This window comes from Geotrypetes seraphini, chromosome 4, assembly GCF_902459505.1.
Source record: "Geotrypetes seraphini chromosome 4, aGeoSer1.1, whole genome shotgun sequence".
NCBI lineage: Eukaryota > Metazoa > Chordata > Amphibia > Gymnophiona > Dermophiidae > Geotrypetes > Geotrypetes seraphini.
The window spans coordinates 19,201,168-19,489,525 of record NC_047087.1 but is presented as its reverse complement, the minus strand read 5'-3'; the positions used below and the strand labels follow the sequence as shown (position 1 = coordinate 19,489,525).

General features: G+C 44.0%; 1 protein-coding gene across 1 annotated transcript; it reads right to left on the bottom strand.

The window, feature by feature from the left end:
• Positions 1 to 78,933: 78,933 nt before the first annotated feature.
• On the bottom strand, positions 78,934 to 197,170 carry MLYCD (malonyl-CoA decarboxylase). Its single transcript, XM_033943810.1, has 5 exons — positions 196,570 to 197,170; positions 166,036 to 166,148; positions 158,655 to 158,811; positions 138,385 to 138,534; positions 78,934 to 79,538 (listed from the first exon to the last, which is right to left on the bottom strand). Exons 1-5 carry the CDS (start codon positions 197,047 to 197,049, stop codon positions 79,005 to 79,007), a joined length of 1,434 nt encoding a protein of 477 aa, XP_033799701.1. The 5' UTR covers positions 197,050 to 197,170; the 3' UTR covers positions 78,934 to 79,004.
• Positions 197,171 to 288,358: the final 91,188 nt, after the last annotated feature.

Genomic DNA, 288,358 nt, shown 5'->3' with positions numbered 1-288,358 from the left:
GGCACTAGCAGAACGCAGGGGGCAATTATATTCAGCAAACAAATGTTGGTCTCCATTATGCATATATCTACAATCCAAGCAACTCCAACCGTGGCCACTTTTTATATTAATTTATATCCAGCCAAATAAATATCAATAAATCCCCAATCTTTATTGGTGGTCTGGATATTTTGTCAACTATAGTATTTGAAAGGACGCCTCAGCCCTACCACTCCACCGCAAAAAGTACTTTTTCAAATCGCGGGAAGCATAGTGTGGTGCTTCATCATTGGCTGTCTTTTCCAATTGTATACGAATATGTTAGTTTTATACTTTTTGTGAACATTTAACAGATTATACTACAGTACTTAATCTTTCAATTGTGTGTATAAATACTAATCCAAAGATTTGGATGATACTTATCTCAGCCAAACCAGGGGAGTCAGACCCGACATGTTTCGCACATAAATAAGGGTCTCCCGAGGTCGCTGCCGTCATCCGACTCCAAAAGTTTAATGAGCAAAAGATCATTAAACTTTTGGAGTCGGATGACGGCAGCGACCTCGGGAGACCCTTGAGAAAGCACTATTTATGTGCGAAACATGTCGGGTCTGACTCCCCTGGTTTGGCTGAGATAAGTATCATCCAAATCTTTGGATTAGTATTTATACACACAATTGAAAGATTAAGTACTGTAGTATAATCTGTTAAATGTTCACAAAAAGTATAAAACTAACATATTCGTATACAATTGGAAAAGACAGCCAATGATGAAGCACCACACTATGCTTCCCGCGATTTGAAAAAGTACTTTTTGCGGTGGAGTGGTGGGGCTGAGGCGTCCTTTCAAATACTATAGTTGACAAAATATCCAGACCACCAATAAAGATTGGGGATATATCTACAATCCAACATCTCTGTCTAATCTCTTACTTTTCGGCTCTATCCTTTTTTCTTCTTTTTACCTCATATAAGAAGTGTCATCATTTTTGGTTTACATCTTTTATTGTGCTGAACACATGTAATACCATTTGATGTTACTCTGTGCAATGTGCTTTTTATGATTTATTTTTCGTTTTGTTTGCTTTTTTTTTTTTTATAAATAAAGTTTCAAGGAAAAATAACAAACCCTACATACTCTGTAAGTTTCAGATATTTTCACGTGGTCCAGCACCATTTTCCCTTTTCAATGCAATTTACTCGTTTCTTCTTTGTTGTGGCAATTGTATTGTCTTTTTTTAGCTTGGCACTATGATGTAGAGAATGACACAGGGACAAATTTTTCCCCGACCCCCGCGGGAACTCATTTTCCCATCCCATCCCTGCGAGTTCTTTTCCTGTCCCTGCCCCATTCCTGCAAACTCTGTCCTCATCTGCACAAGCCTCAAACACTTTAATATCATAAGTAGCAACATCCTAGAGCTCAGATTGTGATGTCATAATGCCTCATTCCACCAATGCCTAAGCTCCGTCCTCATCTGCACAAGCGTCAAACACTTTAAAATCATAAGTGTTTGAGGCTTATGCAGCTAAAGCAGAGCTTACGGGAATGGGGCAGAGACAGCGACAAAACTTGTGGGACAGGATGAGGAAATTGACTTCCTGCAGGGATGGAGTAAAATTTATCCCCATGTCATTCTCTACTATGAGGTTTAAAACTGGCTCCAGATTGTCTATTTCTTCAAGCTAAATAACCAAGTGGATAGATTATAGTCTTTAATAATAATGATAACAAATTAGTGGATGGGAGAAAGACCAAACTGGCCCATCCTGTTGGTCCAGTTATTCTGTTCTGTTCTGCTATGAACCTATCCCAGCTATAGAAGCGAGGGGTGGGCAGCCCAAGAAAATTTGCTGTTTATGGGAATTTTTGTTTTGCTTAGGTCTTTTTTTTTTAATGTTTTTGATTTCAGGATCAAAACCTTTAAGACTGCACACACAGGATGAGGGGTGCCCCTCCCCCTCCACATGCACTCCCCTTTCCCGTACTTGTTAACTTCGACGACAGCAACCATTAACTTACTGGCCCCGTCGGCTTCAGCGCTCTCTCTCTGACATCACTTCCTAGTTGCAGGTCACGTGAGTGGCGTCAGAGAGAGCGCCGAAGCAGGCAGCCAGTTGTTGGCTGCTCGCGCTGAAGTTAAAAAGGGACGGGGTGAAAAAATGGCATCCACATCTCACGTGATCTACAAAGAGGAAATATTAGCACACTGAAAGGCAAGACAATTTGATATCAAAACAGAGATAATCCAAGAAAGTGTAAGGGAAGTGTGCCTGTCGAAAAACAGCTTTGTAGTGATAAAAGACAGTTTGGCGATGGTTTTAACGTAAACGGGTACAAATTAGCATCAGCAAGTGTCAAGGTTACAAAGTAACAAATTAGAGTATGTTTCAGTAGTGTCTAAAACCATTGCCAGTCATCTTGCTGGCTGACAATTCCCATGGCAGCCCACAGCCCATTAAGTTTAATTACTGCGGTGTATCCGTGTCAGTCAGTGCTACGGCAATATGAAACAATGCTAATAGAAACGGCAGTGAATGCTGCCGTACTTGCAATTACTTACCTGCTAGAATAATTGATTTATAGGATAAGTGATTACATTTATTATTACCATTAAATTTAAGAAGGACACAAGAAAGCAGAACTTGCAAGTTCAATCATATAGTGTTTTGATAGACTGCAAATTTTATTAGCCAAGGGGGATTGTGCTTCTTCAACCAGTATGGAAGAGAAAGCAAGAGGGAGAATGGTTTCCCGTGGGGCAGGTTCCTGTAAAGAAAGAAGGGCCATCATTTGTCATGTCCTCCTAGCTGTAAAGAGTCAAAAGTGTCAAACTCTTGCCTGAGAACAGCATCTCCTGACAGTAACTCTAGAGGTTCAGAGATCCACAACACTGGGCTCCAATCCTCAGAATAGTTGGAAAACAGCAAGCGCAATAAAGCGTGGGCTTGCTATGAAGCTGGGACGTGTGAAAAAGTACAGCCGACCTGCATTTCTAGCTTATCACATTAAGTTGGCTCATTCACTAGCAGTTTATCCTTGGTGAGAAGTGTTTTGAAAAAAAAGAAAGCAGCCATGTACAATCCACCTATTGTGCTATTGTGCACCTTACAGCTGTAATTATTTTTATGTACTAAGAACATAAGAATTGTCGCTGCTGGGTCAGACCAGTGGTCCATCGTGCCCAGCAGTCCGCTCACCTGGTGGCCCTCTGGTCAAAGACCAGCGCCCTGAGACTAGCCCTACCTGCATACGTTCTGGTTCAGAAGGAACTTGTCTAACTTTGTCTTGAATCCCTGGAGGGTGTTTTCCCCTATAACAGACTCCGAAAGAGCGTTTCAGTTTTCCACCACTCTCTGGGTGAAGAAGAACTTCCTTACGTTCGTACGGAATCTATCCCCTTTCAACTTTAGAGAGTGACCTCTCGTTCGCTCTACCTTGGAAAGGGTGAACAACCTGTCTTTATCTACTAAGTCTATTCCCTTCATTATTTTGAATGTTTCAATCATGTCCCCTCTCAACCTTCTCTTTTCAAGGGAGAAGAGGCCCAGTTTCTCTAATCTCTTGCTGTACTGTTTGTGGATGTGGTATTATTCGGGTTTTTTATTTTTTCTATTTTTAATTATATATGTACGTTGCTGCAACTAAGGAAGCATTAAACAATGTTAAATGAAATAAATAAATATCGAACAACAGGATCCCAGTCAAAACAACTGTTCGAAGTGCCATCATTGCAACTGATACATAAAGTATCAGTTCATTTTCGGATGTTCGGTGTGGCAGGTCGTCAACTGTGGAATACCCTCCCAGAGTACGCTTGTCATGCTAGTTCGTTATCAGTATTTAGAAAGTGTGTGAAGATATCTCCCCCCCCACACACACTTTTACAATACCGCAATAGTGTTTTTTTAACGCAGGCCAGCGTGCTGAATGCTCTGCGCTGCTCCCAACGCTCATAGAGTTCCTATGAGGGTCGGGAGCAGCGCAGAGCATTCAGCACGCCGGCCTGCGCTAAAAACCACTATCGAAGTTTTGTAAAAGGGGGGGAGGTGTTATTACCAAGAAGCCATTTATAATATTTGATTTGATTTTTTGTTGTACTGTATTATATTGCTGCTTGTGCATTTGATTGGAATTGTGTATGTTTTATGTAACCCACACAGATTTGGGTATGTGCAAGATAGAAAACTTTTTAATAAAATAATTAATTAATTAATTAATTAATTAAAGAGTCGATGAGGAAGCCTGGCTGGAGAGGGTGGGGAGGGTGAGCCCCCACAAATCGGATCCTTGAAAGGACTCCTGGACTTTAGGAAAGCAATAAAAAACATCCCTCTTCACCTAACTCCCCTGGCTTTCAAAGAAATGTATACTGGTTCTAGATCCTCAGTATATGTCACATTAGGATATAAACTTGTATTGAAAAAACATTAACAGCGGGATCTGGATAGCCCCCACTACCGCCCATACCCCCCTCCTTATATCGTGTCCCAATAACTGAGAGACCACACACATAATTTGGAATATAGCCGCAGCTCAATTTATTAATCAAAAACAGCAAATAAATTTATTTGCATATATTAACATCCTCAACATGTTAAACTTCAATATAACAACATCTGCAAGCTCCTCCCGAGCTACCCGGTGTAACCATCAATAATTGCCCCTGACCCCGCCATAAACAGCAAGAGTCTGAGGAGTGGCATGACCTCATGCCCCTTTAACCGGGTCACTAGACCCCAAGGCACGGCTCCCCGCCGGCCCACCGCTCATCGCCGGATGAGACCCAGCACCCAGTAGCTCGGGAGACCCGCCAACCCGAGCTACCAAGGCCTCCATAATGGGCGGGTGAGCAGGGGAAAAAAGCCGCCCTGGAGGACCCTGAAAAAGCCTAGTCCTCCAAGGTCCCGGCTTTAAAACCTCCCCCGTGCCGCCCACACTTCTTTCACCCAATCCAGCGCCAGCTTATTGGCGCGAACCACGCCCCCCACTATTTTCTAACTCTTCCTATTCCTATCCCTCCCCTCTGCTAACCTAACTCAAGGGCAACATAGGGGCTCCCAGCCCCGTGTTACACTTCGCCCGTCGAGATGGGCTCTCGGGCTACTCTGTGCCGTAACTATGGCAAATTATAACTCATTAACTGTAGGTTATGTATGTTAACCTGTAACCCATTCTGTTCTTGCTAGGGAGAATGTGATAGGTCAGTGTCTCTCAAACTTTCTCGAGCTGGGGCACACTACAGGTAGTGGCCAGGGCTTGAGGCACCCAGAAGTGCGTGGACGTCGCCGTGATGACATCACGCATATACGTGACATCATCACGCCGCCGTCCGCACATGTGCAGAGGCGCTCCAGAGGGCCCCTGAGACGCCAGCATGGGGTGCCAACAGGGAAGACGGCTGGAAAGAAGGAGAGGCGCTGACGCCAGCTGATTGCCTACGGCAGCTTTTCTCAACTGTTTCAAGCTAAGTACCCCCTAAGTCTAACAAATGTCAACTGAGTACCCCAACCATAGACCGCCCTAGGCCTACCCAAGCTCTTTCCTAGATCCCAAACCCTCTACTAATTGTAATGCAATTTTTTCCATTCATTTTTCATATACACAGCAGATATAAATTCTCAAAACTGACACATTTCGTTCACTATATTGAAAATAAAATCATTTTACCTACTGGCGATACTCTGCAGGCTGCTGTAATTAGCTTTAAAGGTGAGATCAGGAGGCTAGAGGGAAGCTGGAGGATGCTAGAGAGAAAATGGGGGGGGGGAACATGCAGGCCTTCGGCGGATCGGGCAGTGCTGGCGCTGTACCGCGTAGGGAAGTCAGCTGGCAGGCGCCTCTCTTCCTCCTCAGTGTGCCTCGGCACACAGTTTGAGATACACTGTGACAGAAAATGAATTAAATACATAAACATATTTTATAAGTTGACTGATGTTTCTGAACTACTACGGGTGAATTATTTCTAGAGCGCTACCAGGCATACACATCACTGTACAGGGTCACAAAGGAGACAGTCCCTGCTTGAAAGAGCTTACAATCTAAACAGACAAACAGGATGCCAGCTTGGGGGATACAGTTAGGGGGAATGGTTAATCTGCTGGCTAGGGTGGTGGACAGTGGGGTGTGTCATTATAAATTGAAGGGTATATTAAAAAAACGTGGGTTACTGTTAAACAAGGGAAGAAAGGAGCATGATGGACAAACTCAGGTAGTTTGTTCCAGGCATAGGGGGCAGCTAGATGAAATTGGCACTGGAGGAGAAGGGTACAGCTAAAAGCAACTTATCTGAGGAATGGAGTTCTCGGGGATGCGTATAAGGAGAGATAAGAGAGGAGAGATACTGAGGGACTGCGGCATGGACCCGATTGTGGGTTAATAGTAGGAGTTTGAACTGATTGAGAAGGCGGATAGGGAGCCAGTGAAGTGATTTGAGGCGAGGGGTACGGTGAGTGTAGCAAGGTTGTCGGAAGATAAGTTGTGCAGCTGAGTTTTCCACTGATTGCAGGGGAGAGAGGTGGTTTGGCGGAAGACCCGTTAGAATTAATACTCAGAGAGGAAGGGGCAAATTTAGGTGATGTTGTAGAGATAAAAACAACAGGCTATAGCAGTATGTTGGATGTGCTTAGACAATGAGAGGTCAGAGACGAAGATGACTCCAAAACGTTTACAAAATTGTAATCGAAAGTCACTGTCATTGTAATTCCCCCATATACTATATGGGCCTCTATAATTGTAAATCATCTTGAACCTATTACTACTACTATTAATTATTTCTATAGCGCTACCAGACGCATGCAACATTGCACAGAATCACAAAGAAGAAGAAAACAGTCCCTGCTCGAAAGAGCTTACAATCTAAACAGGCAAAACAGACAAACAGGATGTCATGGATACAGTTACGGGGAAGGGTTAATCTGCTGGCTGAGTTGGAGGGCAGATGGGAGTATAAGACAATCAAGCCATTGTGACATCACTGATGAGGTTGGCTCTTATTGGTGGAATGAGGCATTATGACATCACAATCTCAGCTCTGCTTCCCAAAGACTGAAACTCTTCACACTATTACTACTACTACTATGAATTATTTCTATAGTTCTACCAGATGCACGCAGAGCTGTACAGAATCATAAAGAAGAAGAAAACAGTCCCTGCTCGAAAGAGCTTACAATCTAAACAGCCATGACAGACAAACAGGATGTCATGGATATAGTTATAGGGAACGGTTACCTAATTCTGGATAAGTGTGATACAGAAATTCAGATTAGATTAGAAAATTAATAAAACTGGAATCTATTGGCAGAGGACATGGTCAAGGTGGCTAAAAGAATTGAGTTCAAAAGAGTATCGGAGAAGTTGCTAGAAAAAAAGTCTAGAAAATAATGAGAAAGTCATTGTTTGTCCCTGAAAATTAGCTATGAGAAATCTGATCTACTTTTGGGAGATGCTGGGTACTTGTATTCTAGGCCTCAACCTGACTTTTTTTTATGAGATCCAGTGTGTGCAAATCTATCTCAAGATAAAACCAAATTTTTTCTCGCAACCCCTAACGATAAAATCAAAGATTCTAAAATCTCCTTGAATGGTCAGGACTTCCCTATTGTCGATTCCATAAAAATTCTGGGAGTGACTCTTGACCGATACCTTACTTTAGACACTCACACGGATTTATTGACTAAAAAATGCTTCTCGACATTATGGAAACTAAGAACCATCCGAAAATACTTTGATGCAGCATCATTCCGTTTACTGGTGCAATCTTCTATTCTAAGCATACTAGACTATTGCAACATCATCTATTTGGGAACTTTCAAGAAAACCCTTCACAGACTCCGAATTATTCAAAATTCAGCAGTACGCCTGATTTTCAGTTTAAAAAAATGGGAACACATAAGTCCCTATTATCAAAAACTCCACTGGCTGCCCCTCGAAGCAAGCGTTCTGTTTAAATTTTCTTGTCTCTGCTTCAAATCAATCTTTGGTTTGGCCCCTTCATATCTGGTTTCCCACTTTAATCTGGGTTATACTACCAGGCCCACACGCAGAATCCACATATTTACCCACCCAACAATAAAGGCTTGCTATTACGAAAGATTCCTGGACAGAACTCTAGCTTTCCAGGCAGGCAAACGAAATGATTGGCTGGGAAACATTATCACCCACTCCTCATCCTATTTTAGTTTTAGAAAATTAGTAAAAACGAAACTGTTCAACCGATTTGTTACCTAAGAATTTTATCCGTTCACCATCTCTCCTATTCTGTACACTGATATTCATTTCTTCTACATTGTAACCTTATCACTGATTGTCCAGCTTTTTCTTGTTGTATTTGCATTCTTTGTACTTGTATTCATTGATTCTTCATTGTAACCTGCAATGCCATCTACTTAAGCCTATCAAAAAAAAAGTCTTCAAAGACTCCAGCTAATCCAGAATACTGCAGCCAAGTTGATCTTTGCAAAACGCAAGTCTGACCATGTCTCCCCACTCCTAGCCAAACTTCACTGGCTCCCAGTGATTTCCAGAATCCATTTCAAATGCTGCTGCCTGGCTTTTAAGATCATTCACGGCATCCTTCCTCCCTTAATCCCACTATCTTATAACTCCTCGAGTCCTGACTCTACCAGACCCTCCCAAAGGTATAAACTATCCTTCCCCTCTCTACACTGTATTCGCTATGCAGGCAAACTGGGAAAATCCCTTCTCTTCAGAACCACAGGTCTTTGGAACGACCTTACTACCCCGCTGCGGAACCTGGGCTCCCTCCAATTATTCCGCAAGCCACTGAAAACCTGGCTTTTCACTAAAATGTAATTCTATCCCCCCTTACTCTTCTCTTCTATATATAAGTTCATGTAAACCTTTTTTTTTTTTCCTTCTCTTCCTATATTTTAACTTCTTGTAAACCGTGCCGAGCTCCACATCCGTGGAGATGATGCGGTATATAAACTTAAGGTTTAGTTTAGTTTTAGTTATTAACTATGTCGCTGATTGTCCAGCTCTTCTTACTGTAAACCGCCTAGAACTTCCATGGCTTTGGCGGTATATAAGAAATAAAATTATTATTATTATTATATTTATTACAAAAATTTGGAATGCCAGAAAGGCTGTGTGCTTCTAGGACAAGGTTGGGAAATATTGACGTAGCAGTCTTAAGTATTGGAACTGAAGAAACAAATGCCTAATAGAGAGCTGAATTAATCTTTAAAAATAGCAACCCTCCCCCTTCACTGTGCACTTCTAATTCCTAATGGGGGAAACCCCACGTGCTAAAAACCTTCATATTAGGGGTTCTTTTTCCCTTCTCCTGTTTTCCTGCATAGGTTTATTTCTCTGGTCGACAGCTCTACAGTCAAGACTTCTTAATCCTCTCCTGGAGGCTCACCTAGACAGTCAAGCTTTCAGGATTCTCACGATGAATATATCAGAAATGGATTTGCATTTACATAAATCTCTCACATGCATATTCATTGAGGGAATCCTGAAATCCCGATTGGCTAAGTGTGCCTCCGGGAAAGGGTTGACAAGTACTGCTGCAGGGCAGTGATTATCATGTTTTCGGGGGCCGTGACTCAATTATTGTGGCCACAGAAAGCACGCGACCTCCAGCTGCCTGCTTTTCATCTATGCTTCTGCTTGCAGCCCCACTGCTGCATCACAGCAAATGTTCTCATCATCCCCCATCTTCCACGGAACCTGCACAGGCCTAATTATAGCGTGAGCTTGTCAGAAGATGCAGGCCGATATACTTTTTTTTTTTAACCTGTCCAGGTGGGTCACGACTCATAGTTTGGGAAGCCCATTAGGGGGCTGCAACACTGCAGTTCATGATTTCAGAGATGGTAAAATAACTCCAGCTGAAGTTGCAAATATGCCTAAGAAACGCAGGTCACCCATGCACAAAATACTGCATTGATCAAAGAATAAATAAGTTATTCATTGCAGGTTTCTCTTTCAGTCTTCTGTGTATTTCAGGATATTTTTGTTTTCATTCCATATTTCTGTTCTTTTCGTTTTTTTGCTATTGTACATATTAAAACCATATAGGGAAATAAAATGTTGGGGGATGTGCATGTGGTTTCATGGAAAACAGCAAAGAACAAAAGAAAATGTTATTTTCCTGTCATAAGCTCCAGAATTGAAGGATTTAAGTGACATCTTCCCTGTTGTCACTCATCTGTTGGTCTGGTCACTACCAATCTGTGATATCACCAATCATTGCTAAAGGTCTTCTGCTATTACTTGCTAGCACTAAGGCAAAAATATCATCTCAGATCTCATTGTTTTTGTGTATTGACATTGTAACACGTAAATCAGTTAGCTTAGCAGGGTTTAAAAAAGGCTTGGATAATTTCCTAAAAGGGAAGTCCATAGGCCATTATTAAGATGGCTTGGGGAAATCCACTGCATATTCCTAGGATAAACAGCATAAAATCTGTTTTACTACTTGGGATCTGTGTTGTGCCACCGTTGGAAGCAGTATACTGCACATGATGGACCTTCGGTCGGGCCCTGTATGGGAATTCTTATGTACAATAAAATAAAGAATAAAAATATTAACAAGAAAAGAATGCCATTAAATAAAGGAGAGCAAAACAGTCACACAACACAATAAGGAAGTGAATCTAAACAGATGCAGCAAATCTCATGGGAAGGCATTAATCATTTATTTTAAAAATTTATATACTGCCTATAATCTAAGCAGTTTCCATAAAATAAACATGCATAAATATAAATTCAGAACAATAAAATTGACAGATTTCCAGTCCTTTCTAACTAAAATCACAAACTTCACATTCTCCACAAATAACCAATTCATAGCATTAAAAAAAATCCTATAAACCATCATTTATAAAATAGATGATCAAGAACTGCCTAATTGTGAACTCCAAAAGCCAATACAGAAACTACTTATTCCATGAGGAGCAAACTCAACCTAGGCAGGATTGGCTCTACAAATAATTGTCCACTAACAGCATAGTTTTTAACAGTTTCTTAAAACTTTAACGATCAGTCCATAATTTATTTATTTATTTCGTCCATTTGTGCGTTGCACATACCTATACAAGCTCTTGGTGACATTACATAGGAAGGGGTTAGAAGAGGGTAGGGAGGGCAGGAAGGTACAGGAGAAGAGGATACAAGTGACTAGGTGCCAAATAGATGAGTTTTCAGTTTCTTCCAGAATTTGGTGTGGTTAGGTCATTCCGAGTCTCATATGTCCTGACAGCTTATTCCAGGGAGACACTCCAACAATTGAAAACATCTTCGATCGCAGAGCTCTGTTTGGTCTAGAGGCCGCCCAGAGAAATTGAAACCAGTAAGGGGCCGATTGATACAAAATCTGGTAAACCAGAGATAACACTTGAAAAGGATTAGGTCCCAATTCCTGCCCCATTCTTTCTCTGCCATTTGGAAGTCAGATGCATCTGGGGACATATTGTAGAGGCCAGAAATGATCTCCAAACATATCCAATTTTATTATGAACTTCACATTCCTATTATATCTTTTACATGAATCAGTGTTGTCAGCATGTGTCAGCATGTGACGTAAACACAAACCATATATGGACACAGGTCACATGAAACTTTAAAGACATCAGCATTTTTCCTATCTGGAGATTGGAGTCCAAAAGGTCAGAAAAAGCCTTGACCAGCAGAGCTTCTAATCTAAATCTGTCTGTAAATACGGCTTAACAAAACAATTGAATTCACTTCACAACATCTCTGTTCAAACATACATGTCCTTGTAGTATTTTCAAAGAGGGAAAGACAAACAGAGTCTGGCTTTCTTACAGCTGGAAAACATGGCCTAAGGACATGATACATGTCCCTTCAATCCCCTCTTACGTCATGAAAATGACGTCATAAATACACAGCATGAGCTGGAAGGGAGTGATGCTCTAGATATGTCTCTCAAGGAGGGGTTTTTTTTGGAGCTGTAATACGAATAACACAGTACATGAGCAGTCAAAAACAAGAGTGCAGATAATAATAGAGATTATAACAATAAAAAGGTCTTTTACCCAACCCTGCATTCAACTAAAGTGCTGATCCCAAGAATTAGATAAATCAGAGTTACATTTGAGCTCAGCAAAGAGGTCTACTAATTTCTGAATGTCCATAGTAGGACCTATATTGTCAGAAAGAAAAGTACAACAGCATAAAATACTGAGGAAAGTTTTTCAGCTAGAATCATAGCTAGGGCCATACGATTTAACCATCTGAGAAGTGGAGCCTAATTGATCAGTAATACCTTGTAAGGCGTCCCTAGAGTAGTTCACAAAGCGTTGCTGATTATAATAATTTTAACTAATCTGATCAACATTCTTATTAATAGTAATAAAGGGAATAAGGAACTCAAACCCAGCCTTAACCTGAGCTCGGGCCTTAAATTCATCTGGGACCCCTCTTGGGACCCCTATAGCATCTATGTATACATGTGGATCAAATTTATATCAAGACAAATAAAAGGAAAAACCATGTGAATAGGAAGGATGCCTTTCAGAAAAATATGCAGGAGCATGGTAACCTTAACTAAAGTGCACTGGCCTATCCACTGGCTGGGTAGCTTAACATGGAGCCAAAAGTCTCCATAAAGCCAGTAAATATCAAATCTGATGCAGCAACAATGGGGCATACCTATGAGCCAAGACAGAACAATAACCTGGGGGTAAATTACCTACAAAACTACCCTGTGTCAGATTAGAAACATGACATGTGTAATTGCCCTTATAGATGGTAACGGCAATATCAAGCTTTTGCTGTCCTGGCAGCAAAAGGTATTTAGAACACCACAGTGCACAAAGGGGATAGGTAAAATTAGAGGAGATAGATAGATCCCATAAGAAATCTGATGGGTCGGATAGCTAGACCCACCCTTAAACCACATGTCCATAATGTACATACCTTCATCAGTAGGTCTAGGGTTGTCAATAGTAAGAGAAAGCTTAATAATTTGTGCAGGAACACTTTTCCTATAACAGTGTCCAACCTTATAAAAGGTCATACAAGTAAGCAATGATTTACCATTTTGGTCCACTGTTTTTCAGAGTATTTTCTAGTTTATAAGCCCAGTCAGTATCAATATTCCACCCTACCGCTCCCCAGAATGCACACTTATCCCCCAACGTGAGTCAGTAACATATATATATATACATATGTCTTTAGTTTTAGGAATCTCTGAGGACCAATGGCACAGCCTTGGGATATCAATTGATGAACAGTCCACAATGTCACAATACTCAAAGGAGAAGGTGGCAACTTGCACACTGCTGGAATTATACCATAAGGTAGTATACTGTCTGTCTTTCTGGATTCCAATTGAAGGACAGCCTTTGCGAGGGAGTAGTCCAGCTTAACGTGTGTTCGCAAAGAGGTGCCGGGGGTGCTGTTTACAGCAGAAGTGTCATTTACTGATGGGTATGGGCAGAAAGAGTCGTGGACCCAAAACACATCATCCCTGTAGACCCAGTTAGAAATGATCCATACAGGGAGAAAAACTAGCAGCAGCGGTGCCAGTAAGAGAATAATAAAGTTGGTAGAATGCTGCAATGAGATCATCATGTTGTTCCACTGGAGGAGGTGAAATCTGCGCAGGGAAGACTTGCTTCTGGGGTTTTAGGTTAACCCTCTTCAAGCGACTTGCGTGGATCCAAACAGGAAACTCCTCAGTGAGTGCAGCGGGACTGGTCACAGCGATCACAGTAGTGGGAAGGCCAAAGGGGAAATCCGTCTGCTTCCGATCCTTGGAAAGCTGCTGGATAATCACCAGGCTGGAAAAAATGGGTAGGAATCTGTGGAGAGAAAGGAGAAGTGCAAGACACGTTTCTTTGAACAAGCCCTAATATTTCAATTAGCTTTTAGACGTATTCCTCCTGTATCAAGGGAAAATCTACCCATGGGGCGGGGAAAGGTCATCCCGTGAGAATCTCAAAGGGAGAGCAGCCAGATGTCTGTGCATACAGAAAGAGATACTTGAAAAGAAATGCTTGAAAAGCATTCCAAATATCATTCAGCAGCTGTACTCCAATGTGATCCAAATAAGAGATAGAAAACAAGAGAAACCATGTTGCCTGTACTGAATGTGGCAACATGTAACAATACCAATTCATTTACTTAGCATAGCTATGGCAAAAGAGAGACAATACTCAGTTACTTAAGGTTCTTAATTGAACAATCCAAAAGGATATGTTTTTTTCGTGCTGCATATAACTTATTATGCACTTCAGAGAGACCATACTGATGTACTGAATGTATTCAGAAATGTATATTGAATGGATCATATGTAGGGAATACCATGAAATAAACGCTGTTTAAAGTAAAGCTTTTTCTTAAACATATAACCCCTAACTAAACTATATTCAGAATATAAAAGCTATAAGTAAAAGAACATTGCGCAGTTAGGCTAGTAAGAAGTGGAAAAAGAGCTCTAAAAATGGCCAATATTATGTATCCTGGGGTACCCACTAAACTAAAACAAGTAGACATGACACAGACAAAACATAAAGTTTTAAGCGTGGAGCTATTACTCCATCTGTCAAGTGTGCAGGGCTGAATTTAACTCTGCAAATAAACACATTGATATAAAAAAACCAAAACTACAAATAATGTATATCATAACCATCTCATATTTGGAAAAAGGCATAAAGCTAATGTCTCTTTGGAGCGTCTCTATCTCTGCAGTGATAAAGAGGACCCTTGGAAAACATTAGAAATATCTGTGCCAAAACTGATCTGGGATGGCTATGTATCTTAATTTCAGCTAAAACACTGGAAAGGAATTGTATTTTCCAATTTATTTTCAATTCACAACCGTGCCAGCTGTAATTATCGAGCTATATATATCTGTATCAAGGAGCAAAAGGTCAAGAATGAAAATATCACTAGCAAGAAGTTAAAATGTCGAGCGAGCACTACGATAACCAATACCATGATATTGGGCAATGAATAAGGGAGAGCTAGCAGCTGGTATCCAGGGTTTCCCCTCTTTGCACCAAAGTCCATCCAAAAGGGCGGCTTTGGGCACCTGCCAAACGTCAGGCATCAAGTTCAGAGGGGGGGGGGGTAACAAAGGACTGAAGCTGTGAAAAAAGAGAATCCTGTTCACCCGTGAGACCCAGAAGCCCATTTAAAAGAAGGGCTTGGACATCGTGAAAAGTGTGAAGGGTAATGGGGTGACCAAGGGTCAGAGGAGTAACCATCTCTACCACCAGAGCACATGCAGCCAGGGAACTTGAACAGGAGTGACTATAGGAAAAAAAGGCAACAGAGCGTAACTTACCGCCATGTTCTCCCTTCATGGTGTTACAATAGTCCCAAACAAAGAGATAAACATATGGGCATAAGCAGGAGAACCCAAACCTGAGCTAGAAACCAAAGCACATTTCATAAGTCCATCTGATAAGAGCAGTCATTTCAGAAACCAGGGTCTGTCTCAGAATCTGGTCATAGAAGGAACAAGCAGAGATCCATTGGCGGCAGTGACCAATCATAGCAAGAAAAGTAAGCATGTCTTTCTTGGTAGCTGGGCGGAGCAGACCCAGAACAGCAGCAGTGCGGAAAGTGCAGATTTTCCTCTGACCATGAGACAGGACAAAACCCAGGTATTTCACTTCAGATTTACAGACAACCATTATAAAAGGTGCAAACTATCAGCCTGACAGGTCTCCTGAATTATGGAACACAAAAAGATGTACAAAATAAGGATAGGACCATGAGGGGCAGTGCATGACTGTAGAATAGCCTGAAGGACAATGAAGTCAACATAGCCCTGGGGCATTCCACACTAGGTATACTGTTGCTTAAAGGTGAAGGCAAAAAAGAGCTGAAAAGCCTCACCAACAGGGACAAAAACAAAATATTCTTTAGGACAATAACAGAAAAAAAAAACCCATTGGCTGCCGGTGGAATGGGGGAGAGGAAGAAACATAAGAAAACAGCCCTAAAATCTAGGACAAAACGGGGAATGCCATCAGCTTTGACAACAAGAGCGATGGGCGTATTGTAAGAAGAGATGGTGGTTTTGATAATGCCTGAGAAAAGATAAGTGACAAGCAGTGGAATCACACCATACTGCTTGATAAAACCAAGAATGAGTAACTTCAAAGAAACACTATAGGGGGTCAGTGTAAGCCCAAACTGAGAAGTCTGGGGGAAGGGGCAAAAGCATTCATGCACAGACCCTGATAATGAAAGCAAAGAACAGATTAGCTTTGCTCTGCACAAGAAAGAAAGCCTCTAAAACGGATTTTTTCTTTTTCTTGTTTCTTTTTTTTTTTTTATGATCCAGCACAGAACACAAAGGAAGCAGCCGTAGAAGAAACGCACAAAATTAGTCAGGATCAAAAGGAAGACAAGAAATAGTGCTTGTGTACAAACTACAAGGGAAAGATCTTAGACTGATTCAAACAGCGCTTTCAATTCATTCCACATAACAGCACGTCCTACCTCAGTATTAAACATTGGTGACACAGAAAGATGTGAGCTGAAGGAAAAATGTCATACACACACACAGCCGTACAAGTCTCATTTGTCTAGGAGTATCCTAAATACCTTATGACTCATTACAAAACCAATATAACAATGCAAAAATATTCGCTTATCTTACCTTATAAGCGAGGTACAGTAATAAGAGACAATAAAATCTTATACTCTATAAAAGTTTTAACCTTACAAATGACAGAGTGGGCAGGGGGGTTCTATAAATAATTTCATTCTTCCCGAAAGAATGGCAGCTGCTTATATTCACGAGGGGCGCTTACCGAAAGTACCCCGAGATTTTTCCCAAAAAAACTCCATAATAGAACCCAAAGCTTGAACTTAAAATAAAGGGTGGGTAATAATAATAATAATAATAATAATAACTTTATTCTTATATCCCGCAATACCATGTAAGTTCAATGCGGTTAACAATAGAAGAGACTGTACATTTACAGCGATGATACATATTACAGTGTTATTACATTTACAAAGATGTTACATAAATAGCAGTAATAAAAAGGCATATACTAAAGAAGAGACTGTACGTATACAGCGATGTTCCATGTTAAAGCGGTGGTACATTTACAGTGATGTTAAATATGAGGCTATGAAAAGGCAGGGCAATTAGATAAAACAGAGCTTGAGAAAGAGAGGCCATAGTGGCTTGGGAGGGGGGCGTAGTCAGAGGGAATGGAGGCATGTCGAGGTCAGGAGGGTGCAGGGAAGGGGGGAAGGCAGCGTTAGCGGAATTTGTCGAAGAGGTAGGTTTTTAGTGACTTCCTGAACAGGTGGTAGGGTGGAGAGTTGGAGATGAGGGCGGTAAGGCAATTGTTCCATTTGCCCGCTTGGAATGCTAGGGTTCTATCAGTGAATCTCTTGTAGAGGCAGCCTTTTAGGGAGGGAAAGGTGAATAGGTGGGCGTTTCGTGTGCGAGAGGGGCCTGCTATTTCAAGGTGCTCAGACAAGTAGATTGGGGAAGATCCTGTTAGAGTTTTGAAACAGAGGCAGGCGAACTTAAAGATGGTCCTTGCCTCTACTGGGAGCCAATGGAGTTTGGTGTAGTAGGGGCTAACATGGTCGTATTTTTTGAGATCATAGATGAGGCGGACGACCGCATTTTGGACTGTTCTAAGACGTTTGATGGTATTTGGGTACAGGTCACCAATACATGTGAGTATTAAAGAACAGAAAAAATTCAGAAATACTCACAAAATACTGGTGATATCATCTGCCCATCGCGGACGTGCCCCCAACTGAAAAGGCTTAGGTCCCAATTCCTGCCCCATTCTTTCTCTGCCATTTGGAAGTCAGATGCATCTGGGGACATATTGTAGAGGCCAGAAATGATCTCCAAACATATCCGCTTTAATATCAACTTCACATTCCTTTTATATCTTTTACATGAATCAGTGTTGTCAGTATGTGACGTAAACACAAACCATATATGGACACAGGTCACATGAGAACATAAGAACATAAGAACATAAGAAATGCCTCCGCTGGGTCAGACCTAAGGTCCATCGCGCCCAGCAGTCCGCTCACGCGGCGGCCCATCAGGTCCAGGACCTGTGCAGTAATCTTTTATCTATACCCCTCTATCTCCTTTTCCAGCAGGAAATTGTCCAATCCTTTCTTAAACCCCAGTACCGTTCGCTGCCCTACACGTTGGGTAAAGAAGAACTTCCTAGCATTTGTTTTGAATCTGTCCCCTTTCAACTTTTCTGAATGCCCTCTTGTTTTTTTATGTTCTGAAAGTTTGAAGAATCTGTCCCTCTCTACTCTCTCTATGCCCTTCATGATCTTGTAAGTCTCTATCATATCCCCTCTAAGTCTTCTCTTTTCCAGGGAAAAGAGACCCAGTTTCTCCAATCTCTCAGCGTATGAAAGGTTTTCCATCCCCTTAATCAGTCGTGTCGCTCTCCTCTGAACTCTCTCGAGTAATACCATATCCTTCTTAAGGTATGGTGACCAATACTGGACGCAGTACTCAAGATGCGGACGCACCATCGCCCGGTACAGCGGCAGGATAACTTCTTTCGTTCTTGTTGTAATACCCTTCTTGATTATCCCCAGCATTTTATTCGCTCTCTTGGCGGCCGCTGCGCACTGTGCCGTCGGCTTCATTGTCATGTCCACCATTACCCCCAAGTCCCTTTCTTGGGTACTCTCATTCAATAACATCCCTCCCATCGTATAGCTGTGCCTCGGGTTTCTGATTCCCACATGCAATACTTTACATTTCTCAACATTGAACTTCATCTGCCATCTCTCTGCCCATTCTCCCAATTTGTCCAAGTCCCTTTGCAATTTTTCACAATCTTCCTTTGTCCGAGCTCCACTAAATACTTTGGTGTCATCCGCAAATTTTATTATCTCACTCTTTGTTCCTGTTTCTAGATCATTTATGAATATATTAAATAGCAGTGGCCCGAGCACTGAGCCCTGCGGGACACCACTCGTGACTTTCCTCCAGTCTGAGTAGTGTCCCTTCACCCCTACCCTCTGTTTCCTACCCGCTAACCAGTTTCTGATCCATCTATGCACGGCTCCGTCCACCCCATGGTTCTTCAGTTTCCGGAGTAGACGTTCATGAGGCACCTTGTCAAAGGCTTTCTGGAAATCTAGGTATATGATGTCTATGGGGTCTCCTTTGTCCATCTGTTTGTTAATTCCCTCGAAGAAGTGCAATAAGTTGGTCAGACATGATCTCCCCCTGCAGAAACCATGTTGGCTGGTTATCAGAAGTTCGTGTTTTTCAAAATGTTCATCAATTTTTTCTTTTATTAGTGCTTCCGCCATTTTCCCCGGAACAGAGGTCAGACTCACCGGTCTGTAGTTTCCCGGGTCTCCTCTTGATCCCTTTTTAAAGATGGGCGTAACGTTGGCTATCTTCCAATCCTCCGGAATCACACCTGTTTTCAGAGACAGGTTGCAAATTTGCTGTAGTAGTTCCGCTATTTCCTCTTTTAGTTCCTTCAGCACCCTTGGATGGATTCCATCCGGACCCGGGGATTTGTCAGTTTTTAGTTTTTCTATCTGTCTGCGCACATCATCAAGGCTCACTTCTATGGATGTTAACTTTTGTGCTTGATTTCCATTGAAGAATTGCTCAGGTTCCGGTATGTTGGTTGTGTCTTCGTTTGTGAATACAGATGAAAAGAACATGTTAAGTCTTTCTGCGACCTCTTTCTCTTCCTTCACCGCTCCCTTCCTGTCTCCGTCATCCAGTGGTCCCACCTCCTCCCTAGCCGGCTGTTTCCCTTTAACATATCTAAAGAACGGTTTGAAATTTCGTGCTTCCCTGGCTAGTGTCTCTTCATACTCTCTTTTGGCTTTTCGTACCACACGGTGACATTCTTTTTGATACTTCCTGTGCTCTCTCCAGTTTACCTCAGTTTTGTCCCTTTTCCATTTTCTGAATGAATTTTTCTTATTGCTTATCACTTCCTTCACTATTTTAGTTATCCACGCCGGGTCTTTTATTCGACTCTTGTTGCACCCTTTTCTGAATTTGGGGATATATAGATTTTGCGCCTCGCTCACCGTGTCCTTGAAAAAGGACCAGGCATGTTCTACCGTCTGCCATTTTTGGGAAGTGTTCCTAAGTTTTTTCTTTACCATTCCCCTCATTGCTTCGTAGTTACCCTTCCTGAAGTTAAAAGTTGTCGCTATGGTTCTCTTTCCTTTCAGTATTCCTACTTCCATCTTGAACTTGATCATATTATGATCGCTGTTTCCCAACGGTCCCACTACTTCCACTTCCTTTGCAGGTCCCCTTAGCCCATTTAGGATTAGATCCAGAGTGGCATTTTCTCTTGTCGGTTCTCTAACAAGCTGTTCCATGAAGCAATCTTGTACAGCCTCCAGAAATTCTGTCTCCCTAGCGCATCTTGAACTTCCGAGACTCCAGTCTATCCCAGGGTAGTTGAAGTCTCCCATAATAACCGTGTTACCGCCTTTGCATTCTCGCTTCATCTCGGCTTCCATTTCTTCATCGATGTCTCCGGTTTGTCCGGGTGGACGATAGTATAGGCCTATCTTTATTTCAGGCCCTTTCCTTCCTGGTATTTTAACCCATAGTGATTCTAGCTTGTTGGTCGTCTCCGCTGTGTCCATTCTTGTTGATTGTATGCTTTCTTTTATGTATAGTGCTATTCCACCTCCTTTCTGTCCTGACCTGTCCTGGCGATAGAGCTTGTACCCCGGCAGTGCTGTATCCCATTTGCTTTCCTCATTCCACCATGTTTCAGAGATTCCAAAGATGTCTATGTCTTCTGCAATGATCATGGCTTCTAATTCCCCCATTTTGTTTCTTAGGCTCCTTGCATTAGTATATATGCAATTTAGCTCCTGGAATTTTGCTGCCTTTAATTCCTTTCCCTGCGCTTCGGTCTTTAGATACTTCTCTTGGGCTACAATCTTTCTAACCTTCTCTTCTTGGTTAGTTGACTCCTGTAATTTGTCCATTGTTTCTTCCCAGCCTTTTTTCCCCTCAGTATCTTCACGGGATACCTTTTTCCGAAACATCGACGCTTGGTCGACTGTCGGCTTTCCCCTTCTTCTTAGTTTAAAGCCTGTTCTATTCCTCTCTTGATATTGTTTGCTAGAAGTCTAGTTCCCGCTGTGCTCAGGTGCAATCCATCTCTCCTGTAGAGCTTGCTCTTGCCCCAGAACGTCGTCCAGTTCCTCACGAAGTGGAATCCTTCTTCCTCACACCATCTCCTCATCCACGCATTTATTGATTGTAGTTCATCCTGCCTTTTCACATCTGCCCTCGGTACCGGTAGGATCTCTGAGAATGCTATCTTCTGGGTCCTCATCTTCAGCTTCCTTCCCAGAATCTTGAACTGTTCTATCAGCGAACTTCTTTTGTAGTCTCTCCTGCTGACATCATTCGTCCCAATGTGGATCATTACTGCGGTCTCTTCCGTCTCCGCACCTTCCAGGATCTTTCCAATTTTGTCCACGATGTCCTTGGTTCTCGCTCCTGGGAGGCAGGTCACCAGTCGGTCCTCCCTCCCTCCTGCTATGTGGCTGTCCACATGCCTCAGGATCGAGTCCCCCACTAGGATCGCTGATTTTCCCTTCTTCAATGTTCGCTTCGGTCTCAGGTCAATGTCCTCGGTGTGCTTCGCTCTCTCTTCTTCTGGGCATCGACTGGTCAATTTCTCTTTGTGGGTGTCTTCTTTGAGGTCTTCTGCTTCTTGTTCTCCCTTCGATGTAGGTGTAGCTTCTTCTATCATCTGAAGCTCGTTCTCTTCCACCCTCCTCTTGTATGCTTCTTCAATGAATTTCTCAAGTTCCCTGACTTCCTTCTCAATGTGTCTCTCGCTCGTGAAATCTTCAGCTGTCCTGACTGGGTCTTCCGTGGTGTAAAGTCCTTCTAGTTCCTGTATCTTGTCCTCTAGTCGCTTGACTTCCTTCTTCAAGCTTTCCAGCTCCTGACACCGACCGCATACATATGACTGTCTCCCCGAGGGGAGGTAGTCATACATATGACAGCCGGTGCAGAACACTGGAAAGCTCATCTTCTGGTTTCCCTCTGCTTCCATAGTCGTTCCTACTTTAAGATAACACTTAAGATTACGTGCTCCTTGTGTGCCTGCTTTCTTCAGCGCTTTCTTCTTGTGTGTGCTGCCCTCGCTCTACCTTACTATACTTTGTTTGTGTTTGTTCTTTGTGTGCCTGCTTCTTGCCTTCTTCTTGTTTGTACTGCCCTTGCTCTACCTTACCTTACCGTTGTTTGAGTGTGTCGTTCCTTCTGCGCCTGCTTCTTCCGTACCTTTCAGTCTTTCCCTGGTGTTCCTGGGTGTAGTAACTTGGCCCTTCTTGAGGCCCTTCGCAAAGGCGCTCTCGCTAAGGCGAGCGCCTTTGCCGCGCGCCTTTGCCGCGCGCCTTCGCCGGGCGCCGAACGGCTGGGCGCCGCTGGCTCCTCCCCCTTTAAGGGTTAGTCCGGCGCTGCCTCTGACGCGGGGGGGGGGGGGCGGAGCGAACTCTCGCCGCTTCCCCTAGCCTGGTTCCTGCCTCCTTTCTTCGGTGCTCGGCACCGACGCTGTCTTCCTCCCCTCTGAGCAGTGAAACGCTGCCTTCTCCGCTTCTCCTCTCCTCTCTTCGGCACTTTAAAGACATCAGCATTTTTCCTATCTGGAGATTGGAGTCCAAAAGATCAGAAAAAGCCTTGACCAGCAGAGCTTCTAATCTAAATCTGTCTGTAAATACGGCTTAACAAAACAATTGAATTCACTTCACAACATCTCTGTTCAAACATACATGTCCTTGTAGTATTTTCAAAGAGGGAAAGACAAACAGAGTCTGGCTTTCTTACAGCTGGAAAACATGGCCTAAGGACATGATACGTGTCCCTTCAACACTTTGTAGTGAACCCGCTGTAGAATAGGGGTAATGTGTGATGTCCTAATCAATCTAGCTGCCAAATTCATTATACAGAGCCACTATACTTCTCCCTCCGTATTCGCGGTTTCGATTATTCGCGGTTTTTAGCTTGCTGGCTCCTCCCTCCAAATTACATCAGCTTGCATAGAGAAATCGTTGATTCCAAGCGTTTACAGAGAAAAATCGCCGATTTCCAGCCCTTTCTTCACCATGTTTTGCCTCTCCTTCAGGAACAGGCCAGGTCTCCCACCATGTTATTTGTGGTTTCACCATATTCATGATGGTTTTTAATAGAAAACAACAAATAACATGAAAAAGTTATTTGTGGTTTTTCTGTATTCACGGGTCTGTTAATCCCCTATCACAGCGAATACGGAGGGAGAAGTGTATTTCCCTCTTTTTCCTGCTGGCCATTCCTCTCCCTATGAACCCAACTTATAGAGTTGCCGATTAGCAAACTTTCTAAGTAGTTTACAATATATTCTGAAACAAAATAACTTTTTCCACCTGCTAGACCAGTGGTCTCAAACTCGCGGCCCGCCAGGTACTATTTTGAGGCCCTTGATATGTTTATCATAATCACAAAAGTAAATTAAAACAGTTTCTTGATCATATGTCTCTTTAGCTATAAATGACAATATTATTATTAAGACTTAGGGCTCCTTTTACTAAGCCGTGTTAGGGCTTTAACGTGCAAAATAGTGTGCGCTACATTGCCACACATGCTAGACCTTAATGCCAGCATTGAGCTGGCGTTAGTTCTAGAAGCGTAGCATGCGGTAATTTCCTGCGTGCGCTAAAAACGCTACCGCACCTTAGTAAAAGGAGCCCTTAGCCAAAAAGAAAGATTTATAAACTATAAAGAGTTTTACCTCATGCGAAATTGTCATTTCTTTAATAAGACATTAACTATTTTTTCTGAGGCCCTCCAAGTACCTACAAATGCAAAATGTGGCCCTGCCAAGGGTTTGAGTTTGAGACCACTGGCCTATAGGAAGAGGAGATGCAAATGCTAAGAGCCTTAGCCAATAGGGAGAGGAGGAGATAGTGGATGCTCTGGATGAGCCATTTGGCCTTTATCTGCCATCATAAAGTTCTATGACATCACAATGCAGCTGTAAAGAGCCTTAGCCTATAGAAATGTTCTCAAACTCGTGGCCCACCAGGTACTATTTTGAGGCCCTCGGTATGTTCATCATAATCACAAAAGTAAAATAAAAGAGTTTCTTGATCATATGTCTCTTTAGCTATAAATGACAATATTATTATTAAGACTTGGCCAAAAGGAAAGATTTATAAACTATAAAGAGTTTTACCTCATGCAAAATTGTCATTTCTTTAATAAGACATTAACTATTTTTTCCGAGGCCCTCCAAGTACCTACAAATCCAAAATGTGGCCCTGCCAAGGGTTTGAGTTTGAGACCTTGTGCTAGACTACCTTAAGATCATCATATACTGTATATATAAAAAAAGAAGTGTCTTAAAATAATGGATAATAATAAGTAGCAGAACAAATAGATTATACGTAAAAGCTAAAAGCACTTTGCAAGAAGACCAAAACTAACCCCAAGTGTAGACAGATCCAAACCCAACAAGAAAGAAAAAAGATTTACAACAGGGCATCAAAGAAATGGAAACTATGACACTTTTGAACACTTAACGGGACTTCATAAATCACAGTCATTAATCTAATCATCTCATTGACATTCTGAGAGAGGAGTAATGGAGCAAGCTGAGCAGCCACTGGAACGCGCAGAAGGAAGAGCTCTCCATAGAAAAGGACAAAACATTTTTCTTCTGCTTCAGGGGCTGATAGAATATGCCGGGTGAAGGGCACCTGCTTTCCCAGCACTGCAGTGCACCACATTCTGAAATTTTAGTCATGTGGAAGGTTAAGTAGTTCAACGTATCCCTGCCAGATTTAGGCATTCATACTTATACTAGCTGTATGATGATTACAAGCTATGCTCGTATTTTATAACTAAAATTTGCCTCCCCCCTTTTTACTAAACCGCGATGGCGGTTATTAGCGCAGGGTAACTGGTTACCGAAATGATTGGATAACCACAAACGGGTGATTTAACCGGTGACCATTTCTAGGCAATTAAATTATTTTAAAAATGGGTCAGTATATATACAAATGGTTCCAATTAACTACCTAACTACTGAATTTCACAGTGGCTGAATCTTTACTTTCATTTGTATTTATCCATATAATAGATATATATCTAAAATTATTCTATAAGACCAGCCCTTTCCGTTTATTTTCCTATATAAGATTAAAGACCGAGTAGTGTTATCCAGATGGCCCGAAGATTTTGAACGAACCTGGTCTCAGTAAGCCGGTACTAGGTAATATAATACAATATGATAATCTCATTAGTTAAGAATTGAAAGAGAATTTAGAAGAGATGTAGCTTAGATTGCATTATATAAGAATTTACATGATCTTTGAGAAAAGTAGAATTAATAAATATTTTGATTTGATTTAATTTTCCAGTGTCCCTCCCCGACGAAGGAGACGAAACTCGAGTCGGGGGGACGGGAATTGATGAGGACAAATACAGTCACCTTTGAATTTTAACCTTCACTTTATTGGTTACAACACAGTCACCATTGAGATTTAACAAGTTCAACAGCTAAAACCTCCCAATTCAGATAAGTACAAATATAGTATCTGAACAGCTATTAGATCATTAAGGGCAGGTTGGGGACAGGTGGTTGCAATGATGGTCCCCTTGTTAAACTCATGGTAGTGACTTCACTATTTATTGGGTTGCAGGTCTGAGCACATCACCATAATAATTTTAGATATATATCTATTATATGGATAAATACAAATGAATGTAAAGATTCAGCCACTGTGAAATTCAGTAGTTAGCTAATTGATAGTAGTTCACAGAATATCACTGCATATCTTCCCATCATTGTCTAAGATAGAGTCCAATTAACTACCAACATGGCTAAAAGGGGCATAAAAAAATGATGCAAGAAAAAAAGACAGAGGATTAGGGAAAATGATCCTTTTAGTCTTCATTAAAGCCCTGTCCCAAATTAGTGCTTTCATGAAAACTGTAATTGGTATGGAGTCTGTGCAAAAGCCGATGGGGACACGGGAAATATGCATTACATTTTCAGCATTCCCAAACCACTCACCCTTGAAATTTCTGCACACTGATCACCAGCACATGTCAAATAGTGGCTATCTGAAATCACCAATTACACGAGGAACCTTTCTACACAAGTAAATGCCCCACGCTGCTCCTTGTGACCCTGGGCGAGTCACTCAATCCTTCATTGCTCCAGGTACATTAGATAAATTATGAGCCCACCGGAACAGATAAGGAAAATGCTTCAGTGCCTGATTATAAACCGCTTAGATAACACGACACCTAAATAAATAAAATAAAAATAAACTTCAGAAATAGATTCAACTGCAATGACCTCCATTACCTTACAGAGAGTGACATAACAGCCTATAATTCAGCTAATGAATATAACTCACTATTCACTCACCCATCATCCAAAGATGTCAAACGAAAAAAACTTTATGATAACCTAATAGCCTCCAAAGCAGCTAAACTGGACAGACAAATCACCACCCTGTTGTCTTCAACTACAAACTACAACACCTTCAAGAGAGATATTAAAACTATACTCTTCAAAAAACACATAAAACCTATCCAGCCCAATGTCCAACACTCTATTTACCCTTAGATCTCTCTAATACTCTTATCTACCAAACGTTATCTACAACCCATAATTTCACCCTATTCTTATCTCCTAAAGACCTCCACTTCCCTTTGGTAATTCTTTACCCAATATATATTACCTTAAAAATTCTATGTCATCGCTTATTCTATTCCTTCAAATTTTGAATGTAATTTTGTTTTAGTTTGGATGTAATCTGCCTTGAACCGCACAGTAATGGTGGAATGGAAATCACTAATGTAATGTAATAATACCTTGTTGGCATTATAATAATCTACAATACAATGGACCATGACAACATATGGGCACTAATCTATATATATATATATATATATATATATAAAATCGGAGGTATGTATGTGTGTATGTATGTATGTGCCGCGATCACGCAAAAACGGCTTGACCGATTTGAACGAAACTTGGTATGCAGATCCCTCACTACCTGGGATGATATGTTCTGGGGGTCTCGCGGCCCACCTGCACACGTGGGCGGAGCTACAAACAGAACATCAGATTTCACTCATTCATGTCAATGGAAAAAATGTAAAAAGCTGCCATTCTCACAGTAATTCAAAAACGGCTTGACCGCTTTGAACGAAACTTGGTATGCCGATCCCTCACTACCTGGGGTGATATGTTCTGGGGGTCTCGCGGCCCACCTGCACACGTGGGCGGAGCTACAAACAGAACATCAGATTTCACTCATTCATGTCAATGGAAAAAATGTAAAAAGCTGCCATTCTCACAGTAATTCAAAAACAGCTTGACCGATTAGAACGAAACTTGGTATGCCGATCCCTCACTACCTGGGGTGATATGTTTGGGGGTCTCGCGGCCCACCTGCACACATGGGCGGAGCTACAAACAGAACATCAGATTTCACCCATTCATGTCAATGGAAAAAATGTAAAAAGCTGCCATTCTCACAGTAATTCAAAAACAGCTTGACCGATTAGAACGAAACTTGGTATGCCGATCCCTCACTACCTGGGGTGATATGTTTGGGGGTCTCGCAGCCCACCTGCACACGTGGGCGGAGCTACAAACAGAAAATCAGATTTCACCCATTCATGTCAATGGAAAAAATGTAAAAAGCTGCCATTCTCACAGTATTTCCAACTACCTGGGGTGATATGTTCTGGGGGTCTCTTCACCCAAGAATTTATATGTTCTTGCTCCTGGAGGTGAAACTAAAAATGTTGTTTATAATCAAGTTTTGTGTTAGTTGTATTGTATTCATTTTGTCAAATATTTCACATTATAATTTGAATACTGTACTTTTTATAAAGCTGTTAAAAAATAATTTCATTCACCACTATAAAGTATCTTTATTTGAATCCATTTACAGTGTTATTGCTATAATTAAATACCCGTGCAACGCTGGGGCATCAGCTAGTTTACTCTAAAGTAATCAAGATAACTCACACCACTAAAACTCTCTATTGATGGACTTTGATAAACAGACGTTATCTTGTAATGAAAGACTCAAGAAAATAACAAGGTCGTTAGTCTACTTGAAAATGTAGAAATAAGTGCACTAAGGGCTCCTTTTACTAAGGTGCGCTAGCGTTTTTAGGGCTCGCAGCAGATTAGCGAGCGCTGGTGTTCGTGTCTAGCGCACACGGCATTGTAGCACGTGCTATTCCATGCGTTAATGCCCTAACGCAGCTTAGTAAAAGGAGCCCTAAGTATATCTACGGCTAGTTTTCAAGAGCTGTACTCTCTTCATCAGGACGGCGAAAAGAAATGAAGGACTCAAAGTGAAATCTAGTTACTATTACTTGTGTGGCGTAGCGGTTAAAGCTACAGCCTCAGCACCTTGAGGTTGTGGGTTCAAATCTCACGCTGCTCCTTGTGACCCTGGGCAAGTGATCCAGGTGCATTAGATAGAGTGTGAGCCCACCGGGACAGATAGAGAATGTAAACCACTTAAGCTATAAGTGGTATATAAAAATAAAAATAAATAAAGCTTTACTAGAAGACGGCAGTACAGATACACATGAGAGACAGTTCCTGCTCTATGGAACTTACAGTTTATTTATCCAAATAAATCAAGAGAAACATACATGACAAGACCAGTATTCAAGATTTAGAAGCCATCTTGAAAAAAGGCAAGTTCTTAGACTGAGTTTGAATATGACTAGTCAGGAAACATGATGCATTGAATCAGGAAGTCCACTGTATATAATGCAGCAAAGTGGAACGTTCAGAATCCGATGGACAAGATAGTCCGAGTAAGAGCAATTTACTCATTGAACAGAATACGTAAAGAAGGGTAAAAGAGAGAGGAAAGAAAATAGGTCATGAGGAGTTGCAGAGAGAATGTATTAGAGAGTAAGAGAAGCTGGAAGTGTAGGTGGAAGCAGATGGGAAGCCAATGTAATGACTCTAAAAGTATGACATTTTGGCATAATGATGTTGAAGGAAGGAATCGTGCAGCTGAATTTTATATCGGCTGTAGGTGGTTCAGTGGGAGACCCGGGTTTTGAAAAACCGTCCGGACGCCTAGATATGCCCTCTAAAAAGAGAACATGTCTGGGTAAATCCGGACGTCTGGTAACCCTACAAATATAGGACCACAAACGAAAACTCCTAATATAAACCAATGAAACTCTCAGATGCCTGACTCTGCATGTAGAAAGAGGAACAGAAATATATTTCTTCCTTAACAGTGCAAAATATAGACAACAGATGTAAATTCTGAAAACTGACACATTTCAATCACTAAATTGAAAATAAAATCACTTTTCCTACCTTTCTTTCTGGTGATTTTATTTTTTTACTTATCTTTTCCCAGTCTCTGCTTGCACTTTTCTCTGTCTGTGCTCTTAACTCTGTTTTCAGGGCTTTTTATACATTTGCTGTTTTTCTCTCCTTCACTTTCTGCTCTATATCCATCTTTGGTATTAATTTTTAACATTCAACTTTCATCCATTTTTCTGCTCTCTCCTCAAATCTATCTACTTTTACATGTCTTCCCTTCCCATCAATCCATGCATACTCTCTCTTCTTTCCTTCTACCCCTCCCCACCATCCATGTGTGCCATATCCTCCCTATTTCTTTTTACCATTTTCTATTATCTTCCATCTCTCATCCCTTCCCCATCCCTCCCATCCCTGTGCACCATGTCCTCCTCCCTCTCTTTCTCCTTCCCCTCTATCTCCTCCATCTCTTTCCCTCTCCTATGGTCTGACATCTGTCTTCCCCTTTCCCCTTCCTATGGTCTGGGATCTTTATCCTTTCCACAGTCTGGCATCTATCTCCCCTCCTTCCTTTCCCTAGTCCGACATCTCTCTCCTTCTCTTTCCCCCTTCAGTGGTCTGGCATCTTTATCTGCCCCTTCCATTCCCTCCCCTAGAGGTCTGGCATCTTTCCTTTCCTTTTTTTCCCCATCCCCGCGGTCCAGAATCACTCTAACCCTCCCCCACCCCCACCGATCTGGTGCTTGCTAACCCAGCACTGTTCTAACTCTTCGGACCACCGGCAGCGTGACTGAAGGAGACACACTGCTTATCCTAGGAATATGCAGTGAATTTCCCCAAGCCATCTCAATAATGGCCTATGGACTTCTCTTTTAGAAAATTATCCAAACCTTTTTTAAACCCTGCTAAGCTAACTGATTTCATCACATTCTCCGTCAACAAATTCCAGAGTTTAATTACACGTTGTGTGAAGAAATATTTTCTCTAGCTTGTTTTAAATCTATTGCGTACTGGTAGTAGCTTTATCGCATGCCCCCTAGTCCTAGTGTTTTTGGAAAGAGTAAGCAAGCAATTCACATCTACCCTTTCCACTCCACTCTTTATTTTATAGACCTCTGTCATATCACCGCTGAGCCATCTCTTCTCCAAGACAAGCAGCACACCAAGGAAAGCATATAATTGAACCCTTCATTTGGCATTGTTGCTCAGAAGCAACATGTGTTTTCTATGGCTCTTATGGGAGATCTGCATCTCCAAATGCTTGTTACTTGGCACAGTTGCTCTCGGTCAACATCAAGTTACGTAAAGTAGTCGTTTCACCATCTGCCAGTTAAAGGGGTCAATAAAATCAGAGAAACAAAATTTTTTATTGCTGATTTAACTTGCAAAGCAATGAATTATTCATAACTTTGCAGAGTTACACCCTGGACATACTGCGCAAAAAAATCTCCCTGGGATGGTAAACCTCATTCTATGGGATGGGCTACCCTTGGCATCTTTGCATAGTGGCCATGGGAGAAAGAGGCATGGCACTGGCTGCAATTTATTTATTGCTGCTGCTGCAGGCACTGCTGGAGACGACTGGATTAGCAGCAGAATGTAATGATTTCCAGAGGAGAGATGGTATATTACACGGGAGGGTAAGATTTAGGCAGAGGTAACCTAGGTTGATGATGTCCCAAGAGTGACCTTTAAAGTGTCTATGGGTACATGATTTTTAAAGATGGCAGCAAGTGTTCATGCAGATCATGTTTTAAAAAAATTCTTTGAGAGTGTAAGACATCTTGGATAACCTAATCAATTCTGCCTGCCTTGGACAGGAGAAAAACTGATGAAGAAGGTAAATAATGAAAGAGAATAGGACAAGACAGTGCCTCATGCTAAAAGATTGAGCAATACAACTCCAAGCAAGAGTCAGGGAAGACAAAATTAATGTATTACTCAACCTCATGAATCAAATTCTACGAGTGCTTCTCAGAAGAAGAGAGATTTGTTCTAGAGAGGAAAATGAAACAAAAGAAAAATATCACTGGATAAATTTAACTGGTTGTATAAAAATACCAACAAAGAAAACCTGTAGGAAAGAGCCTGAGGAAAAGAGAATGACACGAGGCCAAATTTGTCGCCCTCCCCATGGGATCCATCTCCATCTCCGTCTCGTCACCATGAGTTCTGTTCCTCACCCATTCCTGCAAGCTCTGTCCTCATCTGCACAAGCCTCAAATACTTTATAATCATAAGTGTTGTAGGGATGGGGCGGGGCACAACTCATGGGGATGGGATAGAGATAGATCCCATGTCATTCGCTATGTGGGACCTCAGTACATAGTAGATGATGTCTGATAAAGACCCATCGGCTCATCTAATCTCCTCGTGACCTCCCAACACACATAACATCCTCACTCACTCTTTAGTAATTTATCATCTGGACTACTGCAACTCCCTTTATCAAGGTATTAACCAAAAAGAAGTCAGAAGACTTCAGATAATACAAAACTCATCTATAAGGCCAAAAAAATATGATCATTTCACTCCACTTCTAAAAAAAACGCTGACTGGCTGCCCATATCTCACCGTATCGCTTTCAAAACCTTACTCCTTATTTTCAAAACAAGAAAACTCTTTGGCATTTATAGACAGACTATTACTTCCTCATGCTACTTCGCTCAAACGCAGCAAAATCTTCTTTCAACTCCATCAATTCGGCACACGCAAAACCATTTTTTGTCTGTTGTTGTTCCTACCTTATGGAACGCCCTTCCAAGCCATCTCCGACAAGAAAAATCCTTACCAAGACAAATTTGAAGACCTTTCTGTTTAACCCTTTCAGGACCATAAGGATCGTAGGCCAATTTTTGTGGTTTTGACGACATTTTTGTGGTAAAAAGGGCTTGCAGATGCCAAAAAATTGATTTTTTTTGTGTGAAATATCATTATTTTTATTTAAAAAAATCACACTTCTGGCTTATGGACAGTGTGGCAAGTGAATCTTCTCGTCCATCTGGCAACGACGCTAATGAATGAATGTCGGAACCAGTTTGTTTACATAAAGGCAGTATCATATGGAATCCGTACATATCAAATTTAGAACTGTAGACTATCCCAATCAAAATTGATAGGATTTTAAAGTTATGGGACAAATAGGTCCCTTGGTCCTGAAAGGGTTAAGGATGCCTCTACTATCTACAAAGTTCTTATTCTCTCTCAGCACAGAACATTAGCTTTATCCCCTCCTACCTGAGTGGCCTTTTCTTTTTTTTTTTAACATTGTATTTTTCCCCTTCACCCCTTTTGTCTCCGATCACTGTCTTTTTTTGCATGTGTATTGCAGTAATGATTTCTTTTAATCCCCTGTTTTATCAAATATGTGTTTGGGTTTTTTTTGTTTTTTGTTTTTTTTAATTCATTGTAAACTGCATAGACGTAATGATAGGCAATGTATCAAATAAATAAAAACTTGAAACTACTCTTCTAGAAACAATATTTGTGATGTTTTCCTTTGAACCTCGCCTTCTCTGATAGATGAGTGTTTGGACAGCAGAGAAATGCACACTTTTCCCACAGAGAAATTGAAGAGAATTGATTCTTCCAGTTTCGCCTCCACAAAATTTCATCAAATGTTTTCTTTAGAAAACGTGTCTAAACAGTATATAAACATCTCGGTGTTTCCATGACATTTTCACCACCTCTCGGTGGGCTTCAGTCCATGGAATCCTGGGGGAGACCTGCCAAACCGGCAAAACAAATCAGTGTGAACTTCTGATATTGATTCCCCGAGTCCGTTTCTCCAGGGCTTCCCTTTCCTGTGCGCTCAGCAAAATAAACCAGCGAGTTGTGCCAAAAGGTTTCAATATTCCCTGTTGTGACAATGAAAACATTTCATAGGCTATTTGCACTGTATCCTGGAAGTTACCCGAGCTCAATGTGAACATCATTTACTTTACTTGCTCATGCTAATAAAAATGTCATGTCTGCGATTGACAATTTGGAATAATTCCGTAAAACATTTCCCCCTGCTCACATCATTTTGCTGAAAGCACATTTCTAGGATACATTTCAGGAATTATTAATTTGTTACTGAGGCAAGTAAACTATCTTGGCAACTTCTGTGTGATAAGCCATCCAGCACTTACTCACAGAACAGTGATTTTCATGAATCTATATTCTCCCAGCACAGTCTGTGTGTACGTAGCATTGCTTGTATTATTCCAAGGAGTCTCAGCATGTGGAATTCCACTCACCCAAATTATACCACACAAATGAATTGTGTTCTTAAGCTATCTCCTGCTCTTAAATTGTCCTTATTTTGTCTTTGAAAGAAAAGGCTGAGGATGGGTAGCTCTATTTCATTAAGAGTAAAGTGAGCTTGTTTTGCGTTTCTCTCATTGCATCTGTGGACTTGGGGGTTTCAGTTTCTTCAAGAAAAGTAGCAACTACAGGTCCAGTGATGAGATGCTACCAACTAGAATTATCTCAAGTGAGCAATGTGAGATAATTATTGTTTATTGAGCGCTTCTAATGACTGGGGAGTCAATTCAGAGCGGTTTGCATGAGCTTCTGTAAAGGTGTTACAATACATGAGCTTCTGTAGAATGCGTTATAATGAGTTTTTGTGAGGTGTTACAATACATGGGCTCTATACAGGGGCTTCTGTAGCGGTGTTACAATACAGAGTTATCAATATTGGCATAATTATGCCATAATCGATCATTCTACATATATATTAGTATTGCAGCTAAGTACATAATATTTACACACCTCCTAAGGAGGATGGCCAATTCAACAAAATATAATCTATATATACGTATCTGTATCATGTTTTATGTTTATCTTTGAAATATTATCTTCCTCAGAGTCTAGTTTTCTGGGCTTCTGGGCTTTGTCTATTTATATCCCTATTGTGTTCATCCTATAGGTTCCTGATTTTTTATTTTGGGGGGGAGCTAGCCAACTGTCTCCTCTTCATTGTTTTATTGGCTAAAGTAGTCCATCATGTCATTCACGTCAACCAGAACAGGTTGATTCAGTCCTGGCTTTGCTCCACTGCATGCACAGATATGAAGCTGGGTTTCTTAGAGCAATAGTGCTCAGCCTAGTCTTCAAACCAGTCCAATTGTTGGAAGTTACTTACCTGTAATGGAAGCTTGGTGTAGATAGCAGGATAAAGCAGACATTTCTGGTGACCTCCTCCTCATCTAGGATGGAATTGTCATCCCAAAGCACAGAATGTTCTGAAGGTTTTCTTGGGCATACATCAGGTTTCCTACAGTTTGAACTGAGAACAGTATAAGTCCATGTTGCTGTCAGCACTGAGGGGCTGATCCTTAGGCACCAGGGCAAGAATGTTCTCAATAATGGCCCCGACGTGGTGGAATGCCCTACCGAAGAAATGAAAGTTAGAAAAGAACACTGGAAAATTCAAGAAAGGAATCAAGATTATCCTGGACCTGATGGGCCGCCACGTAAGTGGACTGCTGGGCATGATGGACCTCTGGTCTGACCCAGCAGAGGCAATGCCTATGTTCTTTTCTCAAACTACTTCAACTGAAACTATGAAGTTGACAAAGAAAGGAAACTAGATCTTTCAGGGATGCATGTAAATAGATTATATTCAGTTGAAATGGCCAACCTCCTTAAGAGGTAGTTCATTTAGTGGTATAAATTGATATCTGAATTTTTAAATAAAAAGCCAAAAACTAGTCTTAAGGATATTTGGATTATTAAGACAAAGCAGCGGATTTCTGCTTCTCAATGGCCATGAATTTGGAATTGGAGGATGAGATGTACAGCATCAGCATCTATGAGACAGACTTGGTTTTACTTGTTACATAGATCTTTTTGGACCCCGGTTAGGTTGCAAAGGTTGGATATTTCTAAGTCTAATAGATGCTGGCACTGTCATCTTGATATAGGGACACTGGATCATTTGCTATATTATTGTCACTTGATACTCAAATTCTGGAAATCCATCTGGGGACAAATTACTATGATATATTATTTGGAACGATATTATTACTCAAGAAACCAATTAATGCGAATCAGAGTAAATTGCTCCTCATCATGACAGGAGTAGCCATGCAGCTGATAATGAAAAATTGGAAAAGTTGGGATAACTTAAATTATAGTTTCTGGTGGGAATCTTTAAGTCAAATTTATAAGTTTGAAAACGTTAATTCTCTACAGAGGGGACATCATAGCAAATTTAAGGAAATCTGGGGCCCGTTAACAAAATATTGTAAGCTATGAATTATAAATATTATTTCCCTTTGATTCATGAAAGATCGTTATACACATCCAGGAGGGGAGGGGGGGAAGGTTGGGGGAGGGTTTTAATAGCTGTATATTATTTCTTGGAATAGAGTGCAGTATATTATATTACTGGATTGTTCGACTGTTTGTACTATGTATTTGATTTAAAAATGAATAAAGAATTTACAAAAAAAAAAAAAAAAAAGAAATGGCCAACCTCCTTAAGAAAACCAAAAAACCTCTGTGGAGTGACGATGTTCCTAAATGGACTTTATTTGAAAGTATCAAAGTTCCAAAGGTACACTAAAATCATCCACATAAAATAATTCCATCCACATAAAAGTAAATCATCCACATAAGAGCCTTAAAGACCTAGTCTGCTAGGGATACAGGACCCAACACATACTCACCTTTATAGGACCCCCAGGGACCCCTGAAGAAGACTTTTTGTCGAAACGCGGACCATGTTGTGTCCTGTATCCCTAGCGGACTGGTCCTTTAAGGCTCTTATGTGGATGATTTATTTTTATGTGGATGGAATTATTTTATGTGGATGATTTCATTGTACCTTTGGAACTCTGACGCTTTCAAATAAAGTCCATTTAGGAACATCGTCACTCCACAGAGTTTTTTTGGTTTTCTCTGGATTTTCTTCTTTGTGGATATTATGGGGTCAATTTCTTTTGTTTTTTTCAACCTCCTTATGAGGTATGTAAATGTGTATACAGTATTTCCTTAGCAATGGCAGCAGATGAATCCAGACACTAGTGGGATAGCAGACACCTACCAGCAGGTGGCGATAGAGAAACTGATTAACAGGTGGCAATAGTAAACCTAGTATTACATGTGTACATACATAGGACAACTGATTTAGTATAAACATGTTCATATAAGTAGGATGATGAATTAATGGCATAACCATGCCGGTGTTAATAGCTATGTAACACCACCACAGAGCTCTGTGTACTTCAATATAGAGCCCATGCATTGTGACACCTCACAACTCCTTATGGTAACATCTCTACATAAGCTAATGTAACATAACACCTTTACAGTGTAGCGCCTTTCCAGAGGCTCATATAGACTGCTTTGAATTGACTCCCCAGTCATTAGTAGTGATAAAGAAACTCCCAATAATCATAATCATATGGCAGATTCAAAGTCATCTGGAAACATTGGATGAAAGCAGGTATGCGGACTTTGGATGATATTATTTCTGATGGTAGGCTGCTCATTTTTTCACAATTGCAACACAAATTTGGTCTTGATAAATCACAAAGTTACAGATGGTTGCAGTTGAAGCAGGCCATTCAAGTAGGGTTCCCTGAATGGAAGAATCTTAGCAATCAGCATAGTTTGCTGTTCTTATGTTTTCAGGTGGACTTCCTGGGACATCAGGCCGCTCAGTGGTATAAATTAATATCTGGATGTTTGAATAAAAAACCAAAGACTGGTCTTCGGGACATTTGGAGCATTGAGATTAAGCATCAAATTACTGTGTCTCAATGGCCACATATTTGGGCTTGGAGGATGAGGCATCTATGAGACAAACTTGGTTTTTTCTGTTGCATAGAGCATTTTGGACCCCGGTTCATTTACAGAAGTTAGACAGCTCTAAGTCTAATAGATGCTGGCACTGTCATCTTGAAGTTGGGGCATTAGATCATTTGTTATTCTATTGTCCATTGATTCTTGCTTTTTGGAAAACAATTTTGGGTCAAATAAATTGTTTGTTAGAAAATCTGGTGGCATTATCTTATGATATGGTTTTGTTTGGCATGACAATGAGGGCTAGGAGTGAAATATCCTCGAATAATAATAAGCTTTTGCTTATTATGACAGGAGTTGCCATACAGCAGATTACAAATAATTGGAAAAATTGGGATAGGCTAAATCATAGTTTTTGGTGGAATTCTGTGTGTCATTTTTAAAATGGAAAGAGTTCTTGCGGACTTATAAAAAAATTTCTGAGTATTTGGGGGCCATTAACAAGTTATTGTAAAGATTGAATTTCATTTTTTCCCCTTAAGTAAGCACAGGGGAGGGGGATGGGGAGGGATATTGTAGCTTTTATATGAATGCAATTTAAAATTAGAGAGAAGAGATTATTATATGTTTCCTTATGTTAAAAGAAAATTATTAATGAGGGGGGAGGGAAGGATAAAGAATTTGTATTAGGTTTTAATAGGGTATTAAGTGTTGTGTTTAAGTGAAAGTGATGTGATTTACTGGTTACACTTATTGTAAGATTTAAAAATGAATAAAGATATATTAAAAAAAATAATCATAACCGCCGGCCACGCTAGCCGCTACCATCTCCTCTTGAGCAGGTGGTAGGTTTTGGCCAGCGCGGGGGTTAGCGTGTGATGAAAAGTCATGTGCGTTAACCCTGCTAGCGCAGCTTAATTGGCAAAATACCCTTAATAGGCTCAGTAATTGCTAAAAAATATAATAATAATTGGGTGATAAGCACCTATCGCATGGCGCTTAGCAGTGCCTAACGCCTAAGTGGGCGTGTCTATGGGCAGAGCGCGACAGGCGCCGTTAAGCATGATTCTCCAAAACCTTAGGTGCCTGAAATGTAGGCCTTTAAAATCCTCGCCTACATTTCAGGTCCCTATGTTTTTACATAGGCGCTGCTAGCTGCAATTCTGTAAACTGTGCCTAAGTGTGACTGACACACAGCCGGCACTGTTTATAAAATCAGCCCCCGAGTGATGGTTATGGAGCTTGCTGAGACATTCAGGCATCCTGAAAGCATCAATGGCTCAATATACTTCAGTCAAAGGGGGATATAAACAAACATTTCAAGATCCGATTACGTGCAGGCTGCAGGGAAATTTTCCACAAGCCTGTTGTATCTATGCTATCAAGATACTGACAAGAGAAATTTGACATCTGTTTTGGGAACAATCCAGGTGAAGTGTGTAGTACAGGAATGTTTTACAGATATAAATCATACCATCAAAGGTTGAGTGGAACTGTAAGTATTAAATGTGCCCAAGAAAAGGAGAGAATTGTGTAAATAAGTTAGCCGCCTGTATATTGGAGATTGTTATTTCTTTGCTTCATCAACTCCAGTCAAAGTAAAAGTTTTGTTCAGTTCAAATTACAATGGGTGTGGACTAAATTATTTGTAATCCCCCTGGTGGCTGAGCAAAGTATCACAACTTTAAGAGAAATATATTAGAATATGTTCTAATCGACTCTTATGAAACCAGGGAATTTAGCATTTAAAATAGTTTATTGTTTAATCTACAATTAAATTTTAAATGATGTGCTTTAGTTCAAGCTAACAATAGTCTCTTCACTACAGAAATTCAAAAAAAAATTTTTTTTATATCATCTTTATTAAGGAGTCAACTCGCATAGTGAAAGGGGGAATGCCTGATGGGTGAGGGTTGGCATGTGTGTTGTTCTTGGTGGTGGTGTGCTGAGGAGATTTGGGGGTATAGGAAAAGCGAGGAAATGGAATATCTGTCTGGCGAAGGTTATATCTTTACGTACAATGATTCCTCAGCTGCTTGTACCATTGTGGAGGGATACTGTTGCTAGCTGGGTGGTGTTGACGCGGGAGTGTGTTGATACCCTTCTTGCTTGTATTAGAACTTCAAAATTAAAGCAACAGTGTTTTTCAATTGTAATGGACACAGTTTAAACATGTCAGCAAAACATTTAAATCTGACACCTAAAATTGTGCATGCAAATCTCTCATACATATTCATTGTGGATATCCTAAAAACTAGTGTCTGGGTGTTCCCCAAGAACTGGGTCGACATGCATTAATCTAAAAACATTATTGGACAATTTTCTCTATTTAATTCTACAGGGGAAACTGTCTCAGTGCCACTGGAGACTCATCTACCCAAAGTTAAAGAAACTCAACTGGGATGACTAACAAACCATAGTAACATAACATGGTAGATGACGGCACATAAAGACCCGAATGGTCCATCCAGTCTGCCCAACCTGATTCAATTTAAATTTTTTTAAAATTTTTTCTTCTTAGCTATTTCTGGGCAAGAATCCAAAGCTCTACCCGGTACTGTGCTTGGGTTCCAACTGTCGAAATCTCCGTTAAAACCTACTCCATCCCATCTACACCCTCCCAGCCATTGAAGCCCTCTCCAGCCCATCCTCCACCAAATGGCCATATACAGACACAGACCGTGCAAGTCTGCCCAGTACTGGCCTTAGTTCAATTTTTAATATTATTTTCTGATTCTAGATCCTCTGTGTTCATCCCACGCTTCTTTGAACTTTGTCACGTTTTCCTCTCCACCAACTCTCTCGGGAGCGCATTCCAGGCATCCACCACCCTCTCCGTAAAGTAGAATTTCCTAACATTGCCTTTGAATCTATCACCCCTCAACCTCAAATTATGTCCTCTGTTTTTACCATTTTCCTTTCTCTGGAAAAGATTTTGTTCTACGTTAATACCGTTCAAGTATTTGAACGTCTGAATCATATCTCCCCTGTCTCTCCTTTCCTCTAGGGTATACATATTCAGGGCTTCCAGTCTCTCCTCATACGTCTTCTGGCGCAAGCCTCCTATCATTTTCGTCGCTCTCCTCTGGACCGCTTCAAGTCTTCTTACGTCCTTCGCCAGATACGGTCTCCAAAATTGAACACAATACTCCAAGTAGGGCCTCACCAATGACCTGTACAGGGGCATCAACACCTTCTTCCTTCTACTGGCCATGCCTCTCTTTATATAGCCCAGCATCCTTCTGGCAGCAGCCACTGCCTTATCACACTGTTTTTTCGCCTTTAGATCTTTGGACACTATCACCCCAAGGTCCCTCTCCCCGTCTGTGCATATCAGCTTCTCTCCTCCCAGCATATACGGTTCCTTCTGATTATTAATCCCCAAATGCATTACTCTGCAATTCTTTGCATTGAATTTTAGTTGCCAGGCATTAGACCATTCCTCTAACTTTTGCAGTCCTTTTTCATATTTTCCACTCCCTCTTCGGTGTCTACTCTGTTACAAATCTTGGTATCATCTGCAAAAAGGCACACTTTTCCTTCTAACCCTTCAGCAATGTCACTCACAAACATATTGAACAGGATCGGCCCCAGCACCGAACCCTGAGGGACTCTACTACTCACCTTTCTTTCCTCCGAGCGACTTCCATTAACCACCACCCTCTGGCGTCTGTCCGACAGCCAGTTTCTAACCCAGTTCACCACTTTGGGTCCTAACTTCAGCCCTTCAAATTTGTTCAACAGCCTCCTATGAGGAACTGTATCAAAGGCTTTGCTGAAATCTAAGTAAATTATATCTAGCATATGTCCTCGATCCAGCTCTCTGGTCACCCAATCAAAAAATTCAATCAGGTTCGTTTTGCATGAATTACCTTTTGTAAACCCATTAGATTCAAGGAAGTACACTATCTTTCTTTCAATAACACTTTCATTATTTTTCCAACAACTGAAGTGAGGCTCACCGGCCTGTAGTTTCCTGCTTCATCCTTGTGACCACTTTTATGAATAGGGACCACATCCGCTCTCCTCCAATCCCCAGGAATCACTCCCGTCTCCAGAGATTTGTTGAACAAGACTTTAATAGGACTCGCCAGAACCTCTCTGAGCTCCCTTAGTATCCTGGGATGGATCCCGTCTGGTCCCATTGCTTTGTCCACCTTCAGTTTTTCAAGTTGCTCATAAACACCCTCCTCCGTGAACGGTGCAGAATCTACTCCATTTTCTCGTGTAACTTTGCCAGACAATCTCGGTCCTTCTCCAGGATTTTCTTCTGTGAACACAGAACAGAAGTATTTGTTTAGAACATTTGCTTTTTCCTCATCACTCTCCACATTTCGGTTCTTTATCTGCCCTCAGCTGCTATGAAATCTGTTTAGTTCATTGCTATTATTCATTAACATTTACCTAATAGCTGTTGTAATCTTTAGGGTCCGTGCCTGTTCTCTTTTGAGATCCCACTCCAATCTATGGATAAATATGTACTTGTTTTCCATATAAAAATACCTATTTTGTTATCACTCATTTTTAAAAGTTGTGTTTCCTACTAATGTAATTTTGAAAGTTTTTTGTAATTTCACTGTCTGTATACAGTCTCTTCCTCTGTAAACCGCTCTCAATTGTTTGTGGTATAGCAGTATATAAAAATTAAGTTATTATTACCTCCATGTGAATTTGTGAATTAGACTTTTGCATTGGGGGAAGTGCAAATTTTAACCAATAATAATAGTTTATATACCGCAGGACCGTGAAGTTCTATGCGGTTTACAATGGTTAAAAGATGTTACATATTAATTAGAATTAACAAGATTAGAAGCTAGTTATTAACAGCGCTAGAGATCAGTTATTGTGGTTAGTTGCCTTAATAATAATAATAACCAGTGCCTGTCTCACTGTGAAACAGTTTATTGATTCCATGTTTGTAGACAGAAGATGCTCAAACAGTACACCATACACTACAGGAACCATGCTCATGCATAGTTGTGGGACTGTGTAAGAGCAATCATAGCAGCAAACAGAACTTGTAGTCTAGAGGCCAACTGAATTTTGGCTTTGGCCTGCAATTCGGATTTCACCTTGCTTTGGTTTGGGCCAAAAATGGCAGTGCATTCTTGGCTGAAACTGTGCTGTCCAAAGCCCCCACTCCTTCCTCAGACACAAGAAGCCCTCTTCCCCCTCCACCCCCGGGCATACCCTATTGGTGGTGATTGAGTGTCAGGACAGGAGCAATCCCCATTCACTCTTGCCCCTGCTGGCTCCACTGACAAAATGACTGCTGGGACCTCCCTGTACTCATAATTAGCATAACATAAATCTTTATTTATATACCGCACATATGCCTTTCGGATCAAGGTGGTGTACAAAAGAATACAAGGAGGAGAAATTGTTAACATTGAAACTGGTTAAACCATGTGGTAGTAGGGCACACAGAATCTCCCTACCTGTCCCAGATAGGGATCACAATCTATGCTAAGGTGCCTGGAAAGAAATTATGAGAACTATGTACAAATAAGAGAAAAAAAAAGAGTAGACAATATTACGATCGAATTAAAAGAAAGAAGAAAATTGAGAACAGGAAGAGAATCAGAACGTAAGAAAATTAAAAAGAAATGAAATAGAAATGAAATCTTCTCAATAACCGGTCAAATTAGTCACATTTTACCCCTTCTTCTACGAAACCGCACTAGCGGTTTTTAGCACAGAGAGCCACGCTGAATGGCCTGCGCTGCTCCCGACGCTCATAGGAACTCAATGAACGTTGGGAGCAGCACGGGCCATTCGGTGCAGTTCCCCGCGCTAGAAACTGCTAGCGCAGTTTCGAAGAAGAGGGGGTTAATGAAGGCCTTAAATACAACTGTAAATATGAAATATAAATTAAATAATAACAAAAACAAATGTTAGAAGAAGAAAATAAAAATAAACAGAGAGAAATCAAAATCAGTCGTTAAGGCGGCTCGTCCACCACAGCAGGACAACCACCGCACACGGTCCCAGATCTCTGCAGGGGAAGGCGTCACCGCCCAGGTCCAGGAGCAGCCGAAGGTAACAGATCATTGGAGGAAAAGTCAACTCCAGAACCAAAAGCAAATGTTCACAGAGGCTTGAGGGGCCCAACGGCCGAAGGCGGGACGGCTGAGGAAGGTTGAGTGATGTAGAAGGGGATGAAGCCCATCTCTGGGACCCATGGCATCCGAAGGAAGGCACTTCCCAAAGCTGAAACCGCCGAGGAGAGAAGGCAGGCCACAGGAGATCAGCCCAACATCCAGCATCATCCCAGCTCAGCGTTCTCCAAGATGTGACACCCTCACCGCCTAGCTCAGCTGCCATGAAGGCGCCACAGCAGCCCAAGAGGCGCGATCCTCCGACACAGGCCCACAAGAGCCAGGTATTAGGCCTCGCCGTCCGAACTGATGAAGGAGGCAACTAAGGGCGCACCCAGCCAACAGCATCCGGCGCACAACACCCAGGCAGTGATCCCCCAACGTCGCCAGTGGGCTGCAGCACATCAACCAGGCACTGGTCAAAAACAGCAGCAGAGGAAAAGTGGCAGAAATCAAAAGGCACTGCACAGGCCCACCATAGACAGAGCTAGACAGCATCGAAGCAGGCTCGTAAAATTGAAGAATTCTGCCGTTAACTGTCATTCCCGGGTGGTTTAATTGGAGACAAAATAAGGGTCAATCAAAATTAAAATTAGAAGAATAAAATAACCTAAAATAGTAAAAATAGAGTAAAAGTAGGGCACAAATAATAAGAGAAAATAGAACAAAACAAAAATGACAAAAGAAAGGCAGGAGGCACCACAACACAAGATTTAGCCTGTCGCCATCTTAAAAAAAAAAGTTAAGAAAGTTATTTTGAGACCTTGGATATTGAACATATCATCATGTGGGAGCGGGTGGCGCAGTGGTTAGAGCTACAGCCTCAGCATCCTGAGGTTGTAGGTTGAAATCATTCGCTGCTCCTTGTGACCTTGGGCAAGTCACTTAATCCTCAGGTACACTACATAGAGTTTGAGCCCACTGGGACAGATAGGGAAATATGATAAACTAAACTAAAGCTTAACTTTGTATACCGAGTCATCATTCTGAGAAGGCTCGACTCGGTTTACAGCAATTAAATAAACAGGGAATGATTTACAAATGATAAATAGAAGATAATAGCGAAATTTCAAAAGAATTAATTTTCAAAATGTTTGGCAAAGATTGACGAAAAAATTGAAATGAACTGGAACTCTTAAAAAAAAAAAAAAAAAGGGAGATCATTCCAGAGTTGAGAGAGTTTAAAGACCAAAGACTGACTGAAAATATTGACTCCTTTAACCCCTTTTTTAGAAGGAAGGGAGAGTTTAAATTGTTTGGATACCTCTTGCAAAGGAGAATCGGTAAACGTCCCAAAATAAAGGAATTAGAGGATTAAAGATACCATGTAGAATTTTAAAAGAAATACAAGCGCATTTAAATTGAATTCTAAAATAAACCGGGAGCCAATGAAGACTCTGAAGCAAAGGGGCCACATGGTCAAATTTACATTTTCCATAGATCAGCTTCACAGCAGTATTCTGAATATGAAACCACTTAGGATATAAGTGGTATATAAATAAACCAATCAAATCTGCTCTTCATACTAGGTACTATGTGATGCCCGTGGTAAGACTAAACCTGATTGGATGCATCACAGGCAAGTCTTGGCAGAAGTTCCAACAGCTCTAAGAGAGGGGACTTAGGGATCTGGAGGCTCATTTTTACGTTCACCCTCTTCTTATTTTGCTGCCCCTGTGATCTTTAAGTGAATGAATTAATCTAGATCAGTGGTCTCAAACATGCAGCCCGCCAGGTACTCTTTTTGAGGCCCTTGGTGTGTTTACCATAATCACAGAAGTTAAATAAAACAGTTTCTTGATATTCATATTTTAACGACCAGTTTTTTTTTTATTTTAGTGACCAGAATATATATGCAATACAGTTTGCAAACTTTGTGCTGGCTCATGACAGATTGCCTTGTGTGTTTTGTGCCATAATCCACTTACTCTCCCCCTCTCCCTTTTTACAAAGCTGCATTAGGCTTTTTTTTTATCGCCGGCCACGGCGGTATTAACTCTTGACGCTCGTAGGAATTCTATGAGCACTGACTTCAATACTGCCAGGGCTGGCGATAAAAAAGCCTAACGCAGCTTTGTAAAAGTGGAGGGTTAATAAAGTGTTTGAAAAAAAATAAAAAGCACCCCCCTAATAATCTTCCAAACACTTTCTAAAGAGCAAAACAAATGGAAAAGAATTTGCACAACCCCATATTGAACCTCTGCCATGGCATTTCTCATAGTAGCAGTCTTTAATTAGAATTCCACCCCCCCCCCCACCTCTCCCCCCAGGTACTTAAGATAATGTTTTCGAACCTAAGGACACATTCAGTGTGTTCTTAGATACAGAACGAAGCAGCCCTAATGAGGTTCTTCGCCACTGTTACTTTCTGCATCGTTTCTTCTTTTTCTAATTAAGCAGATTTAAAACCTAAAATAAAAAATGGTTATTTGCCCGTGCTTGGGTCCCCAGTGTTGAACTGAGCAGCAGTGAATGTATTTTAGTATTAGCTCATTTGGCTGAATGCAGTATTCTGCTTTTTTCTCATTTAAAGAGAACGTGGAAGCTGGAGGCAGAGAGAGAAGACGTTATGGATTTTAAGCAAGCGTTTGCCCTTTTCTGGATTCCAAAATGGACTACTTCTGTCTCCGTGTACATGACAAATTAAACCACCTCACCCCAACGGCTGCCAATGGGATTGATTCTGTACCATGAGTGGCAAAATACATGCTAAGGGCAATGGTCTGTGCCCTTCCTTCATTTATGTAATAGATGAAAACAGAAATGTCATTTTGTAAGAAGGCAGCAGATCCTTACATGAGATGGAAAGAAGCAGGAAGGGTAATGTTTCAACCTCATAATCCAGTTAGGAGAATAAATGGTGCCCCAGGTAGGAGGCAGGTCAGGGCCCCAGTGGAATCATTTCCTCAAGAGAATCAACATTGTAGGTTCAAGTCTTTTCCCTTGTGGCAGTGTCAGAGAGATTTTGTATAGTGTTGGGATATGTTTCTGGCATTGGCACACCAAACCAAAAGGAAAGACCAAAGGTCCAACTGTCTGCAGTAAAAAACAAACCAGAGCAAACAAACCAAAAACTGCAGACTTTGTACACGATGCAGGCAGGCTTTATTATAAGTAAATCATTGATTAAAAACCTTTTACCAGGCAAGGGACCCAACACGGTCCGTGTTTCGTATAATCTTCATCAGGGGTCCATTTTTGATAAAAGGGAAAGATATCAAAAGAATAGCCTTGGACAAATAGCGGTAGGTGACACGCTAAAAAAGTAAAACGCTGGTGACTCGGCGGCTTTTTTAGCATGTCACCAGCGTTTTACTTTTTTAGCGTGTCACCTACCGCTATTTGTCCAAGGCTATTCTTTTGATATCTTTCCCTTTTATCAAAAATGGACCCCTGATGAAGATTATACGAAACACGGACCGTGTTGGGTCCCTTGCCTGGTAAAAGGTTTTTAATCAATGATTTACTTATAATAAAGCCTGCCTGCATCGTGTACAAAGTCTGCAGTTTTTGGTTTGTTTGCTCTGGCATTGGCACACCAGTGAAAGGATATACAATTTTGCGTTAGACTGGTAAACAAATTTGGATGGTAGGGTAAAATGCCTATTTCTCTATGGTAGCAGTTCCCATTTGGCTCAGAAAATGAGTGGATAGAGAAATGGAATGCCCCTCCGGAGTCTGTTATAAGGGAAAACACCCTCCAGGGATTCAAGACAAGGTTGGATAAGTTCCTGCTTAACCAGAACGAATGCCGGTGGGGCTGGTCTCGGTTAGGTTTTGACCTGGGGGGCCACCGCATGAGCAGACTGCTGGGTGCGATGGACCACTGGTCTGACCCAGCAGCGGCAATTCTTATGTTCTTATGCTCCCTTTTCTCTTGATCTCTGTACCAATCTGCCAGCAGTCAACCTGGAGCCTGTGAACTAGCTTAAATGCACACACTCCACCCCTTTCCCCGTAGATGGCAGTCTCCTGCGGCTTGGGTTATGTCATACCTGTTGGGGTGGTCATCAACTCTCCTGTATTTTTATTTGTTTATTTATTTAGATTTTTATCCCGTTTTCCCAGAAGCTCAGAACGGGTTACAATTTGACATTCACAATCAATTTAAGAACAGAATACATTACATTAGAGATTTCTATTCCGCCATTACCTTGCAGTTCAAGGCAGATTACAAAAGAGATGAAAAATGTTGGATTACAATGGAAGAACATTTGTCCTTTCTAGAGAGGTAAAGAGTAGGTTATGTAGTTTCTGTGTGACGGGAAGAGGGGGGGGGGGGGAGGGAGGACGGTAAGTTTGAAGTTAGGGCTGTTTCAGGAATTTCTTGAAGAGTATAGTTTTTATTTCTTTTCTGAACGTCTTGTAGTCTGGTGTCGTTATCAGTAGATTGGAGATTTGGTTATCTAGTTTAGCTGCTTGAGTGGCCAGGAGGCCGTCGTATAGTTTTTTCCGTTTTACTTCTTTGATCGAGGGGGTGTGTGAATAGGATGTGAGATTTTCTATGTCTGATTGAGGTGATTTGGATGAGGCGGTTGTTCAGGTAGGTTGGGCTGTCTCCGTTTAAGGTTTTAAATAATACAGTAGAATTTAAACAGTATTCTTTCTTGGATTGGTAGCCAATGTGAGTTGATGTATGCTTCTGTAATATGGTCGTGTTTTCTCAATGAGTAGATGAGTCTCAGAGCTGTATTTTGGATTGTTTGTAGTTGTTTAGTCATTGTAGCAGGGCAGGGGAGGTAGAGGATGTTGCAGTAATCTAATAGACTTAGGATTAGGGATTGTACTATAAGCTTGAATTGTGTTTTTTCGAAGAATTTTCTGACTTGTCTTAGGTTTCTCATAACTGCAAAGGATTTCTGTATTGTTTTATTTATTTGCAGTTGCATGGTGCAGCATTGGTCTATAGTCATTCTTAGTAGTTTTATGGTATATGGAATAGTCATGACAACAATTAGGCTACATTTAGACAATTACAGAATTATTCGAGAGTCCAGCCTAGTCATAGCAAAGAGTAATTGGAGAGTAAATTGAGGAGGTTGTGCAGTTGAGGCCCTATTGTTGGAAGAGGAAGGTCTTTATTGCTCTATGGAAGGACATTAGTGAGTCTAGTGACCTTATCTGTGTGGGTAGCTGGTTCCATAGCTGAGGCAGGAAATGGCTGTAGGAGCATTTATGTGCCTTGCTCATCTGGAGGGATCTCCCTGCGGGAATGTTGAGTCTTTGTTCTGCTTTGGAGCGGAGGGGGCGGTTAGGGGTGTATGGGTACAACTTGGATGCTATGTAGGTCGGGTTTTTTTGGTGGAATCTCTTGTGGGTCATAACCAGGGCTTTGAAGATACAGCATTTTTTGACTGGAGTAATGGGGTCATGGAAGCCGAGGTTGTATAGGAGCCGAATTGCTGAATTTTGGACTTTTTAAAGGCGTTTTAGGTCTCTTGCAGTGATTCCATTGAATAGGGAGTTGCAGTAGTCTAGACTAGAGAGTACGTAGATCAGCTAGGCTAAGTCTGTTTCTAGGAGGAAGGGTTTGATCCTTCACAGTTGGCGTAGGTAGTAAAAAGATGTGGAAACTACCTGTGAGACATGGGCGAAGAGGGACAGGTAGCCATCCAGTATTATTCTGAGACTTCGTACCTGGTCTTTTGCTATTAAGGGGGTGGATTCCCAGGATAAGATCGGACGGGTAAAAGTAGTGTTCTTTTTCTTGATCCAGAGTATTTCAGTCTTTGAGGCGTTCAACTGGAGTTTATGGACAGTCATCCAGTTTTTCATGTCAGAGAGGCAGTGTAGGAGATTAGTGAGTTGAGTTGGTCGATCGTCACCTAGTGGGAGCAGTAGTTGAAGGTCATTGGCATAGGAGTGAATCTTAATGTTGTATTTGTGTGTGATGTCGATGACTGGTCTGATATCCAGGTTGAAGAGGAGGGGGACAGCAGGGCACCTTGGGGAACTCCATATTTAATTGATTTGACTGACCCTAAAAGTACGGATTGTGTTCTTTGATCCAGGAAGGAGACGAACCACTGTAGGGCTGTGTTCTTGATTCCTATATCAGCGAGTCGGTCTAGTAGGAGTTGGTGATCAATAGTGTCGAAAGCAGCACTAAGGTCAAGCAGGACCAGTAAGGCATCATTTCCTTTATCGAGCATCGACCAGCTGTTGTCAATGATGTCAAGGAGGACTGATTCTGAACTATGACCTGCTCGGAAGCCTGACTGAAGTGGGGATAGGGCTTCTTGCTGTTCTATGAAGGGTTGCAGTTGTTGGAGTACTAGATCCTTATTTGCTCTGATGTAGCAGTGGTATTGCCATGAAATGTCTCAAATTGTTTTTCTTTATTTTCTGTAAGTACTTGAAGTTTTGTTTATGTGTTAAATGCATATATACCTATATCGCATTAAAAATCGTATCTCAAACCCCCTTCTCTACCCATTGCTGCTCTTTGTAAATCTTGGGTCAAACATTAAGGATAAAATGTCTCTTTGCTTTAAAAAAAGTCGCTGATCCCTGGTCTAGAGAAAGATAGGATGGAATCAGCTTCCTTTTGGGTCGAGCCCTCTGATGCAGGTGGCCAGGTCTCTGGTGTCTGAATCCAGAATTCAAAGATCAACCCAGTTAACAGAAGAATCCCAATGGAGAGTAATGTACAGGATACTCACCAATGAGGAAAAAGGCTGAGGTCCAGCAGAAAATGGAGTAGGATCTAGAACAGGGGTGTTCAACCTGCAGCCCAAGGGCCGCATGCAACTCCGTGAAGTATCTTGTGCGGCCCCGGTTTTCCTCTGCTGCCCCCAGGTGTTTACCGTCTTGCCGACTCCCTCCTCTGTCTTGCTGCAGCGTTTGCGCGGGCCCAGAAACATTTTTTTCAGCCTATGCAGCCCAGGGACGCCAAAAGGTTGAACACCCCTGTTCTAGAAGGATCTAATAAGATAAACAGAATCCAATAAGAAGCAGGCACCAATTAATACAGAGCAAGCTCTGGCAAGGAAATCAAACACTGATAGGGTTTATATGAGTCCAGACATGAGCAAAATAGCCTAGGTAGGAACTAACATGCCAGCCTACCTAGTGAGCCACACCGACATCAATTAGTAGGCGGTCAGAAGTTCACTCCAACAAAACTCTCCAAGGAGCTGAGCCCCCTGCAGGCTGATGGTAGAACTTCATATGTGGTTTCTTTTTCTGTAAGAGTTAGTATCAAGTCACACATACAAAAATGCATCTGCCCAAGTTACACAAAAATTGTTCCAATAATTTGGCATCAGAGAGTAAATTATAAACCAAAAGAAAAGGGCATTAGAGATTAAATGACTAGAGATCAACAGTGGGGGAGGATAAGGGAGCGTGGACTTGATATACCAATGCGGTTTACAGTACATAGGGCTCCTTTAACTAAGGTGCGTTAGGGCCTTAACGCGCGGAATAGCGCGTACTAAATTGCCCCCGCGCGCTAGACCTTAATACCAGCATTGAGCTGGCGTTATTCTAGAAGCGTAGCGCGCGGTAATTTTGCGCTTGCACTAAAAACGCTAGTGCACCTTAGTAAAACTCTTCCTAGGTTTAGGCGGTGTATAAACTCTTCCTCCCCTAATTCCACTATCCTGGAATTCTTCAAGACCTGACACTACCAGATCCACCCAAAAACCTGAACTATTTTTCCCCTCGTTAAAAGGCGTCATCTATCCGGGAAAATTAGGGAAATCTCTTCATCAAATTCACTGAGCTTTGGACTAACCTTCCTGCCCTGCTGCGGAATCTGGGCTCCCTCCAATTATTCTGAAAGCATCTGAAAACTTGGCTATTCTCAAAAATGTAAATCTCTCTACCTTCTTTAGAATCACTAATTCTTATGTTTTTCCTTCCTTATTTTAAAGTTCATATAAACCGTGCCAAGCTTTATCTTTATGGAGAGGATGCGGTATATAAACTTAAGGTTTAGTTTAGTTTAGTTTTTAAAATAGGGGTGTCCAACCTTTTGGCTTCGCTGGGCCGCATTGGCCAAAAAAAATGTTTCTGGAGCCAAACACGCAAATGCTGCAGCAAGACAGAGGAAGGAGCCGGCAAGATGGTAAATACCCAGGGGCAGCAAAGGAAAACACTGCATCGCTCTCGACTAGGGCCACACGAAATACTTCACTGGGCCGCAGGTTGGACACCCCTGGTTTAAAAGGAGGCCTTGGTCTTTGTCCCTACTGGGCTTACAATATGTTTTTGTACCTGGGGCAATGGATCAAACATAGCTGATAGTAGCAGTAACTCACACAGCCTTATCTAATACTGATATAATTGGTTCATAGTAGGGACATCCCAGACAGACTTCATGAGCCAATATGACAGCAATTTCCAAACATCTCCTATTGAACCCATAGCCAGTCCAGTTTTTGGGATATCCATTATGATACTTGCATGAAATAAATTTGTCCATACTGGGTGTCTCTAAGGCAGGGGTGTCCAACCTGCGGCCCCGGCCGAGGGAGATGCAGTGTTTTCCTCTGCTGCCCCCTGGTGTTTACCATCTTGCCAGCTCCCTCCTCTGTCTCGCTGCAGCGTTTGCGCGGCCCCAGAAACATTTTTTGTCGGCCAATGCGGCCCAGGGAAGCCAAAAGGTTGGACACCCCTGCTCTAGGGTATGCAAATCTCTCATGTGCATTGATGGTGAATACCTTGAAAACTTGACTAACTGGGGTACAACTGGGCAAGTTTGGGGTGACCTGCAATTGGATCTCATCTGTTACTAGACATAGCTGCTCATATAGGTTCAAATTATAGGGGAGTGGCAACAAGGTGGGCCAGCTTAACAAGCTCTCAGTTGATAAACTAGTAGCTGAATTTGGAGCTGAAAGGATATTCATCACGAGTGGTTATAAGTACTTTTGAAAGGCTGCAAAATATAGAGAGGGCACAGTGGAAATAGCAAAAAAAAAAAAGGAGCAATCTTGTTAGCTGTATGATATATTGCTTTTTTGGCATGCTTGGTCTTCTGCACCTGCTACCTGATAAATCCACAAGTCCATTTTCATAGACTTCGTCTCAGTGATTAATTTTAGGGCTAAACCAGAGGTTAACACAGTGTGTACTTCAAGCAAGCCAGAGTTCCCAGCTCTTAATTGTAGACTGACTGTTCTGTTTAGTTGGTTATGTAATGAAATTATAGTTGATATGCTGTTCAGCCACACTTGATTCTTCACTAATCCAAGCCACAGTAAAATAGAGTTAGGATTTTTCTGAGGGCAGGAGAGGTTTCAAGTTTATTTACTATTTGATACAAACACATATAAAATTTCTAAGCGGTGTATATCACTAAGGGGTCCTTTTACTAAAGTGCACTAACTGATTTAGTGCATGCTGATTTAACATGCACTAAACGGTTAGTAAAAGGACCCCTAAAATAGGGGGGCACAAGAATGTTTAAGATGCAAATGTGGACAAACCTGAGGCAAGGGGAGAGGCAGAAGAGCTACAGTGTTTAAAGAAAAGAAAACAATGAGGGATAAAGCCATTGGGTTAGGGGAAGAGCGAGTCCAGCAAGTCACGTGCCAAAGGAACGAGAATCGAGGAGGGGGCATTCTAATGGTCTGTTCTGAAGCCTCGATTCGGAGGTGCGTAAACTCCCTACAAACCAGAAGAGCAATATCTATCACAGTGGGTCTCAAACCTTTTTTTTAACTCCAGCACACTCAATGGAGCAAATGTTTTTTGCAGCAAAAATGCTGCTGTGCGACTCGTATTCCGTGAGAGCCGCTATCCTCACATTACCCCCTCTCCTTAAGTTGCTTCATTGGCTCCCCGCCCATCTCCGAATACAGTTTAAACTCCTCTTTCTGACTTACAAGTGCGTTCGCTCTGAAGCCCCCCCCATATCTCTCTTCCCTTATCTCCCCCTATGCTCCTCCCCGTGATCTCCATTTGTCATGCAAGCCCCTCTTATCTGTACCCTTCTCGTCCACTGCCAACTCCGTTCCTTCTTTCTTGCGGCGCCGTATGCCTGGAACAGGCTGCCTGAATTAATACGTCGTGCACCCTCCTAGGCAGCGTTCAACTCCAAGCTAAAGGCCCACTTTTTTGAGTCTCTTTTTAACTCCTAACTCCCACTCACGGCTGTCAGATACTGATACCTACTGTATCATTTTCTCTACCATAATCTCCCCAATCCCGAAATGTCCTGTCTAAATTAGATTGTAAGCTCTTCTGAGCAGGGACTGTCTATTGTATGTTAAAATATACAGCGCTGCGTACGCCTTTCAGCGCTTTAGAAATAGTAAATAGTAGTAGTAGTAAATGATAAAATTGAAAAACCAACAAAAAAAAAATTTAATTTGAGCTTTAAAGTTCTTTAAGCTATATATGGATAATTGTAACAATAGTGAAACTAGATTGAATAAAATTGCTAATCAATGCGATGGATGTGCTTGTTTTTCAGTGCAAATTAACTCAAAATGCAGCTCAATAGTGGACAAGCAAACACGCATTTCATCATCCACCCTCTGCAGCCGTTCTCTTTTTTTTCAATTTAATTTCTATCAGAGCTGAAAAATCCAAGTTCACAAAGATAAGAAGATCTAAACAGTAATAAAGCCTTGATTGCTTTGTTGCTCAAGTTAAGATAACTACTGCATAGAAAGTAAATCTATAACTAAAATTACTTGCCGTTAGTTTTCAAGGACCAATCACGTCAAAGAACGATGCTCATGTGGGCGGATGTATCCTTATGCACACAGACACTCAACATTGACAGACTTGCGCACGCGACATACATGTCATCTATTCTAGTGTATACTTATGAAGGGAATTTTTAAAAATAAAGTAAAATTCAGGAATCTCTCGTGGCACACCCGGAATCTCTTCGGAGCACACAGTTTGAGAGACACTGATCTATCATGAATCTGGAGCACAAAGCTTGCTGGCAAAATATCCATCATGCTAGTAAACAGTGTATATTGTAAACCACTAGTGTTAAAGCATTGAGCTTAGAGAAGTTGCTTCTGAAAGGGCTCCCAAGAAATTATCAGCAACAGCAGTGAGTAGCCATTGAAGGGGCACATATATATATTCCTTGTAAGTTTTCTATTTGAACTGCTGAAAACAGGTTGTATGTGCCAAGAAATCACAAGGCCATTTTCTCTTTGTGTTCTGAGCTCTGTGTCTTACATCTTGTGCTTTAGAGAGATAAGAAACATTGCTAGACCTTAGATGGAAAATTCCCACTAAAACCCCCCTTATGTTTGCTACCTCTTTCTAATGTATCCTGTTACCAAATATGGTCTTTCTTATAGTCATGTTGCTTTTATGTATCCTGTTACCAAATATGGTCTTTCCTACAGTCATATGTTGAGAAAACTGACCCATGTATAATGCTATATAAATGGATGTAGGACTCATAATAAATGGACAATTTCTTTGGGACAAACCTGAGCTTGAGCGTCCTTTCTTCCTAAAGAGACTGTCCCCAGATGCATCTGACTTACAAACGACAGAGCGTGTGAGGCACTATTTGGACCAGAACCTTTTCAGCCATGAGTGGGACCCCCCCCCACACACACACACACAAAAGAAGCAACCAACTACACACAAAAAAAAACCCAAAACAAATTTAATACACTAAACGAGTGACAGCTGAAATTGAGAACACTGAAAGGGAGAATTTGTGACAAAACTTGTGGCGTATCAAGAGGGGGGACGGGGCTGGTCCGCCCCGGGTGCAAGCCATGATGGGGATGTTCCCGGCCTTGGAGTCATGGTCCAGGAACTTCCCTTCTCACGGCCCGGTGCCAAGGCTCTGGGTAGTCCCTGTGGCCCAGCATGTTCCCAAGCCTTCTTTCCTGTCCGATGGCCCTTTACCTTCCGTGAAGCTGAAAAACTACGTCACCTGCAGGTCCCCTTTCCTGCTTTCCGCATCTGCCAATGATGCAACTTCCTGTTTCCGCCCAAGTGGATTGCAGCACAGGCAGACACGAAAAGCAGGAAGGGGAGCCGAGAGCAACATAGCTGAATCACTGCAGAGGCCAGCAGTTTTTCAGCTTCACGGAAGGTAAAGGGCCATCGGACAGGAGAGAAGGCTGGGAACATGCTGGGCCACGGGGACTACTCAGAGCCTTGGGACCGGGCCGTGAGAAGGGAAGTTCCTGGACCATGATTCCAAGGCCGAGAACACCCCCATCATGGCTTGCACCTGGGGGAACATTACAAAAAATATTTTTTTTACATTGATGTGGGGGGGAGGGGGGTCAAAAATGATGGCAGGGGTATCAAAAAACAATGGGCCCCGGATGTCACATACCCTAGCTACGCTACTGCAAGAAAGCCTTTTGTTACAAATTCCTTAAACAGCTCAAATTGAGCAATATACCATTAGAGAACTGGAAATATTACTGTACCAAGCAAAAGTCTTCACTTAACGTCTTTTTTTCCAGCCATTGACTATAACATAATGGTTTTTACAGTAAATCAGTGGATTGTGTTAACTCAAGGGCCATACAGAATATATTACCCATACTTAAGAAAACGTGCGATTAGGATGCATGCTGATTGCCAAACATTATTGCAAGTTCTCCCACAGAATATACAGAAACTCATTTAAAGTTTCATTTTTCTTGGCAGCAGTTTTCTTAAAATGCTGAGGGCAGACCTGAAGTCTTGACCCTATGAGTGAATTTTTGAAAGAAAGCTCCTTGTAGAGTTTGTCTTTAAGTCTGGGTTGGCGAGAACAAATCTCTAATGAGTGCTTTTCCTGTTCTCACCCTTTTCAGCATGAACAAAAAGATCTGTTTGAAAATAGTTTCCATTATCATATTGTATATGCAACAGAAGAAAAAGGAATTTTTAATAATCAAATGTTTAAATAACGGTGGCACCCCCCTAAAAAAAACAACCCCTCAAGGGTCCTCATTATAGGCAATAAAGTAACAAGTCTGAAAGATCAAGAAGGTATAAAAGTGTCTCCTTCCCATGCTAGGGGCCACTTACCTGCTTTTTCTCTATCCCAAGGCACTAAGCTCTTTCCCTACAATTGATTCCATAATAACTGACAACACTAAGAAAGAGCCAGTGCAAGCGTAGTGGGCTCCCTAAGAAAACCTTCATTTATTTTATTCATTCAATTTTCTATACCGTTCTCACAGGGAAGCTCAGAACGGTTTACATGAATTTATTCAGGTATTATCCTAGGCCAGTGATGGCTAACCTTTTTGAGCCCGAGTGCCCAAACTGCCGCCCAAAACCAAAGAATTTCCTCAAAGTGCCAGCACGTCAATTAAACCTTAATAACAAGATTTTAGTATCTAAAAACTCTTTATAAAGTTGCCTGAACTATGTAACATCATTTTTAAAGGTTGGAATCTTTGTATTGTCAGAGAATCAATTTGATTCACAATCCTTTGGTTTTCATTTCAATTTATTGGCAATTTATAATGTTTTAATGATTTCAATCAATTTAATGAATTTAGGAAGAATTTGATTCAGTTACACAATATATTTTAAATGTATTATTCACATAACATGTCAAATGAATCCTGAGTAAAAAAAAAAGATAAACTTCTTAAAACTGTTAACTGCGTCAAGACTCGGTGTGCATTCCCAAAGAGTCTATACATGTTTTTTTGTAAAATTTACAATCAAATTTGAAAATAGTTAAATCATTACATCTAATATAATAAAATGGTAGGACGCGCATGCGCACTAAAAAAATCGTGTTCCCTGATCCCGTCGCGGAAACACGATTGCGCATGCGTGGCCCCGGCGGCTGCTTTCAAATAAAAAAAAATTTCCATAGCTGCGGCGGCCTTCCTCACCCCCGGCTCCTCTCTCGAACTGGACGGTCCCCGCGTCTGCCTACCCTTCCCCCCAACACAGCAAATTCCCCCACCCCCCCAACGAATCAATAAATCGAGCCGGGCCGCCCTCCGCAACAGACCAGAGGAGTTCTTTGCCGCTCACCCCCCTTCCCTTGCCGCTGACCCGAATACCTACCCGGCGATTCAAAAAGCCTGTGCAGCAGTCTTCACACGCTGCTTCAGGCCCTACTACTGCCCTGATTTGCTCTGCCGTGTCTCTGATGATGTCATCAGAGACACGGCAGAGCAAATAAGCGCAGTAGAAGGACCCGAAGCAGCGTGTGAAGACTGCTGCACAGGCTGCTTGAATCGCCGACTTACAAGGGAAGGGAAGGGGGGGGGAGTAGGACTCTATCCGAGTCTGCGGCAGCGACTTTCAAATAAAAAAAAAAAACAGGTACACAACTGCAGCGGCCTTCCTCACCCCTGGTTCCTCTCTCGAACGTACGCAGCACTATAAACCCGCTGCTTCGCGTCCTTCTCTGCCGGGTCTCTGATGACATCATCGGAGACAGACGCGGCAGAGGAAATCGCCAGTTGAAGGCCGCTAAGCAGCGTGTTTAAAGTGCTGCCTACGCGGCTGGAGTCCCGAGGTTTGTCGACGGTGGGAGGGTCAGGAGCAGGCCGGATCGACAACACCAGTAAAAGAAGGGGGAGGGGCCGAACGGAGCAGGGAAGAGAAGGTAAGAAAAGGGAAAGGGGGAGTGATGGAAAATCCTGCTACTGCTTCTACACAGGAAAGGGGGGATAGGAGGGAAATGCTGTTGCTGCTGCATAGGGAAGTGGGATGGAAATGCTGCTGCACAGGGAAATGGGGAAAATGACAGGGGCAGGGAGAGGGACAGAAAGACAGACAAAGAAAGGGGGCCAGAGAGAGAGTCAGCGGGAGAGGGAAAGGGGGCTGCTTTGGGGGGAGGGTGGTGCTGGGGGGAGACAGAAGGGGCCATGGAGAGATAGGGAAAGGGGACAGACAGCTTTGCTCTGGGGGGGAAGACAGAAGAGGGCCATGGAGAGACAATGGGGGGGGAGGTGGGTGCTGGGGGCAGACAGCTTTGCTCGGGGGGGGGGGAGGGGAAGGGGGTGACAGAAAGATACAGACAGCGGCCAAGGAGAGATAAAGAAACACAGACAGACACATCTATTCTAGCACCCGTTAATGTAACGGGCTTAAAGACTAGTTTCTAATAATATGATGTAAAGAAAACAAAAGAGCTTTCAATTAAACCAACCGTTTTTATTGGAAATTCCAGATTGGAATACAACAGGGCCATGTAAAGTCCCTTTTTTAAATAACATCTTTAAATAATATTTAAATAACTTAGAAAGTGTCTTAACTGCAAACTGAAAACACTGCTTCATGTAAACATATGCATTGGGCATGCTCTGAAAAAAATTAATGTGATTTTTGTTGTTGCATGCATGCTGATAACTTGTCAATCCTTGGCTCATAGTGCGTTAATTTCAGAGCAATACATGCAGCACTCATGTCGTCCGTTAATCTGTTTCTAGCATCAGATTTTATATGATTCAAAGCCGAAAACAGCTGCTCACAAGCATAGGATGACCCAAACAAAGTAAGAAGAGCAATCCCAAGTGCTTTCATGGACTTAAAATTGTCTGGCAGAGAATTCCACGCTTTTAGGATTTCATTTTCAGAACTGCTAGCAGTGATTTCATTTGTCACCCTTTCACACTCAATACGTTCAAGAGCCGCACACAGGTCATTGAATTTACTTTTCCAGATAGAGCTTTCTTGAAATTCCAGTAGCTCCATTTCCAAATTTTGAATATCCAACCACTGTAAGCAGGAAAGATCAAGATCTTCAAATGTGGACTTTTCTGGGGAAGTTATAAATGAAAGGGTTGTCTCCATCTTACGGAACTGAGAAAATCTTTTACTAAAATTCTCCTTTGCTTCGGCTACAATGGTGGAATATGCTTTGTGGATTTCCTGGTGTTTTTTTATGACTGTCCACACATGTTGTAGAATTATCCAAATGTATTTTTAGGTTGGGAAAATATTTTAGCTGTCCACTCTCAAGGTCTTTTTCAAAAACATGCAATTTTCTCTCAAAAGCTTTGATGTCACTAAACATGCTTTCTGCTGTTTTTACCATGCCTTGTAATTTTTTGTTTAGTACATTAAAGTGGTTAGTAAAATCTGTAAAGAACATGAGGTTGGTAAGCCAGGCCATGTTGGTGAGTTGAGGATAGTCTTCCCCCTTTTCGTTCATAAATAGCCTAACTTCTTCCAAGCAGGCCACAAATCTCTCTAACACTCGTCCTCTGCTCAGCCACCGGACATTTTTGTACATCAGTAAAGTGTTATATTGTGCCTGAACCTCATCAAGAAGGGCTTGAAATTGTCGAAAATTAAGAGCACGTGCCATGATGAAGTTCACCATTTTTGTTACATCTTTGAGGACATCGTCAAGTTTTTTGCTGCTTTCTTTGGCGCAGAGAGCCTCTTGATGTATTATGCAGTGAAATTGAATCAGTGGATGTTTTGCTTCCTTAGCAAAGAAATGAATGAATCCTGATGTTGTCCCCACCATGCTAGGTGCTCCATCGCTAGTAACTGAAACCACTTTTTCTGGACTTATGTCTAGTGATGAAAAAGCCTCCATCACAGCATTGTGGATATCTATCCCTTGTGTTCTTCCAGGCAAAGACAGCAGTTTTACCAGCTCTTCTCTCATGATGTCACCAGTAGCATAACGCAAAATGAGCGCTAATCTTGCATGGTTAGTAATATCTGTACTTTCATCCAAGCACATGGAGTAGAAGGGTGCTTTTTGTCGAAAGTAAGCTGTTGACTAACATCAGCAGCCATTCGCAGAACCCTATCTTTTGCAGTATTTCTGCTTAGCGGCATCTCAGAGATGCGCTGCACAATTTTATCCTTGTTTTGGAAATCATGGAAGAGTGAATTACTCCCAGCCAAAATTGCCTTTTGGATAAAATCTCCATCAGAGAGGGGCTTACCATGTTTTGCCATGCACAGTGAAATTTGAAAGCTGGCAACTGTAAGATGATTAGTTTTTGAAAGATAGTTGCTAAAACTAAGAGACTGGGAGTGATATTTCTTTAATTTTCCTACAAGGAACTCTTTTCTTTGAGCTAAACCAAGTTCAGCAACACTGTTATGGTTTGTCTCAAAGTGACGTTTGACACTTGATGTGCGAGACACAACACTTTCATTACACATAATACACAATGCTTTCCCACTGCATTCAATCACTCCATATGTCTCTGTCCAGGCCTCTTGGAATGGTCTTCCACTATCTGTTTTTGCTTTTTTTGCTGTACTCATTTTCTTTGTTCAAGACTTCGAGTCTACAAAAAAATAAAATTTGTATAATAAAAAAAATCTAATGAAGTGCTGTATACAAATCCGTCCCCATAAAAAAATATGTGATTGGGGAATTTTACTAATTGTAGACATCCGTTTTGGTCAAAAAATATACTGTCTCACAGCCCCGCGGCGGTTCAGGCAGCCGCGAGGAACACATTGCCAGGCAAGGCCGGACTGGGACAAAAAATAGGCCCGGGCATTTTAGGTTGAGCAGCCCAATCACATGACCTCATGCAGGCCCCGCCCATTGAAGTCCAGGGGCAGGGCTAAAATGCAGAAGCACACTTGAGAGGCACGGCCAGCCACTAATAAGAAGTGACTGCGATTCCCCAAATAAAATGACCTGCAAACTGGATTAATCGCATTAATGACTATACAACATTGGATTCATCACAATAACAACTAATTAAGAGGTGACCTGAGTGTATGGGAAAAGGACTTTTATTTTTCATTATTGGAGCTTTTGTTATTTTATTATGATGTTTACAAAAGCACTGTGAAGGGCCACATATACACTTTACTGTTTTTTGCTATATTGAGTTTTCCATAAGGTACAGCGAAGAGGATTAGTGTGTTGGTTGTTCACAGAGAGCCCAGCTCTCCTCTCAGCTTACTGAACTTCTCTATGCAATCATCATAAGCAGCTTTTTTATTTCCTCGAATTTAGCATGCCCCCCATGGAAGATACAGAGGTTTTTACAGAGGAGCACATTATTAGACACATTAACATCCCCCCATATCCTCACCTCTCTAGCATGGGAGCACTAGGAACTGTTCCTGATTACAGATGTCACATGTGGAGTCACACTACAGCCTCACTGAGTTCCTGTGACAGACTCAGTGTGAAGCTTCTCTTCCTCCCCCCACTTCCCCCTCACACATTGCCTGGCTCATAGGATACTAAGGGGAAGACAGGCAGGCTAAACATCCACTCATAGGACTGCAGCCAGCACAGGAGGATGGGCCGCGGCCCACCGGGACAATGCCCGGTCCTCCCAATGGCCAGTCCGGCCCTGTTGCCAGGTGAGCTGCAAAGCAGACACCGGCACACTCGCCTCCCGCCGCGCCGCATATCTTAATTGCGGACCTTCCAGCGTGCCAGCTGCAAGGCCTTCGCGTGCCACAGCTGGCACGCGTGCCATAGGTTCGCCATCGCTGTCCTAGGACAAGCAGGCAGCCTATTCTCACATATGGGTGACGTCATCGACGGAGCCCGGATGCAGAAACCTCGCAAGCAGACTTGCTTGTAGAAACTAGAAGTTTTGAGTCAACCGCACCGCGCTTGCGCAAGTGCCTTCCCACCCAGCGTAAGGCGTGTCTCCTCAGTTCTCAGTTTTCCACAGAGCCGAGAAGTCCGTCTTTGACTCTCTGCATTTAACTTTGTTTCTTTGTGCCTTCTCTCACCGTGGTTTGTGTTTATTTTCTTCATGAATCATAGTGTTCTTTTATTTCTTTTATTTTCTTGCTTAATAAAAAAAATAAATTTTTATTTCTTCCATTCGACTGCTGGGGCAGGCTTCGACTTTGCGGTGGCTATATTTCCTCCTATGTCCCGGCCAGCAACTGACTTCAAGAAGTGTAGCCAGTGCCAGCATGTGATTTCTCTCACGGGCTGAATAGAGTCATCCAGAGCCAACTTAACATAGCAATTTGCCACATTAGAAGGAAGTAGTGCAAGACTGGTTACCAACAGTATGTCTGAACATACTGAGAGGCTGAAGCAGACAGGAGCGCAGGTGGTCTTCTCCTCGATCCTCCCAGTTAGAGGCAAAGGAAGTGCCAGGGATAAGCGTATACTGAGGACTAACGAGTGGCTTCAAGGATGGTGCCGGGAAATGAACTTCAGATTCCTGAACCATGGAGAGGCGTTGCAAGAACTTCAGGGACCAGACGGACTCCATCTGACCAGCAGGGGTAAGCACATCTTTGGACACCGACTAGCCCGCCTGCTTCGTAGGGCTTTAAACTAGGTAAGTCGGGGGAGAGTACCCACTCAGATTCAAGTACAGTAAGGAACGATCCGGATGAGGTGAGTCGAAACTCAGATTCTAAGTCCAAAATAAGTGCCCCCATTGCAAACAATTCTCTAGGAGTCACACTACCCCAGGTGGACACTCCCCACAGGGACTTAGCAATCACGGGGTATAGAGGGCTATGTATGTTAATGCACACAGTTTAGGTAATAAGATTCTAGAATTAGAGAATGAAATAATGAATGCCGACCTTGATGTGGTGGCAATATCCGAAACTTGGTTCACAGACTCTCATGGGTGGGATATGCCTATACCAGGATACAACTTATTTTGTCAAGACAGAGAGGGAAGTCAGGGGGAGGGGTGGCACTATACATTAAAGAAGACATCAAAACTACCAGAATAACAGATAACAAGTACACCGGGGAATCCCTCTGGGTGAACCTGGCCAGAGGCAGGGAAAAATGCCTGTATCTTGGTGTTGTATATAGACCTCCAAGACAACTGGAAGACAAAGACTCCGAAATTATTGAAGACATAGAGAATATCACTCTACGGGGAGACGCTGTTCTGCTAGGGGACTTCAACATGCCTGACGCAGATTGGAACTCATACTCAGCAACAACCAGCGGCAGCAGGAGACTGTTAACATCCATAAAGGGAGCACGACTCAAACAAATGGTATTGGAACCCACTAGGGCCCAGGCAATCCTGGACCTGGTACTCACCAACGGGGATAGCGTCTCGAAGGTCTCGGTAGGAGATACGCTAGCCTCCAGCGACCACAACATGGTGTGGTTCTACCTCAGGAAAGGTTTCCCTAGATCAAACACGAAAACAAAAGTACTCAACTTCCGAGGCACTGACTTCGAACGCATGGGAGATTTCGTCCACCGGACACTGCAGAACCAAGCTACGACCGATGATGTGGAAGCTATGTGGTCATCCCTGAAATCTACCATACATGAAGTGACAAGCCTCTACATTAAATCAGTACACAAACGGCGGAGAAACAACAAACCCCAATGGTACTCCGCACCTCGTCAAGGAGAAGAAAAAAGCATTTATTTCCTACAAACGAACGGAGACTAGGGAAGCTAAACTAGAACATAGGGCGAGGTCTGCAGCGGTCACAACGGCAGTCAGGGAGGCCAAATTTTGAGTGGAAGAGACTCTTGCATAGAACATGAAGAAAGGGGACAAATCCTTCTTCAGGTATATTAGTGATAGGAAAAAGAACACAGACGGGATAGTACGCCTTAGAAAACCAGATGGGAACTGCACAGAATCAGATTCCGATAAAGCAGAACTACTGAATGAATACTTCTGCTCAGTCTTCACCTGCGAGGCACCGGGGCATGGTCTGCAGTTGCAGGCAAGGCCCAGCGTGGAAGACCCGTTTCAGAATTTCGAGTTCACACCTGGCGACGTCTACTACGAACTGGCAAGACTCAAGGTGAACAAAGCCATGGGACCGGACAATCTACACCCCAGGGTGCTCAGTGAGCTGCGGGTTGTCCTGGCAGAACCGCTATCAGGACTCTTCAATCTCTCCCTAAGTTCAGGGAGAGTCCCCATAGACTGGAAAACAGCTAACGTTGTTCCACTGCACAAAAAGGGTTGCAGGGCAGAAGCTGCAAACTACAGACCAGCGAGTCTCACATCAATAGAATGCAAACTCATGGAAACACTAATCAAACGTAAATTAGACGCAATCTTGGATAAGGAGAATCTACGGGATCCCAGTCAACACGGATTCACCAAGGGTAGGTCCTGCCAATCCAATCTCATCAGCTTCTTTGACTGGGTAACAAAACAGCTGGACTTGAGAGAATCTGTGGACGTCGTATACCTAGACTTCAGCAAAGCTTTCGATAGTGTCCCGCATCGCAGGCTGTTGAGCAAGATGAAATCAATGGGGTTGGGAGAAACACTAACTACATGGGTCAATGACTGGCTGAGTGGCAGACTTCAGAGGGTGGTAGTTAACGGTACCCTCTCTAAAACATCGGAGGTGACCAGTGAAGTACCGCAGGGCTCAGTCTTGGGCCTGCTCCTTTTCAACATATTCATAGGGGACCTAACTCAGGGGCTCCAAGGTAAGAATGTTATTTGCTGACGATGCCAAACTATGCAATATAGTGAGAGATGGCAATTCATCCGATAGTATGACACAGGACCTACATTTGTTGGAGCTTTGGTCCTCGACCTGGCAGCTGGGCTTCAATGCTAAGAAATGCAAGATCATGCACCTCGGCAGCAGAAATCCGTGCAGAACTTACACCTTAAATGGTGAGACCTTAGCTAGAACTTCAACAGAACGAGACTTGGGAGTGATCATCAGCGCAGACATGAAAACTGCTGATCATGTGGAGAAGGCTTCATCTAAGGCAAGACAGTTGTTAGGTTGCATCCGCAGGAGTTTCGTCAGCCGGAAGCCTGAAGTCATAATGCCATTATACAGAACCATGGTGAGACCTCATTTGGAATACTGTGTGCAATTCTGGAGGCCACACTACCGAAAAGATGTGCTGAAAGTAGAGTCGATGCAACGGATGGCCACCAGGATGGTCTCGGGGCTCAAGGAAAGGCTGAAAAATTTGCGGCTGTACTCACTCGAGGAATGTAGGGAGAGAGGAGACATGATCGAGACGTTTAAGTATATTACCGGCCATATCGAGATGGAAGAAGAGATTCTCTTTCTCAAAGGACACTCAGCCACAAGAGGGCATCCACTCAAACTCAGAAGCAGGAAATTTCATGGCGACACCAGGAAATATTTCTTCACCGAGAGAGTAGTTGATCCTTGGAACGAGCTCCCGGTGCAGGTGATCGAGGCAAACAGCGTGCAAGAATTTAAGAGCAAATGGGATGCCCATGTGGGATCCCTTAGAGGGTTAAGCCAAGGGAACCTGTCACCAGGACTTGGGGGTGGGTCAGTAGAGTGGGCAGACCTCATGGGCTATGGCCCTTATCTGCCGTCATCTTCTATGTTTCTATGTAACATAAGAACTGCCATCACCGGATCAGACCCTGGGTCCATCAAGTCCGGTGATCCGCTCACGCGGAGGCCCAGCCAGGAGCGACCTGGCGAAAACTTAGTCACCGGTATCCCTCTTATTTGCCTTCCGAGGAGATGTGCATCTAACTTGCCCTTAAATCCTAGAATGGTGGGTTCCGCAGCAATCTCCACCGGGAGAGTGTTCCAGGTGTCCACCACCCGCTGTGTGAAGCAGAACTTCCTGGCATTTGTCCTGGGCTTGTCCCCCCTCAGCTTCAGTCCATGATCTCTTGTCCTAGTCACATTTGACATCGTAAATAATTTTTTGTCCTGCTCTATCTTGTCGATTCCTTTTATTATTTTAAAAGTCTCAATCATATCCCCTCGCAGTCTCCTCTTCTCAAGGGAGAACAGTCCCAGTTTTCCAAGCCGTTCTTCGTAGCTCAAGTTCTCCATATCTTTTACCAGCTTCATTGCTCGCCTCTGCACCCTCTCGAGCAGTTTTATATTCTTCTTTAGATAAGGAGACCAGTGTTGGACACAGTATTCCCAGTGTGGTCTGACCAATGCTCTATAAAGAGGCATTATGACTCCCTCCGATCTACTCGTGATTCCCTTCTTTATCATGCCCAACATTCTATTTGCCTTCTTTGCCGCCGCTGCACATTGTGCTGATGGTTTCAGGGTCCTATCTATCAGTACCCCCAGGTCCTTTTCTCGCTCACTCTTACTCAGAGTTGCACCTGACATGGTGTACTCATGCTCCTTGTTCTTTCTGCCCAAATGCATCACTTTACACTTTTCCACATTAAATTTCATCTGCCATTTCTCTGCCCATCTCTCCAACTGGCTCAAGTCTCTCTGTAGTTCCTCGCTGTCCTTTTGTGATCTGATTGTCCGACATAGCTTTGTATCGTCTGCAAATTTGATGATATCACTAGACGGATTAAAAAATAATTACAAAAAACGTATTACAAGAAGAAGATAGCTGGTAATTTCTAGAGGAGATAAAGAGTGGATGAGGTTGCTTTGGGGAATTGGGAAGGTATTGGGATTTGGTATTGGGAAGTGGGAAGGAGCTAGCGGTATTAAGTCGTTTGCAGGAATTTCTTGAAAAGTAGAGTCTATTTCTTTTCTGAATGTTTTGTAGTCTGGGGTCATAATCAGTAGATCGGAGATTTGGTTGTTGAATTTTGCTGCTTGTGTGGCTCCTTTTATCAAGCTAGCGTTTTTATCATTAATGCGGTTAATGGCGTGCGTTAAACCGCCAGCCGCGCTAGCCGCTACCACCTCCTCTTGAGCAGGCGGTAGTTTTTTGGCCAGCACGGGGGTAGCACGTGATGAAATGTCCCCACGCTGAAGCCATTAGCTCGGCTTGATAAAAGGAGCCCTAAATGGTGTCACAAAATGATTAAATTTTTTAAGTTTTAATTTTGAAATCTAATATATCTGCTAGCAAGTAAACCCTTAAATCAAGGAGGAAAAGATCTCAGACGCAAGATGTTTTGGACCCAAAGCAAGTTTGGCCACTCATTGGTCAAAAAATCTTGGTCGACGCGCCTGCTTCCCCTCCCTTCTGTTTTCTCCTTTTTTGTTCTTTTTCTCTAAACAATGTAGTTCTGCCCCGTCACCTCTCGTCCCAGTAAGTTATTGTTTGTCTGTACGTCTTATGTGGTTGTCTCAGATGTTATTTTGTCGCCCCTCTTTAATTTTTAATACCTTGGTTTGTGAGTATAATTCATTCCAGAAGCATGCTTGTAATCGAAAGCACTCTTATATCAAAGCAAATTTCACCGTAAGAAATAATGGAAACTCAGACGATTCGTTCCACAACCTAAAAACTTTAATACAAAATACTATACGTACTTGTATTGCAAGACCTCGTTCATTTAGAACAGTCACTACACTCCTGCAGCATCAGAGAGAGAAGAACCATTGGCTCAGTTGTGATGATGTGATGCGTGTATACTGTACGTACTCGTATTGCAAGACGTCGCTTGTTTAGAACAGTCGCTACACTCTTGCAGCGTCAGAGAGAGAAGAACCATTGGCTCAGTTGTGATGCATGTATACTGTACGTACTCGTACTGCAAGACATTGCTTGTATATCAAGTTAAAATTTAATAAAATGTTTTGCTTGTCTTGCAAAACGCTTACAAATCAAGTTACTTGCAATCCAACTCCGCCTCGAAAATTCACTCGACAAAATTCAAGACTAAACTAAAAACGTTCTTATTCCAAGACGCAAACCATAGTGTTTAAATATTTCCTTTCCAACAGTCTGCAAAATAAACCAACTGCTTTTAAAACGTGATCCCCATTCCTGGTGTTTTATCTTCCCCTTTAATTAATTTGTTTTTAATGATGTAAATTATTAACTTTCCCCTCCCCCTTATGTTTGTATTCATAATTTGTCTATTTAATGTTCACATTTCCCCCCCTACAAAAATTTATTGTAACCTTTCATTTTTAGCATTGTAAACCGGCCAGGTGCACGTCGATGGTCGGTATATTAAAATTAATTAAACTTGAAACTTGATTCAGCAGTATATCAAATTTTAATCAACCTGAAACCTAATAATATTCTTATCTTAATTGGGTAAAAACCTTATGACATGTTTTCAAACAAGAACAGCACTTATCTGATGCAGCTGTGAGTGACTGGCAGTTAAAACTGATCCTAAAAGTAACTGATCCCAGCGGAAGCCCGTTTCACCTTAGGCTTCTTCAGGGGAATTCATTAACTGCACTGAAATCCCAGGCTCTGCTCTTTCTGAAATCCCACTTGTTTTGTTTGAGTTTTTGTAAGGCCATACATAGCTGTGCATTCTGTCATGCACAATTTAGACCTCGACAACTATCTTTCTTGGAATCTTGACAGCATTGTACAATTTAACACTTTATAGATACCTTGGTTTCAATGTGAAAGGACACCAATTCCACCCTACCCCTAGTGGTCCAATGAATGCAACATCCTGTACCCAAAATAAATATTTTACTTTGAAACAGATTCAGATCAATAAAGAGTGATGCAAAGAAGAGTGTTATAAAAGCAATATAATTCATTCATATTTCATTTTCATCACTTCTAACTATGTTGTTTTGGTACCAGCCTTTTAATCAAACTGGGAACTATTAAAATACGAGCTTAGAATTCATCTTAGAGACACTCCAGGAAAAATTTATTAGAACGAATGACAAGAATAAAACCAAGTACATATTTACCTTCTAGGCTACATGAATCAAGACAAATTATAGTAGCATTACAAATGAGCTCCACTCAGCTGGTAAGTCCCTCCTTTCTGTGCCTTTTTCTTCGGCTGCTCAAATCCCTGTGAGGTATGCCTGTCCTAGGCACCGGATGCAGACCTCATGTGCATCCATGGAGAACATTCTCCTGCTGCAGCTTTGGCACTTTTTAAAACCCGGTTTTGAGGGTTCTGCCATGATGAGTTTAAGTTTTCTTTTCTTTAAAGTTTTCTTTGAGAGCAGTAGTATCCGACCGTTGGGCTGGGCGGATAAAATAATCCTCCTGCAGGGGGACTTGCAAGGGGGGCTAGCCCACGCCCAGGGGGAGGCTCCAAAAGCCTCCCTCTGAGCTCTGGGAGAGCAAATCTGAATTTTGTGCTCGTCAGATGACGTCATCAATATGTGGCTGACTGAGTCTGCTGTCCACGGAGAACCCAAGTTACAGGTAAGTAACTTTACTTTCTCTTCAGCTGCCAACTCCAGACTCCGTAAGCTTGGAACAAGCTGCCCGAATCCCTACGGCGGTCTCCATCTCTTGCACTGTTCAAGGCTGTTAAAAGCCCACTTCTCTGCGTGCTTTTGACTCCTAACTCCTTTCACCTTGGGTTCTGCATCCCCTACTCTCTATGTCATATCTTGTCTGTCCAAATTAGATTGTAAGCTCTTCTGAGCATGGACTGTCTATAAATGTCAAAATGTACAGCGCTGCTTACGCCTTTCAGCGCTAAGTAGTAGTAGCAGCATATTATGCCTTGTACAACTGATACGTTTATCACATTTTCATAGAAAGTCATTGGTATAACTATTGTTATGTCCAGGATGGCTTGGAAAACAGGGACAAGATCCAATCAGAAGCCTAATTGGCATATATGTTAATGCAGTGCTGGAATGTAAACATGATACTGCGAGAGTCAGCCAATTAAGATAAGTCGCAGCATTCTGCAACTGGGAATCACAGGGCTGATCCCGCCATGGTGGGCTTCAGACTGTCATTCAGAAGCTGCAGTGCTTCGAGCATAAGATACTTAATGGGCTCCTGAGAGATGATGTTTATTCTATATATGTGAAAGACCTTTGGCATCCAGGCATATATTAGAAAATGCTACTTTCCCAGAGTGAATTTTTTTAAATGTTGCTGCTGTAATGAACTTTACCGAATGCTTCATTTTACCCATATAAAATCAACAAGTAGAAAGAACAGATAATGAGGCAAAGAGGAATAATACAATCAAACCATGATATTTTCGGGAGCTAGAGATACTTGTTACTCATAAAGTGGTTAAAGGCGTCTGTCTGCTATGGAGTTTCAGTCTCATGAAATGCAATTTTGCCTGGGGTAGGCAGGGTGGAAGCAGCAGTAGTCAAAATCACCAGAAACGAAGTTGCAGAAGGTTGATGGTGGCTCTAGTGCCAATCCAGCAAAGTCACAGGGACTTAGATGGTTGAGTATTTTAACAGCCTAAGAATGTTATAATGCCCCTGTATCGCTCCATGGTGCGACCTCATTTGGAGTACTGCGTTCAATTCTGGTCTCCTTATCTCAAGAAAGATATAGCGGCACTAGAAAAGGTTCAAAGAAGAGCGACCAAGATGGTAAAGGGGATGGAACTCCTCTCGTATGAGGAAAGACTAAAACAGTTAGGGCTCTTCAGCTTGAAAAAGAGACAGCTGAGGGGAGATAGGGTTGAAGTCTACAAAATCCTGAGTGAAGAACGGGTACAAGTGGATCGATTTTTCACTCTGGAATGTTGCTCTCATTGGGGTTCCGGAATGTTGCCATTTTTTTGAGATGCTGGAATGTTGCTACTCCTTGGATTTTGGCCAGGTACTAGTGACCTGGATTGGCCACCGTGAGAACGGACTACTGGGCTTGATGGACCATTGGTCTGACCCAGTAAGGCTATTCTTATGTTTGGAAATGAAGCATCATATGGGGAGAGCAAATTGAGCTCAGCTACACAGAAAAGCCCAGAGCAAGACAACAAAAACTGACAGAACTGGGCCGACTGCATGCTAAATAATCGTTAATTGATCATTTCTTAGCAAGATTTTGCTCTTCCATATTCTCCAATTTTTATTGTGTGTATCATATTACTACTTTAGATTTTATCTACTGGGAGTGTTAATTTTTCCAATCTGACCATAGTCCAATTTTGTGGCCCAAGTGGGGTCAGGATGGCAAGTTTAACAGTAGCAAGTGGAACCTTATAGCTCAGGGGTAGGGAACTCCGGTCGTCGAGAGCCATATTCCAGTCAGGTTTTCAGGATTTCCACAATGAACATGCATTGAAAGCAGTGCATGCAAATAGATCTCATGCATATTCATTGGGGAAATCCTGAAAACCTGACTGGAATACGGCTCTCGAGGACCGGAGTTTCCTACCCCCGTTATAGCTGCATCAAATGGAGAAGACTCTGGTCCGCAAAAGCTCATTTTGTTAGTCTACAAAAGTGCTATCTGCCTAACCAGACTAATAAGCCTATTGCTTTGAGTTTTTGACTCTGATCTTTGTAAAAATTTCTCTTCTATAACCAATAACTTGTAAGAATATCATCAGGTATTTAGCCATTCAAAAGCAAGGCAATTCATTTAATCACACAATGATATGTGTTTTAATATTTTCTAAAGAGATATTTTTGTTTCTTTGCACTTATTAGACTTGTTGATTGTTGGCTTGGACAAATAGGTGAACCCCATGGCCTATTTTGCCTACTTAACTCTGAAGCATGGACTGATCATCTTTCTTTCCTTCCTTTTGAAAAGCTTTAAAGGCATTTCTCTTTCCCGAAGCCTTTGTTAATTTCTGAAAGGAACTGTGTGTGACAAAAGTGCATTGATGTTCATCGTATTCGTGATTTTAGGGCTTGATTGTTTCTATTATTTTATTTGCATGCTTTTTGTAATCCGCACAGATTTTTGTGATTTTCTGAATATAAGTGTTTTAAAATAAATCAATAAATCATGGCATGTACTGAAACGTCAGGTTTCTTTTTATGATAGTTTACGTGAACTATGGTAAATAAATAAATACCTGTAGAAAGGCTAAAGCCAGCACGTGTGGAAAGATTATGGATGTTAAGAAGAGTGACTCAATCTGCACATTTTAAGATTTTTCACCTCTGCTGTTATGTTTTATTCATATGCATAAAGCAATGTGGTTGTCAAATTAGTTGGTTAACCTTTACTTCCATGCATATATGGATGAAACTCACCAACCTGTGGGTGGGTACTGTATGATTCATGTGTTATTACTTACTGGCTGGAAAACATTCTCGATTTGAGTGCTCAGGGCAATGGAGGTAAGCGTAAGCAGTTGGTGACCAGGCAGTTTGGGGAGGCTAAAGTGGAAGGGGCTAGGCAGAATAGAGCAAATTAAAATCCTTGAGGATGGGGCAATACCTATGTCAGTAGGAAAGGGACCAGTGGGGCACTTTTGAACACAGCAAGCAAGGAATCCCTCACTGTGGGGCTCTGGTGCAGCTGTACCAGCTGTTCCTCTCTCCCTCCAGTACTTCCGTTACAGATGGTAAAATGCAATATATTTCAAGAATTATGTCCCTACCTAACATTTGCCCTGCTTCTTCCCCCCCCCCCTCGCACTGCTCCTTCTCTCTTCCTGCCCCCTCCTCGCACTGCTTCTGTCTCTTCTCCTGCCCACCCCTCTGTCAGCATTCAGCAGCTTTTGCTCCCTCCCATGCTGATCAGGCTTGTTCTTTATGCTATATTGCCATGTCTGTCAGGTCCACGGTGTTAATTATGCAACAGGGCTGAGCCTCTTATAACTTTCAGAGGAGTGGGGACTGGAATGGACAAAACAGTTGCAGCATTTTGCCAGTCACAGTCCAGCGTGGCTGTGCAGCATACTTAACACTGTGGGCCCAGCAGACATAGTAATATAATAGAAGAAACCAAGAAAAATAAAAGCAGATAAAGCTGGTGCTATTTAACTTATTTATAAATGATCTGGAAATTGGAATGGGTTCAGTGATTAAATTTGCAGATGATACTAAACTGTTCAAAGTTGTTAAAACGCATGTGGATTGTGAAAAATTGCAGGCAGACCATAGGAAATTGGAAGACTGAGCATCCAAATGGCAGATGAAATTTAATATGGACAAATGCAAAATGATACATATTGGGAAGAATAACCCAAATCACAGGGTCCACCTTAGGGGGGATGGGGTTAATATAATATAATAGCTTTATTTATATACCTTACAGGTTAGCGCCCAAGAAAAAGATCTGGGTGTCATTGTAGACAATATGATGCCCCTGTATCACTCCATGGTGTGATCTCACCTAGAGTATTGCATTCAATTCTGGTCTCTTATCTCAAGAAAGATATAGTGGCGCTAGAAAAGGTTCAAAGAAGTGCGACCGAGATGATAAAGGAGATGGAACTCCTCTCGTATGAGGAAATATTAAAAAAGTAAGGGCACTTCAGCTTGGAAAAGAGATGGCTGAGGGGAGATATGGTTGAAGTCTACAAAATCCTGAGTGGAGTAGAACGGGTACAAGTGGATCAATTTTTCACTCCGTCAAAAATTACAAAGACTAGGGAACACTCAAAGTTACAGGGAAATACTTTTGAAACAAATAGGAGGGAATATTTTTTCACTTAGAAAATAGTTAAGCTCTCGAACGCATAGCCAGAGGTTGTGGTAAGAGCAGATAGCATAGCTAATTTTAAGAAAGGTTTGGACAAGTTTCTGGAGGAAAAGTCCATAGTATGTTATTGAGACTGATATGAGGGAAGCCACTGCCTGCCCTGGATTGGTAGCAAGGAATGTTGCTACTTTGGGTTTTTGGCTTGATGGACCATTGGTCTGACCCAGTAAGGCTATTCTTATGTTCTTGTGTAATCTGCCTATAAAAACAAGCTGGTTTAGCATAAGAGAGAACAAAATCTGCTGAATGCCAGGAGGAAGCTTAGTGGAGGGAGAGGGAAGACGGCAAGCAGGGAATGTCATGATTTGGGATGGGGAAGATCAGATTCCCCGAGCCTCTAATACTGGGTGCCTATGGAGGTAAGTCTCCAGTACATGAGTACCGAACCTGATAAATCCAATACAGAATCATACTGATCCAGAGTAAATGAATTTGAATATCTCCTGTGTAAGTATAAGTTGAAGAGAGAGATTATCATAGTCCCTAACAATTGACTCTGGAAAGCAATAATGCTCACACAGTTCCACCTTTGAACCAGACACACACACAAGAATATGGCCAATGTCAGAGTCTTCAAGACACATATCATATTTTAGGTATAAGCGTTTTTATTTTTGCTTTCCAAAACAAATAATATTGCTCAATTTTGAACAAGCAAGCAGCTGATCACAAGATAAATTTGTGAGAATTATATATTCACTAGTTACAAAACCATTTAGAATTACTATTAAATAGTGCAATTTATTAACAGCCTGTACAAAAAAATATACATGGGCACGTTCATATTATCTTTCTGACATACTGAGATTTAAAGAAAAAAATGTGGAGTGGGCTAGTGTATAATGGTGGTGAACCATCTGTTCTTGAATCTGGAAAACATGGCAAATTATTGGCCTCCAACCTAACCATTTTTGGGTATGTTCATCAAGAAAGTAGAAGGTAATCAGCTGAATGATTTGGTTGAAACACACCAGCTCCTGCCTAGCTGGACGCTTGCAAGTCGCGTGGAAAACTTGTTAGTGGCTATAGTAGATGAGGTTTATAGGGCAACTCATAGTGGGCCTTCGGTTGGGTAGCCTTTTTAAGACTTGACAGCCACTTCTGATATGGTCAACAGTGTCTGTTAATGCAATGACTATGAGAATGTGCTTTCAGAGACAATGTCCTAAAGCAGTGGTTCGCAACCCTGTCCTGGAGGACCACCAGCCAGTCGGGTTTTCGGGATAACCCTAAAGAATATGCATGAGAGAGATTTGCATATAATGGACGTGACAGGCATGCAAATCTGCTCCATGCATATTCATTAGGGCTATCCTGAAAATCTGACTGGCTGGTGGTCCCCCAGGACAGGGTTGGGAACCAATGTCCTGGAGTGACTGAGGTCATTCTGAACAGCTTCTTCCCCCAAACATCTATTCATTTGCCCCTCTAAAAATAGAGGAACTAATCTATAGAGCACAGTTCTTCAACCGCCGGTCCGCGGACCGGTGTCGGTCCGTAAAAAAATCTTGCCGGTCCGCAAAGGATTCAGGACCCCGCCGCAGCAAAAGGTGCCGGCGTCAGCTGACGTGCAACTTCCTGTTGCCGTCGCTATGCCGGCACTCCTGCCTGCCACCATCGACTCCTGCCGCGTATGTCTCCGCACCCCCATTAAAGCAGCGGCAGGTCTGTGTGCTTTTAACTTCAGCACACAGCTGCCCCTAGGCAGTATTTTAGCGCGGTTTCATGAGGCAGCCTCGGGGCCTTTGGTAGGCCGGCCCACATCGCATCATCGAAGCAGGCAGGCCTACCAAAGGCCCCGAGGCTGCCTCATGAAACCGCGCTAAAATACTGTTTAGGGACAGCTGTGTGCCGAAGTTAAAAGCACACAGAGCTGCTGCTAGCCTACATCGAGGAAACATTTGCTGGAGAGGGAAGGGAGTAGAGGTTCTCCTGGACAAGGGAGGGAAAGGGGCTACTGCTGGCAGGGGAGAAGGGAAAGGGAAGGGATGAGAATTACTGTTGGATAAGGGGAGGAGGAAAGGGAGAAGGGGTACTCCTGGACAAGGGAGGGGAAGGGGCTACTGCTGACAGGGGAGAAGGGGAAGGGAAAGGGAAGAGAGTTACTGTTGGATAAGGGGAGGAAGAAAGGGAGAAGGTACTGCTGGAACATTGGAAGGAAACAGCTGGCAGGGAGATTAGAGGAGGGGAAGGAGTAAGGATGGAATGGAGAGATCAGATGAGGGAAAGGGGAGAGACAGAGGAATGACAAGGTAGAGAGAGATTGATGCTGGGAAGGGGGGTCAGATGAAAAATAAGGAAAGAGGGACAAAGATGCTAGATCTGGTGTAGGAGAGGGGCATAGAAAGAATGCAGATACCATATGGGAGGGGTAGGGGTAGGGGTAGACAGTGGATGGAAGAGGCAGATGCTGGATTGAAGAGACAGAGGGCAGACGCTGGATGGAAGAAAGTGAAAAGACGATGAAAGCAGAAACCAGAGACGACAAAAGGTAGAAAAAAATAATTTTATTTCTATCTTGTGATTAGAATATATCAGATTTAAAATATGTATCCTGCTAGAGCTGATGTTAGACATAACTGGGGAGTGCAAAGCCCAGGCAGTGCGTCTTTAGCTTCCAGCTGGCTTAGGGCTTTCTCTGACCAGGAGGCAGTTGCCCTAGTTGCACTCCCCCTAACACCATTCCTGCCATGTGTGACTGCGGTATTCTGTTAGCATGATATTTGTGTAGCATTCTGTAATAATTTGGCTTATTCAGTTTTCTTGATAGTAGAGGGGATATATGTGAAGGGGAGGGGAGACGGGGGTTTTGTTGATCCTTGCCCTGTATTATTTATATTTATAAAATGACAATTGTACAGAATATTGTTTCTTTCTATACTTTAATAAAATATGTTCAGTATAAAATCATAACTATTTGAGGCTTGTGCGGATGGGATCAGATGGTTAAAGGGACCGAGCTCGCGAGGACAGGGCGGCAATGGGGTTTTTAAAAATTTCAGTCTTATTAGTTTGCCGGTCCACGAAATAATTATTTTATTTCCGCCGGTCCATAGGTGTAAAAAAGTTGAACAACACTGCTATAGAGTACCAGAGGGGTCCATACTTTTGTTTAATTAGTATATGCTGCCTGTATATCACTTGATAGCATCTTTGGAATTGCCCTTCAGAGCTTCTTATTACAACTAACTGGTGTGAGGTTTTGTAGAGGCTTTGGATGTGGTAGCTGGGTGGCTGCATGACAGATTACAGTTGAATCTTAATAAATTAGAGGCATTATAGTTCAGGAAAGTGCATCTCAGGGTGGAGATGTGGATTGGGATATTCAGGTTCAGTTTAAAGGATTAGTAGGAAATTTGAGGGTATCGGATACTGGACTAACATTTGAAGGGGAAAAGCTCTAAGTGGATTCCATCAGTGTTTTGTCAGCTGTCAGTGTTTTGTCAGCGGACAGCTTAAGCTATTTTCTGAACTGGATAAGTTGCAACAAGTCATGAGGGCTTTAATTTTGACCAGGGTTGAATATGTAAGTGCTTTACAGGCAGAATGGCCTCTCATTTATTGGGTATTTCACAGTGAATGGGGCATATTACGCCGATGCTTTGAGAATTTTATTGGCTGCTTAATTAGCAGAAGACCAAATCAGATGTTAACTTCACTTTTTTTTTTCCTTTAAACTTGAGCTCAACGTGCCCAAATCCAACAATCCTCTAATCCCAAGTGGCTAAACACTTAAATAAATCTAATGATCTTAACCCTTAGTACGGACCTCAGTAACACCGCTCAAAATATTTTCATAGCGATTAGCTTAACATGTTTTGTCTTCACTGGTCCAATTATAATTTCACATTAATACACTATAAATCTTCCGCATTTTAAAGTGCTCTCATCTACTTTCAAAACTTATTTAAATCTGTTTTTATATATATTATAGCTTTATTACGTATCTTTATATCTTTAGTTATAATGATCGGGGAATCTCAAATCCGACATGTTTCGCTTGCTGCGCTTTATCAAGGATCTTTCCCTCAATCATCCTGTCGCCATCCGACCATTTCCTTGTAATGTGTCAATGTATTTAGCAGAAGAGCCAGATTATAAGTTTTTTGTGTGTTTTAAGGTATTTTGGTTCCAGAGTAAGACTGTTTGCAACTTGGTGCATAATCTTAGGTCTGCCATGGAAGAATTGTTAAAAAGTATAGACTGTGAAGGAGGCTCGGCTTTGGTGGGTAAGGGGAAAGAAATTATCTGAAATTTCATAAGTTGAGGTACCTGATGTGGAGGTATAGAAAGGGGGTAGTTTTATAGTTTTAGGAAATAGAGGAATTTAGAGTATATGGTAGATGGAGCTATGGTCTTCTTGGAGTTATTTTGTTGGAGCTTGGAGTTATATATATATATATATATATATATATATTTTTTTTTTTTTTTTTTTTTTGCATTTCAATGTGATTTTGTAAATTCATTTCAAGCTCATGTAATGGGAGCAATTTATAGATTGAACTAAATAATGCCTTTAGAAAGCTAAGGGCAGCATGTGTGGAAGCACTGTGGGTGTGAGAACGGTGATTCAACTGCACGTTTTAAGGTTTTTGACCTCAGGTGTTATGTTTTACTCTTGTGCATAAAGCAGTGTGGTTTTCATACAAGCTGGTTTGCCTTTATTTCCATGCATGAAACTCAACAACCTGTGGGAGTGCACTGAACTGTTCGTCTCATCACTTACCAGTTGAAAAGCATTCTCAATGCGAGTGCTCAAGGCAATGGGGGGATGTCTCCAGTACATGATCAAAGACCCTGATAAATTGAATACAGAACCATCCAGATCCAATCAGTACCAACATAGTAAGGTAGTAGTAGTCAAAATAAGATAGAGAATGACATGGGGACAAATTTTTCCCTTGTCAGAACTCAATTTCCCAGTCCCTGCGAGTTTTGTCGCTGTTCCCATCCCCCTTCCTGTAAGCTCTGCCTTAACCGCACAAGCCTCGAATACTTATGATTTGAAAGTGTTTGAGGCTTGTGCAGATGAGGACGGAGCTTAGGCATTGGTGGAATGAGGCATTATGACATCACAATCGGAGCTCTAGAATGTTGCTACTTATGATTTGAAAGTGTTTGAGGCTTGTGCAGATGAGGCCGGAGCTTAGGCATTGGTGGAATGAGGCATTATGACATCACAATCGGAGCTCTAGAATGTTGCTACTTATGATTTGAAAGTGTTTGAGGCTTGTGCAGATGAGGCCAGAGCTTAGGCATTGGTGGAATGAGGCATTATGACATCACAATCGGAGCTCTAGAATGTTGCTACTTATGATTTGAAAGTGTTTGAGGCTTGTGCAGATGAGGCCAGAGCTTAGGCATTGGTGGAATGAGGCATTATGACATCACAATCGGAGCTCTAGAATGTTGCTACTTAGGATTTGAAAGTGTTTGAGGCTCGTGCAGATGAGGACGGAGCTTGCAGGAGTGGGGAAGGGGCAGGAAAAGAACTCATGGGGACGGGAAAATGAGTTCCCATGGGATCAGGGAAAAATTTGTCCCCATGTCATTCTCTACCGCTAGGTTCCTAGAAACAAGCCTCTCATTTCCAACCTGCTAAGATTACTATTATGAAAAAACTTGAGCAGCAGCACATCGCAGTCAGTTTTTCGCAATGAAATTAAGACAGAGAGAAACACAAAAAAAATTACATTAACATGCATCCTGTCATGAAAGTGATAAGAGAATAAATCTGCATCATAAAAATAAATTCCAAAGTCTCTTTATAGTACACATTACAAAGAAATATATTATTATATATATTTATATAACTATGTTTACAGTTTGCTGTTTTTCTGAAACTGAGACACTAAGTTAAGAACTTGCTCAGAAGCCTCTATGTGCTTCATCCTGAGATATCGTGCACTGTTAGTGCTGGTGTCCTGCAGAAAATAACGATAATTTACCATCATCCCGCAAGACAAAGTCACACCCCGGGGGCTTGTGTCTGCCATCCAGTTGATCCGCCACATCACGGCTCCATTCTGAAGATGGAAGTTGGCGACTGGGTTTAGGGCAAATCCCCGATGCTTTTCTCCATACAAATACCAAGCAACAAGTCTCATCAAAGGCATTTCCAAGGCTTTTACCAGTCTGTCCGACTTTGTCCATTCACTGGTGGTTAAGAGTTTCTTCAGGGTTTCTGTCACTGGGCCTCCAGTGATGTCAGAAATTTCCTTGCATTCCAAATCTGTGAATAGTCCGTTCCGCCCAGATTCCTTCATCTGAGATGTCAGCTCTCCAAGAAGCCATTTAGTAAATCCAGGGATTGGTGACAGGCTGGAAAATTGTTCGATCTGAGAAAATTCTCCCTGAAGAAAGAAAACAAAAGAACAAAGACTGAACAATTCACATTTAAGAACATAAGAAGTGCCTCTGCTGGGTCAGACCAGAGGTCCATCGTGCCCAGCAGTCCGCTCGTGCGGTGGCCCAACAGGTCCAGGACCTGTGTAGTAGTCCTCTATCTGTACCCCATTTAAACTACTCCTTGAAAGTACCTATCCCCCAATGGAAAGGCCACTGCCAGTTTAAGAGAGAGCTTCAAAGACACAGTAACATATACATGAAAGCAGATCAAGCCCAAAATATCTTCTCTGTCTGCCCAGTTGAGATTTACCTGTTGTAGGTGGTTGTGCATACAAATTCCCACACAAGACTCCGCTACCTCAACTCATTTCTTCCACCCAAACTCTCAAGCTTTTTCCTATTATTTATCTCGAGTATAGCCCAAAATCAATTCAGCCACCTTCATTTCAGTCCTACCAGCAATAACAGAGGCAACTATCAACCTAAGGCCCAATGTATTAGGTTAATACCATTCTGTAATATGAAAGTTAACTCTGTTTATGCATGGATTTTCTGGTGCTAATAATCCCCTGATGTAAGAAGGAGTTTAATGCTTAGGCATATTTTCTTGTTTATATTTCTACTGCAACTATATTGCATGAAGCCCTAAAACATGGAAAAGGACTACTACAAACCTTACAAATGAAGACAGAAGCCTCTCTTTCCTCAGAGACACCAATAAACATTACCAACCTTAGACAATCAATGATAAGATATCAGCTTGTATTACAAGTCTTGGCATGTTACCATCACTGATACCACCAACAGAAGTTGAGCCTCAATGAGAGGACACCTGAAATCTATTCTATCATAACACATGATGATTCACTGTAGGTGTCCATAAGTATTGATACCCAAAGCCAGCGGTCTCAAACTTAAACCCTTTGCAGGGCCACATTTTAGATTTGTAGGTACTTGGAGGGTCGCAGAAAAAAATAGTTAATGTCTTATTAAAGAAATGACAACTTTGCATGAGGTAATACTCATTGTAGTAACTATAACGAATTTTACCTCATGCAAAGTTGTCATAGTTGTAACACAGTTTATAAATCTTATAACTATAAGTCACATAGTTGTAATATAGTTTATAAATCTTTCCTTAATTGCTTCTGATAATTTCAGTTATGCACAGCTGAAAGCAGTGCAACATGCAGAAAGTGAAAAACTATCAAAGTATCAACTGCAAGAGACAAGATTTGGGGCCAACTATTTTGAGGCCCCGGGCATTATAAAGAATGATTCTTTATGGACCAACTTGTGCCTTAAGTGTCCGGTGGTCGCGTCCGCAACTGCCTTCAGTTCTCACCTCCTCCAGCACCGGACACATGTACAAGCTGCACTGCCTCCAATGGTTATCTTACATTCTGGAACGTTGGCCGCCTCACTGCTCTAACCTCATGCAAACGCTTTCCTGCGACCGCTGGACACTTAAGGCACAAGTTTTCCATAAAGAATCATTCTTTATAATACCGAGAGCCTCAAAATAGTACCTGGCGGGCCACAAGCGAGACCACTGCCCAAAACCCATTTTCAAACATCCAAACTGCGGATTATTGTAGTATCTACCATGAGACCTAGGATATTTTATTATCATGTCTAAATAACAGAATTAAAGCAAAATAAGCAATCTGAAAACTCTAGGCCAAACTTTGTGTGGTTGTTTAATCCATAGCACAATGCTATACAGCAGGGATCTCAAAGTCCCTCCTTGAGGGCCGCAATCCAGTCGGGTTTTCAGGTTTTCCCCAATGAATATGCATTGAAAGCAGTGCATGCATATTCATTGGGGAAATCCTGAAATCCCAACTGGATTATGGCCCTCAAGGAGGGACTTTGAGATCCCTGCTATATAGGAATCTGACAAAGCCTCAAACATGATTTTACAGTGTTCGAGGCTTGTGCAGATGAGAACAGCGCTTGCAAGAATGGGAAAATCTGTCCCTGTGTCATTCTCTAAATTTCAGATCACATTTCTCCACTTCTATCCTCCTACACTGGTTGTAGATCCACCTCAAATTCTAATTGTATGGTTCTCCTGTCACCTTGTTTCGCTCAGCATGTGATCACCAGACAATTAACTTTTTATTTCCTTGCCCCAGTGCTCTGGAATAATCTATCTCCTTACCAAATTTAAATTTCTTCTTAAAATGTATTATTTTAAACAGTATTATAGACAATCCCCTTGGCGTTTTGTGTGCCTGCTATCCTGGAGAATTTACAAGCATGTTATCTTACTCTTAGATACCCACTTCCTTAATCCTTTTTCCCTTTAATTTATGAATGAATATGCTTTCTTTTAGAATTCACAGCATTCCATTCTGATTGTTTGTGCTAACTGCAGTATATCAAGTATATTCAAAATGCACTCGTATGAATGCTTGGCATGATACATAGAACTGCCCTTTTTCTTTTTAAAAAAAATACCTATCAACATTGCAATATAATCAGATGAATGTGTTTTTAGGCATTTTAATATATCTATCTGCTAAAAACATCCAAATCTTGATTTTGGAAAGTCAGAATCTGAACATTTCACACTGCAGTTCACCCAAATAGCAAGGGGGCATGTGTTGTGCTTTGGGTGCAACTAGGGAGGGCCTAAAAGTAGGAAGTCCAACAAGGATTTTCCAATGAGAAGAAACATCCATGTTTAAACCTCCTGCCATGATTTACCGCTGGACCACCAGGGATACTAAAGAGCACGTTCAGAGCCGCTAGGGGCAGCCAATTTGCTAGTGGCTCTGTACGGGCAGAAGTGACAGAGAAACTAAAGATACGCTGGGGAGATGATAATAATTAGAATTGGCTGGGACAGGCGGCGGGAGGGATCCCTCCTGTCCCGGCTACCGCTAGACCACCAGGTCTCACGGCAAGTCTGGCAGAGGCCTGCAAACAGGTTCAGGAGAGGGTGGGTCTGCGCTGACCTGAATATAAACCGAAATCCCCATTTTGGGGCCATTTTTTTGGCCCCCAAATCTCTGTTTATATTCAAGTATATACGGTACATGAAAAAGCAATAAGAAAGACGGTCATTGTTTCGGTATACATCTATCCTGATGTTCCTCTAGAATTCAAGGGATTAGGAGGGAATTCCTTAAATTGGAAGTCAGCAGCCTTAGCATGATTTTTTTTCTTTAAATATCCATGTAAATGTCTGGTCAAATATTTGGGGAAGACTTATTATTTTTTAATCCAGCACATAGGAAAGATTTTTCATATGCAAGAAGGCAAGTTAGCTGAACTGTCTGTGAAAGTAATATCTTCTACGAATGCCACAAATTCTTCTAAGCTATGTCTGCCAAAAATGTCTTTACTGCGGTACATATCCAGGGAAGGGAGGGAGAGGGATTCTTTATGTCATAAATTGATTTTTTAATATTTATAATTGGGATGGGTGTGAAGATATCATTATTCAGAATAGATAGGATATTTATGCTAATATATGTTTGTGTTATACAGAACGATAATTGTTTGGGTGGGTGGCTGGGGGGAGCGAAGGATGATTATGAACATAAGAAAGATGAAGGTGCTTTTATTGTATTACTATGAGTTGCATTGGTTGTATTGCACTGTTGTAGTTTTGAAAATTAATAAAGAATTTTTTTTAAAAGTCTTTCAATAATTTTGTCCTTCTATACTGTGAATGTACCTTTGTAACCTATTCTGGGCTCCTTTGGGAGGACAGGCTAAATAAATGAATAGATAAAGTATTATACTGTTTCAAAAAAGAAGAAAAGAAAACTATACAAAGCTCATTTTCTGCGTAATTTTCAAAATTCAACCAATTTCAATAAAATTCAGGATATATCATTCTGAATAAATCTGCAATAGGCCTACACTCATGCCAGGCAGTTTACCTAAACGTCGTCACTGCAATACCGGTTTTCTTCAGCGCAAATTGATCGAGCCCTGCCGCTTCCTGACTGGATAAACTGCACTTGCCCTCTTTCTGGAAACTCTTGCACCAGTCCAGATATGAGGTTTTCATAAGGCTCAGATCCTCCTGACAGAAATCCATGGTAATTGTGTTTAGAGCAAAACGGCAGCTGCACGTATCATGACAAAAATCGCTAGGTGTTGGCAAAGCCATTTAGGTGAAGTGGCTGGCGGGAGATTAGGCTTACAGAAAATTTATTCAGCATGAAATACCCCAAATTCTTTTGAAACTAGTCAAATTTTGACAGTTAAAAATTTTGTGTGGTTTTTTTTCTTGAAAACAGTGTAGATGGCAACTGAGGCATTTGTACTGGTCTTTTTACATGTCTTGGGAGTAGAAAAAGACACGGGGACAAGCTAGCCCCGTCCCCACAGGAACTCAATTTTCCCGCCACGTCCCCGCAAGTTTTGTCACTGTCCCATTCCTGTAAACTCTGCCTTAACCACATAAGCCTCAAACACTTATGATTTTAACGTGTTTCAGGCTTGTGCAGATGAGGACGGAGCTTGCAGGAATGGGGCAGGGACAGGAAAAGAACTTACGGGGGAAAATGGATTCCTGCAGGGACGGGGAAAAATTTGTCCCCGTGTCATTCTCTACTTGGGAGAATGTGTAATTAAGGGAGAAGGTCAGGCAATCATTTGCTTTACATGGAAACGTTTACACCCACTCCCAAGAAGGCATAAATGTTGCAGCTTCATTTTGGCTGTAATTTATGCCAGTTTGGTAAGGTGGTTTTAATAAGATCACATAGTTGTCTATGTATTTTCATTAGGGATGCACACTAATTAAAATTTTTAATTGCACAATTGCATAAAGCAGCCCCTCACATTTCCTTCTGTGTAGTGTAATATATAGATAGCAGATGTAAATTCTGAAACCTAGCATATTTCAACTACTAAACTAAAAATAAGATCCTTTATCATACCTTTGTGATTTTCGTTTCCAATGTTTATCTCTCTCCCTCCTTTCTTGTGACCCTTTTTAGCACCAGAGTAGCAGCATTTCATCTGCCTCAGCTATTGCCTCAGGGCTTCGGACCTTCTCTGTGTCCTGCCCTTATGAAGCAGGAAATTGCATCAGAGAGGGCAGGAGGCAGCAGCTGAAGTGCCACTACTATGTCAGTGTTCCCGCTAAGCTGCGCTGGCGTGCGCTGGCGCACAAAATATTAGGTCGCAGCGCACAAGTTTCTCGTCACAGCGCAGGACCGGCAAGATTGACTCATTTGAACTTCTGCAAGATCAGCATCGGAAGCGTGCGCTGGGCCGGAGAGATCTTGGGGAGCCTCCGACAGTGGCTTTCTCCCCTCTCTGCAGCTCTCCTTTACTTCCCAGCGCAGCGATTCACGAAGGCAGCCTCGGGGCTTTTGCTGAGTCGCGGCTGCCTCTGATGATGCAACTTCCTCTTTCCTCAGAGGCGGCGCGACACAACAAAGGACCCGAGGCTGCCTTCGTGAATCGCTGCGCTGGGAAGTAAGAAGAGCTGCTGGGAGGGGAGAAAACCACTATCAGTCTGGGAAGCTGCTGGGCAGGGGAAAAAAGGGACAGCTGCTACTGGAAAGGGAGAAGGAGAGATGCTTCTGGGAGGGGAGGAGGGAAAGGAATCTGGGAAGCTGCTGGGCCAGGAAAAAAAAGGACAGCTGCTACTGGAGAGGGAGAAGAAGGAGAGATGCTTCTGGGAGGGGAGGAAGGGAAGAGAGTTACTGCTGGACAGGAGGCTGGGAGAAAGAAAGAAAGGGGGCAGGCAGGGAAACAGAAGGAAAGAAGAGAAACAGAAAAAAAGAAAGAAAGGTCAGGGAGAGAGGAAGAAAAAGTTGGGGGAGGGAATGAGGTGTGGAGGAGAGAAAGCATACAGGCTGATAGAAGGGAAGAAAGATTGGATGCACAGTCAGAAGAAGAAAGTGCAACCAGAAATCACCAGACAAGGTAGGAAAAATGATTTTATTTTAAATTTAGCAAAGTGGAGGCAGTATTACCACAGTTTTCAAAGGAATTTGCCCAAATAACTTAATAGTTAACTGGGTAAATTCCCAGAGATGAAAACTTCCCTTCACTTACTATGCACAGTTCTGAATTTATATCTGCTGTCTATATTTTACAATATGGTCCCCTTTTACTAAACCGCAATAGTGGTTTTTAGCGCAGGGAGCCTATGAGCGTCAAGAGCAGTGCTGGGCATTCAGCGCAGCTCCCTGCGCTAAAAACTGCTATTGTGGTTTAATAAAAAGGATGGAGGGTATATTTGTCTATTTTTGTATGCTATAAAAACCAAATACAGAGAGAGACTGAGAGCTGTTGACGAAGAGCTACGTGTGTGTCTTTCTTCCATTCCAGCCAGGATATCAGCTTTGTGTTCAGCCAAACAGGCCCAGGTTTCGCACTGAATAAAGTATTTTATAATTTTTATAATTTTTATTTCATAATAAAGTAATTATAAAATACTTTCTTTGTGTTTATTTGATTCCTATTCAAGAGAATTACTTTATATATAGTCAATATAGGCAGAGAGTTAAATTTTTTAACATTTTCTAATGGTGGTGTGCCTCGTGATTTTTTTCATGAAACAAGTGTGCCTTTGCCCAAAAAAGGTTGAAAAACACTGGTCTAGAAATTGAAAGCATCAAACGTATTGTCTTCTGGACTGTTTTTAATTTACAGTTTACACATATGGATGTAACAGACATAACTACATTTGTTGTAAAACATTTATTAAGATATCATTTCATCCCTACAATTTCTGTGTTCTTAAAAATATTATTTAACGTTATTTAATTTAGCGTGTAGGCCTAAAATTCCTTTGAATACCTCGTCCTCATGTATCAGCAACTTTGACAACATATTTATTTGGCTCATAACTTGCTGGCGCCCGATATTTTTAGCTCACAGTGAAAAAAGTTTGCTCACAACACCCGCCCGCTTAGAGGGAACACTGATATATATATATTTTTTTAAAGGTTAGATGGGCCACGATGAGGGAGAGAGAGCGATAAACGATGGAACCAGAAGGAGAGGAAGGAAAGGGGAGTGACACTGAACTAGGAAGGAGGGAACAAGAGAAGGGCTGGACTTGAGCACGGATCTTCAGCAAACGGTTCTTTACTTTCCATGGGGTACACTTCCTCCTCGCGAACTCCGTATCTACAGATTCGCTCATTCATGGTTTTGAATTAAAAAAATACTTTTTAATTTTTCAGGCTATTTTAAGCCCCCCCTTAAGCCTTACCTGGTGGTCTAGCGGGTTTTCGGGGCAGAAGCAATCTACCCACATTCCTGCCCTGTGCAGATTGCTCACAGGAAATGGCTCGAGAGACTACGGAAGCTCAAGGCAGCTATTTCCTGTCAGCGATCCACACGGGGCAGGAGCGTGGGAAGATTGCTCCTGCCCCGAAAACCCACTAGACCACCAGGTAAGGCTTAAGAGGGGGCTTACAGGGCTTAAAATAGCCGGGGGAAAACAGGGGTTAGGAGCAGAACTGGCCCAAATATTATTTGCGGCTTTTTGATATTCTCGGGCCGGCTCTGCCCCTAACCCCCACGAATACAGAGGGGGAAGTGTACTTTCTTTTCCTCCCTGTAATGTTAGCGATGTCTTCTCTTGTATGTTTAATTAGATTGTGAGCCCGTTCGGAACAGAGAAAGTAGCTCAACTTATATTTAGTATTGTAAACCGTTTAATACTTATGTTCAAGTGGTATTATCAAATGCATTAAATCCAATCTAGTCACTTGAGCTTCTAATAAAGGTATTGAAGCAGCAGCACAAATCTACGCTTCAACTTCTGCAATGTGCCATGAACGTTGGTCATGGCACAATTCAGCTGCTTCTTTAATGACGGTAGAACAGATATTAGAAACAAAATTAATTGGTCGACTGTGCTGCACGACACTTGTCATTTGATCACCTCATACGACGAGAAGCTTATGGAAACTAATGGTGAGGTTTTAATAATAACTTTATTCTTGTATACCGCATTACCATGGAAGTTCTATGCGGTTAACAGATGAAGAGACTGTACATTTACAGCGAAGTTACATTTTTGGCGATGCTACATTTACAGTGAAATTATTTTTACAGCTAGGTTACATTTCCAGTGAAGTTACATTTGCTGTAAGTTACATACAGCGGTGATACATACTACGGTGCTCGATAAGGCAGAGCAGAGGCATTTAGTATGGGGATTAACGAAGACGGGATAATTAGTTAGATTGAGTGATCCATTTTGTTAAGCCATTTAGTGGCTAACAGGATTGGAGGAGTCGGAGAGTCTGGAGGTAAGTCGAGGTCAGAGGAGGAGGCAAGGAAGGGGGGGGGGAGAAGTTAGAGGAATTTGTCAAAAAGGTAGGTTTTGATTGACTTCCTGAACATTTGATAGGGGGGGGGGAATTGGAGATGAGGGTTGTGAGGCATTTGTTCCATTTGCCCGCTTGGAATGCTAGGGATCTGTCGAGGAATTTCTTGTAGAGGCAGCCCTTCAGGGAAGGAAAGGAAAACAGGTAGGTTTCTCGTGTATGAGAGGGGCCAAGAATTATAAGAACAAGTCATCTTTCTGAAGAGTCACTGTCATGCTTTTCTCACTGAATACACTGGCGACCGTGTATCCCTTCTCTCGTCACATAATCAAAAAAGTTCGCTTAATTGATGACATCACACTAGGAACGAACTGCACCTGTAAATACAAATGACACCATCGGTTTTCCATTATGAGATTAAAACTGCTATAACTAAATTATGGTAGATATTGCGCCTCAGTGTCTTTTAGATGAATGAGTTGCTGCCAAATTTGAGTAAATAAAATAAACCAGCGAGGTGTTAAAAGTGATATTGATGGCCAACTAGTACTGAGATGCTATCAAATGAATATTTATTTAGAGTATTATAAAAATGATAAGAACTACCTTGTCATCTTTAATTTACAACAGGGGTGCCCAAATGTTCGATTGTGATCGACCAGTAGATCACAAATGCAATGCGAGTCAATCGCATTCCCTTTGCGATCTTTTTCTCCCTTCTGCTTCCCCAAGCCAGGCCTGGTGCGTATGAGTGCCAGACTCACAAAACTTCACCTCCGACGTCAATTCTGACGTCGGAGAGGAAGTTCTGGGCCAGCCAATCGCTGCCTGGCTGGCCTGGAACTTCCTCCCCGACGTTAGAATTGACGCCGGTGGTCAAGTTTTGTGAGCAGGGAAGCAGCAGGGAGAAATTGCGTTGGTGGCTTGGGGGTGGGGGTAGGAAAAGAATCGGGAAGTGGAGAAATCGGCACGATGGCTTTGGGGGGGGGCAGGGGGGAAAGAGAAAGAAAGGCAGAAAGAAAGAAATATTGGCTTTACAGAAGAAGGATGTGCAACCAGAGACTCATGAAATCACCAGACAAAAAGGTAGGAAAAATGATTTTATTTTCAATTTAGCGATCAAAATATGTCCGTTTTGAAAATTTATCATCTGCTGTCTATATTTTGCACTATGGCCCCCTTTTACTAAACCGCAATAGTGGTTTATAGCACAGGGAGCCTATGAGCATCAAGAGCAGCACAGGGCATTCAGCGCAGCTTCCTGCGCTAAAAAACGCTATCACAGTTTAGTAAAAAGGGAGGGGGTATATTTGTCTATTTTTGTGTAGTTGTTACTGAGGTGAAATTGCATATTTTAAAGTCATCTATCTTGACCTCTGATAAAAACTCTGAATACAAATGATAATTAATATTTTCTCTGCGTACAGTGTGCTTTGTGTTTTTAAAAATTTTATTGTTGGTAGATCATTTTAACTTGATCATTTTAAAAGTAGCTCGCAAGCCAAAAAAGTGTGGTCACCCCTGACTTACAACATCAAGGATGTGTTGGAGCAAGATCTTGGAAGCCCCTCATTAAACAGAGCATTTCATCAAGTGGAGTAATGCTAATGAAAGCTCCCTGGCAAGAAGTTGGCAGCACAAACTCCCATTTACATTGTACTCATTTAAATGAATTCTTCATTTTGTCTACAAATGAAACTGTGATATTATTAGGATTTATACTATGGGAAGGCATGGAAGCGAATTTGAACATGTTTGTTAACTTTTTGAACAGTTGTCATAATAAATTAGAGTTTGGCTTGCATCATGATTTTTGATCAATATCTTTTTTGAATGAGAAGATTATTAAAGCAGCAGAAGGTTTTGCTACTACAGTTTATCAAAAGGATACAGATAGGAATATCCCATTAGATTATTTTTTTTTTAAATCTCTCAGATGACAACCAGAGTAGTCTCCTCTTTTCACTTTTTTTTTTTTTTTTTGCATTATTGTCTGATCTGCTACCACTGATATGGAGTTCAAATAACAAGCAAGAGATTTACACGAGAGGTTCATCTACAAGGATTATCCTACAATACTTGTTAAGAATGCATATCGATGAGCTAAGTTTAACAACAGAGAACTAATTTTATTCTCACAAACTGAGATCAGAGATGATATTGACATTCTTACTTGTGCTTTGAAGCATACTGCAATGGCGCCTAAGGTGGCCTTGTTTGTTCTACTATAGAGAACAGTTTTCAGATGTATACAGATTTGAGTTCTCTAAATTTCCAATTTCTGCAGCAGTGACTTGCCCCCACCGCCAGTGGCCCTTCCTGATGACCTCCGACAAACGCAGCATGAGAGAAAACTAGCATGAGGGTGCCCACTCCCTCCTGCCATGCAAACCAGGCCCCCCAAGCACCAGGCACCCCTGACCACTGTCCCCCCTGAACCCCCCAAAATTAGCTTCTGCCACCGGATGCCTCTCTCCACCCCCTGAACTTCCCCCATACCTTTTTAAGAAGTTGAAGCAGGAAGCCCGCTCTGAGGCTTCTGCTTCTGGCCCGCCAGTTCTAAATGACAGGCCTTACCCTCCCTGGTGCATCATGTGACACATGGGAAAGGGACAAAAGCCCTGACTGGGGGGAGGCGGTGGCTTGGGGGTGCAGCGGTGTTCTGCATGGCGGGTAGGAGTGGGCATCCTGCCTATTTTGAGGGAAGGGGAGTCAGTGTGGGGGGTGTCTTTTTTTTTTTTTTAAATGTGGCAGATTGTGCGTGTATAACACACACACACACACAACATCTGTGCCATTAGAAAAAAAAGAAGTCCTAACAGCAGTGACAGGAGGCTGCTTCCCCTGTCACCAACACTATGTGCACTAACGCTCTGTTCATGTGTCACTGAGCAATTGCGGACTTGCAAATTATTTGCACCTCCGTGCAAATCATTTGCAGTCAAACTACATAGTGCATCGGATCAAAAATCAGTATCTTTAGTGCATCTAGCCCTTAAACTCTTAATACCGTGAGCCCTCTGGGGACAGGGAAATACCTATTAAACCTGAATGTTACTCACCTTGAGCTACTACTTAAAAGGTATGAGCTAAATTTTATGCAAATGAATAACTTTTGATGTTAAACTGTACCTGCTGTACACTGCCTTGAGTGAATCTCTTCTTAAAGGTAGTTAAGTCTTCTTTGGGGATTTTAATGGAATCAATTTGGGACTAAAGGTTATCAGTAGTCTCAGGCACTGAAAATTGCACTCAGCACACATCTCCTCATTCACTTGCAAATTAATTTGTAAATGGAAATATGGGAACTAAAAACTTGCATAAAAGAATCACTGTCAGAGTTGAAGAACACCAGGATTCTTCTTGATCATCATCTGCCTTGCCTGCTTCAACTTTTGTGTAAATACGTGAGATAGCAACTTTCACGAGACCCACTGTCTTGAAGAACATGTGGAATTAGAGAATAAAACGGGGACAAATTCTTCCCCGTCCCCACGGAAACTCATTTTCCTGTCCTGTCCCTGCCCCATCCCTGCAAGCTCTGTCCTGATCTGCACAAGCCTCAAACACTTTAAAATCCTAAGTAGCAACATTCTAGAGCTCAGACTGTGATGTCATAATGCCTCATTCCACCAATGCCTAAGCTCCGTCCTCATTTGCACAAGCCTCAAACGCTTTAAAATCCTAAGTAGCAACATTCTAGAACTCAGATTGTGATGTCATAATGCCTCATTCCACCAATGCCTAAGCTCCACCCTCATCTGCACAAGTCTCAAACACTTTAAAATCATAAACATTCGAGGCTTTTGCGGTTAAGGTAGAGCTTACAGGAATGGGACAGGGACAAAACTCGCAGGGATGGGAAAATTGAGCTCCTGCGGGGACAGGGACAAATTTGTCCTCATGTCATTCTTTATGTGGAATAACAATAAGTTTGAAAAGATTACATACCCTGAAGAAAATATATTTATCAAACAGACTCAGTAAGAATATTGTACGAAAGATAAAAAGGTTCCAAAAATGTGAACACTGTATGCTACTGGCAGAGAAGATATAAGGCTGTATTTCCTAATCAAGGTCTTCAGGTTGTTTAGGGACTGCAAATTGAGTTAAAGGGAACAACACTGTGGAAGTAGAATGCAAGGTGTTGCAATAGAAGCACAAATATTGGCAACCCTACTATAAGGTCACAAATCCTTAGTGAAAGATGCAGAGAGAAGAACATAAGAAGTTGCCTCCACTGGGTCAGACCAGAGGTCCATCGTGCCCAGCGGTCTGCTCCCACGACGGCCCATCAGGCTCATGACCTGTGAAGTGGTTTCTGACTATTCCCATAACTTTCCTCTACTTCTATCTGTACCCTTCAATCCCCTTATCCTTTAGGAACCTATCTAGGAGCAGTCATTGCATCAAGTTTCAAGTTTCAAGTTTTATTTACATTTGATGTATCGCTTATAAAAAATATCTAAGCGATGTACAATTTAAAAACCAGCAGATTGTGGTAATACATATAATTTATCTAAGTTATACAATTGACAAAACAATTTGGACTTAAATGATTAGGTAGGAAGGAAGGGGAAAGTTACAATTACATTATTTGTTAAAATTTACATAGAGTGGATAATACAGTAGGTATAATTGGGATGAAGCAAGAGAAAAGAATATTAGAGACATATAAGAGTCTAAAATAGATCATTTCATAATTCAAATGCATCTTGAAATAAGTAAGATTTTAACAATTTTTTAAAAGAGATAAGATCTTTTTCATTTTTGATAAAATTTGGGAGGGAGTTCCACAATGAGGGAGCCACCACTGAAAACATATCTTTACGTCTAGTGCCGATTATTCTTAATGAGGGGACTGAAAGCTGATTAGATAAAGATGATCTTAGGGATCGAGAAGGGTTATCACATGAACCTAATGCAGAACACGCTTGTGTGGTCTATAAGTAACACTGCAGAATGCCACTTTTCTACCACAGAATAACAAGGAGGTTTTAGGTCCGGCTTTACTACAGAAACAGTTATGGCCTCACTATTAAATTATTTATATTTCCTTTTTAGTTAAGACACTAGCGCTATGATTTTGCAGTTGGAACTAAGCTGCGCCTTTGATCTCGTGGTTCATACCATTCTACTGGATTGTCTGGAATCCATTGGCATTGCAGGAAATGTTTTAAACTGGTTCTAAGGTTTCCTGGGCAAAAGATCCTACCGGGTGTTTAAGGATGACAATTTATCCTATAGCTGGGACAACATTTGTGGGGTGGCGCAGGGCTCCCTTCTATCTCCGACTTTGTTTAATATTTATCTTATTTTGTTGGATAATTTGTTGCAAAGTCTAAAGCTCAACTTTTATATTTACGCAGATGACATCACTGTGGTTATTTTGTTAACTTGTCTATCACCTGATTTTATCAATTTTTAGCAATATTTTAAATCAGATCGAGCTTTGGATGACCGCTTTTAAATGGAAATTAAATACTGAAAAAAAACCAAATTCTTTTTAGCAACGCCCAACGAAAAGATAAAAGAAAACACGATTCATGTGAGCAAGTGAGAATATACTATTTAACAATCTATAAAAATATTGGGTGTAACTCTCGACAAACATCTGACTCTGGAAAAACACATAGACCTACTGTTTAAGAAATGTATCTCGGTTTCATGGAAGCTCCACACCATCAAGAAGTTTTTTGATGAACCTTTGTTTCTTTTGCTGGTGCAGACATCCATTTTGACTATTCTAGATTACTGTAATATTTAGGGGCTCACAAAAAAATACTCAAAAAACTGAGACTGATCCAGAACACTGCGGTTCATCTCATTTTTGGACTAAAAAAATGGGAGCATATTACCCCCTTTTATCAAAAACTTCACTGGTTGCCAGTAGTCACTGCTAGAGGAAGGTCTTGTCAGACAAATCTGATCAATTTCTTTGACTGGGTGACCAGAGAATTGGATAGAGGGAATGCACTAGATGTGGTGTATTTAGATTTTAGCAAAGCCTTTGACAGTGTTCCACACAGACATCTAATAAATAAACTGAGTGCCTTCGGGGGACTGGGTCAAGAACTGGTTAAGTGGAAGGCGACAGAGGGTAGTGATCAATGGAGATCGCTCTGAGGAAAGGGATGCTACCAGTGGTTTGCCTCAAGGTTCTGTTCTTGGGCCTGTTCTTTTTAACATTTTTATAAACGATATTGCTGAAGGGTTGTTGGGTAAGATTTGCCTTGCGGATGATACCAAAATCTGCAATAGAGTAGACACGCCGGATGTTGTGAATAACATGAAGAAAGACCTGGAGAAGCTTGAAGAATGGTCTGAAATTTGGCAGCTAAAATTTAATGCTAAGAAATGCAAGGTCATGTACCCAAGGGAACAGTACAGTTTAGGGAGTGAAGAAATTATGTGAATGACAGAAGAGCGAGACATGGTGTATGTGATGATCTTAAGGTGGCCTAACATGTTGAAAAGACGATGGCGAAAGCTAGAAGGATGCTAGGTTGCATAGGGAGAGGTATGGCCAGTAGGAAAAAGGAGGTATTGATGCCCCTGTGTAAGACTTTGGTGAGACCTCATTTAGAATATTGTGTACAATTCTGGAGGCCGCATCTTCAAAAAGATAAAAAAAAGAATGGAGTCGGTCCAGAGGAAGGCTACTAAAATGGTATGTGGTCTTCATCATAGGGGGTATAGGGACAGACTTAAAGATCTCAATCTGTATACTTTGGAGGAAAGGCGAGAGAGGGAAGATATGATAAGAGATGTTTAAATGCCTGCGTAAATGTGCACGAGTCGAGTCTCTTTCATTTGAAAGGAAACTCTGCAATGAGAGGGCATAGGATGAAGTTAAGAGGTGATAGGCCCCGGAGTAATCTGAGGAAATACTTTTTTACAGAAAGGGTGGTAGATGCATAGAACAGTCTCCCGGAACAGGTGGTGGAGACAGAGACTGAATTCCAGAGGGCCTGGGATAGGCATGTGGGTTCTCTCGGACAGAGAAAGTAATAATGGTTACTGCGGATGGGCAGACTAGATGGGCCATTTGCCCTTTATATGCCATCATGTTTCTTGAGTCAGTCCAGCGAATGGCCACCCAGATGGTCTCAGGACTCAAGGATCTCCCGTACGAGGAACGGCTGGATAAATTGCGGCTATACTCACTCAAGGAACGCAGAGAGAGGTGAGACATGATCGAGATGTTCAAATATCTCACGGGTCGTATCGAGGTAGAAGAAGATATCTTCCTTCTCAAAGGTCCAACGACAACAAGAGGACATCCATGGAAAATCAGGGGCGGGAAATTGCACAGTGACACCAGGAAATACTTTTTCACCGAAAGAGTGGTTGATCGCTGGAATAATCTTCCACTTCAGGTGATCGAGGCAAGCAGCGTGCCTGATTTTAAGAAGAAATGGGATCGTCACGTGGGATCTCTTCACAGAGTTAAGTAGGGGAGGGCCATTAGGGTGGGCAGACTAGATGGGCCGTGTCCCTATCTGCCGTCTATTTCTATGTTTGCTCATTAGCTGCCACAAAGGTTATAGGAAACTTATTAAAATACATCTGGAACTTTAAACTAGGCTACATGTCCGTTTACTTTCATGCATAATGTCCAAGCCACTAACCACCACCCATCAAAAAAGAATAATTAATAGAATGGAGTACTCCCATCAATGATTTAGACATTTATACAAGTAAAAACCACAAAGAGAATAGGATTCTCAGTTACAATCAGTTCTGTCAGTCACCGCAGCCCAAGTAATTACTTATGTTACAAGAACAGCATGTGCTAGGAACAAATGTGCTTCTCTATAAAGCACATCACTCCTGCCATTGATTTAAAGGTGCAACAAAAAAAATTCTAAAAATGTTCTTTAAGGCTTTTAGAATGGAATTGTATTACAGATGTACACGCATGGATCAAAACTAAATCTGAGCAAAGCATGCTTTGCTCATTGTGTCCACACAAGATGCATACAATTGGATTTTTTGGTGGAGAAATATTAATAGCTGTATCATGATCCACCCAACATCTCTAAATACAGAAACATGTCCACAGATCTGATTAAAATTGAACATGTGGAAGATAATATTTTGTTTTTATTTAACTGTACTATGCAGTGGGAAAGCAGCAGAAAAAATTATTTAAGACAGAAATGTTCAGATACACAATATAAGCCAGTGGTCTCAAACTCAAACCTTTTGCAGGGCCACATTTTGGATTTGTAGGTACTTGGAGGGCCACAGAAAAAATAGTTAATGTCTTATTAAAGAAATTACAATTTTGCATGAGGTAAAACTCTATAGTTTATAAATCTTTCTTTTTGGCTAAGTCTTAATAATAATATTGTAATTTATAGCTAAAGAGACATATGATCAAGAAACTTTTATTTTACTTTTGTGATTATGATAAACATACCGAGGGCCTCAAAATAGTACCTGGTGGGCCGCATATGGCCCCCCAGCCGCGAGTTTGAGACCACTGATATAAACTGTCCTTTATATACACAAACTAAAGGCACAAAGCTTTCTTCTTTGCAAGTTTGCAACGCTGGTCTTGATACTTAACAGAGGAAAGAGGAGGTTCTGCTGTTGGGAGATTTCAACCTGCCGGATGCGGACTGGAATGTTCCGTCTGCGGTATCAGAAAGAAGTAGGGAGATTGTGGATGCCTTTCAAGAGGCTCTGCTCAGACAAATGGTGACAGAACCCACAAGGGAAAAAGCGATATTGGATCTGGTCCTCACAAATGGAGAGAGTATATCTAATGATCGAGTGGGTGCTCACCTGGGAAGTAGCGATCATCAAACGGTTTGGTTTGATATAACGGCTAAAGTGGAGAGCGGCCGCACGATACTTAAAGTCCTAGATTTCAAACGTACGGACTTTAATGCAATGGGAGAGTACTTGAAGAAAGAGCTGTTAGGATGGGAGGACATAAGAGAAGTGGAAAGACAGTGGTCTAAGCTGAAAGGAGCAATAAAAATGGCTACGGACCTTTATGTGAAGAAAATCAATAAAAACAAGAGAAAAAGGAAGCCGATATGGTTCTCCAACCTAGTGGCTGAGAAAATAAAGACAAAAGAGTTGGCGTTCGTGAAATATAAAAAAAACCCAAGAAGAGGAGAGCAGAAAGGACTACAGGGTGAAACTGAAAGAAGCCAAGAGAGAGATATGTCTGGCGAAAGCACAGGCGGAAGAACAAATGGCTAAAAATGTAAAAAAGGGAGACAAAAATTTTTTCAGATATATTAGTGAAAGGAGGAAGATGAAAAATGGAATTGCTAGGCTAAAAGATGCTGGGAACCAATATGTGGAGAGTGATGAGGAAAAAGCAAATACTTCTGTTCTGTGTTCACAGAAGAAAATCCTGCAGAAGGACAGAGATTGTCTGGCAAAGTTACACGAGAAAATGGAGTAGATTCTGCGCCGTTCACAGGGGAGAGTGTTTATGAGCAACTTGAAAAACTGAAGGTGGACAAAGCGATGGGACCAGACGGGATCCATCCCAGGATACTAAGGGAGCTCAGAGATGTTCTGGCGAGTCCTATTAAAGACTTGTTCAACAAATCTCTGGAGACGGGAGTGATTCCTGGGGATTGGAAGAGAGCGGATGTGGTCCCTATTCATAAAAGTGGTCACAGGGATGAAGCAGGAAACTACAGGCCGGTGAGCCTCACTTCAGTTGTTGGAAAAATAATGGAAGTGTTGCTGAAAGAAAGGATAGTGTACTTCCTTGAATCTAATGGGTTATAGGATCCGAAGCAACATGGCTTTACAAAAGGTAAATCGTGCCAAACGAACCTGATTGAATTTTTTGTTTGGGTGACCAGAGAGCTGGATCGAGGACATATGCTAGATGTAATTTACTTGGATTTCAGCAAAGCCTTTGATACAGTTCCTCACAGGAGGCTGTTGAACAAACTTGAAGGGCTGAAGTTAGGACCCAAAGTGGTGAACTGGGTTAGAAACTGGCTGTCGGACAGACGCCAGAGGGTGGTGGTTAATGGAAGTCGCTCGAAGGAAGGAAAGATGAGTAGTGGAGTCCCTCAGGGTTCGGTGCTGGGGCCAATCCTGTTCAATATGTTTGTGAGTGACATTGCTGAAGGGTTAGAAGAAAAAGTGTGCCTTTTTGCAGATGATACCAAAATTTGTAACAGAGTAGACATCGAAGAGGGAGTGGAAAATATGAAAAAGGATCTGCAAAAGTTAGAGGACTGGTCTAATGCCTGGCAACTAAAATTCAATGCAAAGAAATGCAGAGTAATGCATTTGGGGATTAATAATAGGAAGGAACCGTATATGCTGGGAAGAGAGAAGCTGATATGCACGGACAGGGAGAGGGACCTTGGGGTGATAGTGTCCAAAGATCTAAAGGTGAAAAAACAATGTGACAAGGCAGTGGCTGCTGCCAGAAGGATGCTGGGCTGTATAAAGAGAGGCGTAGTCAGTAGAAGGAAGAAGGTGTTGATGCCCCTGTACAGGTCATTGGTGAGGCCCCACATGGGAGTATTGTGTTCAGTTTTGGAGACAGTATCTGGCGAAGGACGTAAGAAGAGTTGAGGCGGTCCAGAGGAGGGCGATGAAAATGATAGGAGGCTTGCGCCAGAAGACGTATGAGGAGAGACTGGAAGCCCTGAATATGTATACCCTAGAGCAGGGCTGCCCAAGTCCGGCCCTCGAGATCTACTGGCAGGCCAGGTTTTCAGGATATCCACAATGAATATGCATGAGAGAGAGATTTGCATACCAAGAAGGCAGTGCAGGCAAATCTCTCTCATGCATATTCATTGTGGATATCCTGAAAACCTGGCCTGCCAGTAGATCTAGAGGACCAGACTTGGGCAGCTGTGCCCTAGAGGAAAGGAGAGACAGGGGAGATATGATTCAGACGTTCAAATACTTGAAGGGTATTAACGTAGAACAAAATCTTTTCCAGAGAAAGGAAAATGGTAAAACCAGAGGACATAATTTGAGGTTGAGGGGTGGTAGATTCAGGGGCAATGTTAGGAAATTCTACTTTAAGGAGAGGGTAGTGTATGCCTGGAATGCGCTCCCGAGAGAGGTGGTGGAGAGGAAAATGGTGACGGAGTTCAAAGAAGCATGGGATGAACACAGAGGATTTAGAATCAGAAAATAATATTAAATATTGAACTAAGGCCAGTACTGGGGAGACTTGCACGGTCTGTGTCTGTATATGGCCATTTGGTGGAGGATGGGCTGGTGGAGGGCTTCAATGGCTGGGAGGGTGTAGATGGGCTGGAGTAAGTCTTAAGAGAGATTTCGGCAGTTGGAACCCAAGCATAGTACCGAGTAAAGCTTTGGATTCTTGCCCAGAAATAGCTAAGAAGAAAAAATTAAAAAATTTAAATTGAATCAGGTTGGGCAGACTGGATGGACCATTCGGGTCTTTATCTGCCATCATCTACTATGTTACTATGTTTATATGCTAAGAATTTTGCTTGAATTGGTTTTGAAAGAAAATTGATGAATTTCCAGTCTTGATGCCTGGCAAATAAAAACTGTAGTTACTTTCAATAAAGTTAATAAACCAACTGGAATGTGTACAGTATACTACAGTTTTGGTTTAACTAATATTTCTTAATATGTAGGGAAAAAAATCCAAAATCCATACTCAAAGTATATTTAGGAAATGCAACAGTTCTGGAGAGTTGCTCCTTTGAATGATACCCAAAAAAGTAAATTGAAATCTCAAAAGAATATTAACAGAAAGCTCTCATTCTGGTAGCATTAAAAAAGTCAGCTATTTTTTTATGGGCACAGATACGTTACACATGCACAATATCTATCACCAATTTTAAAAAAAAAAAAAAAGAGTTATGCTGGCCCTTCTCCCAACGATGGTCCCCAAACCTTAAAAAATAAAAATAAAAACGTCAGGAAGCCCATTTCTTTCTGCCTTAGTCACCCTGACCATCCACCATTAAACTGAAAATAGGCAGGAATGATGGTTATTCTCTCCTGCCGTCCCGCCCCCCCACCCCCCAAACACCCAACCCCTCTCAAACCCCTGACATGCCCTCCCCACAACCCTGTAAACTTTCCGAAAATCCAGCAGGAGGAATGCCACTCCCTACTGCCAGTAGGGCACCCTGCAAACCTCCCGACACCCCCAAACTCCTGACCCCCCCAACCCATACCTTTCAGAAGAAAATCCAGCAGGAGGGATGCCTATTCCTTCCTGCCAGCAGGCCCGCCTCTTCAAAATGTTGGGCCTTCTTCTTCCTGGTGCATACTGGAATGCACCGAGAGAGGCCTAAGGCTCTGATTGGCCCAAGAACCTAAGATCCCTCTCACAGGAGTGGCCTTTGGCACCTGGGCAAATCAAGGCCTTAGGCCCCTTCCCAGTGCATCTTGGGATCCATTGGGAGGGGCCTAAGACTCATACCTCCGCAAAACTCATTTGCATGCAAAGTTGTTTGAATATCGATCGGACAATTAATCAGCCCCACAGCAATTCAGAGGATTTTAAGACGATTTTTGTGCATCCAACCTTTAGTCAACTTTTTATAGAAAGAGAAAGTGGAAAGCCAACTTATCTACATTTTTTCCCAGCAGGTAAAAAGACTATTCAACATTTAGTATCTGTGTGCAATAGCTTATCCAAGACAGCCACTTTTAGCTGGTAAAACAGATAGATGTACTACAGAATAGGCATTTATAATGCTGGCAAACTAATACCGTACATCCGTTTCCAGGGCTACTGCTAGAGATTCATTAAAATGTAGTTTGATGTCAAAAATAAATCATCATTAAGAAGAAACTATTTGGAGAGAGGGGGCTATGGAATGGATCTGAATAAGGGTTGCACTCTTTTCCCTATTATCCAGTACATTTTTGAAACTGTTACCCTTTCAGCAAATGAAACAGAAGCACCAGACATGGCATATACAGAGGAAAAGCAGGCCAACGTCCCTTCCTCATTAATCATCCACACTTCCTATTGACAATAAAAATAAATACACACACCCAGGTCTGTCAGCCCTCATGCGCACAGGTTTTTAAAACTAGTCATTGGACCATAAGAGATATGTGCAGTAAAATACAAAAAAATTTTGTTTATCAATGTTTGTCACATAAGGATAAAAACTTATATTGATAAATCTTGCACTGTAAGATGAATTAAATAAATAAAAATGCCATTGAGTGTGATCTTATTCAGTATTTTCACCTGAGAACAGCAAACTATGTGCTACTCAAAACCCACAGTTCCTTTTTAGCTATTTAAAGGGTCATTTACAATGTGACTGCATGCTAACATTGTTATTGTACATTATTTACAGAAGATCCCATTTTATGAAATAGGCCCAGACGTATATAACATGCTCTTAAAATCATATTCTATATATGACACCCAAAAAATCAACATCAACTAGAACAGCACTTAATATAATTCTATAAAAGGTATGCACGCCTTATAGAACAGCGCTAAGCGCCAGGGCAGGCCATTACTTTTAGGCCCCCCATTTAGACCAAGGAAAACCAGGCCTAAATCCCTTAGCCTAACTTGCACATGCATCAGGTGTATTCTATAAAATGTGCATAACATTCTAGGAACATCCACAAACTGCCCATGCTTCTCCCGTGGCTATGCCTACTATTTAAAGCTATAAACAGAGACAGCCCAATCTACTGGAACAATCGACTAATTCAATCCACCTCAACCAGACACAGGAGAACCCACACACTATTCACACACCCACCGGCCAAAAACGTCAACGAAGAAAACTGTATGACAACCTACTGGCCACCAGAGCAGCAAAACTGGACAGACAACTCAACAATCTACTGATTTTGACCACAGACTACAAAACTTTCAAAAAACAAACAAAAACCCTACTCTTCAAAAAAAATACATAAAACCAATATAACACAACCAGATATGCCCCAAACTCCTCTTACAATACTATCTACTTCTTAGCAAATTAGAAAACGTTCAAATATTCCCTAAGAACTTCTTATTACCTTAACAATATGTACTTCTTAATATCATAACAATTCTTATGTAATCCAACTTGAATCGCAAGGTCAAGGCGGAATAGAAATCACTAATATAATGTAATGTAATCCAGTTGGCCGCCTCCATAATAGGCGCCTTACGTTAGGCGCCAGTTAGAGAATTGGGGCCAAAATGTCTTATTTTAAAATGCAGTAACTTGGGAGATCAAGTACACATTTTTACAAAGGTTAAAAGATAGTTAAAAGGTCAGAAAGAGATGTTGAGGCCTAGCACCAGAATTTCACATGAAAACTATCTGAAATTAGTGAACTCAAATTTTTCATCAGTTATGGGGTTCAGTTTCTTAGCAGGGAGCTAAATTTTTGGGAAACAGAAGCCCAGGAGATGAAATATTCACCACTAAGTAGACACAGTAACATAGTAGATGACGGCAGATAAAGACCCGAATGGTCTATCCCGTCTGCCGAACCCGATTCAATTTAAATTTTTTTTTTTTTCCTTTTCTGGGTAAGAATCCAAAGCTCTGCCCGGTACTGTTCTTAGGTTCCAACTACTGAAGTCTCCGTCAAAGCTCACTCCAGTCCCCATCTACACCAGGGGTGTCAAAGAACCTCCTTGAAGGCCGCAATCCAGTCAGATTTTGCCAATGAATATGCATGAGATCTATTAGCATACAATGAAAGCAGTGCAAGCAAATCGATCTCATGTATATTCATTGGGGAAATCCTGAAAACCCGACTGGATTTCGGCCCTCGAGGACCCCTATTCTAGATCCTCTGTGTTCATCCAAAGCTTTTCTGAACTCTGTCCCCATTTTCCTCTCCACCACCTCTCTCGGGAGCACATTCCAGGCATCCACCACCTTCTCCGTAAAATAGAATTTCCTAACATTGCTCTTGAGTCTCCCACCCCTCAGCCCCAAATGATGCCCTCTGGTTTTATCATTTTCCTTTCTCTGGAAAAGATTTTGTTCTACAGACAGATTGGATGCTAACTGAATAATGTCATGAAATCAGCATGGAAAGTATCTAGGAAGCTGTGGTATGTTATGAAGTACAAAAAGAACAACTCATGTTGCCTAGTCTTCCTCGTACAACTGACAAGGTCAGCATGCAGACTTCCATGACAGGGAGTTTTATTATCTTATGACTTGAGACCAGTCTTCATAAGTGCATTATAATTTGAATACACCTGTCAAATATAATTTTAGAGACTGAGTAAAGCTACAGGATCATTAGTTTTTAGGCTGTTTAATCCAGCTTTTTTTATACCCCTAATTTATTGTTGGATTGAGCCTCTGTTTTCTGTTTGTCTGATCAGAGAAACAGAGAGCAGAGGGAACCCAGAGGAGCATAAGAACATAAGAATAGCCTTACTGGATCAGACCAATGGTCCATTTAGCCCAGCATCCCATCTTCACAGAGCCCAATCCAAGTCACAAGTACCTGACAAAAAACCAAATAGTAGCAGCATTCCATGCCACCGATCCAGGGTAAGGCTTCAGTTTGGCACAGGAAATATTGCAACCAAAACAGAAAAAAATCTTGATTAGAAAAAAAAATAATACTCATAATACTGTCACCACTTTTACCCTAGGTATAAATGCAACAAAAAAATAAGCTATACCTAGTTATAGAGAACTTTACGAATTGCGACGTGAGTGGGGAAAAAAGTCACTTCAGAAGATTAAATACTGATGGTGATTTTTAATCACACAGGCAAAATAACTAAAAGGCTAATTTGCTGGATTTAAAACATCCATACAACCTTCTGGCACCCCGAAGTGCTCCACTGCTAGCATCACTCTTTTTAATGGTTTCATTATTCCTTTTTCTGCTATGTACTCTCTTGTTTCCGTGTCCTCTGGACTGTTTATGTTCTGTTTGCTTGCTTGGGTAACCTACATCTGCAGGAGACCAGAGATGGTGGTTTAAAAAAAGCTAGGAGCTTTCTTGCTGTGAATGCATACATTTCTCAAATGCTCGCCTCCCCCTCCTTTATGCTCTGCATCTTTATCTCATGGGACACTGAATGCTGGTAACTTCAAATGTGCCTCTACTTGCTGCAAAGCTTCAGTTTTCATCAAAAGTTACAATGAGGCACTATCAAAACTTATTTATTTATTCATTTTTCTATACCGTTCTCCCAGGAGAGCTCGGAACGGTTTACATGAATTTATTCAGGTAGTCAAGCTTTTTTCCTTGTCTGTCCTGATGGGCTCACAATCAATCTAATGTATCAGGGGCAATGGTGGGGATTAAGTGACTTGTCCAAGGTTACAAAGAGCAAGGTGGGTTTGAACTCACAACCCCAGGGTGCTGAGGCTGTAGCTTTAACCACTGCACCACAATAGAAATCAAAATGTAGTAAAAGTGAGCCCAAGTGTAGGACAATGGAACCATTGTGACATCACTGATGAGGTTGACTCGTAGGCATTGGTGGAATGAGGCATTATGATGTCACAATACCAGCTTTGGTTATCGGAGGCTGAAGCTTTTCAAACTATTTATTTATTCTATTTTTTAAACCATTTTTCCATACAACAATCCATCCCATCATTAAAACCCTCAAATCATCAAATCAAGTCTGTAGCAACTTTCGACCCATCGTGAACTTGCCATTTTTGCTAAACTAACTGAGAAGATAGTATATAATCAAATCCTAAGTTTCATCGAAAAAACTAATATCCTCCATCTGAACCAAACTGGATTTCAGCACCATCATTCCACAAAACATTCATTACTTGGCTTGACTAATTCAATTCAATATTATCTTGACCAACACAAATCAGTAATTTTTATTTCACTAGATTTATCGGCCACCTTCGACACTATAGATCACAAACTTCTCCTGAATAGATTATCTGCAGTAGGTATCAAAGAACATGCTCTTGAATGGTTCTATTCCTATCTTAACTTACACTAATTGCGGCATTCCACAGGGCTCAATTTTATCACCGCTGTTATTTAATATACAGTATATCTGGCCCTACTTCTGACATTATGCCAATGTATAGGCTTTACATCCTATGCCATTCAACTGCTACATCCTTTAGATCCCACAAACCTTACTGAAATTCAAGCCATTAACTCTAAACTATCTAAGATCAAAAACTGGCTCAGAGACAATATGCTGTCCGTAAGTACATCCAAAACAAACTGCCTACTCCTTCCCTGGAAGGAAAGCATACAATTGTCAGCCTCAATCTGCATCGATAGGTCGCCGATAGCAATGTTACTTACCGTAACAGTTGTTATCCAGGGACAGCAGGCAGCTATTCTCACTAGTGGGTGATGTCATCAGACAGAGCCCCGGTACGGACGTCTCACAAGCACGTGTTGCTTGTAGAAACTTAAAAGTTTCTAGATGCCCGCACCGCGCATGCGCCGGTGCCTTCCCGCCCGGAGATCCGGGCGTGTCTCCTCAGTTCAGGTAGCTAGCCTGAGAAGCCAACCCAGGGGAGGTGGGTGGGACGTGAGAATAGCTGCCTGCTGTCCCTGGATAACAACTGTTACGGTAAGTAACATTGCTTTATCCCAGGACAAGCAGGCAGGTATTCTCACTAGTGGGTGACCTCCAAGCTAACCTCAGTGGGATGGAGGGGGAGTTGGCGACTTAAGAGAATAAATTTTTCAATACTGTTTGGCCAAACTGTCCATCCCGTCTGGAGAGAGTATCCAGACAATAATGTGAGGTGAATGTGTGAACCGAGGACCAGGTGGCAGCCTTACAAATCTCCTCGATTGGTGTTGATCTGAGGAATGCTACTGAGGCTGCCATTGCTCTGACCTTATGGGCTGTGACCTTACAAGGAAGTGATAATCCAGCCTGGGCATAGCAGAAAGAGATACAAGCCGCCATCCAATTAGAGATGGTGCGCTTTGATACGGGTCTTCCCAACTTATTAGGATCGAAGGAGACAAAAAGTTGAGGAGTGGTTCTGTGTGGCTTGGTGCGATCCAGGTAGAAAGCCAAAGCACGTTTACAGTCTAGAGTGTGAAGGGCCGATTCTCCGTGGTGAGAATGGGGCTTAGGGAAGAATACTGGAAGTACAATGGATTGGTTGAGATGAAATTCGGAGACCACCTTAGGCAGGAATTTCGGGTGAGTGCGGAGGACCACCTTGTCATGATGGAATACTGTGAATGGTGGATCCGCCATCAATGCCTGGAGTTCGCTGACTCTGCGAGCGGACGTAAGGGCTACAAGAAAAAGCACTTTCCAGGTGAGATACTTAAGAGGGGCCCTGTTGAGTGGTTCAAACGGGGGCTTCATGAGACGGGAAAGGACTACATTGAGGTCCCAAACTACTGGGGGTGGTTTGAGAGGAGGGTTAACATGGAAGAGTCCTTTCATAAATCTGGCGACCACCGGATGGGCCGAGAGGGGTTTCCCTTGTAGGGGCTGCTGGAACGCCGCAATAGCGCTCAGGTGGACTCGTATGGATGTAGACTTGAGCCCAGATTGAGATAGGTGTAGGAGATAGTCCAGCACGGAGGATAAGGAAGCTCGCTGAGGTTCCTTTGATTTAGAAACACACCATGAGGAGAATCTAGTCCATTTCTGGGAGTAGCATTGTCGAGTGGCGGGCTTCCTGGAAGCCTCCAAGACCTCCCTCACTTCTTGTGAGAATTGGTGAGGGGTTACATTGAGAGGAACCAAGCTGTCAGGTGGAGAGACTGCAGGTTGGGATGAAGCAGTGATCCTTGATGTTGAGTAAGTAGTGAAGGAAACACTGGAAGTGGTACTGGTTCCCTGCTGCTGAGTTGAAGTAGGAGGGAGAACCAAGGTTGTCTGGGCCACCGAGGAGCTATTAGAATCATGGTGGCCTGTTCGAGTTTCAGTTTGACCAGAGTCTTCTGGATCAGCGGGAATGGTGGGAACGCATATAGAAATCGTTTCCCCCAGTTCAGTAGAAAAGCATCTGCCTCGAGGCGATGAGGAGTGTAGATCCTGGAGCAAAACTGAGGCAGTTTGGAGTTGTGGGGAGCCGCAAAGAGGTCTATCTGAGGCGTCCCCCACTGTGTGAAGATTTGGTGAAGGGGGCTGGAATGGAGAGTCCATTCGTGCGGTTGTAGCAGACGACTTAGTTTGTCTGCTAAGACGTTGTTCTCCCCCTGAATGTAGACAGCTCTGAGGAAGGCGTTGTGGCGCACCGCCCAGTCCCAGACTCGTAGAGCTTCCTGGCAAAGGAGGGCCGAGCCCGTGCCTCCTTGCTTGTTGATATAATACATGGCGGCCTGATTGTCTGTGCGAATGAGGATCACCATGTCGTGAAGTAGGTGTTGGAAAGCTTGGAGCGCATTGAAGATGGCTCTGAGCTCCAGTAGATTGATTTGATGTAGTCTTTCCGCACTGGTCCAGAATCCTTGGGTGCGGAGACCATCCAGGTGGGCCCCCCATGCATAGTTCGACGAATCGGTTGTGAGAACTTTCTGATGGGGGGGAGAGTGCAACAGCAAACCTCTGGATAGATTCGAAGAGGTCATCCACCAGAGTAGAGACTGCCGAAGAGCAGGTGTGACTAAGATGTGTTTGGTTAGTGGATCGGACGTCTGATTCCACTGTGATGCCAGGGTCCACTGGGGGATCCTGAGATGGAGTCTGGCAAAGGGTGTCACATGTACTGTGGAGGCCATATGGCCCAGGAGCACCATCAGTTGTCTCGCCGGTAGGGTTTGGCGAGTAGACACCGACTGGCAGAGATGAAGAAGAGACTCCATGCGTTGCAGAGGCAGGAATGCTCGGAGTCGAGTGGTGTCCAGGACCGCTCCGATGAAGGGGAGGGACTGGGTGGGTTGTAGATGAGACTTGGAAAAGTTGATCTCGAAGCCCAAATTCTGGAGGAAGTAGGCTGTAGCCAAGACCGCCAAAGTGACCTCTGGGGCTGACGGGGCCTTGATGAGCCAGTCGTCGAGGTATGGGAACACCTGTAGACCCCTGTCCCGGAGTGCCGCGGCCACTACCACCAGGCACTTTGTGAAGACTCTGGGGGACGAAGAGAGGCCGAATGGTAGCACTCGATACTGTAGGTGCAGATTTCCCACCCGAAATCTGAGGAACTTTCGGGAGGCCGGGTGAATGGGGATGTGAGTGTAGGCCTCCTTGAGATCCAGGGAGCATAACCAGTCGTTCTGCTCGAGGAGGGGGTATAGAGAAGCCAAAGTCAACATGCGAAACTTCTCTTTGACCAGAAACTTGTTGAGGGCCCGAAGGTCTAAAATGGGTCGCAGGTCGCCCGTTTTCTTCGGGACGAGGAAGTACCGGGAGTAAAACCCTCGGTTCAATTGGTCTGACGGGACCGGCTCGACAGCCCGAAGCTGAAGTAAGGTTTGGACTTCCTGAAGAAGAAGGGCGGTCTGTGTCGAGCTTGAAGGATACTCTCTTGGAGGATGGTCCAGGGGGACCCGATGGAAGTGAAGAGAGTATCCTTCTCTTATGATGGTAAGGACCCATAGGTCCGTGGTTATGGCCTCCCATCGATGGTAAAAAAGATGGAGGCGGCCCCCTATGGGAGAGGCTGAGGGGTGCAGAACGGTGTCGGTTATGCTCCCAGGAGGGGAGTCAAAAGGGCTGGGGAGCCTTAGGTGCAGCCGGTGGCTGAGGTTTTTGCTGAGACTTCTGGGGAGGTTGTCTCTTCGCAGGTTGTCTCGCAGCAGGCGTTTGTCTGGGCATGTAACGCCGCTGGTAAATCAGGGGTGGCCTGGAAGGTCGAGACTGTTGAGGTTTGGGTTTGGGCCGCAGGATGGATTGAAAAGATTTTTCGTGATCCGACAGCTTCTTGGTAACAGTTTCGATAGACTCATCGAACAGGTCAGCTCCTGCACATGGTACGTTGGCGAGTCTGTCCTGGAGGTTGGGATCCATATCGATTGTACGGAGCCATGCCAGGCGACGCATGGCTACCGCGCTTGCGGCAGCACGTGCCGAGAGTTCGAATGCATCGAAGGAGGATTGCATCAGCTGGAGGCGTAATTGGGAGAGGGAGGCTACCACTTCCTCGAACTCGAATCGAGCTTGGGTGTCTATGAACGGAGTGAACTTGCGGAGCACCGGCAAGAAGAACTCCAGATAGGAAGAGAAAAAGAAATTGTAGTTCAGTACCCGTGACGCCATCATGGAGTTTTGATAGAATTTTCTACCAAATTTGTCCATCGTTCTCCCCTCTCGGCCCGGCGGTACAGAGGCGTAGACCTGAGAGGGATGAGAGCGTTTAAGAGAGGACTCGACCAGTAGGGATTGGTGGGAGAGTTGAGGGCCCTCAAACCCTTTATGGTGCACGATGCGGTATCGAGCATCGAGTTTGCTGGGAATCGCCGGTATGGAGTACGGTGTTTCGAAACACTGCATGAAGGTCTGATCCAGCAATTTATGCAGAGGGAGCCGAAGCGACTCCGTTGGAGGGTTAGGTAAATGCATGGTGTCCAGATACTCTTTGGAGTATCGGGAGCCCGTGTCAAGGGTCACATCCAGATCATCCGCCATTTGTCGGAGGAATGATGAGAAAGACAATTGATCCGCCAGCGTCGGTCTGTGAGACGGGCTGGAGGAGGAAGAGGCCTCCGGATCCATGGACATCGGGGAGTGGCAAGGAGAATCGGGTACGGGTGTCTCCTCGTACTCCGGTCCCTCCGGAGGGGACACCTCTGATGAGGAGTATCCCATACGTTGCAGTTTTTTCTGCGGTGACACCTCCGATTGGCGTGAAGAGTGCCAAGATGAGTGTCTTGATCGGTGCCCGTCTCGGTGGCGGGACGGGGATCGGGATCGTCTGTGCATCGCATGGTCTCCCGAGGCCCCCAAGTGGTGGATAGGGCTGGAAGCGGTGGATCGCAACTGGGGTTGCGATGCGGATTCTTGCGATGCTACCCAAGTCTGGTAAGGAGTGCGGAAGAACTCTTCCTGACTATGCCCAGGGCTTTGAGTATCGATCGGAGGTCTGGTCCCATGTTGGCGCGGAGGCGTAATGGGCTCTAATGGCGGCATATCGGTAAGCGAGGCTTGCCGCATGGGCATCGCCGCCCTCCCCCGTTCGTCCTCGTCGGTTTTCGAGGTCGAACGGCGTGGAGGAGGGGGAGGGGGCGGACCACCCCTTTGGACCGGTACCGGGAGGTCACCCTGTATGGCAGCGATGAGCCCGGGTCCGATGGTCTGCATGAGCTCAACGAATTGAGCTTCCAGCATGGACCGTAGCGAAGCCGATAAGGAGGGATCCGCACCGAAAGGGGGTCCTCCTGTACGGTCATCGCGCTCCTTCGAGGTCGAGTGCTTCTGCTTAGTAGCTTTCGGCACTTTGATGACCACTGGTGGTACTGTGGAAGGAAGTGAGGGTGATGTCATCAGACAGAGCCCCGGTACGGACGTCTCACAAGCACGTGTTGCTTGTAGAAACTTAAAAGTTTCTAGATGCCCGCACCGCGCATGCGCCGGTGCCTTCCCGCCCGGAGATCCGGGCGTGTCTCCTCAGTTCAGGTAGCTAGCCTGAGAAGCCAACCCAGGGGAGGTGGGTGGGACGTGAGAATAGCTGCCTGCTGTCCCTGGATAACAACTGTTACGGTAAGTAACATTGCTTTATCCCAGGACAAGCAGGCAGGTATTCTCACTAGTGGGTGACCTCCAAGCTAACCTCAGTGGGATGGAGGGGGAGTTGGCGACTTAAGAGAATAAATTTTTCAATACTGTTTGGCCAAACTGTCCATCCCGTCTGGAGAGAGTATCCAGACAATAATGTGAGGTGAATGTGTGAACTGAGGACCAGGTGGCAGCCTTACAAATCTCCTCGATTGGTGTTGATCTGAGGAATGCTACTGAGGCTGCCATTGCTCTGACCTTATGGGCTGTGACCTTACAAAGAAGTGATAATCCAGCCTGGGCATAGCAGAAAGAGATACAAGCCGCCATCCAATTAGAGATGGTGCGCTTTGATACGGGTCTTCCCAACTTATTAGGATCGAAGGAGACAAAAAGTTGAGGAGTGGTTCTGTGTGGCTTGGTGCGATCCAGGTAGAAAGCCAAAGCACGTTTACAGTCTAGAGTGTGAAGGGCCGATTCTCCGTGGTGAGAATGGGGCTTAGGGAAGAATACTGGAAGTACAATGGATTGGTTGAGATGAAATTCGGAGACCACCTTAGGCAGGAATTTCGGGTGAGTGCGGAGGACCACCTTGTCATGATGGAATACTGTGAATGGTGGATCCGCCATCAATGCCTGGAGTTCGCTGACTCTGCGAGCGGACGTAAGGGCTACAAGAAAAAGCACTTTCCAGGTGAGATACTTAAGAGGGGCCCTGTTGAGTGGTTCAAACGGGGGCTTCATGAGACGGGAAAGGACTACATTGAGGTCCCAAACTACTGGGGGTGGTTTGAGAGGAGGGTTAACATGGAAGAGTCCTTTCATAAATCTGGCGACCACCGGATGGGCCGAGAGGGGTTTCCCTTGTAGGGGCTGCTGGAACGCCGCAATAGCGCTCAGGTGGACTCGTATGGATGTAGACTTGAGCCCAGATTGAGATAGGTGTAGGAGATAGTCCAGCACGGAGGATAAGGAAGCTCGCTGAGGTTCCTTTGATTTAGAAACACACCATGAGGAGAATCTAGTCCATTTCTGGGAGTAGCATTGTCGAGTGGCGGGCTTCCTGGAAGCCTCCAAGACCTCCCTCACTTCTTGTGAGAATTGGTGAGGGGTTACATTGAGAGGAACCAAGCTGTCAGGTGAAGAGACTGCAGGTTGGGATGAAGCAGTGATCCTTGATGTTGAGTAAGTAGTGAAGGAAACACTGGAAGTGGTACTGGTTCCCTGCTGCTGAGTTGAAGTAGGAGGGAGAACCAAGGTTGTCTGGGCCACCGAGGAGCTATTAGAATCATGGTGGCCTGTTCGAGTTTCAGTTTGACCAGAGTCTTCTGGATCAGCGGGAATGGTGGGAACGCATATAGAAATCGTTTCCCCCAGTTCAGTAGAAAAGCATCTGCCTCGAGGCGATGAGGAGTGTAGATCCTGGAGCAAAACTGAGGCAGTTTGGAGTTGTGGGGAGCCGCAAAGAGGTCTATCTGAGGCGTCCCCCACTGTGTGAAGATTTGGTGAAGGGGGCTGGAATGGAGAGTCCATTCGTGCGGTTGTAGCAGACGACTTAGTTTGTCTGCTAAGACGTTGTTCTCCCCCTGAATGTAGACAGCTCTGAGGAAGGCGTTGTGGCGCACCGCCCAGTCCCAGACTCGTAGAGCTTCCTGGCAAAGGAGGGCCGAGCCCGTGCCTCCTTGCTTGTTGATATAATACATGGCGGCCTGATTGTCTGTGCGAATGAGGATCACCATGTCGTGAAGTAGGTGTTGGAAAGCTTGGAGCGCATTGAAGATGGCTCTGAGCTCCAGTAGATTGATTTGATGTAGTCTTTCCGCACTGGTCCAGAATCCTTGGGTGCGGAGACCATCCAGGTGGGCCCCCCATGCATAGTTCGACGAATCGGTTGTGAGAACTTTCTGATGGGGGGGAGAGTGCAACAGCAAACCTCTGGATAGATTCGAAGAGGTCATCCACCAGAGTAGAGACTGCCGAAGAGCAGGTGTGACTAAGATGTGTTTGGTTAGTGGATCGGACGTCTGATTCCACTGTGATGCCAGGGTCCACTGGGGGATCCTGAGATGGAGTCTGGCAAAGGGTGTCACATGTACTGTGGAGGCCATATGGCCCAGGAGCACCATCAGTTGTCTCGCCGGTAGGGTTTGGCGAGTAGACACCGACTGGCAGAGATGAAGAAGAGACTCCATGCGTTGCAGAGGCAGGAATGCTCGGAGTCGAGTGGTGTCCAGGACCGCTCCGATGAAGGGGAGGGACTGGGTGGGTTGTAGATGAGACTTGGAAAAGTTGATCTCGAAGCCCAAATTCTGGAGGAAGTAGGCTGTAGCCAAGACCGCCAAAGTGACCTCTGGGGCTGACGGGGCCTTGATGAGCCAGTCGTCGAGGTATGGGAACACCTGTAGACCCCTGTCCCGGAGTGCCGCGGCCACTACCACCAGGCACTTTGTGAAGACTCTGGGGGACGAAGAGAGGCCGAATGGTAGCACTCGATACTGTAGGTGCAGATTTCCCACCCGAAATCTGAGGAACTTTCGGGAGGCCGGGTGAATGGGGATGTGAGTGTAGGCCTCCTTGAGATCCAGGGAGCATAACCAGTCGTTCTGCTCGAGGAGGGGGTATAGAGAAGCCAAAGTCAACATGCGAAACTTCTCTTTGACCAGAAACTTGTTGAGGGCCCGAAGGTCTAAAATGGGTCGCAGGTCGCCCGTTTTCTTCGGGACGAGGAAGTACCGGGAGTAAAACCCTCGGTTCAATTGGTCTGACGGGACCGGCTCGACAGCCCGAAGCTGAAGTAAGGTTTGGACTTCCTGAAGAAGAAGGGCGGTCTGTGTCGAGCTTGAAGGATACTCTCTTGGAGGATGGTCCAGGGGGACCCGATGGAAGTGAAGAGAGTATCCTTCTCTTATGATGGTAAGGACCCATAGGTCCGTGGTTATGGCCTCCCATCGATGGTAAAAAAGATGGAGGCGGCCCCCTATGGGAGAGGCTGAGGGGTGCAGAACGGTGTCGGTTATGCTCCCAGGAGGGGAGTCAAAAGGGCTGGGGAGCCTTAGGTGCAGCCGGTGGCTGAGGTTTTTGCTGAGACTTCTGGGGAGGTTGTCTCTTCGCAGGTTGTCTCGCAGCAGGCGTTTGTCTGGGCATGTAACGCCGCTGGTAAATCAGGGGTGGCCTGGAAGGTCGAGACTGTTGAGGTTTGGGTTTGGGCCGCAGGATGGATTGAAAAGATTTTTCGTGATCCGACAGCTTCTTGGTAACAGTTTCGATAGACTCATCGAACAGGTCAGCTCCTGCACATGGTACGTTGGCGAGTCTGTCCTGGAGGTTGGGATCCATATCGATTGTACGGAGCCATGCCAGGCGACGCATGGCTACCGCGCTTGCGGCAGCACGTGCCGAGAGTTCGAATGCATCGAAGGAGGATTGCATCAGCTGGAGGCGTAATTGGGAGAGGGAGGCTACCACTTCCTCGAACTCGAATCGAGCTTGGGTGTCTATGAACGGAGTGAACTTGCGGAGCACCGGCAAGAAGAACTCCAGATAGGAAGAGAAAAAGAAATTGTAGTTCAGTACCCGTGACGCCATCATGGAGTTTTGATAGAATTTTCTACCAAATTTGTCCATCGTTCTCCCCTCTCGGCCCGGCGGTACAGAGGCGTAGACCTGAGAGGGATGAGAGCGTTTAAGAGAGGACTCGACCAGTAGGGATTGGTGGGAGAGTTGAGGGCCCTCAAACCCTTTATGGTGCACGATGCGGTATCGAGCATCGAGTTTGCTGGGAATCGCCGGTATGGAGTACGGTGTTTCGAAACACTGCATGAAGGTCTGATCCAGCAATTTATGCAGAGGGAGCCGAAGCGACTCCGTTGGAGGGTTAGGTAAATGCATGGTGTCCAGATACTCTTTGGAGTATCGGGAGCCCGTGTCAAGGGTCACATCCAGATCATCCGCCATTTGTCGGAGGAATGATGAGAAAGACAATTGATCCGCCAGCGTCGGTCTGTGAGACGGGCTGGAGGAGGAAGAGGCCTCCGGATCCATGGACATCGGGGAGTGGCAAGGAGAATCGGGTACGGGTGTCTCCTCGTACTCCGGTCCCTCCGGAGGGGACACCTCTGATGAGGAGTATCCCATACGTTGCAGTTTTTTCTGCGGTGACACCTCCGAATGGCGTGAAGAGTGCCAAGATGAGTGTCTTGATCGGTGCCCGTCTCGGTGGCGGGACGGGGATCGGGATCGTCTGTGCATCGCATGGTCTCCCGAGGCCCCCAAGTGGTGGATAGGGCTGGAAGCGGTGGATCGCAACTGGGGTTGCGATGCGGATTCTTGCGATGCTACCCAAGTCTGGTAAGGAGTGCGGAAGAACTCTTCCTGACTATGCCCAGGGCTTTGAGTATCGATCGGAGGTCTGGTCCCATGTTGGCGCGGAGGCGTAATGGGCTCTAATGGCGGCATATCGGTAAGCGAGGCTTGCCGCATGGGCATCGCCGCCCTCCCCCGTTCGTCCTCGTCGGTTTTCGAGGTCGAACGGCGTGGAGGAGGGGGAGGGGGCGGACCACCCCTTTGGACCGGTACCGGGAGGTCACCCTGTATGGCAGCGATGAGCCCGGGTCCGATGGTCTGCATGAGCTCAACGAATTGAGCTTCCAGCCTGGACCGTAGCGAAGCCGATAAGGAGGGATCCGCACCGAAAGGGGGTCCTCCTGTACGGTCATCGCGCTCCTTCGAGGTCGAGTGCTTCTGCTTAGTAGCTTTCGGCACTTTGATGACCACTGGTGGTACTGTGGAAGGAAGTGAGGGTGATGTCATCAGACAGAGCCCCGGTACGGACGTCTCACAAGCACGTGTTGCTTGTAGAAACTTAAAAGTTTCTAGATGCCCGCACCGCGCATGCGCCGGTGCCTTCCCGCCCGGAGATCCGGGCGTGTCTCCTCAGTTCAGGTAGCTAGCCTGAGAAGCCAACCCAGGGGAGGTGGGTGGGACGTGAGAATAGCTGCCTGCTGTCCCTGGATAACAACTGTTACGGTAAGTAACATTGCTTTATCCCAGGACAAGCAGGCAGGTATTCTCACTAGTGGGTGACCTCCAAGCTAACCTCAGTGGGATGGAGGGGGAGTTGGCGACTTAAGAGAATAAATTTTTCAATACTGTTTGGCCAAACTGTCCATCCCGTCTGGAGAGAGTATCCAGACAATAATGTGAGGTGAATGTGTGAACTGAGGACCAGGTGGCAGCCTTACAAATCTCCTCGATTGGTGTTGATCTGAGGAATGCTACTGAGGCTGCCATTGCTCTGACCTTATGGGCTGTGACCTTACAAGGAAGTGATAATCCAGCCTGGGCATAGCAGAAAGAGATACAAGCCGCCATCCAATTAGAGATGGTGCGCTTTGATACGGGTCTTCCCAACTTATTAGGATCGAAGGAGACAAAAAGTTGAGGAGTGGTTCTGTGTGGCTTGGTGCGATCCAGGTAGAAAGCCAAAGCACGTTTACAGTCTAGAGTGTGAAGGGCCGATTCTCCGTGGTGAGAATGGGGCTTAGGGAAGAATACTGGAAGTACAATGGATTGGTTGAGATGAAATTCGGAGACCACCTTAGGCAGGAATTTCGGGTGAGTGCGGAGGACCACCTTGTCATGATGGAATACTGTGAATGGTGGATCCGCCATCAATGCCTGGAGTTCGCTGACTCTGCGAGCGGACGTAAGGGCTACAAGAAAAAGCACTTTCCAGGTGAGATACTTAAGAGGGGCCCTGTTGAGTGGTTCAAACGGGGGCTTCATGAGACGGGAAAGGACTACATTGAGGTCCCAAACTACTGGGGGTGGTTTGAGAGGAGGGTTAACATGGAAGAGTCCTTTCATAAATCTGGCGACCACCGGATGGGCCGAGAGGGGTTTCCCTTGTAGGGGCTGGTGGAACGCCGCAATAGCGCTCAGGTGGACTCGTATGGATGTAGACTTGAGCCCAGATTGAGATAGGTGTAGGAGATAGTCCAGCACGGAGGATAAGGAAGCTCGCTGAGGTTCCTTTGATTTAGAAACACACCATGAGGAGAATCTAGTCCATTTCTGGGAGTAGCATTGTCGAGTGGCGGGCTTCCTGGAAGCATACAATTGTCAGCCTCAATCTGCATCGATAGGTCGCCGATCACCGAGGTATCCGCAACAAAAATCCTGGGCGTGATCATCGACAGCAAGCTCAATTATCATCAACAAATCAATGCCGTGGTCAGAAACTGCTTTTACAAAATTCAACTAATCAGATCTGAAAACAAACTCTGCTGGTTATGACCTAAGCTATATAATGCTGTAATCCACTTGGAATAAAAATAAACACTTTCACTAAATGCAGCTAAAAGTCCGAGTGTGACTTTTAACTGCTTGCCAACGTCTCTCTATAATTTACCTACACAAATGAGAAATGTAAAGTACTACATGTGGGTAGCAGAAACCCAAGGTGCAGCTATACGATGGGAGGGATATTATTGAAGGAGAGTACCCAAGAAAGGGACTTGGGGGTAATGGTGGACATGACAATGAAGCCGACGGCACAGTGCGCAGAGGCCGCTAAGAAGGCGAATAAAATGCTAGGCATAATCAAGAAGGGTATTACAACCAGAACAAAAGAAGTTATCCTGCCGTTGTATCGGGCGATGGTGCGTCCTCATCTGGAGTACTGCGTCCAATATTGATCGCCGTACCTTAAGAAAGATATGGCGTTACTCGAGAGGGTTCAGAGAAGAGCGACACGTCTAATAAAAGGGATAGAAAACCTTTCATACGCTGAGAGATTAGAAAAAGTGGGACTCTTTTCCCTGGAGAAGAGGAGACTTAGAGGGGATATGATAGAGACTTACAAGATCATGAAGGGCATAGAGAGAGTGGAGAGGGACAGATTCTTCAAACTTTCGAATAATAAAAGAACAAGAGGGCACTCAGAAAAGTTGAAAGGGGACAGATTCAGAACGAATGCTAGGAAGTTCTTCTTTACCCAACGTGTGGTGGACACCTGGAATGCGCTTCCAGAGGACGTAATAGGGCAGAGTACGGTACTGGGGTTCAAGAAAGGATTGGACAATTTCCTGTTGGAAAAGGGGATAGAGGGGTATAGATAGAGGATTACAGTCCAGGTCCTGGACCTGTTGGGCCACCGCGTGTGCGGACTGCTGGGCACGATGGACCTCTGGTCTGACCCAGCGGAGGCACTGCTTATGTTCTTATGTTATGTTAATGGTCCTAAAGATTGTCCCGTTTGTGTAGTAGCTTTTGGAAAAATTTTGCTAAGGACAACCATGGAGCATCAAAAGAAAAAACAAACTTGCATGCTCGATTGCCCCCTTTCTCCAGTCTCTATCCCTGTCAAGTTCGCTCTTACCTCCTCTCTTCTCCCCTCCCCTGACAGATTAAGCCATGTGCTTCTCAACAAAACTAGCACTGCTTTTGCTCTATCACTGACTGCAGTACATGTTACACTTCTGATGGGGAATTGACTGGCTGGGAGCCACTGGCAATCATGAGCACAATAGCAATGAAGTTTGCAAGCTTGAGTGACGTTCTTTAGGACTGTGTGGACATGTCTATGGGTGCATGCTGAATCTGAATATGTCTTCTTTCACTCCACTGAAAAAAAAGGTCACAACCCCCATTCCCTCTGCTGGGCTTAGTACGTGTAACCCTGTGAATCTGCTAGACTCTACCAACCCAGTGATTCTTTTAACAGGCAGGAGTGATTTTTTTGTTTGTTTATTTACCTCTCCCACGCCATGTGGCAAAGGTCCTAAGGCTATACTTAGAGGATGCAGCAGCCGTTTTAGGGAACCAGAAGCAGTAGGCATCCCTCCTGTAATGAACCACCAGGGAAGTGGACTGATAAGCCTGTGACCAGAGGGTATGGTTGGGGGGAGAGCAGGTATCAGAAGGGGACAGTGTGGCTTGGCATTTGTAGGAGAGGGAAGGTGGATCTTGCTATGCTTCCAGGAGTGGGGTGGGAAATGGGGAAAATTTGGATGTTTGGAGGGGGGGGGAGGGAGATAGAGATAGAAGCACTTCAGACCAGGACCCAGAAGTTAATCGGAAACTAGCTGATATTCAGACTGGTGGCTGGTTAACTACGTAGTGAGTTTATATAGAGACTTTTGGTCAACGATTTTATCCGATTTATACAGGCTCATGTTTTATTATTTTTGCGGTTTAATTTGATACCTTGTCAACCTTGGATCCCTGATGAAAGCGTGTTAACCGAAACACAGACCGAATCGGGTCCCTTGGTTTGTAAAAAGGTGGTAACATTAACTGCATGAAATAACTAAAATAATAAACACAGCCTGCATCTTGTACGCTTGTCTGCAGTTTTTCTTTTTGGCTGGTTAAATCCCTGCATAAAGTTAGGACAGCCTTTTTTCTGTCCTAACTATGCGACTGGTCAGCAAGTTAGACTGAAAATCTCTAACTGCTTAGGTCTACATTCCACCCTATCTCTATCCCCAGACCAGCCTGGGCATGGGCCTTTAGAGGGCATATTCAGCAGCATTTTTAATGTCCTCAAACCCCGATTCTGTCTCAAGGACTAGGTTAGCAGATCCATTTACAGAATACAGCCTACTAGTACCCGGGCAGAACAATCTGTTCACATAGTTTGCGCAGGAAAAGAGAAATGGAGAAACATAAATAAATGTTTTACAAAATATCATATAATGACTGTAATTTTCTCCAGTGCTTTCTTTTAAATCAACAGCTGGATGAAGATGGAAACAAATACACTATATTCTACAAGTCTGCAGAAGACTTCAAAGCAGTCGAAAAGGGAACATCTTCCTCTAAAATCATTACCATTGTTAGTGAAGAGGCAAGCAACATTTTTAAGGTTGTTTTCTTACTGCAGTTATATGCCGCATACAACAGAATAACTTTATCAGGCTAATTTAGGATAGAGGTGCTCAGCCAATATTTGCCCCACTACTCTAACTCATCCGAGAATTCTTAGGTACAGACAGGTTCCATTTTTTTTCCTTTCATTGCCTAATAGTAGATATATGTTTTCTTACTCTCAGGCAGAATTCATTTGCTATTTAGTGAGGAGAAACCATGCCAAATTACTACCTTTCATCAAGAAGCCAGAGGCCTCTAAGGGTTTTCGGTAGGAAAGCTCTTGAAGCTTTAGATTTAAAAAAAACAAAAAAAAAAAAAGTTACACAGACACATGAATTTCTCTCTTCAGGAAGTCCAAATTAGAGCCGCATCCAAACACAGCTCTTGCTGTAGGATTGGCAGCTCTGAATTAGATGAAAAAATAAATTTTAAATTTCATGACGTATTCTCCCACTGCAATTTGCACTTGGAATATCCCACAAATTTCTACAAGGCTTCAGTGCGGCTTAGAATAAGATAATTTCAGGATCTAGCCCAATTACAGTAAGGATCTGGATTTACAACTCGATGGCGATCAGAAGAATGACAGAGAGAAAAGATATGTCTAACATTTTCCTGAAGTGGCCATATGATGAGGTCTGTCGCAGGTATAGTGGTAGGCTGTTCCAGGTTTTGGGGCCCTGAAATTTGAAGATGGTCTCGAATAGTTTTTTTCTGATGGACTTGTTGGGGTCCAAGATATGGCAGCTTAAAGCGTTGTGGTTGTTCTACAGATGACGAATGAACAAGTAAATTTGATATCTGTTATTAAGAGATCATAAAGGGGATGGGACTTGATATACCACTTTTTCTGGGTGGTTACCATCAGAGCGGTTTTCATATTTTCACCCCAGAATCACAAGGAGCAAATTCATAAATTCAGAGTGCTGAAGCAGCTGATATAACCACTAGGCCTCTCCTCCACCCCAGGGTAAGAGGATGGGACTCGATATACGATACTGTTTTTTCTGTGTGGTTACAATCAAAGTGGTTTACATATTTCAGAAAGGTACTTATTTTGGTACCTGTGTAGTCTTTTCAGGAAGCTTGTCCATGCATCCTTGTTTTGCGAGAGAAAACTTGAATGGTGTAACACTGGATTAACTCTAAGGCAGGACTGCTATTTTAACTGTTGCTTCTAACATGGGACGCGCAAAAAGAACATGTAGGAAGGTGGCAGCATTAACTACCATTTTAAAACCCCTGCCCTCTTACCACAGGATGCAGGGGGACATAGTTCAGAGCAGCAAGCCTGATGTAGAGCTAGGTAATCTGAGCAATAGACTGGCACCAAGTTTTGTGATAGGTGTCAAGGCATTCCCACTAACATGATGCCTTTATATGGATCTACTGCTAAAGAGCCTCCATCTCTAAGGCTACTATCCAAAACAGGAACTCAGTTGCATTGGGAGAGAGAGTGTGGTGCAGTGGTTAAAGCCACAGCCTCAGCGCCCTGGGGTTGTGGGTTCAAACCCATGCTGCTCCTTGTAACCTTGGGCAAGTCACTTAATCCCCACCATTGCCCCAGGTACATTACATAGATTGTGAGCCCACCGGGACAGACAGGGAAAAAATGCTTGAGTACCTGAATAAATTAATGTTAACCGTTCTGAGCTCTCCTGGGAGAACGGTATAGAAAATTGAGAAAATAAATGTCAGTGTGTAATTGGTGTCACTGCTCTCTCCTGCCACCGAAAAATCTACATGCTCTGAGGAGCAAGCAAGGATCTGAAGGCTCTTGTTGTAGGTAGAGTGCAGACGGGGAATGGTGGCCCAATGGCAACTATGTATTTAACCTAAAAGGGGAGTGGATGGGATAAATAAATACACATTTACATGAAGGCCGTCATTTGCGATTTCTTTTTAGGAGCTAGGATGATGACAGACAGTAGGAGTTGTAATATTTCTGTGTCAAGTGGACTCCATGAAAACAGTACATCTAACATTCATAACTGACCAGCCCAGCTGTATTTTTATAAAGGGGATTTCCTTTTACATTAGCATTACTGTCAGGGAACAAGTAGTAAATATTAAGAGGTGTGCAAATAGTATGCAATAACACCTAAAGTGTGTAAATGTTAGGTAAAACCCATTTATACACAGGGCCCAGAAAGAGTTTTCACAGTACCCATTTGCATTGGGTCTGCAACTCATCCCGAGCATTTCACGAATACTAATATTCATTAAATAAATGTTTATCAAGAGAGACTGAAATCACTTCTGTTCAGCTTTGTGCTCCTCAAACCCAGGCGGGTTAAGTGCAGCTCCACAGGGAGGGAAAGCCAAATACCGCACATCAGATGTCAGACCAAACAATATGTTCCACTGGTAATACATCACAAGGGAGACGGTGCAGGTGTTCTTTACCCGGAGGTGGTTTTCTTTAGGGTTTGGGGATTTTTACATTCAATATATCCCTTTTCACTTCAATGATCACAATTGCTGAATCAACGAAGATAGCAAGATCTCACCAAACTTTAAGTCTATTAAGAGCATGGAGTAGAGGGGGGGAAAAACTACGAGAGACCATTGTTGTGCAATGGCTTCCTGATGATCAGCACTGATGGAAATGGGTCAGGCCCAAGATCCAAACACAGAAGTAACACGTACAGATCAGCTAATTCAGTTCGGACACTTAAGAATCTGTAGCACTAAAGATGAAAGCTTTTCTTGTACTGTATATAGCTCATGAAAAACACAATCTAATCTTACTGCTAAGTTAAATACAGTAGGATGTTAAGAGGCTAGTTTATGAAATAGCTCTGATCATTTGGGAATCTGTCTTCAGAAAGGAAACAGATAAAGAGAATTCAAGCTTTCCTCTGCAGGATGGAAACTGACAGTCATGACTGGTTGTACCACAGCACCTGAATATATTCTAAGGGCTCCTTTTACTAAGGTGCATTAGGGTATTAACGCGCGAAATAGCGCGTGCTAAATTGTCCCCCGCGTTAGACCTTAACGGCAGCATTGAGCCGGCGTTATTCTAGAAGCGTACCGTGCAGTTTAGTGCGCGGTAATTTTGTTCATGCGCTGAAAACGCTAGCGCATCTTAGTAAAAGGAGCCCTAAGTGCCTAGCTTTACATGTCTAACACACAAGAGCTCATTGTAGAATAAAGAGGCTCCCCGTTTCCACCGACTTTCATCTCCCTGGCAGACTTAAGGCAACTCGGGAACAGCTAGAAGCTTCTAGGATCGCTTTTGTAGTTAATTCCATTGTGCCATGCTTTTTTCAAGCTGCAGTATCTTAGGGGCTATTTGTCACACTAATAATTTATATTTCTACAAAGCTAAGATTCACAGTTTTTTTTAAAATGAAAGTGTCTGTCATATCCTGAAACATCGTGGGCTGCTGGTGTTTTCAGATCTACTATTTGGCTGCTGACATATGCTATTATTAATTATTTCTATAGTGCCACCAGGCATATGTAGTAACTGCCTGTACTCTCAAAGACAGTTGGGGGTTATTTTACTAGGCAGTGGAGTTTACAGAGTTAGACCTTACCTGGAAGTAGTTTCATTAACATGCTGGAAAGCTTTATAATACAGTGGTACCTCGGTTTACGAGTGCACCGGTTTGCGAGTGTTTTGCAAGACAAGCAAAACATTCGCAAAATCGGCACCTTGGAAACCGAGCGCGCTTCGATTTGCGAGCGCCCCCCCTGCGAACCGGCACCCCCCGCCGCCATCGGGCACCCCCCCCCCCGCCACGACCTGAGGTCCCCCCAACCCACCCGAACCCTCTTCTTACTTTTCTGTAGCCTCCACAGCGGCACCGGCACCAGCATGTTCTGTGCGTGGTGCCGGTGCCTGAAGATCTGCTTCCTGTGCAAGGCCTGAGAGTTCACGTCGAACATGAACTCTCAAGGCCCAGCACAGGAAGCAGATCTTCAGGCACCAGCACCACGCACAGGACATGCTGGTGCCAGTACCGCTGCGGAGGCTACAGAAAAGTAAGAAGAGGGTTCAGGTGGGTTGGGGGGGACCTCAGGTCGCGGCGGGAGGGTGCCGGATCGTGGGGGAGGGGGGGCGGTTCGCGGGGGGGGGCAATGCCGGTTCTCGTGGAGGGAGAGCAGCGCTGCTGGCCTCGGGGGAGGTGGGGGGGGGGGGGGAGGAAGGTGGGGGGTGGAAACATATCAAAGCAAGTTTCCCTTACTTCCTATGGGGAAACTTGCTTTGATAAACGAGCATTTTGGATTACGAGCATGCTCCTGGAACGGATTATGCTCATAATCCAAGGTACCACTGTACATTCTTTTATTGGGTAGTCGTTAGCATTTTCAGAAAACACTAAAACTGCTTTCTCTTTTACGGGTATTTAAAAAATATATATATATATGAGTAGCACTTCATATTTCAAGTGAAACCATTCAGCTTAAAAGTTATTAAGCTGAAATCTATTTCATTTTATAACTGCTATTCAGATTATTGGGAATTCCAAGGACAAACTCTTTTGCAGGTCTGATGAGCCATTGACAATTTAAATGTCTCAAAAGAACTTTCTAAAGCTCCATTGTGAAACCACAGTCTTATGGGAATATATCAAAAAATGAGCAAGGCCACCTTCTGGGTGCTATGGATTGATATGTGGGTCTGATTTGTTAAGTGCTTTTCATTGCACAGGTTACATATTTGTTTACTTACATTTCAAAATCTTTTTTTGTGCTTTGATCCCGATGTAGGTTTCTTTCTTTTTGTTTTTGTCATTATGTTGTATGAATTTTGGAAGCATTACGCAGAAGCTGGTGTCGCACGATACAGGGAGCCCAGTATCTCTGCATGAGTTTGGTGGTACCCTAACTTTTTATTAGGTGAGAGTCATGTTCTGCTTCTGCAACTGGAGGTGAAGGATTCTGCTGGCTTGAGGAATCTAGCAGTCCATCTTGTTCCAATTTCCCAGTAGCAGGTATATCGGTGCTCCCATGTATTTCAGTAGCGTAACTAAATGAAATAACTGACGGTATAGTTGGGAATGGAAGAGAATGGGTTAGGGTTAGATTCCAGTGGTGTGCCATGACAATTTATGTGCATGGTAAATGTGCCACGAGATGAAAAAAGGTTGAAAATTATTAATCTAGGATAATCAATTTGAGAAGAGTCAAAAGCTAATGAGATAATATCTGATAAAACATGGGTTCTCTCTCACTCTCCTTTCATGGATTCTTTTTATTAAATAGTCTAATATCATTTCTCTTTCATCAGCTTCAATTTTCAGACATTTGCTTTAACAAGAGAGAAAGAATCTGGTAGAACATTTGTAAGTCAACCCCAAAGTCTGTTACATTTAATGAATCTCTTGTACACTCTTCATGACTAAGCCGGTTTTTAATGTGAAAAGTAAACCCTTGCCATAATTTCCTTTTTAATCCTGGCGGCAAGTGACACCTTCATCCCATGGTTATAAATTTTTGTCTTACAGATGAGTCATATCATTTGGATCCTTCTGGTCTTGTTACAATGAATGTGTAATTTGTGCTGGGAAGTTAACTGCTACAAATGAGGATTGGATAACATGTTATATATCTCATTCACGGCAGTTTAAATGAAATTATTTGGCATAAAGGATTTAGCTGATGCGAGTTTCAGGTGCAAGTAAGATAAAAAGCCTCCGAGTCAGTTATAGCTGGACCAGTTTTGAAATGGCACATCGACTGGATTGATTAATTTTTGATTGACCATTATTGACAATGGTATTAAGCGGTGAACAATAGTTTATCAACATACAAATTTTACAGATCAAAAATTCCACAATAAAATAGCAGATGAAATTTAATTTGGACAAATGCAAAGTGATGCACATTGGGCAGAATAACCTGAATCACAGTTACCGGATGCTAGGGTCCACTTTGGGGATTAGCACCCATGAAAAGGATCTGGGTATCATCATAGACAATATGATGAAATCTTCCACCCAATGTGTGGTGGCGGCCAAAAATTCAAATAGGATGCTAGGAATTATTAAAAAAGGGATGGTTAATAAGACTAAGAATGTTAGAATGCCCCTGTATCATTCCATGGTGCGACCTGATCTGGAATATTGCATTCAATTCTGGTTTCCTTATCGCAAGAAAGATATAGTGGCACTAAAAAAGGTTCAAAGAAGAGTGACCAAGATGGTAAAGGGAATGGAACTCCTTTCGTATGAGGAAAGGCTAAAACGGGGAGATATGATTGAAGTCTACAAAATCCTAAGCAGAGTAGAACGGGTACAAGTGGATCGATTTTTTCACTCCGTCAAAAATTAAAAAGACTAGGGGACATCGAATACTTTTAAAACCAATAATAGGGAAATACTTTTAAAACCAATTGGAGGAAATTTTTTTCACTCAGAGAATAGTTAAGCTCTGGAGCATGTTGCCAGAGGATGTGGTAAGAGCGCATAGCGTAGCTGGTTTTAAGAAAGGTTTGGACAAGTTCCTAGAGGAAGAGTCCATAGTCTGTTATTGAGAAAGACACGGGGGAAGCCACAGCCTGTTCTGGATCGGTAGCATGGAATGTTGCTACTCCATGGGTTTTGGCCAGGTACTAGTGACCTGGACTGGCCACTGTGAGAACAGGCTACAGGGCTTGATGGACCCCTTCTGTCTTGAGCCTGATAAGAGGCAGAATAGCAGAAAAAACTCATAAAACCAATGGGAGCTAAACCAGAAGTCTCTGGGGGACAGCTATTGGTCCCCAGGCCTTGCATAGAAGAACAAAGTATACTGCAACCACTGCTCTTATCTGCCAGACCCTAACTGGGAAAATAAAGGAAGTATCCTCCCAGTGGGGTCCCAATCAGAGCCAAGACAATAGCACCATGTTAACCACTGACAGGAAGGAAGAGACTGAGTCAATGGAATTTTCAAATTCTGCCTTTAGGTCCCGTCTCTTATTAAAAACTCTTGAGCATGCTTCAAACACAACTACCCGTGTTTCCCCAAAAATAAGACAGTGTGTTATTTGGGGGGGGGGGGGGAATCATTAGGGCTTATTTTTAGGGGATGTCTTATTTTTTTTTTCCATCTCTTCCTTCCTCTCCTCCACCCCAATTTTTCCTTTCTCCCCCCCCAAGTGCAGCATTTTTCCTCCCCTCTCACCCCATCCCCTTGTGTAGCATAACCCCACGGACCCTCCCACTGTGAGACTGACATACCTCCGCTCTGAGGCCTCCAAATAGAGAAGTGACAGCAGCGCTCTGAACAGGCTGCTTCGCAGTCTTCCCCGCTGGGACGAGCCTTTCCTTTGTAGCATCTTTCTATCCTTCCTGCCCATTCCCTGTACAGCAGAATCCCACAGCAGGGAAGACCATGAAGCAGCCCCTTCAGAACGCTGCCACCGCTGCTGCTTTAGGAAGCCTAGTGGAGGGTATATCAGGTCTCACCAGGTCGCTGAATTGATGAGTCCGATTTTTTTGGCAAATTGGGCAGCACTTGTGTCAGGGATGGAATTGGAGAGTGCCAGGGACACTGGGGGTCATCTTAACTAAGGCTTATTTTGGGGGTAGGGCTTATATTACGAACATCTTTAATAATCATGCTAGGTCTTATTTTCGGGGAAACAGGGTATTATGAAATAGATCTACATCAAAAGTTTTTTCACTTACAGCAGGAATATAAATCCAAGGGGAAGCAATTTTTTCATCTATAAACTCAAACCATTTCTATACTTGTGCTGTGTTGGCCATGTGCTATATAGTCTTCAGTACACTGCAATCTGTCTTGATTTTGACATTTCAGCAGGAGACTAGTCAACTTGTTTCTCATGTCTGCATCACTTCTCACATAGCTGATCTGGCCAGTTTCGTCTATGTTCGATTTAATCTTCAACTTGTACAAAACACAGCAATAAAAATTATCACTAACTCAAAAAAATCTGATCACGTTACTCCTCTGTTGAAGAATGCTCACTGGCTTCCCATTCAGCATCGGATCATTTATAAAATCGCCCTCCTTACTTTTAAGACTCGATAGACTAATGCACCAGCATTTATTGACAGACTTCTTATTCCATATGATTCCCCTAGAATCTTAAGATCCTCATCACAATTTACCCTTAATGTTCCCTCTCTAAAAATAATTGGCACTCGTCGCCCATACATTTTTTCTGTAACAGCGCCCTCTATTTGGAACTCACTACCATTACATCTAAGATTAGAACAAAATTTAGTTAAGTTAAGCGCAGCTTAATTGGTTCCTTTTTAAGGATGCATATGATTAATTTATCCTATATCATCTTAATACATCTTTATTTTTTCTCAATTTTAAAACTCTTCCCAATCTTTTCCTTTTTCCTCCTTTTTTTTTTTAATTTAAGAATTGTAATTTTTCACATTCTTCCCTTTTGTTCTATTCCTTCCCTCCCCCTAGTATGTCTGTTCCTGTATCGTTTTTATTCATTATTTATTTTTTATTTTAAATGTACAACACTTTGAAATGTAATGTAAAGCTTTTTATCAAATTTTTAATAAACTGTAAACTTAGATTTAGTGAATGATCACAATTTTACTAGTACTTGTAAATTGCATTGAATTAAGATTTTGCGATCAAATCAAATTTTTATTAAACTTGAAACTTGAAATAGCATCAATATCCTGCATGTCAAATTGGCTGAGGATTTTTTTTAATGCATGTGATTAAGAGTTTTTAGCTGTATTTGAATTAAGCAGATCAGATCAATTCATAGAAGCTGAGATACCTTTTTCTATTTTATTTTTTTTGTATTCCCACTGCTTTTGTAGCTCATTTCATGTCATTCTTAAGATATCACATTAAGCTAAGCAGGCTGCATAGTTCTTTGCTCTCTTATTCTGAAAAGATAAATATACTCTTTTGCATTCTTCCTTTTAAATTTTTATATGTATACACAGACTAAGGTATGTGGGTTTCTACATAGTTAACTAAGAGTTATTTAAAGCCATCAACAAAATATTGGAAAATCCAGTGGCTTTGACGTATGACACCATCCTATTTGGTACATTAATGAGGGCTAAAAGCCAAATATCTTCTTGTAACAACAAACTTATTTTTATAATGACAGGGGTTGCCATACAACTTATCTTGAGGAATTTGAAAAACTGGGATCGGTTAACTTTCACTTTCTGGTGGGAATTAGAGAATGACACGGGGAAAAAATCTGTCCCCGTCACTGCACCGTCCCCGGCCCACCATCCTCTGCACTGCCCCGTCACCGCCGTTCCTTTCACCGCCCCGTCATCGTCACCGCCATCCCTTTCACTGCCCCGTCACCGCCACTGCCATCCCATTCACCGCTCCGTCACCGTCCCCGCTGCATCCATATAAGCCTTAGAACTGTAATATTTAGCTTATTCCTTTCTTATAAATCAAAGTTCCTGCTGCTGAACTAGAGAAAGAGATGTTCAGCTGGCAGGGCTTTGTTTATAAATTTTTATCAACACAACTAATATACTACTTTATCCTAATGCAAAAAATAAATAAATAAATAGAATTTTTTTTTCCTACCTTTGTTGTCTGGTTTCTGCTTTCCACATCTTCTCATTCAATTCCTTCCATCCACTGTGTGTCTTCTCTCTGCGTCTTCCATTTGCTGTTACTGTGCCTCTCCCTTCACCCCCTCCCACAATTGGTCTAGCACCCATCTTCTTTCCTCCGCTCCCCCATAGTCTGGCATCTGTCTTCTTCCCTTCCAGCGTCTTCTCCCCACTCTGCCTTCCACATTTCCCTTCAGGGTCTGTTCCTCTCTACCCTCTTTCAATGTCTGTTCTATTCCTTTCCACCACCACCCTTCCCTCCCTCCTTTACCATCTGTTCCTTTCTACCACCCTTCTTTCATATCTTCTATCAGTCCCCCCACCATCACTAGCAGACTCTCTTCTCCCTTACCATGAGCAAATAGAACTTCTGAAAATTGTATTGCTGAGGCATTATTTCTAACTAGTCTTTAAGCCCGTTACATTAACGGGTGCTAGAATATATGTATGTCTGTCTTTCTTTCTTTCTGTCTCACTCCCTGCCCTTGTGTCTTTCTTCTTTTCTTTCTGTCTCCCTCCCTCCTATTATTTGTATTTCTTTCTGCCCCCTATGCAGCATTTATCTCCCCTTGTCTACTTTCCTGTACAGTAGCCATATCAGCATTCCCTCCTCCTCCATTTCCTTGTGCATCAGCATTTCACCCCTCCCTACTTCCCTGTGCAGCATTTTCCTCCCTTGGGTGCTAGAATATATGTGTGTGTCTGTCTTTATTTCTTTCTCTCTGTCTCCTTAGACACTTTTTCCTGTCCATTCTCCCTTCTTTTTACCTCTCCTGTGTCCACCACCACCCCTTCACTGCTCCCCTTATCCAGCAGCAGCCCTTCTCCCTTTGTTTTACCTCCCCCCTGTCCATCATCACCTCTTCCTACTCCCTCTGTCCAGCAGTAGGTCTCCCTTCATTTCCACCACCACCCACCCCACCCCCCGTCCATCAGCATCTCTTCCTGCTCCCCCTGTCCAGCAGTAGGCCTCTCTTCATTTTTTCCCCCTGTCCATCAGCATCTCTTCTGGCTCCCCCTGTCCAGCAGTAGGCCTCCCTTCATTTTTTTCCCCTGTCCATCAGCACCTCTTCCTGCTCCCCCTGTCCAGCATTAGGCCTCCCTTTATTTTCCCCCCCTGTCCACCACCACCCATTCAAGCTCCCCTTATCCAGCAGCAGTCCTTTTCCCTTTGTTTTACCTCCCCCCTGTCCATCAGCACCTCTTCCTGCTCCCTCTGTCCAGCAGTAGTCCTCCCTTCATTTCCCCCCCCTGTCCATCAGCACCTCTTCCTGCTCCCCCTGTCCAACAATAGGCCTCCCTTCCTTTTTCCCCACCTCTTCCTGCTCCCATTCAAGCAGCCTGTGCAGCAGTCTTCACACGCTGCTTCGGGTTCTTCTACTGCCCTGATTTACTCTGGCACGTCCCTGATGACATCATCAGAGACGCGGCAGAGCAAATCAGGGCAGCAGAAGTGCCTGAAGCAGCATGTGAAGACTGCTGCTTAAATCGCCGGGTAGGTAGTCGGGTCAGCGGCAAGGGAAAGGTGGTCAGTGGCAAAGGACTCTCTGAGAGGGGGCGGGGGGGGGGCAAATGCGCTGTGTTGGGGGGAAGGGTAGGCAGACGCAGGGACCGGGTTGCGCGTTTTCACAGCTTCTGTGGTGCCTGAGCTGCAGGAGAGGGAGCGGGTTGTACGTGGCGGGGGAGGCCCCGACTTCCCGAGCTGCAGCTTCTTCGTCGTTGAAAGTCGCCGCCGCTGCCGCCGCAGCTCCTGTCTCGCAGCTGTGTAATTTTTTTTTTTTTAATTTGAAAGCTGCCGCTGGGGCCGCGCATGCGCAGTCATATTTTCGCAACAGCTCAGGGAACACGTTTTTTTTAGTGCGCATACGCGGCCTACCATTTTATTATATTAGATGCCTCAGCATTAGACATCAATTTTATAATTCTTACTGTCTGCTCTGATTTCATTCACAATTTGGTTTGTGTTTTGTACCTGAGGATTCCATGAGGCATTTAACCTTTTCCTGTCTCTTCTGTGATTTCAAGTTGATTCCTTCAATAATGGAGTCTCAAGGCAGTAGCAGTTTTCTATTTTGGGCTCTTTTGACATTATTTAAGGTAGAGAATGACACGGTGGCGGTTTACCCGCGGCCACCGCATTTTAGCCGCGGGTCTCCCGTCGAAAACGGGGAAGAAAACTAGCAGTTGCTGCGGCGACGGGGACAAGGCCATTCACCGCCCGCGGGGCGGTGAATGGTCTTGTCCCCGCAGTGAGGCATGAAGGATCGCGCGGTCCCCGCAGCTCACACCCGCCTGCCCAATCGATACTAGTGTTTAGCCAGCTCTCTCCCTTCTCCTCACCTTAGTTTGTAGATTTTCTTTTTCGGCGACCCGCACGCTATCAGAGAGCCGCGCACACGCGGCTGCTCAGTGTTCAATCTTCTGCTCTGACGCAACCGGAAACAGGAAGTTGCAGCAGAGCAGAAGATTGAACACTGAGCAGCCGCGCGTGTGCGCGGCTCTCTGATAGCGTGCGGGTCGCCGAAAAAGAAAACCTATAAACTAAGGTGAGGAGAAGGGAGAGAGCTGGCTAAACACTAGGATCGATTGGGCAGGCAGGTAGTGGCTGCGGGGACCGTGCGATCGCTAGTGTTCCCGGCTCAAATTGGAAGGAGGGAGTGAAAGGGAAAAGGATTCTGGGCCAAGGGGATGAAAACGGAAAAAAAATCCACAGCAGGAAAGAAAGGGAAGGACAGGCAGGTGAGCCAGATGCTAGAAGCAGGGGGGGGGGGGGGGGGAAGAAAGAGGGAAAAAAGCTAGATGGGGTTGAAAAGAAGAGACACACTGGTATGGAAGAGGAAGATAGGGGAAATCTGGACACAGGAAGGTAACAGAAAGAGGGGAAATTATGTGCATGGGGCATAGGGACAGAGACATAAAGGGGACATGCCATGGGGATGGTATATGGACACAGGGGGGGGGGGGCAATGGCAGATACATAGGGGAGATATTAGAAATGGGGAAAATAGGAACACAGAAGCGAGATGGTTTGTGGGGATGGGACAGGGACCGAGCTCGCAGGCTGCAGTGGCTTACACAAATTACATTGTAACGTGCCATGAAAATAAGAGGGAGAAAGGTAGATAGATAGGCCACGCGAGAGGATCTGAAGGGTGGTAGAAAGGAACAGATGGTAAAGGAGGGAGGGAAGGGTGGTGGTGGAAAGGAATAGGACAGACATTGAAGGAGGGTGGAGAGGAACAGACCCTGAAGGGAAATGTGGAAGACAGAATGGGAAGAAGACAGATGCCAGACTATGGGGGAGCGGAGGGAAGAAGATGGGTGCTAGACCAATTGGGGGGGGAGTGAAGGGAGAGGCACAGTAACAGCAAATGGAAGACGCAGAGAGAAGACACACAGTGGATGGAAGGAATTGAATGAGAAGATGTGGAAATCAGAAACCAGACAACAAAGGTAGAAAAAAAATTCTATTTATTTTTTGCTTTAGTTGTGTTGATAAAAATTTATAAACAAAGCCCTGCCAGCTGAACATCTCTTTCTCTAGTTCAGCAGCAGGAACTTTGATTTATAAGAAAGGAATAAGCTAAATATTACAGTACTAAGGCTTATATGGATGCAGCGGGGACGGTGACGGGGCGGTGAATGGGATGGCAGTGGCGGTGACGGGGCGGTGAATGGGATGGCGGTGACGGGGCGGTGAAGGGAACGGCGGTGACGGGGCGGTGCAGAGGATGGTGGGCCGGTGACGGGGCGGTGACGGGGACAGATTTTTTCCCCGTGTCATTCTCTAGTTTAAGGGATTTCTTGTATGTTTGGTGCTGGTCTTCTTTGATGAGGTCACTTCAGAATCTATTTCCAAGGAAGAGAAACTTTTTCCCTTTCACCCCCTCCTTCCTTGTGTGAGCCGGAACACGCGGTCCCCGCAGCCCCCACCCGCCCACCCGGACGCCGGATCGATCGTTTAACCAGCTTCCTCTCTCCAGCTCTCCTTAGTTTGCCGGCTTTCTTTTTCTGCGATCGGCACGCTTTCAAAGAGTCGCGCACGCGCGGCTGCTCAAAGTTCAATCTTCTGCTCTGCAGCAACTTCCTGTTTCCGGTTGTGTCAGAGCTGAAGATTCAATACTGAGCAGCCGCGCATGCGTGGCTCTTTTGAAAGCGTTCCGGTCACCAAAAAAGAAAGCCGGCAAACTAAGGTGAGGTGGAGAGAGGAAGCTGGTTAAACGATCGAGCCGGCGTGCGGGTGGCAGGTGGGGGCTGCGGGAACTGCACGATCCTTTATGCCTCACAGCGGTGACAAGACCATTCACCGCTCCACGGGGCGGTGATGGCCTTGTCCCCGTCCCCGCAGAGGCTGCTAATTTTCATTGAGGCCATTGAGGTGATTGAGGCCAGCAGCGTGCCTGATTTTAAGACAAAATGGGATCGTCACGTGGGTTCTCTTCACAGAGAAAGGTAGGGGTGGGTCATTAAGGTGGGCAGACTAGATGGGCCGTGGCCCTTATCTGCCGTCTATTTCTATGTTTCTATTCCCTGTTTTTGGCGGGCTACCCGCGGCTAAACGCGGTAGCCGCGGGTAAACCGCCACCGTGTCATTCTCTAGTGGGAATCTCTGTCATATTTTTAAAATGGAACATCTGATGGCAATACAACAGGGACATTATAGGAAATTTCTGGATGTTTGGGAACCATTTACTAAATTCTATAAGGAATGCTATTGTTTGTATTTTATAGACCTTTAAACATGCATATCCGGGGTGGGAGGAAGGGGGGGGGGATTTGCACTGAAATCTTGAATTGAGAAATTTATAGATTAATTCTATGTATTTTTATTTTTTTTCTTGATTATTAGGTGTGAGGGAGAAATAAAACTTATTGCTCATTTATGTCTGTAAGATCAATGTGCTTTTCTTATACTGTTATATGTATCTGTATATTTTGTTTTGCACAATTGAAGTTTGGAAAATTAATAAAGATTAAAAAAAACACAAAAAAAACAGACAGCAGTTTAAAGTATTTTGAAGGAATGGCAACCCAAAACACCCGGAAGAATTGGTTTTACAGAGCTCAGCTGAGAATCATGGTCCCCTCTACATCAGATGAAAATAAGCTTGTCTTGTGTCCATAATAAAATAAATAACTTTTGTGTAAATGTGATTAGCAGACAAGGTGCTTAATTGGGTGCATAATGATAGTTCAGTTCAAAGTAGCATACACTATGCTCTGAAGTGACCTAAACAATTAGTAGTCCTGAAATTGAATTAGTCACTGTAATTTCTGCACCACTGGTCAAAGTCATGCTTAAGAGTTTTCTTGCTTCAACCATGCCAGGCACCGAATACAAAGAATTAAGTGAAAAGCACTCTTAAGACAGTGATTTTGAAAAACAAGGACAATAAAAATAAAATCAAAAAGGCAATAAAGCTCTTTTACAGCAGAAGCCGAGTCTGAGCTTAAGCGCTTCACGCTTCTTCCTTTCCAAGCCCTAGCTCACATTCTGCTCCTGACACTGAACCTCCTTGGGTTCTCCCCTTCTCCAGAGCATCTCTCTTAGGAAATTAAAAAGTGGAGAGGCTTGAAATTAGATGGGCGGAATCAGTCATGAAATCACTCGCAGAAAGAACAGGAAAAAAAAATAATATTTTGGTTATTTCCCTCTCAGTATAGCTACTGTATTTGCTTATTCTTTGTACATTTTTCTATCATTACATTTAGCAGAATATCTGGCCTAACTGGTATACATTAAATATCTGTGGGAGAAGGTTCCCAGGTAATGGAGCAAAGCAAAGGATAATTTAGTTTGGCAGGTGGTGATGGTTCAATTTCAAATTGCAAACAGACCTGAAGCTGGGTTTCTATAAAGGCAGGTTTAAATCAGCAAAATAAGCCATCACCAGCCATTCTGAACCACTGTTTTTGATACTGGATAATGTTAAATGAAGACACAGGATAAAACTGCTTAAGTAATAGCACAGTAGACACAGACATGGAAAAACTAAAGCACAGTTTGAGAGCTCCCAGGCTTCACAGTCCAGTGCTAGTAAATTGTATTTCTGGGAAACCCACTAGATGAATCCTTGCTTACTGGCTTAGTACAAAATTGTTTTTGGACTCTATCGCTGGCAAACATCTTTTATCTATTTATGTAATACTGGTAAAATTGCTTTGGGACAATGGGAAAGTTAGATTATAAATGGGAAGTTTGGGGCTAAAAAAAACCCTTCTTTGCCCATTTTTTTCATATACTACTGATGGGTATTTTTTGGGGAGAAATCAAATTAGAACTTAAGCATTGCCATACTGGGACAAATCAAAGATCCATCAAGCCCAATATCTTATTTCCAGCAATGGCCAATATACAAGCCACAAAAACCTGATAATATCTCAGGAATAAGTAGTAGATTTTTCAAAGTCCATTTTAATAATGGCTTATGGATTTTTCTTTTAGGAACGTGCACAAATCGTTTCAAAACCCTGCTAAGCTAAATGCTTTCACCACATTCTCTGGAAACAAATTCCAGAATTTAATTACACACTGAGTGAAGAAATATTTTCTCCGATTTGTTTTAAAATTTACTACTTAGTAGTGGCATTGAGTTCCCCCTAGTCCTTGTATGTTTGGAGAGAGTAAAAAAGCAATTCACAACTGCCTGTTCCACTGCACTTGATATACAATATATTTATAATAATAATAAAGATTTATTTATATCCCATCATACCTTTTCAGTTCAAGACGGTTTCATACTTTCTCACTTAATCTTTGTTTGTGAAGAAAAAGGCACAAAAGCTAAGTGCAGGACACCAGAAAAATCAGGGGATGGGTGAGAGTTTTAGGAGCAGTGAAGCCTAAGTTTTTATCTGATGAACAATTATTTTATTAGTCTGTCAGGTAAAACCTAAAAGCAAAAGCTCAGATTGTAAAAATGGCAAATAAAGAGTTGTAAAGAGCAAAGTCAATTGTGAAAGACAGAGCCTAAGGGCACACACCTTTTTAGCGCGCGGTAACCCCTGCCCTAGCCGAAAAACTACCGCCTGCTCAAGAGGAGGTGGTAGTGGCTAGCGCGGCCGGCAAATTAGCACGCGCTATTACTCGCGTTAAACCGCTAACGCAGCTTCGTAAAAGGAGCCCTAAGACAAGGCATGAGAATATTACTCCTAATTTAGGACAATGCAAATTTCTGCACAAATGTAACACTCGTTTTCCAATTCTACACTTATGGTGATAAGTGTAGAAATGGAAAACAAGTGTGGCATCCAAAAAACTTGCAAAACTCTCAAGGTAAACTTGTCAATATCTATAATATAATAAAACGGTAAGCCGCGCATGCGCACTTCCTATGCGTGCGTCCGTTTTCCGTGAGCTGTAACACACATAGGAATTGCGCATGCGCGGATTATGGTCTGGCCTCACGCGAGGCAAGACAAGTGGCATGCACGCCCTTCCCTGCTCTCCACCGCTGCCGGCCGCTAGCTCCACCTGCCCTCTCTGTCGCCTCCCGGCTCCAGCGGCATAGGCAGCACTATAAACACGCTGCTTCGCGCCCTTCCCTGCCGATTTCCTCTGCCACGTCTCTGATGACATCATCGGAGACAGACGCGGCAGAGGAAATCGTCAGTAGAAAGCCGCGAAGCAGCGTGTTTAAAGTGCTGCCTACGCACCTGGAGTCCCGAGGTTTGTCGGCGGTGGGAGGGTCCCGAACGGAAACTTCAAATCCGCCCCTCTGAAGGTGATTTCCACAGGGGGAGGAGAAACGGATGGTCGGAACGGAGGAGAAATGAATGGGCGAACTCCTCCAGGCCCCACATGCCGCTCCGCGCCGCGCACCGGCACATGGGAATCCCTGCGCCTGCACTGGCTGCTTCGACACCGACTATATTAATGCAAATTACATGCTGGTAAGACTGGATCCGTCCCAGCACTAGCCCATATGGCACTCTGTCTCACGGTGGGAGGGTCAATGGGGTCGGCTGCACGGCGAAGATAGGGGAGGGAGGAGAGGGTTCTACTGCAGGCAGCAGGCAGATTGGCTTCGGAAGGTGCGGGAGGGACAAACTATGGAACGCAGTGAGGGGCAGCAGGGAAGAGGGACCAGGGGAGTAGGTAAGAGGTGCTGCTGGATAAGGAGAGCAGGGAAGAGGTGCTGCTGGTCAGGGGGGGAGAGTTCTACTGCACAGGGGAATGGCAGGCAGGCAAGCTGGCTTAGGAGGGTGGGGGTGGGACAAACTATGGAAGGCAGTGAGGGGCAGCAGGGAAGAGGTGTTGCTGGACCGGGGAAGCAGGGAATAGGTGCTGCTGGATAGGGGGAGCAGGGAAGAGGTACTGCTGGGGGGGGGGAGAGAGTTCTACTGTACAGGGGGATGGCAGGCAGGCAAGCTGGCTTCGGAGGGTGGGGGTGGGACAAACTATGGAAGGGAACATGTGAGGGAAGGAGGCTTTACTAGCATCCGTTAATGTAACGGGCTAAAACACTAGTAGTCTAATATATGTGTACTCAAATTTGACAAATTAACTAGACACTGTGGTGTATAGACTTTAAGCATAAACATGCATAGATAACCACTTTAACCTTTTCCTATCGTAATAAATTTTACGTTACGCTGGTTCCAATCGTAATTAGTTCAGCAAAGTTTTGTATTATTCACCGTTATCATTTACGGCTATTGTAAACATAATGTAAATAAGTCATAAGTCTGTAAATTCAAATATTTTATGTTCCTGGCTCTTTATTAGTCCGTACAGACTGTTTATCCACGATGGCAACGACATTTTTGGAATGTCCCGTCATCCGGGACACACGATAGGAAAAGGTTCATATAAATGAGGAACGGTAGTCTCACCAGACCCCCAGTATCATGCCGCTATTAAGCTTGCCTTTTGTGTTTGACTGGTTTTCCCCAATGCAAGGTGCTCTTCTGTTGTTGAGGATGAGACCTGGATTTGATTTCTGCCACTGGCCGGGGAAGCTGCATAAGGACTGTTGGATTTTGTTTCAGGATTATTAGGAGGATGTATTAGAGGCTCCACTGAGATTACGAGTGGAGTACACTGAAGATTCAAACTGCAAGATTACAAATGTTTTTTGAAGGACGTCCTTTTTGAGCAGCTAAGTACTTGGCTTGTGTATGTGTATGTAACGTGAGGGTGATGTGTCGTGTGTATTACCACATTTCTAGACACTGAGGTGCATAGTTCTTTAATTTAAATAAGTCTCTACACCTGGTGGTTTCTCGGTTTTTTTCCTCCCGGTGGAGTTTTTTCAGTGGGGAATGCCGGCTGTAAGAGGAGCCAATGATTGAAGCAGGTCAGCTTAATAGCTGTATGATACTGGGGATCTGGTGAGACTACCGTTCCTCCTGTGCTGAGGCTCGTTTTTATTAAAGTGCTTATCTAGGCATGTTTTATGCTTAAAGTCTACACACCATAGTGTCTAGTTAATTTGTCAAAATTGGGTATCTGAAAAACTTGACCATGTTATAACCTCTGCCCCATGCATAAGAGTAAGCCAGATTCAAAAAGTGTATCTTGCTTATTGGACTGACAGCAAGCAGTGGAACTGAGAAATGACGTGTGAAAGGCAGTAAGATGTGGATAAAGGGACAGGACTAATTTGATCGAGTGCATTGCACCTACCTGTAGCTCCTTGACAACTCTTTTGATGAGGTAAGTACCGAGCTCCACTCCTTGTAGGCCTTGCTGAGTTGAACTTATTGAGTAGAATATTGCAGAGGTAATCTTATTTGCATCTTCTGCTTCCGATGTTGACACCTCTTTCACTATGCTCTGAGAAAAGAAGAATACACAATTATCATATTAAGAAAAATATTTGCAACCTTTCATAGTTATGAAATGTGCACTGCCGAGTACAGCATTATCTAAAACATAAAACAAAAACAACTGTATTTTTAAACTACCACTTTGGCTTCAATTTATCCCTTCAAACACTAAACTGAAAAAGCAAACATTGTAAAACACAATAATTAAATGAAATATATTGCATAGCATCCAAATGGTTTGACGTCGAACTCCTAACAATGAAACAATCAGTAAGACGATTAGAAAGAATCTGGAAAAAAACGGGAAAACTGTCCGACCGAAACAACTGGAGATCCAACATAAAAAAAAACTATACACATAACAGAAAAACGTAAAACTTTTTACTCATCCAAAATTAACCCATCTAATACCAGCTCAAAAGGAGCCAATACAAAAGAACTGTTCAACATAGTTACAAATTTATTTGACACCACACTAGAGTTGCGCGGGGAAAGAAATCCCACCCGTCCCCGCCAAAGCCCCCACCTGTCCCCGTGAGGAATCGCACCCGTCCCCGCGAGGAATCCCTCCGTCCCCACCTGTCCCCGCGAGGAAACCCCTCCGTCACTGCGAGGAATCCCCTCCGTCCCCACCTGTCCCTATAAACTACAGAAATAGTTATTTCATTTGATTATGCTACTGAATTAAAGGCTCTGGTAGAAACCCATTTACAAATAAGCAAAAAGACTTTATTAATTTGGAAATATTAATTGGGAAGAATACATACTTTGTAAACGGGTTTCTACCAGAGCCTCTAATGTTTATAAATTTTTATCAACACAACTAAAGCAAAAAAAAAAAAAAATAATAATTTTTTTCCTACCTTTGTTGCCTGGTTTCTGCTTTCCTCATGTTCTCATTCAATTCCTTCCATCCACTATCTCTCTTCTCTCTGCGTCTTCCATTTGCTCTGTTACTGTGCCTCTCCCTTTCTCCCCCCTTCCAAATTGGTCTGACACCCATCTTCTTCCCTCCGTTCCCTGTCTTCTTCCGTTCTCTGTCTTCTTCCCTGCCAGCGTCTTCTCCCCACTCTCTCTTCCCCATTTCCTTTTAGCGTCCTTCTCCCCCCATCTTCTCCATGTCCTGTCAGTGTCCTTCTCCCCCCTCTGTCTTCTCCATGTGCTTTCAGTGTCCTTCTCCCCTCTCTGTCTTCCCAATGTCCTTTCAGCGTCCTTCCCCCCCTGTCTTTCCCATGTCCTTTCAGCGTCCTTCTCCACCCCTTTGTCTTCCCCATGTGCTTTCAGCGTCCTTCTTCCCCCCTTCTGTCTTCCCCATGTCCTTTCAGTATCCTTCTCTCTCCCCCATCTTCTTTCAGCGTCGTCCTCCACCCTTTGTCTTCCCCAGTGCTTTCAGCGTCCTTCTCCCCCCCTCAGTTTTACCTTAAGCGTCTTTTCTTCTCCACTCCACCTTTCCTCCCTTTCTCCCTCCCTGCCCCTTACATTTGTGGCACTTACTCCGACCGAACGACAACAGGCCCGGTCCGACAAACCTCCCTGCCCTGTAGCCGCGAATCTAAATTACCTTCTTACAGAAGCTGGAGTATTGCAGCTGCTGTAAGAAAGTAATTTAGATTCGAGGGTACAGGGCAGGGAGGTTTGTCGGACCGGGCCTGTTGTCGGTCGGTCGGAGGAAGCGCCACAAAGGTAAGGGGACCTGGCCAGCTGTGCACCCCCCATATGGCTGCACCCGGGGCAGACCGCCCTCCCCTTGGTACGCCACTGCCGATCGCAGCACACAGCCAATCAGAATGGAAGTCTTCCCGATGTCAGCGCTGACGTCGGAGGGAGGGAGGGCTTTGCTTAAGCCCTCCCTCCGACATCAGCGCTGACATCGTGGAAGACTTCCGTTCCGATCGGCTGTGTGCTATGGCAGGGCAGGTAGGGAGAAGACGAGCCTCGCATCCAACCCCACAGGAACCCCGCAACCCTCGGAGGCGTCCCCACGAGATCCCCGCGACCCGAAGGGGGAACCCGCGGGATCCCGGCAGGTCCCGCGGAATTCCCATCGTCCCCATTCCCATGCAGCTCTCTACACCACACGCCACACTCAACCCATGCATAATACCAAGCTATCCTCAGCAAATGATCTAGCACAACATTTCAATTCAAACATCAAAAACCTAAGAAATACCCACTCGACAATTGTTGCATACAAACATCAATCAATTGATATACAAAGAAATGAAATACCAGCGGACATGATCTGGAGTTCCTTCAACAATTTAGAATGGAATAACTACATCAAATTATATAACAAATACTCTAAATCATACTGTGTCCTGGACTCATCTCCCCCAGAGATTATGAAAGCAGCTCCATTAGACTTTAAACTATCTCTATTGAATTATCTAACCAATCACCTAAACAATGGAAAATTCCTCACTCATAATGGTCATATTATAATAACCCCAATCCCAAAAAATTGCAAAGAATCATCAATATCAGTAACCAACTATAGACCAGTAGCATCAATTCCATTTATGGTAAAAATCATGGAAGGACTGGTACACACCCAACTAATGGAATATCGCGACCAATTCTCTCTTCTGCACGAAACTCACTCTGGTTTTAGGCCTCTGTTTAGCACTGAGACAGTAATTGCAGCTATCCTGGACAATTTGCGTTACTTGTTCAGTAAGGGCCTCAATGCCCTAATCATGCAATTCGACATGAGCTCTGCCTTTGACTTGGTGGACCATGGAAAACTGTTACAATGCCTAGACGCAATTGGAATCAGAGGAGGTATTGAACTGATTTTGAGGTTTTCTTATATCACGCACCTACCAGGTCCATTTTAATCATGATCTCTCTGACACATGGAGCAATCCATCTGGTGTGCCACAGGGATCACCACTATCCCCTTTGCTCTTCAATGTTTACATGTCCTCATTGGGTGCACAACTATCCCAGCTGGGGATAAAACTATTTAACTACGCTGACGACTTCACGATAATTATCCCATTCACTAACTCTGTCTCAGAAGTCACCCCCAAAGCAACAGAAGTACTAAATCGGATGGAGCAATGGATGACTGAATTCAGACTAAAACTAAACTCAGAGAAAACAAAATTTTTCATAGCATCGCCACACCCACTTGACACTAAAGCACCAATGTGCATCAATAACCTTAGTTATCCCATTCAACCCACTATGAAGATATTGGGAGTAACACTGGACCAGAGCCTGACCATGAAAGACCAGGTAGACTCCTTGATTAGAAAAATCTTTCTCACCCTCTGGAAGCTTCAGTCCATCAGAGCTTACTTCGACGACTCATCATTTCAAATTCTGGTACAATCCCTTATACTGAGTCAACTCGATTATTGTAACATCGCCTACTTGGCACTCCCCCAGAAGAATATGTGGCAATTACAACTGGTACAAAATGCAGCGGTTAGACTACTTTGTGGACTGAAGAAGTTTGACACGTAACACCTTCCTATCGACTTCTACACTGGCTGCCGATGGAGGCACGTGTGAAATTCAAGTTCAGTTGTTTTTGCTTCAAGGTACTTTATGGCTTAGCCCCTAAATATATAACAGACCTTTTCTCTTTCACAACCAACAGACACAAGCAAAGCTCACACCCGAACTTTGTTTCTCCACCGGTTAGAGGTTGTAAATTTAAAAGTCATCACCAACATCTTTTCTCACATCAAGCAGCACTATGGGGTAAAGACCTAGAACAATTACTTGTACCTACTACCTATAGGGAATTCAGGAAACACCTAAAAACACATCTGTTCCTGAAATACTTAGGAAACCAACCTATACAATCTTAGTCCTCAACAAACGATCTCTAGAACTATCAATCACTAGTCTGTACTTTGTTTATTCCACTCAATCTGTAACATCTTTAATCGTTGTAAACCGCATAGAACTTCACGGTCCTGCGGTAAATTGTTATTATTATTATTTTGACAATTAAATGTGTATATTTAGTCCCCATTAAAACCATAAAAAGTTATATTCCATTAAAGGTCAAATGATATACGAGTGGTCAACCTGACTTTGGCCCCACTAAAATCCCATCTACACACCCTTATAAAGTATACATGTATAATAACTAATACCACAAATGTTTTTCTAGTTGACATGTCTAAGAAGCTTCCTCTTTGTTGACGGACCAGTGACCATTACAATGCATTACAACACGATACCAATCTCTATACACACACCCAAATACAAATTATGTGAACATTTCTTGCAAATTATGCAACATTTCTTGCAAATAATGGTTATAGAACCAAGAGTCAAGGAATTTGTATGTTTTCATATTTTCACATATGGACTATCATCTAATCTAAACTGGACATTTATATTCTGCTTAGCCATACATTGGAACAAGGAGGATTACAATACAAAAATCAAAAATTTGGACTATAGTCTCAAAAGTACATAACATAAGAACAAAAGAATAGCTTTATTGGGTCAGACCAGTGGTCCATCAAGCCCAGTAGCCTGCCCTCACAGAGGCCAATCCAGGTTACCAGTACCTGGCCAAAACCCAAAGAGTAGCAACATTCCAGCATCTCAAAGAATAGCAAGATTCTGGAACCCCAATGAGAACAACATTCCAGAACTGAGATTGTGATGTCATAATGCCTCAGAGCCAACCTCATCAGTGATGTCACAATGGCTTGATTGTCCTATACTTGGCACACATAAGAGCATAAGAACAGCTATACTGTGTCAGACCAATGGTCCATCTAGCCCAGTAGCCCGTTCTCACAGTGGCCAATCCTGGTCACTAGTAACTGGCCAAAATCCAAAGAGTAGCAACATTCCATGCTACCAATCCAAGGCAAGCAGTGGCCTCCCCTATGTCTTTCTCAATAACAAACATTAAACATTATAAATATAGAAAGCACAGAAAGACCATCACATCAATGTCTTAATATTAATATAAATAAGCAAATATAATATATAGTCGACTCCACCTAAGTGCACATTGGTTAAGCACACACTTCAGTTATCCACACCTGACCACCAAAGTCCCGCTTTTTTTTACATTAAAGTCAATGGACATAAACTCTGGATGGATAAGCACACAATCCGCTTATGCACACTGATTGTCATAGGTCCCACCTCTATTCTTTTCATTACGTTCACTCTGGTTAAAAGCAATCACGTTCTGGCGTGGATGAGCCACGTGTTTCGGAACAGAAGCCTAGGCCTGGCCAGGAGTTTGAACTTTCAGAACTGCACCATGGCGTCGCATGGACTAAAATTGTTGTCTTTGGCTGAACGTGTCAATGTGTTAAAGAGACTTGACCAAAAGGAGAGTCAGGTCTCTATTGCAAAACATTACAGCGTTCATCCTAGTCAGATTTCTTGGATTTACAAAAAAAAAAAAGCAAGCCATATTGAAAGACTGGCAAACAACAGCAATCCTACCAGAAAACGGAAAAGAATTGGGAAGGCTGGAGACGTTGAATAGGCGTTGCTGCGATGGCTTGCTGAAGATAGAAGTCAACAACTGCCAATCAGTGGTCTTCTGCTGATGGAGAAAGCGGTACAATTATCTGAAGAACTGGGCGTAGAAGACTTCAAAGCAACAAACGGATGGTTAGAGGTGGAAAGTTCGTAACATTTATGCCATTTGGCATAAAATTTAAGAAGCAGCATGGCGAAAAACAAGACGCGGATGAGTTTGGTGCAGAAATATGGGTCATGGAAATGTTGCCATAAGTCATTGGTGGATATGAACCATGTGATTTTTTCAACGCCGATGAGACAGCCCTGTACTAGCGTGCCATTCCTGATGGAACATTGACTTTCAAACGCTATTGGCTTCAAGGTGCCAAAGGAACGATTGATATTGCTGCTCAGATACAATATGGATAGTAGTGAAAAGCTTGAGCCACTGGTGATTGGGAAGAATCGAAATCCTTGGTGCTTCAAAACATTAAACACCTGCCTGTTGAATACGAAAGCAACAAAAACGCATGGATGACAGCGACATTGTGGATTGAATGGTTACAGAAGCTTGACAATCTGATGAGAAGGCGTAGGAGGCACATTGTAATGCTGTGTGATAACTGCGCAGCGCACAGCAATGACGTAAGACTAACCAACATCAAACTCGTGTTTCTGCCGCCAAACATGACCTCTCTGATCCAGCCAATGGATCAAGGGAAAATCGAAAACTTCAAACGTCATTACAGGTCACTCATCCTACGATATGTGATGGCAGTGATTGATGCAAGCACGGAATCCAGCCCCCGAGCTGCTGAGCTGGCGAGATAAATGATGGTGCTCAATTCTCTCCATATGGTAGGGGAGGCATGGAGTCCAGTCTCATCATCAATGATTTCAAATTGCTATCGATGGGCAAGCTTCGTTCACGCATCCGATGAGACAACTGAAGCTGAAACTTCATCCATTGAACTCCCAGTTGGACTCTCATCACAAGAGTTTGAGCTGTATGTCGTTGTTAACAACCATCTGCCCACATCATCTGACAGCACTAATTTCGATATCTGTAAAGTCATAAAGGACACTGCACAACCAAGAGTCTGATGAGGACAGAGATACTGCTGCAGTCATCACGACTAATGAACCACCTGCAGAGATTGTTTCCTTCTCGGACACGCTGAAGTCCCTACACATGCTGGAGATATATGGCTGTCATGATTACGGACAGTTTTACAGCATCAGTAGTCAGATACACAGCCTGAATCGTGCAATCTGTGTGCAGAAAACAATGACTGATTATTTCAGTAGCATGTTGGTTTAAAAAAAGGTTTATTGCATTAGACCGAACAGTGCTGTTTCTATAATTGAACCGTATTACATTGTATTTGGTGTGCTTTTGGTTGAATAAAAGTTTTATTGCATTTGACTACAGCGCATTGTGATTTTTCATGACTAAAAACTGGTACTCCAATTAAGTGCACACTCCATTTAATCTGGTCCGAAGGGCGTGCACTTCAGCGGAGTTGACTGTAGTATGCAAGGCTCTTAACCCTTTCAGGACCATAAGGATCGTAGGCCAATTTTTGTGGTTTTGACGACATTTTTATGGTAAAAAGGGCTTGCAGATGCCAAAAAATTGATTTTTTTTGTGAAATATCATTATTTTTATTTTAAAAAATCACACTTCTGGCTTATGGACAGTGTGGCAAGTGAATCTTCTCGTCAATCTGGCAACGACGCTAATGAATGAATGTCGGAACCAGTTTGTTTACATAAAGGCAGTATCATATGGAATCCGTACATATCAAATTTAGAACTGTGGACTATCCCAATCAAAATTTATAGGATTTTAAAGTTATGGGACAAATATGTCCCTTGGTCCTGAAAGGGTTAATAGTAGTAAGGAAAGAAACGTTGGGGAAACAACCAGAAAGCTGACAGTGTAAACCTGACCTCATGACCCTGAATATGAGCATAGGATTCTGTGCCACAAGTCAAGCTGTAGTAAACATCTGCATTGGCAATGACTCCCAACATATTTCTTTTATGAATGCCAGTTAAAGGAAGTTGTCTACATTTCATTTTGCAATTTACAGATTGTCCAAACACTGTTTAGTACAAAAAAACCTCAATGTTGCCAATTGTGAAGGGTAGCTGCTAACCATGTGTTAAGGGATAATACAGGAGTTTTGCCCCTTTAATGTATGCTAAGGGTAAGAGACAAAATTTTGCATTTTAACACATTAGTTCACTACAGCACATACTAAATGATGAGATGGAAAGCGTGCACATGCATGTAAAGTACTTCATCATGCAAATCAAATGCAGTTTGCACTGAACTTCATATGCTGCAATATTTATAGCACAATATGGCATTTTTGAGCTACTGTTTCTTTTACTCCCTGGAAGCATCAAGCCACTAATATGCATCCCAGTGCTCCTGGGGAGCATCTTAAAAGGGCCCAAAAGCCCCTCCCTCCAACCTGAAGACCTTACCAGAAATCCCATTGGAATTACAGCTTTATCCCTGGTATCTGAGGCAAGCGGTGGGGGAGCTACACATGAGCAATTTTCAGTTGCTTCTACAGGGATAGAATTTATCCCTGTCCCTGTGGTTAACCAAGGGAAACCATCTCCATATCATTCTTTAAGGAGAGAGGGAAGAATCAGAGTACGAATGGGCCTAGCCACTGACCCTCAAGCCTTGCATTGAAGAATGCTGGTGTAGAAGGACTGAGGGTGAGATAGACACTAAAGAATGATGGTTAGAACATAAGACTATAAGCATTGCTATACTGGGACAGACCGAAGGTCCATCAAGCTATGTTTCCAACAGTGGCCAATTAAAGGTCCAAAGTACCTGTCAGAAACCCAAAGAGTAGCAACATTCCAGAGCTGAGATTATGATGTCATAATGCCTCATTCCACCAGTGCCTAAGAGCTAACCTCATCAGTGATGTCACAATGGCTTCATTATCCTATACTTGGCTCACATAAGAATCAGAGTACGAATGGGTCCAGCCACTGACCCTCAAGCCTTGCATTGAAGAATGCTGGTGTAGAAGGACTGAGGATGAGATAGACACTAAAGAATGACACGGGATGGTTTCCCATGGTTATCCGCGGGGACAGATTCTGTCCCCTTGTCATTCTCTACCTATTTCACCTGCTGCTGGGTTAGAAATGGTTCTGGTAGTTTTATAGTACTACCACTAGTGAGGGTGAGAGGGTCAAGTTGTGAAATAAGAAAAATGCACCCTTATTTGGCTGTTTGATCTCTAGGGTAGTACAAGGACTATCGCTAGGAGATGATCAGCGTTATTTTGAACCTGGCATCCTAAGGGTGCAGGAGCTAATGGGGATCACTCCTATGTTTCAGCCCCCTCCCCAACCCCAGAGATAGGTTGGTAGATTTAAGGGGCTGTTCTAGAGAGGGTGGAGCTGTCCATAAAGCACTTATTGTACCGCCAACCTCTTTACGATGCTCTCAAATAGAAAAAAAAAATGTATCTTATGAGGCTGATCATAAATTGCATTATTTTTTTTATTATGTGACTTACTAACTTGTAATACCGAATTATTGCAGATTGGTAGCTCCCAGGGTAAATTAAACTGCAGTAAAATGCAATATTTTATCACAGCTTAGTAAGCTCCCCTCATACTGGTTTGATATGATCCATTTATTATTTATTTTTAGTATTTATATACCGCTTATAGCCTAGTCGGTTTACTTTCAGGTGCAGACAGCACAGTTACTTACCGTAACAGGTGTTATCCAGGGACAGCAGGCAGATATTCTTGACTGATGGGTGACGGCACCGACGGAGCCCCGGTACGGACAATTTTAGAGTGATTGCACTCTAAGAACTTTTTAGAAAGTTCCAGCTCGGCCGCACCGCGCACGCGCGAGTGCCTTCCCGCCCGACAGAGGCGCGCGGTCCCTCAGTTAGTATAAGCCAGCTAAGAAGCCAACCCGGGGAGGTGGGTGGGACGCAAGAATATCTGCCTGCTGTCCCTGGATAACACCTGTTACGGTAAGTAACTGTGCTTTATCCCAGGACAAGCAGGCAGCTATTCTTGACTGATGGGTGACCTCCAAGCTAACAAAAAGAGGGATGGAGGGAAGGTTGGCCATTAGGAAAACAAATTTTGTAAAACAGATTGGCCGAAGTGACCATCCCTTCTGGAAAATGCATCCAGACAATAATGAGATGTAAAAGTGTGAACTGAGGACCAAGTAGCAGCCTTGCAGATTTCCTCAATAGGAGTGGAACGGAGGAAAGCTACAGATGCTGCCATTGCTCTGACTTTATGGGCCGTGACAGAACCTTCCAGTGTCAGTCCGGTCTGAGCATAACAGAATGAAATGCACGCTGCAAGCCAATTTGACAACGTACGTTTAGAAACAGGACGTCCCAATTTGTTCGGATCAAAGGACAGGAAAAGTTGGGGAACTGATCTGTGGGGTTTCGTACGCTCCAGATAGTAAGCAAGAGCCCTTTTACAATCCAAAGTATGTAGAGCTTGTTCTCCAGAATGAGAATGAGGTTTTGGAAAGAAAACAGGCAGAACAATGGATTGGTTGAGATGAAATTCAGAAACAACCTTGGGGAGAAACTTTGGATGTGTACGCAGAACCACCTTGTCATGGTGAAAAACCGTAAAAGGTGGATCCGCAACCAACGCATGAAGCTCACTGACCCTCCTGGCAGAGGTAAGAGCAATAAGGAAAAGAACCTTCCAAGTGAGAAATTTGAAAGGAGAAGTAGCTAAAGGTTCAAATGGAGGCTTCATTAAAGCTGAAAGAACCACATTGAGATCCCAGATAACCGGAGGGGCTTTAAGAGGTGGTTTCACATTGAAAAGCCCACGCATGAACCTGGATACCAGGGGATGAGCTGAAAGAAGTTTTCCATGGACTGGCTCATGAAAAGCTGCAATAGCACTGAGGTGGACCCTGATGGAAGAGGACTTCAGGCCAGAATCAGACAAAGAAAGAAGATAATCCAACAACGTCTCCACTGCTAGGGAAGTGGGATCAAGATGATGAAGAAGACACCAGGAAGAAAATCTCGTCCACTTCTGATGGTAACATTGTAGAGTGGCTGGCTTCCTGGAGGCATCCAGAATGGAACGAACGGGCTGAGACAAAAGAGTATCAGTCGAGTTCAGCCCGAGAGATACCAAGCCATCAGGTGTAGAGACTGGAGGTTGGGATGCAGAAGGGTTCCCTGCTGTTGCGTAAGCAGAGAAGGAAACAGAGGAAGAAGAAAAGGTTCCCTGGAACTGAGTTGAAGTAGAAGGGAGAACCAATGTTGCCTGGGCCACCTCGGGGCAATCAGAATCATTGTGGCTCGTTCCCTCTTGAGCTTGAACAAGGTTCTCAACATGAGAGGCAGAGGAGGGAAGGCGTACAGGAACAGATTCGACCAGTCGAGGAGAAAAGCATCTGCTGTGAGACGGTGTGGAGAGTAAAGTCTGGAGCAGAAAAGGGGCAGCTGATGATTGTGAGGAGCTGCAAAGAGGTCTATCTGAGGAGTGCCCCATTGATTGAAGATAGACTGCAGAGTTACTGGATCGAGCGTCCACTCGTGAGGTTGGAGAATTCTGCTGAGTTTGTCCGCTAAGGAATTCTGTTTCCCCTGAATGTAGATAGCTTTCAGGAAGAGATGATGATCTATGGCCCAAGTCCAGATCTTCTGAGCTTCCTGGCATAAAAGGCGAGAGCCTGTCCCACCCTGTTTGTTGATGTAGTACATCGCAACCTGATTGTCTGTGCACAACAGAAGGACCTGCGGAAAGAGGAGGTGTTGGAAGGCCTTGAGGGCGTAAAACATCGCTCTGAGTTCCAGGAAATTGATTTGGTGCTTCCTTTCCTGGGCTGACCAAAGACCCTGAGTCTGGAACTCGTTCAAGTGAGCTCCCCATGCGTACAGAGATGCGTCGGTGGTGATGACTAGTTGATGAGGAGGCTGATGGAACAGAAGACCTCTGGATAGATTTGAGGATACCAACCACCATTGAAGAGACTGACGAAGAGATGATGTCACAGATATATGTCGGGAGCAAGGATCCGACGCTTGGGACCACTGAGTAGCAAGGGTCCATTGAGGAGTGCGCAGGTGAAGACGTGCGTGAGGTGTGACATGAACTGTGGATGCCATGTGCCCCAAGAGTACCATCATGTGTCTGGCTGAGATGGAAGGTAGGGAAAGCACTTGCTGACATAGAGACTGAAGGGTTTGAAGACGATTGGATGGTAGGAAAGCTCTCATTAGGAGTGTATCCAGGATCGCTCCAATGAATTGAAGTCTCTGAGTGGGGATGAGATGAGATTTGGGTAGATTGATCTCGAACCCCAGGATTCGTAGAAACTGGATGGTTTGGTTGGTAGCCATGAGAACTGCTTGAGCAGATGTGGCTTTGATCAACCAATCGTCTAGATAAGGAAATACATGAAGGTGGTGAGAGCGTAGAAATGCCGCTACCACAATGAGACATTTGGTGAATACCCTTGGAGAGGAGGCAAGACCGAAGGGCAGCACCTTGTACTGGTAATGACAATGATTGATCATGAATCGGAGATATGGTCTGGAGGTTACATTGATCGGTATGTGAGTGTAAGCCTCTTTGAGATCGAGGGAGCATAGCCAGTCGTTTTGATTTAGAAGGGGATAAAGGATGGCTAAAGAAAGCATCTTGAATTTTTCTTTTACCAGATGAATGTTGAGATCGCGAAGATCCAGGATGGGTCTGAGATCTCCTGTCTTTTTGGGAACTAGAAAGTAACGGGAGTAGAATCCCTGCCCCTTTTGATCTAGAGGAACTTCCTCTATAGCGTTCAGAAGGAGGAGGGATTGGACCTCCTGAATAAGGAGGGCTGATTGAGGACTGTTCAAAGCAGACTCTTTTGGCAGGCTTTGAGGGGGAAGAGTCTGAAAGTTGAGAGAGTAGCCGTGGCGGATGATGTTGAGGACCCATTGGTCCGAAGTGATTACTTCCCACCGGCTGAGGAACAGAGAAAGTCGACCTCCTATAGGTTGAGGCAGGAGAGCAGGAATAGGGATACTGGCTATACTGCGGAGAATGAAGTCAAAAGGGCTGTGACTTCTGCTGAGGAGGTTGTTTCACAGGTTGCTGCTGCTGCTGCTGTCTGGGAGGCTGACGTTGCTGTTGCCTCTGACGTCGAGGTTGTTGAGCAGTGGTAGGCAATGGACGGGCTGTGAAACGGCGTTGATAAGCCGATTGCTGCCTGTATGGTCGTGGTGGAGGAGGCTTCTTTTTATTCTTGAGCAGGGTATCCCAGCGTGTCTCATGAGCCGAGAGCTTTTGGGTGGTTGAGTCCATGGATTCCCCAAAGAGCTCATCCCCTAGGCATGGGGCGTTGGCTAACCGATCTTGATGGTTAACATCAAGCTCGGATACCCGAAGCCAGGCCAAACGGCGCATAGCCACCGACATAGCTGTCGCTCTGGATGTAAGTTCAAAGGTGTCATATATGGACCTAACCATAAACTTACGAAGGTGGAATAGAGACGACAAGCATGAGTGAAAAGATTGTTGTTTTCTGGAAGGAAGATATTTTTCGAAAGAAGCCATGGTGGTAAGGAGATGCTTTAAATAAAAAGAAAAATGAAAAGCATAATTACTAGCTCTATTTGCTAACATAGCGTTTTGGTAGAGCCTCTTACCGAACTTATCCATGGCCCTTCCTTCTCTGCCAGGAGGGACAGATGCATATACACTGGCTCCTGAAGTCTTTTTAAGGGTGGATTCGACAAATAAGGATTCGTGTGGAAGTTGAGGTTTGTCGAACCCAGGAATGGGAATTACTTTGTATAGAGAATCCAGTTTACGTGGGGCCCCTGGGACAGTTAAAGGAGTCTCTAAATTCTTATAGAAAGTTTCCCTCAAGATGTCATGAAGGGGAAGTTTCAAAAATTCCTTTGGAGGCTGATCAAAATCAAGGGCATCCAAAAAAGCTTTAGACTTTTTGGATTCAGCCTCCAAAGGAATGGACAAAGACTCACACATCTCTTTCAAGAAATTGGAGAAAGAGGAAGTGGCCTGTTTGGAGGATGGGTCAGGGACAGCCGAATCCTCCTCCTCTGAGGAACATTCTCCTTCAGAAAGAAAGGGTTCCTCTGAGTCTCCCCACAGATCAGGGTCTCTGACATGGGAAGAATGGTCCCGAGACTCAGGTGTCGATGTTTGCATGTGTCGGGTTTTGCGTACCGACTTACCCGACCTCATCGATACCGAGTCAGGCGAAGTTATCGGTCGCACCGGTGCCGAAGTCTGTACCGATTGGTGGTGAGCTCTCGGCTCCGGTGCAAGGACTGGCATCGATACCGATAAGGTCTGGTGAAGCGGTACCGAGACAGTGGAAGCAGGTAAGACAGGTTCCACAACCGGTACCGATACGGGTTGATGTACAACCGGTACCGATGGCTCGGTGTGGACTGGCACCGGAAGGTTCGGTGTCATTATAGCAGGAAGGAGTCGTTCTAATTGCTCCTTAAGCTGCACCTGAAGGATGGCCGTAATGCGGTCATCGAGGGATGGCACCGGTACCGCTTTTTTCTTCTGCGGTACCTGCGGTGCCGCTCTACGCCCCGGAGATGAGGAGCCCGATGTCGAGGGACTCACCTCTATAGGGGCGGAGCGCTTCCGCTGGCGTCTAACCGGCGGCAGGATTGGACTCACTGCACTCGAGGCCGGAAGACGTTCCAGCGGGGAAGGCTTCTTAGCCGGCTTACCTGACTGTTGAGATGCCGGTGTGGAATCACGCGGCGTCGAAGACGAGGGTGCCGACTGAAGCGGTGCCGAAGCCGGAGTCGAAGGAACGGGGTCGGACATCTCGGCACCGAATAACAAACGCTGTTGAATTAAGCGATTTTTTTATGTTCTTTTCTTTAAAGTAGCACAGCGGGTGCAAGAAGAGGCCTGATGCTCAGGACCCAAACACTGCAAGCACCAGTTGTGTGGGTCCGTGAGAGAGATAGGCCTAGCACACCGCTGGCACTTTTTAAAACCCGGTTGAGGGGGCATGAAAGGGAAAACGGCTTCCGCCAAATCGAAGGCCGAGGCTTCGATGGTGGCAGAAGGCCCCGCCGGGGAAAAACCGAAATTGAAGAAAAAAGAAGTTTTTTTTTTTTTTTTTTACCAAATAAAAGAAAGTAATAAAAGAAAGTAATAAAGTCAAAAGTTTACGCGAGCGGGAAGGCAAGTTATAAAAAAATTTCAACAGCCGTTGAAAACGCGTCTTCTTAGCTCCGCGGAAACTAAGAAACTGAGGGACCGCGCGCCTCTGTCGGGCGGGAAGGCACTCGCGCGTGCGCGGTGCGGCCGAGCTGGAACTTTCTAAAAAGTTCTTAGAGTGCAATCACTCTAAAATTGTCCGTACCGGGGCTCCGTCGGTGCCGTCACCCATCAGTCAAGAATAGCTGCCTGCTTGTCCTGGGATAAAATAGGTTCCCTTGTAAACTGTCTCAAAGCAATTAGATTTTAAAAAATATTGGTGCACGAAGATCTCCAAGGTAAATGTGCTATTTATGCATACTGGTAAACTGGAATCTCTGAAACAACCGGCCGAAAATGTATCTCTTAACTGTGCATTGGTGAAGGAAGATATGCAGTTGAAAACAAGATGGAGAATTTGGAAATTTTTCAAAGAAATATAAAATTTCAATTTATAGTTTGGGGCCCAGGTAGCTGAAGGTGATTTAATTTAATGTGGTGTCTTATATACCGCTAAATCTCCCAAAGGATTCAAAGCTGTTTGCAAAACAATTAAATTGACTTAAGTAATGGTCAAAAATCTAATCAGGTACTTTGAATTTCTTGGGAGATCTTGAGGTGAAGGGCAAAAGGTGAAAACCACAAGTAGGTTATCATTGGAAGATGGAGTGTCCAAGTAGAGATGTAAAGAATAAAGCGATTGTGAATATAGGTAGTAGTAGAAGGGAGATGACCTTCAAAGATTAGAACAGACATGGGCAAACTACGGCCCGCGGGCCATATCAGGCCCGTTTAGCTTTTTAATCCAGCCCGTCTAGTCACTAGCTGGAATGCCCGATTCCTCCAAGTTTATTTATTTATTTTTGCCTCCTCTTACCTTCCCGAAGTTAGCAATGCCTCCTGTTGCTTGGATACACCAGAAGAGGGAGGGATTTTATTTTTTGTAGGCCTTCTCAATAAAGTGTGCGTTGGCAGTCCCATCCTGGTTTTGACCTTCTCATTGTTTCTCTCAGAGACGCTCATTTGTGTGACCTCCTCCAGCTCAGCGTTCGCACCCCTGCATGCTCTCACGGCCCCGCCTCCTCAATCCCTCCGCTTGACGCTCGCGTCCCCGCACGCTTTCCTGGTCCTACCCCCTCCTCCTTCACTTCTTGTGTATGGTAGGAAGGGAAAAAGCCCGCATGGATTTCTTATTCCATTAATTCGGTAGCAGGTAAATACGGCGTGGTTTGCAAAGTATTTCTCAGATGTAATAAGCGTGTCCTGTAAAAAAAACCCCAACATATTTTAATACTTCAAATGTGAAGTTTGTGAAATAGTGGTCCGGCTAGAAACTATTAGATATGTGTGGTATGGGTCTGGAATGCTGGTTTGCTACTCTCTGTGATTTAATTAATCAATTAAATGCTGCTCAGATTGCCAAGGGATGTGTGCATGAAACTGTGAGGAGATGATTACTGTAGATGGGTGATTCTGAAGGCTTTCAGTGCAGGCAATCCATTACTGTTCTTAATAGGCATGAGATTTTTGTGAAATATGTGTGCTTTGCTCTTGGAGCAGAATAGTCCCTAACTGAAATACCAAATATATACTGTATATAGAAAGAATAATCATGCAGTTGTGTCAGAGAATGATATGTTTTCTGTTTAGAAAAAAGTGTGGATTACGGAAAATAAAGAAAGAGCTGCTACTAGACCTGGAGGAAGGGAGGGAGAAGGAGAGATGCTGCTGGGAGGGGAAGAGGGGAAGGGAGTTACTGTTGGATAGGGGGAAGAGGGGAGAAGGGGTACTGCTGGACAGGGGAGGAGGAAAAAGGAAGGAAACAGCTGGCAGGGAGTTCAGAGGAGGGGGAAGGTGTCAGGGTGGAATGGAGAGATCAGATGAGGGAAAGGGGAAAGGCAGGGGAATGAGAAAGTATAGAGAGATTGATGCTGGGAAAGGGGATCAGCAGAGAAATAAGGAGAGAGGGACAAAGATGCTAGATCTGGTGTAGGAGAGATAAAAATGAAGAGAGCAGTGAAGCTGGAATGAATCATGTAAGAAGGAGAGAGGGCACAGGCTGGATGGAAAGGGGAGAGGAGCATAGAAAGAAGGCAGATAACTTATGGAAGGGGGAGAGGGCAGACAGTAGATGGAAGGGGCAGACGCTGGAAGGAAGAGAGTGAAAAGAAGATGAAAGCAGAAACCAGAGACAATAGTCTGACCTTTGGGGGGGGGGGGGTTTCTTTCTGCCTTAGCCCTTTTTCTTACCATCATCATTCTGCAGCGCATCAGACCCCCCCCCTCCCAGGTCACCTGGCCCCTCTGACAAATTTAAGAACCCATTGTGGCCCATGAGTCAAAAAGTTTGCCCACCCCTGGACTAGAACAAGGATTTTGAATCTGATGAATCAAGAGAAATTAAAATTTAAAACATGATTCCTAGTTACTGAGTAATGCATCACACAAATTCACAAGTAACATTCAGAACGATTTCTTTATTAAGTCATGTTTCCTTGCCAAAAGCAGAGTTTACTTATTCTTTCATCCATCTGTAGACAATAGTGCTGTTCAATTCACCAATTCGAATCAATTCACTTTGGTGTATCGATTTGAATAGTTTCATGTCCTTCAAAAATCGGACTCACCAATTCAGTAACCAACCATCCCATCCCCCCCGTCTGGCTGTGAATAGACAGTTCACGAAGCCCTGGTGGGGCAAGCCACGAACTGCTTGTTCACAGCCAGCCAGCTACTGCTTCTTTAGGAAGCCCGACAGTATGTCAGACCGTACCGGGGGGGGGGGGGGGGAGACGGAAGGGATGGTGAAGCGATGGTGAAGCTGCTGTACAGGGGGGATGGAGAAGCTGCTGCACAGGGGGGATGGAAGGGATGGAGAAGCTGCTGCACAGGGGGGATGGGAGGGAGGGATGAAGAAGCTGCTGCACAGGGGGATGGGAGGGATGGAGAAGCTGCTGCACAGGGGGGATGGGAGGGAGGGATGGAGAAGCTGCTGCACAGGGGGGATGGGAGGGAGGGACGGAGAAGCTGCTGCACAGGGGGGATGGGAGGGAGGGACGGAGAAGCTGCTGCACAGGGGGGATGGGAGGGAGGGACGGAGAAGCTGCTGCACAGGGGGGATGGGAGGGAGGGACGGAGAAGCTGCTGCACAGGGGGGATGGGAGGGAGGGACGGAGAAGCTGCTACACAGGGGGGATGGGAGGGAGGGACAGAGAAGCTGCTACACAGGGGGGATGGGAGGGAGGGACAGAGAAGCTGCTACACAGGGGGATAGGAGGGAGGGATGGAGAAGCTGCTACACAGGGGGATAGGAGGGAGGGATGGAGAAGCTGCTACACAGGGGGATAGGAGGGAGGGATGGTGAAGCTGCTGCACAGGGGGATAGGAGGGAGGGATGGAGAAGCTGCTGCACAGGGGGATAGGAGGGAGGGATGGAGAAGATGCTGCATAAAGCAATAGAAGGGACGGAAAGCTTCTGCACATGGGGGGAGAGGAGGAAGGGAGAATTGTTGGACTTGGGGTGGAAGAGAGGAAGAGGATGCAACAAAGAGGTAGAAAGGGATGAGGGAGAAATCCTGCATGTGGTGGATGGGAGGGAGACATGCATGGAGAAGAGAGGGAGAAATGTTGGGCATAGGGTGGAGGGCAGGGAGAGATGATGCATGGGGAGAGAGAAAAAAATATTGCGCATGATATTAGAGGGGAGGAAGGGAGAGATGCTGCATGGAGGGGGAAGAGAGAAGTTTGACCCAGGGCACAAGGCAGGGAGAGAGAAAGAAGAAAAATGGTAAACAGTGGGAAAGAGATGTTGGATATGGGAAGGGAAGGTACAGAGATGGAAGATGGATGGTGAGCACAGAGAAAGAAGAAAATGTCAAGTGGACAGGAGACCTTGGTGAGCAAGTTAACAGAAGATAAACAGAAACCAGAACCTGGGACCAACATGATTTTAATAATTTGACCAAACAACAAAAGGTAGAAAAAATAATTTTATTTTCTGTTTTGTGTTTATGTCAGATTTGAACTGTGTATTGTCAGAACTGGTGTCAGCGAGCTTGAGCCAGGACCTAACAGAAAAAGTTTTTTAAAAAAATTGTTTACACCACAGTGCTGGCATGGGTATTAGAGGGCAATGGGGGGTGAGGGGGTGAAAAAGCTACAAAATAAAGCCAGCAGGATTTTTGGGAAAAAAACAACCACCCGACTGGGCAGGAAAAGCTAATTAAATCAAAAAATTGATTCAATAGGCTGAATCAAACTGAATTTTTAAAAAATCGATTCAATAGACCGAATCGAATTAAAAAAAATTTTCTCCCTGAATCAGGCAGCACTAGTAGACAATGTGTCTGCAGCTACCCCTAGCCTTCAATCTGGATACTCAGAAAAAGGAAGTATACATCAATTAGTCTCTGACCTTACTTTAGCATACTCCTGCTCAGGCTTATCTGTGTTTTAAGATTCTGGGATCTAATCTAATCTTCATTTTATATACCGAATCTACTCCCTAAGGAGCTTGGACTTGGTTTACAGTTTGTTAAAAAATGAAACAAGTAAAAACTGTGGGATAAAAACAGAAATTAGTTAGATTAGATGGATGGAAAAAGTTAGAAAAAAGTATGTTGAATTGCTTAAAATTACTATACAACAGCTAAAATCAAATTAACTACTGTGAAACAACCAGGTTTTTAAACTTTTTCGAAATTGAAATAATTGATCTACCAGTCTTAGAGAATCTGGAAGTCCATTCCAAATTCTCACCAATTTAAAAGTGAAAGATTTACTAAACTTCCCAGTGCATTTAATACCTTTCAGAGAAGGAAATGCTAATTTGTGAAATGTTGTAATTCTTGAATAGCAGGATCTAAAGGAATTCCCACTAAGGCAGGGATCTCAAAGTCCCTCCTTGAGGGCTGCAATCCAGTCGGGTTTTTAGGATTTCCCCAATGAATATGCATTGAAAGCAGTGCATGCACATAGATCTCATGCATATTCATTGGAGAAATCCTGAAAACCCGATTGGATTCCGGCCCTCGAGGAGGGACTTTGAGACCTCGGCACTAAGGGGAATCAAGGAGTCAAATATTCCATAAAGGAACTTGAAAATCACACATGCACACTTGAACTGTATCCTAAGATGGACTGTACTTTCTCTTTTCAAAAATAAGTTTGTCCGCTGTATTCTGTATTAACTGGAGATGATCTAAACTGCCCTGTTTAATACCAAAATAAAAAGAATTACAGTAGTCCAACTGGGCCAACACAGTGGATTGTACCAGTAATAAATAATGTTCTGCCCTGACTACTAAATAATGTATTCCCTGACTTTCCTCAGCATGCGCAAACTAAAGAAACATTTCTTTGCTAAGGAATTATCTGGTCATTAAAAGTGAGAGAGGAATCCAGAATAATGCATAAAAATCTTGATCTTACTTGAATATTGTTGGATATTTGGTTGGTCAAAGCCACGTGAAGGACTATTAATGGTTCCCCAGGCATTGCACTGTGGAAAAATGCATAGCATCTTCTGTATGACCCAACACGACGCTTCATATCTGTCCAGTTTCTTACAGGATGTACCGCCTCATACCTGAGTAAGACACAGAATGGTATCTAGATAAGATTCAAGTGGTCAACAGGATGTAAATAAAAGCATACAAACTACAGCACTCATAAAACTGACTCAATCTTGTATTGTATGGCTTGTCAATAAAGAAACATACTGAAGAGGAAATGTTCTACTATAGTAGAGAAAGTATGATTCATAAGCTTTAACTTACCTTACTAAGGGGTCATGTTTACCAAATGGCACTAAGTCATTAGCTCAGATCTCTTCTTCACCCAGAGAGTGGTAGAAAACAGGAACACTCTTCCGGAGTCTGTTATAGGGGAAAACACCCTCCAGGGTTTCAAGACTAAGTTGGACAAGTTCATGCTAAATTGGTGAGACTGGACTCATTTGGAGCACTGTTCTTGTCCTAGGGGCCGCCGCATGAGCGAACTGCTGGGCAGGATTGACCATTGGTCTGACCCAGCAGCGGTAATTCTTATGTTCTTATGTAACAATCACTATGTACTAAAACAATCAGTGGACAGTAGTTGCAGTTAGCATTTGGAAATGCTCAATCTTGAGGGTACCCCCAATGAAGTCTGAAGGTGGGGATAGATGTCTCCAAGGTAGAGAGAACAAGAGGGCACTCTCTAAAGTTAAAAGGGGATAGATTCCGTACAAATGTAAGGAAGTTCTTCTTCACCCGGAGAGTGGTGGAAAACTGGAACGCTCTTCCAGAGGCTGTTATAAGGGAAAACACCCTCCAGGGATTTAAGACAAGTTCCTGCTGAACCAGAACGTACACAAGTAAGGCTAGTCTCAGGGCACTGGTCTTTGACCTAAGGGCCACTGCATGAGCGGACTGCTGGGCACGATGGACCACTGGTCTGACCCAGCAGTGGCAATTCTTATGGCACATGGTCTGTATGTAGTGTCATGGTCCTACATGGGAAGATATCTGGCAGCTCTCCTTCAGCTTATTAGAAACTGTACGACCACCTTAACATTAGGTGTGGTCAGCCCAGTGGCGTACCTAGCATATGTGACACCCGGGGCCCATCATTTTTTGACACCCCCCCATCTGTATGAAAAACATGATTTTTAATAACAATCCACATGTCACACATGAATATCTAGGAAAAGGCAGCAACTTACATACTGCAGTGAGCAGTACATCAATAAACCCATTGTAAAACTAAACTAGCCAGATTAGTACAGATCAATCCTACAGTCAATCCTAACAGAGAACCATGTCTTTTCAAACACACAGAACACAGAAAACACCTTCGCCTAGTATGTAACCACAAACTAACTCCTTCCCTTTTTACAAAACTGTAGTGTGGTTTTTAGCCACAGTGGTAACAGCTCAGATGCCAACGCTAAAAAAACGCTCTACAGTTTTGTAAATGGGAAGATAGAATACAAATACGTAGACAAAGGTTAAACTGAAGCACCAAGAAGCTGGATTCTGCATACAATGTAACATCACAGAAACAGCGATGCATCGAAACAGCGATGCAAAAAATAAATAAATAGAATTTTTTCTACCTTGTCTTCTCTGGTTTCTGCTTTCCTCATCTTTTTGTCACTCTCTTCTTTTCATCCACTGTCTACCCTCTCTCTGCCCCTTCTATATGGCATCTTCTCTCTTTCTATTCCCATTCTAGAAACTTTATGCATCCCCCTTCCATTTCTCCCTTCACCCCCATTAGTCTGGCATCCATCTTCCTCCCTTCCCTACTCCAATGGTCTGGCATCTCTCCTCTCCTCCCCTTTCCTCTCCCACACCCACATGGTCTGGAATTTCACTCTCTCCTCTCCCTTCCCCCCACTTCCATCAGCATCTGCCCCCTTTCTCTCCCTCCAACCCAATTCCATGCAGTATCCTTCCCCCTTATGTCTCTTTCCCTGCAATTCCATCAGCATCTGCCCCTTTCTCTCCCTCCACCACGCTTCCATACCACCCTGACCCCCTTTCTCACCCTTCACCATGATTCCATACCACCCTGACCCCCCTTTGTCACCCTTCACCATGATTCCATACTCCCTGACCCCCCTTTGTCACCCTTCACCATGATTCCATACCACCCTGACCCCCCTTTGTCACCCTTCACCATGATTCCATACCACCCTGACCCCCCTTTGTCACCCTTCACCATGATTCCATACCACCCTGACCCCCCTTTGTCACCCTTCACCATGATTCCATACCACCCGGACCTCCCTTTGTCACCCTTCAGCATGATTCCATACCACCCTGACTCCCTTTCTCACCCTCCACACCCTTCCATGCCACCCTGACCTCCTTCCACCACCCTACTATGCTCCTTTCTTTCTCCATCCCAAAGGTCCCGCGATGACTGCTTCTGCTCCGGATGGAAGAGGTAGGTGATGTCGGAGGGGGCTGGGCCGGCAGACGCAGTTAGTTGTGGCAAGATCCCGCGATGACTGCGGCTGCCGGTCCACCCCCCGTCTACCCCCGACGTCACTTACCTCTTCCGGAACAGAGGTGGTAGACGGACACAGTCATCGCGGGACCTTTGTTCACTTCAGCGCGGCTGCCGACTCTGCTCTAAACAACTAAAAGTCGTAAGAAACCTAGCTCGTAGAAAACGCTATGCACTTTCAAAAAAATGCAGTGAAGAAAAGCACGTCTCCCCATTTCTCCTCCCAGGAAGAAGGAAGGAAAAGTGAGTGTCATAAAAGAAAGGATGACCCTCCTTAGAAAGAAATTGTGGTACCGTGCAAACTGATACCCCAGATTTTGTAAATCAGAAATAGGAATCCCCGCCGAACAAGGCCTGCAACTCAGAAAACCGCCGAGCTGAAGCCATGGCCACAAGAAACCCTGTGTTCAACGACACAGCCCTTTAGAGTCTCAAAAGACAAGGATGAAATGAAGCCTTTGGTAAACTGCGAAGAAATACTTTAAGACTGTACTCCGGACAGGGCTTTCTAAGAAGTGTACGAATATACCATACTCCGTTTAGGAACTGAACTACATGAAGCTGAGAAGTAAGCGAAGAGCAATATACCTAGCCCTTGTAACAAGCTAAGAATGGCACTTGAAGCTGAAGGGAATTGAACGCTAAGCCCTTGGCAATACACATGTGCCAAAAAAGAACTCTGGAAAGGTGCAAATGTTGAGAAGTACCCAAGATAGGAAAAACCTCCAAAAGGAAGCAGAAGCCACAGGTGAAGATATCTGTATCGCCTGGATAAGAGAAGAAACAACCTGCTTTGCATAACCCTTACACGTCAGCCATGACTTTTCAAAAGCTAGGTCGTAATACCAAAGTAGTACGAATATCCATGTTGATCGGACCCTAGGTGAGCAAATTCGGAAATACCAGGAAACTCAAAAGACCGGCTGTCGAAAGACTCATCAGATCCGCATAGCAAGGATGGTGCAGCCAATCCAGAGATTCTACAAATACTGTGCCCTGAAAGCGAGCTTGAGATGGCAAATCCAAGCCATCATCAGCCAGGGGAAAACACTGAAAAAAGAGAAACCAGAGGCGAGAAAGAAGCCACACTGCTACCCCCTCTGACTCCCACTCCCTGTGCCCGCCGAAGAAGCTAGGAAGCTTAGAATTTCGAGACGAGGCCATGAGGCCTAGTTCCAGGAGATCTCACTTCTATAAAAAGAGCTGGAACGCCTGAGCCAAAATTCTCAATATCCAGGATGTAGAAGATTTCACTATTACTAACATTTACACTTTCTAGAGCGTACACAGTGCTGTACACTGTAACATACAATAAATGGCCATGCTCAGATTTCAAGAGAGAAAGTCTATCCAAACTCTTTTCCTGACCCATAAAATGATCTGCCAACAGAAGAGGAAGATGAGGATCCACCCATTGAAATAGAACCACAACTTTACCCACCAACTGAGTACATCACCTACTGCCCAGGCTGTAGAGAAATACCCCCTGAAGAGGATGAGGGTTAGGATAAAGGTTAGTAGTAGTAATTCTAAGAAGGGTCCTGTGCAGGGCCTGCTTAAACATTTGAGTCAAACTCTGCAGTCATAAAACCATCAAGGAAACACCGGGACCGCCCTCTGCCCCCTCCCCGCAGAAGAGACAGGGTGGGCACTTATGAAAAAGTATATCACATGACCAGAGATTTGGTCTCCCAGTCTGTATGAAGAGAGATAGAACTCTTTCTCTCTCAAAGTGCAAACTGGGGGTTGTGGAGCCAAGCTCCGCACTCAACTAGGTACTGCGGTATATAAACACATTTTTATGTTATGTAAGCCTAGGAGCGGTCCTTAAACTTAACCAAGCTGCCCAGTCATGACCAGCAAAACAGGGAACTAGGCCAGGGGAAGAGGAGCACAGCAACCTACCACACCTGCTGAAGGTAGAGAAAAATAGTAGAATCTTCCAGGAGGTACCACAGCTTATCCAGTGATGTCACTGGTAGAACTCAGTTTTTTCTCTACCTCCACCTGCTAGTAGGAAGAGATAACCCATTTGTAGAGAACAATGAGTTGACACTAAAAAAAACTAATATGTTAAGTAACTTCCTGCAGACTAAGCCATCACTTATAACAGTACATATGTGAATTAGCATCTTTCAACACCTAAACATTGTTCATGCTATTCCTTAGCAAACAGGCACCTTGCAGACCCAGTGCTTGTAAGGCCACTCCACTAGAAAATGTGAGGAAACTAACTACATAGAGCCATCTAACACCAGCAGGGATAGATGGAACACAGCCCTAACAAGGTCTGTAATAATCAGCCATCTTCAGTATGTGTGTGTGTGTGTGGTGGGGGGGGGGGGGGGAAGCAAGTCACTCTGCCAAAAAGTCTTCAGTATGAGAGCCAGAATCATTGAACAAAACACCCCTGGCAAAGTGGTATGATGTAGCTTTTAGCTGCTCAGATACATTCAAAGCAACTGGTTTAATCAGTCTGCTCCCTGGAATCTTACTCTCTCCCATGCCCCCATCATCCTTTTACCCTCTTCCCTTTCAAGATGACACTCACTCCCCTAGCTTATTAATGCTCCTGCACATTGTCATTGCCTTTTCCAGAGGCTTAATGCAACTCCGAGTCTGAGCCCTGCAGAACCCAGATTCCTACAGTTTTCACAATCTCAATAGTGTAGGGGTTAGGACACTACAGAGTTAAAGTATCAGGAGAAAACACAATAGATCAATGGCATGGCAAGAACTGAATGGGTAACCAAGCAGAAAAATTGTGGTGGGCCCCCTAAAACACCATCACTCCCTAAGTGGTGGGGACTGGGGGGGGGGGATGATGCACATTTCCCAAAGCTGGCATATTACAGTTAATAAAATATTTTTCTTCCTTGTTGTCTGAGCAATGCTTTGATCCTACTGTCTTTCCGCTTTTTTTTTTTTTAATTAATTCTCCCCAGGGTCTCTCTCTGTCCACCATCCATCCTGTTCAGCATCTCCCCTCTTGTGTCTGTGTCCCTGTCCCTATCCGCTCCCATGTTCAGCATCTGTCCAGTATTGTCCCTCTGTGTCCCTGTCCCTATGCTTTTTCCACAGCCAGCATCTCTTCTGTGTCTCTGCTTCTCTTTCTCCTGCACCCCCCACCCTCCATGGTATGGTATTACTCCCTACCTCTCTCTGTTGGTCCAGTGTTTCTACCCCTCTTCTCTCCTGGTCCAGTCTCTCTCTCTCTCTCTCTCTTTTCCACCCCAACCCCCCAGTCCAAACATTAGCTTCCTCTCTTCTCCCTCCCCTTTGGTTTACATCTGTCTTTCTCCCTTTCATTTGTTTGCCACCCAACTTCTCCTTAATATATCATCTGCCCCCTTTCTTCTCTATCCCCTCTTGTGCAGGTCTTGGTTTATCTACCTCTCTTATTCTACCTGTTCTCCACCCACTCTCATCCAGCGTCTGCGCCCTCTTATCTACATCTTTCAGTCAAGGCCTCTCAGTCTTCCATCTATTCTCCCTCCTCCAGGTCCAACATTACTCCCCCCTTCCATTTTCCTATGCTCTCTCTCATCTATTCTCCACTCCTGCCCTCTCTCTTCTCTTTAGTTGTCTCTCTCTTACTCTTCCATCCATCCCACCCCGCCCAGGTCCAACATTACTCCTTCTCTTTTCCCATTCCCCTATGCTCTCTCCTCTCCCTTCCCTTTGCTCCCCCAGCATCTCTCTCTTGTTCTCCATTCCCCTCCCTGTGTCTCTCTGGCTTCTCCTCAGTGTTTCAATGGGGGCCAACAGAGGTAGCCCTGAGAACTGGCTTTCTCCGGCCTTTCTTCTGGGCAGACTAGATGGGCCGTGGCCCTTATCTGCCGTCTATTTCTATGTTTCTATGCCTCTCTGATGCAATTTCCTGTGGGCAGGATACAATGAAGAAAAGTTCTTACAGCTAAAGAAAGGCAGTTCTCAGGACTGCCTCTGTCAGCCATCTACTGCAGCACCAGGGAGAATCCAGAGAGATTGGGGGGAGGGAGATGCCAGACCTTTGGGTGAGAGCAGCTTCAGACAGACCTGGACATTTTGCTGGGCTCAATCAATGGTAACTACACTATTGCAACAGACCTTTTTAAGGCTGCATTGGCAGAATGCCTCTGGAGAAGGTGAATGTGTGTGTGTGTGTGGGGGGGGGGGGAATGTTAAGGGAAGAGAGTTGAGCTTTGGATCAATGGCAACTGCTACTGGCTCCCAGACTTCAGAAAGACCTTGCCACCTCCTCACAGCAGTAGTGTAGTAGTGTACTTAAATAGTGAGAATGTTTATAGTGAGCACTTATGTCAACCAGATGTCCAGTTCTTTAATAAGAGCAAAACGAAAACACCACAACACTTATATATGGTGTCTGTGTGCATCAACCAAGGCTGCTTTCTTGCACCCTAAGTTATGAAATCTTTGAAGCAGAACTGCTTTGCTAATTATTTTCATGGTTATTTCACTTTTACAAATTAACTTTTGCAAAAAGAAGTTGGCAACAGAAAATAATTATGCTTAAATTTAATTAGTGCTGGAATCCAGAGAATGAAAATCATCATATCACTGGTACTTATTTCAGTGGAATTATTGCTTCGCGTCTAAGTTTATTATTACTTCTACTATCTGGCATGTGCAGTGCTGGATGTGACAGCACAATAAAAAAAAACATGTACCAAGATTAAACACACACACAGATCCTTAAACATCTTGAAAAAAAGATAACTGTTTTCTCTGTCTTAAGACAGATGAAGAATATGTACAAGTACATCTATCTCTCTCTGGCCTAAGATACCGAAAGTAACAGAAATTCAACACTTACTCACTGATCTTTTGTAGCAACTCACAGGATGACTGCCAGGTGACTCGTTCCAGATTCAGGAAACCCACAGAAAACCACTCGGACAGCATGCTTCTCAGGACCCCATTCATTTCCTAGGAAGGCAATCAAAGTACAAAGCACCACTGATGTAAAACATGATACGAAATGCATTACAATCACAGCGAAACAAGACTCCATGCATTATGAGAATGAGAATTTACTACAGCAAAGGAGCACAATGGCAGCAAAGGGAAACCAAAAGAAATATGAGGAAATGCCATCATAAAATTAGAATGGCCATCAAAATAGCTTGGTAATCAAAATTAGATGCAAAAACATTTTTCTTACATTTTAGGTTGAATCTAAGAATCTCAATAACAAATTAACTCAGATTAAAAAAAATGTTTTACCTACTGCTTAAAATACAATATCTATCATACTTAAAAAAAAAAAAAGCTTTAACAAAGAATCATTAGGAAGTAGCATGTATAATCATAAATCTGCATATGTGGTTAGGAGACTGAACATTACTTTTAAAGACACCTTATTCTTAAATGTCTGTATACAAAATGACAGTCACACTACATATAATTAAAAATAAATAGAATATTTTCATCTAATTTAAGTTAGGGTTCTGTCTCCTGGGACCTTATAGCTTATCCACCCAATTTGTCGATTCATTTTGATGAATCAATTCGTTGTCCGAAAAAAATCGGACTCACCAATTCAGCACCTAAACACCCCATCCCCGGTGAGACCTGACATACTTCCAATCCTCCTAAAGCAGTAGCAGTGGCCAATCAACAGAGGCAGCACTCTGAAGGGGCTGCTCATGGACTGCCCAACTGGGGCCTTCCCTCTGCTGTGTCACTGATGATGCAGCAGAGGAAGTCCTGGCGAGGGAGGCTGCAATCTGCCTGTTCCCAGTACTGCCTCTTCAAGGCTGGCCACCGCCACGCTGTTGCTGCTGCTGCTGCTGCTTTGGGAGGCCTGAAGGTATGTCAAGTCTCACAAAGGAAGGGTCAGAGGGATTAAAAAAAATTACTGCACAAGGAGATGGGAGGGAAGGAGGGAAAGCTGCTGCACAGGGGAATAGGTGGGAGGGATGGAAAACTACTGCACAGGATGGGTGAAAGGGGAGGAAATCTGCTGCACATGGGGGAAGACAGGAGAGGAAGAATTGTTGGGGTGGAGGAGAAGAGAAAAGATGAAAGAAAGAGTTGGGGTGAGAGGGAGAAATCTTGCATATTGTGGAGGAGAGGGAGATATGTATGGAGAAGAGAAAGGGAGAAATGCTGGGCATAGGGAGATACTGCATGGGGAGAGAAACATAAAGGCAGATAAAGGCCAAATGGCCCATCCAGTCTGCCCATCTGCAGTAACCATCATCTCTTCCTCTAAGAGATCCAATGTGCTTGTCCCACGCTCTCTTGAATTCAAAAACACCACCTCTTCTGGGAGTTCCATGCATCTACCACCCTTTCTATAAAAAAGTATTTCCTTAGATTACTCCTGAGTCTATCACCTCTTAACTTCATCATATGCCCTCATTCGAGCTTCCTTTCAAATGAGAAATTCAACTTGTGTGCATTTACACCATGTAGGTATTTAAATGTCTATCATATTTCCACTCTCTCCTGCCTTTTCTCCAAAGTATACATAGTGAGATCTTTAAGCCTGTCCCCATACATCTTATGACGAAGACCACACACCATTTTAGTAGCCTTCCTCTGGACCAACTCCATCCTTTATATATCTTTTTGAAGGTGCGGCCTCCAGAATTGTAGTCTCACCAGAGTCTTATACAGGGGCATCAATACCTCCTTTTTCCTACTGGCCATAACTCTCCCTATGCACCCCTAGCATCCTTCTAACTTTCGCTGTCACCTTTTCAACCTGTTTTTTGCATAAATTTCAGACCATTCTTCAAGCTTTTACAGGTCTTTCTTCATGTTATTCACACCATCTGGGGTGTCCACTGTATTGCAGATTTCAGTATCATCTGCAAAGAGGGAAATCTAACCCGACAGCCCTTCAGCAATATCGTTCACAAAAATGTTGAAAAGAACAGGCCCAAGAACAGAACCTTGAAACACATCACTGGTAACATCCCTTTCCTCAGAGCGATCTCCATTGGCCACTACCCTCTGTCACCTTCCACTCAACCAGTTCCTGATCCAGCCATCACTTTGGGACCCATCCCAAGAAACAAATGTTGCACATGATAATGGAGGGAAGGGAAATTAAAATGATTAAGAGAATGGGACAACTTTCCTATGAGGAAAGGCTAAAGAGGTTAGAGCTCTTCAGTCTGGAGAAGAGACGGTTCAGGGAAGATATAATAGAGATCTATAAAGTATTACACATCTCCCTCGGTATTCCCGGGGGATGGGGTAGAGCCGGATCACGAATGGAGAAGGCTAATATCTTCTCATCCGGCTCTGATCCCCCTCCGCGCATCCTGGCCTTACCTGGTGGTCTAGCAGGCTTTCGGGGCAGGAGATATCTTCCTACGCTCCTGCTCCATGCAGATCGCCAATAGGAAATGACTGCCGTGAGTTCCCGTAGTCTCTCGAGACTACAGCAGGAGCTCAAGGCAGCCATTTCCTATTGGCAATCTACATGGGGAAGGAGCGTAGGAAGATCGCTCCTGCTCCGAAAGCCTGCTAGACCACTAGGTAAGGCCAGGATGCCGGGGGGAAGCCGGGAAAGAGGTGAGAATGTGATAAAATATGGGTTCCCCCCCAAAAAAAAAAAAAAATTGCGAATTTGTGAAACCGCGAGTATGGAAACAGCGAATGGGGAGGGGGATGTGTATGTGGAGTGAAATGGGTAGGTATGGATGACTTGTTTACTTTTTACAAAAATACAAGGTCTAGAGGGCACGCAATGAAGCTACTAAGTAGTAAATTTAAAACAAATGAAAGGAAATATTTCTTTATTTAATGTGTAATTAAACTCTGGAAATCATTGCCAAAGACTGTGCTAAAAGCAATTAGCTTAGCAGGGTTTTAAAAAAGGGTTTGGATAATTTCTCAAACGTCCCTAAGCCATTGTTAAGATATACTTGGGAAACATCCACTGATTATTTCTAGGACAAGCAGCATAAAATCTGTTTAAAACGTTTGGGATCTTGCCATGAACTTATGTCCTTGATTTGCCACTGTTAGAAACAGGATACCGAGATTGATGGACCTTCGGTTTGTCCCAGTATGGCAGCGCTTATGTTCTTCTGTACCATAACATTCAACAAGAGTTTGTCACAGATGTTCCTAAAACAATTCACATTGTGTTAATTCCCATACAGAATACCAACACATATTATTTTGACTAGTTAATTGAGTTCCACAAATTGCATAAGCTATCACTACATTTATAGCAAGCCTAGAGCACCATTTTATTAACTTATAGCCTTGTAAATTACATTTTGCATTCTAAAATTCCATCAAATGTATTAACACACTTATAGCTTGTGCAATACCAAGTAGGAGACCCTGGGAGACCAGTAAGAAAATTCAAGACAAAAAAATGAAAAGATGACAAAAAAAGGCTTTATATCCTGAAACTCTCAAGTCATCTATTTTCCTCTGAAATTACTACTACCAAGGGATGACTGCTAAGAATGTTTTTAAGAACTATATACTATGATATTCTAAAATGTGTTTGAAGTTAATCTCATTTCTCCATCAAAGCAAATACTACTTTTTACCAACGCACAGCAAAAACAAACCAGTAATGGCCATAATATACTATCATTTAGACTTAATATTCTTTCTATAACAAGAAATTGCATAGGCTTCTGTACCCAAAAGGATGCATTGGCTTAGTTCTTGCATGTCTGTTTATAGTGAATGCAATATCTACAATGATTCTCTTTACAGCCCATCAGTCAATTTAAATTATCAGAGCCACAACGTAACACTGAACTACTCAACTCTCTTCTGGCCCTCAATTTGGACTTATCCAGTATGTGCAGTTTCCTTATATTTTAATACAGACAAATAATGTTTTCATAAGCTAAGGTATAATACTGTTCAAAAAGTCTACTTTAATCTGATCTGTTCCATCTTCTTCTAGGTTTTCTCTATTTCATTGTTTCATATTTCAAAAGCATCTAGTGAAATTTGGGAATCTGATGGGTTAGGAGATATGAAGGACTTCAGAATCAAATTGTTTCTAATGAGCTGACTACTGAAAAATACCAAATCACTAAAGAATCACTGTCTGTGCTGACTGAATTCAGTTTAAAGATTGTTTAACCTACAGTGGTGTGCAGAAGTCTGGAACCACTTGTGAATTTTGCATTCTTTCAACTTTCTGACCTTTTATTTAAATTTCTTTGTTGACTCAATAGATTTATCTGTGTATCACATTATAAGGGATATATCTGGCTATTAGATTCAACTTTTTCATATCATTTGTTTCTAATTTTAAAATTTTATTGATACTGGAACATAACTACTATAACTTTTACAAATCATGCTTCAAAACTGGATACGTTATTTCTGACCAATCAGGAGGCAGCTTTCATCAGCCAATCAGAGTCTCCCACACCCCAATGGGGGCTATGAAGAATGCTGCTGATGAAAAAAAACAACAGCGGTAAGAGAACACACAAACTGGGACAAAATAGCAATCATTCTTACTGGGGTCCCAATGCTTCAGAGCACGGAGAAAAAAAAAAAAAAAAAAAGACAGCTCTGGTTGAGGGGGGGTTGGGTGCAGAGCCTGGCAGGGCAGGGAGGGAAAGGGGCGCTGGGTGCAGATCCTGGCAGGGCACTTGAATATTAAGCCATCTTATATTCGATTCAACTATTTTTTCTCCTTTTTGGGGGGGGGGGGGGGGGGGGAAATGGAGGTCTCGACTTATATTCTAGATATATAAGGTATGCCAAATACTTGTACATCTTTCTTCAGGTTCCATAAATATCTTTTTATCACAAGACCATGAAACTTCTACTTTTGACAGTTGATTTTCAGACAAAGAAATGAATATTTCCAATTCTCTTTGCCTCCCACTACATAAAGTATAAGCATTCTAGGTGAACTGAGTTCCTGATAAGCAGACTGAGAGGGCCTATACTTAGCACGTGTTGTAAATGAAAAGTTGCCATGGTATAATCCCTCCTAAAACAAGACCATTTTTAAAAGCAAGGTAATTTTTCAAAATGTCTGAACCAAAAGTACTACATTTTATCAGTATTAACCTTAAGACCCAACTGTGCTGGTGAATTTTTTATACCTTCAGGCCCTGCACACAACTAACAGTAACTTAATCAGGTATTTCAATCTGTGATTTCAATCTGTGTTAATATGCCTGCAGCTATAATTAAATAAACTCTGCTTCAGAAACTTCATTTTGAAAGAAAAGTTGGTAATAATGACCAAGATAATGAAGTTTGCAAGGCATATCCATCCTGAAACGGTTTGGCCATTTCATTACCTGACACAGTATTCTTTCTAATTCTAGAGTCCAATGCTTCATATTACTCTGCCCACCTTAGAAAACAGCAGTACCAGCTTCTATTTATTTGTTCAATTTTCTGTACCATTCTCCCCAGGGAGATCAAAACGGTTTACATGAATTTATTCAGGTTCTCAAGCATTTTCCCTGTCTGTCCCGGTGGGCTCACAATCTATCTAATGTACCTGGGGCAAGGAGGGGATTAGGTGACTTGCCTAGGGTCATAAGGAACAGCGTGGGTTTAACTCAGGGTGCTGAGGTTGAAGCTTTAACCACTGCGCCACACTCTACAGAGGTAGCTCTCTCTTAGGATTACCAGATGACCAGGATTACCCTGGCATGTCCTTTTTTTAGGAGACTGTCTGGAAATCTGGACAGATTATCAAATACCGGCAGTTTGTCTGGGCTTTGGAAGGCCCTGGGGCCACATCTGGAGGGCCTCCGAGCATGCACAGATGCGACGCGGCCCGGACTCAGGGAAGGAGAAGAGACAAGGTTTGCGTGGGGACAGGGATGGTACAGAACGGGGTAGGGCCACGTGCCCTCTTTTTTTCTTTATATTTATTATTTATTTGAAATACAATACAAGCATTTCCACTTGTGTAGGTAATACGAAAAGATAAACTTAATATCACAAAGTAAAAACTTATATTAGGAAACAAATTATTTCTCCTTAGACCTCAAACTTGGCTAGAGGGGAGTATTCCTAATACAGTACATGGGACAAATATTTAAAGCAAGAAAGAAACAAAATACAACTAAAGGCTTAATAGCTTAACAAAGGCTCCTTAATATTTCCAATTACAGTAACCCCTCCGAATCCACGGATTCGGTTATACGCAATTTTTTATATATTTTTTTTTTAAACCTCTGCATCGGACCTTCCCCAGATCTTACCTGGTGGTCTAGCAGCAATGTGGGGCAAGATCGATCGTCCTACGCTCCTGCCCCGTGCAGAGCCATCATCATTTTGATGGAGGTGGGGGTAGGTCAGAGTCAGCCCTAAAGATTATCCACTCTGCCCCTAACCCCCCGCAAATATTGAGGGTCTGCTGTACATCCCTTTTACCCTCTGGTGATCTTTCTTTAAGTCTAGGAAAGCTCGCAGATGGTCTGGTACAAAGAATGTATATTTCGTCCCTGCATATTTAAAGAGGCACTTGCATGGATACATCAGCTGAAACACTGCTCCAATTTCTCTAGTCTCTTGCCTCATTGCCAAGAAAAGTTTTATTCTCCCTTGTGTTTCTTTGTTCACATCAGAGAAAATCCATATTCGTTGGCCCAAGAAAGGAATTTGAGAATTGCAAAAATAGTTTCAATACTGAATTTAAATCTTGTTGAAAAAGTGAAAGAAACAAGTAGTGCCGCTCTTTCTTCAATCATTGAGGAAGCTGTTTCCAATATCGCTGATAAGTTTTCCAAATCCATTGTAGGATGAACTTGCTGCACTTGAATCTCGGTTTCAGCTTCGCTCCCTGGTTTTTTCTTAGGTAAAGGGAGATAGTATATCTTATTTAGCGGAGGTATAGCCTCAGGAGCGAAGTTTAAATTCTGAACTAAATACTTCCTGAACAATTCCACGGCTGACATTTCCATTGTCCTCGGAAAATTCAATAGGCGCAAATTGAGCCTCCTATTAAAATTTCTAACTGTTCTGTTTTTCTATGTACCACCACCATTTTATCCTTAACCAAACTGTCAACTGCTAATTTTAAAGTTATGTCCTCTGTAACCGTTTTAAATTTTAAGTCTTCAACAGTTTTAATTAAAGAATCCATCTTTCTTACCACATTATTTGTCTCTTGGGCTGACTTTTGTACTGTTCCATCCATTCTCTGGAGAATTCCCCAGACATCCAATAGAGCAGGGATCTCAAAGTCCCTCCTTGAAGGCCGCAATCCAGTCGGGTTTTCAGGATTTCCCCAATGAATATTCACTGAAAGCAGTGCATGCACATAGATCTCATGCATATTCATTGGGTAAATCCTGAAAACCCGACTGGATTGCGGCCCTCAAGGAGGGACTTTGAGACCCCTGACCACATCATCACTGCCTACCTAGACTCACACTGGTTACCAATACAAGCACGAATTCGATTCAAACTATACTGTCTATTATTCAAAGCAATAAATGGCACTGCCCCCACTTACCTAAACAACCGCCTAAATCAGAACCTTACTACTAGACAAAGGAGAACTCAGACCCCATTTACCTACCCCCCATTAAAAGGTACTCAGCGCAAGAAGATGTTTGACAATCTACTAGCGACGCAAGCAACGAAACTTGACCACTCCATCTCCAACTTGCTGACAACAACGATCGACTTCAAATCATTTCGAAAAGAAATCAAAACCCTGCTATTCAAAAAATTTATCTAGATATCTTAACTCTTCCCCTCATCCTCCCCTCCCCTGTAAATTCCTCCTCAAAGTCTCTCCCATGTAAGCAGCTCCCTAAATTGTAAATCTCCTGGAAATGTCCAGTTAGCCTCTTTTGTAATCCGCCTAGAACTGCAAGGTATGGGCGGAATAGAAGTCACTAATGTAGAGTAACCTCTGAAGAAGTGGAAGAGATCCCTTCAATTCCAGATGACTTCACTTTTATCGCGGGGCCTTTTTCCACCTGGCTCCCCCTCCAAAGCGAACATACCCAAAACCACCTCAGTATCGGTAACAGAGACACAGGCGAACCCACCGCAGGACATGGAGGAGCTATGGGGGCAGGAGGCCATAGTGAGACTTCCAGCTCAGGCGCAGCTACCGAGTCCCGAGGTGTCAGCGCAAGCGATCCTCACACTCCCCCAGTCAAAGGAACCCCGGCTGCAAAATCGAGTAGAGTTTGGCTCGTTGGCGTCGATGTATCAGTCGGTAGAGGTCCCGTCCGGATCACGCCTTTGTGCTTTGTATGAGGCATCTCAAAAAGGAATCTAGCATAACGCTAGGAAGGTAACAACAGACCCCACTAGTGCACGCCAGCCGCCGCTGGCCACTCCCCCCCCCCCCCCGCCCTCTTTTTTTTCTTGAAGAAATCTGGTAACCCTACTCTGACAAACTTTGGTAACAAACCAAGAGAAAGTTTTATCCAAAGCAATTCCTGCACAGCGGCTGTTACAGCTATTAAACTGTTATTAGAATTATTTTGTTATAACAAGTGGGCAAACTCCACATATTCTTCTTTTCGTAAGAAATTCTTAATGTTAAAAGAAAAATGGGAAAGAAAATACTATACACTGACTTGAAATTTCAAAAAAAGTTATATACATAAAGGAGACCAGATATAAAAGTGGGGGCCAGATTTAAGCATATTTCATTTGGAGGAACAGAGTGTAAAAAGGCCAAAAGGACAAACACAAACTGATTTTCAAACAGTGAAGTGTTAAATTCCTACAGGCCTGATAAGCAAAGCAAGTTAAGCATCTGCCAGCAGGTGGCAAATTTGTGACTCACTTATGTGTGCATTTTCAGCCATTATATCAATGAAATGGGGCCTTTTTAACTGGGTCAATGGCCATATTTTAGATTACAGAGAAAGCCCATTATTGGGGATGGGCAAAGGCAGAGCTCCCACTTATACTTTCAGGGCAACATTGAGCAGCTAAATGGATAATTACACATTTAAAATTTGGCCCACTGAATAGCAGGGCTAGTTTTAAATAGTCTGTCCTCGACAAATGGCCATTCTTAGCGGTTCTAGTTAAATGGTTTTAGCACATTGAATATATGAATAAATTTGAGCACCAGTGCTTAAATTTTATACACTAACCATGCTAGCTTAAGCAATTTGGCAAGCGATTTGCAGGCTTTTAATTTTCTTTTTTTTGTGGGGGGGGGATGATGTGACCCCCATCTCAACATCCTAAATGACTAGAGAGCTATCTCAGAAACAGTAGCATAAGTCCCACTGCCCTTCCTTAGCTTCTGCTCTTTGGTCTCTTCCAAGCATATTTCCAAACTGGCGATCCAAAATGGTCTGCCTCCAAATGTGACACTGAGACTTGAGGATCTAGTGCATTTGGTGTGGCTAGAGTCTCAGAGGAAGAACGACTTGGAGACATGCTTCTTGGGTAGCTTGATAACTACTGCTGGTACCTGACCAGAGGGAGGCAGCGAGGCAAGCATCTCGCCAGGAGAAGACTTAGCAGATTTGTTCGAGGATGAGGATCCGCCGAACGAGGATGGCTTGATTAAAGTTGAAGCCGAGGTCAAGGCAGAATGCGGAACCCCTGTGAGCTTGACCGGATTTGAGATCAAGGTCGAGACTGTGGCAAGTGGATCCATATATCCAAAGAGTTTTTCCACCTGAACTCGACGACGTTTGTGGGCACGAGGCTGAAGAGTAGCGCAGCGGGCACACGACTTCGGACGATGGTCAGGTCCAAAACACTGAATACACCACCTATGTGGGTCAGTGAGGGAGATCACGCGCTGCCAACGGCTACACTTCTTGAAGCCTGTGACCATCTGGGACATAAATGGGAAAATGTCCTCAGTTAGGTCGAAGCCTGCAAGCTGAGGCCATGAGGCAGGCTCCGCCGTGACAGGGGGGGAAAAAAAAAAGTATTTTCTTCTTTTTTAATAAAATGCACAAGAAAAACACAGCGACCCTGAAAAGAAATAAAACACAAGCTGCAGTGAGAGAAGGCATGAAGTAGAACTGAGTCTAGCCCAGAGCATCGAACTAGGACTTCTCGGCTCCGCGGAGAACTGAGGAAACGCGCGCCCTGCACTGGGCGGAAGACACTCGCGCATGCGCGATGCGGCAGTCGAGAACTTTCTAAAGTTCTACAAGCAAGTCAGCTTGCGAAGCTGTCCATATCCGGGCTCCGTGGATGACGTCACCCATATGTGAGAATAGGCTGCCTGCTTGTCCTGGGATAATCTGTATCACTCTGCCTTCCTAGCAATAGTACAAAGAATTTTAAAATACTTAGGACTGTAAAATGTTTTGGGAAATTTGGTCTCTACATTCATCCTCCCCTTCAACTGTGCTACAAATGACAGCTCTTCCAGTAGCTCTGAAAGCTGCTAATGTAATCTGAGTTTCTGCATCATTTGTATCCAAATCAGATTTGTACATAGCGCCCTCCTGCTGGGAATGCAAATTAAATATAACAGAGAAAATGAGTAGGATGAGATGAACACAGAACAGCAACAATGAAAATGAAGCTTTAACAGAGGTTAATCTTAGTATACATGTCTCCTTTCGTATTCACTGTGATAGGGAATTAACAGATCCGCGAATAACTTTTTCATATGTTATTCGCTGTTTTCTATTAAATAGCGTCGTGAATATGGTGAAACCACGAATAACATGGTGGGAGACCTAGCCTGTTCCTGAAAGAGGCAAAACACGATGAAGGAAGTGCTGGGAATCAGTGATTTTCTCTGTAAACGCTTGGAATCAGCGATTTCTCTATGTAAGCTGATGTAATTTTGGGGGGGGAGGAGCCAGCAAGCTATAAACCGTGAATAATCGAAACTGCGATTACGGAGGGAGAAGTGTAATATGCCTCAGATGGCTTCCTTATCCAAGCCTAATTTAGTCCTTGTAGTAAGGGTCAGTAAAACCAATTGTGAACCAGCACACAAACTATAAAGCCACCACAAGAGAGGTAGGATTTTCATGATTTCATCGGGGAAACAAGTCACCATTTACAGAATCTATAATTTTAGACATACAGGGCTTTATACAGAAATCAATAAAATTTTCCATGAATTATATTTTAGCAAAATACCATCTTAGAAATTGAATCTGAGGCTAGAGATGCCTGTGGCTCTTAAAAGAATATTTTCATTAATAGAACAAAACTGAACTCAGTCTAGAAAGATCCCTGGGAAAGGCAATTTGGGGGGGGGGGAGGGGAATATCCCTTTTGAAAAAAAGTTACCTACCCTGCTAAATTCACAAAGTTAGAACAAAGCCTTTCCTGTAGTAGGTTTACACCAGAACTACCAAACAGGTTATTTTGACCCCTAACAAAATTTGTTTCATCTTAAACTAATTACTTTGTACATCTATGACTTCATTCTTCACTGGTGTTTTACATGCCATGTGGATTTCAACAAGGAAGCTACTGCATTTTTCAAGTTATAATCAGTCATTCCTAGAAAACCCAAATGACCACCTACACTAAAAATGGAATCACAGATTGTACTCAAAAAGATATGATAAAAGGAAGGGATAGGAAACATGGCATAGCAGAATAAAGAACTGTATGAACAAGACTCAGTGTCTTGATTCAATGGGGGGCAGATTCTCAAAACTAAAATCTGCCTTTAACGTGCTTGCTAAACCATGTATTTTAGCAGCGGATTATTAAAACAGCTTACCTTGGTCTTTTCCGAGTTTTCTAGCAGTCTCCAATACTGCTATGCAAATGTAGTACAATGAGCTCATTAAAATTAAAATGAGCACTGAGCAATTCTCTATCATCGTCGAGTGATTTCCTAACCTTGTGCCACATTTGTGGTCAAAATCTGCCAACAGGTCTGAGCTGTTACCTTACTTTCTGATCAGTGCCTGAGCGCTGATTGGCTCAGGCACTGACAGGAAAGTAAGGCTTAACAGCTCAAACTTGTCAGAAAATTTTGCCGTCGTTAAGCAACCCCCGACATCCCCCCTCCCCCGGCAGTAGGAGAGATGCAAACTTCCTCCCACTACATCTGGGGAGGGGCCTAAGACTCTGATTGTCCCAGGTTATTTAAAGCCCCTCCTATGGGAGGGGCCTTAGACATCTGGGCCAATCAGAGCCTTAGGCCCCACCAGGGAGGGGCCTAAGGCTCCGACTGTCACTGGCTCTGACTGGCCTAGGTTGTTTAAGGCCCTTCCTAGGTGTTTGGGCACAGTGATAGGCACATGCAAATAATAAACTGCAAAAAACTTCACCACCCAAGTTGTTTTACTGACTCAGCCTTTTCTAATTGGGGAGAAAACAGGAAAAAAGACATATGTGATCCAAAAAGGAAACAATTGGCAGGTTATACCCTCCTTGTTAAGAGCAGAATTATAAATAAGCTAAGGGGGAATTGCAGTGTAACATAGACATTTAAGCAACTACAGGAAAATTGTGTTTCACATGTCCACAAAGACCGGAGCAAAAAAAAAAAAAATCAGGTTTTCAAACTGGCTTTGAATTTCTGGTAATTATTTTCCTTTCATTTATTCCCGCTTCTCGAGTATATCTCAGCAGCGCAGAGGTTTTCCATTTGCCTTTAGTATTTAATCCACAAGCCTGTTCATAGGACCTACAGGGACCCCTGAAGAAGACAATAGTGTCAAAACACGGACCATGTTGTGTCCAAATGTTTCCAGTGTTTCAGGCCCTAAGACATTTTTTTGTGGATTATTTATGTGTTTAAATAAAGCCTTAATCTATTTTCCACAAGTTTTTTTGTTTCTCTTGTTTCAGTTATTGTCCTTTCATCTTAACAGTCAGCTTGTTCCAGTAAAGAGGAGCAAAAAATATGTTTGAATGGCAGTTCCTTAAACCTAATATATGTACATGGCAGCCATAAGTTGATGGCCACATAGAAAGCTTAGAAGTGTGAGAAGCTGAATAATGCAGCAAAGCAGCAAGAAGGCATAATATGTGAAAATGATTTTAAAATTAAAATGTACAGAAATGGGCAACCAGGTAACATGGTCATTTTTACCAGCCTTGTGCAGGAGTTTTGCTGCTATGCTTTGGATGGTCTGAAGCCTGTTATAAAGCCATCTCTATTTTGTGTTGGGCTATATTTTTACTCCATGGGGTAATTTTATATGCGACTTGAGTATAAAGAACAGCCTATAAAATTGGCCCAGCAGATAAATACATAAAAGTAGGAGTTAGGGACAGAGAATGTGTGGTTCAAAGGCAGGATTGTCACTTAAGTGTTTAAACCAATTCTTACTGCCACATGCACAAAGTTGCTCCTGCCTAGAGAATGAAACAGGGATGGGTACCCGCAATTAGTCAAGAGGCGGGGACGAGGACAGCCACTCCGCACAGTTGAGATATTTGCCTTGATTTTATTCTTCTGTTTTTAACAAACATTACTTCAAGAACATTGCACTCCGGTCTTTTGCCTTTTTGATTCCCTAAAAACTTACATCTTAGACCAGTGTTATCACAAACTGGGTGTCGTGAGATGCCAGTGAGGAGGAGAAGCGCCAACTGTGTGCTTACAGCGAGATACACGTCCTGTAGGATGTCAGCCAGTGACATCATCTCTACTCCTATCCCTGCACCTCTCCTCCATCAGTAACCCCTACCGGCGTAGAAATAGGCTCAGGGCCACAACTGTAAGGCCTCTGTGCACTTCCGGATGCCCTCCAGCCATGGCACCGAGTTTAATGTGCCGCAGCATCAAAATGTTTGTGGGACTTTGCCAACTGGATTCAATGATTAAAAAACCGCAGAAGTCACTTTTGGATTTAAATGAACTACTATGGAACCTTGGATTACAAGCATAATTCGTTCCAGAAGCATGCTCGTAAACCAAATTGCTCGTATATCAAAACGAGTTTCCCCATAGGAAGTAAGGGAAACTTGCTTGACTGGTTCCCACCCCCCCCACCCCCCCGAGAACCGGCATCACTCCCCCCTACCCCGGCCATGAATGCTCCCCTCGCCCCGACATCGTTCCACCCCCACCCCCGCATCCCCCGCCAGCCCAAACAGAAGCCTTACCCCATCTGGCACCTGCACGCAGCCCAGAGGACATGCCGGTGCAGGTGAACCAAGATCATTCCTGTTACCTCGGCCTTGAGCATCCATCTGCGCATGCTCAAGGCCTTGTGGCTCTCGCTCTCTCCAATATTCTTGGAGATCTCGGAGAATCTCAGCGAGAGAGAGAGAGAACCAGAAGTCCCTGAGCATGTGCAGATGCTCAAGGCCCAAGCAACAGGAAGGATCTTCGTTCACCGGTACGTTATGTTGGCTGTGTGCTGGTGCCAGATGGGGTAAGGCTTATGTGCGGGGGGGGGGAGGGGGAAGGGGAAGCGATGCTTGCAAATTGAGTCAACGCTCAGTTTGCAAGTCACGATTTGCAAGAATGTTTTGCTCGTCTTGCAAAACACTCGCAAACCGCATTACTTGCAAACTGAGGTTTGACTGTACTGTTAAATGACATCATTTGTGTCTTGTCTGCCCTTTGATGTGGCAACAAGAGTCTTGTCTGCTGATCAGATTCCTATCATCTGCAATGTCCTTCCATCACATGTGTCTTACGATTACTGAAACACTTTCATCCATCATTGCTGGAATCAAGAACAGTTCCAACATTTAGTAGACACCTATTTTCCTGTTCATCCACTACACAGTTTAGGTTCTCTTCCATACCCATGTCTGAAAGACAATCCAATGACACTTCCACCTCCGTATTCGCAGTTTCATCAACCACGGTTTCGGTTTTTCATTTGCAGGCTTTGCCCCCAAAATTACATCAGAGAACATCGCTGCTCCCAGCGTTGTACAGAGAAAATCTCTGCACTTTCTTCCCAGGAACAGGTCAGGTTATTCGCGGTTTTATTATATTTTCTAGGGTTTTAAACAGAAAACCACGAATAACATACGAAAAGTTATTTGCGGTTTTTCTGTATTCGCCGACTTGTTATTTCCCTATCACTGCAAATACGGAGGGGGAAGTGTACCTTCTCAGATGATGTAAAAATATAGGCAACTGAATCTTTGGGAAGGTTGTCCCTAAACCAGGTTGAAATGGAAGGCTCTTTTTGTGATTTTTAAACAGTTGTACAGAATATCATCCTTTTTTATACCTTAATAAAAGATTTAAACATAAAATCACAAGTGTTCGAGGCTTGTACAAATGAAGACAGAGCTCACAGGGATGGGACAGAGCAGGGACAAACTCTGTCCCCATCTCATTCTCTACGCCTGCCTTGCAAGTGAAATAAGTGTGGCAGCTTTAAGAGGGAACAACTATGTCACACACATGCTCTCAAGTTGCATTTGTTTTATAAAGGAAACATATTATATTCTCTCTAATAATCACCCGGGTTATTATTAAAAACATTGGGTTTCCTGAAATCTAGGATTAGCTATCAATGAAGGCACAATTTCTCTCTTCCCTAAGAGATAAAAACTATATCCAAATTCAAGAAAGACTGGGACAAGTATCTCTAAGAGAGAAGAGCTAGTAGATGCCTGGAGAGGCAGAACAGAAAAACAAAGGGGTGGCAAACCACAAAAGTCAAATTAGGTGGAAAGGCTACAAATAACCAGGATGAGAGCAGGATTTTAATAAAGTGACTTAATTTTGGACTCCTGCTCTCATCCTGGTTATTTGTGGGCTTTCCATATCCCATATATTAGCTCTTCAAATAGAAGCAACTTGATATCAAATACTAGTATTATATCATATTTACCTTATAGCATTTACAGTGTTTTAATTTATATTTATTTAAATGGATATAAGGTAGTCTATATTTAGCTAAAAAATTATATATATATATATATATAATTTTGTAATTAACAGGTGATATATATATCTATATATCTATCTGCTATAATAAAACCCTAAGCGCGCATGCGCACTCTTACCTGCGTGTTCCGTGATCCCTGATCTGTAGGTCCGTGGCCGCCAGGAGTGCGCATGCGCGCTTAGCTTTGCCAGTGGCCGCCAGACAAATTGGAAAGCGCTGGCCTCCCTGCTCTCCACCTCGCGCAGACCTCCACCCAGGAAAAACGGCACTACCGGCCGAAGTTTATTTTTAAGATTAAAGATGCAGCGGCGGCTCCTCTCACGAGCCGCACCTGCATTGGAGAAGGCTTTCGATGCAGGCGGCGATCGTGAGAGAAGCCGCCGCGGCATCTTTAAACTTAAAAATAAACTTTGACAGGTAGTGCCGTTTTTCCTGCTTTGCCCACTCTTTCAATGAATTTTCTTCACCGTTCAGATTCCGGAAGAGCTCCTCTGAGGCTATTAGCCATCTATCGGGGATGTCCACAGAAAGACAAACAGAGCAAGCCCAGTTTAACGTTTGCCAAATTAGCTCCGCTCCAGCACCAGCGGAAGGTGCGTTTGTCATAACTGTGCGACTCCAGACTGGCGAGGAATGACGAGCATACAGGAGCATGTCACATGGGAAGGACGCTGTTCGACGTGTGAGGGGGGGGAGGACCTGTTCGTGTCCCTACGATTGGTTAGTGCTGCGATGTTAAGTGCTTTTCTGCAGTATTTGGCATGAAGCGTGCTGACTGACAGGTGTGAATTTTATTGACAAATTTTTCAACAAAATACAAAAACAGAAAATTAAGGCATAAATTTTACAACAATACAAATTGAGTAGCAGGGGAAGGAAAGGGGGGAAGGAAACTAAAGAAGAACGAAAGGGGGGAAAGCAGAAAGAGAAGTAAAAGAAGAGGAGGTCCCCCAGAGGCTAGAGATAAGAAAGAAAGCAACATGATACTCAAAAATGAAAAAATTTGTATGATTATAAAGAATGCAAATAAGTCTTAAAAATGGCCCATTTCTGGACAACTTTATTGTTCAGAGGTAAGGCTGCTGCACAGGGAAATGGAGGGGGAGTAAATGCTGTTGCTGCTGCACAGGGAAGTGGGATGGGGAGGGAAATATTGCTGCACAGGGAAATGGAGGGGGAGGGAATGCTGCTGCAGCTGCTCCACAGGGAAGTGGGGGGAGAGGGAAATGCTGTTGCTGCTGCACAGGGAAGTGGAGTGGGGGAGGGAAATGTTGCTGCACAGGTAAATGGAGGAGGAGGGAATGCTGCTGTTGCATAGGAAAGTGGGGTGGGGGGGAAATGCTGCTGCACAGGGAAATAGAGGGGGAGGGAATGCTACATAGGGGGCAGGGAGAGAGACAGATAGAAAGACAGACAGACAGCGGGAGGGAGACAGAAAGGAAGAAAGACACAGGGGCAAGAAGAGGGACAGAAAAACAGACAGAGAAAGGGGGCCAGGGAGAGAGAAATACAGCAGGAGGTAAAGAGACAGAAAGAAAGAAAGACATATATTCTAGCACCCGTTAATGTAACGGGCTAATATATCACACCTGTTAATTACAAAATTTATCATTAAGTACACTACTCCCTCCGTATTCGCTGTGATAGGGGATTAACAGAACCGCAAATACTGAAAAACCATGAATAACTTTTTTATGCGTTTGCTGTTTTCTATAAAAACCATTGTGAATATGGTGAAACCGCGAACAACATGGTGGGAGACCTGGCCTGTTTCTGAAGGAGAGGCAAAACACGGTGAAGAAAGAGCTGGGAATCAGCGATTTTCTCAGTAAACGCTTGGAATCAGCGATTGCTCTATGCAAGCTGATGTAATTTGGGGGGGGGGGGGGGAGGAGCCAGCAAGCTAAAAACCGTGAATAATCGAAACGATTGCTGAAACCGCGAATACGGAGGGAGTAGTGTAATCTATGTACATGGTGAATTGATCAATTATCAAGTTTCTAAAGTTTGTACGTTGAATATCAATTCTCTGTGTGATGCACAATTTTATTACACATTATTTATTTTAGAATTTGTTCTTTTAAACTTGTATGTTATAAAACTATGTTCATTTGATACAGTTGATTCATTTGATAAAATTTTTGTAAAATTTTAATTTTGTTTTAGACGCCTGAAGCAAGCAATAGAGGCCAAAACACCTACGTATCGGGTCTTTATTGATGCACTAAAGAAATAAGTGCACCTCAGGTCGCCTTTGCTGTCTTTCTTGCCACTCTAGCTTGGGAAGGTAGCACCTCCTGTTTTGTTGCGATAGAAATATACATTCACACGAACAAAATGAAAAATTTGAAGTTTTGCATCACGTCCAGGTTTCTGTTGTCTACTCCACATCTCAACTTTTGCTGCTAGCCACACCTAAGGAATAAGAAGATCAGGATCTCTGAGGTACCAAAAAGACTTAAGGCTCCTTTTATCAAGCCGCGCTAGCGGGGTTAATGCGCACGACTTTTCATCACATGTTAACCCCCGCGCTGGCCAAAAACTACCGCCTGCTCAAGAGGAGGCGGTAGTGGATAGCGCGTCCCACGGTTTAGCGCACGCTATTACGCGCATTAAACTGCTAGCGCGGCTTGATAAAAGGAGCCCTTAGGGGTTCTTTCTCTATGGTGCACTTATTAAGTGCTACACAGCCCACAGGCATATAATAGGCTGGGCATCATTTATTTATTATTTTAGGTATCTAAACGGTTTACAATCAAGTATTCTAGCATTTTCCCTATCTGTCCCGGTGGGCTCACAATCTGTCTAACAAACCTGGGGCAATGGAGGATTGAGTGAGTTGTCCAGGGTCACAAGGAGCAGTGCGGGATTTTAACTCACAACCTAATGGTGCCGAGGATGTAGCCCTAACCACCAGGCCACTCCTTCCTCATCTTAGTAAAAGGAGCCCTTAGTTAGCCAGCTTTAAGAGACCAGCCATTTCTAATAAGTCACTTTTATTGATTTTGTAGACTGTTTATATTCAAGCTCTGTGTATTAGGGGTAAATCCCTCTAACTCAGGGGTGTCAAAAGTCCCTCCTCAAAGGCCGCAATCCAGTCGGGATTTCCGGATTTCCCCAATGAATATGCATGAGATCTAGTAACATACAATGAAAGCAGTGCATGCAAATAGATCTCATGCATATTCATTGGGGAAATCCTGAAAACCCGATTGGACTGTGGCCCTCAAGGAGGGACTTTGACACCCCTGCTCTAAATCATTCCTCATCTCGCTTTCCCTTGGTGTCTTATTCAGTTATATTCAGGTTTTGCATACTTTGGGACTCTGGAGCACAACACATTTAATCTGTTGCTGTTTATTTTGGGTTCACACACACCACACACAAATAAATATTTACTGACCCTTAAAACAAGCCAGAATGGATGAAAAGACTACATGGATTAAACATGAGAGTAGGTATTTTCTAAAGTGCAGTAAATTCAACTGAAGTACCTCTTAAAGCATGCAAATGTCACGCACATGATCACTCTGGGCATTGAGCCCAGCTGGAAAGGAATGAGATAAATTTGGAATGGCATTCCCTAACCCCTTTTCCATTTCCAGAAACCTACCCTAGGCATAAATGCAGCCCCAACTTCTATAAATGCTTCAGCTGAAGCTAGACAGCGCTGCTGAACTCCATAGATTCAAACACTAAAAGCTAATAAGTCAGATGAAGTACATATATCCCTACAGATCAGCACATTCCATTATTTATTTATTCAATTTTCTATACCGTACTTCCAAGCGAGTTCAGAACGGTTTACATGAATTTATTCAGGTACTCAAGCATTTTTTCCTGTCTGTCCCGGTGGACTCACAATCTATATAGTGCACCTGGGGCAATGGGGGATTAAGTGACTTGCCCAAGGTCACAAGGAGCAGCGTGGGTTTGAACCAACAACCTCGGTGTGCTGAGGCTGTAGCTTTAACCACTGCGCCACACACTCCCCTTTATTGAAATAAAACTTCAGCTTCTATATGCACAGTATGTATAAAGTCCCTCAGTGCTTTTCCTTGAATACTAAAATGAAATTACAGTACACTTCTCCCTCCATATTCACAGTTTCAGCTTGCTGGCTTCTCCCCCAAATTACATCAGCTTGCATAGAGAAATCGCAGATTCCAAGCATTTACAGAGAAAATCACTGATTCCCAGCACTTTCTTCACCGTGTTTTGCCTCTCCTTCAGGAACAGGCCAGGTCTCCCACCATGTAATTCGTGGTTTCACCATATTCACGATGATTTTTAATAGAAAACAGCGAACATATGACAAAGTTATTTGTGGCTTGTCTGTTTTTGCGGTTCTGTTAATCCCCTATCACAGTGAATACGGAGGGAGAAGTGTATTATATATATCCTCTCAGTGTGCTTCTCGTACTTTTAAATTGCTGTTAATTGAACCAGTCAATGAACCACATCTCAAAAGATCCTCCCACATTTGTAACCCTTCAGAATACTTGTTTGGGATTAAAAAAAAAAAAAGCGATCAGAAAACATTTTCCTATCAAAATATACAGCAATCACATGCGGATTGTCACTTTTATGTGCATTGAATGATGTAAAAATAACAGTACATACTGTGAAACCTCATCCGTAAAAAAAAGGATGAATACATAGGGCTCCTTTTACGAACAGGGCTGTGGAGTCGGTAGATAAATGTTCCGACTCAGACTCCTCAGTTTTTTGTACTTCAGACTCCGACTCCGACTCCACAGCACTGGTTAATTTTCAGATCGTTAAAATGGAATGTCAAGTTGAGAGAAATGAGCTTTTTCGACACCACCTTCTTTTTGCTTTTAATCAAGGTTCTAAGGCCGCAGAAGCTGCTTGCAACATTTGTGCTTATATAGTGGGTGTTATAGCTGAAAGAATCGCTCGTGATTGGTATGCCAAGTTCAAAAATGGAGTCGGTAGATAAATGTTCCGACTCCGACTCAGGTACCCGAAATTTCCTCCGACTCCACAGCCCTGTTTACGAAGGTGCGTTAGGGCCTTAATGCACGGAATAGCGTGCGCTAAAATGCCTTGCGTGCTAGCCGCTACCGCCTCCTCTTGAGCAGGCGGTAGTTTTTCAGCTAGCGCATGCTATCCGGTGCGTGCACTAAAAATGCTAGCACACCTTTGTAAAAGGAGCCCATAGTTTTGGACAATTGGCCAAGAAATGAATTTGCCTATATACTTCAGAAAAATCACCATCATACCATATAATGAACAAAGTTAGTTATGTTTATTGAAAGCTCCTATACCGCTACTAATGACTAGGGAGTCAATGAGCTTCTGTAAAAGTGTTACGCTACATGAGCTTCTGTAGAGCTGTTACCGTACAGAATTACATAGAGCTTCTGCGATGTGTTACAATACAGGGTTATTAATACCGGCATAGTTATGCCCATAATCAATCATCCTACTTATGTTACTGGCACACTTGCATGAACACGTTTACACCAAATTAATTGTCCTACGTATATACACATATAATACTACCGTGTTTCCCCCCAAATAAGACAATGTCTTAAATTAATTTTGGGCCCAAAAAATGCACTAGGTCTTATTTTTTTCATATACAATGATCATCTCTCCCTCCCTCTCTTCCACCCCAATTCTTCCTCTTTCCTTTCTCTCCCCCACATGTGAATCTTTCCTCTTTTCTCACCCACCCCCCTGTGCCTTTCCTCACCCATCCCCCTGTGCCTTTCCTCTCCAGCATTTATCTCTCATTTCCTCCCCAGCATTTATCCCTCATTTCCTCCCATCCCCCCAAGCAAGCAGAACTGCTTGCACTGTGCACAGCATCTTTCTATTCGTTCCTCCCATCCCTCATGCAGAACCCTTGCTCAACGTCTATCCCTCCCTTCCATGCAGAACCCTTCAGCAGCTCCCCCCCCCACTGACCATCCTATCCTTCTATCTCTCCCTCCATTCAAACCCCGCCGACCACGAGACCTACATACCTCCCCTCCACAGAGCAGCGTCGGCAGCACTCTAAACAGGCTGCTTCGCGGCCATCTCCCGCCGGGGCCTTCTGTGCGCCGCGTTGCTGATGACATCATCAGTGATGCACAGAGGGAATGCCCCAGTGGGAGAAGGCCGCAAAGCAGCCTGTTTAGAGTGCTGCCAACGCTGCTCTGTGGAGGGACGTAGTAGGTCTCGTAGTCAGAGGGTCGGCGGGGTTCAGACGGGAGGGAAGTATGGAAAGCTGGGAGAGTCAATGGGAATTCAGCTGCACGGTGGGGTGGTGGGGAAAGCGCTGCTGCCGGCGAATCCAGGAACTAGGGCTTATTTTTGGGGTAGGGCTTATATTACATGCATCCCTGAAAGTTCTAGTTTCCTCTCTGTCAGCTTCATAATTTCAGTTGAAGTAGTCTGAGAAAAGGATAGTCTTTATCCCTTTTTAGAATTTTCCAGTGTTCTTTTTGAGCTTTAATTCCTTCCATAGGGCGTTCCACCATGTTGGGGCCATTACCGAGAAGATTCTTGCCCTGGTGCTTTTGTATTTTATGTCTTTAAACAAAGATATTTGTAGTAAGGACTCTTGGCTCGAGCGCAGAGCATGCTGGGGCATATGGTTATTTAGTCTGGCCGCTAGGTATTGCGGTTCCGAGAGGTGAACAGTTTTGTGCGTCAGCAATAGGATTTTGAATTTCACCCTGCTCTCAATCGGAAGCAAGTGTATCTCTTTTACTAATGGGGTGACACTTGTCTGTCTCGATTTATTTAGCAAAACCCTGTTTGATCATATATTTCAGTAAACACAACAGGGTTGCATTGCAGCAATCAAAGATTGTGAGTACGAGGGATATTACTACGTTGGACATTGCTTGGTGGGAGAGGTAGGGTTTCAGTCCCCTAACCCAATAGAGTTTGCCATAAGCAAAGTAATTTCACCAACATACGTGGGGGGAGGATGGAAGAGAGGTATACATCACCTCTGGAATTTTGCAACTCATGAAATCACACATGGTGCATATGACCAAGAGCAAACGCACATGTTAGCGATGGTCAGTCATTCAGGACCAGGACTGTACTCTTTCATAATCACACAAAAATCATAAACCTATGAAACGCCAGGCAAGTGTGATTTTCCTTTCTCAGCACTTATAAAGTGAGAAAATACTTAGCTCCCTACACGTGCACCATAGATGGCTGAATAAATCAATGCCCCACAAATAATTAACCACCAGTGGACAAGAAAAGAGTGAAGATTGGAAAAGAAGAGGAGAAGAGGAAAAAAAAAAAAAGGAAGTTCAAGTGATAGAAAACATTTACTGCTTTAACTTTTAAATGGACTTCATCAGATGGTCTTTTTTTTTTTTTTTTGTAGAGTTTCTGCATTTCCATAAAATAACCCCCAAATGATATTACAAGGAAGGAAATTACTTTTTATGTGTTTTAGTAAATTAAGCCCCGGCAGGTAAACAGTAGTGGTAATATCACTGTCCACATTACTGTCCTATAATCCAGCAGAAAAAGTTCCATCACTGGAAGCAAACGAAGAAAGCAATACTCAGTGGGGTGAGGAGAAGACTAAGAAAACAGTATTAAGTCTACTTTTACAAGCTCCAATAAAGGAAGTCAGGGCTTAAATATGTATATTCCATAAGATAAGTAGTGAGGTTCAAGCACCATAACAGTATAGTGTACAAACAAAAAACACATTTCTGTGGAAAACAAGATGTTGAAAAAGAAGTCAAGATATGAGGCTAACAAATGATATAACAAGGTCACCTATATTTGAAACAACCTTCCAGTGGAAGTGGTAGGCAATGGTTTAAACAAGGCAGGAGGATCAAATACAGTGGTGCCTCACACAACGGACGCCTCGCACAGCGCACGCTGCGCACAACGAACTTTATGTCTTGATTCGTACAACGAACTTCGTTTCACACAACGAAGTCGCCCGAGCTGCATCCTTCCGCGCAGGCACTGCGCTTAACTGCCCTCTCTCCGCCTGGCTCCCTCTTGCCCCCCCGACTCCCCGACACGATCGGGGCAAAAAGGAGCCCAAGCCCTCTTGCCCCGCCGATTCCCCAACTCCCCGACAATATCGGGCCAGGAGGGAGCCCAAGTCCTCCTGGCCACGGCGACCCCCTAACCCCACCCTGCACTACATTACGGGCAGGAGGGATCCCAGGCCCTCCTGCCCTCGACGCAAACCCCCCCTCCCCCCAACGACCGCCCCCCCCAAGACCCTCCGACCGCCCCCCCAGCCGACCCGCGACCCCCCTGGCCGACCCCCACGACACCCCCAACCCCCTTCCCCGTACCTTTCTGTAGTTGGCCGGACAGACGGGAGCCAAACCCGCCTGTCCGGCAGGCAGCCAACGACGGAATGAGGCCGGATTGGCCCATCCGTCCCAAAGCTCCGCCTACTGGTGGGGCCTAAGGCGCCTGGGCCAATCAGAATAGGCCCGGGAGCCTTAGGTCCCTCCTGGGGGCGGGGCCTGAGGCACATGGGCCCAACCCGACCATGTGCCTCAGGCCCTGCCCCCAGGAGGGACCTAAGGCTCCCGGGCCTATTCTGATTGGCCCAGGCGCCTTAGGCCCCACCAGTAGGCGGAGCTTTGGGACGGATGGGCCAATCCGGCCTCATTCCGTCGTTGGCTGCCTGCCGGACAGGCGGGTTTGGCTCTCGTCTGTCCGGCCAACTACAGAAAGGTACGGGGAAGGGGGTTGGGGGTGTCGTGGGGGTCGGCCAGGGGGGTCGCGGGTCGGCTGGGGGGGCGGTCGGAGGTTCGTGGGGGGGGCGGTCGTTGGGGGGAGGGGGGGTTTGCGTCGAGGGCAGGAGGGCCTGGGATCCCTCCTGCCCGTAATGTAGTGCAGGGTGGGGTTAGGGGGTCGCCGTGGCCAGGAGGACTTGGGCTCCTTCCTGGCCCGATATTGTCGGGGAGTTGGGGAATCGGCGGGGCAAGAGGGCTTGGGCTCCCTTTTGCCCCGATCGTGTCGGGGAGTCGGGGGGGCAAGAGGGCTTGAGCTCCCTCTTGCCCCGATCGTGTCGGGGGTGCCAGGGACCACACGGAGTCACCCACCGTACCACCCGATTCGGGTAAGCGCAGGTATCGGTGGGTGGCTTATTTGCGGGGGGGTGCCTTATTTTACATTTTTTTCTAAAAAGGGGGGGCTGTCTTATTTGATGGCCCTGCCTTATCATCGGGGAAACACGGTAGAAAAAAAAAAAAAAATGAACAGTTAAGTCCCAGTTTTTGCCGCTGAGACTCTGCCCTCTCTCACTGTAAAATTAGACTCTACTTAGTCTGTCTTTAAATTTAAAAAATGTGTGTTGTTTTAAAAAACAATTATGTTTTTAGATGTATCTAAATAAAAATAATAACCAAAAATTTATCTTTTTTTATGTCATCTTAGCATATTTTATGCTACAGAACGAATTATTTTTTTTAACATGTATTGTTATGGGAAAACACGTTTCACATAACGAACTTTTCGCATAACAAACTTGCTCCTGGAACGAATTAAGTTCGTTGTGTGAGGCACCACTGTACATTCTTAGCGAGTACCATAGAGCAGACATGGGCAAACTACGGCCCGCGGGCCATTTCCGGCCCGCCGAGACAGTACAGGGTCACGAGCGCCCCTCCTGCTGAGAACAAGGGGACCCGCCGCCGAGAGGAAAGGCGCCAGAAGCAGCACAAGGCTGAGCTGAGATGTACAGTGACATTTTTGACCTGAGCGGAAGAAGCAGAGGAATGTGCGGCAGGAGCGCAGGCAGCGTCTTCTGGGAGGATCTTCTAGGCCCCAGCGCTAATTGCAGTGGTTTATGTCCCTTTTGAGTCCCTTTCAGCACCTTCCTCTAAAATAAAATGCAAGCCGTGCCAGTCCCGGCAGCCTTTCCGTGGCATCCAAAGCCGGGGAGGAAAGGAAGGCACCTCCGATCTTTGCAGCCCAAGTAAAAAAAGGTTTCATGGGAGGAGTGGCTGGGTCAGGAGGGAAGCTTGCAAAAAGTCCACAAGTGGGTGTGGAAATAGGGGATAGAGATCTGGGCAGGAAATTCCAAAGCTGCCTGAGCAGATGGGGAAATCTCTCATTTCCATCAGCTGGCTGATCGGGCTGTCCACACTTACCGATCCTTGGCTGGAAAGAAAGGGACCACCACCCAAGGAATGGCCGACGTTTTGATCGAATGGGCTTTTACTTGGAGGCTATAATCCTTAAAGGCCGTTCTTTGACATTATCTCAAGTTTGTGGGCGGCTGCCTGTGGGCTGAACTCTAGGGGCTGCCAGAAGGAGAAAATAAGGAAAAGGAACAACCTCCGGGGACTCCTGACTGCATCCTGCGCAAATGAAAGGTCCAGACCTGCAGCACCCATCCCTCTCTCCACAGGGGAGGAAGAAAAAAGGAAGGAAACAGCTGGCAGGGAGATTAGAGGAGGGGTAGGAGTCAGGGTGGAATGGAGAGATCAAATGAGGGAAAGGGGAGAGACAGAGGAATGAGAAAGTAGAGAGAGATTGATGTTGGGAAAGGGGGTCAGCAGAGAAATAAGGAAAGAGGGACAAATATGCTAGATCTGGTGTAGGAGAGATTAAAATGAAGAGAGCAGTGAAGCTGGAATGAATCATATAAAAAGGAGGCGCAGGCTGGATGGAAAGGGAGAAGGGCATAGAAAGAAGGCAGATACCATATGGAAGGGGGAGAGGGCAGACAGTGGATGGAAGGGGCAGATGCTGGATTGAAGAGACAGAGAGAGAAGACGCTGGAAGGAAGAGAGGGAAAAGAAGATGAAAGCAGAAACTAGAGACAAGTCTGCCCTTTTTTTGGGGGGCGGTGTCTTTCTTTCTGCCTTAGCCCTTTCTCTTACCATCATCATTCTGCAGTGCATCATACCCCCCGGCCCTCTAGCAAATTTAAGAACCCATTGTGGCCCATGAGTCAAAAGGTTTGCTCACCCCTGCCATAGAGCCTGTTCCCTGAACGGGATGCTGTTTCATCATGTATTGCCCTGGATTGGTAGCATGGAATGTTGCTACTCTTTGGGTTTTGGCCAAGTACTAGTGACCTGGATTGGCCACTGTGAGAATGGGCTACTGGGCTTGATGGACCTTTGGTCTGATCCAGTAAGGCTATGCTTATGAATCCCTCCAGGTGTACAGGTAAATGAACATTCTAAAGTCAGCACAATCAACTAACTCCCACACACACTAGAACAGTCTGGTGCAGTGTTCCCTTAATTACACCCAGGGAATTATGTGAATATGCATAACTTCCTGCATAATATTGGCAAGCATAATCACATAATTTTGCATAATTTACATCACAGGAAGGCAGCGAGTCCAGGGCAACCGGAAAGCACACGGAGGCTGATGGGTGTTAACTGGGAGCAGGTAAACTGGTAGTCACCCCAAACCAGCCTGCAGCTTTCTCTCATCAGCAACCACAGGCGTGATGAAATCACACTGAAGGTCACAGAGAAAATCAAACCAGCAGAGAAGTAACAATGTGACTGGGGAGAAAGAAAGTTGTGTCAGAGGAGACCCAGTCCCATAGAGGAGGTCAGCATGGATGATAGGAGTACTTTTAACCTGGCTAAGAGAGCCCTGAACATTTCTCCCCTCTCTGGTGGCCCAGAAGGCCCCAGATAATGCTCTATAGGGCTAGATGGTCATGCCAACCCTAGTCAAGGCACCCAGGCCCTAGGAGACTTTGGCCTAAAATGATCAATTCTGCAGCTGAAGGCAAAAATTATTCACTTTTCAGTAATGGAAAATGCATCATTTTGCAAGCATAGTAGCAGCTCTAGCTGGACAATGCAAGCTGCAAAGAAGCCACACACAGTGCCTACATCAACAGATTCCTAGAACAAAGAGCTAAAACCTGAAAATAAAGTTTGCTTGTGTTTGTATATTTGCAGAGAAAACTTTTTAATGCATTTTCCACTTGACTCACGCCAAATATTGCTTTCTAATGGCTAGTCCTACTTATCTAACCAGTATGAAGCTACAGAAGTGGTGCCCAAAGTAGCACTCACTGCCAAGTCTTAAAGGACTTTAGGTACAACTTCCATCTAAATAAAATGAAACAAACATGAAGTGTATGATTTTTAAAAATGATTTTTAAAATATAAAATGGCTTTATTTGCTCCTGGCTTAACTCGATTAAAAAAAAAAAAAAGCAGCATACCTACATGGGTTGGAATTAAAACTAAACTAAATTACCTGAAAGGGGGAAGGGGAGAAGAGGGCTAGATCTCTAGAAAATCAAATTAGACTATGGGCTCCTTTAACGAAGGCGCGTTAGGGCCAAAACGCGCAGAATAGCGCACGCTAAAATGCCACATGCTAGCCGCTACCGCCTCCTCTTGAGCAGGCGGTAGTTTTTTGGCTAGCACGCACTAATCCAGTGCGTGCACTAAAAACGCTAGCGCACCTTCGTAAAAGGAGGTCTATAACTGCTGTAGCCTATAAAGTGGATTATGTCTCATGGGGGGGATGTTCACAAAATTTGAACAAATTAACAGAACCAAAAAAACTGCCAAATTAAACACTTCAAACAAAACTTTATGACATAACTATAAGTCTTCTATGTAAAATATGTTTGCTTATTCAGTGTAGCATGGTGAACTAGATGTCCTCACTAACCTAAGAAAGTAAACAGAACGTTAGGAATTATCACAAAAGGAATGGAAAACAAAGATGAAAATGTTATAATGCCCTTATATCGCTCTATGGTACAGCCGCACCTCTCGAATACGGTGTACAGTTCTGGTCACCATATCTCAAAAAAGATACAGCGGAATTAGAAAAGATATAGACAAGGACAACAAAAACAATAAAAGGAACGGGACAAGTTCCCTATGAGGAAAGGCAAAAGCAACTAGATCTCTTCAGCTTGGAGTAGAGACGGCTCAGGGGTGATATGATAGAGGTCTATAAAATACTAAGAGGAGTGGAAAGGGTAGATGTAAATCACTTGTTCACTCTTTCCAAAAATACTAGGATTAGGGGGCATGTGATGAAGCTACTAAGTAGTAGATTTAAAAGAAAACAAGGGAAAATATTTCTTTACACAATGTGTAATTAAACTCTAGAATTCGTTGCCAGAGAATGTTGTGAAATTAGTTAGCTTAGCAGGGTTTTAAAAAAGGTTTGGATCATTTCCTAAAACAGAAGTTCATAGGCCATTATTGAGATGGCTTGGGAAAATCATTGTTTAATCCTAGGATAAGCAGCATAAAATTTGTTTTACTACTTAGGATCTAGCTAGGTACTTGGGATCCGAGTTGCCCACTGTTGGAAACAGGATAATGAGCTTGATGGACCTTTTTCTGTCCCAGTATGGCAATTCTTATGTTCTTATTTTAAAGCACCTATCACAAGCTGTGCACTACTCATAATTTCTCACTAAATCCTCCTAGGATGAAGCCACAGGGGGAAAAATGGACCTGTCAAAATGAAGCCATCTACTATCAATCTCTATATTTAGCAATTCATAGAGATCAGGATAGTTTGGTACTGTTATTGCTAGACTATGGTAAAGCAGGAACCAGTCACATATTGTTTAGTTTGAAACACCACCACTGAACTTGCTGATTGTAAAACGTAAAGAGAAAAAAGAAAAACTGACAGATAAAAATTAGCCAAGCCAGGTCAAGTGATTACCACAGTATCATGCGCTGCAAATGTACTGAGAATGATACAACCCTACAAACTAGTATTTCGTCAACACAGAGAAAACACACAATAGAAAACAAGTCAAGACCAGACAAGGATGATCTAAAACAGACATAGTGCACAGATAGGGGAGAACTTTTCACCGAAGAAACCGAGTGTATCTTCACATTCTGTACAGTTTTCTATGCAGAAGCACCAATTCTGTGGCTCAGCCAGGTGAAGTGAAGCTCAGGCAGCTGCACTGCACAATCCTTCCCCACAACTGATTGCTAAACTTCAACTCTGTTAGTACTACTCAATCTGTAACATTTTCAATCATTGTAAACTGCATAGAACTTCACGGTCCTGCAGTATATAAACTATTATTATTATTATTAAGTGATAGCACAGTACCATGCACTGGGAATGTATCGAGATTGATACAACCCTACAAACTAGTGTCAAGTCCAGGGGTCTCTAAAGTCCCTCCTTGAGGGCCAAATCCAGTCGGGTTTTCAGGATTTCCCCAATGAACATGCATTGAAAGCAATGCATGCACATAGATCTCATTCATATTCATTGGGGAAATCCTGAAAAACCGACTGGATTCAGCCCTCAAGGAGGGCCTTTGGAGAACCCTGGTCTAGTCAATACAGAGAAGACACACAAGTAGAAAACAAGTGAAATTAACAAGAGCAGGCAAGGATGATGTAAAACAGATGTAGTGCAACGAATAAACCGAGCGTATCTTGATATTCTGTGCAGAAGCACCAATTCTGTGGCTCAGCCAGGTGAAGTGATTAGGTCAGTATCATGCCCTGGGAATGTATTAAGATTGATACAACCCTACAAACTAGCGTTTAGTCAACATAGAGAAGACACACACTAGAAAACAAGTCAAATTACCAAGTGCACAGACAGGGGAGAACTTTTCAACGAAGAAACCGAGCGTATCTTGAGAGTCTGTCTGATTTTAGGGTTTGGGAAAGCGGCCTTACCCTCAGATGGGGGCCCTCGGCCAGCTTCGCGGCCAGGCTCTCCAGAATGTCGGCCCTCAGGTCCACCAGGAACTTCATGCCCCCGTCCAGCCGGCTGAGGTGGCTGAAGAGCAGCTTGTACTGCGGGTTCAGGTAGTAGCGCAGGCGGTCCTCGAGCTGCAGCAGGGCGCCCGGCTCCCGCTGCTGCTGCACCTGCGGCACCTTGCCGCTCAGCTCGGCCACGGCGGCGTGGTCCACCCCGAAGCCGGCGGCCAGGCGGGCCAGGCAAGCGGCGCGCTCGGGCCTCTCCAGCGCCGCGTAGTAGCGCATGAAGCCCAGGCCCTGCGCCTCGGGCGGCGGCGGCGACTTCTCCTTGGTCTCGTAGGCGGGGAGGGGCGGCACGGAGCGGCTCAGCACGTCCTCCATGCCGCCGGCGGCCTCGGGCCGCCGCAGGGACATCGATGCGAGCAGCACGAGCCGCCGCCACCTCATGACCGACATCTGGCGAAGGGGGGGGGGGAGGAGACGCGGCGTCGCTTCCGCCGCACGCACGCCAGCGGCCAATCAGCGCCGGGCGACGGGGGTCGCCGCCGCGGCCGCCATGTTTGGTGTGGCTGACTGCCTGGGAAAAGAGGCGGGGCTGCGCAGGCAAATTAGAATACAGCGCACAGCTTCCTTTGTATGGAAGTCTTTGCCGTGCGTATTCAGTGTGGAGATCCTGAAAACCTGGTTTCAGGATGTCCGTAGTGGATTTGCATATACTGTACTGCCTCCTTTCTATGGAAATCTATTGTTATGCATATTCAGTGTGGAAATTGTGAAAACCTGGTTTCAGGAAGTCCAAAGTGGATTTGCATATACTGTACTGCCTCCTTTGTATGGAAATCTATTGTCATTCATATTCAGTGTGGAGATCCTGAAAACCTGGTTTCAGGATATCCATAATGGATTTGCATATACTGCCTCCTTTGTATGTAAATTTAATGTCATGCATATGAATTTTGGATTCCTGAAAACCTGACTGCCTAGGTCAGGGGTGTCCAATGTCGGTCCTCGAGGGCCGCAATCCAGTCGGGTTTTCAGGATTTCCTCAATGAATATGCATGAGATCTATTAGCATACAATGAAAGCAGTGCATGCAAATAGACCTCATGTATATTCATTAGGGAAATCCTGAAAATCCGACTGGACTGCGGCCCTCGAGGACCGACATTGGACACCCCTGGCTAGGTCAATGGTTCCCAACCCTGTCCTGGAGGACCACCAGGCCAGTCAGCTTTTCAGGATAGCCCTAATGAATATGCATGAGAGAGATCTGCATATAATGGTGGTGCCAGGAATGCAAATCTGCTCCATGCATATTCATTAGGCTATCCTGAAAACCCGACTGTCCTGGTGGTCCTCCAGGACAGGGTTGGGAACCACTGGCCTAGGTGTGTCCTGAGCACTGGGGTGAGACCCACTCCATAAGAATGACCTTTGGCTATGATGCCTTCTCACTTGCCAAAACCTTTACTAATCAGAGTTCTCAAGGAGGAATACCTTTTAAAACAGTGGTCTCAAAGTCCCTCCTTTTGAGGGCCGCAATCCAGTCGGATTTTCAGGATTTCTCCAATGAATATGCATGAGATCTATGTACATGCACTGCTTTCAATGCATATTCATTGGGGAAATCCTGAAAACCCGACTGGATTGCGGCCCTCAAGGAGGGACTTTGAGATCCCTGTTTTAAAAAGAAGATTTTTTTAGGACGTTCCACCACTCTCTAGCCCAGGGATGGGCAACTCTGGTCCTCAAGGGCAGGAATCCAGTCAGGTTTTCAGGATTTCCTCAATGAATATGTATGAAATCTATTTGCATGCACTGCTTTCAATGCATATTCATTGGGGAAATTCTGAAAATCCGACTGGATTTCGGCCCTCGAGGACCGGAGTTGCCCATCCCTGCTCTAGCCTGTTCCTCCCTACTAGTTTGTTAGAGATGTTAAGGATGACCTGTTCCAAAGAGAGAGATTTACTATCAGAACCAGTGAAAGATATGAGTATTGCAGTGCTTTAAACTAAACAAAAAAATTGACCCGGAGAATCCACAGAGAAAAAAGTCCAAGAGAAACCAAAGAAACACTGTGGAGAGACGATGTTCCTGAAATGGACTTTATTCAAAATGCATAAATGTACAGCAATACACATAAACACCTTAAGGACCTAGTCCACTGGGAGCACTGAACCCAACAAGGTCCGTGTTTCGACAAACATGTCTTCCTCAGGGGTCCCTGCTAGTCCTAGGGCAGAGGATACGAGGGGTGTCAAAGTCCCTCCTCGAGGGCTGCAATCTAGTCGGGTTTTCAGGATTTCCGCAATGAATATGCATGAGATCTATTTGCATGCACTGCTTTCATTATATGCTCATAGATCTCATGCATATTCATTGCGGAAATCCTGAAAACCCAACTGGATTGAAGCCCTTGAGGAGGATCTTTAACAACCCCTGGGCTAAACAATCCCAAAAAAAATACAATTTCGTAGAAGCTCCACATATCCTCCACCCTAGGACTAGCAGAGACCTCTGAGGAAGACACTTTGTCAAAACACAGACCGTGTTGGATCCAGTGTTCCAAGCGGACTATTCATGTATGCATTTTTAATAAAGTCCATTTCAGGAACATTGTCTCTCCACAGTGTTTGAGTGCTTTAAACCAGTGTTCTTCAACCTTTTTACACCTATGGACCGATGGAAATAAAATAATTATTTTGTGGACCGGCAAACTACTAGGACTGAAATTTAAAAACCCTGTTTACGCCCCATCTCCGCAAACCATCTGACCCATCCGCACAAGCCTCAGTTATGATTTTATATTGAATGTATTTTATTAAAGTATAAAAAGAAACAATATTCTGTACAATTGTCATTTTATAAATACAAATAATACAGAGCAAGGATCAACAAAACCCCTGTCTCCCCTCCCCTTCACATATATCCCCTCTACTATCAATAAAACAGAATAAGCCAAATTATTACGGAATGCTACACAGAAATATCATTCTAACAGAATACCGCAGTCACACATGACAGGAATAGTGTTAGGGGAGTGCAACTAGGGTAACTGCCCCCTGGTCAGAGAGAAACCTAAGCCACTGCCTGGGCTTTGCAGTCCCCAGTTATGTCAAGCCCCAGCTCTAGCAGGATGCATATTTCAAATCTGATATATTCTAATCACAAAATAGAAATAAAATTATTTTATTCTACCTTTTGTTGTCTCTGGTTTCTGCTTTCATCTTCTTTTCACTCCCTTCCAGTGTCTGCCGTCTCTGTCTCTTCAATCCAGCATCTGCCCCTTCCATCCACTGACTGCCCGCTCACCCTTCTATATGGTATCTGTATCTGTCTTCTTTCTATGTCCCTCTCCCCTTTCCATCCAGTCCCCTTTTTACATGATTCTCTCCATTTTACATGATTCATTCCAGCTTTACTGCTCTCTTCATTTTTATCTCTCCACCAGATCTAGCATCTTTGTCCTTCTCTGCTTATTTCTATGCTGACTCCCTTCCCAGCATCAATTTCGAGGAAGCTTTTTAAAACCCAGACGAAGTGTCGGTCGGATTTTGAAAATCGATCCAAACCCCCGGACATGTCCGGGGAAATCCAGACGCCTGGTAACCCTAGCTAAACCTGCCCTAATCCCACCCAAACACACCTCTAACGTGCCTTCTTAATATTTATACATACACAGAAAGTGATCCCAGGACAACCTGGAAGTAAATAAAACAAACCAAGCGTCTTATAACTTAGCCTATGAACTTGTCAACAACAAAATGGGTATGGTATACACCAGTGGTCCCCAATCCTGTCCTGGAGGACCACTAGGCCAATCAGGTTTTCAGGCTAGCCCTAATGAATATGCATGAGAGAGATCTGCATATAATGGAAGTGACTTCATGCATATTCATTAGGGCTAGCCTGAAAACCCGATTGGCCTGGTGGTCCTCCAGGACAGGGTTGAGGTCCACTGGTATACACTATACCAGGGATCTAAAAGTCCCTCCTTGAGGGCCGCAATCCAGTCGGGTTTTCAGGATTTCCCCAATGAATATGCATTGAAAGCAGTGCATGCACATAGATCTCGTGCATATTCATTGGGGAAATCCTGAAAACCCGACTGGATTGCGGCCCTCAAGGAGGGACTTTGAGATCCCTGGTATAGTGTATACCAGTGGTCCTCAACCCTGTCCTGGAGGACCACCAGGCCAATCGGGTTTTCAGGCTAGCCCTAATGAATATGCATGAAGTCACTTCCATTATATGCAGATCTCTCTCATGCATATTCATTAGGGCTAGCCTGAAAACCCAATTGGCTTAGTGGTCCTCCAGGACAGGATTGGGGACCACTGGAGTATACCATACCCATTTTGTTGTTGTTGTTGACAAGTTCATAGGCTAAGTTATAAGACGCTTGGTTTGTTTTATTTACTTCCAGGTTGTCCTGGGATCACTTTCTGTGTATGTATAATTGTCCCCAACAAAGTGGTTTTAAATCCTCTACAATCTGTGGGGCTCATTTTCAAAGTAACATAGGCACCCAAAAGACGGCATAATCCGGCACTTGGATGTCTTACTAGTCAAAACGCCCAAGTGGGCATTTCCGAAACTGACTTTTTAGACGTCTTTCTGGTCGTTTTGTCTCCAGTGCATCAGGGACTTTGAGACCCCTGCACTATACAGAGAGAAAGTAAGCAAGTAGAATTTCTTACACTGAACATGAAGAAACACAACCTGAAGACTACTGAAACACTAAATCTAGGACAAGATGTAGGGAAAAGGTTAAGATTCAGTTTGGAAGGGCATTGGGTTTCTGTGAACGAGCTAATTTTGGCAGCAATCTGCAAATAAAGAAATTGCATTGGAGTCCATGACACAAACAAAGTGTGAGCAGCTTTGCCAGGTCATATGCTCGCATTCCTGGCATTAGATCCTGACTATATTTTCCACAGTATTTTAGAGTATGACTTGGCTGTTGACATATGACAGACTCCAGAGTTATTTTGGCTGGGGAGGGGGGGGGGAAAGGCTGTGTGTACACCCTAAATTAGTAGTAAACACTGTCAGTTCGTTCTTGCTAAAGCTTTTATTGCTTTCTGTAGTATTCAGCATTATTTGTCTTGCCAATATATTGATGTTTCCCGGTTTGTGAAGTGCATCCAAGCCAAACTACTTAACTAAGGGCTCTTTTTACTAAGCTGCGTTAGGGCATTAACGCGCGGAATAGTGTGGAATAGCGCATTGAGCTGGCATTGGTTCTAGCCACGTAGCGCGGGGTTAGCGCGGGCTAATCTGTGTGCGCTAAAAACACTAGCGTACCTTAGTAAAAGGAGCCCTAAGTTAAAACTGGCCTTGATCCATGACAGGGGTAGGGCCACTGTGTAACGTTCTGGCAGACTCCCGATGTAGAGGAAAGGTTAAAACCCTTGTGATCGCAGTCCACTGGGTAACAGGATATGGCAGGCACAGCGAGATGCCAGTGACCTGTCAATGCTGTGCTCTCCAGTTGAAGGGCAGTACGCCATGTTTATTCAAGTTTCTATACCAGTACAAATGACTGGAACAGTCAAATCTGAGTGGTTTACATTAGCTTTCCGATGGTGTCACAAAGCTTCTGTACTGGTGTAACAAAACAGAGCTACCACTCAATGGTACTCGACACAAGAAACTATACGACAACCTTCTTTCGACACAGGCAGCAAAACTTGACCCCGCCATCTCCAAGCTGCTGATCAAAACAACAGACATTAAAGTGCTCCGAAAAGAAATCAAAACACTTCTATTCAAAAAACACATCCCATCAATCTAATCCCCTCCTATCGCTCCAGCTCCCCTTTATAGTACTGTAACTTCTAAAGTACTGTAACCTGCTGACATACATCCCCAACATCTCAAAATTTCAGAAACCTCGACCAAGTAACCACTATCTATAACCAGAAACCTGCTTCCTTCAACGTTATGTAATTCTCTTTTGTAACCAGAATGTGATGCTATTCTCTAGTGCAACCTGATATATTCTCTCTTCCTTGTTATGTAACTCTCCTGAATATGTCCAGATATCTTCTAATTGTACAGTGGTACCTCGGTTTACGAGTGCACCGGTTTGCGAGTGTTTTGCAAGACGAGCAAAACATTCGCAAAATCGGCACCTCGGAAACCGAGCGCGCTTCGATTTGCGAGCGCCCCCCCCTGCGAACCGGCACCCTCCCCCCGCCATCCGGCACTCCCCGCCGCCATTTGGCCCCCCCCCCGCTGCCATCGGGCACCCCCCCCGCCGCGACCTGAGGTCCCCCCAACCCACCCGAACCCTCTTCTTACTTTTCTGTAGCCTCCGCAGCGGCACCGGCACCAGCATGTCCTGTGCGTGGTGCCAGTGCCTGAAGATCTGCTTCCTGTGCTGGGCCTTGAGAGTTCGGCTACAGAAAAGTAAGAAGAGGGTTCGGGTGGGTTGGGGGGACCTCAGGTCGTGGCGGGGGGGGTGCCCAATGGCGGCGGGGGGGTGCCGGATCGTGGGGGGGGGAGGGTGCCGGTTCGTGGGGGGGGACGACTTTGGGGGGAGCAATGCCGGTTCTCGTGGGGGAAGAGCAGCGCTGCTGGCCTCGGGGGGGGGGAAGGTGGGGGGTGGAAACATATCAAAGCAAGTTTCCCTTACTTCCTATGGGGAAACTTGCTTTGATATACAAGCATTTTGGATTACGAGCATTTTGGATTACGAGCATGCTTCTGGAACGGATTATGCTCGTAATCCAAGATACCACTGTAATCCGCTTAGAACCGCAAGGCACAGGCGGAATAGAAATCATTAATGTAATGTAATGTAATTACGTGGGCTGTTGACATGATGTTACAATGCATCCTCCGGAACTAATCTCGTATCACATGCGCCTGCCTAACTGTTTTTTTATTTTTTTTATTTATTTATTTTAAATTTTTCCAAGAAACTTCTTGTACAGAATATTGAGAAAGAAACAGAAATAATTTTAAACAAATTATAAATAGCAATTAGAAAATACAAATCTTAATCAATACTTTAAATCCCAAATATTAGATCCAAGACTCTTATTGAGTGAACAAATATATACGTAACATTTAATAGGAATTTCGAGTATCTAACTGCAGTAGTAGGAGTCTTCTATTAACTTAGTTAAAGATGTTATTCTTTCCCCCCCATCAAAGCGTTTCATAGACAGGAAGCTTGTTAACTGAGAAGGTTCGAAGAATACATATGTATTAGTTTTATATTTAACAATACATTTACAGGGATATCGCAAAATAAAAACACCCCCCATCATTGTTACTCCTGGTTTAAGAAGAAGGAATTGTCGTCTACGTTTTTGGGTGTCCTTAGTCACATCCGGGAACATTTGTATCTTTAATCCCATAAATTCTTTATGTCTATTTTTGAAAAACATCTTCAATAACCAGTCTTTATCAGGCAATAAAGCCACTGTTTGTATAAGTGTTGCAGGTTTTACTATATCCTTCAATAATGTTTCCAAGATTGCAGTAGTATCCATTTGCAAATCCTGTTTTTGAGGAATATCTTCTTGTTCTTTCGTTGGTATATAAAATATTTGTACAAAAGGAGGAAGTATATCTTCCGAGATGTTAAATATTTCCATAAGATATTTTTTCAGCATTTCTTTCGGGGAAATAGTTGGAACTTTAGGAAAATTTAATAGTCTCAAATTAGCGGAGCATGAATTATTTTCCAAATTTTCAATTTTCCTTCTCATATTAGTGTTATCCCTAATAAGGGTAGTTTGTACTTGTTTCGCTTCCATAAGCTCTTTCTCCATTTTAACACCTGCCTAACTTTTAAGATCCTACACGTCATCCTTCCTCCCCTAATTCCACTATCTTGGAATTCCTCGAATCCTGATACCACCAGATCCACCCAAAAATTCAAACTATCCTTCCCCTTGTTAAAAGGCGTATCCCATGCAGGAAAATTAGGGGGATATTGGTCTTTACATAGAGAGCTGCTCCTCCACCTTATCAACCATCTCTGTCCTTCCTAAAAAGATTATAGCCAGAGGATGCGGTAAGAGCGGATAGCGTAGTTGGTTTTAAGAAAGGTTTGGACAAGTTCCTGGAGGAAAAGTCCATAGTCTGTTATTGAGAAAGACATGGGGGAAGCCACTGCTTGCCCTGGATCGGTAGCATGGAATGTTGCTACTCTTTGGAATTCTAGAATCTTGTTACTCTCTGGGATTCCGGAATCTTGCTATTCGTTGAGATTCTGTATGGAATGTTGCTACTCCTTAGGTTTTGGCCAGTTACTAGTGACTTGGATTGGCCACCGTGAGAACGGGCTACTGGGCTTGATGGACCATTGGTCTGATCCAGTGTGGCTATTCTTATGTTCTTATGGTATGTTTGCGTCCCATCCGTGGGGATTCCTGAGCCATGTCTCTGTGATAGCAACGATATCCAAGTCTGCCTCCAACATCAGGACTTGTAGATCATGATTTCTGTTGCTGAGATGGCGAGCATTTATTCCAGCTTTCCAGCCTTTTCAGTGGGTATCTCGTTGTTGTCCAGTTTTTTGGTTTAGTCTCGCTTCCTGTTACCTTGTTAAGAAGTGTATTGTTGTTTATGACAATATTTTTTATGGACTGGTTCAGAGCAGTCCGTGATTTTGGCTTTTTTTTTTTTTTTTATTACTGCTGCTATCTGAAGTATAGGGTTTTCTTTTATTATTACCACTGTTTTACTTTCTTTTATTTATTCAGTTTTCTATACCGTTCTCCCAGGGGAGCTCAGAATGGTTTACATGCACTTATTCAGGTACTCAAGCAGTTTTCCCTCTCTGTCCCGGCGGGCTCACAATCTGTCTAACGTACCTGGGGCAATGGAGGGATTAAGTGACTTGCCCAGGGTCACAAGGAGCAGCGGGGGTTTGAACCCACAACCCCAGGGTGCTGAGGCTGTAGCTTTAACCACTGCGCCACTCTAGATATCGTAATGTAGTAAAAGTGACTCAAGTATGGGACTATCAAGCCATTGTGACATCACTGATGAGGTTGGCTCTTATTGGTGGAATGAGGCATTATGATGTCACAATACCAGCTCTGGTTGTCAGAGGTTGAAATTCTTCACACTATTTATTTGTTCCATTTTCTATACTGTTCTCCCAGGGGAGCTCAGAACAGTTTACATGAGTTTATTCAGGTACTCAAGCATTTTTCCCCTGTCTGTCCCGGTGGGCTCACAATCTATCTAATGTACCTGGGGCAGTGGGGGGATTAAAGGCTCCTTTTACTAAGGTGAACTAGCGGTTTTAGCATGCGCTTAGCGCACGCTACAATGCCGCATGCGCTAAATGCTAATGCCTCAATAGAGTTTGCATTCGTATTTTTCGTTTAGCGCTAATCTTCAGTGTGTGCTAAAAACGCTGGCACACCACAGTAAAAGGAGCCCTAAGTGACTTGCCCAGGGTCCCAAGGAGCAGTGTCGGTTTGAACCCACAACCCCAGGGTACTGAGGCTGTTTACTTTACTGGTTTTTGTGATGTATTAAATAATACATGGTGATATGTTTTAATATGTATGTTCTTATGTAAACCACCTACAATTTTAAGATACTGCAATCTGCAAATTTTTTAAAATAAGTAAACCACTGTATTAGAGGTTGTCAATAAGTGGAAGAATCAGGAATAAGATTATTACGGAGTTCTGTTACAGTTCCTAAATATATCTACTGTACAGTCTTGGTTAACCGGGTCTCTCACATAACCGGCACAAAAATCATCACTGTAAAAAAAGATGTCCCCCAAAGCAGCAGTTGCAAATCCTCCCTCCCTCAAGCCCCGAAGCCACATGCAGCTATGAACCCCCCACCCCTCCTGCCCCAAAACACTAGTGCAGTAGCAGTCCTGAGCCGCAAAGTCCTACCTCCCTCTCTCAAGCCCCAAAGTGACAGAAGCAGGTGGCAGTCCTGAGCTGTGAACTCCCTCGCTCCTTCCCTCCCTCTCTCTCTTTCTTCCAAAGCGCAGCGGTCAGCAGGAGGCACAGGCTGCTCGCTGCCAGCCCGGCTGGGTTTTTCCTCTGATGCATCACTTCCGATGCATCAGAGGAAAGGCCCTGCCAGGGCTGGCTATGAACAACCTGTTTTGAGGCTGTCTCCTGCTGAACGCTGTGCTTTGAGAAAGGAAGAGAGAGAGGGAGGGAGTGAGTGGGTTCATGGCTCAGGACCGCTGCCGCATTGGTGCTTCGGGGCGGGAGGGGGAAGAAATTAAGAGTGTGCTAGACAAGGTTTCTAACACATTCTCAATTAACCAGAAAAACAGTTATCCGGTATCCACCGATCCCCGTGGGTGCCGGATAACTGAGATTCTACTCTGTATTCCAAGACTTGTAAATACATGTTTTGATGAAGCGACTCCCAGTTGAAATACTAAGGTTTGAAGTAAACCTGCACAGTTTGAAGTATACTTAAGTGTGTGGGTTGTTTATTGATTGTGAGAAGCTTGCTGAGTGAGTGGATAATGTGCTAGCTGGCCTCTTTGCTTTGTTAGTCCCAGCTCTGCTCTAAACCTGTCATTTAAAAAAATATATTTGTGTAGCCTGTGTGATGTTCACACCTATCTCAGGGTTACATAAGCTGACATGTGCTTCCTGACCTGTCAGTTTTGTGTCATGTGTGTCTGTCATAATTAGATTGTAAACTCTTTCGAGCAGGGACCGTCTCATGCGTGTTTAATGTACAATGCTGCATGCGTCTGGTAGCGCTATAGAAATAATAAACAGTAGTTGTTTTATGAACCACTTTCAAAGAATTTTTTTCCTATATAAAAAAATCAAGTCAGCCTCCTTAGTAATACAGCTGCATGGTGTTACCTGTCAGCCTCAGGGGTGATGTTCACGTCAAAACATTAAGTTGATTATTCTGCTTTGAGCAAAGTTTGCTCTTATGTTCTCAGGCAAATGTTTACATAAGAACATAAGGGTGTCAGGACAAAGGTGCGCCCAGACAATTGAGCGCAGCGCGGAGGTGCGCGCAGCTCTAAATTACTGTTTTTAGGGCTCCAACGGGGGGGCGTGGGGCATCCAACGGGGGGGCGTGGGAGGGAACCCCCCACTTTACTTAATAGACATCGCGCCGCGTTGTGGGGGCGTTGTTTACTGAAAACTTAACTTTTTCCCTGTTTTTAGGGAAAAAGTTAAGTTTACAGTAATATGTGGAGGGTTACAACCCCCCAAACCCCCCATAACGCTGGTGCGATGTCTATTAAGTAAAGTGGGGGGGTTCCCCCCCACACCCCTCCCCCGTCGGACCTCTAAAAACAGTAATTTAGAGCGGCGCGCGCCTCCGCGCCGCGCTCAATTGTCCGGGCGTGCCTTTGTCTTTCGCGCCATTGTCTATGAACCGAACATAAGCAATGCCTCCGCTGGGTCAGACCTGAGGTCCATTGTGCCCAGCAGTCCGCTCACGCGGCGGCCCAACAGGTCCAGGACCTGTGCAGTAATCCTCTATCTACACCTCTCTATCCCCTTTTCCAGCAGGAAATTGTCCAATCCTTTCTTGAACCCCAGTACCGTTCTCTGCCCTATTACGCTCTCTGGAAGCGCATTGGCTAAGGCTCTTAACATTTGCATCTCCTCTTCCTATAGGCTAAGGCTCTTTGCACCTGCATTGTGATGTCACAGAACTTTAGTAACATAGAAACATGATGGCAGATAAAGGCCAAATGGCCCATCCAGAGCATCCACTATCTCCTCCTCTCCCATAAGAACATAAGCAATGCCTCCGCTGGGTCAGACCTGAGGTCCATCGTGCCCAGCAGTCCGCTCACGCGGCGGCCCAACAGGTCCAGGACCTGTGCAGTAATCCTCTATCCCCTTTTCCAGCAGGAAATTGTCCAATCTTTTCTTAAACCCCAGTACCGTACCAAAGTGATTTTCCAGTACATTTTTAAAAACACATCTGCAGTGTGCTTAGCTATTTATAATGAAAGAAAAACCCAATTATTATTACATTATTTCAGCTCCCCAGCTGGGGTTCACACTTTCAGGGCAGAGAGGGTTAGAAATGAGCAGCAAACATTTTCAAAGAAACTTTCCTAAGACCCTGTGCTGTGTATTGAAATGCTGCTGAAGCAGTGCTGTACCTTTAGGATAAGGTTGGATGCCTTCTTTTTTAAATTTAACTTTCTTGCTAAACTGCTGGGCAAGCTGGGAATTGAAATGTTTTCACCTTTATAGCCCTATCTCTCTCTCGCCATACTATCATCTGTAATGTTTCCGGAATAAATGTTGCAGAAAAAATATTTGGACTGCTGGTATGCATTCTGGAATGAGATGTTCTGGTTACAGATAGTGCACTTAATACAGGGCTGCAAACGACTGTGATAAGGGAACCTGTGGTGAAGAGCTGAATGTATATAGACAGACTGAGATCAAAGTACCTTCTCAGGGCAGCGAAAAGTTAAGAAATGAAAGCTTATGCATCGGTCAGAGTGCTCATTTTAATATTAATAATAATACTATTTAATTAATAATAATATCTAATATAATAAAGCCCTAAGTGCACATGCACACTCCCACCTGCGTGCTCCCGTTTTCCGTGCACCGTAGGGACCTGCAGGAAGGAGTGCGCATGCGCGCAGCGGCGCAGAGTCTGTCGGCCATGGCGGCTCTTGCTGTCTGAAGGATAAAGCCAAGAAGCACAAAATCTATAAGGAGCACATCTGAAAATCTTATGAGAAAGCTGTAAGTTGCAGTATATAGTACTCCCTCCCTCCCTTCCTATAAGTTTGCCGCCGCTGCCGTCCTTCCCCAGAACCCACGCTCGCGGCAGCAGAAAGAAGAGGCTGTACAGCGGGGGCCGGATCGGAGCTGGAAGGGAGAGGAGCTGGTTTTCTCCCCTCCCCCGATGGACTTTAATTCCTGCCTCCCAGGCTTCTCCTCCTGCTCCGGCAGGGCCCACGTAAAAAACCCCAAAACCCCCAGAGCTCGCTTCAAGTCTGGCAAGGGCTGCGGGTCCTGAAACCTTCCGATTCAAGCAGCGTCTGCAGCACTCTACACACGCTGCTTCAGGGCCTTCTACTGCCCTGATTTGAAGTCCATCTTAATAATGCAGGTATACCCATCTGCACTCCCAGACATGTCCCCTCTAAGAAAAATTACCTGAACATAATGAACTTTATCTGCTAATGAAAAAATTGTAGAAAATGAAAGATTTTGGGAAGGGAGTGCCAGAGTTTTCCAGGGATGGGAGGGGGATGAAGAAAGCTTTCTAGGACTCAAAAAGAGGGAACGAGAGGACAGAGGAAACAGGAGCGATGAGACAGGATGGGAGAAAGGGGAGAAGAAAATGAAATTTTCATTTGAATTTCAATATCTATTTGGTCTTTTTACTACTGGTATGCTAACAAAATTGTAAGTTTCATGTTGAATTATACCTGCTGTACACCGTCTTCATAAAGGCGGTTAATAAATCCCAATAAATAAACATAGGAGGACTAAATCTGAAGGTGAGAACAGTAGCACAGGCGAGGGCCTGCAGAATGGAATAGGGCAAAGAAGTAGGGGGAGAGACTGAGGGAGAACATAAGAACTACCATCACGGATCAGACCCTGGATCCATCAAGTCTGGTGATCCGCTCAAGCGGAGGCCCAGCCAGGTGCGACCTGGTGAAAACTTAGTCACCAGTATCCCTCTATTTACCTTCCTAGGAGATATGCATCTAACTTGCCCTTAAATCCTAGAATGGTGGGTTCCGCAGGTGGATCAGGGATGGAGAAGGGAATAAGAGGACTGGTTATGGGATGAAGGAAAAGGAAAGGGATAGAGTAGAAAACATGGGTGAAAGAGGAGGACAGGCAAGAAGAGAGAGAGAAGGAAAAGCAGGTATTAAAATATTAACTCTGAAGAAAAGACAGAGGGAAGAAAGAGAAAAGATGAAACAGAAAATAAATTACCAGAGAGAGAGAAAAAAAAAAGAACAAAGAATGGGAAAAAAGATATGATGCAGCAGAAATTTCAATGCCAAAAGATTGGAAACTGCCCAATAGGAATATTAATAAATCATCAGCAACATATTCTGGAATCTAGTTCAAAGTCTTCGATCTGGTTATGTCTCCCAACAGAGAATTGACATGTTGATATAACAGCTGGACTTTTTTCCTGATGCCTAATTATTTTGCATTCAGGACATGTCCGCTCACCAGCCCTGAAGCTTTTGTCCTGGGCCTGAATGACTTTGAGAAGATCTAGAAGCACATCTTGTAAGGTTTTGTTATGTTTGAGAGTAGATTAGTACAATTTTCCATGGGGATAGGCCATCAGGCTTCACTTTATCCCCAGATCGTCACTCTGGATCTGCTGGGGACTTAACCAGCCTGGTTACTGTTAACACAGGATACTAAGCTCAACGGACCCCTCTCCTCAAGTCAATTCATTGGCTCCCCATCTGCTTCCGAATACAGTTCAACCTCCTCTTACTGACTTACAAGTGCATTCACTTTGTAGCCCCTCAAAATCTCTCCTCACTGCTGCCTCCCCCCCCCTCCCGTGAACTCCGTTAATCAGGTAAGTCCCTTTTATCTATACCCTTCTCCTCCACCACCAACTGCAGACTCTGTCCCTTCTTTCTTGCCACGCCATATGCTCCTTCTCTAGAAGTATTCAAATCCAAGCTAAAAGCCCAGTTTTTGGAAGCTGCTTTCAATTCTTAACTCTCTCACCGTCAGTTATCTATACAGTGTTCCCCCACAAATTTGCGGTTCATGAATCGTGGACTCGCTCATTCGCAGTCTGCTCTGACCACCTCTTCCTATAGTAAAGTTCGGCTACAGCAATCAGGAGCTGCGTGAAAGCAGCTCCTGATTGGTGTAGCCCGACTTTACACAGGAAGAAGCGGTCAGAGCGACCGTGAGTGATTTTCTTCACCCGCCGGCGCTCCAGCTGCCCTCTCCTGCCTCTCCAACTGCCTTCTCCTGCCTCCCCTGCTTTTTGACAGGTGAAATTCACGGGGGTTCCTGGAACGGAACCCCTGCAAATTTTGGGGGAGTACTGTATACCCATTGTACTATTCCGTAAGGAAGTTCTTCTTCACCCACACAGTGGTGCAAAACACCCTCCAGGGATTCAAGACAAAGTTAGACAAGTTCCTGCTGAACCAGAACATACGCAGGTAGGGCTAGTCTCAGTTAGGGCACTGGTGTTTGACCAGAGGGCCGCCATGTGAGTGGACTGCTGGGCACGATGGACCACTGGTCTGACCCAGCAGCGGCAATTCTTATGTTCTTAAGTTCCTTCTGCTAGAAACTCCCCAACCCTGAGATGACTTGTCTGTCTGTCCAAATTAGATTGTAAGCTCTTCTAGGCAGGGACTGTCTATTGAATGTTAAATATACAGCACTACACACGCCTTTCAGCTCTATAGAAATGATCAAAAGTAGTAGTAGTAAGTATATATGGTTAGCGTTGCCTACAGCAGATTTAGTACCTGTGTCTTTATGTTCAAATCTTTTTTATGAGATAGATTTGCATCTCAAGGAGGCCGTGTATGCAAATTCATCTCATACATATTCATTGTGGAGATCCTGAAAACCTGACCTGGCTCCGGCTCTCGCGGACCAGAATTGCCTACCCCTGGCCCAGAAAAACGAAAAGAAAGAAAAAGAGAGAGAGAAAAAAAAGTGTTATGTAAAGATGCCTGCAGTGACCGATCCTGGGAACAAGAGCAGAGCTAAGCAAGAGGATTCAAAAGAAGACTATGACCTCTAGGCCAGTGTCCTAGGGGACCCCCTCAGCCAGTCAGGTTTTCAAGATATCCCTAATGAATATGCATGAGAGAGATTTGCATATAATGGAAGTGACAGGTATGCAAATCTCTCTTATGCATATTCATTAGAGTGGTGGCTCCCAACCCTGTCTGGGGGACCACCAGCCAGTCGGGCTTTGAGGATATCCCTAATGAGTATGCATGGAGCAGATTTGCATGCCTCTCACTTCCATTATATGCAAATCTCTCTCATGCATATTCATTAGAGCTAGCCTGAAAACCTGATTGGCCTGGTGGTCCTCCAGGACAGGGTTGGGAACCACTGATTTATATCACACTGGGCCGACTGAGCAACATGATTGTAGAGTCCAATGGTGATAGCAGAAAGCATAAACCATAATCATTGTGGTTGAGCAACATGAGACTGTGGTAACAATTTGCAAAACGCAAGAGAACGTGGGATAATTTTAAAAAATGGGACAATGTGGTGTTGAAAGGAACTGAAACAGAAAAGGCTTTGTTCCAGTCTAGGTTTTCTGTTATTCCTGTTGAGCTATTTTTATAAAGAAAACAGTTGTGTAGTGTGATTTGTTCACAGAGTGTGTGGTTTGGTAATACAGTGGTACCTTGGTTTACAAGCATAATTTGTTCCAGAAGCATGCTCGTAAACCAAAATACTCGTATATCAAAGCGAGTTTCCCTATAGGAAATAATGGAAACTCGCTTTGATACTTTCCCACTCCCCCCCAAGAACCGGCATTGCTCCCCCCGCTTATGAAGCCCCCCCCCCCGCTTATGAAACCCCCCCTCATTTCTCCCCCTCGTGATCCGGCGACCCCCCCTTTCGCGTCGCACCCCCTCCCCGCCGCAATCCAGCATCCCCCAGGCATCCACCCACCCACCCAATCACATTTCTTACCCCCGTTTGGCACTGGCACCGGCACCAATGCACAGGACATGCCGGTGCCGGTGCCCGAAGATCTGCCTCCTTCGCACTGGGCCTTGAGCATCTGCGCATGCTCAAGGCCTTCAGGTTCCTGTTCTCTTCTCACCCCTCCCCTTCCCTCATACCTCTTTAACTCTCCTGGCATGAGCAGCAACCACAACCTGCTGCTCGCGCCAGCGTCAGCTCTTCCTCCAATGTCACTTCCTTGGTGCAGGTCCAGGAAGTGATGTCAGAGGAAGAGCCGACATTGGCACGAGCAGCAGGTTGGGGTTGCTGTTCACACCGCGAACATTATAGAGGTACGATGGAAGGGTAGTGGGGGGAAGGGGTGGAGAGGAGGACAGGTACCGGAGGTCCCACCAAAATGGCTCACCCCCCCTTACTATGCCACTGGGTCAAAGCCTTGTTCAGAATCCAGGACTCTGTGCTCTGTATTGCTAGACCGGCAGACTGGAGAAAAGACCAAACCATTTCTACTTATTTATTTAATTCATTTCATTTTCTGTCCTGTCCTCCCCAATGAGCTCATAACGGCTTTTAGGTTAACATACATTATATACAGTTAACAGTTACAATTTGCCATATGGAAGTTTTTTCAATACAAGTTTTTATCCTAACTCGACACATTATAACCTCAAGAACGTCATCTACTCTTCCATTGGCCATTCTAGATGGGTTAAGCCAGCTACCAAACACTCTCCTCAGCAAATAGGCCAGGACAACTGGTACCTATGCCTAGAATGGGACTTCCCAATTTCCAACAGCAGTCTCTTCTTTCTTCTCTGTATAGTAAATCTCTTCTATTAAGCTCTCATATAGCACTATACATTACATTACATTACATTAGTGATTTTTATTCCACCACTAGCTGATGACCCGGCGTTGCACGGGTATTTAATTATAGCAATAACACAGTAAATGGATTCAAATAAAGATACTTTATAGTGGTGAATGAAATTATATTTTTACAGCTTTATAAAAAGTACAATAATCAAATTATAATGCGAAATATTTGACAAAATGAATACAATACAACAAACACAAAACTTGATTATAAACAACATTTTTAGTTTCACCTCCAGGAGCAAGAACATATAAATTCTTGGGTGAAGAGACCCCCAGAACATATCACCCCAGGTAGTGAGGGATCTGCATACCAAGTTTCGATCAAATCGGTCAAGCCGTTTATTATTTACTGTGAGAATGGCAGCTGAGTACATTTTTTCCATTGACATGAATGGGTGAAATCTGATTTTCTGTTTGTAGCTCCGCCCACGTGTGCAGGTGGGCCGCGAGACCCCCAGAACATATCACCCCAGGTAGTGAGGGATCTGCATACCAAGTTTCGTTCAAATCGGTAAAGCCGTATTTGATTTACTGTGAGAATGGCAGCTGTTTACATTTTTTCCATTTAACACCCGATAACAGTAAGAAGTAATCCTACTGCTGTACAGCACTTCTTTCAGAATGACTTCATTATTCTATTTAAGGTCCTCAGCGGGCCACCACACACTCAAATCATTTCATAGTGTGGGGCTTTATGCTCCCATTCGTCACTGGACCCATTTATATAACTACAATTTTTGTTGAAAAAGTTTTTTATATATAGATACTAAAAGTACTTAGCTTATGGTTTTGACACTAGCCGGGAGGGTTCAGAAACATCAGCCACCAACATGTTTCGCCCATGTAACTCTAGGGCTTTATCAAGGCTCCCTCTCCTTATACAAAAGTAGAAAACATACCTAAGTATGACTAATACCATAAAGCATAAAATAAGCCAATACTAAATACAAACTCTTACCGTTCATAATCAGTTTACTCCCACCATCGCGTCATATACGAAATGGCAGTCGGGTTCATTCTCAGCTGATTTATACGTGACCCAGACGTCGACGTCCCAGGTGATCAGGGACGTCAGGGTCTGACGTCAAAACTTACACTATCCATATCAACATTTATTTTATATCGCATACATTATTTATCATGAAATAATATACAGAAACCCCAAGATCTAACCTCATATTAGGGATGCCCACTCCAGCTCGTTATTAAGTCCATAAGGGACCACCATATTAAGACGATAAATCCAGCGTTGTTCAATGTGATTAAGTCTGCTCTCCCAATCCCCTTCTAATTCCTTTTCAAGTACATGGTCTATAACCCTCCATTTAATATGTTCAATCCCATGGCCCTTATCCAGCCAGTGTTGGACAATAGGGGCTTGTACCGCCCTAGTGTTAATACGAGATTTGTGTTCATTGAGGCGCACATTAATAGCTCTTTTGGTGCGCCCCACGTACACAAGATTACAGGGGCATACAATTATATATACCACCCTCATGGTTTTACAAGTTGTGTCGGCCCTAGATCTCACCAGGTAACCTAATTGAGGGTCAGTCCATTGAGGCCCATCCAACGTTAGTTCACACCATTGGCAATGGTAACATTTAGTGTGACCCACACCAGTCCTGCTGTCATACTGGTTAACCCGTTTATTAAGGGCCTGACCAATGGTTTTACCCCTGCGATAGGCAAATAGGGGAAGGTCAGTAAAACACTGGTGGAGATTCAGTATGTGCCAATGTTGTTTTATGTAGGAAATCAATACCCAGATGCTTTTGAAAAAGGGAGGATACATACTAACCGTCCTTCTTCCTGTACTCTTGGGCTTTCCATAAGGAGTAAGTCCCGTTGCGCATAACGAGCCCTAAGATAAGCCTGTTTAGTGGAACTCTTAGGATACCCCCGTTCTTGGAACCGCCCTTCCAGATCCTTAGCTACCCTTTTGAACTCAACTAACGTGGAACATACCCTCCTGGCTCTCAGATATTGGCTGATGGGAAGGCTATGTTTTAGATGGTAGGGGTGAAAGCTGTCAAAGTGTAAAAGGGTATTGCGAGCCACCTCCTTTCTATACAAAGTTGTTTCAAATGTCATATGATCCCTGCTTATGAGTATATCTAAAAATTCGATCTTATCTGTACTGTATTTAGGGACAAACTGTAAATTAGAGTTCTTAGTATTGATCCACCCAAAAAATTCCTGTAGCTCTTCCTCAGTTCCTTCCCATAAGAAGAAAATATCATCCAGATAACGTTTCCACAAGGGAATATTTATAAAAAATTCCGAAGGATAAATAAATTCCATCTCAAATTTTCCCATATAAAGGGTGGCTATCGAGGGGGCCAAAGTGGCTCCCATAGCCACACCCTCTACTTGTTGGAAAAAGCTTCCCTTATATTCAAAGAAACTATTCTTCAAAACCCACTGGGCTAGTTTAATTAAGAAAAAGTTGGGTATTCTAAGATGTTTGACTCTATCATTCAGCACTCCTTCAATGACAGTTAAAGCCTCATCCTGGGGGATCTTAGTATATAGTGATACCACATCGAGGGTAACTAAAAAGACCCTTCCATGGGGTACCGTGACGTCCTGAAGAGTCCTAAGTAGGTGGGAGGAATCTTTGAGATAAGATGACACCTTAGCTGCTTCTTCCCAAAGGAAGACATCCAGGAATTAGGACAGAGGTTCTAACAAACTATCTCTCGTGTTAACTATGGGTCTACCTGGGGGATTAGTAAGGCGTTTATGAATCTTAGGAACAAAGCGGATAGAGGGGGTCCTAGGATGTTTTTCCAGCAAAAATTGATATTCCTTCATGGTTATATGGCCCAATTCATAATGTTGGGTGATAAAGGTGAAAATGTCTTTCATGAGCTGGCCAGTAGGATCTTCAGATAACTTGATATAAGCTATCGTGTTGCTGAGTTGTCGTTCTGCTTCCATTTGATATTGTTGTATATCTTGGACCACAATAGAACCCCCCTTATCAGCTTTTGTAATTACTATCTGATCCATGTCCCTGAGTTGACATATCGCCAAATGTTGTTGGTATGATAAATTATATTGGTTTTTCAAAAACTTAGAAGATGTCTCATATTTAGTAATACCATCAAGTACCAAATCCTTAAAAGTGGTCAGGATCGGGTCCATCAGTCCCGGAGGGACCCACTTAGATTCTTTTTTAATGACAGAAAGATCTTCCCTTTCAAAGGGCTTTTTACATTTTTTCCATTGACATGAATGGGTGAAATCTGATGTTCTGTTTGTAGCTCCGCCCATGTGTGCAGTTGGGCTGCGAGACCCCAGAACATATCACCCCAGGTAGTGAGGGATCCGCATACCAAGTTTCGTTCAAATCGGGCAAGCCGGTTTAGCGGAGGCAGTTTTTACATTTTTTCCATTGACATGAATGGATGAAATCTGATATTCTGTTTGTAGCTCCGCCCACATGTGCAGGTGGGCCACGAGACCCCCAGAACATATCACCCCAGGTAGTTGGAATTACTGTGCGAATGGCAGCTTTTTACATTTTTTCCATTGACATGAATGGGTGAAATCTGATTTTCTGCTTGTAGCTCCGCCCACATGTGCAGGTGGGCCGCGAGACCCCCAGAACATATCACCCCTGGTAGTGAGGGATCTGCATACCAAGTTTCGGTCAAATCGGTCAAACCGTTTTTGAATTACTGTGAGAATGGCAGCTCTTTACATTTTTTCCATTGACATGAATGGGTAAATCTGATTTTCTGTTTGTAGCTCCGCCCACATGTGCAGGTGGGCAGCGAGACCCCCAGAACATATCACCCCAGGTAGTGAGGGATCTGCATATCAAGTTTCGTTCAAATCGGTCCCACAACTTTTTACATTTTTCCCATTGACTTGAATGGGTGAAATCAGATTTTCTGTTTATAGCTCCGCCTATGTGTGCAGGTGGGCCGCGAGACCCCCCAGAACATATCACCCCAGGTAGTGAGGGATCTGCATACCAAGTTTCGTTCAAATCGGTCAAGCCGTTTGTGAATTACTGTGAGAATGGCAGCTTTTTACATTTTTTCCATTGACATGAATGGGTGAAATCCGATTTTCTGTTTGTAGCTCCGCCCACATGTGCAGGGGGGTCGCGAGACCCCAAGAACATATCACCCCAGGTAGTGAGGGATCTGCATACCAAGTTTCGTTCAAATTGGTCAAGACATTTTTGAATTACTGTGAGAATGGCAGCTTTTTACATTTTTTCCATTGACATGAATGGGTGAAATGTGATTTTCTGTTTGTAGCTCCACCCACGTGTGCAGGAGGGCCGCGAGACCCCCAGAACATATCACCCCAGGTAGTGAGGGATCTGTATACCAAGTTTCGTTCAAATTGGTCAAGCCGTTTGTGAATTACTGTGAGAATGGCAGCTTTTTACATTTTTTCCATTGACATGAATGGGTGAAATCTGATTTTCTGTTTGTAGCTCCGCCCACGTGTGCAGGTGGGCCGCGAGACCCCCAGAACATATCACCCCAGGTAGTGAGGGATCTGCATACCAAGTTTCGTCCAAATTGGTCACAGTGAGATTGGCAGCTTTTTACATTTTTTCCATTGACATGAATGGTTGAAATCTGATGTTCTGTTTGTAGCTCCGCCCACGTGTGCAGGTGGGCCGCGAGACCCCCAGAACATATCACCCCAGGTAGTTGGAATTACTGTGAGAATGGCAGCTTTTTACATTTTTTCCATTGACATGAATGGGTGAAATGTGATTTTCTGTTTGTAGCTCCACCCACGTGTGCAGGAGGGCCGCGAGACCCCCAGAACATATCACCCCAGGTAGTGAGGGATCTGTATACCAAGTTTCGTTCAAATCGGTCAAGCCGTTTGTGAATTACTGTGAGAATGGCAGCTTTTTACATTTTTTCCATTGACATGAATGGGTGAAATCTGATTTTCTGTTTGTAGCTCCGCCCACGTGTGCAGGTGGGCCGCGAGACCCCCAGAACATATCACCCCAGGTAGTGAGGGATCTGCATACCAAGTTTCGTCCAAATTGGTCACAGTGAGATTGGCAGCTTTTTACATTTTTTCCATTGACATGAATGGTTGAAATCTGATGTTCTGTTTGTAGCTCCGCCCACGTGTGCAGGTGGGCCGCGAGACCCCCAGAACATATCACCCCAGGTAGTTGGAATTACTGTGAGAATGGCAGTTTTTTACATTTTTTCCATTGACATGAATGGGTGAAATCTGATTTTCTGTTTGTAGCTCCGCCCATGTGTGCAGGTGGGCCGCGAGACCCCCAGAACATATCACCCCAGGTAGTGAGGGATCAGCATACCAAGTTTAGTTCAAATCGGTCCCACAGCTTTTTACATTTTTCCCATTGACTTGAATGGGTGAAATCTGAAGTTATGTTTGTAGCTCCGCCCACGTGTGCAGTTGGGCCGCAAGACCCCCAGAACATATCACCCCAGGTAGTGAGGGATCTGCATACCAAGTTTCGTTCAAATTGGGCAAGCCGTTTTTGCGTTGGCAGCTGTTTTACATTTTTTCCATTGACATGAATGGGTGAAATCTGATTTTATGTTTGTAGCTCCACCCACATGTGCAGGTGGGCCGTGAGACCCCCAGAACATATCACCCCAGGTAGTGAGGGATCCGCATACCAAGTTTCGTTCAATTCGGGCAAGCCGTTTTTGCGTTGGCAGCTCTTTACATTTTTTCCATTGACATGAATAGGTGAAATCAGATTATCTGTTTGTAGCTCCGCCCACGTATGCAGGTGGGCCGCGAGACCCCCAGAACATATCATCCCGGGTAGTGAGGGATCTGCATACCAAGTTTCTTTCAAATCGGTCAAGCCGTTTTTGCGTGATCGCGGCACATACATACATACATCCGATTTTATATACAGTGGTGCCTCGCATAAAGAACGCCTCGCACAGCGAACGCTGCACACAACGAACTTCATGTCATGATTCATACAACGAACTTCGTTTCACACAACGAAGTCGCCCGAGCTTCCACGATCGCTGCCGATGTATTGCATCCTTCCGCGCAGGCACTGCAGGCAGTCGTTAGTCACTGCGCTTAACGCGTTTCACATAACGAACTTTTCGCATAACAAACTTGCTCCTGGAACGAATTAAGTTCGTTGTGTGAGGCACCACTGTATATAGATTACCTTGCGGCTCAAGGCGGATTACAGAAGAGGATTTCTGGACAAGTCTAGAGGTGTTGCAGAGTAGAATGGGTTGCTTCACAGGATTGAAATGTTTCATACGGTGTTTGTTAGTCTTCATGGATTTCTTGAATAGCAGGGCTTTTATTTCTTTCCTGAATGTTTTGTAGTCTGGGTTCGCGATTAGTAGATTGGAGAGTTGGTGGTCTAGTTTTGCTGCCTGTGTGGCTAGAAGGCCATCGTACAGTTTTTTCCGTTTGATGGAGGGTAGGTGAATGGTGTCTGGGTTCTCCTGTGTCTGGTTGTGGTAGTTTGGATCTCAGCATAATGCAACTCCCTTCCGTCCTTGCCTTGTAATCTTGAAAAACGACTAAATTATGGAGAGCAACACCGGATTTTTCGATTTAATTTAGTAGAGCCCTGTAGGCTTAATTCGGAGCTCGAATGGATAAAGTTAGTGTGACGAAGCATCTGATTGGTCAGAACTGAATCAGCTGTTTTGAAATCAATCTTTAAATTGTGAAGAGGTACACGATGACGCCATTTTCAAGACCTGAAATTCAGTAAGAATATGGCGGAGATGCTATGCAAAAAAAGGTGAACGTTGAATGTTTCCTGTATTAAGGGAAGGGGTAAAACGCGGACCTCATGGACCTCACGGACCTCACGGATCTAAAACCACACGTCGTTAAAAATCTTTCGCTGTTTATTGACAAGTCTGCCTTTTAGCATATTCCACCGCTTTCCCTGCACGCTCAGCTCTGGCCCCCGGCTCTGCCTTCTCTAATGGCTAAGGAGGGAGGAGGTGCACCGTGGCTTTTGCTAATTAGCCCGATCGTCCCTTCCTCCAGATTTCTCCCTCCGTGCTGATTCTGAGAGTCCCTGTGATAGGACACTGGATGGCAAATAGCTGGGTTTTGGGGGGGGGGGGAGAGTTAAAAAATGTGTGCAAAGATCTTCAGTGCATCTGACCTCGAGGACCTTACGGATCTGAACTGCACATCCTTAAAAATCTGAGTTCCGTGCCACTTGTAGTTTCTGGCTCTGACAGACCTCTATGACTGATCCTAATGCTTTTCCCTCCCTAAGCTGAGACTAAAAGTGGCACAGACCTCAGGGCAAAAGTTTTGCCGCTAGTCTCAGTTTAGGGAGGGAAAAGCATTAGAATCCGTCAGAGCTAAATTGTCACAAAACTGGCTTAACACAAACAAATTAGCACTAAACGTAAATAAAACTAAATCAATGTTATTTGCTTGGAAAAAGGGCTTAACTCTGTCAAATCCTTTTATCCTCAATAATACCCCTCTCAACTTAGTTTCCTCAGTTAAAATCCTCGGAGTAATAATTGATGACAAATTGATTTATCTTTCACATATATATCTACCATTTTAGAAACCAACACAGGTAGAGGCTCTTAAATAAGTACAGAGACCACAATCTTTCTGCACTTGATGAAGGGAAAGAACAATGAGGGGTTAAGAAGGATATGTACCTCTTTTAAACCCTCCTGTAAAGGGATGCTCAAATTCACACTTTTAGAAAGCCTACCCATGCCCAGGAGGAGCTATAAATCCTGATTATGTGCATTGCCCAAGCCCCGCCCCTTTGACGCCTGTATTGCAGATTTATATGTGTAAACAGACCAAGGGCTCCTTTTACTGAGGTGCGCTAGTTTTTTTTAGCGCACGCACAAGATTAGCGTGCGCTATAGCGCGCGCTAGCTGAGAAATTACCGCCTGCTTAAAAGGAGGCGGTAGCAGCTAGCGCATGCGGCAATTTTGTGCGTGCTATTCCGCACATTAAGGCCCTAAAGCACCTTTGTAAAAGGAGCCCTAAGGCATGTGAATAAACAATAAATCCCAGATGTTTCCCTTGTGTATCCGAGATACAGGACAAGGGGAGTGTGTGGCGCAGTGGTTAAAGCTACAGCCTCAGCACCCTGAGGGTTCAAAGCCACGCTGCTCATTGTGACCCTGGGCAAGTCACTTAATCCCTCCATTGCCCCCAGGTACATTAGGTAGATTGTGAGCCCACTGGGCTCGAGTACCTGAATAAATTCATGTAAACCGTTCTGAGCTCCCTTGGGAGAACGGTATAGAAAATTGGATAAATGAATGAAAAAAATGAATAAATATCGGTATAAAATAAGGCTTCTAAAATAACCGCAGTTTGCCTGTAACTGAGATTTCATGTATTTTGTTTTGTTTTTTTCTCTCTGAAATTCCTTTTTAATTTTTCTATGCATATTTCAATTCTGGTACTGTGCTGGGTGGTATTTTATTATGACATTTAAATCTGAGTAAAAATCTCACAGTAAAAAACTGTTTCTATAAATTACGACTGATTCGTTCAATTGCAAAATTTCTTAGCCTAACCTCAATTAAGATTCTTATACATTCATTAGTAATATCAAAACTCGATTACTGTAACACTCTTCTAAACTAAACTAAACTAAACCTTGGGTTTATATACCGCACCATCTCCACGAATGCGGAGCTCGGCACGGTTTACAGGAAGAAAGATGAGAGAGGAACTACAGTGGAGAGATTAAAGAGTTAGGTGTAAAGGGGGGAAGGTGAGAGGCCTAAGAGGGGGGAAGTGTTCTTCTTCTCAATATTACCCAAAAAGAAAAAAGGAGATTACAATTAATACAAAATACGGCCATCAAACTAATATATAACGCAAGAAAGTATGACCACGTTACACCTTTACTAATAGACGCCCACTGGCTACCAATCAGTCATAGGATTTCTTTCAAAATAATACTACTCATTTTTAAAACATTAGCATCAAACGAACCTTCATTTATATTTAGATACTTAACTCCACATAATACCCAACGTCCACTCCGTTCATTAGGACAAAATCTACTTTCAGTACCTTCTCTAAAAATTATTGGAACACGAAGATCAGATATGTTCACAGTGATGGGGCCTCAATGGTGGAATGCCTTACCACAATACATTAGAACAGAAAAAGACATCACAACATTTAAAAAATTCTTGAAGACTTATTTATTTAATGATGCATTTAATACTTGAAACTTCTATATCTTCTGGAGACATTTATTTAATGAAGCTTTTAATACTTGAAACTTTTATATTTTTTGGAGATGCTCTTAATAGTGTTATGGTTTATATAACCCTTACCTTTTGTTTTTACCTTTGTTTTTCTACCAATAATTTAGAATCTAGATTGTAACTTTATTCTTCCTCCTCTCGATTCATGTTTGTATAATATGTAACAATATTGTTAAATGTCAGCCTCCTTTTATTAATTTTTTTGGATTTTGTACATCGCTTAGTAATTTTAATAGGCGATCAATCAAATGCACTAATAAACTTGAAACTTGATAGAGGTCTGTCAGAGCCAGAGACTACAAGTGGCATGGACCTCAGATTTTTAAGGACGTGCGGTTTTAGATCTGCGAGGTCCGTAAGGTCCGCGTTGTATCCCTTATTTGTTTACAGGGGGTGTTTAACCTTGATACAGCTAAGGCAAAACATGCGTGGTCGGTAAAGTGAACCCCCTTGCCGACAGAACTCAAAGCTAAGTTATAAACTTTAACTACCTTAAAATATATTTAAATTATTAAAGTTGAAGACATAATTCGATTATTTTGTAAGTTTAAAAGAATTAGGGAAGATTCTATGTACTCTTCCCTTTTGCACTGTGGAAGTCGCGTTTGCAAGGATGGAAGAAAGGTGCATTATACTGAAATCCAAGTGTGTAAAGCATATAGTGCTTTATGAGAGCTTAGAATGGGACTTCAGCATTGAACATTGACCTGTTACATCCTGGAACCCTCTGTGACCTAGAGCAGTGGTTCCCAACCCTCTCCTGGAGGACCACAAGGCCAGTCAGGTTTTCAGGACAGCCCTAATGAATATGCATGAGAGAGATCTGCATATAATGGAGGTGCCAGGCATGCAAATCTGCTCCATGCATATTTATTATTTCTGAAAACCCGACAGGGTTGGGAACCACTGACCTAGAGCACAATACTATGAAAAGCTACCCTACCGATCTAAGCTTTGATAATGGAGTTTGTAACCACCCTGTTTAGCAGCAATTTTTCTTAAACGAAATGCTTTTTAAAAAAATCTGTTGAGGAAAGCCCTGGGTGCATGCACAGATGAAAGCGCTGTCTGTTCACACAGCACTTTGGATTTTAGTAGTAATTTGAGGTAAAAATATAGGGTTGAAGATTACAGCCAGCAGATTTTACAAATTGGCTTTATTAAGAAAAGGAAGTGTGATATTCTGCTGATCTCTGAGGCACTGATATAACACTAAAGAATATTCATTTTATCTGCCCTCGCTGTGTGTTTTGCATGAAAACACAGCTGCAGAGGTCTAGTTAACATCGTAACAGAGTAAGGACAATTTGACTCTCTCCCCTCAGTTGAGAGAGCACTGAACACGACAGAGAAGGGAGTGAAAGGTAAGGCAATAGACCTGATATGTGGCATCGCTTTCTTCTTGTGATCCATACTGGAATGAGCTTCCGAAGAGGCAGCTTAATTTATCATAAGATTTATGGTTTATTATATTTAATATACTAAAAATCTCAAGGCGATTTACAATAAAACAATCCTATATAACAAGAAAGAAAAGTACTGAAGGAAGTCAGTACCGTAGAAGGAGAATAGGAGACACTGCAAATACTGGAGAATTAGGGAAATAATGGTCTCTTGGGTTTAGAAACATGATGGCAGATAAAGGCCAAATGGACCATCAAGTCTGCCCATCCGCAGTAGCTATTATCTCTTCCTCTCTCTTAGAGATCTTAGAGGCTTTCTTGAATTCAGACAAAGTCTCTCCACCATCTCTTCTGGAAGATTGTTCCACGCATCTACCACCCTTTCTTTTAAAAAAAGTATTTCCTTACATTACTCAAATGAAAGAGACTCGTAGGTACTTAAAACATCTATCATATCCCCCCTCTCCCACCTTTCCTCCACAGTAACAGATTGAGATCTTTAAGTCTGTCCCCATACGCCTTATCATGAAGACCACACTTCATTTTAGTAGCCTTCCTCTTGGCCAACACCAACCTTTTTATATCTTTTTGAAGGTGCGGCCTCCAGAATTGTACACAATATTCTAAATCAGGTCTCACCAGGGTCTTATACAAGGGCCTCCTTTTTCCTACTGGCCATACCTCTCCCTATGCAACCTAGCATCCTTCTAGCTTTCGCTGTTACCTTTTCAACCTGTTTAGCCACCTTAAGATCATCACATACACTCACACCCAAACCTTCTATATTCACACACTTATATAGAATCTGGACATTCTTGAAAGGTATAATGAAACACTTTTATTTGTTCACATACCTGAGCCTGTTCCCTCACAGGCTCAAGGAAAGTAAAACTATATACAGTCAAACCTCGGTGAGCAAAACACTTGAGCCAACTTTAACTCGCAAACCAAGCGTTGACTCGATAAGCGAGCGTGTCACCCCATCCCATACTAGGAACCATCTTCTCTTCTTCCACAGTCCACTCCCAAACCCTTAGCTCTAGCAGACACCGGCACGCAACAACCCACAGGACATAAGTGTGCCGGTGCCGAAAGAGCCTGGCCCTGATGTTGTAAGATGGTCTGCTGCGGGGCCTTGAGCATCTGCGTATGCTCAAGGTCTTCCGGATCCCACCCTCTCCAAGATTCTCATAAGTTTTACCAGCGGATTGATTTCAGCAAGAAGATTTGGAATCTGGCGTGCAGTTACAGAAAAGCAATGTTACTTACCGTAACAGTTGTTATCCAGGGACAGCAGGCAGCTATTCTCACTAGTGGGTGATGTCATCCGACAGAGCCCCGATACGGACATCTTGCAAGCATGTCTTGCTTGAAGAAACTCAGAAGTTTCGAGATGCCCGCACCGCGCATGCGCCAGTGCCTTCCCGCCCGATGTACCGGGCGCGTCTCCTCAGTTCAGGTAGCTAGCCTGAGAAGCCAACCCAGGGGAGGTGGGTGGGACGTGAGAATAGCTGCCTGCTGTCCCTGGATAACAACTGTTACGGTAAGTAACATTGCTTTATCCCAGGACAAGCAGGCAGGTATTCTCACTAGTGGGTGACCTCCAAGCTAACCCCAATGGGATGGTGGGAGAGTTGGCAACTTAAGAGAACAAATTTTGTAACACTGTTTGGCCAAACTGTCCATCCCGTCTGGAGAAAGTATCCAGACAATAATGAGAGGTGAATGTATGAACCGAGGACCAAGTGGCAGCCTTACAAATCTCCTCAATCGGTGTCGATCTGAGGAAGGCTACAGAGGCTGCCATTGCTCTGACCTTATGGGCTGTGACCTTACAGGGAAGGGATAATCCAGCCTGGGCATAGCAGGAAGAGATACAAGCCGCCATCCAGTTGGAGATGGTGCGCTTCGATACCGGTCGTCCCAACTTGTTTGGATCAAAGGAGACGAAAAGTTGAGGAGCAGTTCTGTGTGGCTTTGTGCGATCCAAGTAGAAAGCTAGAGCACGTTTACAGTCCAGAGTGTGCAAAGCAGATTCCCCAGGATGAGAATGAGGCTTTGGAAAGAACACCGGAAGCACGATGGATTGGTTGATGTGAAATTCAGAGACCACTTTAGGTAAGAATTTTGGATGAGTACGGAGAACCACCTTGTCATGATGGAATACGGTGAACGGTGGATCCGCCACTAGGGCCTGAAGCTCACTGACCCGACGAGCTGACGTGAGGGCCACTAGAAAAACCACCTTCCAGGTGAGATACTTGAGTGGAGCCGTGTTGAGAGGTTCAAACGGAGGCTTCATAAGATGAGACAGGACAACATTGAGATCCCAAACCACAGGAGGAGGTTTGAGAGGAGGGTTGACATGAAAAAGCCCTTTCATAAATTTGGAAACCACAGGATGAGCAGACAAAGGTTTCCCTTGTAGAGGCTGATGGAAAGCCGCAATAGCACTCAGGTGGACTCGTATAGAGGTAGACTTGAGGCCAGACCGGGACAGGTGTAGAAGATAATCCAATACAGAAGATAGGGAAGCTCGCTGAGGTTCCGTGGCATTGGAAATACACCAGGAAGAGAATCTAGTCCATTTTTGGGAATAGCATTGTCGAGTAGCAGGCTTCCTGGAAGCCTCCAAGACCTCCCTCACTGCTTGAGAGAACTGGTGAGGAGTTATGTTGAAAGGAACCAAGCTGTCAGGTGGAGGGACTGCAGATTGGGATGAAGTAGTGAACCTTGATGTTGAGTGAGTAGTGAAGGAAACACTGGAAGAAGTACTGGCTCCCTGCTGCTGAGTTGAAGTAGAAGGGAGAACCAAGGTTGTCTGGGCCACCGAGGAGCAATCAGAATCATGGTGGCATGGTCTAATCTCAATTTGACTAGAGTCTTTTGAATGAGAGGAAAAGGAGGAAACGCATATAGGAAACGTTTGCTCCAATCCAGCAGAAAAGCATCTGCCTCTAGGCGATGAGGAGTGTAGATCCTGGAGCAAAATTGAGGCAGCTTGAAGTTGTGGGGGGCTGCAAAGAGGTGTATCTGAGGTGTCCCCCACTGAGCAAAGATCTGATGAAGGGGGTCGGAGTGGAGCGTCCATTCGTGAGGCTGAAGTAGACGACTCAATTTGTCTGCCAAGACGTTGTCCTTCCCCTGAATGTAGACTGCTCTGAGGAAGGTGTTGTGGCGAACCGCCCAATCCCAGACTCGAAGAGCTTCCTGACAAAGAGGGGCCGAGCCCGTGCCCCCTTGTTTGTTGACATAATACATGGCGACCTGATTGTCTGTGCGAATAAGGACCACCATGTCGTGAAGCAGATGTTGAAAAGCTTGGAGAGCATTGAAGATGGCCCTGAGCTCCAGAAGATTGATTTGATGGAGTCGTTCCGCACTGGTCCAGAACCCCTGAGTGCGAAGACCATCCAGATGGGCCCCCCATGCATAGTTCGATGAATCGGTCGTTAGAACTTTCTGATGGGGAGGAGAATGAAACAGCAAACCTCTGGATAGATTCGAAGAGGTCATCCACCAGAGAAGAGACTGCCGTAGAGCAGGAGTGACCACAATGTGACGAGATAACGGGTCGGACACCTGAGTCCACTGAGATGCCAGAGTCCATTGAGGGATCCTGAGATGTAGTCTGGCAAAAGGCGTCACATGAACTGTAGATGCCATGTGGCCTAAAAGGACCATCATGTGTCTCGCTGAGATGGATTGGCGAGAAGACACTGACTGGCAGAGTAGAAGGAGAGCATGTAAGCGTGGAGGAGGAAGGAATGCTCGAAGTTGAATGGTATCCAGGACAGCCCCTATGAAGGGGAGAGACTGGGTGGGCTGAAGATGAGACTTTGGAAAGTTGATCTCGAAGCCCAAGCTCTGCAGAAAACAAATGGTAGTCAAGGTCGCCGAAATGACCTTGGGAGCGGACGGGGCCTTGATGAGCCAGTCGTCGAGGTATGGGAACACCTGGAGACCCATGTTCCGGAGTGCAGCGGCCACCACTACCAGACACTTCGTGAAGACTCTGGGCGACGAAGATAGGCCGAAGGGAAGCACTCGATACTGCAGATGCAGATGTCCCACCCGGAATCTGAGGAACTTGCGGGAGGCCGGATGAATCGGGATGTGAGTGTAGGCCTCCTTGAGATCCAGAGAGCATAACCAATCGTTCTGCTCGATGAGGGGATAAAGAGAGGCAAGGGTCAGCATGCGGAACCGTTCCCTGACCAAAAACTTGTTGAGGACCCGAAGGTCCAAAATGGGACGCAGATCGCCCGTCTTCTTCGGGACCAGGAAGTACCGGGAGTAAAACCCCTGGTTTTGTTGATCCACCGGTACCGGCTCGACGGCCCGAAGCCGGAGCAAAGCCTGAGCTTCCTGGAGAAGAAGAGCGGTCTGTGTGGAGTTGGAAGGATACTCTCTTGGAGGATGGTCCGGGGGGACCCGTTGGAAATGAAGAGAGTATCCCTCTCTTACGATGGAGAGGACCCAGAGGTCCGTGGTGATCGCCTCCCATCGATGACAAAAATGATGGAGACGACCCCCTATGGGAAAAAATGGGGTAGGCAGAACGAGATCGGTTATGCTCCCTGGAGGAGAGTCAAAAAGGCTGAGTAGCCTTGGGAGCAGCCGGCATTTGAGGCTTTTGCTGAGTCTTCTGGGGCGGCTGTCGCTTTGCAGGCTGTCTCGCAGGAGGGGCCTGCCTTGGTTGATAACGCCTTTGGTAGATTATAGGCGGTCTAGAAGGACGAGACTGTTGTGGTTTAGGCTTAGGCCTCATGATAGACTGGAAAGATTTTTCGTGGTCTGACAGTTTTTTAGTAACAGTCTCGACAGACTCATCGAACAGATCCGCTCCCGCACAAGGCACATTTGCAAGTCTGTCTTGGAGATTCGGATCCATATCAATGGTGCGAAGCCAAGCCAGTCAACGCATGGCGACCGAGCAGGCCGCAGCACGAGCCGAGAGCTCGAAAGCATCATAGGAGGATTGCATCAATTGGAGGCGCAACTGGGACAGGGTCGCCACCACCTCCTCAAACTCAAACCGAGCCTCAGCATCGATGAAAGGTGTGAACTTGCGGAGTACCGGCAAGAAAAAATCCAAATAGGACGAGAAGAAAAAATTGTAATTGAGCACTCGAGTCGCCATCATTGAATTTTGATAGATACGTCTACCAAACTTATCCATCGTTCTCCCTTCCCTGCCAGGAGGCACGGAAGCGTAGACTTGGGAGGGGTGCGAACGTTTAAGGGAAGACTCGACTAGGAGGGACTGGTGAGAGAGTTGAGCTCCCTCAAACCCCTTGTGGTGCACGATGCGGTATCGAGCATCCAACTTGCTAGGTACCGCAGGTATGGAATACGGTGTCTCCAAACACCGCATGAGAGTCTGGTCAAGTAACTTATGTAGGGGAAGCCGAAGTGTCTCCGCCGGAGGATGAGGTAAATGCATGGTGTCCAGATACTCCTTAGAGTACTTCGACCCAGTATCTAAGGTCACATCCAAGTCATCCGCCATCTGTCTGAGAAAGGATGAAAAGGAAAGTTGGTCCGCCAAGGCCGGCCGGCGAGACGGACTAGAAGACGTGGAAGCCTCCGGTTCCAGGGAGAGCTGGGAGCGGCATGGAGAGTATGAGGTAGATGGTTCTTCATACTCCGGTCCCTCTGGCTGGGATAAATCTGAGGATGAGTATCCCATACGCTGCATTTTCTTCTGTGGAGACACCTCCGAATGACGCGAGGAGTGTCTAGAAGAATGTCGAGATCGATGCCCCTCCCGATGCCGGGATGGGGAACGTGATCTTCGGTGCATCGATCGATCCCTTGAAGCCTCGAAGGAATGGATTGGACTCGATGCAGTGGAGCGCATGGGAGGCAACGATGCCGACTCACGCAGTGCCACCCAAGTCTGGTATGGAGTGCGAAAGAACTCCTCCTGCGATGCAGTATGCCCAGGACTCCGATTATCAGGGGCCGATGTAGTACCCTGGTGACGTGGAGGTGTAATGGGCTCTAAAGGCGGCATGTCAGAAAGGGAAGCCCGCCTAGTGGGTTCCGCCGCCCTCCGCCGCTCCCCCTCGTCGAGCAGGGAAATCGAACGACGAGGAGGAGGGGGAGGGGGCGGACCGCTCTCCGGGACCGGGACCGTAGTATCGCCCTGAATATTAGCGATAAGCCTTGGTCCCATCGTCCGCATGAGCTCAACAAATTGAGCTTCGAGCAGGGATTTAAGCGATGCCGATATGGAGGGATCCGCACCGAAAGGGGGTCCTCCTGCACGGTCATCGCGTTCCTTCGTGGTCGAGTGCTTCTGCTTGGTAGCTTTGGGCACTTTTATGACCACGGGAGGAACAGTGGAAGGCGGTACCTGAACCGAGGAGACGGGAGCAGGAACCGATGCTGAACTCGATGCAGAAGCCGGTGTGAACGATGCTGGCTTCACGATGCTCGATGCATGAGTCGCAGATGCAGGCTTCGAACAGACCGGTGAAACATCCGTCGAAGTCGAAGCAGATGGCTCCTTAGAAGACTCCATCTTAAACATGGACTCCCAAAGTAAGCAGCGCCGTTTAAAAGAGCGCGCTGTGAGCGTGGAACAAGGCCGGCACGATTTCGGAACGTGTTCTGGACCAAGACACTGAAGACAGCGCCGGTGTGGGTCCGTCAACGAAATCGCACGCTGGCACTTGCTGCACTTTTTAAAACCGGTGATAGGCCGGGACATAGGCCGGAAAAGTGACGTTGCTAGGTCGAAGGAGCTAGGTCGCAGCCACGAGGCCGGCCCGGCCGAACCGCCGGACGAAATAATTGTAACTTTTTTTTTTTTTTTTTAAATAGAAATAAAAGTCAAAGTTAAAGTAAGAAAACAATAAAACGCGGGGAAAGAAGGCAAAATACTGAAATTTCAGTCAGCGCAGAATTGAAGAGAACTTCTCAGCTCCGCGGAAAGAAAAGAACTGAGGAGACGCGCCCGGTACATCGGGCGGGAAGGCACTGGCGCATGCGCGGTGCGGGCATCTCGAAACTTCTGAGTTTCTTCAAGCAAGACATGCTTGCAAGATGTCCGTATCGGGGCTCTGTCGGATGACATCACCCACTAGTGAGAATACCTGCCTGCTTGTCCTGGGATAATATAAGTTATAGAATCTTAAAAATCCCAAAAATCCCTTTCAAAATGATCCCACAAAATTCAATGGTACGTACGTGAATCCAAGCAACAGAATTTGGACTACAAAAAATATTGACATTCAAGCAGCTACCAAAGACAAATAATAATAACACTTTGTAAAAAGACAATAATATAGCTTAGCTTACTAATGTGGTTCCTTCACAGCACTCATCTCCAATTCCACCCCCACGAGCGGCTACTTAAAAAGCTGTGGAACCATGGGGTGCAAGGGGATATCTACCGATGGATCAAACACTGGTTGGCAGGCAGGAAACAGAGGGTTGGAGTGAAAGGCCAATACTCAGACTGGCAATGGGTCACGAGCGGAGTTCCACAGGGGTCGGTGCTGGGACCTCTACTATTCAATATATTTATTAATGATCTGGAGACGGGGACAAAATGTGAGGTTATCAAATTTGCCGATGACACCAAACTCTGCAGCAGGGTTAGAAACACGGAAGACTGTGAAGACCTGCAAAGAGACCTAACGAGACTGGAAGACTGGGCAAAAAAGTGGCAAATGAGTTTTAACGTAGAGAAATGCAAGGTCATGCATGTAGGGAAAAAGAACCCGATGTTCAGCTACAAAATGGGGGGAACACTGCTAGGGGTGAGTACCCTTGAAAGGGACCTGGGGGTGATGGTCGACACATCACTGAAACCATCGGTGCAATGTGCGACAGCCTCAAAGAAAGCAAACAGAATGCTGGGCATCATCAAAAAGGGTATCACAACCAGGACGAAGGAAGTCATCATGCCGCTGTATCGCGCAATGGTGCGCCCGCACCTGGAGTACTGTGTTCAATACTGGTCGCCGTACCTCAAGAAGGACATGGCGATACTCGAGGGAGTACAGAGGAGGGCGACTAAACTGATAAAAGGTATGGAAAATTTTGCATACGCCGACAGGTTAAAAATGCTGGGGCTGTTCTCCCTGGAGAAGAGGAGACTTAGAGGGGACATGATAGAAACCTTCAAAATCCTTAAGGGCATAGAGAAAGTGAATAAGGATAGATTCTTCAAACTGCGGGGAGCCACAAGAACTAGGGGTCACTCGGAGAAATTGAAAGGGGACAGGTTTAGAACAAATGCTAGGAAGTTCTTTTTTACTCAGAGGGTGGTGGACACATGGAATGCGCTTCCGGAGGATGTGATAGGCCAGAACTCTGTACAGGGGTTCAAGGAGGGTTTAGATAGGTTCCTGGAGGATAGGGGGATTGAAGGGTACAGATATAACTTGAGGTAGGTTATAGAAGTGGACAGAAACCACTTCACAGGTCGCAGACCTGATGGGCCGCCGCGGGAGCGGACCACTGGGCGAGATGGACCTCGGTCTGACCCAGTGGAGGCAACTTCTTATGTTCTTATGTTCTTATACCAAATGTTCAGGAAGTCAATCAAAATCTACCTTTTTGATAAATTCCTCTAACTTCTCCCCCCCTCTTCCTTGCCTCCTCCTCGGACCTTGACTTACCTCAGACTTTCGACTCCTCCAATCCTGTCAGCCACCAAATGGCTTAACAAAATGGATCACCCTTTCCAACTAATCACCCCTTCTTCGTTACCTCCCTTACTAAATGCCTCTGCTCTGCTTTATCGAACTCCGCAGTATATATCACCGCCGTATGTAACACTACTGTATGAACTCCGCTATATATATGCAACTTACAGCAAATGTAACTTCTCTGCAATTGTAACCAACCTGAAAAATAACTTCACCGTAAATGTAGCGTCGCCGAAAATGTAAATGTAGCTATGCCAAAAAAAAAAAAAATGTGTAACTTCACTGTAATGTACAGTCTCTTCATCTGTTAACCGCATAGAACTTCCATGGTAATGCAGTATACAAAAATAAAGTTATTATTTTATAAAGTTATTATTAACCAAACAATGCAAAAAAAAAAAAAAACCCCAAAAAACTCTCCGTTGAAATTACACCACACCAGCTGTGCACCAGAAAAGTCTTTCAAGTGAAAGAAAAAGCCTCAGATAACTGGAGAGGTGAACCCACACTCTACCACCCATATATCACAGGCAAAAAATATCTTTCACCAATAAAAGACAGTGAGGTGAGAAAAAAATCATGAGGTTGGTAACAAACTAACCAAATCAGTGATACCAGAAAACTAGACAACTGAATGATTACTATGAACAACATGATCACAATGTCAACCATCATTTCGTGGCCAACGCCATTGCTTCAGGGCCTCAAAAATAAATCAACCGAATGTTCAATAGACAAATTGTCAGTTCAAAGTTCTCTTCCTCCTTCGACCAGGAAGTGACATCAGAAGGGAGCCGAGACCAACGTGAGCAGCAGGCAGAAGATGCTGCCCCCGCCGGTGAACATTTCAAGAGGTTTGCTGGGGGTGCAGAGAGGAGGAGAAATGCTGGTGCCCCTGTGAAGATGGTGCCCCCCTGTGAAGATGGTGCCCAGGGCAGTCCCCTCCCCCCCACCTCCTTACTACTGGTTAAATGCTGCTGGAAATTTGCGAATTAGCCCCAACCCAGGATTTAAGCAGTCAGTAGTCATTTCTGGTTGGTTAAATTGTTTGAATATGAACCAGAGAAAGTATAAAGCTGCACAGCAATAATTCTAAAAAGAGGGGAATGATGTTTTCATAATAAAATACAAAAATTGGCCTCAAACCAGCAGTTCTTTGCTTAGAAGACAGACTCCTTCCCGAAAAGGTCATTTTGCCTAGTGATAAATTCGCCTGTTTATTTCCTTGTCCTCCTCAACTGGACCACTTCATGGTCTCTTACAGCTTTAATTATTCCCACCCACAAAGAACTTTCTAAGGCAGTAAAAAATGTTCAGTCGGAAACAAATGTGCTGACAGAACTCCCACACAACTTAGAGGGAACATTGGGCGTGAGGATTAAGTTCTCTTCAACTGGGCCTGAGAATAATTGTTTGAAAACCACTGAGCTAGATGAAACATTTTTTTGACCCGTGGAGTGGCATTTGTGAAGTCCAGCTTTGGAGATTTCCCACATGATGTCCAAAGTTGGAGGCAGAAAACAGCTATTTTCAAAACTGGCTAAACCGCAAGACATCCAAATTTTTTTAATCGCCTACTTAAACGTCTTGGCTGCCATGACGTCAAGTCTTAGGACGTCCAATTTTACTCACCATTTTCAACCCCCAAAAAACCCCACATCCACGTTCAAAATGTACACATCGAGACCATTTGGATATGGGAGAGGCCAGCATTGTAATGGATTGGCCACACAGACGTACCAACAGAGCTAGGGTTACCAGACGGCCAGATTTCACCGGACATGTCCTCCTTTTGAGGACATGTCCGGGGGTCCGGACAGCTTTTCAAAACCCAGCACTTTGTCCAGGGTTTGAAAAGAAATCGCGTTGGGAGGGGGGCATCCGCGCACTTCCTGTCTGACGAACAGGCAGCGGAGGCGGGACTGGGGGGCGGAGCTGAGGGTGGAGATGTGGCATAACAGGGCAGGGATGGGTGGAACTGGGCGGGCCTGGGAACGGGTCTAGGGGTCCAGATTTTACTGACGTAAAATCTGGTAACCCTAAACAGAGCAGTGGGGCATCTTAGAGGGCACTGCTGTGAACTTAACATAAAGGGTGCCAGAAGTACATCTCACCATAACTCCCTTGTAATGTATGGTGAGCTCCCCAAAACTCCCCCGAAACCTACTATGCCCATCTGTCTACCACCCCAATAGCCCTCATGGCTGCAGGTGGCACCTATATGGCAGTATAGTAGGGTTTTGGTGGGTTTACGCTTTCCACCAAAAATGTAGTAGTTAGAGTGGCTTATGGCCTAGGTCCTCCTCTCTATGGTTCACTAACCCACCCACCAGACTACTTAATACACCTGTGTGGAACAGTCTCCCGGTAGAGGGGGTGGAGACAGAAACTGTGTCTGAATTCAAGAAAGCCTCGGATGGGTATGTGGGATCTCTTAGAGAGAGGAAGAGATAATGGTGTTCCATCTTTATGTCATGGCGCTTGCCATTGGATCAGGTCCAGCTTCCATCGTGAGGGCAAAAACTCCAACGACTTTGGCTAGGCAGCTATTTTAAGAGCTGTGATCACAAGGGGGTATTAGTTGGTTTTGTCAGAATTTTAAGTGTGTTTAAATCAAGGACATCAGCGCTATTTAGTCACCTGGAAATGGCTCCTGGCTGGATAAACAGCACATAGCCAACTATCTCACGATATTCAGTGGGAGATAGATAGCTATGAGATAGATGACTCATATCTCCCGCTAAAGATCTAGTTTAGGAGATTAACCGGTGACCATCACATGACATAGTGGCTTACTAGCTAAGTTTGCTGGCCAAATAGAACCCACTTCATAGGTTGGTCTATCTTTGGTAGAGTTACCAGATTTATTGAAACAAAAAAAAGAGGACACGTGGATCCGCCCCACCTTGCCTCTATCATCTTATCTATTCATACCAACTGTGTATCCCTCACAACCAGAAGGCAGAAATCACTCCTGGAACCTGATTGCTGTGAAGGATGAGAGGGAGAATGTGAAGCCACGCTCGCAAGATGGAGAGATGAACTAATCAATGGAGTTTCCGCCCCCCCCCCCCCACACACACACACACAAACACACACTTCTGCTAAACCTCTCCAAGGACCAAGGCATAGGGTCTACTGAATTGGGGGATGGGGAAAGTCATGGAGAATTCCTGTCCAGGGCACCACCTACACCCGAACTGGCTACCACTGCAAAGCAGAAAAATTCAGCATGGCTTAGAGGCCTCAGGTTAAATTTCTCTGTTGTGTTTGCTCTGGCCTGAAGATCAAGGTGTTGCCAGCCAAGAAGTACTGTATACAACACATATTATTATGATGCATGATATCAAGAGCAGGCTATTAATTCTTAAAGTAAGGCACTCAGATTAAGGGGAGAGTATCTTAATAACTTATCTTCTGAATCGACAAACTTATAATGTTTTAACACCTTCTTCTCATGTTCACATTATATGTTACCTGATTTTAACTATTTGTGAACCGAGTCGAGCTCTACTACGAGATGACATGGTATATAAACCGAAGACTAGACTAGACTATCAGACACATATGCAGGTAATCATGTGCTCTCTCTTATTTCCCTGCCATCCATATAATCTCTTCCTTTCACTCCCTTTTGACCCCACTGCTTCACTTTTCCCTCCTAATCCCAAGTAGTTTCCCCTCCCTCAACCCCAGTAAGATAAACACCATATCCAGTTAGTTTATTAAAATAAAATGCAACTGATGTAATTAAGATATACCACAAGTGGTTTACATACTTAAGCATTTTTCCCTATCTGTCCCAGTGGGCCTTACACTCTAGCTAATGCACCTGGGGCAAGGGGGGGATTAAATGACTTGCTCAGGGTCACAAGAAGCAGCAAGGAATTTAAATCCACAATCTCAGAATGCTGAGGCTGTAGCTTTAACCACTGCACCACTCTAGAAATCAAAACATAGTAAAAGTGAGCCAAGTAAAGGACAATCAAGCCATTGTGACATCACCGATGAGGTTGGCTCTTAAGCATTGGTGGAATGAGGCATTATGATGTCACAATACCAGCTCTGGTTATCAGAGGCTGCAACTTTTCACACTATTAGTTTATTCAGTTTTCTCTACTGTTCTCCCAAGGGAGCTCAGAATGGTTTATATGAATTTATTCAGATACTCAAGCATTTTTTTCCTGTCTGTCCTGGTGGGCTCAAGATATACCTGGGGCAAGGGGGGGGGGGGGATTAAGGGTCACAAGGAGCAGCATGGGATTTGAACCCACAACCTCAGGGTGCTAAGGCCATAGCGCTAACCATTGCATCATACAGCGATTTGCTTATATTCAGCTCTGCACTTAGAACTACACATCATACTCCTGTCCTACAATTTGTCTTTCTTAGCAGAGTTGGGAAGGATGTACCGTATTTGCCGGTGTATAAGACGACCCCCCAACTTTTACAGTTAAAATATAGAGTTTGTTATATACTCGCCATATAAGACTACCCCTTCTTCCGCACACCTTCTGCACAACAAATAAAACTTAAAAGAACATCAGAATTTATTTCAACAATTTTAATTAATTCACTAAAGCTGAATAGAACAATAAACCCATGGGAGCTGCCATGCTATTTGTTTTCTAAACTGTTAACCAAACTGAAACTGTCAATGATAGAAGGAAGATAACACATAGAGGGAGAGAGCAAGTGCCGGGCAAGTCCCTAGCAAGTTTGCTGGCATGACAGTTTCCCTTTAAAAGCCTTCAAAAGCCTCCTGTTCGCTCCCGCAACTTCCATAAGGGCTAGACTCCACACACGGCCGCATGTGCGAGAGACGTAGTAAAGAGAAAAGGGGTGGGGCCAGAGCGCCGCTGCTTCCCGCTGCGCAGGATGAAGGAGATGGCACCCTTGTCACACTGATGTCCCGCCATGGCCCCGTTGATGTCCCGGCAGGTTTACTAGTACCGTAAGCACCGTAAGGAGGTAAGGAAGGAGATGTTAGGGCATGTAAAGTAAGGGCATGTAAACCAGTGTTCTTCAACCTTTTTACACCCGTGGACCGGCAGAAATAAAAGAATTATTTTGTGGACCGGCAAACTACTAAGACCGAAATTTTAAAAAACACATTTTCGCCCCATCTCCGCAAGCTCGGTCCCCACAAACCATCTGATCCCATCTGCACAAGCCTCAGTTATGATTTTATATTGAACGTATTTTATTAAAGTATAAAAAGAAACAATATTCTGTACAATTGTCATTTTATAAATATAAATATTCAGAACAAGGACCAACAAAACCCCTGTCTCCCCTCCCCTTCACATATATCCCCTCTACTATCAAGAAAACTGAACAAGCCAAATTATTACAGAATGCTACACAGAAATATCATGCTAACAGAATACTGCAGTCACACATGACAGGAATAGTGTTAGGCTTTGCAGTCCACAGTTATGTCTCTAGCAGGATATATATTTCAAATCTGATATATTGTAATGACAAAATAGAAATAAAATGATTTTTTTCTACCTTTTGTGGTCTCTGCTTTCATCTTCTTTCCACTCTTCCTTCCAGCATCTGCCCATTCCATCCACTGTCTGGCCTCTCCCCCTTCCATATGTATCTGACTTCTTTCTATGCCCCTCTCCCCTTTCCATCCAGCCTGTGCCTCCTCTCTCCTTTCTACATCATTCATTCCAGCTTCACTGCTTTCTTCATTTTTATCTCTCCTACACCAGATCTAGCATCTTTATCCCTCTCTCATTTCTCTGCTGACCCCCTTTCCAGCATCAATCTCTCTCTACTTTCTCATTCCTGTCTCTCCCCTTTCCCTCCTCTAATCTCCCTGCCAGCTGTTTCCTTCCTTTTTACCTTCTCCCTTCCCTCCTCCCCCCTATCCAACAGTAGCTCTCTTCCCAACTCTTTCCCTCTTCCCCTCCCAGCAGCATCTCTCTTTCTACCTCTCTCCAGGTGCAGTAGCAGCTCTCCCTTTATCCATCAGCTTCCCAGCCTCCAACAGTGGCTTCCTCTCCTTCCAGCAGCTCTCAGTACTTGCCTGCAGCAGTGATTTCCTTAGGCAGCCTTGGGTCCGTTGCCGCCTCTGAGGAAAGGGGAAGTTGCCAAAGTGAATCACTGCCCTGGTAAGTACAGAGCTGCTAGGAGAGGAGACAGCCACTGTTGAAGGCTCCCCATGATCTTACTCCTGCTGTGCCCTGCACTTTCGCGACCCCCCCCCCCCCCAAGCCGGCAAAAACAGCTTTGCACCGCAGGCCCAGCCGCCCAAGATGAGTCGGAGGCCCCTACCCGCCGCATCCTGCACGTGGGCAGACTCAGCACAAACGCTGCTGATGGCCCCAATCGACACGCTGACCTCCCCGCGCACGCTGACCATCTTCTCTCTGCCTGCACTTTCTCCGCGGCCCTCTTCGGCGACTCAGCAGGGGCAGCGATCAAGACAGGCTGCAAACGTCGGGACCTTCCCTCTCTGAGTCCCACCTATTTTGTTTCAACTTCCTGTTTCCGCATAGGCGAGACTCACAGAGGGAATGACCGCCTGTCTTGATCGCCCGAGGCTGGGAGGAACAGAAGATTTCTGCAAACACCATCGGGGCAGAAAATTTAACGGGTCCATCTTGCCAGTCCTGTGCGGACCGGCAGGAATTTTCTGCGGACCGGCACCGGTCCGCGGACCGGCGGTTGAAGAACTGTGATGTAAACAGTACCCGGCGTATAAGACGACCCCCGACTTTGGGGAGGATTTTAAGGTACTGAAAAGTCGTCTTATACGCCGGCAAATACGGTACTTCATCAGCATGCATTTGGTTCATTAATATGCCTTAAAATAGTTAGTATTTGCTGAATTAACACACACACAGTGGTCAAAGCCACAACCTTCGCACACTGAGGTTGTGGGTTCAAACCCCCACTGCTCTTTGTGACCCTGGGCAGAGGAGCAGGTAGTGAGTTTGGAGGATGAGAGAAGATGTGTGATTTCCTCCTCAGTGATCTCAGAGAAACTAAACTAAACTAAACTAAACTAAGCTTTAAGTTTATATACCGCATCATCTCCACGGAAGTGGAACTTGGCACGGTTTACAAAGCTTAAAAATATAAGAAGAGAAAGGAGAAAGATTTATATGAGCATATATATAGAGGGAAGAGAAAGGGGGGGAGGAATAATATTATATGTTAGAGAAAGAGGAGAGGGTGGCAGGTGTTAAGGGGAGGATAGTGTGGCGCAGTGGTTAAAGCTACAGCCTCAGCACCCTGAGGTTGTGGGTTCAAACCCTTGTGACCCTGGTGAAATCACTTAATCCCACAAATACTCACTGCACAAAAAAATATTTATACCATGTTGTAGTTTAAACATGAATAAAACTCAAGATTTGTTGTATTGGAGGGATAACTAGGGTCCTGAGGTTATCCCTCCAATAACTACAACATGGTATAAGCATATAAATATTTTTTTGTGCAGTGAGCATTTGTGAGATTGATTGTTTTCTTGCACTAAACCTGTATTTGAGAGGTGTTTCATGAAGTCACTTAATCCCCCATCGCCCCAGGTACATTTGATAGATTGTGAACCCGCCAGGACAGACAGGGAAAAAGTTTCAAGTTTTCAAGTTTCAAGTTTCTTTAGTTTCTTTGATTACCTCGCATAGTCCAAATCCAATGCGATTAACACAAGATCCAAAATTATGTAAAATATTAAAAACCAACAAACATAACATTCATTACTAATACAATAATACATGTAAGGAAGGAAGGGATTAACAACAATTAACATAGATACAATTCTGAAAACAAAATAAAGATAAAACCAGGGGAGGGTTAAGTCACAAAAGGTTTGGGAACAAATACCCGCTTGATCCTATTAGATGCTTGAGTACCTGAATAAATTCATATAAACCGCTCTGAGCTCCCCTGGGAGAATGGTATAGAAAATTGAATAAATAAATAGTGTGAAAAGTTTCAGCCTCTGATAACCAGAGCTGGTATTGTGACATCATAATGCCTCATTCCACCAATGCCTAAGAGCCAACCTCATCAGTGATGTCACAATGGCTTGATTGTCCTTTACTTGGCTCACTTTTGCTACCACTTTGGTTTCTAGAGTGGCGCAATGGTTAAAGCAACAGCCTCAACACCCTGAGATTGTGTGTTCAAACCCCCACTGCTCCTTGTGACCCTGGGCAAATCACTCAATCTCTCTATTGCTCCAGGTACATTAGATAGATTGTGAGCCCACCAGTACAGACAGGGAAAATGCTTGAGTACCTGAATAGATTCATGTAAACCATTCTGAGCTCCCCTGGGAGAGCAGTCTAGAAAATTGAATGAATAAATGTTAAACATATTAATGTGCAATAAAACATTTTTGAGACAAATGTTTTAAATGATCTACCAAAACGTTAGAAAATATGGAAAAAAAAAAAAGACCCAACACAGCTAAAAGGAAACCAAGCATTTGCCTAGTGCTCATCCCTAGTGTCAGGCTGTTCTACAATTTCATAGAAACATAGAAACATAGAAAGATGACGGCAGAAAAGGGCCACAGCCCATCAAGTCTGCCCACTCTACTGACCCACCCCATTAAGTCTGAGTGCTGATGACTTAGTTCCTTTGCTCGACCCTCGTAGGGATCCCACGTGGATGTCCCATCTAGTCTTAAAGTCGAGCACGCTGGTGGCCCTGATCACCTGCACCGGAAGTTTGTTCCAATGATCCACCACCCTTTCCGTGAAGAAGTACTTCCTGGTGTCACCACTAAATTTCCCTCCTCTGAGTTTAAGCGGGTGCCCCCTTGTGACTGAGGGTCCCTTGGGAAAGAATATGTCGTTTTCCACCTCGACACGACCTGTGATTTCACGCGGGTTCAACACCTAGTACCAGGCTGGTCAGTGTGAGTAAAGCTGTCTCTCTCTCACTCTTTTGTAATCGCGTTTTTCACTCTGTTGCACTTTGGCACGTCGAGTACCGTATGTGATGTGAAATGAGAAGCTAGAGGAACATCAGTGCACCCCATGAATAAATGAAATGCTTTGTTGTATTAACCTTGATAAGATACTGAGCCAATTGGACATTCCCCTTTATTCACTTTAAAAAATGGGATTTGTAATTCATCTGGTATTTTGCCTTCATTTCATGCCCTAAGGCTCATCGAACATGCTGGAGACTGAGGTCGATTTGTTTCAAATCTTTTTTTTTTTTTTTTCCTTTCGTTAAATGAAAGACTTTAATCTCCTTGCACTGACAATGATAGTAATATAATCATCTCATCCCAGTGGAGCTGAGTGACGGGGCATCAACTCCCACCCCCATAATAGACGGATTTTCAGCTTTCATTCAAAAGACTAGGAAGGGATGGTCTGATGCTCATGACAAAGTCCCTAGCACTTGATATTAGTCTCAAACAGACAGGGCAGGATTAATTTGTCGAGGGCCCCTAGGCACACAAGTGCACTGGGCCCCCCTGCCCCACCCCGCCCCACCATGCGCCCAGGCGGAAACAGGAAGCTGCGTCAGAGGGAAGCTTTGGGCAAGCAGCACCGGTGTCAGGTCAAAAGCACGCCGGGACTAAGGCATGCCCAGACAATTGAGCGCAGCACGGAGGCGCGCGCCGCTCTAAATTACTGTTTTTAGGGCTCTGACGGGGGGGGGGGGGGGCGTGGGGGGGAACCCCGCAACTTAATAGACCGCACCGCGTTGTGGGGGGTGTGGGGGGTTGTAACCCCCCACATTTTACTGAAAACTTAACTTTTTCCCTGTTTTTAGGGAAAAAGTTAAGTTTACAGTAAAATGTGGAGGGTTACAACCCCCCAAACCCCCCATAACATTGGTGCAATGTCTATTAAGTAAAGTGGGGGGTTCCCCAACAAAACCCCCCGTCGGAGCCCCTAAAAACTGTCATTTTGAGTGGCGCGCACCTCCGTCTTGCGCTCAGTTGTCGGCGCGCGCCTTTGTCTTTCACGCCGTTGTCTATGAACCAGCAGCACCGCTTGCACAATTACAGTTCCTGTTGCCTTTCTTACCTGCGTTGCTTGCTTGCCTTACTTTCTGTCAATGGGGGGGGGGCCACATTGCTGATCGGGGGGGGGGGGCACGTTGCCGATCAATGCTGGAGGGGCCCATCGCCGTTTGGAAAAAACAATGTTGATGCCCTCCTTCACTGGGCCCCCCTGACCATTTCGGGCTCTAGGCACGTGCCTACTGGGCCTATTGGTTAATCCTGCCCTGCAAACAGAGGTTCTCCATTCCATGCAAATCGATATCAAATATATTCACCCCCCCCCTAATATTCAAAGCTATTTAGCTGGCCAGACACAGCTGCTGACCAGTTAAATATCATATCAGCTCCAATCACTGATATTCAGTGGGAAATCTCCGCTGAATATTGATGGTTCGTACCTAGTACATAACTGGCTGTATCATTCGGCTTGTCTGGTTACGCACTGATATTCAGAGCCAAGCCCAATGTATCGCACACTGTGGGCCTCCTGAGATTTCAGGTACGCCGTGACACACTGGCGAGAAGGAGAATCATTCGATACCAGCCTCCTGAAGAAGAAGAAGAGGAAACAGTTGGAGAGACTACTGCTCTATTTATATAAAAAATAAAAAAGAAAGTTATTTAGGGCTCCTTTTACAATGGCGCGCTGGCGTTTTTAGTGCACGCACAAGATTAGCGCACTAGCTGAAAAATTGCCGTCTGCTTAAAAGGAGTCGGTAGCGGCTGGCGCGCACGGCATTTCAGCGCGTGCTAAGGGCGCGCTAAAATTGCTAGTACACCTTTGTTAACGGAGCCCTATATGTTTTAGAAATAGAAGAAGATAAGAGAAAATTTGTAAAGAAAATTTTTAAAAAAGAGAAAAAAAAAAAGTAATTTGTATTAATATGGGTGGCTGGTGGTTGGAAGCCAGTGATTGGAAATAAGACTGACCAGATAACTGGATTATAACATATGTGTGATGTAAACGCTCTGAGGCCTCCTTTTACGAAACTGCGAAAGCAGTTTCTAGCGTGTGGAGCCGTGCTGAATGCCCGCGCTGCTCCCGACGCTCATTAAGTTCCTATGAGCATCGGGAGCAGCGCGGCTCCCCAAGGCTAGAAACTGCTATCGCAGTTTCGTAAAAGAGGGGGTAAGTCTGAGGCTATTCCCCCACTTTAAACATAGAAACATAGAAAATGACGGCAGAAAAGGGCCACGGCCCATTTAGTCTGCCCACACCAATAACCCACCCCCTAACTTCCTCCATGAATAGATCCCACATGCCAATCCCATCTTTTCTTAAAATCTGGCACGCTGCTGGCCTCAATTACCTGTAGTGAATAAAGTAATAGACAGGTACATAGGAATTTTGGGGGATATGGGATCTTGTGATAATTTTTCAATGGAATAGAAAATATTTTATATTTTATAAATGTAGCTGGACAGCGCTGAATATTGACTTAGCTAACTAAGGACTCCTTTTACAAAGCTGCGCTAGCGGGTTTAGTGTACGCTAGACGCTAACGCCACCATTGAGCTGGTTTTAGTTCTAGCCACGTAGCGTGGGGTTAGCGCGCGCTAATAACGCTACCACAGCTTAGTAAAAGGAGCCCCAAGTTTATAGTGGCCAAAAATAAACTGGAGATCTAATTCCAGTCACCAGACACGGACCAGCATTGAATATCCAGGCTCAGCACTGACTGTGGGAGTCAGTCCAGCTAATCTCCTTATTTCTTTACTGACTTCGTTTTCTATCCCATTCACCCCATAGAACTCAGAAGGGGTTACAGCAACTCCGGTCCTTGAGGGCAGGAATCCAGTCGGGTTTTCAGGATTTCCCCAATGAATAGGCATGAGATCTATTTGCGTGCACTGCTTTCAATGCTTATTCATTGGGGAAATCCTGAAAACCCGATTGGATTCTGGCCCTCGAGGACTGGAGTTGCCCACCCCTGGGTTACAGGTTAAACATACATAAGGTTACCATATGGCTCCAGAAAAAAGGGGACGGATTGAGACATCCAGGTTTTACTTCCATTGAAAACAACCAAGATGTCTCAATTAGTTCTCCTTACTTCCATTGCTTTCAATGGAAGTAAATCCCGGATGTCTCAATCCGTCCCCTTTTTTCTGGAGCCATATGGTAACACTAAACATACATAATATACAGTTAACAGGTTACGATTTGCACTGGATTGGTCGTCATTTCAGTACAAATTTATGATGAAAGTTTTCATCTTATCTTGACACATACTAGGGATCTAATATTAATATACATAATATAAAGTTTATAGCAGGGCTGCTCAAGTCCGGTCCTCAAGATCTACTGGCAGGCCAGGTTTTCAGGATATCCACAATGAATACGTATGAGAGAGATTTGCCTGCACTGCCTTCTTGGTATGCAAATCTCTCTCATGCATGCTCATGGTGGATATCCTGAAAACCTGGCCTGCCAGTAGATCTCGAGGACCGGACTTGGGCAGCCCTGGTTTACAGGTTTCAGTTTGCCATCATTAGCTTTACAGTGCAAATTTTACAATGCAAGTTTTAACCTAATTTGACACACTTGGGGCTTCTTTTACTAAGCTGCAATAATGTTTTTAGCACGCACAGAGTTGCCGCGCGCGCTAAACCCACACTACGCGGCTAGAACTAACGTCAGGTCAGCGCTTAGTACACAGGATAAATTTGCCATAGTTACAATACAGGATTCCTGCTGCCAGTGACCCTGCTTGCATTTCCATGTTCTGGCACTTCCACTGGCATTTACAGAAAAGCACCCTTAATTATAGCCAGAAGTCAATTGGGGGGGAGCAGGCTAGGGGTGGATTGGGGGGGGGGGGGCCCACGCATTTCCTCTCTTCTACCACCCCCTTCCTTCCTGCATTAGAAATACCTTCATTGTCAGAGAATCCCTGAGCCCCTCCCCTCATCTCTGCCCTCCTGCTCCTTCCCCGCTCCCCCCCCCCCCCGTGCGCACATCCCCTTCCTTTCCCTCATAGCTCTAGTTGTTCACTGCCACGAGCAACAACTTCAACGTGGTCCTCATGACCCCGGCAGTGCTCCCTCTGATGTCACTTCCTATGCGTCAGCGGAAGAATCGATGTGGTCGCAAGGAACACATTGCTAGCAGCGGTGAACAACTAGAGGTATGGGGAAGGGAAGGGGGGGCGCGTGCGTGGCAATGGGAGGAGTGGGAAGAAACAGAGAAGAGGAGGGGTGCCGGTGCCCCCCCCCCCAATATGGTGCCCATGGCGGACTGTCTCCCTCACCCCATCCCCTTACTATACCACTGACTGAAGACATCCTCTGTGGAGTCCCCGGGCCATCTGAGCGGTGAAGAGGTTGGTGGTGCATTTTCAGTTGCCGTTGGCTGCTCTGCACATGCTCAGTTCATGAGTATAATCTGAGCATGCTCAGTGGGTACCAGTGTCGGTGACGAAGTGAACCGCTGACTTCCTTTCAGCTCAAAGGGCTCTGCAGAGGATGTCTTCAGCAGTCGGGGCTTGAGGATCCCTGTCATCATTGCCAATGATGTGGGCCTGAACCCAAAGTGCTTATGTCCCTGCCCATCTCAGCCCACCCATAGCTACGTCACTGTATTTAAGGGCATAGGTATACACTGACCTGCCAAAGTATGTGTCAAGTTAGGATAAAAACTTGTATCGCAAAATTTGCACTGAATCTATAGCAAATCTGTAACTGTACATTACACGTCTCCCTCTGTATTCGCGGTTTCAGCACTTGCGGTTTTGATTATTCGCGGCTTTTAGCTTGCTGGCTCCTCCCCCCCAAATTACGGCAGCTTGCATAGAAAAATCGCTGATTCCAAGCGTTTACAGAGAAAATCGCCGATTCCCGGCACTTTCTTCACCGTGTTTTGCCTCTCCTTCAGGAACAGGCCAGGTCTCCTACCATGTTCTTCGCAGTTTCACCATATTCACGATGTTTTTTAATAGAAAACAGCGAATAACATATGAAAAAGTTATTCACGGTTTTTCTGTATTCGCGGGTCTGTTAATCCCCTATCACTGCGAATATGGAGGGAGAAGTGCATGCATGTTTAACCTGTAACCAGGGCCGGATTTAGATGAAAAGAGGCCCTAGGCTATTCCACTTCTGAGGCCCTTTCACCTCCCATTTTTAAGTTTGTAAATTACATGAGAGATAATAAAATACATCATTACTGTGATATATATCAATATGTTAAATGAAACATGTTATTATTGGTACTAACCTTTATAAAAAATGTGACACGGATAATAAATAAAAAAAAAGTCGAGAACACTTATTTGGACATTTATTCTCACAACACCATATATAGTACTTGTAACAATAACTAATCAAACATAACACACAACATTGCCCCTTCCTATATCCATAGTGCCCCCAGTGCGTCCTTCCTCACCTCACCCCCCCCCTCCGATGCTCACCTGCCTCCCATCCCCCTTCCATTGAACACCCCCCCATGCCATCCTGCCTGCCTGCCTTCCATTAACCCCCCCCCCCACCCCCCCTCCCGATGCTAGTCTGGGCCGCCCTGTCCTGACGGATCCACGTTTTGCCTCTCTCCCCCCGGGGCTGGGCTTTGCCCAGCTGTTTCCGGACTGACGTCTTTCCCTCCCCGATCCTCCTCCCAGGGCGAGAAAAAGAAAGGGAGAAGCCGAGTCGGCGCCCCGTTGTGGCCGGAGCCGGTTCCAATCCCGAAGCGTAGAATTTCTCCTTATTTTCGGTTCAGTGTTTTAGTGTTCACTGTTTTTAGAATAGTGTAATTTTAATTTTGCTAACAATTTGAATGTAGGCCCCTCTTGATCTTGAGGCCCTAGGCTGAAGCCTAGTTAGCCTATAGGAAAATCCGGCCCTGCCTGTAACCCATTCTGAGATCTTTGAGGATATTGGGATCGAAAACAAAATAAAGAATTGCCCTAATAGTGCTGGATCCTGAACGAGGATGCCAAACCTGTAGCGATTTTGTTTTACGCCATACAGTAGTCATTTTAAATTCATTATGGTTTGAAGTAGCATATTAATGGTAATTTTCCATGAAAGCATTGCCCAATCAGGATTACAGTAAATTATATGAGGTACATGACTGAACTGTTTCATTTTGCTAAAAAAAAACCAAAAAAACAACCCCAATGATGATGATCTTTGGAAATACTCTCAAGCCAATGCCCAATTTGTGAAATGCAGTGGAGCAGGCACAATATCTTAAGATGCTCTTTAAATTGCTTTAAAAAAATAATCCATAAAAGTACAGTAGTTTTTATCTTGTCATCTTGTAATGTCAAGCACCATTAACTGTGCCTCTTTGCAGAAGGCACTGAGAATATGTCTGAGTAGATGGAAGTAATGGATCAACCCTTGTGCCGTTTGTGTTTGGGGCATGATGACCAACTCTGCGGAAGCTCCAAGGTAATTAACGGTGCATAATAAAGCCATTTAGATTTTCAGTTTGTGCAAAGGTATTTTGGTAACTGTGCAGCTTGTATGTCTTATATAAATGAAATTCAATGATGATTTCTAAGCAGTAAGGGTTGGAGTCTATATAGGACGCCCAGCCTCAGAAGCTGCCTAAGCGGCTTTTGAGGATCGCACATGGGCATCCTATATACGAATCGTGTCTGTCCTCATGGACAGATGCCTAAGCCCACCTAACACCACAATTCTCTAACCAGCGTCCATATCACAGGCGCCGGTTAGAGAATTGGGTTGCTGCTGAGCTGATCGCGGCAAAGGAATCTCCCTGCCATGATCAGTTTAGCGGCTGTGGCAGAGAACCCGATTCCACCACCCCCCCTCTCTTGCCAGGACCCCCATAGCCACCCCTCCATACCCGAATGTTCGCGGCAGGAGGAGTGCCCAATTTCTCCTTTCACCCCTCACCCCCAAGATATCCCTCAGCAGAAGGGATGCCCAGTCCTTCCTTCTAGAACCCCCCCCCCACCCCCCAAGATATCCCCAGCACTCTGACACCTCCCCAGCCCACCTTGACCCCACAAATATCTTTTTTAGTTGGCCGGTTAGAGGGATGCTTACTCCCTCTGGCTGATAGGCCCACCTCCACTGAATGGTGGGCCTTCTCCTTTTTGGTGCATTGTGGGATGCACCAGGGAGGGGCCTAAGGCCCTGATTGGTCCCATAGGAGGGGCCTTAGGCACCTGGGCCAACCGGAATCTTAGGCCTTTCTCCCAGTGATTTCTGGGATGCATTGGGAGCGGCCTAGGATTCCGATTGGCCAGATCCCTTAGGCCACTCCCAAGTTTTTTCCATCTTCTTCACCCATCAAGATGGGTTCTGTTTCTGCCACAATGTGACCAGCCTGTTTGAGGCAATTTGAATTGCCTGTAACCCAAATGAGTGGCATCTTTTCAATAACAGCTCATCCAGGAGTATCAAAGGCATGCTGCTCCATAATGGGAACAAGTACCTGTCTCTTCCACTGGCTCACTCAGTGCATCTCAAAAAGGATTACAACAGCATCAAGACCTTACTAGGCACCTTGAAGTATGATGAGTATGGCTGGAAGGTCATCAGAGACTTCAAAATGGTGGCATTCCTAATGGGTCTCCAAGGCAGTTTTACCACATTTCCATGCTATCTCTGCCTTTGGGACATTCAAAGAGAACATGGGAGCATACTTAGAGGAGCCATATGAGCACTTCCAGCGGATATACTGGACTTTGAACACCACTACCAAGGACAACATATTGAGAACATGATGGGAGACTACAGCTGGGCAAAAAACAAAAGGAATTGACCCCAAAATATCAAGTTTATTCAAGTTTCAAGTTTATTCAGATTTGATTAATCGCTTTATCGTAATTCAAAGCGATGTACATAATAAAATTACAATTTAATAAAGTAATACATTAAAGAGTATTGACAAAACTAATGACACATTTAACAATACTGGAAACACTTAGGAAAGAGAGGGGCAAGAAGTTACATTATAATATAAAGATGGGGAAAACATTTAGGGAAAGTACATGAGGCAGGGAAAAGAACAAAGTCTTGGAATTATTTTGTAATGAAATTATTGTTGACTTATGAAGAAAATCCACAAAGAAGAAAATCCAGAGAAAACCAAAAAAACTCTATGAAGTGACGATGTTCCTAAATGGACTTTATTTGAAAGTGTCAAAGTTCCAAAGGTACACTGAAATCATCCACATAAAAGCCTTAAAGGACCTAGTCCGCTAGGGATGCAGGACCCAACACGGTCTGCGTTTCGACAAAAAGTCTTCTTCAGGGGTCCCTGGGGGTTCTATAAAGGTGAATATGTGGGAAACAATTGTGTGGTGAGCCTGAAGAAGACTTTTTGTCGAAACGCAGACCGTGTTGGGTCCTGTATCCCTAGCGGACTAGGTCCTTTAAGGCTTTTATGTGGATGATTTATTTTTATGTGGATGGAATTATTTTATGTGGATGATTTCAGTGGACCTTTGGAACTTTGACACTTTCAAATTTAGACTACAGCTGGGGGCTGATTTGTGAAAGTGACTTACAATATAATTGCAAATCTCAAAAAACTACTAAGTTCTAAATCTTCTGTGGTCATCTTCATATAACTTCAATATAAATACATTTCAATTATGATTCATATGTTGCTTTTTATGACTTTATATGAATGAAACGATGAAAATTTGGCGTTTTCAAGTTTGGTAAATTGCAAAATTTGACTATCCTGGCCACAAAAGCAAAGTTTTATGGAAATAACAGACATTTTCTATACCTTTTAGGCATGAGAAATTAGGAAAGTACACCTAGGCCCAAATTCTCAAAACTGCGCCGAATGTTTGGCGGCAGTAAGCACCCTACCACCACCTAACTTAATTGTTTTAATTGGCGATAAATGGTACGGTAATTGACCATGCGGTTTAAAACCAATTACAATCTAATTTTTTTTAAATGTAGGCAATTGCAACTGCCTAAAAACGATGGTATCCAATTCCTGTCCATTCTACATCTAAAGTAGGCGTGGTTTATGGTGGAAGTGGATGTAGCTTCTAGTAAGAACATCTATAGTTGTGATTCTCACTGACAGTAGGCACCGTAAATGTAGGCCTGTAAAATCCTTGTTTCCGGCGCCTACTGTCAACATGGCCACGATTCTCCAATTGGTGCCATTGCATGATGGAAAAGTAGCACCAATCATGTGTCAAAGTGGCTGCTGCTAACGGCACTGTTTAGAGAATCTGGCCCTTACTGCCCAGGAACAAAAATCATGTTTCATAGAGGGGCATTTTTGATAGGGAGTCTACGTCCAAATTTGGACGATTCCTGCAAGACATCCAAATTCAGAAGTGAAGAAACAGCTACAGTATTTTCAAATAGGACATTCAAATTTTTTTTTTCCTGAAAATCCCATACGTCGGCGTCTTGGCCACCAAAACGTCTAGACCACCAGGTTGTCTAACTTTATTCGCCATTTTTGACCACAAAAATGTCCAAGTTCAAAACATCCAATATGGACACTATTTAGATGTAGGAAAGGCCAGCATTGTAATGGACTGGCTAAAAGATCAGTGGAGCACTGCAGTTAACTTCACATAAAAAGTGCCAGATTTACATCTCAACATAACCCCCTTATAATTTATGGTGAGCCTTCCAAACCCTCCCTTCCCAAAATCTATTATACTCACCTGTTTACCACTCCCAATTGCTTTTATAGCTGAAGGTGGCACCTATATGGCAGTATAGTAGGGTTTTGGTGAGCTCACATTTTCCGCCATTAATGTAGTGGTTAATGTGGCTTATGGGCCTGGGTCCTCCTCTGCATGGTTCACTAGCCCACCCACTAGGCTACTTAAGACACCTGTGTGATGGTCTACCAGTCTTTCCCATACTAGATGATGCTGTTCTAGAGATTGTTTTATTTAGAAATTTGAGCTGGGGGTGGAAGGGGGTCAGTGACCACCGTGGGAGTGTGTGGGGTTATTACTTGATCCCTCCAGTGGACATTTGGTCGGTTTGATTCTCTTTTCGGTACTTAGACACTCTTAAAACAAGTCTAGGTCAGAGCATCTAAGTTCCATCCAGGACGTTTTAGGAAAGGTTTGATTATTGCCGCACGATGTCTAGTTCTAAGCTGCCCCATAGCCCAACCAAAACAAGCCCATAGTATGCCTTTTGCACGCCTCCTTCAAATTTAGTTGTTCTGGAGGAAGTATGCCCTCGGAAGATGTCCAACAATCTAGTTTTGAAAATCCACACTTGGCACGCAAAACATCCAAGTGCTGGTTTAGATGGTTTTATGGATGTCTTTGTGTTTTGAAAATGCCCCTTCTAGTGGTATCACTCTCTTCCTTCCACTTTCTATTAATTCGTGCATCGTTTCCAGCTTCTGGAATCAGAGCATCCTCCAGTTTATCAGCTTTTTAGTTCTCGTCTGTGTTGGTGTCTTTCTAATTGTAGATAGTGTTGATTATAAATCTTTGACACAAATAAATGAATAACATAATTGATCCATTAAGCCTTTGTGCTTTCTGCTCTGAATTTGTAGTTTACTGTACTGTAAATACTGGTTACCGTATCTTATCTATGCATTTTAATCTGTCCTCCTGAAAGTCTTTTGTGTTCTCAATGCCATTATTTATTGCTGTTTCTCTGATGAACAATATAACCCTTTTATCTCTTATTTTGATATTTCTTGCAAGCAGTTTGCTATTTATTTATTTTTGCTGTTGGTTTTGGTCTCCTTTTTGTCCTTTCTTCTATACCTTATTCAGGGATGACAAGAGAGAGGGTATAAGCCAGGGGTGCCCCCACTTTTTGGGCTTGTGAGCAACTTTTAAAATGACCAAGTCAAAATGATCTACCAACAATAAAATAAAAAAAAACTCACAAAGCACACTGTATGCAGAGAAAATTTTAATTATCATTTATATTCCGGGGTTTTTTCAAAGAGGTCAAGGCAGATGACTTTATGCACTGTCACCTCAGTAACAACCATGCAAAAATAGACAAATATACCCCCTCCCTTTTTACTAAACCGCAATAGCAGTTTTTAGTGCAGGGAGCTGCGCTGAATGCCTTGCGCTGCTCTCGACACTCATAGGCTCCCTGCCCTAAAAACCACTATTGCGGTTTAGTAAAAGGGAGCCATAGTGCAAAATATAGACAGCAGATATAAATTCTCAAAACTGAAACATTTTGATCACTAAATTGAAAATAAAATCATTTTTCCTACCTTTGTTGTCTGGTGATTTCATGAGTCTCTGGTTGTACTTTCTTCTTCTGACTGTGCATCCAATCTTTCTTCCCTTCTTTCAGTCTCCTGTATGCTTCCTCTCCTCCAGACCTCATTCTCTCCCCCAACTTTTTCTTTCTTTAACCCTGCCCCCTTCTTTTTTTCTGTCTCCCTGCCTCCCTTTCTTTCTCTCTCTCTCCATACCCCTTTCTTTCTGACTCCCTGTTCCCCCTTTCTTTCTGTTCCTTTCTTTCTTTATCTCCTTGCCCCCCCCCTTCTTTCTATCTCCCTGCTTGCCCCCTTTCTTTCTTTTTCCCTGCCCTCCCCCAAGCCACTAGGTTTGCTGCCGCCGCCGCCATCGGGAACAGGCCTCCAAGCCACCGCTGCCCCAAGCTCTCCCTGTAGAAGCGTCGTGCTGACCAGCATTCTGCTCCCCGATGTCAATTCTGACATCAGAGAGGCAGCGATTGGCTGGCCCGGCAGCGATTGGCTGGCCCAGAACTTCCTCTCCGACATCAGAATTGGTCGGTCCGACGCTTCTGTAGGGAGGGTGGTCAGGGAGAGGAAGGCTGATCAGCCTGGTAGATCGGGACGACAACACGAGATGGGCTCCGAGATCAACTCACATTGCCTTCCTGATCTACAGGTTGATCGCAATCGACGTATTGGGTACCCCTGGTATAAGCATATACTTGGGTATAAGCATAACTGTTAAGCCCAGTTATTAGCAACTAGATCTCACTGCTTAAAATAGGGCTTGTGTTAAAATAGCATGCATTAGCTGAAGATTTTTAAATGGAAAGGGAGCAAAATGTTATGCTGTGCTTCGATTTTCCAAAATGATAAGGTCAGTGGCATAGTAAGGGGATGTGGACTGCCTCGGGCGTCAAGTCGGTGGGGGCGCTGGCATCTCTCCACCCCGCCCTGCCACCCCACCCTCGTGCCATCCCTCCCCTCCGTATTATCTTTGCTAACACGAGCAACTTCTGCCTGTTGCTCACGTCAGCCTGGTTCCCCTCTGAATCACAACCAGGTCACGGTACCAGGAAGTAACGTCGGAGGGAAATCCAACACTACTGCAAGAAGCATGCTTGCAGAAGCCACTCACACTGGGGGAGGGGGGAGGGAGAGCGCAAGTGTGGAATGATGGGCGGTAAGGAGTGGGGACAGGGAAAGGTGGGCGTGGAGGGGCGCAGGGGGGCACCACTGGGTGCCTCTTACCCTTGCTGCGCCATTGGATAAGGTTAACCCTGTAGGCTGGAACTGTAGGCTGGAACCCTAAATAGGGTTACAACTCGGAAAATAAACAAGCAAACATGTTCAGTGAGCTTAGATAGGTAAGAGAAGTTAGAAGTAGAGCTATAAATAACGGGGGAGTTAAGGTCCAGGGTGGGTTTCTTGAGAACAGGACATTCAAGGGCCATCTTCCACTGGGACAGTATCATGCCCAAAGACAGATTATTACTGACTAAAGAGAGGGCAAGGGGGGAGTAAACAATGAGATGGGAGTTAATATCAAAAGGAGGAGGGAAGATAGGCTTAAAGGAACAGGCAGGGGGTTTGGTGGTAGAAACAAGTTTAGTAAAAGAGAATATAAGCACCTATTAAGGAATTTGATAAGCTTGCTTAAATATTGTAATATATTTGCAATTTCATACTATATATGTGCAAAATGTGGCATAATTCACCATGAGAGATTAGAGTGGGTGGGTGTGTTTTCTTGTAAGTCAATGTATGTTAATGTATGATATTAACGTTTGTAGAACGTAATCATATCAGTGATTCTCCTACATGGTGAGATCCTTATTGTTCGGTATTATATCCGATTCTTATATTATGCTTACTGTATATTGCACGTTCAAAATTAAAATTCAACAAAACGTTCATTTTAAAGCAGGGATCTCAAAGTCCCTCCTTGAGGGCCAGAATCCAGTCGGGTTTTCAGGATTTCCCCCAATGAATATGCATTGAAAGCAGTGCATGCACATAGATCTCATGCATATTCATTGGGGAAATCCTGAAAACCCAACTGGATTGCGGCCCTCAAGGAGGGACTTTGAGACCCCCGGTTTAAAGGAAGAGAAACTGGGGCGAAGGCAACTGTTGAGGAGAAAAATCGAACGGGGAGAGGTTTACACTGTTTACAAAGTTTCCAATAAAACATTGTGATCTGATGCATCTCAGTTATTCAGAGAAATTCCGCCCTCTCTACGCTGGGCAAGAGCGATAAAGCCCAAGAAGCACCGAGATTTATCCTCTGCCTTCCAACTGCAACCACTTCACTGGGAGCACATCTGACAACAGTTTGAGGATTATTCTCTGCCTTAAGCCTGCCACCAGCAGAATTCAAAAGTGTGTGAACACGATATGGAGGGAGAAAGCTATTAAAGCACACTTGCTAGGAAAGCTGAATGAATGATGTGGATTTCTGCTTTCGAGTATTGTCAGTGGGTATAAAACCAGCTCCAGGCAGCTTTGTGAACATTTCAGAGGTATGAAATTACTTTTCTTTTTCTCCCCATACAGGAGCAATGGCTAACAATCTTCTGAAAGTGTATTGAACATCAGTGTTAAGGGGAAAGGTCAAAGTGCATTCCTTCACATCTAAAATGGAGCTTTTGTTTGGATGTAACCTGTCAACTACAGAATATAAGAATCTGATGATAGAAGCCAAATAGCTCTACAATGCTTGAAAATGAAACCAATTTTTCTATATATGTTAGGGATGTGAACAGAAAACATTTTTTTCAGTTCGTGTTCAGGTCATTTTTCGATTTACTTCATGCTTTTCAGACTTTATTTTCATTTCATTTCAAACATTTTTATTTAAAAAAAATATCATATGCAAACTGACTTTTGTGCACATTAATTTGTAGGTTAACGAGCATGAAACGCCAAAGGACGTGAAGAGCGCAATAACCCAGTCAGTGGAAAAGAAGCACAATTGGCCTTAAGAAGGACAACTTTCAACTTCGTCTGGTGAACGGACTTAGGCCCTACTTATATTTTTATTTTTATATATATATTAGACCCTCCGCTCCAAAGCAGAACAAAGATTCAGCATTCGCGCAGGGAATTCCCTCCGAATGAGTACGACGTACAAAAGATCCTACAGCCATTTCCTACCTCAGCTATGGCACTGATTACCCACACAGATCAGGTCGCTAGACTCACTAATGATCTTCCGCAGAGCAGTAAAGACCTTCCTCTTCCGCCAATCGGGCCATTAAAACTTCCTCCTCAATGTACTTCTCCTAGTACTCTTCGTTATGATCAGTCTGGTCTCTAGAATAAACTCCGTTATTGTCTACTGTCAGTGGCATGACACCCGGGGCCCATCATTTTTTGACACCCCCCCATCTATATGAAAAATATGATTTTTAGTAACAATCTACATATCGCACAACAAGAGTGTACCTAGGAAAAGGCAGCATCTTAAACACTGCAGTGAGCACTAGAACACCAACACATACATTGTAAAACTAAACAAACCAGATCCTGCACAGTCAATCGATCCTGTACATTTGATGCTATCAGAAAGCCATGTCCCTTTCATACACACAGACAGATACACCCTTGCCCAATATGGAATAATCACAAACTAAAAATAGAAATATGTAGACAAAAGTTAAACTGAACTGCCAAGAAACCAGACTCTGCATACAATGCAACACCACAAAAACAGTAATACATGTCCTCTAATACTGTGCAAAATATAAAGACAATAGATGTAAATTTGAAAAAACTGATACATAACAATCACCACTTTACAAATTAACAAATAAAAATAAAACAAATAATGAGAAATAAGAAAATACCATTTTATTGGACTATCCCCGTAAGCTCGGTCCCCATCCCCACAAACCACCTGATTCCATCCACACAAGCCTTGAATTGTTTTATATTGAACTTATTATATTAAAGTATAAAAAGAAACAATATTCTGTACAATTGTCAATTTATAAATCAGCGTCTTCTCCCCACTCTCTCTTCCCCATTTCCCTTCAGCGTCCTCAGCCCACTCTCTCTCCACTTTCCTTCAGTGCACGCACATAAAAACAAGCAAGTAATTTTATATCATTTTCATTCTATTCATTCATAGAAATTAAAGTCTAAATAATGTCAGTCACATAACGAAACATGATTTTACAAAAATAATTCCCTGCACAGTCAAGCCTGCAAGGATTACTAGATGTCTTTCAGCAGCTCCCCTCCATCCCCCCCCCCCCTTACCTTCGTGGCCAAGTCAAAATGATCTACCAACAATAAAATTTTAAAAACTCAAAGCACACTGTACGCAGAGAAAATGTTAATTATTTATATTCCGTGGGTTTTCAAAGAGGTCAAGGCAGATGACTTTATGCAATGTCACCTCAGTAACAACTATACAAAAATAGACAAATATACTCCCTCCCTTTTTACTAAACCGCGATAGCGTTTTTTAGCACAGGGAGCTGCGCTGAATGCCCCACGCTGCTCTCGACGCTCATAGGCTCCCTGCACTAAAAACTGCTATTGAAGTTTAGTAAAAGGGGCCCATAGTGCATAATATAGACAGCATATATAAATTCTCAAAACTGACACATTTTGATCACTAAATTGAAAATAAAATCATTTTTCCTACCTTTGTTTGGTAATTTCATCAGTCGCTGGTTTCACTTTATTCTTCTGACTGTGCATCCAATATTTCTTCCCTTCTTTCAGCCTCCTGTATGCTTCCTCTCCTCCAGATCTCATTCCCTCCCCATCTTTTTCTTTCTTTCATCCTGCCCCATTCTTTCTTTCTCTCTCCATGCCATTCTCTCTCCATGCCTCCTTTCTTTCTGTATGTCTGTCTTTCTCTCTCTCTCTTCATGCCCCATTTCTTTCTTTGTTTCACCCTGCCCCCTTCTTTCTCTCTCCATGCCCCCTTTCTTTCTCTATGTCTGTCTTTCTCTCTCTCTCCCCATGCCCCATATTTTTTTCTTTCTTTCATCCTGCCCCTTTCTTTCTTTCTGGATCCCTGTCCACCCCCCCTTTCTTTCTTTCTGGCTCCCTGTCTCCCCCCTTTCTTTCTTTTTTTCTCCCTGCCCTCCCACATGCCACCGCCGCCACCAGCACCATGCTGCCACCACCGCCGGGGAAAGGCTGCCACTGGCCATCGGAAACAGGCCGGCGCCGAAATCGCCCTGCCTCGTTTCCCGCGGGCCGACCAACTCTGGCTGTCCGACGTCAATTCTAACATCGGAGAGGACATTCCGGGCCAGCCAGGCAGCGATTGGCTGTCTACTGTAACCTATTTGTTGTCATGACCAGTCTGTTTTCAAACGATTGTGAATGTCTACTTGTAACCCGTTCTGAGCTTCTGGGAGAATGGGATAGAAATCGAAATAAATAAATAAATTTGTCAGCCCATTTGTTGAAATTAGTCCTGCAGGCAACAGGTCTTTCGGTTCTTGAGTACTGTAATTTGGTACTCCTGGGGATACTGATGTCGGCGCTGTGTGCTCTGCAGGTAGCCCAAAATTCAGTGGTCAGAACTTTGTTTAGGCTGGGGAGACATGAGCACGTAGCAGAATGCTAAGTGAGCTTGTATTGGTTGACGCTGATGGATAGGATTCGCTTTAAGGTAATGCTAAATGTCTATATGTGCTTGCACAAACTGGCTCCTACACATCTCGTCGAGAGCATTCTGCCACGTATTCTGCCACATCCACGTCGATCTGCAGAACAACTGGAGCTACAAATTCCATCTGTGAGGCAGTTGAAACTGACAGTGTCTAGGATCTGTATTTTCCATTGTTTAGGGCCTAGGGAATGGAATAATCTTTCTGAGTATATTCAATGGCAGCAGAATATACAAAGCTTTAAATAAACTGCTGAAGCGGCATCTTTTTTGCCAGACGAAATATAGGGTTTGAGACTATGTTATTAATGAAAAGGAGAAGATAATAAGGTGCAGGTCGCCTATGTATTATATGGTTTGCATTTCTTGTTTTGTCTTGTAGGAGTATTTATTGTTGATGGTGTATGTATTTTTTGATGTAATGTTATAGTTCTATATGTAAGTTTGTAACCCGCCCTGGGTAAGGGCGGGATATAAATCATTAAACACAGGAAAAAAACTTGAAACCATGTTAAGGCATGTTTTGGGTGGGAATAGGACAGGCTTATGGAAACATGATGGCAGATAAATGCCAAATAAATGGCCCATCCAGTCTGCCCATCCGCAGTAACCATTATCTCTTTCTCTCTCCCAGAGATCCCACATGCCTATCCCAGATCCTCTTGAATTCAGACACAGTCTCTGTCTCCACCATCTCTTCTGGGAGACTGTTCCATGCATCTACTACCCTTTCTGTAAAAAAATATTTCCTTAGATTACTCCGGAGCCTATCACCTCTTAACTTCATCCTATGCCCTCTCATTGCAGAGTTTCCTTTCAAATTTAAGAGACTCAACTCATATGCATTTGCATTACATAGGTATTTAAACGTCTCTATCATATCTCCCCCTCTCCCACCTTTCCTCCAAAGTATACAGATTGAGATCTATCCCCATATGCTTTATGATGAAGACCACATACCATTTTAGCAGCTTTCATCTGGACCGACTCCATCTTTTTTATATCTTTTTGAATGTGTGGCCTCCAGAATTGTACACAATATTCTAAATGAGGTCTAACCAGAGTCTTATACAGAGGCATCAATACCTCCTTTTTCCTACTGGCCATACCTCTCCCTATGCAACCTAGCATCCTTCTAGCTTTCGCCGTCAACTTTTCAACCTGTTTGGCCACCTTAAGATCATCACATACAATCACACCCAAGTCCCGCTCTTCTGTCGTGCATAAAAGTTCTTCACTCCCTAATCTGAACCGTTTTCTCAGGTTTTTGCAGCCCATATGCATGACCTTGCATTTCTTAGCATTAAATTTTAGCTGTCAAATTTCAGACCATTCTTCAAGCTTTGCCAGGTCTTTCTTCATGTTATTCACATCATCCGGTGTGTCTACTCTATTGCAGATTTTGGTATCATCTGCAAAGAGGCAAATCTTACCCAACAACCCTTCAGCAATATTGTTTATAAAAATGTTAAAAAGAACAGTCCCAAGAACAGAACCTTGAGGCACACCACTGGTAACATCCCTTTCCTCAGAGCGATCTCCATTGATCACTACCCTCTGTTGCCTTCCACTCAACCAGTTCTTGACCCAGCCCGTCATTTATTAGACGTCTGTGTGGAACCCTGTCAAAGGCTTTGCTAAAATCTAAATACACCACATCTTGTGCACATCCTTTATCCAATGAAATTGATCAGATTTGTCTGACAAGACCTACCTATAGTGAATCCATGTTGCCTCCAGTCCTGTAATCCACAGGATTCCAGAAACTTGACCATTCTCTGTTTTGAAAGTGTTTCCATTAATTTGTTTACCGCAAAAGTCAGACCTACTGGCCTGTAATTCCCTACTTCTTCCTTACTTCCAACTTTTGTGGAGAGGGACCACATCTGCCCTTCGCCAGTCCTCTGGTACCATTAATGACTCTAGAGAGTCGTTGAAAAGGTCAGTCAGTGGAGCTACCAGAAATTCCCTAAGTTCCTTTAGCACCCTAGGATGGATACCATCCGGACCCATTGCTTTGTCTACCTTTATTTTAGCTAGCTCCTCATGAACACAACCCTCTGAAAATCGATCAGGGTCTATTACTCCTCCATCCCTATTCATGTTTGTCTTCTGCATTCCCGCTCCCGGCACTTCAGCCGTGAACACAGAAGAGAAATATCTGTTAAGCAATGCGGCCTTTTCTTTATAACATAACATAACATTGTGTTTATTGACCACGTAACCAAAAGTTCAACACGGTTTATACAAAGTTATAAAAGTAAACATGTTACATGAAATAAGATGATTCATTAAACAGTCAAATATTTAGAAAAAAGATAGATCTTCAATTGTTTTCTAAAATAGCCATAGGAATGGGTAGTAAGCATCAATATTCGGAATTTGTTGTCATGAAGAGCTGCCTGAGATGCCAAAGTATGATTAAGAAATTTCTTACTCCTGCAACCCTGGACAGATGGAAAATTATCAGCTTTTACATATTCCTTCCCTTCACCTTTGAGTCTCACAATGCCACTTTTGCTCTTCTTCCTATATCACTAATATATCTAAAAAATGTCTTGTTTCCCCATTTTACCATGTCAGCTATTGTTTCTTCCATTTGCATCTTTGCTTTCCTGACTACAAGACCAGCCTCTCTTAACTTTTCCAGATATTTATGTCTCTTCTGTGATCTTTTGTAATTTGTGAAAGCCAACTTCTTATTCCTTACCTTTTCAGCTACTACTTTTTGAGAACCAAAGTGGCCTTCTTTTCCTCTTACTTTTACTTACTTGCCTCACAAAAAGGATTGTCGCCTAGACCTAGACATTTTTCTGCCATAATCAATCATTTTAGAAATCATCTAGAGCACAGTTTGGACTTTTGGGCTTGGAACTTTTAATAATGCTATTTAATTTATGTACAAATGATCATGAAATTAGAACAACAAGTGAGGTGATTAAATTTGCAGATGACACTAAACTGTTCAAAGTTGTTAAAATACATACAGATTGTGAAACATTGCAGGCAGACCTTAGGAAATTGGAAGACTGGGCATCCAAGTGGCAGATGAAATATAATGTGGACAAATGCAAAGAGATGAACATTGGGAAGAATAACCCAAATCATAGTTACTAGATACATAGTGTAGGAAGAGGCGGTTGGAGCATACCGCGACTGATTTCCTTCACTCGCTGGCGTTCCGGCTGCCCTCTCCTGCCCGGTCATTCACAGTCAGAAAATACTGCGAATGACTGGGACCGTGAATCGCCAACCGCGAATGACTGGAGGAGCGCTGTATATACACAAGAATTATCTTGCTCCGGAAATACAGAAAGAAAAACTAGGATAGTCTAGTCTTTAAAGAAAAAAAAAAAAAAATAGCATTCTAATACCAAAACACTTGCAACATAGTTTTGTACCTCAGCCTACAAAAAGAGATATTGAGGTTCCGGAAAAAAAGAGAGGAGCATCTTTTTTTTTTTTTTTTTTTTACATTAATTTATTAAATAAATATATATAGCTTATTGAAGGGTCCCACTATTTCAATGGCTGACATACTAATCACCTAATGTCCCAATTTCTTCAAATCTAGAAAAGATCATAATTGCTCCGGCAGATAGAATACATATTTTAGCCCAAGATATTTAATAAGGCATTTACAAGGGTATGCCAATAAGAATGTAGCACCCAATGATAACGTTTCAGGCCTCATTGCTAGGAATAATTTTCTTCAATCCTGCGTACATCCAAATCTTTTTGCCTTAGAATAATGCTTGGGACTGACGGAAATACATTTTAAATAGGGCATTAACATCTTGTTCAAAAACAAGTGACACCAACAAAGTTGCTCTTTCCGTTGATTCAGACAGACTAGTTTCAAGTAACGCTGAGATATTATTCAAATTTGTTGGACCAACCTCTGGATTAATAGCGGTTTCTTTTTTCTTAGGAAGATAGTAAATTTTGTTTACTGGTGGAACATAAGAACATAAGAATTGTCGCTGCTGGGTCAGACCAGTGGTCCATCGTGCCCAGCAGTCCACTCTCGCGGTGGCCCCTAGGTCAAAGACCAGCGCCCTAGCTGAGACCAGCCCTAACTGTGAAATTTCAGAACATCAGTCAAATATTTTTTAAATAAATCCAGAGGGGTCATGAGCAGAGATTTAGGAAAATTAAGTAAACATATATTCATTCTATGATTAAAATTTTCAATCTGCTCTATTCTCTTATGTATTATAATTTTGTTTTTTACCAATCCTGTGGTCAGAATTTGAAGATTCTCCATATTGTTTATCTCTTGTTTTATTTCCCTTGTAAATTCTTCTTGTATGCCTTCCATCTTCTTGCTCAGATCATCTACAGTTGTTACAAGGCGGGAAACTTCCGTTGAAGATTTGTGAACAGTGGTGTTTAGCATTTGGAGAGCCAGCCAAATGCTCTCTAACGTCACCGCTTCAGTTCTTAATGGCTGGGAAGATGTTCCAGCCATAGCTTCCAGCATACTCTGCCCATTCGAATTTCCCCGCAGCGTCTGCCCCTCGCAACGGGGTTTCTCCTGCGAGAACAACTTTGCCGGGATCCCTCTGCAGCGCCACGAGTGGAGCAGGGCACGGTGGCAGTAGAGCCATCAGAAGGGAAAGTGATGTCTCAAAGTCCAGTTACTCGGTTACTCCACGTGCCGGGGAAACATCAGACTGCCCTCCATTTATAGCGTGGGACACGGGGAGAACAGTGAACTCCTGAATGGTGCGTTGTGCTGGGGAGGATGTCCTGGCCATTGAGGGGTCTGGCCGGAAGCTTCCCTTTCCTTTGGTATGCGGCATAAAGACAACCTAGGTAAAGAAAAATTCAGCTTCACAGTGTTCAGTTGTTAACACTGTTACCCAATCGCCGCCATCTTGGAACAGTTATCACTTCTGGCCCATTTTGTCTGAGGACTTTGAAAATTTAGCCCTTTAAGGTACTGGTAGCCAGTCTAGTTTTTGCAAGAAGGGTGTAATGTGGTCACACCAGTTGCAACCTTCTATTAGTCATGATGCAGCATTCTGAATTAGTTGCAGCTGATGCAAACTCTTTTTGGTTAGACCAGTGTACAGGGCATTGCAGTAGTCTAGTCGTGATGTTATCATGGCCTTGACCACTGTGGTCATACTTGTATTTTCACTATATGCCATAAATGATAGATGTAGATCCCATAATAATAATTATACAACCTATAACGGGACAGAGGAGCTCCTAGGATGGCATGGTTATGGCCATGAAAAGGAATAAAGTGCCCTTTGACCTCATTTGCTAGCTGCTTCGATTATGTTTGAATCAGTTTAGTAAATTCCTAGTGTAAAGCCCAAGAGAAGCCATTCATCTTTCTCAGAAAGGTATTTGATTGCAGTTGTCTATATATGGGAACCATATTAATCTGCAGATGTAATTGGATAGCGGATATTTTGTAATGCTTGATGGTGCCAAGCATTTCCCAGGGATTCCACTACAATCACCTAATTAAAAGGGAAGAACGATAAGGCTATCAAATGTTCACTGAAGAAGAATTTCAAGTGTCCAAATGGCATGCCAAATGATTATAAATAGTTGCGGCTTGAGCATTTCCTGTGTCTGGCACATCTGCCACAGCACAACCCCTATGGATACGGCAGTTTTTCAGAAATCTGGCACATACACAGTCTAATGTGCTAGTGAGACCAGCTGAGCAGCCTTTTCTAGAAACCACATATAACGAGAAGGTATTAATGTCTTAATGTGGGAGTATAGGATAGGATGGCAGGCAAAGATACAAGGCCTGACTGGTAATGTCTTTTTCCCCTTTGTGCTGCATGTTCTCTGGTCTAACCTTCGCCTTCTCTTTAATCGTAAGAAGATAACAGCAGGATTCTACAATTTGATGCCTTGCTCCAGATAACGAAGGGGTAGAGCTCAATAGCATCAGACCCTAAGCTTTTCAAAGGAAGAATAAAACCCGGAGTCTAGGAAGGAGCTTTATCTTCTTTTTCTTCTTCAGAAGGATCCAACTGCTTTGGTGACCATAGAAACATGACGGCAGAATGGCCCATCCAAAATATCCGCTATCTCCTCCTCTTCCTAAGAGATCCCACATGCCTGTCCCATGCTATCTTGAATTCAGATACAGTCTTCATTTCTACTACCTCCATCGGAAGAGTATTCCACACATCTACCAACCCTTTCTGTAAAGAAGTATTTTCTTACAATACTCCTGAGCCTATCACCTCTTAACTTCATCCCATGGCCTTTACTCCAGAGTTTTCCTTCATTTGAAAAAAACAAACAAACCTCATTTCCTGTACATTAACACCACCACGCGGTGGCCTTCTGGTCAAAGACCAGCGCCCTAACTGAGACTAGCCCTACCTGCGTACGTTCCGGTTCAGCAGGAACTTGTCTAACTTTGTCTTGAGTCCCTGAGGGTGTTTTCCCCTATAACAGACTCCGGAAGAGCGTTCCAGTTTTCCACCACTCTCTGGGTGAAGAAGAACTTCCTTATGTTCGTACGGAATCTGTCCCCTTTTAACTTTAGAGAATGCCCTCTCGTTCTCTATACCTTGGAGAGGGTGAACAACCTGTCCTTATCTATTAAGTCTATCCCCTTCAGTACCTTGAATGTTTCGATCATGTCCCCTCTCAATCTCCTCTGTTCGAGGGAGAAAAGGCACGGTTTCTCTAATCTTTCACTGTATTGCAACTCCTCCAGCCCCTTAACCATCTTAGCCGCTCTTCTCTGGACCCTTTCAAGTAGTACTGTGTCCCCATACGATTTATGAGACAGGCCACTAACCAATTTTGTAGCAGCCCTCTGGAAAGGCAAAGAAAGGCAGAATCTAAACCATGAATATATTGAGGCCAATATTCAGATCACGGGAGGCAGCAAACCCAGAGATTCAATGCTATGACTGTATCCAGCTATCGGCATTAAATTTATGGGTTAAATGCAGCTGCTGAATACTTAGCCGGTCAAGCTGATATTCATTGGCTGACCAGCTAAGACATAGTGGCCAAATATAGAACTGCTTTCTTAGACGGGCCTATTTGGCCACTAAACCTAGCTGGTCAGCCAATGATTACCGTATATACTCGAATATAAGTTGATACGAATATAAGTCAAGACCCCCTTTTCCCCCCAAAAAGGAGGAAAATGGTTAACTCGAATATAAGTCGGGAGGCTTAATATTCAAGTGTCCTGCCCTGTCAGGCTCTGCACCCAGCCCCCTTCTATCCTCCCCTCCCCTGTCAGGCTCTGCGCCCAGCATCCTTCCATCCTTCCCTCCCCTGTCAGGCTCTGTGCCCAGCACCCTTCCATCCTCCCCTCCTCTGTCAGGCATTGCACCAGCCCCCTTCTTTCTTTTCCCCCTCCCCTGTCAGGCATTGCACTAGCCCCCTTCCTTCCTTCCACCCTCCCCTGTTCAGACTCTACACTCAACACCCTTCCTTCCTTTCCCCATCAGACTCCCTCTCTCCCAGGCTCTGCCCCCGCCTCCCTCCCTCCCTGCCCTAGCTTCATACAGTACCTCATCTTGGCAATCCACGGTGGAGGTGCAGCGGGCAGGAGCAAACTCGCAGGAACCAATAAGGATGCCTCTCAGTATGAGCAGCATCGCCAAATCGCCCTCCTGCTTGTGTCGCTCAGCAGCCAAAGGAACTCACGGCAGCCGGTTAGCAGCAGGGCAGGAACTTGGAAGGCGGGGGCAGAGCCTGGCGGCGGTGGCCTTAAAAAAAAAATTCTGGGAGGGGGCATTGACCCGAATATAAACCGGGACCCCCATTTTTTGGCCCCAAAATCCCGGTTTATATTCAAGTATATATGGTATTATATTGGCAGTGATCAGCTATGTCATTCAACATATCTGGTCACTGGCCAATTGGTTCATAGACAACTAGGCGAAAGACAAAGGCACGCGCTGACAACTGAGTGCAAGACGGAGGCGCGCACTGAAGAAAATTACAGTTTTTAGGGTCTCCGACGGGGGTTTTTGTTGGAGAGCCCCCCAGTTTACTTAATAGAGATCGCGCCGGCGTTGTGGGGGGTTTGGGGGGTTGTAACCCTCCACATTTTACTGTAAACTTAACTTTTTCCCTAAAAACAGTGAAGTTTTCAGTAAAATGTGGGGGGTTACAACCCCCCACCCCCCACAACGCCCCCACAACGTGGCGCGATCTCTATTAAGTAATGTGGGGGGTTCCCCCCCACACACCCCTGTCGGAGCCGTAAAAACAGTAATTTTGTGTGGCGCGCACCTCCGCGCTGCGCTCAATTGTCTTGCGCGCGCCTTTGTCCCGTCGCGCTTTTGACCTGACACCGGCCAATTTATTACCAGTTGGCCGGGAGCTGTGATGGCAAAAAAGTGCATTTGCTGACAAGAAAAAAAAACCAGAGAGGGAAAAGATCAAAAGAAAATGTGTTTATAGAATTTCTTCTTTTTAATTTAGGAGGTGAGTTTCCTAAGTGGGGCAATAACAGCTTTTTTTTAACAGAGAAATGGAGAAAATAATTTTTGAAGTTGTCTTTTATTGATAAACACACAAAGAACTTAATGCAGTTGCCCCCAATGACCCATTTCAAGTTCAACAATATATTATTTTCTGCAGTTGCGCTAATGCTTGTTTTATGAGGTAAGCTTGTAAATTAGCTATGTCTGATCACACTGTGATAAAATGATATGCACTGTGCAATTACCTATATAAATACGCTTTGAGCACATCTTATACTGCTATATATATATATAAATTAATAAACCGTGTACTTAATAGTTTCTGCCTACGGTTTGGTCATGTTCCTTTGAGCAAGTCTATCACGGGCTAAGTTTTGATAATTATATTTCTTCTGTTTATCATAAACATCCAGACGTGGGCGCCCGGCACTCACATTAACACAGGGTAATTGGAAGCACTTAATTTTGACGAGAATTCAATAAAGTTTAAATTGTGCTACAGATTTCTGTTCTGCTGTCTTCGGTTTAATAATGCAGAACTGGCTGTCGCAACGGCCTCGATCATGTAGAATTCCTCTGCTGGATAATTGGCTGAGTATCTGAAGATATTCGATGCTCGGCAGTTAGGGGGGGTTTTGTGTTTTATTTGGGGGGGAGGGGGGTGCTCCGACTTCAAAAAGAGATTCAGACTGGCTTGGGGAGTAATCATGTTGATCCTATAGAGAGTTTAATATAATACAATATATTTCTTATATTCTGTAATTTCCAGAGCCCTGGTTCATGGTGGATTATAACAAAGAAGCCAGTCAGTAGCTGGGAAATTTTGACATAGATAAGTCAAAGATTAGACTGAATTAATGTAAATAAGGGAACACAGGAGCCCAGGGGAGGGCTGAGAGTGCTGGGCCAATCAGGGGCCTACCAGAAGAAAAAAGCGGTGAAAGGACCAGCGGGGACGGGGCGGTGCAGAGGATGGTGGTCCGGGGACAGGATGGTGACGGGGACAGAATTTTTCCCTTTGTCATTCTCTACTTCTGTTCCACAGTTCCTGCTTTTTCCATGCCTGACTCCTTCTGATACATGTGGCAGCCACCATTTTTATTTCTGGCTCCAACATTTTCTTCTTGTCATCTCAGTTTTTGTCCCCCCTCTCCTGTATACAGTCATGTAAAAAAATTAGGACACTCCATGAAATATTCAGTTCTTTCTTAAGAAATGTTCACGTATCGATGTGAAATCTTTTTTTTTTTTTAACCTTGGGAAAAGAAAGTGATGTAATTGCAGGTAAACAACAAATATTTTCTCTGATTTACTCATGAAACAAAAGATATCCATAAAAATGTGTATTCTAACTAAGGCATCAATTAGGACACCCCCACATATCCTCCCACTTAAAGTGGCTCAAATCACACGCAGATGTATCACATCAGGTGCACATAATTAGAACATCGTTACTCAGCATTTTGAAGGAGGTTTGTCCTACTTAAACCTCAGACATTTAGGTTGGTGTGCTCATGACTGCTGCGGTGAGAGTGAACACTATGGTGAGATCAGTGGCGTACCTAGGGTATGTGGCACCCGGGGCCCATCATTTTTTTGACACCCCCCCCATCTATATGAAAAATATGATTTTTAGTACCAATCTACATATCGCACCACAAGAGTGTACCTAGGAAAAGACTGCATCTTAAACATTGCAGTGAGCACTAGAACACCAACACTAAACAACTAAACAACAACTAAACAACTAAATGACAATTGTAAAACTAAACAAGCCAGATCCCGCACAGTCAATTGGTCCTGTAGTCAATGCCAACTGAAAACTATGTCTTTTTCAGAACACACAGAACAGAGATACACCCTCGCCCAAAATGGAATAATCACAAACTAAAAATAGAAATATGTAGACAAAAGTTAAACTGATCCGCCAAGAAACCAGACCCTGGATACAATGCAACACCACAAAAAACAGTAACACATGTCCTCTAATACAGTGCAAAATATAAAGACAGTAGATGTAAATTTGAAAAACCTGATACATAACAATCACCACTTTATAAATTAACAAATAAAAATAAAACAAATAATGAGAAATAAAAAAATACCATTTTATTGGACTAATCCCCGTAAGCTCGGTCCCCATCCCCGCAAACCACCTGATTCCATCCACACAAGCCTTGAATTGTTTATATTAAAGTATAAAAAGAAACAATATTCTGTACAATTGTCAATTTATAAATCAGCGTCTTCTCCCCACTCTCTTCCCCATTTCCCTTCAGCATCCTCAGCCCACTCTCTCTCCACTTTCCTTCAGCGCACGCACATAAAAACAAGCAAGTAATTTTATATCATTTTCATTCTATTCATTCATAGAAATTAAAGTCTAGATAATGCCAGTCACATAACAAAACATGATTTTACAAAAATAATTCCCTGCAGTCAAGCCTACAAGGATTACTAGATGTCTTTCAGCAGTTCCCCTCCCTCCCTCCCCCTTACCTTTGTGGCCAAGTCAAAATGATCTACCAACAATAAAATTTTAAAAACTCAAAGCACGCTGTACGCAGAGAAAATGTTAATTATCATTTATATTCCGCGGGTTTTCAAAGAGGTCAAGGCAGATGACTTTATGCAATGTCACCTCAGTAACAACTATACAAAAATAGACAAATATTCCCCCCTCCCTTTTTACTAAACTGCGATAGCGGTTTTTAGCGTAGGGAGCTGCGCTGAATGCCCCACGCTGCTCTCGACGCTCATAGGCTCCCTGCGCTAAAAAACTCTATTGCGGTTTAGTAAAAGGGGGCCATAGTGCAAAATATAGACAGCAGATATAAATTTTCAAAACTGACACATTTTGATCACTAAGTTGAAAATAAAATCATTTTTCCTACTTTTTTGTCTGGTGATTTCATGAGTCTCTGGTCCTTCTTCTTTCTCTCTCCCCCTGGCTCCCCTCTTTATTTCTGCCTTTCTTTCTCTCTCCTCCTGGCCCCCCTCTTTATTTCTGCCTTTCTTTCTCTCCCCTTGGTCCCCCTCTTTCTTTCTGCTTTTCTTTCTCTCTCCCCCTGGCCCTCCTCTTTCTTTCTGCCTTTCTTTCTCTCCCCCTTGACCCCCTCTTTATTTCTGCCTTTCTTTCTCTCCCCTTGGTCCCCCTCTTTCTTTCTGCCTTTCTTTCTCTCTCCCCCTGGCCCCCCCTCTTTATTTTTTCCTTTCTTTCTCTCTCCCCCTAGCCCGCACAAAGCCAGCAGCCGATTTCTTCCTGCTCCTTCCCCGATGTCCTGATGTCCTGAACTTCATCGGGCAGCAGCAGCATTCACAATTCACTGCTGTTGCCCGCTTCAGGCCTTCCTCTCTGTCGGGTCCTGTCTTCATGAAAACTGGAAGTAGGCAGGACCAGGCAGAGAACAAGGCCTGAAGCCGGCAACAGCAGCGAATTGTAAACGCTGCTGCTGCCCGAAGAAGGTAATGGAGCACCGAGGCAGTCCGCTTCTCCCCCCTCCCAGCCGAACCCCCGCTGACCCTCTTATCTCCCCCCCCTCCGTGAACCTTTCCGACCTTCCCAGCGAGAGCAGCAAACCTCCTTCGCGGCTTTCTCCTCCCTCTGCCGCGTTACTGATGACGTCATCAGTGATGCGGCAGAGGGAGGATAAAGCCGACGCTACTGGAGGGAGGTTTGCTGCTTTCGCTGGGAGGGTCGGAAAGGTTCACTTGGGGGAGGAGAGATAGGATGGTCAGCGGGGTTTCGGCTGGGAGGGGGAGAAGCGGTCTGCCTTGGTGCTCCAAGGCCTGGCGCCATTACCTTTTTCGATAATGGCGCCGATGCTGCTTTCGCTGGGAGGGTAGGAGCGCGATAGGGACCGGGCCAGCTGTGCACCCCCCCCCTAAGGCGGCACCCGGGATGGACCTCCCCCTCGCCCCCCTTGGTACGCTACTGCCCTGGGGAAACAGCCTGCAACAAGATCGCGCGATGCCAGAGATCTTTGCCTGCTTCGGCTGTTTCCTCCGCCGCGGTCCCGCCCCTCCTCTGACATCAGATGAGGGGCAGGACCGTGGCGGAGGAAACAGTCGAAGCAGGCAAAGATCTCTGGCATCGCGATCTTGCTGCAGGCTGTTTCCAGACGCGACACCCGGCGCAGGGGGGGGGAACTGGACCGGACCGGGAGCACCCCCTCAGGGCTTGGTACCCGGGGCGGACCGCCCCTCCCGCCCCCCCCTTGGTACGCCACTGGGTGAGATCAAAAGAGCTGTCTGAGGCCTTCAGAAAGAAAATTGTAGCAGGTTATAAGTCTGGTAAGGGATTAAAAAAGATCTCAAAAGAATTTGACATTAGCCATTCCACGGTCCAGAAAATAGTGTACAAGTGGAGGACTTTCCAAACAACTGCCAACATGCCCAAGTCTGGCCATCCAAGCAAGTTGATCCCCAGAGCAGACTGCAAAATGCTAAAAGAAGTCTCCAAAAACCCTAAAATGTCATCACGGGACCTACAGCAGGCTCTTGCTACTGTTGATGTGAAAGCGCATGCCTCTACAATCAGAAAGAGACTGCACAAATTTAACATGCATGGGAAGTGCGCAAGGAAGAAACCTTTGCTTTCTAAGAGAAATATCAAGGCCAGACTGAAGTTGGCCAGAGATAACATAGACAAACACCAGGACTTCTGGAATAGTGTTCCATGAACGGATGAGTCTAAATTTGAATTATTTGGACACCAGAAAAGAGGACATGTTTGGTGTACACCAAATACAGCATTCCAGGAAAAGAGCCTCATACCAACTGTGAAGCATGAAGGTGGAAGTGTCATGGTATGGAGATGCCTTGCTGCCCAGCTCATCGTCATAGAATCCACCATGAATTCTATCGTGTATCAGAGTGCTTGAGGAACACGTGAGACCATGTGTAAGAAAATTAAAGCTGAAGCAGAACTGGACCCTGCAACAAGACAGTGACCCAAAACATACCAGTAAATCCACCAAGGACTGGCAGAAAACTAAGAAATGGAGAGTACTGGAGTGGTCGAGTCAAAGCCCTGATCTTAATCCCATTGAGATTCTGTGAGGTGATTTGAAACGGGCTGTACATGCAAGAAACCCCTCAAACATCTCACAGCTAAAAGAATTATGCACTGAGGAGTGGGCCAAACTTTCCTCAGACTGATGTCAGACTGGTAGATGGCTACAAGAAACGTCTCACTGCAGTTATTTCAGCTATTAGGCTGTAGGGTGTCCTAATTTATTGATCAGTTAGGACAGTGTTTTGGAAGGGAAGGGATGTGCACGTGGTAGGGGGGACGGGCCCCAGGTGCTTCTCACCCTTGCTCCGCCACTAAACGCAGCAGCATTTTAAAAAAAAAAAATTACATAGGCAGTGGGGCAGGACGAGTTTTGTTTTGTGTTGTAAAAAAATATAGAAAACAAGATACAGTACTCCCCCGCAAATTTGCGATTCGGCTGCCCTATATTGTGACAGATTGGATGGCTGGTGGTCAACAGTTCTATAACCTAATTAATCTTTCCTACAACTCTGATTAGCAGTTACAAATTGCAATAATCAAGGTTCGCAGGTATCAATTCAAAGCATTTTCTGCTGAATTATGAAATATTTAATGTGTTTGAAATGTAGTTAATTTGTCCACTAAAACATTTGTCTCTGTTTCAGTCTCTTGGACTTGTCTTATGACCCTTTCATTTTTTTATTTTTTTTTTTTCATTTTTTATTTTATGGCTCTTGTAAATCATGGTTATGCTTTCTAAGACTCATTTTTGGTTTTTGTCACTTTGCCATTCCATAATAACCATTGTGAGCTTCTCCCCAGCTCGGGCCTTCTTTTTTTTAGTTCAAACATTTTTATATATATATTTTTTTTTAGTTCAAGTAGTTTTTATTGTTTTATCAATAAGTACAAAAGTACACAAATGTTTTCTTAACTCATTTCCAAAATATATAGAAATGACTTTTCCCACCTGCCTTTTCCATTCTGCTGAAGTAAGTTATGGTATAGTCACAGTTCAATAAAACAGTAAAATGAAACTATACAACATCTAAACACTAGATCAAAATTCCATAAGGAACTCACCCTTATAGGCCAGTCCCACCAGCTTGTAGAATTATAGGAAAGTGCATTCAGTTTCTATGGGCACCTTTAACATTTTAGGGCCTGATTCTCTAATGGACGCCCATCTCGGCGGACACCTATGAAGCGGCCACCGACCATGTGTCAATCGCGCATTGTTATCCTATAGAGAATCACATCTACTTTTACTAACAGACGCCTTAAAAGTTGGCCAGAATTTTACAGGCCTACATTTAAGGCGTCTGTCTCATGCCTACGGAGAGGCACAATTAAGGACACCTAAGGCCACTTCAGGTGGAGACCATGCTCATACCATGCCTTGAGCATCTGTAAGCATCTCTACGTGTCTCCGTAGGCATGCGACATACGCCTACAATATAGGCATCCTTCCCCGCCTGGAAATTTTTTTTTTTTTTTTTTTAATGTGGGTCCTGATTGACGGTGAGACGGCGGTAGGATACCTACAATCAGGAAGCCCATTGGAGAATCATCCTCTTAGTGTGCGCAAAATCGATTGCACCCTCATTACACTTATAAATTAACATGCCTACAATCAATCTGCCGCCATCATATTTAGAATGAAACAAGGCTGGCAGCGGGTATTTCGAGGAGCTTTATAGTTGCCCCTTGAAACAGCTTTACCAACGAAACGTGGATTCATGTCGGAGCCCCGTTCAGCTGTGTGAATAAAAGGTAAGTGCATTGCTTTAATAGCACTAAGGGCTCCTTTTACAAAGGTACGCTAGTGTTTTTAGCGCATGCACTGGATTAATGCGTGCTACCTGAGAAACTACCGCCTGCTCAAGAGGAGGCAATAGCGGCTAGTGCATGCAGCATTTTAGCGTGCGTTAAGGCCCTAACGCACCTTTGTAAAAGGAGCCCTAAGATTTATTCAAGATAAAAAGCTAAATATGAAAAGAAATGAAGTAATATATATATACTAGTATTTTAGCCCATTACATTAACGGGTGCTAGAATATATGTCTGTGTGTCTTTATTTCTGTCTCTCTCTCCCTCCTGCTGTCTGTCTCTCTCCCTGGCCCCCTTTGTCTGTCTGTCTTTCTGTGTCTCTCCCTGCCCCTGTGTTTCTCTTCTTTTCTTTCTATCTATCTGTCTCTCTCCCTGCCTCCTATGCAGCAGCATTCCCTCCCCCTCCATTTCCCACCACCCACACCACTTCTCTGTGCAGCAGCAGCGTTTCCCCTACCCCACCTTTCCCTTCCTGTGGTCTGGCCGGCTCCCTTAGTTCCTTACTGCCCCCCCCCCTTCTCTTCCCGCGGTCCCGACAAACCTTCCGATTCCAGCAGCGTCTGCAGCACTCTACACATGCTGCTTCGGGGCATTCTACTGCCCAGCAAATCAGGGCAGTAGAAGGCCCCAAAGCAGTGTGTGTAGAGTGCTGCAGACGCTGCTTGAATCGGAAGGTTTCAGGCCCTCAGCCCTTACCGGACCCGAAGCGAGCTCTGGTGTTTTTTTGGGGTTTTTACGCGGGCCCAGCCGGAGCAGGAGGAGAAGCCTGGGAGCCAGGAATTAAAGTCCGTTGGGGGAGGGGAAGAGAGCAGCTCCTCTCCCTTCCAGCTCCGGTCCGGCCCCCGCTGATGTCACCCTGGCCAGTTCACACTCCGAAGCCGCGGGAGACGCGGCGCTGTGCGGCCTCTTCTTTCTGCTGCCGCGAGCGTGGGCCATGCGCATTCCTACCTGTGGGTCCCTATAGCGCATGGAAAACGGGAGCACGCAGGTGAGAGTGCGTATGCGCGCTTAGGGCTTTATTATATTAGATGGTTGATGGTGGGGAAAGGCCAATGAGGAGGCTAGCTTCGTTAAGCTTGAACTTGAATGTTCAGGAGAAGCCGCTGAGGTCTGACTTCATGAGAATATTAATTAACCTTGCATTGTAAAGATGCAAAGACTTCTCTTTAACGGCATATGCAGGAAGAGATATCGGGGGGAAATATTAACTGTTTGATAAATCTATGAAGTATTGATGTGAAGCTGCAAGTTATCTATATGTCTGAGTAGTGAAGTGCTGACAATATGGCCATATTCTTTACTGAGTAGTCACTTTTATATGGAGAGATATATAAATTACTACACTGTGATACTGTGTTTTACCTTCTATAATCACAGCTCAACTTACAATAATATTATATTTAATTAAATATTGTGAAAATCTCAGACCCAAAACCCGTGACTGGTGATAACACCAAACTGGGGTTCATTGGGGGACCATCATCGTTTTTCACAGTCCCCACGACCATCCACTTAGATATTACATGAAAATCCAGATTGAAAAGACTTATCTGTGGATAGGATGGTATGATCCCAATAATGATCCTCAGCGGTGAATAAATTATCTCATAGAAACATAGAAACATAGAAATAGACGGCAGATAAGGGCCCACGGCCCATCTAGTCTGCCCACCTTAATGTCCCTCCCCTACTTTGCCCTGTGAATAGATCCCATGTGCCGATCCCTTTTGGCCTTAAAATCAGGCACGCTGCTGGCCTCAATCATCTGTAGTGGAAGACTATTCCAGCGATCAACCACTCTTTCAGTGAAAAAGAATTTCCTGGTGTCACCTCGTAGTTTCCCGCCCCTGATTTTCAACGGATGCCCTCTTGTTGTCGTGGGACCCTTGAAAAAGAAGATATCTTCCTCAGCCTCGATGCGGCCCGTAAGATACTTGAACGTCTCGATCATGTCCCCCCTCTCTCTGCGCTCCTCGAGCGAGTATAGCTGTAATTTGTCAAGCCGTTTTTCGTATGGTAGATCCTTGAGTCCCGAGACCATCCGGGTGGCCATTCTTTGCACCGACTCCAGTCTCAGCACATCCTTGCGATAATGCGGCCTCCAGAATTGCACACAGTATTCCAGGTGGGGCCTCACCATGGATCTATACAATGGCATAATGACTTCCGCCTTACGACTGACGAAACCCCTTCGTATGCAGCCCATGATTTGTCTTGCCTTGGACGAAGCCTGCTCCACTTGATTGGCAGCCTTCATGTCCTCACTGACGATTACCCCCAAGTCTCGTTCTGCTACCGTTTTTGCTAGGATCTCGCCATTAAGGGTATAAGACTTGCATGGATTCTGGCTGCCCAGGTGCATAACTTTGCATTTTTTAGCATTGAAGTTGAGTTGCCATGTCCTAGACCATCGCTCCAGTAGGAGTAGGTCGTGCATCATGTTGTCGGGCACTGAATCTTCGTCTGTTGTGCATTTGCCCACTACATTACTCAGTTTGGCGTCATCGGCGAATAATGTTATTTTACCTCGAAGCCCTTCTGCCAAGTCTCTTATAAAGATGTCTCGTGCTTATAGTGTGCTAAAAACAACCACTGTTACTCCTCCATAATATGTCCTTGTAACAGTGGTTGTTTTTAGCACACTATAAGCACGAGATAATTTATTCACCGCTGAGGATCATTATTGGGATCATACCATCCTATCCACAGATAAGTCTTTTCAATCTGGATTTTCATGTAATATCTAAGTGGATGGTTGTGGGGACTGTGAAAAACGATGATGTTCCCCCAATGAACCCCAGTTTGGTGTTATCACCAGTCACGGGTTTTGGGTCTGAGATTTTCACAATATTTAATTAAATATAATATTATTGTAAGTTGAGCTGTGATTATAGAAGGTACATATTCTTTACTGATACACAATCAATTTGTTTGCATAAAAAAGTTCTAACACATGTAAAGAGGAAAATTATTAACAAAAGTACGTGAGATGAACCAAAAAATGCCTCCAAATAGCCAATGTGCACGTGCAGCTTAATTGTTTAACGAGCCAATCAGCACTGATAATTGTCAATTAACACCTAATTGAAGCTAATTGACACTACTTAGAAGTTACATGCGCAACTTTTGGCTAGATTCACTAACTTGCCTGATCCGTGTCCGATCCGGGCAGGTCCGATGGATTCAGAAAGCAGTAATATTCTAATGGGGGCGATCGGAGAAAAGCCCCCATCCACCGACATGGATCGCTAGTATGCGATCCTGACGCATGCGCAGACCATCTGCTTTCCCTGCAGATGGTCTGCGCATGCGTTTCTGTTCGTTTTTGCTGTGTTTTGGGAAGGATATTTTTTTTGGGGGGCCCCGACTCTCCTGTCTCTTCAACGACATGTCTAGAAGGGCGATCCCCGGCGGCAGCAGCCTCGGCTAAAACTCCCCCTGTTCAAACTTGGGCTTCCTGTCGATCAAAAAGTTTGCAACAGTTATGGGATGAGCGCCAGGTACTCTCCATGCACAAGGATGCTCGGCTAAAACTCACTGGCTCTGACTCTCCTGCTCTCTGCTTCCTTCCCTGCAGTGTGAGCCAACGTGTTTAAAGCAGCCCCGCTTTAAACATGCGGGCTCGCACTGCAGGGAAGGGAGCAGAGAGCAGGAGAGTCGGGGCAGCAGAGATCAGTCTGGGCGGCAGAGAGCAGGGGGAGTTTGGGGTGGCGAGGCTGAAAGTCGGGGCTGAAAGACAGGAGAAGGGCAGAGAGTAGGGCGGCAATGGAGCTGGAGGGTGGGAAAAGACGTTTGCGACTGGTTCCCCTGCAGTCACTTCTTCGGTTGATCGGCCAGCCTAGTCAGTTCGCAGAATTTGTGTTGTGAATCGCGGCTCTGCCTACTTTGCACGCCGTGGATCGGAATCGGATCAGAAGAGAGGTAAGTGAAATTGGGCCGGAGTAAAATCGGATCGCAAAGGGGTTGCAAACCGACTGGTGCACGATCGATTTGCTTTGTGAATCTAGCCCATTCTCGTATAGAGTGGTGCGCATCACTTGTAGTGAATCTCATAAAGGGGGTGCGGGCAGCGGTGCAGCACGGGCAGATTGCGGGCATTCCTAAAAGTTAGGTGGACTGTTATAGAATATTCTTGGTCTGCGCACAATTTAGACGGTGACGGGACTAAATCGCGCAAGACAACGGCGCGCAGACAACTGAGCGCAAGGTTGACGGCGCGCCGAAGAAAACCACTATTTTAAAGGGCTCCGACGGGAGGTGTGTGGGGGGGAACCCCCCCACTTTACTTAACAGACATTGCGCTGGTGTTGTGGGGGGTTTGGGGGGGTGGAACCCCCACATTATACTTAAAACTGAACTTTTTCCCTAAAAAACAGGCAAAACGTTTGGTTTCAAGTATAATGAGGGGGGTTACAACCCCCCAAACCCCCCACAACGCCAGTGCGATGTCTGTTAGGTAAAGTAGGGGGGTTCCCCACCAACACCCGCCGTCGGAACCCTTTAAAATAGTGCTTTTCTTCGGCGTGCCATCAACCTTGCGCTCAGTTGTCTGCGCTCAGTTGTCGGCGTGCCGTTGTCTCGCGCGATTTTGTCTATGAACCAATTTAGACGCAGGTCTGTAGGCCTGGTTTCTCTTGGCTTAAATGTGCACACCTAAATGTTATATGAAAATATATATCACAGCCTTACAGTTCCATACATTAACATTAAATTAATTTAATTAGTTAGTGCTCAGACCCACAACCTATTTAGGGCTCCTTTTACAAAGACAGCCTGCTTGCCTGCCTATCTCCTTCCCTCCCTGCCGCGAAAAAAAAAAAAAGCTTCCCTCCTTCCTTTCCCCTGCTCTTACCGCCCTGCTGCTGCTGCTAAAGCCGACAGGAAGTCTTCTTTCCGACGTCAATTCTGACATTCTGGGCCAGCCAGGCAGCGATTGGCTGGCCCAGAACGTCCTCTCCGACATCAGAATTGACCTCGGAAAGAAGACTTCCTGTCGGCTTTAGCAGCAGCAGCAGGGCGGTAAGATAGCAGCCAACCCGGGGAAAGGAAGGAGGGAGGCTTTTTGTTTTTGCGCACGACAGGTAGGGACAGGGTCTGAAAACGGGACCTATGGTCATCTTAATCTTGCCGGCCCTGCGCAGACTGGCAGAAATTTCCTGCGGACTGGCGGTTGAAGAACAGTGATCTAAACACTTGGCTGTTTGAGGTCTTTTTCCAGTTTAGTTACGATATAAAGTAAATCTATTTATTTATTTATTTGTTCATTTTTATAGCCCATCCTCCGCAGGAGCTCAGAACGGGTTACAATAAAATAAAAGTTAGGTACTTGGACGTTCCCTAACTGTCCCGAAGGATCACAATCTAGCTAAAGTACCTGAGAAAACAATTATTAAATAGTAAAGATATAATAATTGAAATAATAAAAATAAAATCCATTAAACATATTCAGATAGTAAAGACAGAGACAAGATATGTACATCCCAACAAGTATTCAGTGAGTAAATTAAATTAAAATTAAAAATTAGAATTAAAAAAATAAAATATATAAAATAAAGTAAATTCCAGTCAGACAAGCCATGATGACATGCCAAGGAGCTCATTGAGCCCTGAAGTATGAAGCCACCACACAATACGTCAGCCATGAGGTTTCCCAGGATGTCGTCTTGAGTGCCAAAATGTAGGCCAGACATTTGGATCAGAGTCAAGGCATCAGCCGGACAACCGCCAATATCATCCCCGTGCATCAGCTGCCTCAAACAGCCAATTGCCACCATCACCAGACCTGACGGCCGCTCCCAAAGATCTCAGGGTCCCTCCAGTGAACAGGTCAGTTCCCAGGCAGGATGACTGCTCCTTTGGCTGCACATGTTGGGTTCCTTCCGGGGCCGTCCTCTCCTTAGACGCACCACCTCTGAGCTCACTCTGATGTGCCATCTTCCTCCCCACTGGCCCGACTTCAAAGGCAGAGATACGGCCCGGGAGTACACGGCCGTAAGATTTCCTTAATAGTAGCAGACAGCTTTATCACAGTGCTAAGAGGCGCCCAAGGCATGAAAGGAAGGGTAGCAAAGGCAGTCCCTAGTGGTTCAAGCACAGGTTGCACCCATGTTCATGCACCCCTCGTCTATGCTGTTCATGTCTGGGACCCTGCATCCATTCCTGCAGAAAGACAACCCATAAATATTGATAGCAATACAAAACAGATATTCTCATAACCATCACAGTTTTACTTTTGGGTCAATTTGGGTGTTTGAGAAGTTTTCACCAGTTATTGTGGGTAATTTAGGGTTGTATGGCTCCAGAAAAAGGAGGATGGATTGAGACATCCAGGTTTTATTTCCACTGAAATCAATGGAAGTAAAACCTGGATGTCGTAATCCTCTGTTTTCTGGAGCCATATTGTAACCCTAGGAATTATATATTTGTTCTGTTTGTACTGTGATCACCAATAAATAAAATGTTTAAAACTAAAACCCATTAAACATTGGAACAGTAGAGGAAGCTTGTCAATATTTTGTGTTCTGTTCTACTATTTCACATTGCAAGCAAGCTCCACTAGTGCAAATTTGTAAAGACCTTGTAGTATAAGAAAGCTGAAGCTTAGGCAAAGGAAGTTGCTTTAGCTTTTTCATTTTGCTCTAAGTACAGTACATCTTGACTTGCTGTAGGGTACTGAATGTCATCATTGAGACTGTCTGGCAGCCGAGCATTTAAATAATTACCTGTGCAGAAGGGAACGTTTCACAGCTTTTTTAATGCTCTCTCAGAAGTAGCTAAGGAAACAGGCTAACTTCAAAAGTTTCACCTGAAGTTTTGCGGTTTCCAAATACAATAACCAACGGAAGCAGAAACTGTATTGACTAGAAGTCTGTGTTACAATCAGTTTTTCCCTCTTTGTATGGATTAGCAGCCAATCCAGCCTGAGCTCAAAATACATCCTCAGAAAAGGTTCTGTGTCACAAAGAAAATCCTAACCTGTTAAATACCTGGATCCCATTTTTGCAGGGACGTAATGTTCCTGGCCTTACTTTTCTCCTCCTCTTATGTAAGAATCCATTATGGTGCCTTTTAATTTTCCCTGTTCCTCATTAATTTCTTCAGTAAATTGTATGCTGTGTGTTTTTGCACTATACAGGATGGTTCATAGACAACGGCGCAAAAGACAAAGGCGCGCCCAGACAATTGAGCGCAGCGCGGAGGCGCGCACCGCTCAAAATTACTGTTTGTAGGGCTCTGACGGGGGTTTTTGTTGGGGAACCCCCCCACACTTTACTTAATAGACATCGCGCCGGCGTTATGGGGGGTTTGGGGGGTTGTAACCCTCCACATTTTACTGTAAACTTAACTTTTTCCCTAAAAACAGGGAAAAAGTTAAGTTTTCAGTAAAATGTGGGGGGTTAGAACCCTCCCACACACCCCACAATGCCCCCACAACACGGCACGACGTCTATTAAGTAAAGTGGGGGGGTTCCCCCACACACACCCCCGTCGGAGCCCTAAAAACAGTAATTTTGAGCGGCGCGTGCCTCCGCGCTGCGCTCAATTGTCTGGGCGCGCCTTTGTCCCAGCGCGCTTTTGACCTGACACCTACAGGATGTGCACAAAAAACACTCCGTGATTTTAAATGGTTACAAAACCAAAATTTATTGGAATATTCTTTCACCTTTGAGGCTACAGTTTCATCAACTCATAAAGTTTCATTTGGTATCTGTTGATTACATACACTCAATGTGCGCCCTACCTGTTACTCGGCAAATATCGATGCGATAATAGAATTCGGACCAGACTCTCCAAAGCATATCCGGCGTGATCGCGTTTATAGCTTCAGTGATGCGTTCCTGCAGATCATCCATTGTTGCGGGTAGTGGAGGTACGTACACTCTGTCATTCACGTACCCCCAAAGGAAAAAGTCACAAAGAGTAATGTTCATGATCTCAGGGGTCACTTGAGGACCACCTGGTCATTTTGTCGCATTGCATTGTCTGAAGGTTGTAACTTCTGCACCAATTGCAGCTTATAAGGGTGAAAGTGCAAGCGATTGGGTAAGATCTCACTAACCGTGCTTTTGGGGACTTGTATTTGCTGTCATCTTATTTATAAACATATTCCAATAAGTTTTGATTTTGAAACCATTTAAAATCAAGGAGTGTTTTTGTGGGCACACTGTATATCTTTCTCGGTTTTATCCAGCAGCCACCGAAGTCTCACAGTCATCGCTGCCTGTATGCAGTTTGAAGATAAACCTTTCGATTTGTAGTGCATTGTGATGGAATGAAAAACCTACTGGCAGACAAGCCAGAGTTCAAGGTTGCCTTCTAGTACTTGAATTCTTGTTTTATATAAAAATTGAAGGATCGAACCATTTGATTTTTTTTTTTCTGTGTCCTGAGGCAATACATTGTCCTGTAGCTTGAAGTTCATATCATAACTGGTAAAAATAGTTGCAAAAGGGTAGAAATAATAGGAAGGCTTGCCTTGGGGGTTATCCAGCCATAACTTTATTGTGTTGAGGTTGAAAGGAACCGCCATCCCTTGCGGCTCCCACACACACACACACACACAAGGTGAGGCTTTATCTTTAGAGCAGCTTATCTGGAAATATTCAATGTGACTTCTATGTACTGACTTCTGGAAGGGTAGGCAGGTCAGAAGGGTGTGTATAATAAGTAAAGTCCTTTCTAGGCTGCAGGGGAAGATGAAATGAGAATTGTAGTTTTTCCTCTTTCTACTTTCTGTATCAACACTGTCGGTGTTTGTTCAAAATTTCCAACAAAGACTCCACGGGGTAGATATTCAGCCAACCAGCAGTGGGTGTTTTGCTGACTGCCACCAGCATTGTTTCTGGATCTTCAGTGTTGACCTATGTCTTGGCCTTGGCACTGAATACCCAGTTCATGCAGAGCTGGCTAATGCGTAGCCGGTTAAATTGTTATTCAAAATTTAAGCAGCTATAGGTTTATCACATAAAGATCGGACTGTGTTTATTGTGGACCCATTTGTGCAATTACTTTGGTCAAGTTTCAAGTTTATTGTAGTTTTGATTTAAACGCAATATCAAATATTTTCAATACGTATAACAATAATAAAAATTGGGGGGAACATATAAAATCATTTGAGACAATAAACATACAAACCTATCCATAGTTAATTAAAGATACATAAGGAATATCAGGAAAAACTACATTTGTTTTAAAAGAAAAAAAGAAACGAAAATAAAAAAACATTTAGGAAACGAACAATATCAAGAAGGATATTAAAAAAAAATTTTAATGAAATTTGGTTTGGAAAAAATGTTTAAAAAAAGGCTTAATCTAGAAATAAATAGGAAAATCAAAAAAGATTATCTGGTCGATTAAGTGCTGAATACTGGCACTTTACCAGTAAAAGGATGGAGTCAGTCCAGAGGAAGGCTACTAAAATGGTGCGTGGTCTTCATCATAAGGCATATGGGAACAGATTTAAAGATCTTAAAATGTATACTTTGGAGGAAAGGCGGGAAAGGGGAGATATGATAGAGGCGTTTAAATACCTATATGGCGTAAATGCACATGAGTCGAGTCTCTTTCATTTGAAAGGAAGCTCTGCAATGAGAGGGCATAGGATGAAGTTAAGAGGTGATAGGCTCCGGAGTAATCTAAGGAAATGCTTTTTTACAGAGAAGGTGGTAGATGCGTGGAACAGTCTCCTGGAAGAGGTGGTGGAGACAGAGACTGTGTCTGAATTCAAGAAAGTGTGGGATAGATACATGGGATCTCTTAGAGAAGTGGTCTCCAATTCAACCTCTTTGCAGGACCACATTTTGGATTTGTAGGTACTTGGAGGGCCTCAGAAAAAATAGTTAATGTCTTATTAAAGAAATGGTAATTTTGCATGAGGGTGGTGGACACCTAGAATGTGCTTCCAGAGGGTGTGATAGGACAGAGTACGGTTTTGAGGTTCATGAAGGGATTAGATAATTTCCTGAAGGAAAAGGGGATAGAAGAGTATAGACAGAGGATTACTATACAGGTCCTGGACCTGATGGGCCACCGTGTGAGCAGACTGCTGGGCGTGATGGACCTCTGGTCTGACCCAGCAGAGGCACTGCTTATGTTCTTAAAACTGTTTACAGTTTATAAATCTTTCCTTTTGGCTAAGTCTTAATAATAATATTGTCATTTATAGCTAAAGAGACATGTGATCAAGAAACTGTTTGATTTTACTTTTGCGAGCCAGTCAGGAAGCTGCTCAGCGCCGAGCAGGAGCGCCAAAGTGTGCTCCTGCTCGGTGCCGCTCAGTGGCTGAAGAAGCCAGAACTTGGGGCAGCCACAGCAGCGACCGACCTTCTGGGTTAGCAGCGGGGCAGGAGTGCGGAAAATTTGTTCCTGCCCGCTACACCTCTGTACCACCAGGGATTCCAGCAGCAGAGGAGGTAGAGACAGATGGACGGACAGAGCATGGAAGGTGGGGGGACAGGGTGGAAAGCCTGGGAGGGAAGGCGGCTTTGAGCAGTGCCTGGCAGGGGGGGGGGTGCTGGGTGAGAGCCTGACAGGAGAGGGGGCACTGTACACGCACATAAGTATTGTTTTCTTAAAAACTGTTTTAAAAAAGTGGGTGCGATTTATACACTGGCAAATACGGTATTTATTTATTAACTGCCTTTTTCATGAAGAATTTCACCCAATGTGGTTTACAATACATAGGGTTGACAGATTTGACTATATTTTGTACTTCGCTGATTGTCCAGTTCTTACTCTTTTGTGTAAAACGCCTAGAATTCTTTTGATTGTGGCGGTATACAAAAATAAGGATAAGGACAGGTTGTTCACCCTCTCCAAGGTAGGGAGAACAAGAGGGCACTCTCTAAAGTTGAAAGGGGATAGATTCTGTACAAACGTAAGGAAGTTCTTCTTCACCCAGAGGGTGGTGGAGAACTGGAACGCACTTTCGGAGGCTGTTATAGGGGAAAACACCCTCCAGAGATTCAAGACAAAGTTAGACAAGTTCCTGCTGAACAAGAACGTGCGCTGGTAGGGCTAGTCTCAGTTAGGGTGCTGGTCTTTGACCAGAGGGCCGCCGTATGAGCAGACTGCTGGGCATGATGGACCACTGGTCTGACTCAGCAGTGGCAATTCTTATGTTCTTAAGTTATGTTATCTATCCCAGTAGGCTCCCAATCTAACTCTGGTTGCCCGGAGTCACAAGGAGCAGGCTGGGATTGAACATTTAACCTGAAGGTGCTGAGGTAACATTTCTAACCACTAGGCCACACCTCCACTCTTAAGTGTACACTTGCCCTCAAAAGTGCTAGTAAACTGTACATTTATGCATACAAGAGGCACAGGAATGTGATTGCCTGGTTACAGACTCGCCTTTCATATGTACAAGTTTACTTGCAGATTGCAAGAGCAATTTTAAAAGGCTGCACTCCTAAGCATGAAACCCTGTCTTATGCATGCAAATGTTTTTTTCAAAATTGCTCTCTATTGTAAGAGAGCACAAATTACATGGTCTATTTGGATTGTAAAATGTTTATTTATTGATTTATTTTTCTATACCGTTCTCCTTAGGAAGCTCTGAATGATTTACATGAATTTATTCAGGTATTCAAGCATTTTTCCCTGCCTGTCCCGGCAGGTTCACAGTAGAGAGCTGCACGGAAACGGGGACGACAATAATCCCCCGGGATCCGCGGATATCCCACGGGTTCCCCCTTCGGGTCACGGGGATCCCTTGGGGAGCCCCCTAGGGTCGCAGGGATCCCGTGGGGATGCCTCCGAGGGTCGCGGGGTTCCTGCGGGGTTGAATGCAAGGCTCGTCTTCTCCCTACCTGCCCTGCCGCAGCACACAGCTGATCGGAACGGAAGTCTTCCACGATGTCAGCGCTGATGTCGGTGGGAGGGCTTAAGCAAAGCCCTCCCTCCCTCCGATGTCAGCGCTGACATTGGGAAGACTTCAATTCTGATCGGCTGTGTGCTGCGATCGGCAGTGGCGTACCAAGGGGGGCGGGGAGGGCGGTCCGCCCTGGGTGCAGCCATAGGGGGAGGGTGCATAGCCAGCCAGGTCCCCTTACCTTTGTGGCGCTTCCTCCGACCAACCGACAACAGGCCCGGTCCGACAAATCTCCCTGCCCTGTAGCCGCGAATCTAAATTACTTTCTTACAGCAGCTTCAATACTCCAGCTGCTGTAAGAAGGTAATTTAGTTTTGCGGCTATAGGGCAGGGAGGTTTGTCGGACCGGGCCTGTTCTGTTGTCAGTCGGGCGGGGAAGCGCCACAAAGGTAAGGGGCAGGGAGGGAGAAAGGGAGGAAAGGTGGAATGGAGAGGAAAAGAAGCTTAAGGTAAAACTGAGGGGGGAGAAGGACGCTGAAAGCACTGGGGAAGACAAAGGGGTGGAGAAGGACGCTGAAAGGACATAGGGAAGATGGGGGGGAGAAGGACGCTGATAGGACATGGGGAAGACGGGGGGGAGAGAAGGACGCTGAAAGGACATGGGGAAGACAGAGGGGGGAGAAGGACACTGAAAGCACATGGGGAAGACAGAGGGGGGAGAAGGACACTGAAAGCACATGAGGAAGACAGAGGGGGAGAAGGATGCTGACAGGACATGGGGAAGATGGGGGGGAGAAGGACAATGAAAGGAAATGGGGAAGAGAGAGTGGGGAGAAGACACTGGCAGGGAAGAAGACAGAGATGCCAGACAATGGGGGGAGTGGAGGGAAGAAGATGGGTGCCAGACCAATTTGGAAGGGGGGAGAAAGGGAGAGGCACAGTAACAGAGCAAATGGAAGACACAGAGAGAAGAGAGACAGTGGATGGAAGGAATTGAATGAGAACATGAGGAAAGCAGAAACCAGGCAACAAAGGTAGGAAAAAAATTATATTTCTTTTTCTTTTTTTTTTTTTGCTTAAGGATAAAGTAGTATATTAGTTGTGTTGATAAAAATTTATAAACATTAGAGGCTCTGGTGCAAACCCGTTTACAAAGTATTCTTCCCAATTAATATTTCCAAATTAATAAAGTCTTTTTGCTTATTTGTAAATGGGTTTCTACCAGAGCCTTTAATTCAGTAGCATAATTAAATGAAATAACTATTTCTGTAGTTTATAGGGTCGGGTGGGGACAGAGGGGTTTCCTCGCGGGGACCGGGTGGGGACGGAGGGGATTCCTCGCAGGGATGGATGGGGACGGAGGGATTCCTCGTAGGGACGGGTGGGATTCCTCATGGGGACGGGTGGGGATGGGTGGGACTTTGGCAGGGACAGGTGGGGACGGGTGGGATTTCTTTCCCCACGCAACTCTCTAGTTCACAATCTATCCAATGTACTTGGGGCAATGGGGGGGGGATTAGGTGACTTACCCAAGGTCACAATGAGCAGGGTGGGTTTGAACCCACAACCTCAGGGGACTGAGGCTGTAGCTTTAACCACTGCACTAAACAAAACATATGCACAGAAAAACTATACTTTTCCTAAACATTCTCTTTCAAATGTGTGTTAAATTGTCTGTTCCCTTCATCGCGCCTAAGTACATATCGATAGAGGAGAAGCTAAAACTATTTGTATCTATTCTGATCCTCTGCAGATTCTTTTCTGCCCCCCATGAACTGCTGAAGGTCAAAGTTGAGGCTTAGAAGGGTTTTTTAAGTACTCTTGACAAGCAAATCACTCAACTTTGTGTTTGCAGATCAATTTCTCATAAATATCACAGTTCAAAGCCAGTTTACTTCTTGGCTCATTTTAATTAGATTTCTTCACAGCGAGCACCTACACGCTCCCTTCCTCCTCCCTGTGGGTGCCTATGTTATACTATGCAGGTTTCTTTAACCAAGATATCCTTCAAAGCTCATTGTCAGGCATGCTTTAACTATCCCCATTAAAGGAACAAATCAGGCGTAGGGGAGTCTGTTGACATCTTGACAG

Bases quoted from the DNA above. Each gene is read 5' to 3' on its own strand.
- MLYCD (XM_033943810.1), bottom strand. From the start codon at position 197,049: ATGTCGGTCATGAGGTGGCGGCGGCTCGTGCTGCTCGCATCGATGTCC. The intron at 166,149-196,569 runs GTAAGGCCGCTT...TTGCCTTCCTAG, and splicing joins CCGAGGGCCCCCATCTGAGG to GAAATGAATGGGGTCCTGAG. The intron at 79,539-138,384 runs GTAGGTGCAATG...TTCTTTCTTCAG, and splicing joins GAGTTGTCAAGGAGCTACAG to GGAGAATTTTCTCAGATCGA.